The sequence below is a fragment of the Myxocyprinus asiaticus genome, chromosome 15, assembly GCF_019703515.2.
Source record: "Myxocyprinus asiaticus isolate MX2 ecotype Aquarium Trade chromosome 15, UBuf_Myxa_2, whole genome shotgun sequence".
In the NCBI taxonomy this organism is placed as follows: domain Eukaryota; kingdom Metazoa; phylum Chordata; class Actinopteri; order Cypriniformes; family Catostomidae; genus Myxocyprinus; species Myxocyprinus asiaticus.
The window spans coordinates 44,172,971-44,461,328 of record NC_059358.1 but is presented as its reverse complement, the minus strand read 5'-3'; the positions used below and the strand labels follow the sequence as shown (position 1 = coordinate 44,461,328).

The 288,358-nt window shown below is 38.9% G+C and overlaps 1 protein-coding gene across 1 annotated transcript; it reads right to left on the bottom strand.

Moving 5' to 3' along the window:
* Positions 1–60,772: 60,772 nt before the first annotated feature.
* LOC127452519 (glutamate receptor ionotropic, kainate 3-like) lies at positions 60,773–282,585 on the bottom strand. Its single transcript, XM_051718017.1, has 16 exons — positions 282,486–282,585; positions 177,724–177,897; positions 176,688–176,945; positions 175,047–175,228; positions 170,529–170,582; positions 164,015–164,185; positions 156,346–156,489; positions 152,242–152,349; positions 146,743–146,856; positions 130,878–131,081; positions 108,431–108,654; positions 104,579–104,697; positions 91,974–92,191; positions 69,716–69,941; positions 69,254–69,504; positions 60,773–61,575 (listed from the first exon to the last, which is right to left on the bottom strand). The coding sequence occupies exons 1-16, from the start codon at positions 282,583–282,585 to the stop codon at positions 61,147–61,149; spliced, it is 2,976 nt and encodes a 991-aa protein (XP_051573977.1). The 3' UTR covers positions 60,773–61,146.
* Positions 282,586–288,358: the final 5,773 nt, after the last annotated feature.

Here is a 288,358-nt window from a genome sequence, read left to right as displayed (position 1 = left end):
GTAATGGCCTCTGATCCATTGTCCCCAAGTGGAATGGCAATTTATGTTAACAGCCTCCCCATTTGCAAGAATTTTATTTAATTTCTATTGCCAGCAGCATATCATCCTGCAGTTCTTGCCTGTTTACACACTGAAGCTAAGCAGCGTTGAGCCTGGCAAGTACCTGGATGGGAGACCTTCTAGGGAAAACTATGGTTGCTGCTGGAAGAGGTGTTAGTGAGGCCAGCAGGGGGTCATCATCCTGTGTTCTGTGTGGATCCTAAAGCCCCAGTATAGTGATGGGGATACTATACTGTAAAAAGGCACCGTCTTTTGGACGAGATATTAAACCGAGGTCTGTGATCATTAAAACTCCCAGGGCACTTCTCAAAAAGAGTAGGAGTGAAACCCTGTTGTCCTGGCCAAATTTGCCAGTTGGTCTCTATACATAATTGTTTCTCAATAATCTCCATCCATGAATTGGCTAAATCACTCTACTATCTCCCCTCCACCAATAGCTGGTGTGTTGTGAGCGTTCTGACACACTATGGCTGCCATCACATCACCTAGGTTGATGCTGCACACTAGTGGTGGTTGAGAAGTGTGGGGATGGGGGCGTGGTTGTGTATCTGTCTGCGGGAGAGGGAGAGCGGTAAGGCTCGTCATCTGGGCTGTCATCTATCACCTGTGTCTTGATATAGTGATGGCGGAGGGAAACCTAAAAAGGCAGACAGATGTGGCAGTATGCAGAGAGAGAAATGAGAGTGAGAGATTGTTGGAAACGCTGGAAATGCTGATTCCGTGTGCCAGAGGCACCTGAAACACATGAGGAAGAAAAAGTCAAAACAGAGCACAATGATGTCACTGTCCTTATCAAACAAAAACCCAACCTGCACACAGCGGTAACTTGTGCACGGCGGTAACCAACAACCGGACCCGTGCGCTCACACAAAGAATGTACACGAAACACGAGACAGACAGGGGATGATAATTCCACAGTCCCACCAGACAGAAAACCAACCTGACAAGGTGACAACTTTACAATACAATGTATCATTAGACAATTAGTGGATTACACAAAAATTCATGCATGTGTAACTCTCAATACTTGACAACCATAAAGAAGGAGACTCCACATATGAAAGGGGAAAAGGTCTTGAGCCTGCATGAGTTTGATGGGTTGCCTTGCCTCACTCAGATGTGAAGATATTTCCTCCCCTTCTCTTCTTCACAAATGTAACCATCTGGTGAACCAAGTCAGATTGCTTTATTGTGATTAAATATGTAAATGTAATTCATACATATATGATATTTTTATTCTTATGATTATTGATCACATGAATGAGCCCAACAGAAATTCTTCTGGAGTTCCAGATGGCCAGTCCAATGCTGGATATCTTAATAGCATCTCATTAAATCACAGGTTGCCTCTGAGAACAGAAGCATGCAAAGCTTTGCTGGGCAATAATACAGCTAGTATTGTTTACAACAAAGAGCACTGCATGACCAAATCACTCATAACAAGCACAAGCCATCTGCCATGTTTAACTCACTCAATACACCCCCCCCACCCCATTCTCCCTAAAAGCTGCTGAGACAATAGATATTTCTTCCTTTTCCTAATGATCTGAGTGTACATTAGTAAGTCGCTCCTATTCTTCATAAGAAATCTGGAGGAGAGAGATACAGTTGAAGTCATAAGTTTACATACCTTAGCCAAATACATTTAAACTCAGTTTTTCACAATTCCTGACATTTAATCGAAGAAAACATTCCCTGTCTTAGGTCAGTTAGGATCTCTATTTTAAGAATGTGAGATGTCAGAATAATAGTAGAGAGAATGATTTATTTCAGCTTTTATTTCTTTCACACATTCCCAGTGGGTCAGAAGTTTACATACACTTTGTTAGTAATTGGTAGCATTGCCTTTAAATTGTTTAACTTGGGTCAGATGTTTTGGGTAACCTTCCAGAAGCTTCTCACAATAAGTTGCTTTAATTTTGGCCCATTCCTCCAGACAGAACTGGTGTAACGGAGTCAGGTTTGTAGGCCTCCTTGCTCGCACATGCCTTTTCAGTTCTGCCCACAAATTTTCCATCGGATTGAGGTCAGGGCTTTGTGATGGCCACTCCAATACCTTGACTTTGTTGTTCTTAAGCCATTTTGCCATAACTTTTGAGGTATTCTTGGGGTCATTGTCCACTTGGAAGACCCATTTGCGACTGAGCTTTAACTTCTTGGCTGATGTCTTGAGATGCTGCTTCAATATATCCACATAATTTTCCTTCCTCACAATGCCATATATTTTGTGAAGTGCACCAGTCCCTCCTGCAGCAAAGCACCCACACAACATGATGATGCCACCCCCATGCGTTCACGGTTTGGATGGTGTTCTTAGGCTTGCAAGCCTCACCCTTTTTCCTCCAAACATAACGATGGTCATTATGGCCAAACAGTTCAATTTTTGTTTCATCAGACTAGAAGACATTTCTCCAAAAAGTAAGATCTTTGTCCCCATGTGCACTTGCAAACTGTAGTCTAGATTTTTTATGGTGGTTTTGGAGCAGTGGCTTCTTCCTTGCTGAGCAGCCTTTCAGGTTATGTCGAAATAGGACTCGTTTTACTGTGGAAATAGATACTTGTCTACCTGTTTCCTCCAGCATCTTCACAAGGTCCTTTGCTGTTGTTCTGTGATTGATTTGCACTTTTCGCACCAAACTACGTTCATCTCTATGAGACAGAATGCATCTCCTTCCTGAGCAATATGATGGCTGCGTGGTCCCATGGTGTTTATACTTGCATACTACTGTTTGTACAGATGAATGTGGTACATTCAGGCATTTGGAAATTCCTCCCAAAGATGAATCAGACTTGTGGAGGTCCACAAATTTTTTCTGAGGTCTTGGCTGATTTCTTTCGATTTTCCTATGATGTCAAGCAAAGAGGCACTGAGTTTGATGTATTCACAATACATCCACAGGTACACCTCCAATTTAGTACACCTCCTATCAGAATCTAATTGGCTAATTGTCTTAAGGCTTGACATCATTTTCTGGAATTTTCCAAGCTGCTTAAAGGCACAGTTAACTTAGTGTATATAAACTTCTGACCCACTGGAATTGTGATATGGTCAATTTAAATGTGCAGTATGTAAGAAACCCTTGTTATTAATGACACCTGTGGCCATTAAGTGAACTGCAGCCAGCTACCTATTGCTCGTGCTTGTGCTCATGCCCACACTGCATAGGGACATGAGCGAGCGAGCATCGACCAAAACAATGATGTAACGTACAAAGAGGCTGAATGTGATTCACCGGCATCATGCTGACAGATGAGGTAGCATGATTAACATTACACAGTTATGATTGTTTTACTACAAACTTTGAGACTAAACAAAAACGACTTATCAGCTAACATAGCATACTGATCAGCCAAGAAGTTGATAAATAATTGTATGTTCAAAACAACTGAAAACAAATGTTTTTATTATGCTCTATTATGCATAGTCTTGTGTAGATTAAAATAATAATAATTATTAATATATATTATATTGATAATTAATAATTATAATACATTTTTATAGTTTTAAGTAATAATTTGAAGAACATCAAATTTTTTGTTTTTTTTTTACAAGAAAATACAATGAAATCACAGGGGTTAAATTGATATATTTATGTATAAGAGAATCACATTATTTTATACCTTCATCAACACTATCCTGTGGTTCTTCTAAAGTTATATGGATATTTGATCAGCAGAAGTTCTGATTTTAACATTGTTATTGTTATTATTATTTACATTAAGCTGCAGGTGTTCTGAACAGCTCTTGCATGCAGAAAGGTAGACAATGATAAAAGTGGTGTTGTGTTCACAAATATCAGTGTTTGAATGGAAAATCAGATCACCTCTGGCCAATGTACTCAGCCTAAACTGAAAATACTTTGTTGACTGTGTGATCTGTGATGAAAACAAAAACACCATTCCTTAAATTCACAGCATTTGATGGTACAGAATAGAATTACACTGAGAGGTTATACAAATGTAGTCTGTCATGCTTTATCGCTTTTATTGCAGTTGTGATATACAGTGGCGAGCTGTGACTTTTTCAACCGGGTATGCTGTAACATCCCAAGTATCCCAAACCCCCCACCCCCCGCATTGGCTTAAGACAAACTCCAAGACACAGACCAAAACCAGAGACAAAAAATATGATACATCATGGCAGGAGTTGATTTAAAAGTTTGCCCCTTTTCCTACCTTTTTTGTAGATTAAATTCATTCTCTGATCCTTCTTCGTAGAAGCTGTCAGATGTCTTCAGTTGGTGCAGCATCCTCTTTTCAACGGATATCAGAGGCAGGCCACTCAAGCGCCGTTGTCCAGTTGCATTACGTTGAAAAGTCTTTATCCTTTGTAATGCCAAAGATATTTGTACTGACGCAGTAGTAGATGGCACTGTTAGAAACAACTCGCAGAGTTTGTACAGCTGGGCCTTGCCATTACAAAAGCCAGTTGAACGCATGAACAACATCAACTCAGAAACGTTTCTCTTTGCAAGCTCAGGAGATGCATATAATATTTTCAGCTCACTGTGCAAAAGGATGTCATCAAAAAAATGTGCATATGTGTCTTTCAAAGAGTTAAATGTGGAGTCTGGAAAGGTCTTATCATACTCCACAAATTTAGAAAAATCCAACAGGCTAAGAAACTCCATCTTTTCCAGGGTGGAAAGCCTCTTCTCCAAATGCAAATCAATATGTCCAAAATTTTTAAAGAAAGATCTTGATAATGTTCCTTTTTGTCAGCACCTCTGTTCCTGTTTGAGGAATCAAGAAGTTCCTCAACCAGCGCAAACACACGGTCAAACTCTCCTTGTTGTCTTTGCAAGTGCTTGGCTGTTTTCTTCATTTCATTCACACAAAATCCAATGTCAGAGCCCTTTGATTGGAGGATGTTGAAAAGCACGTCTGTGTGAGAGAAAACATCGGAAAAATCTCCAATAGAATAATACATTTGGGATCTTGAAAATAATGCAAAAATCCGCCTGCTGACAGACTGGATCTTTCGTCCCAGTCCAATGGGTTGTTCACTATCTCGTCAAAGAGCTCAATCAAGTATATGATTGGGGTGGGGTGGAATAATAGGGTTCAAAACAGTGTTACTATGAATGCAAAATTTAATACAGTAAAAAAGACACTCTATTAGCATAACATAAATATATAAAAATAAATAAAATTTTCCAACATTCTTTTGAATGTACTAAAATAAAATATTTGATGCCATGAGTGTACCTTCATTTACTATTATTATTATTTTGAATGGCCATGGAAAATGAAGCAATGTGATCAATTTACCTGGTCGCAAAAAGTAGTCCGTTAATTTACCTGATGAACTTTTACCTTTTGCTGACCCTTTATGCTTCGCAGAGCTAATGTGTGCTTCTAAATCACTTGCACCTTTATTAGCACCTGACACATAAGTGCCAGCTTTACATGTCATACATTCCGCTTCCCACGGATCTCAACCTGGACAAAAGCATGGGAATTTTTTGTGCAAATCTTCTGTAAATTTGCACTTTCATTTGGGCATTGTTTCCAGCTGTTTCCATTGTTTCAGCTGTCATTTGCTGCTACTGTCAAGCAGCTGTTTGATGCCGAACACAACAGCGCTTCACGTGTTCATGGAGAGATTGACAGGCAGGAATTTGGCTAATAGTTGCTGCAAGCCTCTTATAATAAACCAATTGATATGCGAGAAGGCGGGACTTACAAAGAGGGGTTAAAGCAATGCAAATATGTGCACACACACAATGAAGTATTAGACACACATCATAATGCAACTAAAGCTGAATCCTGGACATTTTCGCAAATTTAGAAATCCCAGCCGGATGCTTTTTTAACCACCCCACCCATGGGTTTGACTTTACTTTGCTTAAATGAGTTCACATTTACTATATAGTGTGCTTTTCAAAATTGTTCATAATGTTGACAAATTTACATATTTATAATTTGTCAACATTATTAACTGTTTCTTGACTAGACTATATAGTAAATGTGAACTAATTTAAGCAAATCAGTTCATGGGGGGGGGGGGCATGCACATCAACAGGTTAAGGTCCGAAAAAGAGGACATGTCCAGGAAAAAGAGGATGTATGGTCACCCTAGATGTGTAGTTCCATCGTGTAGGGACAGCTTTGGGAAATTGCCTCCTCACTATGCTATCCAAGATCTGAGTGCGCTTTGCCGAGGTGGTGAAGAAGAAGGCTAGGCCATTCTGATTGAAAGAAAACCTTGCAGTCTTTAAAAAACCTGCATGCTTATGAAAGCACTAAATTGAGAACATAAGCACAGAAATGCACAAAACTTGCACAGGGGTATTGTTCCCAAACTTTCGCCTGCAAGCCATTCAGTTCACCGGACATGACAGATGTTTGGTGGACAAGCTTGGAGCCGCATTCCATCCCTGCTATGGTGGCAAAAAACATGTTCTGCTAATGCAGTGGCTGATCGGTCAGCACTCACATCAAAAACCCCACTGTGAAAGGTTCAGTTCTTTGGGCAATAAAGGAGTCAGGAGACAATGGAGCAGTGCAGGCAAGTCTTTTATTTTCTGCCTTCAGTGTCTTGTATTTAACATCACTCAGTTTACGTAGATTCTTCACAACACTCAATAAGATAACATAAAGTTTGATTCACTCAGTACACGTCGACACCGAGCTCTTGGGTCGCTCTCTCTCTCCCCAAACTGATGCGTTGGTGTGGCTTTTCAAGTCTCCCTCCGCCATCACTATAACAAGAGACAGGTGTTGGGGGCCTGGGTAGCTCAGTGGTAAAATACGCTGGCTACCACATCTGGAGTTCGTTAGTTCGCTAGTTCGAATCCCAGGGTGTGCTGAGTGACTCCAGCCAGGTCTCCTAAGCAACCAAATTGGCCCGGTTGCTAGGGAGGGTAGAGTCACATGGGGTAACCTCCTCGTGGTCACTATAATGTGGTTTGTTCTCGGTGGGGCGCATGGTGAATTGGCGTGAAGCCTCCACACGCGCTATGTCTCCGTGGCAACGCGCTCAACAAGCCATGTGATAAGACGCACGGGTTGACTGTCTCAGACACGGAGGCAACTGGGATTCGTCCTCCGCCACCCAGACTGAGACGAATCAGTATGCGACCACGAGGACTTAGAGCGCATTGGGAATTGGGCATTCCAAATTGGGAGAAAAAGGGGGAAAAATCCCCCCCCCCCCAAAAAAAAAAAGAGACAGGTGTTAGAGATAAGTGACAAGCCTTACCACTCTCCCACAGACAGAGACATGACCACGCCCAACATCCAGCCTGTCAAACCCCCAACCCCCCTCATTTTTGGAGAGAAAGTCATCCACAGCCATCTGCGCCCAGGGTCTGTGGACCACCTCGAATTTAAATGCCTGAAATGCCAGGTACCAACGGGTGATCCACGCATTGGAATCTTTCATGCGGTGGAGCCATTGGAGTGGGGCGTGATCTGAACAGAGGGTGAAGGCCTGCCCCAGCAGGTAATAGCGGAAAGTGAAGATGGCCCAATTAATCGCCAGACACTCCTTCTCAACAGTGCTGTACTTAGTCTCCCTCAGCGAGAGCTTATGACTGATGTACAGCACCAGTCGCTCCTCCCCCTCCACCTCCTGTGAGAGCACTGCCCCAGTCCCCTGCCAAATGCATCCATCTGCAAAATAAAGGGGAGAGAGAAATTAGGAGCATGTAAAAGTGGCCTCCCACAAAGCACAGATTTTATTTTTAGGAAAGCCTGCTGGCACGACTCCATCCACTGGACCAGATCGGGGGCCCCCTTTCTAGTGAGACCAGTCAGCGGGCTGGTGACGTCAGAGTAACTACGCATAAACCTTCGGTAGTAGTCAGCCATCCCCAGAAAACTCCTTTTTGGTCTTGGGCCTGGGACAGGCCGTGATCGCTGCAGTTTTGTTAACCTGGGGATGCACCTGCCCATGGCCCAAGTGGAACCCCAGATTCCGAACTTCCACCCGCCCAACAGCACACTTCTTTGGGTTGGCTGTGAGCCCCGCCCGTCGCAGCAACCTCAGGACAGCTCTCAGATGTTGCATGTGCTGCCGCCAGTCATTACTATAGATGATAATATCATCTAAATATGCAGCGGCATATGCTGTAAGCGTTCTGACAATTTTGTCCATGAGATGCTGAAACGTGGCCCCAAACAAACCGGATGGAAGGGTCACAAATTGGTGTAATCCGAATGGTGTGGAAAATGCTGTTTTTTTCTCAGGAGATTGGAATTAAAGGGATCTGCCAATAACCCTTTGTTAAGTCCAGTGTTGAATAAAATTGAGCCGCGCCCAACAGATCTAGCAACTCGTCAATGTGGTGCTCTATGAGGTTTGTGCGACTGGGCAGAGGCGAGAACACCTTCCATTGCAACTTGGCCACGTCTGTGAGCTGCGACAGTGAGAAGTGGTCTCCGGTGGGACTGGGATGAATGAATTCAGTTTCAAAGTCACCTCCGGCCTGAGCTCTGCCTTCTCGGGGACTACCATCGCTAAGGCCACAGGGACCACCTCCCTCCATGATTTTAGGAGGTTGAGATTGTAAACTTGACATGCTCCGCCCCATCTGTTCGCTTAACCTCATAATTGAGATCTCCGACTTGCCGTGTGACCTCAAAGAGGCCTTGCCACTTTTTTAGAGCTTGAGGTGGGCAGTAATACAAGCACATTATCTCCCAGTGCAAATTCCCACAGTCGAGTGCCCCGTCATACAGCTGGCTTTGACGTTCCTGAGCTTGGAGCAAATTCTCCTGTGTTAATCAACCCAAAGAGTGGAGTTTTGCTCTATGATCAAGAACGTACTGAATTTCATTTTTACTGTTTGAAGATTTCTCCTCCCAAGCTTCCCATATGACATCGAGCACGCTGCGCTGCCGACGCCTGTACAACAGCTCAAATGGGGAAAACCCTGTGAAGGTTTGTGGGACCTCTTGCACTGCAAATAACAGGGGTTTGAGTAACTTGTCCCAGTTCCTAGCATCCTTGTGTTCGGACTTACAAATCATATTATTTAAGGTTTTATTAAAACGTTCCACCAACCCATTTGTTTGCGGTTGATAAACACTGGTGCGAATTGATCTAATACCTAACAATTCATATAGTTCACATAGTGTTCATGATATAAAGGTAGTGCCTTGATCAGTGAGGATTTCCTTTGGAATTCCCACTTGAGAGACTATTTTGAAGAGTGCCTCCACAACACTACATGCTGAGACGTTGCGCAGGGGCACTGCTTCCGGATATCGCGTTGCATAGCGGAGCAGACGTAGATGGCCCTGGTACCGCCTCTCCAGCCATTGTATCGCACGTCACACACCAAGACAAGGATTACAGGACCCATCCACCCATATTTCCCTCAATAAATTCTTAAAATCAGGCCCTTGTTCCCAAAATTAGTGGATGGGTGAGGCAGGAATTAACCGTGGCCTCTACTCTATGCATTTTCCCCCTGAATAGTATCTCAATGGTAACCACCAGATACATGTGAATATCCCCATGCACACACCACACCCTCACCCATTTATCTGTGCCCAATGCTCCGTCTTGCACCAAGCGTTGGTGAACAGAGGTTTCAGATTAGACTGAATCCACCAAAGCTTGGTATACATCCCCTTTTAGTCTGTCTTGTATACAATATGCCCCTGCCCAGATGGGGGGCAGACAAGTTTCCTGGCAGTGAGGCACCGATCCTGGCAGTGTCCTGCTTCCCTGCAGCCCGGGTGGGGGGGGGGGGTGGGTGGGTTTCCTCCCCACTTCCAGGGAGCCAGAACAGGACGGAAAGGGGAGGAAGCAGGAGAGGAGAGAGAGAAAAGAAAGAGAAGAAAAAGAGTCTGCTTGGCTGCCTCCTGGAAAAGGCATCATGTAGTCCTCTGCCAGCTGGATGGCCTCTTCCAGTGATGCCAGGCAGTGGCACTTGACCCACTCGGCCATACCACGAGGAAGCTGGAAGATGAACTGCTCCAGTACCACCAGGTCGACAATGTACACGGCACCATGGGTCCCCTCAGCCAGCAACAATTTTCAGCAGGCATCCTGGAGCCAGCCCCCTCTCTGTTGATCAGGCTCCAGAATGTCTACCGGTCCTCCGCTTGGGCCTGGAGCAGGATTGGATCGCTGTTCCTGCTCCAGGCACTACTCCATGAGGGGTGGATGCTGGCGAGGGACTTGATAACTTCGCCCAGTGGTGAAGACTCCATAACGGTGTTGTCCTCCAAATTCCCGCGTTTTCGGCACCACTGTGAAAGGTTTAGTTCTTTGGGCAATGGAGCAGTCAGGAGACAACGAAGCAGTGTAGGCAAGTCTTTTATTTTCTGCCTACAGCATCTTGTATTTAACGTCACTCAATTCACGTAGATTCTTCACAACACTCAATAAGATAACATCAATTTTTAATTCATTCAGTACATGTCGACACCGTGCTCTTGGGTCGTTCTCTCTCTGTCCCCAAACTGATGCATTGGTGCGGCTTTTCAAGTCTCCCTCTGCCATCACTATAACAAGAGACAGATGTTAGAGATAATTACAATCCAGATGACAAGCCTTGCTGCTCTCCCACAGACAGACACATGACCATGCCCCCATCCCCACACCCACAATTCTTTCTTCTGCCACCCCCTCCTTGGTAATGTACCTCCAAACCAGTGACAGCTGGGCGAAGTTTGAAGCGTCTCTCTTCTCATCCACAAGTATTGCCACAAAGGCAATCTTTGATTTCAGGTTTTATTTCATTTATCAACACATTTCCCACTGCTTCGATCAGGTCACTTTGAATGTTACTTGACAAGCCAGGGAAAACTGTTCAGGTCTCAAAGTGATGTGCTAGTTTGCCATCATAGTTTTGAAGCAAGTTAACAAGCTCCACATAATTCCCACGGTTGTCTGAGTCTTCCCCTTCTGAGTGACCCCGAAATGCTTGCTCTTGTGTTCCAAGGTAGATGACAACACCTATTAGCCTTTTCAGCACATCCCTGTTCTTTTTAACACGTTGATTGTGTTGCTTTGTCGCTATCTGGGCACCTTCTTTCACTTGATGATATATGCGTGCACTGCCAAATGTTTTAAGTTTAACTAAACTGTGAATATGTGCAGGTGCACACTCATGCTTTATCATGGAAAAATGCTAATTATTTCGATTACTGTACCCGACTGTCATCCATGGGGTCTTCTTGTCACATCCAAAGAGCAGACATGGCCAGCAGAAAAGCTTTTGTAATGCTGGGCAGCCAGATAACCATTCGTGTTTATTATACAGTATGTGCTAGTAGTAAAGTGGTGAACAAAATTCTTGCCAGGCTGAGTAATTCCAAGTGTTGGTGTAGGTCTCTCTTGTGATAAAATTCCTTGGTTCTTGATAAATGATCTCCGGGAATATGGATTTAAACGTAGCGACTCAGGTTCAGGTTCATCCATTTTAAAAGTTCCAACCGGCAACTTCAATATAACTGCTTAAAGCGTCGTTACGTTATGATATGTAACGTACTTAACGTAAAGGTTATGGTACCTACAGACATTAGTGCAGCATTTTTTCCAGCAATTCAGCTGCAGCTTTTCTAGAGCATTAAATCACCCATAAGCTAACCAACCAATGAGAACGTGGAACAATGACGACGAATTATTGCAATATACTGTAGGCGCCAAAGCTGTTGTGGACCCGCTCACCTGAATCCATCCGTAACTGGAACAAATTGCAGAAAACTAGCATCATTTGGCAATGGAATAATTGAGGACAGCAACACACATATTTCCAACATTTTTATTATGTAAATAAGCTTTATGTTACAATTCAAATGACAAGGAAATTTATATGAATGTTAATATTAATAAGCAAATCCCTGTACTCATTCTCTCGAATGGCTCGGGTTGGTGATATAACAGTTTTTCCCCTTTTTTTAAAGATTTTTGTAAAAAATAAACAAAAAACACCTAGCTAGCAAGAGTTGGCCTTTATAAAACACTTGAAATGCTTTGAAATGTCAAAACCTTCCTGCCACAGAACATATTTCACTTATGGATAGATTAAAAAAAAAAAAACAGCTAAAGCAATATTTTATATTTGGGGTGTGATAATCTCTTCTGTCCTGGGCAGGGTACCCCATTATCTGTAATTGAACAGAAAAGAGCAGCATGAACATTGTTCAGAATTTCTTCATTTGTGTTGGGATTTGGAACGACATGAGAGTGAGTAAATGCTGACAGAAGTTTCAAGTTTAAATGAATTATTCTTTATCTCAGTGTATTCAGTACAGACTGGAAACTCACATCTTCATGTTGTGACGCTCTGGAGTAACTGTGCAGTCACTATTAGGGTCACAATTTAAACATTTGACTTAAACATTGTCTATCCAAACATGCCATGAATTACATTTGGTGTTATTCATTCAAAATCAGAACCTTAGAAAGAATTTAGGACAATAAAGAGAGAAAATAAATGTGTTAAGAACAGACCCATTGGGAGGAGCTGCAGCGAAGCAAGTCCAAGTCTGCAACCAACTATCAGCAACCAACATCAGGCAGCTCCCTACAGATATCAGCATATTATCAGCCCTTCCGCACACTCTCTTAATCACAACACATGCCGAAATCCATTACTTTCTGTCAGTCTCCCCGCAACACACACACACATTCACAGCAAGGAAGCCTGATCTCTATCATCCATTTGAATTTTGCGCTCTCTCTCTCTCTCTCTTCTTTTTTTATACCGTAATAACCTTTTTGGAGATGCAGCTAAGACCATTGTATCTGGTGTAAACCATTCACTGCTTATATCCATTTCAGGAGTCTGGGTGAAAGAATAAAAAAAAAATAAAAATAAAAAAAAAAATCACTGCACGTCACATCACTTGCTTATCTGTCAAAACCTTTAAATATGTGTTGGGCTGCTGTCGGTAACCGCTCTGACATGGAGTAAATGTCAGCTCTCAAACTGAAATACTGCACAAGCAACATTTCCACAGCTGGGTTAAATTGTTCTTGTTTAATATATGTAGAGGACTCTACAAGTCCAAATAAAGGTGTGGCACTGGAACATCATGTGCAGCACCTTTAGCGGATGAGCGCAGCCTCTACAGGGTTTCTATAATCTAAAAATGTCTGTGGTTCATTATATGAAACAAGAAAAAATTGATTTCTAAAGTCAGTTCTGTAAGATTTTGACATTCAGACAAAGAATGTCTTTAACCCTAAATTGCATTGTGTTGCCTCTGGGTAACAAACCCATTTTCCTCATTTTGCAAACACATGATTGATGCAAGATGACAATAAAATAGCTAAAGGTCAAAATATGTGCTGGTGGTCATTTTAGTATCTTTGTGTGGTGGCTGCATATTTTTGGTCCGGAGAACTGCCCTTAGAAAAGCAACTGGGTGACACTTTACAATGAGGTTCCATTTGTTAACAATAGTTAATGCAGTAGGTATCATAAACAATTAACAATATATTTTTACAGCGTTTATTAATCCAAGTAAATGTTAGTTAATAAAAATACAATCACTCAATGTTACTTCATAGTGCATTAACTAATGTGTGACGAAGCAGACGAGGAATGAGGATCTAAACGCAGCTTTTAATGAAACAAAAGATAAACAAGGTAACTCAGAATAAAAGGAAACACAGGGAACCAGGCACAGAACAACACGTGTGAAGACTGACAAACTAACCAGGGGAAACAAGGGCTTAAATACTGTAGCAAATTAGCTCAAAAGGGAAATATGAAAAATGAATCATAACTCGTTATAATTAATTATAACTGTTTGGATCAGTTAATAGAATTAACTTGATGTAGCTGAACTAATATTACAATCAATTAATCTGTTCGTCCAGCGAACACTCAGTATTGATCGTCTATCAACTCTCAGAAAGGATATTTTTCGTGGCCACAGAAAAATAACTCTTAGCATGTAGCTGTGATCAAATCGTTAAATTGATGTTGATTTTCAAGCAGACCAGAATCAACTCACAAGAATATACACAAAAGCTTTAACTAAATCATGAACACATAACTAATCTAAACAAACACATACACACAAATACACGCATGGGAAATGGAAAAGTGAAAGTGAATGAAACCGGAACAGAACAGGGGAATGAAGCTATGAAAAGAGTAATTTAACCATCTGAAAGAACCGTCAGTTTCTTATTTCAAAGCACCTTTGTTAACAAAGGGGTTCACAGCTTATACTAAACCTCTGTTTAGTTAGTTAATTGTATGATACATGCAATGCCTTGGCTGTTGAGAGAGCGCCCGGATGCAGTCTCAGGAGAAAGTCTTGATGGTTCCTTGAGTGGATGGTGTTGAAGTTGCAATCAATTTCTTCTGCATTGAATGAAGAAATGATGATGAACTTGCGGTGTTTGACTCTGTTATGGTCGAGGAAGTTCCACATGATTTGATGTGTTTGAGGCCTGCCAGCCCGTGACATTGCGGTCGGACCGGGTGTTTCCGGTCCCACATGAATAGCAACCAGGAGAAGAAGGGAGAGAGAGAGAGAGAGAGAGAGAGAGGGAGATCACTCCGACGGTGCCCTGTAACTCCTGAGGGAGGCCACTCCTCTCGATTTTGGTTTGACCAATGAGAAAGGTACAATTTTCCAGTGGGAAAAGTTCCTTTGTTTGGAAGCTGACTAATTTGCATGATTGGAGTAAGCTAGCAGTTTGTGCCCCTTTATGGCGGAGCCGTGGGAGGCTCAAGACAAAGAGTCCTGGATGACTGGGAAATGACCTCTGTGGTCGCGAACATGGGAAGAGACTCAGGAATTACCGCGGTGGTCGTGAACACTGGCAGAGACTTATGAACAACCTCTGTGGTTGTGGGCATGGGCGGAGACTCGGGAATGACCTCTGTGGTCGTGGGCATGGGCGGAGACTCGGGAATGACCTCTGTGGTCGTGGGCATGGGCGGAGACTCGGGAATGACCTCTGTGGTCGTGGGCATGGGCGGAGACTCGGGAATGACCTCTGTGGTCGTGGGCATGGGCGGAGACTCGGGAATGACCTCCGTGGTCGTGGGCATGGGCGGAGACTCGGGAATGACCTCTGTGGTCGTGGGCATGGGCGGAGACTCGGGAATGACCTCCGTGGTCGTGGACATGGGCAGAGACTCGGGAACGACATCTGTAGTCGTGTACATGAGTAGAGACTTGGGAACAGAAGCCTTTCTTCTCCTCCGGATGGCCGAAGTTGGCAACGCTGGCTCTGAGATGAACGAGGCTGGCAACGCTGGCTCTGGAACGGACGAGGCTGGCAGCTCGTTGGCCTTGGCAGGCGTGGGCACTGACAATTTGTGAGGTAGGGTCTTCATGTCCATACGCCCTGACATCAGTGGCAGATCATTCAACTTGGAGATAGGGGCCATGGAAGGCATCGAGACAGGGGCCGCGGAAGGCTTGGCTGTGACATGGCGTGGAGCAGACTCAGGCGTGGCTGTGACAAGGCGTGGAGCAGACTCAGACTTGGCTGTGACAAGGCGTGGAGCAGACTCAGACTTGGCTGTGACAAGGCGTGGAGCAGACTCAGACTTGGCTGTGACAAGGCGTGGAGCAGACTCAGACTTGGCTGTGACAAGGCGTGGAGCAGACTCAGACTTGGCTGTGACAAGGCGTGGAGCAGACTCAGACTTGGCTGTGACAAGGCGTGGAGCAGACTCAGACTTGGCTGTGACAAGGCGTGGAGCAGACTCAGACTTGGCTGTGACAAGGCGTGGAGCAGACTCAGACTTGGCTGTGACAAGGCGTGGAGCAGACTCAGACTTGGCTGTGACAAGGCGTGGAGCAGACTCAGACTTGGCTGTGACAAGGCGTGGAGCAGACTCAGACTTGGCTGTGACATGGCGTGGAGCAGACTCCGGCGTGGCTGTGACATGAAGCAGGCGTGGCTGTGACATGGAGCAGGAGTGGCTGTGACATGGCATAGAGCAGACTCGGGCGTGGGTACTGGCTCGTTGGCCATGGCAGGTGTGGGCGCTGGCTTGGAGCAAGGAGCCGTGGAAGGCTTGGAGCAAGGAGCCGTGGAAGGCTTGGAGCAAGGAGCCGTGGAAGGTTTGGACAAGTGAGCCGAAGATGCAGGTTTTGGCCCAGGGTTCCCGCCATAATCCACTGTGTAAAGGGAACCGCAAAGTTCCAGAGCCTTCTCCACATATTCGTAGAGTGTCCAGTGAGGATCAGCCAGAGGCATTAGTTCCTTCAGTGCACTATTCAGACTGGAAGAAAACCACCAGAGAGCGGTCTAGATAGTGCACCAAATTCGCTAGCTCTAAAAACTCATGGACATGATCCTCAACTGGACCGTCCCCTTGTTAAGGAGCAGAATTCTGACAGCCGCTAGATCCATTTTTGGTCAGTCTTTCTGTGACGAGGCAGATGAGGAATGAGGATCTAAATGCAGCTTTTAATGAAACAAAAGATAAACAAGGTAACTCTGAATAAAAGGAAACAAAACACAGGGAACCAGGCATAGAACATGACAACACATGTGAAGACTTACAAACTAGCCAGGGGAAACAAGGGCTTAAATACACAAGGGAAAACAAGGAACACCTGGGGAAAAAATCAGGGAACGAGGAACACCTGAGGAAACAATCAGGGAGAACCAATCATGAAATAAAACTACAAAGGACTACAAAACTAACACAGGAAACAGGAACAGGGAGCTAAAGAATTTCAACATAAAAGTCTATTCAAAAATTGAATACGTGACAATGTTAACTACTACAGCTTTTGATTTTAAAATGTATTATTATATGTTTTAATAAACATTAACTAAGATTAAATGCTTAATAAGTATTGTTCATTGTTAGTTCATGTTAACTAATGTTAACAAATTAACCTTATTATGACGTTTTATTAGCAATTGTCATTGATTTTTCACCCATTAAACAATCTCATTCAGATTTGTTAGTGAGTAAATTTAATTTTAAAACATTTAGAGTCATATTTATTATTTACATGTTATGAGGAATTGCATGGAAGCAGCATTGTGTGACAGTGGAATGGATATAGCTCACCAGTGTAGGTATGTCACACATGCAGCCACTGGAATAATGCAGTTTTCATATGTTGTTTTTAATTTATTTTATATATTTTTTTTATTTGATTTTTCTTTTATTCATTATTAACCTATGTTTTTTATTATTATTATTATTTAAAAAAATTGCTGAACATTTAAGTTAAATTTTGGTAAAAATGTTACATATGAGACAATTATTTTAGATGGTGTCATAGCAGATTGTGTAAAGTCTATTACAGTAATACTGATTAAACTAAAACTGTTTAGTCACCCATTTATATATATACATACATATATATATATATATATATATGTAAATAAATGAAATCCTTTGATTCATTTTTTCCATTGTCACACATAATTGCCTCCAAGCAACATACCTAAAATTATTATATTAAATTAGTATTATAGTATTATAGTATAGTAATAGTATTTTTCTCTTTTTTTCATTTTATGCAAGAGTGAATCTTTTTTTAACAATAACTTCATAATGTCTGTAATAGTAGGTAATGTGTTAATAAACTGCATTGTGACATCTTAAGCTCTAAGTATTTACTCAATTATTGAATTTACAAATATACATTCAGTACATCATTTTATATTTAATAATGAATGAATGAATGAATTCCTATCTTTGCTGCTGTAACAGCTTCCGTTCTTATGGGAAGGCTTTCCACTGGATACAACTTCCATTCAGACACAAGAGCATCAGTAAGGTCGGACACTAATGTTGGATGATGGGCCTTGTCGGGTGTTCAGTGGAGTTCAGGACTGGGCTTTGTGCAGGTCAGTCAAGTTCTTCCACACCAGACTCAAGAAATCATTTCTATATATGGACCTCAATTTGAACACATGGGCACTGTCATGCGGGAAGAGAAGAAGGGCCTCCCCAACATATTGCAACAAAGTTGGTAGAACTCTCTCTAGTCTAGAATGTGTGCCATATCAATATTTGCCTACACTGGAATAACTGGAGTAGCCAAATCTGTTCAGTCGAAGAGGGTGTCAGCTGAGTTTTGGACATATAATGTCATACAGAGAAATTGTCTAGGGCTTTATCTCAGTAACACTAAGATTTTGAGTCAAAAGACTAGTTACATAAATGCAGTGTTTTTTTATGTTGGTTTTAAACATCTAATTCAAAATCCTATTAAACAAATACATTTATTTATTTTTTATTTGTGAATTATTCCCTCCAAAGTAAATTTTACTCATATTTTTGTTATCGCTTTTGGGTGAACAAGTAAATGTGTGTGTGTGTGTGTGTGTGTGTGTGTGTGTGTGTGTGTGTGTGTGTGCTTGAGTCCTCTCTCTCTACTCCCAAACCTGACAATATAAGGCAGATTTTACCAAAAGGTTTAAATATGTTATTAGGACAAAAGTATTTTTGATGAAACACAGGTCGGGGAAAGTTGTCACATTTGTATCAGGGCATGTTTCAAATGTCATACCATTTGTCAGTTACGATAGTTGTGGGTCAAAACAATGTTATGATTTTATTTGTGTTACTTTTCTTTTTTTGTTGTTTCATGAATTGTTTTTGTGCCTCACTGTTTTACTTTTTTGCTGAAAAGCCTATAATAGGCTTTTTAATGTACACATTAATTTTATTTTGGTAGTTGTGATGGAGGAATGTGTTTAATGGTGGGTTCTGTTGTGACAACTTTCCCATAGAGTGTGGCAACATGCCACAAAATGGCTGAATATATTCAGTGCATTGTATCATTTGTCCTGGGAAATAATAGTGACATTTTTCAACAGCTTTTTTGTAGACAAGACTTCAAGTTAAGCTATGCAGTAATAGACTTTCAAAAATAAACATACACTATGGAAGCCCTGAACCGCCAGGCAAGAAAAGGTGTCTTAGTGCCTTACTGAGCCTATGTTCTACAAAAAATAAAAATAATAGTAAATAAATAAAATAAATTAGGAGATTAAAAAATAGACAGAAAAATAAATATTCAAGGAAAAAAAATTTCATTGAAAAATAAATATTTTTTTAGAGAAAAAAAAACAGAGAAAAAAACAATTGTAGGACATAGACTCAGAAAAGCAATAAGTCATCTAAAAAAAAAATCACCTAGTGTAATTTTTACTCTCCTTGTGGTTCAGGACTTCTGTAGTACAACGAGAAATATTCACTGGGGTAAAAAGAGTGATAATTAGCCCCAGTGTCCCCAATAAATATTTAGATTTTTTGTTTTCAATAAAAAATTTGCATATTTGCTAATACAGCAAGAGAAATTTGGAAACATATATAGCGACAGGCCAAAAAAGGCATCTTCTTAAAATGAAAAAGTAGTAGAAGAAGAAAGAACATCCCTTACAAAAATTGAGAGTTCACTGCAAATTTGCCACAGATTATTTTCACATGCAAATGAGCTTTGCGGAAAACTTGCGGCAAATTGTCCATTGTTGCCAAAGGCTTGCCGAAGGTTCACCTCTACCGGTGAAGAGCTGCAAACTTCTGGCAAACATTTGTGGCGAATCACAAGCTCATTTGTATGTGAAAATAACGAGCTGCAAATTTGCGGCAAGTTTGCAGCTAGTTTAGTTTTTTGTAAGAGATTAACAAAGTTTGTGTTGATGTAGAAAAAATGCCTGTAATAACACATAGGCCTATTAAAAGTTTGCATCGGCTATTTATTAAAGTCATTATTTACACATAAACGGGACACAAAAAGCACCTGATTTGTAGAATGGTGGCTATAAGGTCACTGTAAGGCAAAGAGATTTTCTTTTTGATGCTGGAGAATTATGTTCTTGCTGCAGTTACTCATATTTTGTTACCCTGTTTCTCTGCGGATGAGCCAAAGGTGAGAAAGAGAGAGAAGTGTAGACAAAAATAAAGCAAACAATCTGAGTGTGTTTTGACGGTTGTCACCAAAGCTGTTGTCTATGCATGCTCTGAGGATGACAATTTTTGTTTATAGAGATATCAATAGCACTTGAGTTTTCAAATCCAGTATGTTTGGAGAAGGGGTTGAGGGTTCTCTGCTGTAAAAATCAATCTCAAGATATTGCCTTATTGAGCAGATGCTGTAAATAGCAGCATTATGATGTTGAGTACTGCTGAAGTTATCAGGAGGACAAGAGGAGGTCAAGCAGCACCCAATCTCTATCTCACTCACTTTTTACATGGCCACTGTTCACACATCTCTCTATTCTTTCCTTCAGTCTGTGCTGTTTCTCACCTTTGCTTGTGAAAAATAGGTCAAAACATACTTATGAAGACTTGGAGTGGACAACATGAGTGGTAGTTTCGTGGAGCCAGACATTTGACTATCCACAAAGTCTGGTTCACATTGCAGCATGTTCTGTTTGATTGACATGTAAAGTGACCATGCCCTGTTGTATTTATTTATTTTATTTATAATTCAGGGGTGGGTGAATCTGAAATAAGACAGTCATATTAAACCAAAGGATAATATGCATGTGTTCAAGAACATTTTGTTTAGTGGCCAACCAGGCTTTGCAACTACAACCCTAATTCCGAAAAAGTTGGGGCAGTATGAAAAATGCTAATAAAAACAAAAAGGAGTGATTTGTAAGTTATATTCACCCTTTGCTATACTGAAAGCACTACAACTAAACATTATATGATGTCATTGTGAATTTCATTGTTTTTTGAAAATGTACAGTAATTTCAAATCAGATGATTGCAACATGCTCCAAAAAAAGTTGAGACGGGGCAATTTAAGACTAATGACATTTAGATGAGTTGAAATAAGACGATGTGAAACAGGAGATGTTAAACAGGTGAGGCAATCGTGTCATAGTATATAAGGAGCCTCCAAAAACAGCTTAGTCCTTCAAGAGCAATGATCATTTGAGACTTGTCAGTTTGCCAATAGATGATTCAGCAAATAATCCAGCACTTTGAGAACAATGTTCCCCAAAGACAAATCGGAAGGATTTGGGGCATTTCACCCTCTACAGAGCACAATATAGTTAAAAGATTCAAGGAATATGGTCAAATCTCTGAGTGTAAAGGACAAGACGAAAACCACTTCTGAATGCACGTGATCTCTGATCCCTCAGACATCACTGTCTAAAAAAACATCATTCATCTGTAATGAATATTGTGAACATGGGCTTGGGATTACTTTAGAAAACCTTTGTTAGTTAACACCATTCGCCGCTGCATCCACAGATGCAAGTTAAGACTTTACTATGCAAAGCAGAAGCCCTACATTAACACTGTCCAGAAGCGCTGCCAACTTCTCTGGCCTCGGTCTCATCTTAGATGGAAAGTAGAACAGTTGAACCATGTTTTTTGGTCTGATGAGTCCACATTTCAAATACTTTTTGAAAAACAAAGCCGTCATGTTCTCCAGGCCAAAGAGGAAAGGCCTATCCAAGCTGTTATCAGCATCAGATCCAAAAGCCAGTGTTTGTATGAGCCAGGGGTGTGTCAGTGCCCATGGCATGGGTAACACGCACATCTGTGAGGGCACCATTAACGCAGACAGATATGTAAAAATTTTGGAGCAGCATACACTGCCATCCAGCACCGTCTTTTCCAGGGACGTCCCAGCATTTTCAGCAGGACAACTTTAAACCACATACTGCCCGGATTTCACGTGCATGACTGTGTAAGCAGAGAGTGCAGGTGCTAGATTGGCCTGCATGCCTGCAGTCCTGACCTGTCTCCAGTTGAGAATGTGTGGCACATTCTAAAGCACACAATACGGCAACGAAGACCCCGTATAATTGTGCAGCTAAAGACCTACATAATGGATGAATGGGGGAAAATTCCACTTTCTAAACTTAACAAATTTGTGTCTTCAGTGGCCAAATGCTTAATAAGTGTTATTAGAAGAAATGCTGATGTTTCACAGTGGTAAACACTTGACTGTCCCAACTTTTTTTGGAGCGTGTTGCAATCATCTGATTTGAAATTACTGTACATTAAAAACAAACAAACAATGAAATTCACAAGGTAAAACATCATGTAATGTGTAGTTGTAGAGATTTCAATGTAGCAAAGGGTGATTATAATTTACAAATCACTCATTTTTGTTTTTATTAGCATTTTTCATACTGTCCCAACTTCTTTAGAAATGGGGTTGTAATTCCAAATTGATTTTCAAATTTCATCATTAAGACTGACTTTCTGCACTTTTTGAAAGAATTAGAAATTGAATCCATTTGTCCATACATAGTAATGTCCAGTACATCTAAATCAGTTGCCATGGCAATGAGTTAATCATCACACAACATAATTGTCAGAGTCATTACTGTATTTTACATATTCGTGCATATGCTGGGTCTAAAATCTCTTGTTCACTCATTCACTGTTTACTACATAGTGAAAGCCACATGTGAATGAAAATAAGTGAATTTGGACACAGCTGTAAACACTGCTGCACATGTTGTATGGCGTTACGAGTACATTGCATCCCAAATGATAAAAAAAGTGACTTGTAATCTGATGAGACTGTGTGTTTTTGGCATTTCAGACTACTACTAAAAAATCTGAACCAAAGAAACAATACAGTTTTGATGCCTTTCAGCTCATTGCAACATCTTCGAAACTTGAGAACATTTTTTTTTTTTTTTAAGCCAATCACAGAGGAGCTTGCTGTTTTAGTAAAGTTCTTGGTGTTTTTGTGTGCTGCTTTAGATGGTTTGTGGACTGTCTGATGTTGAGACTATGGAGTGGTTGACATCGATGTAATTTCATAATTTAATTTTGGCCTATAACAATAACAGGAGATCATAGTTCTAGTAATTCCAAACTAATTAAACAAAATGTTAAAGATGCCATTTGTATGATTTAAATGTCTACCAGTACACTGTAGAACATTTTGTTGAGTCAACTTAAAATAGAATTTACTGTGCTTCCTTACACCTTTTTAGTTAACTTTACAATTCATATTGATTTAACTTGCCCTTAAAGACTCAACAAAACCATGTTTTGTTGAGACAACTAAATAATCTATTGACAAAACTGTTTATTTTAAGTTATGTGGACTTGTTCTAACTTGAATATTGTGCAATCCAAGGGTTTCCCAGGATGCATTGTGGCACCCACAGTTTTGATGTTTTATGTTGTAATTAATGAACTCTTAATGCTAAATCTAAAAAGTACACTTTGATGTTGGTTTCTAAGGGTTAGGTAACCCTTATGGCATGTGTTTACAGTTGTTTTGTGTGCTCACCATGTTATAGTGGCACAAGAATTTGAGTATCTGCATCTGCAAAAGCAGAATGTGAAATAGTCTTATTTTGAGGAACAGATATCTAAAAACTTTACACACAAGCTTCAGTAATGGTGACAATTATTAAGTAAAAAGATAAGTTCTTAACATCACCACATAACCAACAGCTAAAAGTGATATCAAAAACAAAACAATAATAATGAAATTGTTTGTAAAGACAACTTCTAGTTTTGGAGCAGCATTTTTTATATTGTTGGTCTGGCATGTTTTCATGTATGTGCATTTAAAGGAATTCACATTTATTAGTATTGAAGGTCTCGCAATAAATTAGACAAGTTACCTGGCAAAGAATGTAGTTGATTCAACATATGTTTTTGAGGTAGAATGTTAACAACTTAAAATCAAGTTGATACAATGACAACTTACCATTTAAAGATTTTGAAAGTGGTTAGTTGTGTCAACTCAAAAAAGCATGTTGATACAGCTAAACATCTAAATTAATTTTTACAGTGTTAACCAAATATATTTTTTTCTACACTACAAAAAGAGGTAACCTGCACTTGTTACCTTAAAGGGATAGTTCACCCAAAAATGAACATTCTCTCATCGTTTACTCACCCTCATGTCATCCCAGATGTGTTTGACTGATTTTCTTTTGCAGAACACAAATGAAGATTTTTAGAAGAATATCTCAGCTCTGTAGGTCCGTAAAATGCAAGTGAATAGGTGCCAAAATGTTGACGTTCCAAAAAGCTCATAAAGGTATCATAAAAGTAATCCACACAACTCCAGTGTTTTAAACCATATCTTCAGAAGCAATATGATAGGTGTGGGTGAGAAACAGATACATATTTAAGTCTGTTTCTCACTTACACCTATCATATCACTTCTGAAGTCATTGATTTAACCACTGGAGTCGTATATATATCTTACTTTTTTAGCTTCAAAATGTTCGCACCTATTCACTTGCATTGTATGGACCAAAAGAGCTGAAATATTCTTCTAAAAATCTTCACTTGTGTTCTGCAGAACAAAGAAAGTCATACACATCTGGGATGGCATGAGGTTGAGTAAATGATGAGAGAATTGTAATTTTTGGGTCAACTATTCCTTTAAGGGGATTAGTTCTACTTTATCTAACCCTTAAAATCACATTTGCTGCTTTTTGTTGATGTAAAGTAATGTAGTCAAGTTATTTTAGTCATGTTGGATGATAATGTTGACTTGAATAAAACCAGTTAAATTAGATGTAACTACATGATCATTTTTAGGTTACCTGAGTGTACAACAGTGTAAAATGTGTGTGTAAATATGAAATTCTTAGGTGACATTTTTCTAAGGCAGCATTAGGTCCTGAAACCTTATTGAAACACTTTTATGAATTTCCTCCATCTGTTGTAGGGCTTTGAATAATGAGTCCAAGAAACATCTGTCCAAATCACCATTGCCACAGCTGGTTCTCAAGCAGAGGGTCACTCTCACAACAGGTACAGGACACAATGTCCCAAGGCCGGTGTGCAGGGAAGCTGTTTGGCACAGGAACAAACCAAAAGCCTAGTTAGGCAATAAGTAGATCTTAGAATTAGATTAGGGCTTATGCCTACTATTTTTTACAAGTCAATCAGGGGTGTATTTCCTAAAAGCCAACTATGGTCGCAAGTTCCATCATTACAAATATAGTTCAATGATTTGGTGTTTCCCAAAACCGTAGTTCCAAAGAACATTCGCAAACAGCATCGGCAAGTTCTATGGTTACAACAACTACAGCTCTTTACCTGTGGATAGAAGCATAGTTCCTTGTTAGTTTGCTGTGTGGACATCATTTGACTTTGATGAGGATTCTATACTGTATCTGTACTATAATCTTTCATTCTGTCAAGACTTTGTCCACGTTACACGCATTTAAGAAAATTACTTATTCTGGGGTTTTGCAGAAAGCGGCGTTCTGAAACGTCACTTAAACACAAGTGCAGCTGTTTGTAAAGGCTGTTAAGAGAAAGCACTTTATCACACACGGTTTCTGTTGGAGAACACAACTTGTATGTGTTTGTCAACGCATAAGTGTCGTTGTTATATGTTTTTGAAGAGAGCACATGTGCATATGTGCTCAAGTGCATCAGGGGAACACTGAGGTCTGATGTAGAGGGAAACCCCACTACTGCAGTGCAATGCATCTGTAGCATTACAAAGTGCATGCCGCTTTTGTGTCTTCAGGAGCTTTCTTGCATTAAACGGCTTTCTGGTGTATGTGTAAATGAACAATTATAACTTAATCAGGGTTTCTGCAGGTATCATCAAATCTAATTTAATGCCTTTTAATGCCATTTTTAAAAATTTTTATGCCATACACGACCCATGACTAACCACAGATACATATATATATATATATATATATATATATATATACACACACACACACACACACACACACACACACACATGATACATTTTTAAAATACCCATGTCCCAAATTCTGAATTGTAACCATTCAATTTGACAATGATGATAATCTTGGATATTTGAGAAAATCTACATAATTTAAATAAACTGTATCACTCTGAATTGAATTAGAAATGGCCCAGGAGATAGACTGAAATGTCAAAATGTATTTGTACATATTTCAGATTTGATTTAACAAAGTACCAATCAACTTGATGTTGAATGCTAGGCATACTGAAAAATCAGGCCATGACTGGAAAAAAGCCATTAAGTTTCTGTTTGTGTAAACTGTACCGCCATCGAATACATGTGATCTCCGTCATACACGTGACCCCAAATTCTATCAGTCTGGACAGAAGGTAAAACTCTGAAACTCTGAACTTTTAAAGGCTGGAACTTAATGTATGCAAAATTCAAATGCTATAGAAATTACACAGTTTTAACTTTGTGTAAATAAGAGAATTAATCCATGTGCCTTAATTCGCTCACTTTTAGTTCCAACTCTAACTCAACATTTTTCAATTCATTGCATTTGTCCTTGTATCTCCTTAGAGTATTAGATTTTGTAATCATTTGAGCCATGAGTGTGTTAGATTTGTTTTCGGCCTGCTCAGCTAGTTGATCAGCATCCTTCTGAAGGCTGGCACACACCTCCATCAACACCTCCCTTTTCTTTTTCAGTTCTTCCAGCTCATCTTTCAAAGCTTTTCTCTTAAGTCCACACATGGCACCCTCTCTCTTCCTCTTCTCTTCATCAAGGTAGATCCTGTATCTGGTCCTGGCTGAGGCTACAGAAGCCAGTAGTTCCTTTGTGAGGGTCACTTTGAGAACCCCCCCCCCCCCCCCCAAACGTCTCTGGGCTTCAACAGTTTCTTCTTTTATGTTGCAATTCTCTACTTCCCTGTTCATACTAATGGAAAGGAGATGCTTCAGGTCTAAATGGTGCACACATTCCTACGAATAGAAATAAATAAATGATTTAACATCAAAAAGAAAAACTGAAAAGATGTTACTGACATGTTTGGTTATTGCGAATTTGCTCTTATAATTTCAAAAATAGCTTTTTAAAGCACCATCTAAAAGCAGTAAGATTCACTGAGGAATCACAAAGACATCTTGTATCTTGATTATGTATTCTAGATTTGCACAAAAAAAAAAAAAAAAAAAAAACACGGAATACTATATGCACTAACCAATTCAAAGAGCACTGTAATTCTGATATATATAAAACCTGTATCTTCATCCTTAATTCATCCAAATACAATTCCATTAACAAAAGGTACAACTATACTTACTTTGAAATGGTGCAGCAGATCCTCAGTCTTTGAATGTCCCATGAACTGTGATCCAAGATAACAGGACTGGACATAACCAGCCTCCCAAAATCAAACATGGACATCTAGTTGTTTATTTTTTGTCGACTGGTTGAAACTCTCATCAAACATCAACACAAATAGTCCTGCATTGTTAATCACAGAAATCATGGGACAAGTCCAAATTTTAAAATGTAACTGGTTTTGTCCTTTCCACAGATGAAAGGTTTGGCTATTTGTGAATCAGGAAACATTGCCTGGAACAACTCAGAAACACCTTCATTGGATACGTATGAGTGGTGCTGCACGGCAGTGTTCAAACACCAGAGCACCTCGAACCAAATGCTGCTCGAAGGTCGCTCGATTTTCCTTCGGAATCGGCTCCGCTGGAAGCGGTGGTCACTACAGCAGCAGTTGTGGTGGTAGTAGTAGTTGTTAAAGAGGTTACTTTGTCGGTCACGACAAACAGTAAACGGATAATGCTCAGAAATGTCAGCCAGGCCAAAACAAGACTTCGCAATGACAGAGACTGAGAGTGAGTCTTAAATAGCTGAGTAAATGAGAAACAGGTGAGCAGATAATCAGTGACAGGTACGGGGATTATGGGAAATAAGAGAGTTCAGAGAGTTAAAGTCAATACTCAGGTGATGGCGACCTCTGGTGGTGAGTGGAAGTAACTACAGAGGCGGGATTCGTGACAGAGCCCCCACCCCCCCCATGAGCGGCTCCTGACGCGAGGAGGCAGACGATGCCGGGGTCTTCCTTGGGGTTGAGGGGCCGGTCTAAGCGGGTGAGTCCTATGAAACTCTGCAATGAATGTGGGGTCAAGAATATCCTCGGAATTAACCCAGGACCATTCCTCCGCACCGTACCCCTCCCAGTCGACAAGGTATTGTAATGTCCTGCCCCAGCGCCTGGAATCCAAGAGATCTCGTACCTGATAAGCCTCCTCACCATCCACGATGATGGGTGGAGGGCCCTTGTCCCCAACCTCCTCCTCCTCTCTTGGACGAACAGCAGGCTTGAGCAATGAGACATGGAAAGTGGGAGTATTTTGAAAGGACCAACGTACCTTGGAATGAGCTTTTTGCAGGGTAGATGAAGTCTTAGATCACGGGTAGAATGCCAGACCCATTGGCCAGGGCTGTATTCAGGGGCGACGATGACGATTGGCTTGCTCCTCTTGCCTCCTTACGGCCCGTTGAAGATGGACATGAGCTTGATCCCAGGTGGCCTTGCTTCTGAGGAGCCAGTCGCTGACAGCAGGAAGGTCCGTGGGCTCCCCTGACCAGGGAAATAAGGGAGGCTGAAAACCAAGAACACACTGGAAGGGAATCAGTCCAGTTGATGGCTTGCGGAGGGAATTCTGGGCATATTCAGCCCAGAGTAGATAGCGGCTACAGTCTGATTGATTCTGGTTGCAGTAGGTTCTGAGGAAGCCGGTCAACTCTTGATTCATGTGTTTTGTCTGGTCATTGGATTGTGGATGGTAGCCAGAGGTAAGGCTGACATTAATGTTGAGTTGACGGATGAGTTGATGGATGTTGAGGCCCTCGGTCAGAAACTATGTCCTCAGGTAGACCATAAAGTCTGAATACATAATTGCATAGACGTTCCGCAGTTTCAAAGGCAGTAGGTAACTTGGATAATGGGATTAAGCGGCAAGCCTTAGAGAAGCGAACTACTACCGTGAAAATGGTGGTGTGGCCTTGAGAGAGAGGAAGATATGTGATGAAATCTATGGCGATATGGGACCAAGGGCGTTGAGGTATGGGTAGAGGCTGCAGTAACCCAGCTGGGAGTTGTTGAAAAAACTTGTTGATGTTAAAGTTAGAACAGTTCTGGATCTTACGAATGGTATCTGCCTGCAAGGAGGACCACCAGAACCGGTTGCGTACCAACTGAAGAGTGGCAGTGATACCCGGATGACCAGAGCTGAGCAAGGAGTGGACCCTCTGGATAACCTGCTTACGAAGTGGGAGTGGGATATGGGTTCTGTCAGGTGGACAGTTGGGAGGTGGTGGATCGTTGGAATGAGTGTTAGTAACCTCTGTCGTAATGTCCCATTGTACCGGAGCGATGATCAGTGTGGGTGGTAAGATGGGTTCTTCGGTAGGAGTTTGAAGCGAGTATTCAAACTGGCGAGAGAGGGCATCGGCCTTGACGTTCTTGGAGCCTGGACGATTCGTGACTGTGAAGTTGAAGTGTGTAAAGAACAGCGCCCATCTTGCCTGTCTTGGGTTGAGTCTCTTGGCTGTATGTAAGTACTCGAGGTTCCGATGATCCGTTAGGATGAGGAAAGTGTGCTTGGCTCCTTCCAACCAATGACGCCATTCATAGAGCGCTGATTTCATGGCCCGTAACTCTTGATTCCCGACATCATAGTTCTGTTCAGCGGAGCAGAGTTGAGTAGGGTGAGTAAAAGGCACATGGGAAGAGTTTAGGAGGTATACCATACCATTGAGAGAGGATGGCTCCGATACCAGTGTTAGATCCATCTACTTCGACAATGAATGGGCAATTAGGGTCTGGATGGTGAAGAATGGGAGCAGTGGTGAAACGATCTTTGAGATCCTTGAAGGATTGGAGAGCAGCTGGAGACCATAAGAGCCATGAGCTTTTCTTCATAAGCATAGACGTCAAAGGCATGGCCACAGTACTGAAACCTCTTATGAAGCGCCTGTAGAAATTGGCAAAACCCAGGAAACGTTGCAATTCTTTTATCGTAGTAGATTGTGGCCATTTTAAAACTGCTCTCACCTTGTTATAATCCATCACCATGCCCTCTGGGTTGATGATTCACACGGGTTAAATGCAGTGGTAGGATCTAAATTTTTTATGTGATTTAAGGCCTCAATTTTCGCAAAATCCATTTAATGACTTTTAATGCTTTTCAATGCCCCGCAGAAACCCTGTTAATATTTGTGGAAGCTATAACTCCATCCCCTGAATAATGTCATTAATGACAGCTCAACCAATGTTGGTCGAATGATGGATGTGCGACATAGTTACTACGGTTTCAGGAAACAGTTGTGACTAGCTAGTTAATTTCTTCAACGATACATCGCACTATGGTGGTTATGCAGTAAGTTAAGTCGTTGTATGGGAAACACACCCCAGAAAAGTACATGGCAAAGACGTGCCAGATAACTGAATAAATGTACTTCATGTGGAAACACATAAATTAACTGGTTCAGGGTTGCTGCAGAGTTTTTAAAATAAAAAGGGGTTGATTCATAGCATGGAACTTTTAACTTTAAAGGCACTTTAACTTTAAAATACACTATGCTTGTGCTTCACTGCTTCCAGCTGCTCATTCAAACAAATAAGGGATATAAAATGTGCACTCCTAAAATAATCTACAACGTATTACAATATAAACAATTAAAAGTAAACATTGTCATATTTCATCAACACTATACCATCATCATTAACAGTTGATCATTAATCGCTTGTCATAAATTTCCAATATGGCCTAATGATTGAACTGCTCTGCAACAGCAGCAAACACTCACAAGCCCCCGCGTGCTTGGAGAAAATACAACAGTGCCACGTTTTCACTATGAAGGACGCAGCACATACATTTATTTAATTAAATCGTATTCTTTTGAAGTTCGATAATCACATTAGGTCATATCACGATTACTGTCTTTCCTCCCCCAAATTTAAGACCTCTTTAAATAAAAATTAAGACTTTTGTTGTATCATTTATGATATTTAAGGCTTTTTATAACCTTAAATTTTGAAAAACTGAATTTAAGACATTTTAAGACTTTTTAAGGATCCGCGGGAACCCTGTTGGTTCTATCAAATAAAAATAATTCAATAAAACTAAATAAACCTCACTACATTAGGTTACACCAACATAAGTCATTAATATGGTTAGACTTAAAGTAAAAAATTCCATAATACCACTTTTTGCAGTGCATTGTCGAAACAGTCATGTCCCATTTGCTACTTGTATTTGTCAGCCTTCAGACAATACCCCAGTAGCTTCAGAGTGGTTCAAAGTGCACTGAAAAAAATAAAATAAATTTAACATACAAAAGATATATACAATCATGCCACGGTCGAAATCACAGAGATCACATTGTTGCCCATTCTGATGGTTGATGTGAACATTAACTGAAGCTCCTGACCTGTGTCTGCATGATTTTATGCATTTAACTGCTGCCACACGTTTGGCTGATTAGATAATCGCATGAATAAGTGGGTGTACAGTGTACTGTGTATATATACAGTATATGTTCAGAATGTACCAAGTTAGAAGATCTCCTATTGTCAGAGATGGGCACAAATACATCAAAAAGTATCTTGTTACAAATTACAAATACTTTCTCATCAAATGTATCAAAATAAAATACAAAATACTGGTGTGAGAAAATGTATTAAATTAAAATACAAGTAATTTGTAATTTGAAAATACAAAAATACTGTAGCACTATTTTAGGCATTTAGCTGATGCCTTTTTCAGGAGAGATTTACAATAAGTGAAACAGTAGAGTAAGCTAATTTCCTAGATCAGTAACTTTACAAGCAATCATTTGAATAAGTGCAAGAGACAATGAACAGTGTCATTACAGCAGAGTTAGATACAACACATTTAGTATAAGAGAAAGAGAAGTGCTTTCCCCTCCTTAAACAACTTATATAACAACATATTCTTCTTCATTTACCCCCTTACAATCCTTCCATTACAGTTGAGTTGTTTTTTAGCACAACTAACTTCTCCAACAGTTCAGCCTTCCGTGAGGGCAGTAAACCATGCCTGCAAAGGAAAAGAGATGCTCAACTGGTGCCGATGATGGTAAAGTGGTGTTGAATCTCACAAAGAGTAGCTTGATCAGTGGATATGAATCCAGTGAAGACAGGTCCTTCCTGTACCAACTCTGCTTTGCTGTGGCTTGGTAACATCTCTATACCCACCTGGCTGTCATTTCCTGTTGTTGGGATTGGAGACAGTAGACACAGAAAGTGAAACAAGGTTGTTTTATTTATTTATATTCAATACAGGAATTTTCCATTTATCACAAAAAAGTAAAAACACATGACACATTGATGAATTTTCATTTATGATGATTAACTGCTCAAATTGCAGTTTACGCTACAGACATTCTGAAGTGGAAGTAATTTAGCCTCACCCTGGTCAGAGAAGACAAAGAAGTCATCCTCATTCTCTTCAGTGGTGTTTGATGAAGCAGTGTCACTTTCTGACAGAAGACCAAGCTCTTCAGCTGAGTGCAGAATGAGTTGATGTATCATCTTCTTCTCTGCAGTTAGTTTGGGAGGCAACCACCTCATCTTGAAAAATGGGTGGGTTGCTGTAGCAAGGATGGCATCATTGACATCAGTCTTCAGCTGTAAGAAGCTATTGAACCTTTTCTCAAAGCCAGCTATGGTGGCTTGCAAAATATGTGAGCAGTACCGCAGGTTTGAGGCTTGCAGGTCATGTAGTTTAGCCTGAGCAGCAAAGAGGGTAGGTAGCAGGTCACCATAGTAGCATGAGGTCTGACCTTGAAGCGATCAATAGCAATAGTAATGGGCTTGAAGACTGCAATATTCCTCCATGAAATTAAGTTCTACTTCTTTGAATGGTGGGAGTTGCAAGGCAGGCATGATCTCAGGAAGCTTCTCCTGAAGAGATGTCAGCTGACTCAAACAGTCATAAAGAGAATTCCACCTACAAATACAGGGTGTCTTGAGTTGCTGGTCGGTCAATTCATTGAGTATTTCAGCAGATTCAGCACTTTGCCATTGATGAATGATTCAGCCTAGAGAGAATTGGATAGTCTTTAATTGCTTTTTTGGCATCAGTGGTTGAAACCAAACTCAGTGTGTGTTTGGCACACCTGATGTGGGGTGGTAGAATGATGGCACACTCTGACACTTCTTCTCCCTCTGGATCTATTGTTATGTATGAAAGATCCTTTTCCTGTCTCATCTTGTTCCTCTGAAACAACTGTGATATTGAACTCTTCAAATGCCTTTGCGTGGATGCATTTTCAGTTACAGTAGCCACAACAGTGTCAGTTGTTAGTCCATATTCTATATGGATTTCCTCTAGAAATCTGCAATGCGATTATAGGTATATGGACTGGGGAAACGCCTGCAAGCAAGAGCAGCTGATTCACATTCTAATGTGTCTGTTTTTATCCAATGCACAGTAACTCCCATGTAACTACTTTTTTTGTTGACCAGATATCAGCAGTGGTGCATACACGTTGTATGTTCTTAAGTCTCTACTTTAAGTTTGTTGTTTTAGTACTAAAATCCTCGTCAATTAGGGAACAAAAAGAGTGTTCTCCTTGACATTACATTAGGACCCTGGCAAAGGCCCTGTACTAATTCTATGAATTATTTTTGTTCAACGGTGGCCAATGGGTACATGCCTTTAGTAACAAAGGATGTTACAAGAGAGTAAACTTTATTTTGTGTCACTGCCGCTGGTACTGTCAAGTTTTGCAGAGATAAGGACCCAAACGCAGAGTAAAAAAACAAAATACTTTTTTTTGGGGGGTGGACATAAACTACTCCATAGGGGGAAAAGTATTCCAGGAACTGGGGCAGAGGATGACAGGGAATCAGGACCAACTGGACTGAACCAGGTTGAGGAACAGGATCAACAAGAACACTGGAACACACATACAGGACCGACTAGATAACAAGACAAACTGGCACTGGACAGCAAACATGAGGAGGCTAAAATAGGGAAAGAAATCAAGTGGGTTAATAAAGGGCAGGTGTACTAATGAAACAATAATGAGCAAACAAGGAGGCGGGGTGTGAAATTAGACTGAGAAGCACACGGCGATACAGAAACAATAACAATGCCACGTATTCTCACAAGAAAGCAAAACATCCGATTGGCATGAGTGCACATCGCCAAGACAATGAGGCAATATACACTCATGCCAATCGACAAACAAGACAAGAGAAGACACTTGTGTGAGTGTTCGGCCACACACACACCCGACACCTTTCCAAAGTGACCAAACCGCAGCACAAACATGAAGACAGCTCGCAACCCAGGTGCACGGTGCAAACAGAGCACAACACGTGTACATGAGAGACAGACACAAAGACAGACATGGATTACTGACGCGAGTGCATGCAGCCAAGATGACACAAGCGCGATGCACCCACGTCAATAACAGACTGACAAGGAGTATGAATGTCTGGGTCCCGACACAAACTGAAACCAAACTAGACAGAAAGTCAGGACACAGACACCACACTCCAGACATGAAACACAGCAGACTGAAGAGTGTGCAGCAGGGAATATAACCAAAACCACGCACTCACACAAAGACAGACATGGGTGGATAATGCCATGATCCTGGCAGACCAAAACCCAGACTGACAGAGTGACAGGACATTGACAGTACCCCTCACAAACCCAAAAGGGGAACATGAAACAAAACACAAGACAGACAAAACGAGCACTAACATAGAACAGAAGATACAACAGAAAGAGAGGGAAGGGAGGAAAACCAAAGAGGGAACTTCAGGAAAGGGGTGGGGTCCGGTTGCCTGGTGGGATGCCTCAGGGTGGAGGCAGGGTCTGGAGGACTGGGAGGCAGCCACAGGGCAGGGACAGGGTCTGGAGGCTTGGGAGGTGGCTACAAGGCAGGGACAGGGTTTGGAGGCCTGGGAGGCAGCCACAGGACAGGGTCAGGAGACCTGGGAGGCAGCCACAGAACAGGGACAGGGTCAGGAGGCCTGGGAGGCAGCCACAGGGCAGAGGTAGGGTCTGGCAGCCTCGGACAGGGGTCAGAGGACTGTATGGCGGCCACTGGACAGCGGGCAGGGAACTGGATGGTGGCCACAGGACAGGGTTCAGGAGGAAGTGGCTCAGGGGGCGGAGCCATGGAAGTCTTATGGGGCAAAGACGAGGAAGGCTCAGAGGGCGATGCTGTGGAAGGCTCAGGGGGCAAAGCCGTGATAGTCTCAGACACTGGCAGAGGCAGGGGGCAGCCTCTGTGACACAGAGCACCAGCAGTGACAGGGTACCAGTCTCCTTGGTCGTGAGCACTGGCAGTGACAGGGGAGCAGTCTCAGTGGCTGTGAGCTCAGACTGTGATGGGGAAATTACCTCCATGGTTGTGGGCACTGGCAGTGATGGAGGAACAGCCCTTGTGGCAGTGAGTACAGGCAGTGATGAGGGAATGACCTCTGTGGTCATGGGCACTGGCTGTGATGGGGGAAAAGCCTTCATGGCCGTGAGCTCATGCAGCAAAAGGGGAACGGCCTTCGTGGCCGGGGGCACTGGCAGTGACTGGGGAATGGCCTCCGTGGCTGGGGGTGCTGGCAGCGACTGGGGAATGGCCTCCCTGACAGAGAGTGCTGGCAGTGACTGGGGAACGGCCTCTGTGGCTGGGAGCACTGGAAGCAACTAGGAAACAGGAGCCCTTCTCCTCCTCCTCCTCCTCTTTCGGAAGGCTGGGAGCACTGCTGTGGGAGTGGCCATCGTGACCGGGGATGCTGGCACTGGGACGGCCGAGGCTTCAGGTGCTGGCTCTGCGACGGATGAGGCTTCAAGTACTGGCTCTGGGACTGACGAGTCTTCAGAAGCTGGCTCTGGGATGGACGAGGCTTCAGACACTGGCTCTGGAACGGACGAGGCTTCAGACGCTGCTCTGGGATGGATGAGGCTTCAGATGCTGGCTCTGAGATGGTCGAGGCTTCAAGAACTGGCTTGTTGGCCGTGGCAGGTGTGGGCACTGGCTCGTTGGCCATGGCAGGTTTGGGCGCTGGCTCGTTGGCCGTGGCAGGTGTGGGCGCTAGTTCATTGGCCGTGGCAGGCAAGGCCGCGTGTTCTCACAAGAAGGCAAAACATCCGATTGGCATGAGCGCACATCACCAAGACAATGAGGCGATATTCACTCATGCCAATCGACAAACAAGATGAGAGAAGACACTTGTGTGAGAGTTCGGTCACACACACACCCGACACCTTACCAAAGTGACCGAACCTCAGCACAAAATGAAGACAGCTCACAATCCGGGCATGTGGTGCAAAGTGAGTGCAACGCGCATCCACGACGCGAGAGACAGACACAAAGACAGACATAGATTATTGACGCGAGTGCATGCAGCCAAGATGACACAAGCTCGATGCACCCACATCAATAACATACAGACAAGGAGTATGATTGTCTGGGTCCCGACACAGATTGAAACCAAACTAGACAGAAAATCAGGACCCAGACACCACACTCCAGACATGAAATGCAGTAGACTGAAGAGCACGCGGCAGGGAATATAACCGAAACACAAAGACAGACATGGGCAGATAATGCCATGGTCCTGTCAGACCAAAACCCAGACTGACAGAGTGACAGGACCGTGACAGGTACATGCTCAAAAAGATGAGTCTGTCTGTATGAGGTCCTGGGTTTCTTACATTCTCCACTGGCAAACTCCTTTTTGTGTTCCTCAAATTCCTTTTGATCAAAAAATTATTAATAAGATTAATAGTTGTAGTGTAATACCCACAGCATTCAAAAAGCACTAACAACTCACATAAGCACACACTAAAGAATTATTGATATGTAAGCATTAGCCAGGATGGAGTCAATTCACTTTCAATTTTATTAATTATTCTTCATAAGTCATATTGTAAAACTTTTCATTTGAAAAGATTGACCTTCCACAGTTTAGGTTCTATTTCACTGACAACAATGAAGATTAACTGCTATAAAAACACATAAATTTTGTCCATAGGAAAAAAAGTAGCTAAGTTATATTACATTAGCTTGCAAGCTAACATCACTCGCAAGCTAGCAAGTCAATTCACAAGTTCTAGAGCAGCACAGCTATTTGAATGTCCTATAATGACATTCAGTGAGCAATATCTGATAGTATATTTTACTACATACTTTACCTTAAGGCAATTTGCACCGAGCACCAAAGCAGCTTCTTTCCTTGGGTTACTGGTCATGAGGAAAACAAACAGTTCACAACGAGCACGCTGGACCCAACAGAGTGTGTCACGTGATTTACTTGCATCTAGCCAAAAACTGTGATAGGCTTTATTTAGTAGTCCTATTAAGCCTGGTGATGAAATTTCTCGTCTTATTTGAGAATAAAATTACATATTTGATTAAGTATTTTAAGTATTTTAAATACACAAAATACAATCTCTCAAAGTATTTTGTTACAAATTACATCTGATTATTTTCCTCCAGCAAAATACAAATTACAAAATACTTAAAAGTAATTAAAAATGTATTTTAAATACATTTAATTGAAATACTACACATCTCTGCCTACTGTATATAATTAACAGCATTAGCTGAGAGAGAATTTCTGTCATATGCAAACGAAATGGAGGTTATAATTGAAATATACCCAAAAGAATCAGAATCGAATCAGATCGAAATAAAATCAAATTGGGAAATCTGTATCGATACCCATCCCTTATGCAATGCACCACCCCGATTGAAATCAATGGACTCTGGAGGTTAGCCCCTGCTGAAAAAAACACCATCTGGAGGCAACACACATCTTTTTTGCATTGACAGCCATTCAAAATGATCCGTATAATCATCATCTTCGTATTTATTTATCATATTTTTGCAGGTCTCTTAAAAGGATGAAATTTACTTTTGTTTTTTTTCCTGCCTGCAGCCTGAAGTCACAGCTCAGGATAGTCGCTAGTAAATGGTTTGGGACTGTGTGTGTTCTTGTGGTGCCATCAGCCAATCAGCATTGTTATGATGTCAGTCGCGTATGTCTGGGGGGTGCTGTGCCAGCTGAGCACTGCCATTGAGATGGGAATGGGCTATTACAGACCTGCTTGGTAGGCACCTTTGTTAACCTAATCTAACTAAGAGAACTGGCAACAAATAAATGTTGGATTCACAAATGCAGCCTTTTTTTGGAAATGCTCCATCATGGCATTCACTCACATGAGTATCTCTTTCTGAGCAGCTCTTTGGGGTTATTGATAACAACATTAGAATTCTGCCAGCAGCACGCTGTGCAATGACAAAACTCTTCCATGTGCAACGGCACTAACCGTCACCCTGGCCAGCCAATCAGCAGTCTTTCGGTACAAAATGCGCTAGAATTTCAGCTGCAGACGATTCTAGTGGGAAAGAGATGGAGGAGTTACAGAGGGTCCGCTGTCCCACCACCATCCCCAAATAGAGGCTTCCAAGTGTGTGCGCACACAACGTTTAATTACAGTACCTATCCCAGTCTCCCATCTGACATTTCACATTGCAGCCTTGAATTCATGCTAAGAATCCTCTGCCAAATAAATTGTCTTGGTAGAAGACCTTCTGATTCAGAGCAGTTCAAACTGATGAATAATTGCACTTGTTTTCCTTCGTATAAAAAAAGTGTACATTTACAGTATAAACCAATTACTATGTTAGCTTTTTTCTCTCATGAACATGAACTAACTGATGTGCTAAACAGATTCTGTTGTAAGTAGACTACATACTGTATGTACACACTAGCTGGGTTTCCATCCAAAATGTTTAGCATTTTTTATGCATATTTCTGAATATTTGACTAAAGAAAATGTGAATCATTGTGCGTTTCCATCCACTATGTTATGCGCATTATCTTGAGGGAGCCCGCCTTGTCATGATGGAGCCTGTTGCTTCGGAGAGAGTTATTTGTGGTGTTGGACATCGTTTCATTAAATGTTGCCAGAAGACACAGAAGAATGAGTGTAATATCTCATATAATGAGGGCTGAAATGGCTGCTATGCCCATACGCCAGCACCTCTGTAGACCTACAAGTACCCGCGCTGAAAATGACTAGATGTGAGTTTAAACTTCCGAATGTCAAGGGCTATGTAGGAATTATGAGACTTTATTCGCATATCAAGTGTTTCCATTCAGGATTTCTTATGTGCATTTTCAAAATGTGCATCAAAATAGTTGGATGGAAACCCACCTATTGAAATACAGTATGCCATACTACAAAAGTAAAATGGGTTGCAAATGTTGATTTTGTTGAAATGTTGACATTGAAACAAAACATAAATATATTTGTGATATGTTCATGTATAATATAGTGATATTACAAATTCATATGTTGTGTTATGTATAATAAAGTGATATTGCAAATTCATATGTTGTGTTATGTCTAAGTATTGTCTGATACCAACGTCCTTTTCAAGCCAAGTCATCTATGATCAAAGAACATTTCAAATCAGCAGTAAAATCTGACAACAATAGTATCATAAATTGTGCTTTAACTTTCATTATGCTAAAATAAATAAATTTAAAAAAAATGCTATTTTCAGGCTGTTCCAGCTAATACTAATAGCTTTCAAGGTGACTGACTGGCGATGTCTGAAAGGTTCTTTTACCTGTAAGGCAGGACTTCCTTTTCTACATTCGCCATATTAGGCTTTCCAATTTCTCCTATTAATTTTATTTTCAGTGCTCCGTCTTGTGCTAAATAGTCCCTGCCGATACTGATCAAAACAAAAAACACTTGACCTCTGCTGTTGCTGTGGTTACCTCCTCAGGTAAACATGACTATTAGCACCTATTTAGCATAAGGTATAATACCACATTTTACCTAACTTGTAATCTAACTTTGTTTGTGCCATTATTTGTTCATAGTTATGTTCGGCATTCAAGTCCTCCTGGAAAGTTTTAACTTATGATGGCTCCATTTTGTGATTGCATATTTCTTTCTCTCTTTTTCACTTACTGACGAAGACAGGAAGCTTTTTTTAAGCACCAATGCAACAAAATGAAGAGCAAAGCTTAACATTAGGTGTGTAATTGATGCTTTATAAATCTTTCTTCATTCTTGCGTGGCCACAGATATAATGATGGGAAATGTAGTTTTGCTGCACAAGACTGTAACCTCATATACCTGGCTAAATTCCCCCATTGGCCCTTCTCAATCATGGCCTCCTAATAATCCCCAGCCACTAATTGGCTCTATAACTCTACTCTCTCCTCTCCACCAAAAGCTGGTGTGTGGTGAGCATACTGGCGCACAATGGCTGCCGTCACATCATCCAGGTGGATGCTGCACACTGATGGTGGTTGAGGAGAGTCCCCTGTTCACTGTGTAAAGCGCTTTGAGTGTAGTGTCAGAAAAGTGCTATATAAATGTAATGTTCATTCATTCATTCATTAATTCATTCAAATGAGTCTTAACCAGATCACACACCAAACAAGAAGTGTCACAATGTGTCCTCCAGCCTAAAGTCAATTGTTAATGTGCCTTGATGATGATTTGGGTGAAATTGAATTAAATTATATATATATACACCTATCAGCCACAACATTAAAACCACCTGCCTAATAATTGTACAGAGCGGTTATCTGAGTTACTGTAGACTTTGTCAGTTCAAACCAGTCTGGCCATTCTCTGTTGATCTCTCTCATCAACAAGGTGTTTCCATCTGCAGAACTACTGTTCACTGGATGTTTTTTGTTTTTGGCACCATTTCGGAGTAAATTCTAGAGACTGTTGTGTGTGAAAATCCCAGGACATCAGCAGTTATAGAAATACTCAAACAAGCCCATCTGGCACCATCAATCATGCCACGGTCCAAATCACTGAGATCACATTTTTTACCCATTCTGATGGTTGATGTGAACATTAACTGAACCTCCTGACCTGTATGATTTTATGCACTGCACTGCTGCCACACTATTGGCTGATTAGATAATCGCATTGATGAATGTTGGTGACCTTAGAAAAAAAGTGTGTACCTCCACAAGTCTGGTTCATCCTTGGGAGGAATTTCCAAACGCCTGAAGGTACCACGTTCATCTGTACAAACAATAGTACGCAAGTATAAACACCATGCCAGCCATCATACCGCTCAGGAAAGAGACGCATTCTGTCTCATAGAGATTAATGTAGTTTGGTGCGAAAAGTGCAAATCAATCCCAGAACAACAGCAAAGGACCTTGTGAAGATGCTGGAGGAAACAGGTAGACAAGTATCTATATCCACAGTAAAATGAGTCCTATATTGACATAACCTGAAAGGCTACTCAGCAAGGAAGAAGCCACTGCTCCAAAATCGCCATAAAAAAGCCAGACTACAGTTTGCAAGTGCACACGGGCACAAAGATCTTACTTTTTGAAATGTCCTCTGGTCTGATGAAACAAAATTTTTGTTTGGTCATAATGACCATTGTTATGTTTGGAGAAAAAAGGGTGAGGCTTGCAAGCCGAAGAACACCATCCCAATCATGAAGCATGGGGGTGGCAGCATCAGGTTGTGGGGTGCTTTGCTGCAGGAGGGACTGGTGCACTTCACAAAATAGATGGCATCATGAGGAAGGAAATTTATGTGGATATATTGAAGCAACATCTCAAAACATCAGCCAGGAAGTTAAAGCATGGTTACAAATCAGTCTTCCAAATGGACAATACCCCAACCATACCTGCAAAGTTGTGCTTAAGGACAACAAATTCAAGGTATTGGAGTGGCCATCACAAAGCCCTGACCTCAATCCAATAGAGAATCTGCGGGCAGAACTGAAAAAGCATGTGCGAACAAGGAGGCCTATAAACCTGACTCTGTTACACCAGTTCTGTCTGGAGGAAAATTCTGGACCAAAATTCCAGCAACTTATTGTGAGAAGCATGTGGAAGGCTACTCAAAACGTTTGACAGAAGTTAAACAATTTAAAGTCAATGCTACCAAATACTAATGAAGTGCATTTAAACTTCTGACCCACTGGGAATGTGATGAAATAAATAAAAGCTGAAATAAATCATTCTCTCTACTATTATTATGACATTTCACATTCTTAAAATAAAGTAGTGATCCTAACTGACCTAAGACAGGGAATGTTTTCCACGATTAAATGTCAGGAATTGTGAAAAACTGTGTTTAAATGTATTTGGCTAAGGTGTATGTAAACAGCTGAGATCAACTGTTTACAAATATATATAATACACACACACTATCGGTCAAAAGTTTTGAAACACTTACTCATTCTTTATTATATTTTTTTCTTCTTCACATATTATGTTGTGACTAAACAAAATCCAAAATAAATCAAAACTGTGTTATATTTTAGCATCTTCAAAGTGGTCACCCTTTGCCTAGAATTTGCAGACACCCTGGGATGCTTTTTAAACAGTATTGAAGGAGTTCCCATCTATGTTGGGCACTTACTGGCTGCTGTTCTTTATTATTTGGTCCAAGTCATCAATTTCAAAAACTTTTTATTTTATTTATTTTTTATTAAATTTTAGTTTTATAATTAAATAAATTAATATGGTGGCACAATTATATTTTTGTCTACAAAACTAATTTCAAACATTTAAGCATACTCCTTCAGATCAAAAGATTTTTAAGATCATGAGAAACATTTCAGTCAAGTGTTTCAAAACTTTTGACCGGTAGTGTGTATGTATGTGTGTGTGTGTGTGTGTATATATATATATATATATATATATATATATATATATATATATATATATATATATATATATATATTCACTTTGATTAATTGGATATATAGTAACATGGGTGTACTAATGCCTTTTAGGACAAAGCAATATTTAATAAAGGAAGGACTGAAGATATGATGCCAGATTTCATTTTCTCATTGTAATAGAAAGCTTATAGTTGTGCATATATAATGTGCTCAAATAAATGTGGTGTCTATCGTGTTTATGGTGTCATCTGTTTTTTGATGGATCCCCATGTTAGGATGCCATATGAAGAATATAAATGATACAGATACAGGTAGCTATGTCTTAGAGAAGGCAAGGTATATGGGTTGATCATTACATTTAATTGACAACAGTAAAACAGCTTGTGGTGATAATGACAGCAGTGCACTTTTCATTGGACATTTATAGGCCCTGGCATAAAACACTGAAATTTTAATACCCTTGACACATTCATAATATACAGTAAGTTGACATCTATATTATGTTATTCAAATCTCAACCAGTAAGATAATTAAACAGCAGTTTCAACAGTTATAACTTCATATTGTTACTTCAGTATGTGTAAGGACACTGAAAAAGCTGGATAAACAATTAAATTTTACAAGCAGTCATTTAGCTGGTGCTGTTATCCAACATGACTTAAAGTGCTGTTATTACTCTCCCTGGATAAACTGAGGCTGCATTCTTCAAGGTCACAATGATAAAAACTGCAGGGATCAACCAAGGAACCCTCTGGGTTGCTAGCACTGAGCTTTATCCACTACACCACACTACTATTCACTTTGTCCTTTTTTGGTGACAAAAGTCAATATAAATATCATGCCTTGTGAGACTGCTGATAATTAAACATCATGTTATCTTTAAGGTCATTCCAAACCTTAGTGAGCTGCCTACCAAGACAGCGTTTTAAAGGCCCTGTAAATTTGCAAGACTAGCGTAGTCCCCCAGAAGTTACAGCAATATGTCCATACCATTCATTATTAAAAAGCATAGCTAAAAATAGTTCCACTAATTAAAATTGACTATGTCATCTGATATTTTTGTGTGCTGTAGATTTATATGCTCATGATATTATTGCACTGTTAGCTTAGCAATATGCTAAAGTCAAACTCTACTGGAATATAGAGTTGAGTCTCTTGTGGGGCATGTATCAATCACTTCTAAGGTTCTGTTTTGGTTGGCATTCTGCCTTAAAATGCAGCTTTCTTTGTAGACAATAGACAGTAAGGCAGCTCACTAGGTTTTGAAATAAAGCTTTAGAACCTGACATTAATTTGTAATCTCTAAAATCTGCCTCTAGCTAGCAGAGGATAACACAAAAGCTTTTGATTTCATTAAAGGGATAGTTCACCCAAAAATGAAAAATCGCTCATCATTTACTCACCCTCATGCCATCCCAGATGTGTATGACTTTCATTCATCTGTTGAACTCAAATGAAGATTTTTAAAAGAATATGTCAGCTCTTTTGGTCCATATAATGCAAGTGAATGGGTGCCAAAATTTTGAAGCCCCAGAAATCACATAAAATCAGCTAAAAAGTAATCCATAAGACTTAAGTGGTTAAATTAATGGCTTCAGAAGTGTTTTGATAGGTGTGGGTGAGAAACAGATCAATATTTAAGGACTTTTTATTTTTATTATATTATTATTATTATTTTTACTATAATTTCTCCTCCCTGCTCATTCTTCTTCTTGTGTTTTGGTTGATTCACATTCTTCAGGCATATCACCCCCTACTGGGCAGGGAGAAGAATTTCTAGCAAAAAAGGACTTAAATTTTGATCTGTATTCGTTCAAGCAAGTTACATTTAAAATGAATATAGGAATCTATGAATATAGATCTCTTTTTACATAGTTTGTAATAAAACCCTATTGAAACTCAACTATCCTATGTTAGTCCTGTATAAAGGTGAATTTTCACCTTTTTGTGGTATTTAAATGAGATGCTATTACAGTCTGACACATGCATTGAACCTCTCTTGCTGCCAAACAGCAGTTTGAAGACAGAATTAATTGATCTGATCTCCTGGTATTCCCCCTGAAATACTGTAGCAGCAATCGTTGCCAGCACCATCCATCTGTCACTACCTCATTTATTTTTTATGAAGGCTTCATACAACAAAACGTTTGCCTTGATGTATTCCCCTCTTCAGAATGTTTTGCACTGACAATGTCACAGTCTTTCTGGTTTGTAAGTGTGTCATGTGTGATATTTAAGGAGCTTGTAATGGCTCGGGTATACTTTCACATGCCAGATCATCTCGCACACAGTTGAGTGCTCAGCTTTTCAAAGTATTCTCTTTTGACTGCAAGCAAATACAAACGTGTTTGACGTATATGTGATACTCTTAATACAGGCAATAGCAGGCGCGTGCGCAGACGATGTGAACAGATGTGGACCCTTACAAAATCGAGTGTCTGATAATCTTGCGGCAAATTTGCTACTCATTTGCTACGCAATTTGTGTCATGTTTTTGGGCAGAGTTCTGTTGACAGCTGGGGGCTACAGTGAGTTTGACCTCTGGGTTTCATCCCCAGACAAATGGGCAAGCAGAGCAGGTGAATCAGGAGCTGGAAAAGGCCCTGCACTGTGTGGCCTCCCGTAATCCGTCTTCTTGGAGCGATCATTTAGTCTGGGTCGAGTACGCCCACAACTCCTTGCAGTCATCGTCTACAGGGTTATCACCCTTCCAGTGATCCTGGCTGATTGATGTCAGGTGGAGAGGCAGAGGGTTCCAATACCTGGTTGACTGGGAGGGTTATTGACCTGATGAGAGATGCTGGGTCCCAGCTCGGGACATCCTGGACCATGCCCTCATAGATCAGTTTCACCTCCAGCAAGGTAATTTTGCCACGGCTGTCACGGCTCCGGGGAGTTCGCTGATTTGTTTGGTTTGTTTTGTCTTTTTCTCTCCCCCATGTCTCACAGGCACGGCCGGCATGCATGATCGCCATTTCCACGGGAACATTGATTGTTCCTGGGGAAACTCTGATCATGTCACTGATTAGTGTGCCGAGCAACACCTGTTCTCCTCTAATTCATGCCCTTCTTAAGCCCGTCATGTTCTCAGTATCTTTGCTAGATTGTTGTTTTGATGTTAAGTACTAACCTCGCTCTCTCTGTCTATTGGGTCCTGTCTCGTGAATCTGTTGGTTGCCCGCGTGTTGGGTGTGTGGTTGCCTTCCAGTATTGCTGCATGTCAGCTGGTCTTCCATGGAGGATACCTCGTCTCTGCCCGTGTGTCGGAATTAGTATCGCCCTCTTCAGCTGGGCACTGTTCTGCACCTTACTAGCTTCAATGGAGGATTCTATGAATCCACAATGCACACACTCATCCTACAAACACACTCTTCATGGATTGTTCCCGAGCACGGCCTCAGCATGCTGACTTCCCTGTCACCTCTTCTCGGTGCTGCAGCCTGTGCCGGGATCCTCGACATCCACAGTGTCTCTTTTTTGTTATTAATGAATTCCATAAACGTTTCCTCTGCTCTTGGGTCTGTGTTCTCCCTATCGCATCATTACAGAATTAATTAATGAATGACTGTTCTCTGGAAGCACATGCTTAGCAATGAAAATTTTAAAGATTGATTTTATCATTCCAAAATCCATAGCTCATATTCAGACAGAGGGTGGAATGAGTCACATCAGAAATTACAGTTATAAAATCTAACCTTATGAGTTATTATTATTATTTGCATGGATTGATTAAGTTTTATAATCCCATTTTACTACCATATTAAATGCAATACCTTATTACATTACATATGACTGCTCCAATCTTTATTAAGACCACTCAGAGGAAAAAGAAAACTGAGGCTTGTTTCACACAGCTCACACAAACTGTGGAGTAGTGTAACTGCAACAGAGAACTCACGTTGTGCTTTTACGCTAATAATGTTTCTGTTAGGGGTTGAGGGAAAATGTCCACCGAAGCAGACTAGATCTGACAACAACCCCCCTTCAACTTAAAAGTCCCCCAGATCTAAGTTCCCCTCAAACAACAAGTTAGAGATATGATACACATTTCATGATACACATTTTATGAACAAAAGATAATATAATTATAAGATTTAAATATTACATAATAATAATAATAATAATAATATAAAAACTAATACAAAATGGGAAAAAAAATATATAAGATAATCAATTCATCAAAATAACTTGCATAAGACTAATTAACTGAAGAAGAAAATAATTTTAATCATACCATAATTTCTTCAAAAAACAAAGTGAGGGAAGAAGAGAATGGAAAATTTAGAAGAAAAAAAGAGGGAGAAAGAAACACCTAAAACTACAAAATCTAAATAAAGATAAAGAAAAGAGAGTCTAAATATTTTGGGATTAGGATAGGAGATATGACACAAGAGGGCAAGATTTTGGGAGGTTAAGTTTAGGGTGGGAAATAGGTTTGGGGGAAATGATTATAATATCCATAAGAGGACAAAGTTTAGGGAAGACAGGGTTAGGGTTGGGGATAGGTTTGGATAATATGAATATGATATCCATAAGAGTACAGGGTTTTGGGAATTTAGGATTAGGGTTGAGATAAGTTTGGGTAATATGTATATGATATTCATAAAAGAACAGGGTTTGGGTAAGTTAGGGTTAGGATGGGGATAACTTAGTGTAATACAAAATAAAAAAATCCTCATCTACAGGATCTGATTGAGGCCTGTTGGTTGAATTGTCCACAGTTTCTTTATCCAATAACATTCCCTTCTTTTACTATTTTCTCTTGTCCAATGTATGTTTGATTCAATGCCTGATATTTTAAAACATTGAATAGAGTGATTCTTAAAATGTGTTTAAAGTGCTATATTAAATTTATCTCCCCCCATACAATCAAAATCAGTTTTTTAGGATTAGAGTTAGGGTTGGGGTTAGGGTTAGATTTATGGTTGGGGTAGGGTTAGGGGTAAGGGTAACAATGAACAACAGATGCAATTGAATGCAGGCACTTTAAATATAAGTACAACGTATGTACATTATAAGTACACTGTATCAAATGCATGTATGTAGTTAAACACACCTAATCAAATGGGTGACTTTCATTTTTATTTAGAGTACAGTATGTAATTAACAGAATATTTCACCGGAAAATGACAATTATGTCATCATTTACTCACCCTCATGTCATTCAAAACCCATATGGCTTTCTTTTGTCCATGGAACACAAAAGGAAATTTAGGCAGAGTGTTAGAGACTGACACACACAGTCAACCATTAACTTTCATTGCATTTCTTTTTCCTTACAATGAACAGGAATGATGTAAAAGGTTGACATTGTGCCTAACATCTCCTCATGTACCACAGAGGAGAGAAACAGGGTTGTAACAACATGAGCGTGATTAAATGACGACATAATTTCCATTTTGGGCTGAATTATCCCTTTAACTGGAGAATTTGCTTATTTGGTTAATGCAAACATGTAGCATTAAAAAAGACTGCAGCTACATAATGTATACTGGTATGCAAACAGTTAGGGATTGTTCCAGGTGCAGAGGAGGCTTGCAGTGACGTTCGCATCTGCAGCCCTGCTGGGAACAATATCTCTGGTTCAGTCACCTTCTGCGCCAAGGTGAACACCTCTATCAGAGCAAACCTGCTGCTTCGCTTCAGTGCAGCTGCACCTTTCACCCGTGATTCCACAGAGATGCAGCGCACAGTGGCTTAACTCATAACGGGGCAGTGATGCATGGCTGCTCGGCTGAAGCAGAGATCTGCAGGAACATGCTCCAGGCTCAGGGTCACATCAGTGTTAAGGTCATACGGAGATGCTGCTTATGTTTCCCGGGTATGATAGGGTTCCAATAAAACTTGATATTCCAGATGTTAGTAGAGTATGTCTATCTGCCTATCTGTCTCTCTTTGATCTACTCTTGGCCTTTTGTTGCCCTCAGGTATTAATTGATGTTGAGAGATCATAAATCTCATTATGAGGGGGTTTCTCCTCTTCACTCATTATTCACTCACAGACCCTGCGCTGCATGTCCCACAGCTCCTTCAAATGTTTGGACTGACACATCAAGGTTAAATTCAATTCAGCACAGTCTATCTGCCCCATTTTTCTACACTTATATTAAATGAAGTCTTCATTCATGCTCATGTGAGACAGAACTGCCTCGATGCCTAGACGTTTTTTGATACGTTTGGAATAGTGAACAGTACATGCTTTAAAGTATAATAGTTCACCCAACAGTGAAAATTCTGCCATCATTTACTCACCCGCATGTTGTTCCAAACCTGTTTGACTTTCTTCCAAGAAACACAAAAGGAGATATTTTGCAGAATGCTCTGGCTGCTCTATCCTATGCAATGAAAGTGACTGGGAAGTGTTCCAAAAAGGTCCAAAAAGCTCAAGAAGCACCATAAATGTAGTCCATATGGGCTGTGTGGTATATTTCAAGTGTTCTAAAGCCATATGATAGTTTATATTTTCAGGTTGAAATATAAGTCATTACTAATGTCTACAAACTGTTACAAGACACAAAAACAATAGATGCAGTTACTGTTTATGAAAAAATATGCAGCTTGCAGGTTCTATTGGCACCCCAGAATAAAACTGTTTTTAACCTTTTCGCACGCGAGTTTCTCCTGTACTGATGGATCTCCCAGCGTGAGTTCTTTAATGCACGCTTTAAATAAAACAAATCTTACCTTACACTTCACAGCAGATGCATTGGAGGACAGATTAAATCACAGCAGGTGCATGAATGTCAGATTATATATTATCAAACATATAATGTTGTTTTATAGATGTTTATAATGATTGATTATGATAGATAAGATGCGATCGCGAACGCGCTTGCCGGCTATGCGTTCTGCCATATTTTCATTGCAATGCAAGATGGGATTCTGAGTTCGTCTCGTCATAGACACATACAAGGAGGATCATAGAAGGTTCTAAAAAACTAGCCTTTCCACTCTCCCAGCCCCAGAAGTGGTTAGTACGAGTGACGGACGGAATGGGAGAAGGCTCGGGTGGAATGACTAGTTTGTATATTCTTTGTTTGATGTCAGAAAACATGGCCGCATCTCTGCATCAAAACTGTCAGCTCCAACAGTAATGGCTTTATACTTTTATTTAGTGATTGTTTGAATGTTTGTAACATATAAAAATATTGATAGTGATGTTGAAAGACTATTTGAGCAGCTGGTTCATTATGACAACCGCTTCTGTCCCTCTTTTAAACAGTAGCACTAATGCAGATCGCACCGGTTTGCTCATACATGTCTGAGCCGTACGTGCAAAAAGGTTAATGTCGCTTCGCTCACATTGAGCTGAAAATGCCCCCAAAGTGCTGTTTGTGGCATTGAAAAACTTAGTTTTTAAAAGGTTATTGGAAATTTGGGCTCCTTTAAATTTCCGTCAGCATTGGTGGATCAGGACAAACTCAGGATTTGACATAATTTATGACCTTTCAAGGACCACTGTCATTGTTATCACATCTGCTCTAATAATCCCCACTTACCCTGCAGCTGCTTTTGGTGGATTTCAACTCTTCACACAGGAATTGTACAAACTCGACTGTTTTTCATTTCTAAAGTGCAATCGCTGTGACAGATACGAGGTCAAGTGTGATCTTTCGATCATCTTATTTCGCCATGTAAGATCTAACGGGACAAATAGGACCCCATCTCCATCATCGCAGTGCATACTAGCTGTTTGTGAAAGGAGATGCAAATAAAAATAATGTGATACTTATGAAATTATGTCTTTGCATTTATTTTGAAGGCAGTAACTTGTTCAGTTGGGGCTATTATTAAGCTTAACCCTTATGCGACCTTCGGGACATTTTTGTCTTTTTCATTTTAGTTTTTTCATTCATTTTGGTTGTGTTAATGCCAACAGCATTCAATTAGCCAAAGGAGTGTATTTTTGGGGAAATTTTGATATTTCAACCTCAGTTCCTAAAATACATCTATAATACAATGTGTATACAAAATAGTTACACTCAGGACTTTCAGGACAAAAATGTCCCCATTGAAACCCATTAAAACTGCAATATTTGATCCCAGTGCCATTAAAGCTTAAAACAATGAATTCTATGATATTATGCTTTCATTCCAGAGCCCTGGCTTCAAAATATATATATATATATATTTAATATTTTCTACCAAATGGTGCCATTTTCCTCATGTTTAGCCTATGGAGAAAATAAATACTTTTTTCCTATTTTCTGTTTGCTGTATTATAGAGCACTGCAGGCCAGTTGAATAAATGATGCAGCTAAAATTGTGTGGGTGTATTGGTATGGATGTCAGAGTGTGTTTTGTATGTGTATATTGAGAAATGTGTGTGTGTAAAAAACAACAGTAGCATTATGTAAACAAACTGGCATTTAAAGGGTTAAAATCCTGAAAATGAATGAATATTTGGTAGTTATGATCAGGACTGATGTTGGTTAAAAAAAATCTAAGTCAGTGAAAGTGGAAAATAATATTAATATATAACATTTCTATGGCAGTTTTTTGACGCTGACATTTTTGTCCTCAAAGGACCTCTGAGTTACTTTTTTTTTATTGACGCACAAGGGATAAATGCATTATATGATGATATTTAAGTAATGTTTTATTATTTACTGCATGTGAAGCAATAATTTAAACAGTAAAGACACATATTTGTCTGATGATAGTTTTCATTTTTGAATGCCACATTTGTAAGATTTCAGAAGTGTGTTAAACGTGTGAGGATGTGTATGTCAACCTGTTACATGTATGACATAATCATACAGGCCTATTATACCAAGTTTAAACTGGTTTTACCAATAGTTCAGAAAGAACCTACATATATTTCTACACTATAAAATGATAAATGATGACAGAATTCCATTTTTGGATAACTATTCCTTTACATGTTTTTGTGCATAAGTATAAGACCTGATTTCTGCGTCATAGCGAAATTTTGGAACATTGCACTTGGCCTTGTGTCTTTCCTAGAACACCATGTAAAACGTGGACTTTGGCAATATACACTGCAGCTCCGTTGTTTCTTTGAAGTGAGGGTGAAATATTCTCCTCGCATGAGTCTCTTTATCTGAGAGCTGCTGAGCTCAGGTGGACGCTCACTTCAAAGACAGCTTCTGCTACAGGCAAATTAAAATACCCTGCACACGGCAAGGTTCTCCAAAACACTGCTCTGTGTTCATGCCAAGCGATAAAACATGGCTAATTGAGTGAAAAAAAAAAAGATATAGAGAGAGAAAATAAATGCATATGAATAAACACCAAAGGCAAGCAAAATAAAAACAAAACACAAGATTTGTAAAAGTTTATTTTCTTTTATTTTCTTTTTGTTTCATACAATTTTGTAAAACAGCAATGTTCACATTGTTTATTCATTCATTCTTTTTTTTTTCTTTTTTTATAAAATAGATGTTTATGCTCCGTAAATAGGATTGATTGATCCAACACCCAAAGCAAAGGTTCAATGTAATGTATATCATAAAGATAGAAATGAATATTTCATGGTTTTTCATCAGTTACAAATAAACCATGTGCGATAAATATGGTCTTCACTCTGTGTTTCTGCAAAAGATACGAAGTCATTATTACAATTAATGTGTCACAGTGTAAATATAAGATTTAATCAGATTCAATAATAATTTGTAATCTATAATCAATTTTCCAACATCCCCACAGTGCTACACACAAAGTGGCAACTCATCTAATATTGCAATTATTTCTTAATATTTGATTTCATTCTTGCTTTATGTATAAACTCTGTTTTTGTTTTTTTTCATATTTGTCACTAAATTGTAACTGGAGACCCTGTCATAGAAAGTTTAAGTGAAAGGAAGTGCACTATGACATACAGTGGGGTCCAAAACTCGTATCGACCAATCCAAGAGATTTTCATTTAAATCATTTAAATAAACAGAAAGCTTTAGGACTTTGACAGATTTAAAGTTATGACGTAAAATGCATAAGGAATATTTATGATTCTGCACTGTTTCTAGCACTTTTGTGATGCTGATCATGTTAACTCCTTTTGTACAAAAGGTCAGATTTTCTTCCTTCTATTAAAGCACAAAAGATGCTCTTTAAAATAGTCTCAAATGTTACTTTTTCGTTTCTGCTTTTCACTCGAAGTATTATGATGATAATATAATTTGTGCAAATAAAAATAATAAAAAAGTTGTATTTAATTAGAAAAATGCAGAAGTCTCAGACTTTTGGATCCCACTGTATATTATATTAAAGATCTGTTTTCTAAAAGGGGACTGAACAAGTGGATTTGACAATATAGAAATCTCTACAGAATCTATCAAGCCTTTTAAATAGTGTGGGAGGGTAAAAAAGGAGAAATAAATATGCTAAATATCCATGAACGGTCATGGAAAATGGAATAGAAACGACACCAAATCAGTCATCATATTCTGCTCTGAATATTCTGATCTATGTCTTATTTATATACATCTGATATGAATACATTATGTCGCAGAATAACATACATGACTCCATTCGGAATTAATATCAACCCCTCAATCAATGGAAGTGAATGTGCTGAAATTCTGGGCCTTGGGCGTTAAATTATTGTCCTTTAAACCCATTTAGTTGTATCTTGAGAGTAGATCGTACAGTATATTACAATATGCATGTATCACACTCGATACAGCATTGCACAAATTATCAAGAAGAGAAGAGCTGAGGAAAATAAAATACAGGTAAAAATTATCGGTATTTAGCAAAATACAGTAATTTTCTGTTCATCTAATATATACCCTACTTTGCAAGAGAGTGTTAAAATTACACAGAATTTGAATAACACATATACAATGAGCTTTCACCAAAGAAACATCGAGTCACATGAAGTTATTCTGGTCATTACATAATTCACCATAAAAACGTTTAACACAAAAATGCTTTTTTTTTTCTTTTGTTTTTGCTCTTGTTTCCGTTGCTGTCCGTTAGATTGACCTCACAGAGGCCTGTCACTGGTTGAGCTGCCACGAGCAGGCAGCGGGTGAAGACTCGTAGCACCTACTCCTCGTTGTGAGAACATTTCGTTCGTAGAGTTTCCCACATGTGCACGACACATGGAAAAGTGTCAGATGAAATCGCTTGAGTGCTCAGTTTGTTTGAAATATCTATTAGAACGGTTGCTAAATGTTCGTCTGAACACAAGCCATGTTCAGATATGAGAGGGTCCAGTACATCTGTATTGCAGTTTTGTTGTCTAACACACATATATTGCAATTTTGTTGTGTCTCTGCATTTGTTTACTCATTAATACCCATTATTTTGATGGACACTCAAATATGCAAATGTGAAAGCCATATATCCGCCCATTGGTGGAAGATGCCCTGGTTTGTGGCTTTTAGCACTAACCCTAACCCAACCCATAACCCTTATTAATCAACCTGTAAGGCACAAAGCAGGGAACCTTGTGTATATTGGGCGTACAGGATCTCTTATTACTGATGTACATCTTAACGTCACATTTAGTTGTTAAAAGCCTTCAGAACAGTCCTGCAAAATGAATTTGACAATACCAAGAACGCTTTGAAATTAAATATACACACTTTAAATGATGGGAGTTCACTTCAGTGTATTAATATAGTGGTTCTCAACCCTGTTCCTGGAGGCCCCTCAACACTGCACGTTTTGTATATCTCCCTTTACTGACACACCCAATTCAGGTCTTTGAGTTTCCACTAATGAGCGGATGAGTTGAATCAGGTGTGTTTGATAAGGGAGATATCCAAAATGTGTAGTGTTGGGGGGCCTCCAGGAACAGGGTTGGGAACCACTAATCTATAGTATGTTATCACTGGAACTGCTCACAGCTTCTGATGGTCACATGGCCAAGCTTTATTCATGATATTATGCGTGACATCATAAACAAATGTAAAAACTAAAAAAGCATTAAAAGAATCACTTTCTGTCGGGCTGATTCATCATTTTCTACAAGAACTGCGCATTCACAAAAACATATTAAAGAAATAGTTTACCCACAAAGGAACATTTATCCTGATTTATTAACCCTCATGTCATTCAGACTCAGTATTTGTTTTTTTTCTTTCTCCATTGAAACACAAAATGAGATGTTAGGTAGAATGTACGAGCTGTTCTTTTCCATACAGCAAAAGTGAATGGTGAATTAAATCACCAAGCTCCAAAACAATAAAATAAATAAATAAATAAATAAAATGTAAATATAAAAGACCATACTTATATATGTGTGATGTCTGATATATAAGTGACATGCCTAGAGTGAACGCTGGCGCAAGTTGATTCTACTGTGTTTTATTGTGTTTTGTTTTACTCAGCTGTTTTGGCTGTTTATTGGCCTAAATGTGCAATATTAATGAGAGTCTTGCCTACCTGATGATACCTTGGTAACGTTGTTCCTGGAGTTGTCTGACTGTCTGCTCTGTCCGCTCGCTGAGCTTTGAGTGGGTAAATGAGGATCACTAATCTGCCAACTTGGATTGCATTCATCTGGATTATCCTTTCTGCTGTCTTTCGCCCTGTGGTTTTAATTCAACAATATCCATGGTGGAATTGTTTCAACTGCGTTTTCACCTCTGCGAGCCTCCTCTTGCTCTGCACTTGCATCAGGTTATCGCTTATCAACCACGACGCAAATACATACATCGGGAGTCTAGACGAAGTTACAAAAATGATTCTTCAAGTGCAATATCAACCCGCTGGTCTTCCAATCATCATCCCTCAAAGAAACATTCACGGGCTGTGGACCACAGCATGCTAGCAAAGCTAGCCAGATTAGCTGGCACAAACACTGGTAAGAATGATCTTACTTATGGATTATGGAACATTCGATCGCTGTCCAATAAAGGCCCTGTTGTGTATGATTTGCTCTTGGACTGTAAGTTTGATTTTCTCTGTCTGACTGAGACGTGGCAACAGACTGAGATGTGGCAACAAAGTAATGACTTCTCTCAACTTAATCATTCTACACCCCCAGGCTAGGTGTACACCTGCAAACCCCGTGCCTCTGGCCGCAATGGGGGTTTAGCAATGTTATATAATGAGAAGTGGAAAGTTTTATATATATCTGTGCCAGAATATACTTCTTTTGGGTCTATTGCTCTGTAAATTAATGAGTCAATTCCTATGATACTTGCTACTGTATACCGTCCTCCTAAGGCCAATTCTGTTTTTCTACATGAACTTTCTGCCTTTTTAACTTATCTGTGTTCATTGTGTCCTAATGTGATTTTGCTTGGGGATTTTAATATTCATATTGACAATGCAGGTAGTGTATCTGTGAGGGATTTTTTATCATGCCTGGACAGCTTTGGTTTAAAACAATTTATAAATTCTCCTACCCATTTAAAAGGTCATATGCTGGATATTGTGCGTTGTTCAGGTGTAACACCTTATAATTGCACTATTTCCGATGTGTCTTTATCAAATCATATGCTGGTGTCTTTCAATGCTCAGTTACCTGTATTTAAGCTCAATCAATGTCATTCTATTACATTTCGGAACATAAAGAACATTGATGTTTCGGTTTTTGCTGAAGGACTTGCCACCCTTTTTAGCAATGACCATTTTTCAACTCCATATGATTTGGTTCTTCATTACAATGTTGGACTACAAACAATTCTAGATGTTTATGCTACGTTGAAAACCAGGTCTGTTTCATTTGTCAACTCTGCACCATGGTTTACTCAAGAACTATGGCAGTTAAAAGTTAAGGGCCATCGTCTGGAGCACATATATGTCAGGACTGGACTGGTGGTACATAAAGAACTGTATTCTGAGCATATGCAAAACTATAAAGTAGCTCTTACCACAGCTAAAACAGATTAGTATGCCAGTTTAATAAAAGGGAACACAAGAAACCTTTTTTCTATGGAAAATAATATTTTAAAGCCACCTGATTATTTTCCTTCTCATTTGTATTCTATTGATCTTTGTGAAGCTTTTATGTCTTTTTTTAATAGAAAAATTGAAAATAACCATCAACAAATTTCTGTATCAAATTTAGGTTGTTGTGCTTCCAATTTTTGCTCTGACCAACCTCTATTTTTTTTTTTTTTCCCGCTTTCAAACTTCCAAGCATGGAGGAAATAGTCTGTATTATTCAAAAATCCAAATCTTCAACTTGTCAGTTGGATCCTATTCCAACGTACTTGGTTAAAGCCTGCTTACCTTCTCTCTCTTCTTTAATTACTGATATTATACACTCTTCGCTTGTTTCTGGCACTGTTCCGTCTTCACTCAAAACTGCTGTGGTAACTCCTATACTTAAGAAATCGGGGGCTGATTCAAGTAACTTTGATAATTTTCGCCCCATTTCAAATCTACCATTTCTTTCTAAAATACTGGAAAGGACTGTTGCATCCCAGGTCCGGGATCATCTTTCTGATAATAGTCTGTACGAGCAATCTGGTTTCCATTCATATCATAGTGTTGAGACTGCATTAGTTAAGATTTCTAATGACTTATTGTCAGCTGCTGATTCAGGTCTTCTATGTATACTTATTTTGCTCGATTTGAGTGCAGCATTTGATACTATCATGCACAGCATTCTGTTGGACAGATTAGAATCTATTGGAATCATGGGCACTGCCCTGACTTGATTTTGATCTTATTTTACGGGTCGTACTCAATTTGTACAGCTGAAGCCTTCATACGTTACTACTGGGGTTCTGCAGGGTTCAGTCCTAGGTTCTCTCTTATTTATTATTTATCTTTTACCCCTTGGTAATATTTTTAGGAAATTTGGTATTCAATTCCACTGCTATGCTGATGACACCCAACTTTACCTGTCCTCTAAACCTACCTCTACTTTTCCTCTATCTATCCTCTCAGATTGTGTAGCTGAGATGAAAGAGTGGTTTACATAAAATGTTCTTAAGTTAAATAGCTGTAAAACTGAAATTCTTCTTGTTGGCTCAAAAACCAACTTGGCCAAGTCTAAATGTTGCTCAGTGAATATTGATAATTTTCCAGTGTCTGTTGCTAAACAGGTTAAAAGTTTGGGTGTCATCTTTGATAGTACTTTATCATTCAAACTACATATAAACAGTGTCATTCGCTCTGCATATTTTCATATACATAATATTAATAGACTTTGTCCAGCTCTTTCAGTAAAGAGCATTGCGATTCTTGTTCCTGCTTTAGTTGCTTCCCGTACTGATTATTGTAATGCTCTTTTTTATGGTTTGCCATCAAGGCTTCTCTACAAACTCCAGTTAGTACAGAATTCAGCTGCACTAATTATTTGCAGAACTCCTATAACTAAACACTTTACTCCCATATTATAACACATGCATTGGCTCCCGGTTAAATATCGCACTGACTTTAAAATCCTTCTCCTTCCTTACAAGGCACTCAATAATCTTGCCCCTTCATACTTATCTGACCTTCTTCAAATCCACACTCTTACTCGCATTTTAAGATCGTCTTCTGCACTCACTCTTGTTCTCCCCCGTGTTCGCACAACTTCTATGGGGTCTCGAGCCTTTAGACATGCAACTCCTTATTTATGGAACTCGTTGTCACAGGATGTGTGAAACAGTGAAAGTCTTCTTGTTTTTAAATCTCGCCTTGAGACCCATCTTTTTAGGCAGGCTTTTATGTGATTGTTTTTATGCTTGTATTAAGTCTGTTCAGGCTGTAATAATGATTATTTGTTGTTTAATGTTGATTGTTTTATTGTAAGGTGTCCTTAAGTGTCATGTAAGGTGCCTATAAATAAAATGTATAATAATAATAATATAAAAGTAACTATACATAAAAATAATAATAATAATAATAAATAAAATAAAAAAAACTTTACATTAATGTTCCCTTTGTTGAGGGTTCGTTAAGGGGTTAATTAATGACTAATAAGTCATTAAAAATGAATTATAAATCACTGATATGCAGTTATGACAATATGAATAAAAAGGGCAACCTTCTTACAATACTTGCCAAATAGTTCGCATTTTAACTTAAATGTTATAAATGCTTAATTAATACACTTATTCATATTTATATTAATCAAAAACATAAAATGCCCTTATTTATGATTTATAAGCAAAAACTATGATCGTGAGATTAAAAAGAGAGATTATATAATATATTATATGTATAACAAAGCCTAATGACCATTAAACTACACTTAACTTTTTTATTTTTTATTTTTATTTTTATTTATTTTTTTACATAGGTTTCTAATGTTGGCAACTTTTTAATAAATGCTTCATATGTGTACACTTTACATTAAGGTACATTTTCATAGGTTACTAATGTTGAATAAGTGTTATTAAGCATTTATAGCATTTGAGGTAAAGTGGCTTACTATCTGGCAAGTATTGTATGAAAGTTCATGTTGTTAAAACTGCATATTAATGATTTATAATGCATTTGTAAATGACATATTAGTCAATATTATACCCCTTTATAAACCTTTAATAAAGGAAACATTAATGTAAAATGTTCTTGACCCAAAAAGTGCCATAAAAATACCGTACAAATAGCCCATGCAACCTGTGTGTTATATTCAAAGTCTTTTGAAGCCATAAAATATCTTTGTGTACGTAATAATTATTTACTGATAATCTTACCCCTGCCGGAGCTCTAAAATCTCATTTGTGCTTGTGTCCATTCAAAAATGGTGCCTTTGGCTGTATCGTACTATTGACAAATAAGATTTAAGAACTGCAGTTAATGGGAAGATTTTTGGTGAGTAATGCCTTAAATTTCAATCAGTTTCTCACACAAAGCTGTCATATGGGTTTAGAGGACTTGGAATATAGCACAAGAGTCACAAGAATTACTTTTATGGTACTTTTTTAGTGTCTGTTCTGGCCTTTTTGTAGTTTTGCAGTATAAATCACCAACCACTTTTTTAGTATGAAAAAAAACAAACAGTTTAGAATAACATGAGGGTGAGTAAATGATGACTTTGGGGTGAACTATTATTTTACGAAAAAGATATTGTGTTTGTTGGTGGTAATACAGGAAGAGCTCATTTCATTGACTTGACAACTCTCTAACGGAACTCTTAAAGGTATAGCTCACGCAAAAATGAAAAAAATTAAAATTACTCACCCTCATGCCATCCCAGGTGTGTATGACTTTATTTCTTCTGCAGAACACAAATGAAGATTTTTAGAAGAATATCTCAGTTCTGTAGGTCCATACAATGCAAGTGAATGGGTGCCAAAATTTGGAAGCTCCAAAATCCACATAAGGGCAACATAAAAGTACCCCAGACGACTCTGGTGGTTAAATCCATATTTTCTGACGTGATAATATAGGTGTGGGTGAGAAACAGATCAATATTAACATGCTTTTTCCTTCACTTTCCCTTTCTCCTTCTTCTGTTTTTGGTGATTCACATTCTCCATGCATATCACCCCCTACTGGGCAGAGAGGAGAATTTATGATTAATAAATGGCTTAAATATTGATCTGTTTCTCACCAACACCTATCAAATCTTGTCTGAACACATGGATTTAACCACCGGAGTCATATGGATTACTTTTATGTTACCCTTATGTGGATTTTGAAGCTTCAAAATTTTGGCACCCATTAACTTGCATCGTACGGACCTACAGAGCTGAAATATTCTTTTAAAATTCTTGTGTTCTGCAGAAGAAAGAAAGTCATACACATCTGGGATGCCAGGAGGGTGAGTAAATAAAATGTTTTTTGGGTGAACTATCCCTTTAACAACAACGCAAAAGATTTAAAAAATATATAATTCACATTTCATGTTGAGATGAAGGCCACACCACTTATAAATTCTATACTTTAAACAAGTTTACAGATGGGGCTTTACTGATTCAGACTGCAAAACCATTGCAATCATAGCGGAATAAATACATGGCAAGAAACTTTCTAGCTCACGTATGTCTTAAAACTACTTATTTCCTTTGTGTTAGCTTGTCACCATATGGCAAACTTGTTGTTCAGAATCCTCTGAATACATATATCCTCTGTATACAAGTGAATATTCTTGATATGAGCCCTGTGATTCTCAGGAATAACTCATTTAACAGACACAGCAGAGTCAATGTGTCATTCGCTCTCTTGTTTGCAGGGAAAGCTGCTTTTCAAGTGTCTAAATCCATTTGGACAACACATCTTTGGCAACTGTTGTGTTTATCCATCACTACCATTACATTTCGCTGTGTTAAAAACATCTGCTGGCAAAGTATGAAGCGCAAATAAATCAAAATGTCTCTAAGTCTTGCCCGTAAGCACTATGAAATTACTTTGCAGGGTGTACAGAATTGTTATTCGTTTGAGGAAAAAAAAAAAAAAAAATCTGTTTGAACCACAATTTATTTAGGTGGCTTGAACAAAATCAACCTAGTTCATTTAATTTTATTTATTTATAGAATATTTGTGCATTTCCATGAACATAGGAAGGCGCTATGTTCTCTGCAGGAATTTAAGCGTTTTCTAATATTCTAGCAGGTCACATTGGCTGCTGTAGAACAGCACACTAAACTAAACTTCTACGGTTCGACACACATCTGTAATGTACATCGCCTCCAATGAAACACTGCAAACGCTCACAGCGTTTGACAAAATCAAAACATGAATCGTCAGAACTCTTGAAAATGAATTTGATGTGCTATAAATGACACTCTAAGAAAAATACTCCCCTTTGTGTCTGTCTGTAGTTTCATTTATTGCCGTGCTTCAAAAAAGCCTCTATTCCACATTTTCAATTTGTTCCAATGAGAAACCTAGATTTTCATTGTACTGGGGGCTCTTTCAAGTTCCACGTTTCAGATTGTGAGCTTTGCGTCAGAGTGCCGTTTGTAAACATCAGACTCAGGCGCCGATTTGTTTCGGAGACGTGGCTGCCGCTCTCACAGGAAGGATACTGATCGGCCACCCTCTCGCAATGGCATGGTGGGATACATTGGTTTGAGGATGTGGTCACTACCTGGTTTGTTGCTACTGCCACCGTTCTGACTGGCCATTTGGTGTCGGATGTCTCTACGGTTGATGGTGAATGCCGTGATCATTTCGGAGCCGTAGTCCCTGCTCTCTGGCACGGCGCCAGGAACGTGCCTCAGGTGGCCATCGCCCAGGCAAGTCATGGAAATACGGGCGTCATTGCGGTGCTGCAACTCATGTTGTCCTTTCCGGGCAGGCGACGGTCGTTGAAGGAGTGCATGTTGATCACTGCGTCCGTCTTCGCCATGGCCGACGGCTGGGGGTGGGGCTTGTGTTTCACTCGTCTCTTGCACGTGAACGACAGTCTGATCTCTTCCATCACCGCACTGCAGAAAGACCTCTTGATGGAAAAAAAGACACATGGTGGGGTGGGGAAGGACAAAGACAAAAGAGGAAGTAAGTACATTCACGTCTGGTAGATGAGGAAGCTGTTTTGTTAGAGTGCCAGCGCTTCTCCCTAAAAAAAAAAAAACGCTTCCTTTGCAGTGTTGGGGAAGCTATTTTAAATTATAAACTATAGTTTAAAGTAGTTAAACTACAGTCAAGCAGTGTTGGGCAGATTACTTCTGAAATGTAATTCGGTACTGATCACAAATTACAAAACTAAAATTGTAAACAGTAATGTAATCTTTAAGGTTACACATATAGGTCACATAATCTGATTACTTTTAGATTACTTTTGGATTACTCATTGTGTTGTTTTTTTTTTTTTTTTTTTTTTTTGATGAATCTAAAACAAGAAATTTACTTGAGGGTCATGAAAAATGAAACACTATGTTTCTCAAGATGGAAGACAAAGATAAAATGCATGTATTTTTTCATTTTATATGGACATGTAGCCTGAATATCCTTGTCGCACATATTTCAGTCTCTGGATTAGATCACTCTTTTAGGAGCATAATCAATAAATTACACACTAGATATTGCCGTTGACTAATTTGTAATGTAATAAATAATCTAATCTTGCAATCCATGAAAATTAACTGTAATCTAATCACATATATTTTAAAATGAAATGTAATCTTATAACAGATAAATGATTTTTAGTATAAAATTACATAATCCAAATTACATTTAATCCATTACTATCCAACACTGTTTTTATAATGCCTTTTCTCTTTATTGGCTATGTTTTCTTTTTTAAAATTACTTTCTGTTTGGCCGGGCTTAACATTAACTGAAGTAATGATCCATGTATGCAGTCATGAAATCAGATACCCTCTACTCAAAATCTAAACACAGAAGAGACGCATTATTTACTTATTTTTCTCTCTATTACTCAGAACCTGCTATTTTATGATTTCCACACACTTTTACTCTTTTGAAATCTTTTGAAAAACAATACATTTTAATGCTTTTATTATAGACTCACCTACATAAATTATATACACTTATTCCAACACATACAGCTTGCATGGTAGCTCACCTGATAGAATGGTGGACTATGAGTTTGAGTACCACAGATCAAGACCAGCCATGAACTCAAGCTGACACGTGACATTACAGAGTCATATAAGTGCCACAAAATTATGTGGTTGCTTCAAAAAATTTGCTTTTTCATTTCGCTTCTGCATTTTAAAACATTTGTTTAGGCGTTGATTTGGTAAGGATGTCTTATTTAAATGTCTCATTTATATTTTATTATATTTTATATTTTAGTTCAGGTACAAGTTTTAGGATTTGGAAGGTATGTTTTTAAAAAATATATATATATATCTCAAATTCACTTTAAACCCGCATCAATATGACACTATTTTACTTGCTTTTGGAGCCCCGGCTGGACACTTCACTGGAAACCTGCAGCCAAACTTGATATACAGCACGTCAGTTTTGAATTCCAAAAATGTTTTCATGTTCACATCAATTACATGAGACCAGGCTGATACAGGCCTATATATTTTTATGTATATATTTACCATGTTATATACATACTAATAACAAATCTCTTATATAAAAGTGTATATCAAGACATAATTGCATACAATGATTTATATCATATTCATATATTTATTAAAATTTATGACATCATTACATTGGTCTGTTGTGCCAGACATTGCATTGCTGATCATGATTTCGAGTATCGATACATGTGCCCTTCAGAAAACACAGAAAAGCGCAATTATCTCAGACATCTCAATCCAGATATACTCATCAAATCCGCTCATGCGTTTACAGAACAGAATTAGCTAGAGAGGAATTATCATGGAAAAGAATACGTCATATAATCTTAGATGTATTAAGCGGCGCACGAAGAACGGGCCCCAGGTCAATCTGTGCAGGTATAGTGCTCCAACATGAGTTTTTATCATAGTCATTCTTTACAGTGGAAACATGGCTGATTTCTACATAAATCTGGCTTTTATAGATTGCTCCATATTCACAAAAGCCAGCACTATTACGGTCTCTGCTCTACAAGATTGGGAATTTAGCAGTGCAAACTGCATACAGCAAAGATTTTGTGGTCGTGTTTAAACAACACAGTGCATGCAAATAAATTACACTATCAGTTGGTGCAGTTCATTCTTTGTGAACCCCCAACCCCCTTAACTGGCTTACATTTATCTTTTCATTTTCTTATTTCTAATTTTCAAATATCAATGTGTCGACTGTCTTTTTGTTCCTGAACTTAATGTTTGAATATTTTAAAATGTTGAATGTTTTAAAAAAAAATTCTCTTCTCATTCACATGCAAAATGATGTCATAGCTTAATCTAAATCGCTGATACAAATGCAAACTGTGAAGTTTCTTTCCATTGCAACTGCAATTTCAGTCACAATATTATTATTATTATTATTATTTATTTTTTTTCAGTTCAGTACAGAATAAAGTTCATTTTGAGGTGAGATGTGTGATAAAAATCTTCTCATTCTTGAGCAAGGATTTACACTCACACATGATGAAAGTGGTTTAAATGTCAGCCTCCTGCAGTGGCATCTCCGCTGTGAAATTTGTCTACATAAGAAGGAAGTGATTTTGTGGTTTGCTTGCTGTGCTTGTTGATGTTTGATCAGTTCTTCATCTCTCACTCAACCAGCAGATCAATCTGTGATATTATCAGGTGTGAATGTGTTTCAGCTTTACTCTGCCTGCTGAATGTCTTCATTGCACATGTCTACAATATGTGATTCTGCATGTGTAATGCTACTGGAAGTGTCTGTTTGGTTTATTCATACTTAGAATTTTCTCTTAAATTTCTGAAAAAAAAAAAAAAAAAAAAGAAAGAAAAGAAAATCAGCATTTGAAAGACAATTACTGACAATATTCAAAGACAACCAGTTTTTTTGAGTCATGCTTGCCCATGCAAAATTCAATGCTGCCTGGTTGTAAGGGTGTACTAGGTCGTTGGTAGATGGTTGCTAGGGCACTGCAATGTGGTTGCTAAGGTGTTCTGGTTGGGGACACAGGCAGCAAGAGCGCTAAATGGTTAATGAAAAAACAACTAATTTGCTTCTTTTCTAATTTGTAGATTTGTTCTTGCAATGCCACAACAAATTACAGGGATGCAAACTCATGAGGGGCGAAAAAGGTAAGACTGGTAAGACACTGGTCCACGAACATTTTTTCTGAGGATATTTTCTTTAAAGAATAAGCTAAAAGCACCAATTCCAGCTATTTTATTGATTCAAGTTTACAATTGTGTAGAATTAGCTGCAAAATAAAGAGTATTTTGCTGAGGCTTGCTTCTGTTTCACACATTTGTTCAATTTTATTAACTGATTAGTTCAGTGACCCCTTCTGGAAATGTCACTAGGTGGCGACAGATGAGCGTCTTATGTGCTATGAGTGAGTCAGTGAATCATTTTGAGTCGTTCATGACTGAAATCTACCAAGAGAATTTATAGTGTTTAAGCATTAAAAGAACAAAGCAGATCTATAGTTTTCCTTCAGTCTGAGCATTATTTTTCATCCAAAAAGACAACAATAATAGTCTAATAATAGTGAGTTTCAGTAATGTCCTTACCTTCTCCTTTATTAAAACTTGCATGGCTACAAATCTACTGACTTCAGTATAACATGAGTTGAGTCGCGGCGTCAACGCTCCGTTCAATGCCAGTGTCAAGCGCCGCATTGCGCTCCACATGACAAAAGTTGCAGAAAGCATCACAGAGGGGCGATTTTACGAGCTTGCCATGTAAAAAAGCGGGAGGTGTGCACAATAAACATTGAAAACATGTAGTTGGAAGAGAGAAAAAAAGCTTACAGTTCTTTGATAGCAGAAAGTAATAAAATGACTCGTTTATGTTTAGGTCTAAGCGTTTTCTTGGTGAATTTAAATTAGTTCAATAACTGGGGTCTCTGATATTCGTAAACGATAAGGTAATATTTAATTAAAAGAAATTATGAGACATTCAATGTCTCCACAAATTTGGACAGTTTTTAAATATTTCTTGTTGCTTAGTACTCTCAAAGACATTACTGGAGAAGCAAAAACGTGTGTGTGAAAAACACTTTGGTGTAAAGTGACGTCAATTCATAAACTTCAATGTATTCTGCAGCGCTGACACGAGTCATGTGAAAGACCCTTAACACGTATAAATATCAGTCACTTTTGCACATTAATTATTGCTCTTCACAATCACAAAAGTGACCGATTATGGTTTCAAAACGGCGAATTTCTCCAAAAGGTGAGGAGTTTGGATCCCTGAAATCTTTATTTTTTTCATGCATTTATTTGTTTTGTGGAATTTTATAATTTTCCACGGCACACCTGACAATCTTTCACGATGGTTGCTAGGGCATTGCAAGGTGGTTGCTAGGGTGTTCTGGGTGGTTGCTAGGGTGTTTTGGGTAGTTGCCATGTGGTTGCTAGTGTGTTATTGGTGGTTATTAGAGTATTGCTAGGTGGTTGTTAGGGTGCTCTGGGTGGTTGCTAATCGGGTGCTTGGGTTTTCTGAGAGGTTGCTAGGCAGTTGTTAGTATGTTATGGGTGGTTGGTGAATGGTTGCTAGGATATTGCTAGGTGGTCACTAGTCCAATTGCTTGACAACTGCTAGGGTGTTCAGGGTGGTTGCTAAGCAGTTGCCAGAGTTTTCTTGGTGGTTGGTAGGTGGTTTCTAGGGTATTGCAGTGTAGTGGCTAGCTCTTTCTGGGTGGTTGCTAAGCAGTTACAGTGGTATTCTAGGTAGTTGGTAGATGGTTGCTAGGGCACTGCAAGGTGGTTGCTGAGTGGTTGCCAGAGTTTTCTGGGTGGTTGCTAAGTGGTTGATAGGGTGTTCTGTGTGGTTACTATGTGGTTGCTAGGGTGTTTTGGGGGGTTGCTATGTGATTGCTAGGGTGTTATTTGTGGTTATTTGTGCATTGCAAGTTGGTTATACGGGTGTTCTGGGTGGTTGGTGGATGGTTGCTAGGGTATTGCTATGTGGTCACTAGTGTGTTTTGTCCAATTGCTTGACAACTGCTAGGGTGTTCTGTGTGGATGCTAAAGGAATGGCAAGGTGGTTGCTAGGGTGTTCTGGGTGGTTGCTAAGCAGTTGCCAGAGTTTTCTTGGTGGTTGGTAGGTGGTTTCTAGGGTATTGCAGTGTAGTGGCTAGCTCTTTCTGGGTGGTTGCTAAACAGTTACAAGGGTATTCTAGGTAGTTGGTAGATGGTTGCTAGGGCACTGCAAGGTGGTTGCTAAGTTGTTCTGGTTGGTTGCTGAGTGGTTACAAGGGTTTTCTGGGAGGAAGGTTGGTGTTTGCTAGAGCATTCTGGGTGGTTGCTAAGTGGTTGATAGGGTGTTCTGTGTGGTTACTATGTGGTTGCTAGGGTGTTTTGGGGGGTTGCTCTGTGATTGCTAGGGTGTTATTTTTTTGAATTAGAGCATTGCAAGTTGGTTATTAGGGTGTTCTGTGTGGTCACTAGTGTGTTTTGTCCGTTTGCTTGACAACTGCTAGGGTGTTCTGTGCGGATGCTAAAGGAATTGCAAGGTGGTTGCTAGGGTGTTCTGGGTGGTTGCTAAGCTGTTGTCAGTGTTTTCTTGGTGGTTGGTAGGTGGTTTCTAGGGTATTGCAAGGTAGCGGCTAACTCTTTCTGGGTGGTTGCTCAGCAGTTGCAAGGGTGTTCTAGGTAGTTATTAGGTGGTTGCTAGGTGCTAAGGTGTTCTGGTTAGTTGCTGAGCAGTTACAAGTGTTTTCTGGGTGGGTGGTTGGTGGTTTCTAGGGCACTGCAAGGTGGTTGCTATGTGGTTGCTAGGGTGTTTTGTGTGGTTGCTATGTGATTGCTAGGGTGTTATTTGTGGTTATTAGAACATCACAAGTTGGTTATTAGGGTGTTCTGGTTGGTTGCTAATCGGGTGCTAGAGTTTTCTGAGTGGTTACTAGGAAGTTGTTAGGGTGTTCTGGGTGGTTGGTGGATGGTTGCTAGGGCATCGCTAGGTGGTCACTAGGGTGTTCTGGGTGGTTGGTGGATTGTTGCTAGGGTATTGGTAGGTGGTCACTAGGGTGTTCTGGGCGATTGCTTAACAATTGCTAGGATGTTCAGTGTGGATGCTAAAAGAATAGCAAGGTGGTTGCTAGCGTGGTCTGGGTAGTTGCTAAGCAGTTGCCAGGATTTACTGGCTGGTTGGAGGTGGTTTCTAAGGTATTGCAAGGTGGTTGCTAGCTCATTCTGAGTGGTTGCTAAGCAGTTGATATGGTGTTCTGGGTGGTTGCTATTGTGTTCTGGGTGGTTGGTAAATAGCTGCTAGGGCATTGCTTGGTGGTCAATAAGGTGTTTCGGGTTGTTGCTATGCAGTTGCTAGGGTGTTATGGGTGGTTATTAGGGCATTGCTAGGTGGTTGTTAGGGTGTTCTGGTGGTTGCTAAATGGTTTCTAGGATTTTTTGGGTGGATGCTAGGTAGTTGCTAGGTTGTTGTAGGTGGTTGGTTAATGGTTGCTAGGGCATTGCTAGGTAATTTTTAGGATGTTCAGGGCATTGCTAGGCAGTTATGAGAGTGTTCTAGGTGGTCGTTGCAAGGAAATTGCTAGGTGGTCACTAGGGTGATTGCTTGGCAGTTGCTAGGGTGTTTTGGGTGGTTACTAAGCAGTTGCCAGGGTTTTCTGGGTGGTTGTTAGATGGTTGCTAGGAAATTGCAAGTTGGTTGCTAGGGCTTTCTTGGAGGTTGCTAAGCAGTTGATAGGGTGTTCTTGGTGGTTGCTAGGGTGTTCTTGGTTGGTTGTTAGGGCATTGTAAGGTGGTTGCTAGGGTGTTTTGGGAGGTTGCTATTTTGTTGCTAGGGTGTTATTGGTGGTTGTTAGAGCATTGCAAGGTGGTTGTTAGGGTGTTCTGGGTGGTTGTTAGGTCATTGCATGATGATTGCTTGGGTGATTTTGATGGTTTCTAGGGTGTTATTGATGGTTGTTAGAGCATTGCAAGTTGGTGGTTAGTGTGTTCTGGGTGGTTGATAAGGCATTACTAGGTGGTCACTCTGGTGTTCTGGGAGATTCCTAGGTAGTTGCTAGGGTGTTCTCGGTAGTTGCAAATGGAATGGCAAGGAGGTTGCTTGGATGTTCTGGGTAGTTGCTAAGCAGATACCAGTGTATTCAGTCTTTTCTGGGTGGTTGGTATGTGGTTGCTATGGCATAGCAATGTGGTTGCTAGGGCATTCTGAGTGGTTGCTAAGTGCTTCATAGGGTGTTCTTGGTGGGTGGTAGGTTTTTGCTTGGGTATTATGGATGGTTATTATGGCATTATAAGATGGCTGCTAGGGTGTTCTGGGTGGTTGCTATGCAGTTCCTTGCTAGGTGGTTGCTTTCTGGCACAAGTAAAAAGAGCTCACTTCCAAGTCTCTGTGATCTTTTGGCTCGGTCCCTCCATTAATGTTAGTCTATTAACCTGTTTAATTTCTCTAAAGATAAAATGTGTAACTGTAAGACTAACTTAGAAATGTAATAGCACACCTCTCCTCAACAAGCCACATAATTTGAGCTATCAGTAATGCATGTAACAAAAAGAGTGTGGGACATTTAGGGATTTGTGCAAAGTAATAGTGATGTGTTTCCTTACAGACACCACTAATATGTGTTCTTTTTTCATTTCTCCCTCCTATTAGTCTCACCTGTTCACGTTCTGCATTCTTCCGGAGTTTGTAGATGAATTCTCCTATAGCCACAAACACTGAGAGCACCAGACCAGATGCCAGCACGATGAAGATGCCACCCAGGTTCTGGATGCCCATTGGACCCGTCTCATACCGCTCGTCCTCCAGGCAGCTGCTGTCGCTCCACCACTTTTCTTTGAGTATGTGAAGACGACCATCCTCCAAGATGCCGAGTATAGCGATTGTGATTTTATCCCTGTACGGGGAACCTGCAAAACAAATACATTAAAAGATGAACATCTTTATTGGAAATTCATCTACTGTGGTTAAACAGTGTTTGAGTTTGTTTTTCATTTAAAGGGCTATATATTTCATAAAAAAAATAAATCTATTTATAACACTTCATTTTCCTGTATTCCTTGCAGTTGTTTTCATCCATTTATCTATATATCATTCAGCTGGTTTTATTGCTGGTTTTACCTTTGGGGGTGCCGATGCCGTAACCTTTGCTGTCGATAATGCCTCCGACCTGTGTGAGATTGCAGTTCCTGCGAGTCACATACTCAATAGTAGTTGACTCCATGAGCAGAGCGTAGTCAGACTTCAACACTCTCTGAATGCCATCTTCAATGGACTTGACAAATGATGTGCTCTGTCTGCTGCTCATGAAAGCCCACATCTTCTCAAACGTAGACACGCGTGATTTCTGAAAAAGTAAAGCATCCTACAATAATAACATAAATATGTATACAATGTAGAATTTAAAGAAATTTAAATTTTGTGGGTTTTTGTCTGTCTATTAGCTTGGAGGCTAAATGAACAATAAAAAAAGCATGTGTACTCTTAAAAGTTGACAAAATGTTCTTTTAGGAGATATACACATTTAAAATGTAGTCTTTATCTTTCAGGAAAATTGGACCAAAAATAGTGATGACTTGTCTTGCACTCACAGACTTAGCTGGATTTTTGTCCAATAAAATGCAGAGGAGAAAAAGCTGTGCTTGTCAAACAATTTTTTGTTTGTTTTATAAAGTCAAAATGACATTAAAAGGGTGATGTGGTGTAGTAGTAAAAAAATCAAGACTGGTAACTGAAATGTTGCAATTTTGACATTTAATTCTGAAAAAGATCTTAAAATGCCCAAAATAAACATACTGTATACTACATAAACTGATAAATAATAATATAATAATAATAATAATAATAATAATAATAATAAAAATTACATTTAATTTTGTTAAATCAAATGCATGTTGTGTATGTGCAAATTACAAAATAGTTCTGGATCCTGGAACTGCAAAAGATGATGCAATCAGGGCCCTGTATTATATTATTTAGATAATGTTTTTCCAATATTTCCCTGGAACATTCTCCCATATATGTATGTACTGAATAAGATGCATTTATAAAGCATTTTTTTAAAGCATCATGATCTGCATTCAATACAAGTTAAGCTTTGTCAGCAGCATTTGCGGCATAATGTTGATTGCCACAAATAATATTTTAACACACCCCTCATTTATAAAAGAAAAAAAAAAGATTACAATTACAGTTATGCGCCTACAATGGAAGTGGGCGGGGCCAGCCAAAATACTACACAAAATACACACTGTTTCAAAAGTACAGCCACAAAATGTAAACATTAAACTTGTTAACTTGACTTTAGTGTGATAAAATCACATACAAACCTTATCCGTGTAAAATCATATGACATATCCAATATTAAATGTGAAGTCATGACAATGAAACCCTGAAATCCTGGTACCGGATATAATGATTTTATCACACTAAAATCATGTTAACCAATATAATGTTTACGTCTTGTGGCTTTACTTTAGAGACTGTTTGTATTTTAACATTTATGAACTGGCCTCATTCACTTCCACTGTAAGTGCCTTACTGTAACAGCAATTTTTGCTCATAAAATGCTCATGTCGGTTGCGGTAATCAACATTATGTCACAGATGCCGTTGATTGAGCTTAACTTGTATTGAACCTGGGATATTCCTTTAAGAACAGTAGAAAATACACTAGGTCCAGTCCACACACATTTGCGCAACATCCTCAAACTTTGTCATAAAGGACATTTATTTCCTCCTGAGTCTTGGCTCCATTACGGTGAGACTCCCAGCTTCACACTACGGCATGCTGGTGTTGCCACTGTTCTCTTAACCTTGAACACCTGTTATTCTGCCACCCCCTTCAAACGTTATTTTCCCTGGTGTCTCTAAATATAATTGAAAGTGGCTGGGAATTGGCTTCAACACTGGACTGCACAAGAATGAATAAGCAACTCAAGTGATACAGCTGACACTTCCTAGATGAAACAGTCACTCTATGCATGGGATTATTGCAGTTCTAATCTGTTTTTTTACCACAGCAGTGTTTTTTCTACTGTACAGAATGCGGTAGTAGACATGTTCAAAATGGAATAGCATACTTGGACCATCTGAGCCTGTTTAGGATTTCTTCACCAACTCTGACTCTGACACCAAGACACCTTCACTTGCAGGTCAGAAAACAAAGTCTAATAAGAAAATCAGTAGAATTGCAATAGAGTTTCAGAACCTTTGGTGCTTGAACACCTTAATGCATAACAGATCTTTGCAGAGGTACATTTCTGAACTAAAACAAATAGATATTGCACTAACTGAAGAGCCACAGGTGTCACTTATTCTTATTAATAGTGTATTTTTGGACTCTCGAAAATCACATTTCTGACTACTAAATAAAATTTAAATAAAGTTTCAACATTATATGTACTTCAACAATTTATGGATTAAGCAACTCTGAGAGCCCCATATCTTTAGGATTTAACCATATAGGGCCTTACATATGAATATACCAGGAGGAAAGTTTGTAAAGAAACAGAATCTAAAAGGATATGAAGATATCTTTAATACTTGAGTTAAAGGCAGTTGGAAAAAAGTTTTTTTTTTTTTTTTTCCTCATGTTTTTGGACTGACTCCCTTAGCATTTAACGCAACAATTTTAGTAATAGACCTACTTACAGTTGTGGCCAAAATACTGGCACTCTTGGTAAATATGGGCAAAGAAGGCTGTGAAAAAAATATGTCTTCATTGTATATCCTTTTGATCTTTCATTCAAAATATTCACAAAAATCTATCCTCCAATGGATATTAAACAATTGCAAACACAACACAAGTTTTATCAAAAAACAAATATCTTTGTCAAATATATGTGTGGCACAATTATTGGCACCCTTTTATCCAGTACTTTGTGCAACCTGCCTTTGCCAAGATAACAGCTCTCAGTCTTCATTTACAATGCCTAATGAGGTTGGAGAACTCATGGCAAGAGATCAGAGACCATTCCTCCATACATAATCTCTCCAGATCCATCAAATTCTGAGGAGCACGCTGGTGGACTCTCCTCTTCAGTTGACCCCACACATTTTCTATGGGGTTCAGGTCAGGGGACTGGGATGGCCATGGCAGTACCTTGATTTTGTGGTCAGTGAACCATTTCAGTGTTCATTGTTTTGGATCATTGTCCTGCTATAAGATCCAACCATGGTCCATTTTAAGCTTTCTGGTAGAGGCAGTCAGGTTTTGATTTTTTATCTGTTGGCATTTGATAGAGTCCATGATGCCATGTATCCGAACAAGATGTCCAGGACCTCTGGCATAAAAACAGCCCCACAACATTAAAGATCCACCACCATATTTAACTCTGGGCATGAGGTACTTTTCCATATGGCTACCTCTCTGTGTGCGCCAAACCCATCTCTGGTGTTTGCTGACAAAAAGCTCTATTTTTATTCTATCAGACCATAGAACCTTGTCCCATTTGAAGTTTTAGCAGTGTCTGTCAAACTGAAGATGCTTGAGTTTGTTCTTGGATGAGAACAGAGGCTTTTTTCTTGAAACCCTCCCAAACAACTTTTGGTGATGTAGGTGATGTCCAATTGTAGTTTTGGAGACTTTCTGACCCCAAGACCCAACTAATTTCTGCAATTCTCCAGCTGTGATCCTTGGAGAATTTTTGGCCACTCGAACCATCCTCCTCAACGTATGTGGAGCCAATACAGACACACGTCATCTTCCAGGCCGATTTTAACACTAAGAACCGCCTTAAGTGCCTCCCAAGCCATGCCCACAGTGGATACTGAGGACCAGTTGGTCTCCATATAAACACTGATTTCAGTCTTTAACATTAGTTGGAATTCAGCATTTTGCAAAAGGGACACATTAAGGCGCCAACTATATGATTTCTTTTTTCTTTTTCTTACGTTTAAGAAAAGAAATAACCTTCCTTCTTTTTATTGGATGTCCCAACCCATTCACATTCCATGTGGAGAGAGAGAGTACACTCATATTAACAACTGACATATTGATATAATAAAAAAAATAAACTGTGTGTCAAAAGCAAAATTATACAGACCACATTCCCCATTAGTAAAACAAACAAACCCTGAACTTCCCCCTGAACAAAACAAACAGAAAAAAGAAAAACGTGCACATTAATCCCGTGCACGAGAGCGCCAACCAGCGACAATCCTTCTAAACTCAAAAGGTCCATAAATGCCCACGAGCCCCCACGACAAATTTGCCATCGGATTGCACAATTTTGCCTCACAAATTTGTGAAGCAAAATTACATAACAGAAAATACTTTGTAAAATAAACCCCAGCTAAAAGGAAGAATGAACACAAAGAACATGTAGATTAATTCACAGAACTGTTTTAAAGGTGTGATCCTCCACAAAAAAAAATCAGCTGATATACCATTCAGTTTCACGGATAGACAAACGAATGTTCAGTGAGCCAGCCATTATGAGTTCAGCGGATGACGTAATCATTCCAGTGTCCCGTAAACGGAACAAGCTCCAGCCGCTAGGTGGAGCCAACACAAAAAGAAACAAAACCGACATCCCGGTTCCCCGGATGGTCAAGTCAATTCATTCAGAGGCCGCATAAAAGTATATACCATGACTTACTCAATCCGTCAACTTTATAAAAGACATCCTTTGTGTGAGCATGTAGATATTTTGCGGTCATCCGTAGTGTCCACTCTCAAACTGGCCAGGAACTTCCATGCAAAAGTAATCTTCTGTCAATGCAAAAGCTTCTTTAAGGAAAGTGTTATTCACAAAACAAACTCCAGCCACTATGCAGAGCCAGCGCAAAAAGAAACCAAAATGACGCCCAGCTTCCTCAAAAGCCAGAGTAAGTACAGTGAGTACACCCACTCACATGAGAAACATCCAATGATTCTATAAAAGACATTGCCTGATTGGGACATGTAAAGACTTTGCGACCGTCCTTCATTTCTATTCTCAGTTTGGCCGGGAACATCATTGCAAAAGTGATCTTACTCTGATGCAAGAGTTTCTTGTATTCCCTAAACCGATCAAGTTTCTCTCTTGTCGAACTCGCAAAGTCCGGGAACAAGAAAATATTATGATTCCTCCAAGAAAGCTTTTCTTTGCTCCTTGCCTGGCGCAACACGAGATCTTTATCGGATGACCTCAGAAATTTGGCCAGGATCGATCGGGGCCTTTCTCCCTCAGCAGATCTCCGAGCAGGGACTCTGTGAGCTTGCTCGATTTCCAGCTTGTGGCCTGTTATGTCGAGCAGACTTGGGAAGAGCTCTTCTAGGAATTTCACCATATCTCTGCCCTCCTCATGCTCAGGAATTCCAACAAATCTGATGTTATTCCTGCTGCTTCTATTCTCAAGATCTTCAAGCTTTTCAAGAATACGTTCCAGATCAACTTTGGTCACAGGCGGATTAGCGGATAATTCCATCTCCGAAGACTCCAAATAATCGATTCTCTTGTATCTAACTCAGAGAATTTTATTTCCATCGCCATAATCGATCAACGTATTACAGCGAGATCCTCCAAGTCAGCAAGAACCTTCGTCAGCAACACCGATATGTTGGACTGACGCTGGATCTCTTCTCCCTTTGCGCCATCGAAATCGAGTCCCCGGTCTGTAGGCCTGTCGGGGCTTTCATCCTGAACACGTAAGTGTCTTTTAATGTCTCCAGAGCCCGATGATTTTGACTTCTTTGCCATGTTTTACCTCAAAGAGCAAATGTGTAACTGGGTGTATTGAATTTCACCAGATTATAACATGAGAATAATTAAAAATTTAGCAAAGTGTGCAGAACTCGTCGTTCACACGTCTGCTTCTTGCATGGCGTCACATGACCCATTGCTCACTGATTCTTGAGATAATGGACAAAACATGTTTAAAATCTTTAAATCTTTTTAATACTAAATTATTTTGAGATGGATATATTTGTATACAAAGGTCTCAGCTAACGAACGATGTAAGGGAATAGGTTTTTATAAAAATGTGTTTTTGTTTTCTTTTGAAAATTGACATTTATTCACTTCATAACTTGCATCGTACTGTCATTTGTGTCAACTCTGTCAGACACATCAAAAAGCGTGCTATTTTAATTTGATTCAGAATTTATAATAATGAGAATGACAGAGTTGAAAAGTTGAAGCTGTGACCGCAGAGACTTGTATATTGTTTGTTTAAAATATGAAAAATATCAAACGTACCAGACCACGTGTCCTACTGTTGCATCCACCATGAGCAGGGAGTGGGAAAGGAGTACTCAAAGTTAAAGCTGATCAGGACATTTTCTGATTTATTCAAGATTTTTTTTAAAAATCTGACGGAGTTGACGCAAAGTGAGGACACAAATTTGATAGGCAGTTTTTTATGGAAAGTATCATTTAAAGTTTTCTTAATGTATTGTTTGATATCTTACAGATCCCTACCTTTCATTTGATATTTATATTTATGAATTTGTTGCATTTTTAAACACTTTGTTTAGCAGTTTAACATTGTGACCTCTTGCTGAGGACAGGTTAAGTTACATGTTCTTCCAAGTATAGAGCATGCATTTCAAAAAATTGAAATTATTGAAAATATAAGTAAAAAATGCACATTTACACATTTCCTTTAGATTGAACTTTTCCAGTATTTTTTTGTTATGAATTTCTTGATTTTTAAAATAAAGATGACTTATGTATGTAAGACATGTTTTGTCCCTTATCTCAAGAATCAGTGCACTATAATGTGGTTCTCGCTCTCAGTGGGGCATGAGGTGAGTTGTGTGTGAATGCGTGAGAATAACATGAAGCCTCCAGATGCACTCAACAATGCTAAAGATGCAAAGATGTGCGGACTGACGGTCTCAGACGCAGAGGCAACTGAGATTCGTCCTCCACCACCCGGATTGAGACGAGCCACTACGCCACCACGAAGACTCGGAGCACAATGGGAATTGGGCATTTCAAATTGGGGAGAAAAGGGGAGAAAAAATAAATATACATGTTTATATTACATTGTGGGAACCAAATATCCCCACAAGGATGGTAAAACTTGAGATCACCTACCTTGTGGGCCCCAGCCAGCATTCCCCACGAGGGAAATGGCTTATTAAACATACTAAACAATGTTTTTTTGAAAATGTAAAAAATGCAAAAAGGTTTCTGTGAGGGTTAGGTTTAGGGGTATGGTTAGGGGATAGAAATTATCGTTAGATCTGTATAAAATCCATAAAATGCATGGAAGTCTATGGAAAGTCCCCACAATGATATAAAAACCAGTTGGTGTATTTTTATACAGTATTTCTTTTACCAGAAAATAATCAAAAACAAAATTTAACACTGAATGATGAGTATGCTATTCCAAATATGAATCTCCTTAAAAACGTCAAAAATTGTAGTTCTGATTCAGGAGTGGAACAGAATGTGTGTGTGTGTGTGTTCCACAGTTTTAAAATAATGAAGCTTGAACATCACGATTAACTCTCAGTTTAAATGGCATTTCATGCTTTTTTAAAGGAGGTCACGTCAGAAAGCATAGCTAATCACAGATAATTGTTGGCTCAATTCCGTGAAACATATAAAGTGACCAAAGATAATGAACAAGTGTGCGTGTTCTTTGATTATTCTTGATAAAATGTTAAATTAACATTTCATGTTTCAGGTCTCCTTGCTAACATCTTCAATACTCAGAATCAGAATCAGAATCAGCTTTATTGCCAAGTATGCTTACACATACAAGGAATTTGTACAGCTTCCAGTGTACAACAATACAAAAACAATACAAAAACAGCAGCAAGACATAGATAATAATAAAACATAAAAAATATTATACACATACATACATACACACACACATACATACATACACACATACACATACGTAGTGCAATCTAAAATAAATCTGTTATCTGTTATGTACAGTGCAAATGTTTTTTTTTTTGTTTTTTTTTTTAGAGGAATAAAATGGCAGAAGAGGTTGGATGTGTTGGATAAATATAAAAAAAGACTAAACTGTGTATTGCACATAGTTATTTCTCAATGGGGCAATTTAACTGTTGATGAGATGGATAGCCTGAGGGAAAAAACTGTTCCTGTGCCTGACGGTTCTGGTGCTCAGAGCTCTGAAGCGTCAGCCAGAAGGCAACATTTCAAAAAGGTAGTGGGCAGGGTGAGTGGGGTCCAGAGTGATTTTTCCAGCCATTTTCCTCACTCTGGAAGTGTCTGCTGCCACAGTGCTGTTTAGAATGGTGAGGGGAGTCAGTGTTGGGGTGTTCCTCCTAAAGTCCACAATCATCTCCACCGTTTTGAGCATGTTCAGCTCAAGGTTGTTTTGACTGCACCAGACAGCCAGCTGTTCAACCTCCCTTCTGTATGCAGACTCATCGTCATCTCGGATGAGGCCGATGACAGTGGTGTCATCAGCAAACTTCAGGAGCTTGACAGAGGGGTCCTTGGTGATGCAGTCATTGGTGTAGAGGGAGAAGAGTAGTGGGAAGAGCACACATCTCTGGGGGGCACCTATGCTGATTGTACAGGTGCTGGAAGTGAGTTTCCCCTGTCTCACAAGCTGCTGCCTGTCCTTCAGAAAGCTGGTAATCCACTGACAGATTGACATGGGAACAGAAACTTGGTGTAATTTATTCTGGAGTATAGCTGGGATGATGGTGTTGAAAGCTGAACTGAAGTCCACAAAAAGGATCCTTGCATATGTTCCTGGTCTGTCCAGATGTTGCAGGATGTGATGCAATCCCATGTTGACTGCATCATCCACAGACCTGTTTGCTCGATAAGCAAATTGAAGGGGATCTAGAAAGGGTCCAGTGATGTTCTTCAGGTGGGCCAACACCAGTGTCTCAAATGATTTCATGACCACAGACGTCAGGGCGACAGGTCTGTAGTCATTAAGTCCTGTGATTTTTGGTTTCTTTGGGACAGGAATAATGATTGAGCGTTTGAAGCAGCATGGGACTTCACACTGCTCCAGTGATCTATTGAAGATCTGTGTGAAGATGGGGGCCAGCTGGTTAGCACAGGATCGAAGACATGCTGGCGAGACGCCATCTGGGCCTGAAGCTTTCCTCGTTTGTTTCTGGAAGACGCGGCTCACATCATATTCACAGATCTTAAGTGCAGGTTGAGTAGCAGGAGGGGGGAGGAGGGGGGTTGCAGGGGGTGTTGGTGTTTGTGTGAAGTGAAGGTCAGAGTTGGTGTGGGGTGTGAGATTGGGCCTTTCAAATCTGCAGTAGAACACATTCAGGTTGTCAGCCAGTTGTTGGTCCACCACAGGGTTGGGGGTAGGAGTCCTGTAATTTGTGAGTTGTTTCATGCCACTCCACACTGATGCAGGGTCATTAGCTGAAAACTTGTTTTTCAACTTCTGAGAGTATCTTCTTTTAGCCACTCTGATTTCCTTGTTCAGTGTGTTCCTGGCCTGATTGTACAAGACTTTATCCCCACCCCTGTAAGCATCCTCTTTGGCCTGACGAAGCTGCCTGAGCTCTGCTGTAAACCACGGTTTGTCGTTGTTGAACTTTAAATAAGTCCAAGTAGGAATGCACATATCCTCACAGAAACTGATATATAATGGAACAGTATCTGTGAGCTCATCCAGGTCTGTGGCTGCATTCTCAAAAACACTCCAATCCATGCAATCGAAGCAGGCTTGTAGTTCCCGCTCTGCTTCACTGGTCCATCTCTTTACAGTCCTTACTACTGGCTTGGTTGATTTTAATTTCTGCCTGTAGGTTGGAAGATGATGAACCAGACAGTGATCAGAGAGTCCCAAAGCTGCTCTAGGGACAGAGCGATATGCATCCTTTATTGTTGTGTAGCAATGATCCAGTATGTTCCTGTCTCTGGTGGGGCATGTTATGTGCTGTTTGTATTTGGGCAGTTCACATGTGAGATTTGCTTTGTTAAAATCCCCAAGAATAATAATAACTGAGTCCGGGTATTGTTGTTCCATGTCTGTGATTTGATCAGCAAGCTGTTTCAGTGCCGCATTCAAACACGTGTTTGGCGCGATATACACACTCACCAGAATAAACGAAGAAAACTCCTGTGGCAAGTAGAAAGGCTTATAGTTAATAAAGAGCGCTTCCAAATTAGGACAGCACATCCTTTAACGTTGTTACATCTGTACACCAACTTTCACTGATGTAAAAGCATGTTCCACCGCCTCTCGTTTTCCCCGTTAACTCCGCGATGCGATCCGCTCTGAACAGCTGGAAGCCCGGCAGATGAAACGCACTGTCCAGAATGCCTTCACTCAGCCAGGTCTCTGTGAAGCACAAGGCAGCAGAGGTTGAAAAGTCCTTGTTTGTGTGGGTGAGGAGATGTAGTTCGTCCGTTTTGTTAGGAAGAGAGCGGAGATTCACAAGATGAATGCTCGGCAGCGTTGTCCGAAAGCCCTGCCGACAGAGTTTGGCCAGCGCACCGGCTCGTCTTCCTCGCCTGCGTCTCCTGAACAACAAAGCCGCACCTCCAACTAAAATGTCTAGCAAAACGTCTGAATATTCAAAAACCGGGAAAAGACTGTCTGGTATAAGCTGTCAAATGTTCAGCAGTTCGTCTCTGGTAAAACTGACTGGAAAAAGATTACTAAACATAGGACAAACAAACAAAAACAACAAAACAATAGGAGCACTCCACACTGAGGCCATCCGCGGTGCCATCATGTAGGTCATGCTGCTGAAGTTTCAGAAAATCTCTTTCATCTAAAAAGCAGGAACTGAATTTGTTCATGCAGTGACAGCCTGATGTTTTAATTGCAGACACCTGTTTCTGTAATCTTCATTTCTGATACTGCAATCATATACCTCAGAAGACAAAGAGGATAGACAATCAAAGAAACAAGGCCCACTACAGTGTTCTTTGCAGGTAAATAAAACAACAGTCATCTTATTCATACATTACATTTTTTGAAGAATAAATAATTTAAATTTTGACAGGATTTATATACATTTAAGATAGCAATTTTAGATTCAAACATAAAACAAAAATGCTGAGATACATTTTGAAATAATGTTATAAAGAAGCATATATTAAAAAATATATATATTACAGTATCAGCAGAAACCACGGAAGTAGCCTAGTATATGAATTAAAGTATAAATATGTAATCACTGGTTTAAGGACACCTCGATTTTGTGTCACTGTCAGTTGAACATTTCTTGTGGAAATTCAGTTACTTTTTTTCTGCTCAGCTCTACAGCTTTTGAGTGCAAGTACTCAAAGCAATAAAAAGTGAAACCCTGCAGGAAAAAGTTGAAACTTCGGAATAAAAAATAAATCATTATGAAGGAACACTTCAAACATGGCAGAACAGTGGGAGAGCTGGAGAATGTGTTTTTACAGTGGGAATTAACATCTAGCTGGAAAAAGCTTAAACAATTCTTTTGTGGAATTTTATTGATTTTGTTTTCTTCTCTGTGCAGCTCAAGAATAGAAAAGGTGAATCTTTTTTTTGAAAAGTTGCCAAAAGCTGTCGATCAAAAATCTTGTGTTAGCCTTCTGCAGCTGTTTTCAACATGGGTGTGAAAAATCCCTACTTCAGGCTTCAAGAATGAAATAACAAGTAAAATATAACACAAACAGAAATATAATCTTAATCTCTCATGATGTGTCACAATTATCGGCTTCACAAAAGTCATTAATAGTGTTGTTATGATAGTAGTCGGTACTGATACCAGTGAAATTTCATGGTTCTCGATGCCAATTTTGATACCACAACAAAAATATGCCAATATAGTAATGTGCTATTGAACACACTCCTTTAGCCTATTTAAAGTTAACTTATATATATATATATTAGACACACAGTTGAAGTCAGAAGTTTACATATACTTAGGTTGAAGTCATTAAAACTCATTTATTAACCACTCCACAGATTTCATATTAGCAAACTATAGTTTTGGCAAGTCATTTAGGACATCTACTTTGTGCCTGACACGAGTAATTTTTCCAACAATTGTTTACAGACAGATTGTTTCACTTTTAATTGACAATATCACAATTCCAGTGGGTCAGAAGATTACATACTGTACACTAACTTAATTTTGCCTTTAAGCAGCTTAGAAAATTCCAGAAAATTATGTCAAGCCTTTAGACAATTAGCCAATTAGCTTCTGATAGGTTAATTGGCTAACTGGAACCAATTGGAGGTGTACCTGTGTACGTACTTTAAGGCCTACCTTCAAACTCAGTGCCTCTTTGCTTGACATCATAGGAAAATCAAAAGAAATCAGCCAAGAAATTGTGGACCTCCACATGTCTGGTTCATCCTTGGGAGCAATTTCCAAATGCCTGAAGGTACCATGTTCATCTGTACAAACAATAGTTTGCATGTATAAACACCATGGAACCACGCAGCCATTATACTGCTCAGGAAGGAGACGTATTCTGTCTCATAGAGATGAACATATTTTGGTGCGAAAAGTGCAAATCAATCCCAGAACAACAGCACACGGATCTTGTGAAGATGCTGGAGGAAACAGGTAGACAAGTATCTATATCCACAGTAAAACGAGCCCTATATCGACATAATCTGAAAGGCTGCTCAGCAAGGAAGAAGCCACTGCTCCAAAACCATCATAAAAAACAGACTACAGTTTGCAAGTGCACATGGGGACAAAGATCTTAATTTTTGGAGAAATGTCCTCTGGTCTGGTGAAACAAATATTGTACTATTTGGCCATAATGACCATCATTATGTTCGGAGGAAAAAGGGTGAGGCTTGCAAGCCGAAGAACACCATCCCAACCGTGAAGCATGGGGGTAGCAGAATCATGTTTTGGGGGTGCTTTGCTGCAGGAGGGACTGGTGCACTACACAAAATAGATGGCATCATGAGGAAGGAAAATTATGTGGATATAATGAAGCAACATCTGATGACATCAGCCAGGAAGTTAAAGCTCGGTCACAAATGGGACTTCCAAATGGACAATGACCCCAAGCGTACCTCCAAAGTTGTGGCAAAATGGCTTAAGGACAACAAAGTCAAGGTATTGGAGTGGCCATCACAAAGCCCTGACCTCAATCCGATTTTTGTCTAAAAATTTGTAGGCAGAACTGAAAAAGCGTGTGCGAGCAAGGACTCAGTTACACCAGTTCTGTCTGGAGGAATGGGCCAAAATTCCAGCAACTTATTGTGAGAAACTTGTGGAAGGCTACCCAAAACACTTGACCCAAGTTAAACAATTTTAAGGCAATGCTACCAAATACTAACAAAGTGTATGTAAACTTCTGACCCTCTGGGAATGTGATGAAAGAAATAAAAGCTGAAATAAATAATTCTCTCTACTATTATTCTGACATTTCACATTCTTAAAATAGTGATCCTAACTGACCTAAGACAGGGAATGTTTTCTACGATTAAATGTCAGGAATTGTGAAAAACTGAGTTTAAATGTATTTGGCTAAGATAAATGTAAACTTCCGACTTCAACTGTGTATGTGTGTGCGTGTGTGTGTGTGTGTGTGTGTGTGTGTGTATATGTATGTATATATATATATATATATATATATATATATATATATATATATGCATGTTTCCTTCAAGTGTTTCTCAAGTATGCATTACTTATATGTGTTTTTAAGCAGGGCCCTACTGAAATCTGTTTTATTTTTTTTCCCAAATCCTTTTTTTTTTTTTCCAGAATTCCATGTTTTAAAGTTTAATTTAATTTCATCATCAAAATTGTGTCTAATCAAATAAATTCTTTTTTTAACATACATTTGCATTTTTTAACAAACCTTCAAACTGCAATTTTTTTTGTGATATATTTCTTAATTTGTATTAGTAGTAGTAGTAGTAGTAGTAGTACACTTTCATCAATATTTATTATTATTATTATTATTATTAATATTACATTATTATTATCATCATTACTATAGTGAATATTATATTTTACTATACTGTTGTATAGTATCTAGCTTCACAAGTCTGGATACACGTTCGCTACATGTCCCAGTGTGATCATTTAAGCGCAAATGATGGTTTAATAATATGAATATATAGTCTACAGTCTATAGATACCGAACTCAAGATGGCGCCGAGTATGGCTGCTGTGTTGTGAGCTCCGACACAACATTGCAGTTTTTTGTTTGTTTTGTACAGTTCTTAGGTTTTATGTCTTGGATGTTGTCTGCCTTATTATATATGATAGACAAACACTTTTGGACATTGGTTCTGCAATTGCACACCGAAAACCTGACTTCAAATTCCTCAACGCCGACCTGCTGTTTACAAACACGCCAGCGAAGCCCTTTGTCTGGGCTGCCCGGCTATGGAAATGCAGAAGGAAAAGGGGAAATAGAGCTGGCATTCTCATCAGAGTAAGACGTCACACATATCGACCCCCGCTACCCAGTATTCTACTGGCAAATGTTCAATCTCTGGACAAAAAGCTATGCGAGCTGAGAGCACAGATCTCTTTCCAATGAGAGAAGAGGGACTGCTGCATTATCTGCCCTACAGAAACTTGGATGTCTGCGGAGATTCCAGACTCAGCCATCGAACCCGCGGAGTTCTCCGTGCACCGAGCGGACAGAGCGAAAGACCTCTCGGGTGAAAATAGAGGAGGTGGTGTATGTTTTATGATCAACAAATCCTGGTGTGATCAGAGGAACGTACATTCTATCAAGTCTTTCTGCTCTCCTGATCTGGAATTTCTCATGCTTCTGTGTCAACCATTCTGGCTACCGAGGGAATTCGCATCGGTCATTATCACTGCTGTGTACATCACATTATCACTGCTTACAGGCAGAAACTGAAACAGGAACCACCCACCCTCAGAATGATCCAGTGCTGGTCGGACCAATCAGATTCTACGCTACAAGACTGTTTTGATCACGCAGACTGGGAGATGTTCCGGTCCGCCTCTGATGACGACATCGAGGTTTACACTGATGGCGTAACGTGTTTCATCAGAAAGTGCGTAGAGGACGTTGTTCTGAACAAAACCATACGGATCTACCCCAACCAGAAACCATGGGTTAATAGTGATGTTCACATGGCACTTAATGCGTGGACCTCCGCTTTTAAATCTGGGAACGCGGAGGAGCATAAACAAGCCAGTTATGCCCTCCGCAAAGCTATCAGAGCAGCCAAATGCCAGTACAGGGACAAGATATTAATTCCCTGCCACATGCTTCTAGAGTTGCTGGTGTTGAACTGTCCTTCAATCATCATGGACTACAAAGGGAATAAAATTCCACCGTGAACACCGCTGTCCCTCTCCTGGATGAGCTAAATACTTTTTATGCTCATTTCGAGGGAAATAACACCGCCCTCCTGGAGAGAGCTCTCACGGCCGAAGTTACAGAGGTTAGTTCACTCTCCGTCTCTGTAGCGGATGTAACCTGATCCTTCCACCAGGTGAATATCCGTAAAGCCACGGGTCCAGATGGCATTCCAGGCTGCGTCATCAGAGTGTGTGTGAACCAACTGGCTGGTGTTTTTACGGACATTTTCAACCTTTGCCTCTCCTTGTCTGTGGTCCCCACATGCTTCAAAACGTCCACCATTGTGCCTGTACCAAAGCAATCCAAAATCACTTGCTTAAATGACTGGCATCCTGTTACTCTGACCCCCATCATCAGCAAATGCTTTGAGAGGCTAATCAGAGATTACATCTGCTCTGTGCTGCCTGCCTCACTGGACCCATTGCAGTTTGCTTAAAACAACAACAGCTCCACTGATGATGCCATTGCATCGACACTACACACTGCTCTCTCCCACCTGGAAAAAAGGAACACTTATGTGAGAATGCTGTTTGTAGACTATAGCTCAGCATTCAACTCTATAGTGCCCTCCATGCTTTATGTGAAACTCAGGGCTCTGGGCTTAAACAGCTCGCTGTGCAGCTGGATCCTGGACTTCCTGTCAAGCAGACGCCAGGTGGTTAGAATGGGCAGCAACATCTCTTCATCACTGACCCTCAACACTGGAGCCCCGCAGGGCTGTGTTCTCAGCCCACTCTTGTATTCCTTGTACACACATGACTGTGTGGCAACACACAGCTCCAGTGCCATCATTAAGTTTGCTGATGATACGATGGTGGTAGGTCTGATCACTGACAATGATGAAACATGAGCATGAGCCTACAGAGAGGAGGTGCACACTCTGACACGCTGGTGTCAGGAGCACAACCTCTCTTTCAGCGTCAGCAAGACCAAGGAGCTTGTGGTGGACTTCAGGAGAAAAGACAGAGAGCACAGCCCCATCACCATCAATGGAGCACTGGTGGAGAGAGTCAGCAGCTTCAAGTTCCATGGTGTCCACAGGGCGAGTTCCTTGGTGAGGAACTCACATAGTCCGTCCACACTGAGGCCATTGTGAAGAAGGCTCATCAGCGCCTCTTCTTCCTGAGATGGCTGAGGAAGTTTGGAATGAACCACCACATCCTCACACGGTTCTACACCAGCACTGTAGAGAGCATTCTAACTGGCTGCATCACTGCCTGGTACGGCAATAGCACCATCCACAACCACAAAGCCCTGCAAAGGGTGGTGCGAACTGCCAGACACATCATCGGAGGTGAGCTTCCCTCCCTCCAGGACATATACCAGGCGGTGTGTGAAAAATCTCAGAGGATCATCAGAGACTCCAGCCACCCGAGCCATGGGCTGCTCTCACTGCTACCATCAGGCAGGCGCTATTGCAGCATAAGGACCCGCACCAGCCGACTCCATGACAGCTTCTTCCCCCAAGCAATCAGACTTTTGAACTCTTGATCTCTCACGATCAATATACATCAGCACAGCACTTTATTAATCATATTATCTCACACTGGACTGTCATCAATTATATTTTCTCTTAACAACACACTGGCAACTGACTATCAACCGACATCCTGAATGTCAATACAGTACAATACAACCTACTGTATATTTTATATATATTTTATATACTATTTTTATTGTATGTGTATTCTATATTTTATGTATTGTATACTGTACATTGTATATTATTATTGTGTTGTGTAATTATGTGTATATTAGATATGTAAATTGTGTTGTGTAAATCTGATATTTATTGTAAATTGGTATATGTCTCATCACTGTCATGACTGCTATGTTGCTTGGAACTGCACCCAAGACTTTCACCCACTGTTGCACTTGTGTATATGGTTGTGTGACAATAAAAGTGATTTGATTTGATTTGATTTTGGTTTGATTTCTACAGGTTCTGTGTGCTTTGCAGTGGGTTAATGCTCTGCTTTGTCATCTCATACAACACAAATGATTCTCAATATCTGTGGAGTTTCCAGTGTATGAACAGTCTGCTTCACAGATTCATTTAAAGCATGCGGCTCATGCAGACTAAGGGTGTTTTCACACTTGGTCCATTTCAGGTGTCTGAGTGAGGTTCGCATAATTTTTGGCCCGTATGTGAACACTCCAAATGATCTCAGACCCTTTAAAAGCGAACCGAGCCGAGACCATCTGGGGAGCTGGTCTGAGTACGGTTTGCTTGCAGCCTTTGGTTCGGTTCGCTAATTATGTACATTGTGAACAAAAAGCGCACCGGGCTCACTTGATTTTCCCATTCGTGAAATACCAAACATGTTTGGCCCTGACAGGTTCCCTTGCTCAGGAAATGACAACATGAGCACGAGAGAGACGCGACAAGCAGCTTGATTTGTTTCTATGGATATGACAGAGGGAGAAGCAAATTTAAAATATTGTAAACTACACACGAAACGAACTCAAAGGTCTTTCTTTAGTGTTCTGTGAAAATTAAGATTTGAGGGTTTAACTGGACGATTTGAAAGCGGCATGAAAGTTAAGAAATTACGACAGGAATATGTATTGTGTTCTATGAATGAAAGTAAACTGAGGCTGTCATTAGATTAAACATAAATTGGGATTAATTTTACTGTTTGTCGTTAATAAGATTAATCTACCATGATAGAATGTTGAATTTTGCCTTTAAATCCAGTATTTTTATATAAAAATACAATGCATTAAGTTCTGTTACATTACTTTTTTGTAATAATATACAATTAGATAATACTGATACCAAAGATCAATAAATGAAATTTTATAGAATATTGACAGCTGTTCTTATTCCGCTTATTCATTTTGAGAGCATTAAACTTGTTTATATTATCTTCTAAGTTAATACGTAGAGTTATTTGTACTCTTAACATTAAATATACCCCTAATTCAATAATTATAATAAATACCATATTTTTTAAAGTGGGCTCGGATTCACAAATGACACAGAGTGTGAATGTAAAAAGGACTGAGACCCCGTAACTGGTAAAGTGGACCAAAAAGAGATCTATGCCCACTTACAAGGTCTCAGACTGTGTGAACGCAAAGACAACTGGGTCCTTTTTCACTTTTGGTCCACATAAAGGGGTCTGAGTTTGATTCTTTTAAAGATGACTCAAGTGTGAAACACCCTAAGATTGCAGCATTTCACGGTTTAATAATCACACTAGGACATATCACAATTTTAATTTGATTAATTGTGTTAATTTGATAAATTGGTGTGCAGTACTAGTAATGCAGAAACACTGGTTCCCTATCTGTCACTCACTCGACGTTGTGTCAATGTAGTGACACTAGGGGTCACTCTTGGGAGCCCCAAACACCTCTGCTTTTTAAAAAAAAAGGCCAATGAGAATTGGAATTTGCATGCCACTCCCCCGGACATACGGGCATAAAAGGAGCTGGTATGCAACCACTCATTCAGATTTTCTCTTCGGAGCCAAGCGGTTCTATTCATTGAAGCTGAATTCATCTGCGAAGTTCATTCACCTCATCTGCTGGATTCTTCAGCGCATTTCAGCGGCTTCTCCCCCTCTGCACCCGTGGAGTGCAGAGAACGCCCCTGGGCGCTTCGGCAGAAACAACTAAAAGACAATATTCTAAAAAGAGAATATTTTCTTTCTAAAAGAGCGGCACACACGGAACGTCTTTTTAAAGATGCTTTTCCATTTGTGTGTTATTCCTGGTTGTGGTCGTTATCTCTCCGCTTCTGATGGCCACGATCGCTGTCTTACATGTCTGGGCACTGCCCACACGGAGACATCATTCGTGGATGGGTCTTGTCCTCATTGTGAGAACATGACCATGGCAACGTTGCGGTTGTGGCTTGCATTTGTAAGAAAGCAAGCCACCCCAGTGGCTCCCTGCCTTGGTCCTTCTACCGACGGGAATGAGGCCATGCCGGTTAGCACTGGGGGCGATTTGGGGACCTCAATGGGACCACCTCCGCCGGGTATCCCCCCACGGACCTCCCATTCCCCAGCACGCTCACTTGCCCTGGTCGGGCACTCGGACGAGATCGCCGGCTCGTCTCAGGGCGAGTTCGACCTTTCGTTTGGAGCCCGGGAAGAAGACGAGTTATTGAGCGCAGCATTGGAGAGCAGGCTTGTCCTGTCGGACGCAGAGGCTTTGACTGGGCTTCCTCCTTCAGGAATGGTAGCCCAGTCCCAGGCCAACGTGGAAATGACAGACATGCTTTCCAGGGTGGCCGCGAGCATCAGGCTAGAGTGGAACCCTCTACTCTCCCCTGAACCTTCGTGGCTCGACGATTGGTTCCTGGGCTCGGGGCGCCGCCCACGGCCACACCCCGCCCCCGTTCCTTTCTTCCCGGAAGTGCATGAGGAGCTGACAAGATCGTGGGAGGCACTTTTACTGCCCAGTCCCGGTCTTTCAGCTCCCCCACTCTCATTACCTTTGATGGCGGAGCGGCCAGGGGGTATTTGGTGATCCTCCAGATGGATAAGGCACTCGCGGTGCACTTGTGTCCGCAGAGTGCCGTCACCTCGGTATAGATGCGCTGGCACACAGTTGGCCCCCTGGACTACGCAAATACGCATTTCCCCCAGTGAGCCTACTTGGACAGACCCTGTGCAAGGTCAGGGAGGATGAGAAGCAGATCATCCTAGTAGCACCCTACTGGCCCACCCAGACGTGGTTCTCGGATCTCACGCTCCTCGTGACAGCCCCCCCCGGCGAATGCTCCTGAGGAAGGACCTTCTTTCTCAGGGACGGGGCACCATCTGGCACCCACGACCAGACCTCTGGAATCTCCACGTCTGGCCCCTGGACGGGACACGGAAGACCAAAGTGGCCTACCACCCGCGGTGGTAGACACGATCACTCAGGCTAGGGCTCCCTCTATGAGGCGCCTGTATGCCTTGAAGTAGCGTCTGTTCGCTAAGTGGTGTTCTTCCCGACATGAAAACCCCCAGAGATGCGCAGTCAGATCAGTGCTTTCCTTCCTGCAGGACAGGCTGGAGGGGCGGCTGTCCCCCTCCACCCTGAAGGTGTATGTAGCCGCTATTTCGGCTCATCATGATGCAGTAGATGGTAAGTATTTGGGGAAGCACGACTTGATCATCAGGTTCCTGAGAGGTGCTAGGAGGTTGAATCCCTCCAGACCGTGCCTCGTCCCCTTGTGGGACCTCTCTGTAGTCATTCGGGGTCTACAGGGAGCTCCCTTGGAGTCAGCTGAGCTTAAGGCACTCTGAAAACTGCCCTCCTGACTGCGCTCACTTCCATCAAAAGGGTAGGGGACCTGCAGGCATTCTCTGTCAGCAAATCGTGCCTGGAGTTCAGACCGGGTTACTCTCACGTGATCCTGAGACCCCAACCGGGCTATGTGCCCAAGGTTCCCACAACCCCTTTTAGGGATCAGGTGGTGAACCTGCAAGCGCTGCCCCAGGAGAAGGCAGACCCAGCCTTGGCATTGCTGTGTCCGGTGCGAGCTTTACGCATCTATTTGGATCGCCTTAGAAGCTCCGAGCAGCTCTTTGTTTGCTTTGGTGGACAGCGGAAAGGAAGCGCTGTCTCCAAACAGAGGATCGACCACTGCGTCATTGACGTGCCACCCCCTGTGGTGTTACGAGCCCACTCCACCAGGAGTGTGGTGGCCTCCTGGGCCCTGGCCAGTGGCACCTCTTTAGCAGACATCTGCAGAGCAGTGGGCTGGGCAACACCCAACACCTTTGCGAGGTTCTACAATCTCCGGGTTGAGTCAGTCTCGTCCCGTGTATTGGCAGGCACGAGCAGGTAAGTTCTGGGACAACTGGCCGGGTATACCGCTTGTGCATAGCGCCTTTCCCCTCCCTTGAGGTGAAGACGTGCGCTCTTGACTCCCAGTCATGTTCACAGACTGTGATCCCTGGATGACTTTCCTCCTTAGCCCTCTGGCAGTTGAGTTTGCAGAGAAACTCGCTGACCGGCCCAGTTTGTGCGCTAATGAGCCCCTGTACTGAGGTAGATGCTCCACATGTGCTGGTTCCCCGAAGGCGACCCCATGTGTTATCTTCCGCAAAATCGTTTCCCTGGAGGCAAATGGCATCTTCCTTGGGCAGAGGCCCCTCTGCCCCCGGTCGCCATGCTCTGTAGAAACTCCTCCCACTTCGGGTAGGACCTACCATGGGACCTCTCCACATGACATACTTCCGACAAGACTCGGTAAGACCATGTGAAGTAATCCACTCAAAATACCCCCCTTTTTGGGCGGGGTGTGGTCTCCGCTGAGTCTTCCCCTTGGGAGGGACACCCCCCGATGCAGACACTTATGGCTCCCAGTCAGTTAACAAATTCCACTCTTTTTGGGGAGAAAAGAGAGGGAAAGAGGCCTCGGCTGGGCTAGCCTGTCCCTATAGTTGGGCAGTCGACTTGTTCCTGATGGACCGTTCGACGCTCATAAGAGCGTTGGGGGAGGTTACGTGATGGCCTGGTGCGCTGGCTACGAGGCACACAGCAGTCTGCCCGTCACACACCGCCAGTTCACGTAACACAGTTCAGCTAGTTGTGGCGTTTTGTATAGGAACCCCTAGTGTCACTACATTGACACAATGTCGAGTGAGTGACAGATAGGGAACGTCCTGGTTACTTTCGTAACCTCCGTTCCCTGATGGAGGGAACAAGACGTTGTGTCCCTCTTGCCACAACACTGAACTACCCACTGAAATGGCCGGGACCTGGTCTCAGCTCCTCAGCACAAAACCTGAATGAGTGGTTGCATACCAGCTCCTTTTATACCTGTATGTCCGGGGGAGTGGCATGCAAATTCCACTCGCCAATTCTCATTGGCCTTTTTTAAAAAAAAGCAGAGATGTTTGGGGCACCCAAGAGTGACCCCTAGTGTCACTACATCGACACAACGTCTCGTTCCCTCCATCAGGGAATGGAGGTTACGAAAGTAAACAGGATGTTTTGTGACATCTTTTTTAAAAACATTTTTTATTTTAGTACCGACTTGGTACCAAAATACCGGTACTTTTGACAACACAAGTCATTACTATATTAACTAATAGTTCTCACTACAATAAACATGGGATTTGTGCCTACAATGCTTTAGAAATATGTAATGGGACACTAAAGTATAACATACTGTATTTGTGGAAAGTGCCATGATCATTTCATAGTGATGAGGAATAAACATTATACCTTGAAGAAAGACATGGTGGCTCCATCTTTTACTACACCATAATCAATCTTGGTCTGTTTGGCCAGATCATCGGCAGAGTCCACGGGCGAGTCCATCCTCTCTACAGTGAGGAAAGCGGCCAGATTTGCAGTGTAGGAGGAGATGATGATGAGGGTGAAGAACCACCATATGCCTCCAATGATTCGGGTGGAGAGAGCTTTGGGCATCAGCTCTGAACCTGAGAAGAAAATGAAACATATAATCCAATTGACTATTCAAAATCTGTAAAAAGAGTGTGAAGTAAATGAATGTAAATGGAGGAAGTATGAGTTTAAGGTTTTAATGGCTGTATCAGTAGGTTTGAGGTTTTTATTGTCATTGTTCAATTCTATTTTGAAGTAAAATTTAATAAATCCCTATTTGTTTTAATGCATGCTGGAAGGACATCAGAAATAAAAATGAAGTAAATGCAGTGTATTACTTTCTCTGAATTCTCTCATCATTTACTTATGCCATCCCAGATGTATATGACTTTCTTTTCTGCTCTTCAGGACTCGTATCACTGTCTTTTGTTTCGCATATGCAACACTCTATCTGTTGAGCTACCACAATGTTTGATCACTATTAAACAAGCTTGTTAATGTAGATGGTTATGTAATGCAAACATTAAAACAAGTCATGCACTATAGTAAAAGTGTTTATGTGTCTATGTGACGAGGAGGAGGGCATGGCCGGGCCGAGAGGATGCACGCCCAATCAATTGAGTCGTCCAATCTGCGGGAGAGAGAGAGATGCACACAGCAGTGTTTGTGTGTGTGCACTTTTGTTTATATTAAGTCTTTGTCAGTGTTTTATTAAAAGTCTGTTGATTGTTATCCGGTTCCTGCTTCCTCTTTTCCTGAACAAGTAGAGATCTGTTACACTGGTACCGAAACCCAGGACTGGAGGAAGATGTGATATGAGAGCACTCGCCGCTGATGGAGGATCACGATGCAAGGAGAGGATTGGTTCGATGGTACTGGAGTGGTCCGCCTGAAGACGGAGGAGCCGCTGCCTTTTGCCAGGAAGTGGAGGACCCGCTGGCTTCTGCCGGGAGGCGTAGGAATTGCTGCCATCTGCCAGGGGACAGAGGAGCCGCTGCCAGCCATCAGGAGGCAGATTCTAGTGCCATTGCCCGGCGTTGCACAGGATCACTGGACAGCTGGCTGAGGCGGCATTGTTGGAAACCAGAGTTTTTTTTTTTTCTTTTCTTTTCTCTCTCTCGCTCATCCTATCTCTCACTCTCTTTCTCTCTCCCCTCCCCTCGTCCTACCCAGGTACCCAGGAGGCGGGGAAGACCAGCCAGCGATGGAATGGCTGAAGGTGCAAATCCTTCCCTCCAGGAAGGGGGGGTGAATGTAAGTCTGACAGGAGATTTCCCTGACCTGAATCGGGCAGTGGGGGTATGTGATGAGGAGGAGGGCGTGGCCGGGCCGAGAGGATGCATGCACTGAGTTGCCCAATCAGCGGGAGAGAGATAAGAGGAGGAGCCGGGGACACCAGAGAGAGAGAGAGAGATGCATGCAGCAGTGTTTGTGTGTGTGCACTTTTGTTTATGTTAAGTCTTCGTCAGTGTTTTATTAAAAGTCTGTTGATTGTTATCCGGTTCCTGCTTCCTTCTTTCCTGAACAAGTAGAGATCTGTTACAGTCATAAGATGGCATTGTGTGAGGAACAAAGCGAAAAATGTTTATGAACTGATAATCTGCCGCTTTACTCGTGATTTGAGTGAAGGGGGATACAAGCCATTGTTGTTTTAGCGCGTCTAGTGTTCATTCCACCAGGAAATTGCTGCGTAACGTACAACAGGTCACATAAAAATAATTTTGCAAAAATGTAGTTATTGTAACATGATTCTTTGACCAGGTTGCAAATGCCACTGGGGGAGAAATATGACAGTAGTCAGAGACAGAACAAAGGTGACTTGACAAACCAATCAAATTTAACAACATCCTGTCTCACACCATCTCATCTTATCACAAAGTTACTTTTTTAATCCTTAAGTACAATTTAATGTGAATACTTTTTTTTTTACTTTCACTCAAGTATGTTTTTGGTTAGATACTTGGACTTTTAATTGAGTATAATTTTCACTCAGTATCCATACTTTCATCCACACCCCTGTCTGCAGAACACAAATTATGATTTTTAGAATATTTATTTCAGCTCTGTAGGTCCATAAAATGCATGTGAATGGTTACCAGAACTCCAAAAAGCAAATACAGGCAGCATAAAAGTAATCCATTAGACTCCAGTGGTTAAATCCATATCTTCAAAAGCGACATGATAGGTGTGAGTGAGAAACAGATAAATATTTTAAGTACCTTTTTCATTATACATCTCCACCTTTGACACACCCTGACCAGTAGGTGGCAATATGCATGAAGAATGTGAAAACCTACAAAACAAAAGAAGGTGAAAGTGTAGATTTATAGTAAAAGAGGACTTAAATATTGATCTGTTTCTCATATCGCTTCTTAAGACATGGATTTAACCACTGGAGTCACAGATTACTTTTATGCTGATTTATGTGCTTTTTGGACCTTCAAAGTTCTGGTCACCATTCACTTGCATTGTATGGACCTACAGAGCTGAAATATTCTTCTAAAAATCTTTGTGTTTTGCAGAAAAAGAAAGTCATACACATCTGGGATGACATAAGAGTGAGTAAACAATGAGAGAATTTTCATTTTTGGGTAAACTATTCCTTTAACTACAGCTGTCAACAAGTTAAAATAATCAATTAATCTCATATTTTTTTGTGTTAAAGGGTTAGTTCACTCAAAAAAGGAAATCCTCTCATGATTTACTAACTTTTAAGCCATCCCAGATGTGTATGACTTTCCTTCTTCAGCAGAACCAAAGTGAAGATTTTTATAAGCAGATTTCAGCTCAGTTTGTCCATACAATGCATGTAAATGGGTGCCATCAGGCTGCTGGCTGTTTAACCATCCAAAAGGCATATTTAGGCAGCAAAAAAAGTAATCCACACAACTCCAGTCGATCAATTAATGTCTTCTGAAGCAAAGCGATAGGTTTGTATAAAAAATAAGTTGATAATTAAAACTTTATTAATTAAAAGAAAATTGCTTCCTGCCAGCAGTCCACGCATCAGTGGCGTAAGCGCAATGGCTTGTTCACACGAGAAGTCGGAAGCGCACACTTTGTTTACAATAGATGAATGAAGGTCACGCAAGAGTTAGTTCATTTCAAACAGTAATCCAGCGCTGGCCGGAAGCAACGATTTAAAGTTAAAAACGTTTTAATTATCGATTTGTTTCTTACACCAACCTATCGATGTGCTTCAGAAGACATTAATTGATTGACGGGAGTCATGTGGATTACTTTTATGCTGCCTAAATACGCCTTTTGCCCATCAAACAGCCAGCAGCCTGATGGCACCCATTTACATGCATTATATGGACAAACAGAGCTAAAATCTGCTTATAGAAGGAAAGTCATACACATCTGGGATGGCTTAAAGGTAAGTAAATCATGAGAGGATTTTCATTTCTGGGTGAACAAACACTTTAATGTGATTAATCTTAAATGTTTAAATTGCTGAAATGTGCTTCTAAATATCAGAATCAGAATGAGCTTTATTGCCAAGTGTTCTCACGTACACAAGGTATTTTCTTTGGTGATAGGAGAAACAAGTGCACACAGAACATTACAGTGAGACACAATATAAAACAAGGTAAGAGTATAAATAGACACACATAATAGGACATATAACAGAATTGTGTATGTACATGTGCAAGTGGTAATGCATGTGCAAGGTAGGGGTATATACAGTTATTGAATTAAATATGTCAATTTACATATGTACATGAGATATGTATTTACAATATTGCACTATGGGGGAGTCCTGAGGCAGTTTAATTGTTCATGAGGAAAATGGCCTGAGGATAAAAACTGTTCTTGTGCCTGGATGTCCTGGCGCTCAGTGCTCTGTAGCGCCGTCCAGAGGGCAACAGTTCAAAGAGGGAGTGGGCAGGGTGTGTGGGGTCCAGAGTGATTCTATCTGCATGTTTCCTCAATCTGAAGATGCACAGGTCTTGGAGGGTGGGCAGGGGGGCATCAATAATCCTCTCAGCAGTCCTGACTGTCCATTGCAGTTTCCTTCTGTCTGATTTGGTGGCTGAACCAAACCAGACAGTTATAGATATACACAGGACAGACTCAATGATGGCCAAATAGAACTGTGTCAGCAGCTCCTGTGGCAGGTTGAACTTCCTCAGCTGGTGAAGGAAGTACAACCTCTGCTGAGCCTTCTTCACAATGGAGTCTATGTGGGTGTCCCACTTCAGGTCCTGAGAGATGGTAGAGCCCAAGAACCCGAATGACTCCACTGCTGCCACAGTGCTGTTCAGGATGGTGGAGGGGAGGGAGTGCGTGGGGATTTCTCCTTAAGTCCACTATCATCTCCACTGTTTTGAGCGTGTTCAGCTGAAGGTTGTTGTGACCGCACAAGACAGCCAGCTGATCAACCTCCCATCTGTATGCAGACTCGTCACATTCGCGGATGAGGCCATGTAAAAATGTATCAATTATGAGATGTGAAATAAATCTTAATAGGAACCACAGGCTTTTATTGTTTTCATATATACCTAATTATAATGACTACTGAATATCCCTGAAAGAATACATTTAAGTTTTGGGGGTTGAACTTAATTATTTCTTTTATTTATGAACCCATTTTCTGATTAAGGACATCCCCCAGCATCACTAAATGCAGGTTGTATCAGAATTATCTCACTTCTGGGTGCCATTTTTGTCCCAAAACAGCTAAGGACGTACACACACACAGTTGACTTTTTCACTTCTTCTGTTTATATCTGCATCCATCTGCAGTTAACTTTTTTTCACAACATACAGCATCAAATGCACTCTTGTGATCGAGAGTCTTTGGTCTTGCTGTTTGGATGTTCGTTTACACGTTTCAATAAGCAAGCTATAAAGGAAATGCTGATGTCATGACAAACAGCCAGCTGACAGCTTCACCAGCATAATGCTAAAGCCAAACATCTGCTTATCAGCGTGGAAAAAGCAGAAGAGGCAGAGTTGCTAAAGTGTGGCCGGCTGTGGGTTATTCTCTATGGGCTTGCTTCAGATTGATATTAATTATGATGACCTGCTTTTCCCTTTCCTGCTATTTCTTTCATAAGCACTGAAACATCAGTGCAGCCCAAGTTAAAGCATGTCCCAATGAGAATAATTACCTGCACTTAACATTCCCATCTACATCTGGTAAAGAAGAAAGCCAAAGCGCAGCTCAACACCACAGGCTGGTATTCAATACTCAGACTGCTACTTAGCCTTTTCACTTTCAGTGTGTGTGAACACAATGTTTTAAACAACAGTATGACAAATAGATGAAGATATATTCAAGATTAGGGACATCGGGCAAGCACAGAATTACAAGTTTGTGCAAAGGTAAGTACTCTTGGAATTTCTATTCTATTTCTAGGATAGAAATGCATTTGAATACTGTCCATATTTGTGGGCAAGCATCACTCTTACTATTGCTCTTACTTATAGTTAAGGATTGGAACAAATCTCTATTAAACTTCTGCTTGTAACTCGTCCCATGTTGTATATGCTACAGACATGTAAATGATTGTGATCATTCACACGACAAAATTGTGTGACTTGTTGAGAAGAGATGTGCTTTTAGATTTCTAAGTGATCAGACATATGACTTCAACTTGACTGATGACAAAACAAGCATAATAATAATAATAATAATAATAACAACAACAACAACAACAATAAATGATATCCCAGTAGATACCAGACCAAAATGACCCTTAACATCATAGTAAACTGTAAATTCAAATAACAAGACCACATACAGTGTTTTTTTTTTTTTTTTTTTTTGTACCTTTAAGGGTGAGGAAACTAAGTGAGAGTTTGTTTCTATTAATAACATTGTAAATATTATAATTTATAATATTTTATTTAACATTTGAATTTGTAAATGGAGGTCAAACAATACAATGAATTAATGGCTGCATTAAAGTTATAGCTCAATAATTAAACTTTAGCATAGTAGGCTATAATTGAAAAAAAAAAAATTATAATGAATAATTATACAGTTACAGATAGATATTTTGAGTCTCTAAAACTTACAAAACAAAAAAGAAAAAATACAAATTTGTAGGCCAGTAGATTTTTATTTCCAAAATGAAGTTTTGAAATGTGAATTATGGACAACACATATATTGTTATAAAATATGACTTAATTGAGATGACAAGAATAAAAAGATAAAAACTTTTATCTTTATGTATCCTGCAATGGTCTATTACGATGCGGCACAAGTAGAGCAGTTTCATGGAGATAAAATACAAAACATTGCATATATCCAGTATTTAAAATGAACACCAAACTTTGAAGCTGCCAGAGAGAAACAAACATTTATTATATGGATGAATTCATTACAAATTATACATTAAAGCTTATATAGACACAGATCTACGTAGAATATATGTAGCTGTGGGCGTGCGCATTAAAAAAACATCCAGTGTGTCACGGAAATCGACTAATCCACTACATCATCGCGCTGCAGTCCGCAGCGAGGACAGTCTTGATAGACTTATCATCTCTTCAATGGCACGAACGGTATAAGCTGTACAAAGCTCTTAAATCACATCTGATTTTCCACAGCTCATGTTGTCTGGAGTTCTTTGTATACTGAATGTTCTTGGACAGACATTTTATCAATGTTTTATCCACGGAACGATCCAAAAAACACTTCAAACTGCAGTACAGCCCATTGAAGAGACTGTAAGTCTATCCTTCACAGCCTCGTTGTCATTCACATTCAAAATCAAAGATGGCGCTAGCCTGAATAAAGTCTATACCTGTTTACTTCCTATTCTTCTTCTTCTGCAATTAAAGTCTATGGCAGCCTGCATAGCAACTGCATAGCAACCCACTGGCAACTACTCACAACACAGCATTGCGGTGGCAAATTTGGCGAGGCACGAATCACTTATATTTTCTTATATAAAAATAAAATAATCCTTTGTCTTACCTGAATAACTTTAGGACAGACTTAAAAATGTTGATTTTATGCTTTTATTATAACAGCTAAACTGCTGTGTACTAGTGTGAAGGAGCTTTGAAGGAGATGTTTGAAAAATGACAATAAAGAAACGAATTTAGACAACAACTGTTTCTCTGACACGCCAAAAAAAAAAAAAAAAAAAAAAAAAATCTTTAGCAATAGTTTACTGTCTGGTTGTATTTCTTGTCATTTTTTTTTTTTTTTTTTACCTGTTGTACTTGTTATCTTACTCCAACTGCAATGAAACTGAACTTCCCAATCAATAAAGTCTTATCTTCCCATATAAATTCTTTTTTTTTTAAATATATATACTCCCTAGGAGTATTAAAAAATAATAATAATACAAATGACTTATAGAAGACAATTGACCACATACAATATAGTGCAATAGAATTAATATGGACAGTATAGCTTAGATAATTTGGTTATGAGAAACGGTTGAGTTAATACTGAAGCCTTTTACTTTTTATTTGTGAACTTTGGTTTCTTGGCAAATCTAAGCACAGTTTGAGCACAGTTTCAGGAGAAAAAAAAAATAAAAATCTTAAAAGCAGGAGACTTAGAATATAATTGAATAGCTATCTAAAGGAAACAATTAATATATTAAAGAATCTGATTTGTGATTTTTCTCTCTTATGGGGATGTTTTAAAATGACAATGAAGACACTGAATATTCGTTTGTATAACGAATTAAAGTATCAAAGAATTAACTGTCTGGTATATAAAAACAGAATTTATTTTCTTTTCATATGAATTGTATAATTTAACTTTAGCCACTTTTCCACCATCGGGCCGAACGGTTCTGAGTATGGTACGGAATGGTTACAGTAGCATTTCCATTTGAGCATGGTTTGGTACGGCATGATTATAAACCGTTCTCACCCGGAATTCTTGGCACAGTTAGCTAACCATACTCAACCGTTTTCAAGCATGCTGGCTGAATGACTTTAGTATGTGGCGACTCGTTTAGTGTATCTTCATGATTTTATTATGATGTTCTAACTAGTATTGTAGCCTACATTTATTTTCTACACGCCTTTTTCATCAGGTAAGTAGATTACTAGCTCATTTAAACTCAAAATGCATCAATATATTCTCATATACTATTTTCATATAATACTTACAGAACATTTTGTCAATAAATAACCTTTTAAGCTAGTCTGGGAACTTTTACCTCTCTGGATGTTCGTGTACAGAGGTAAACACAAGCCCTCAGCAAATGATGGTAAACCTCGTGCCTTTTCCCCTTGACTTTCCATTTTGCAACATGGTCCATGTCTATGCTGTTTGTTATCAGAGTAAAACCAGGGACAAAGCAGTCCTAAAAACTCGCTCCAATGTTTACCTCTTTCCGTCACCAACAGACGGATCTGTTACGGACATTCTCCTGATTTCACAGCACAACAGTGGAAAAAGAAACTGTAACTCCACCAACTGGCCTGGATTGGTACGGAGCGGTATGATTTTGCGATGAGAACTGTTCGGCCCAATGGTGGAAAAACGACTATTCTGTAGATTTCCTCTTGGATCAATAAAATCTTATTTTTTTTATTAATCTGACACTAGCTGATGTTCTCAAAGTATTTAAACTCAGCTAAACTGTGACAATTATTCATTATCAATCATTCATGAAATTTAAAGAAAGAAAGAAAGAAAGAAAGAAAGAAAGAAAGAAATCATTACACACAAGGTTACATTGCACAGCTTTACGAATCATGCAGAACTTCATTGACTTGGTTTGAATCTGGTGCTGTAGGACTGCACAGCTGCCTGTTTCTAAAGACCGTTTCAAATTGACAGGTAGCACATTCAGATCAGTGGAGATTTGGTAAGTAATGAAATGTGAAGCAGATTTGAGCTCCTCATGGGCAAAGATTCACAAGAGTCTTTTCTATTTGTCTCCTTACATGAGGTAAAACATTTCATTACTCCTGGGCCTGCTTTATTATGCCATTTGGTTTGGGGGGTATCTCTTGGTAATGTGTGCCGTGAGGGGTGTGAAAACAGCATCAGCTGCCACATGTCTTTAATAGCTTCTTCCTTCATCTAATTCTGTGAGATGCCGCCTCAGTTCTGAGACAAAGAACATATTTAAAGTGGTAATAAGGGCAACAATTTTTGAAAGAGAGTGCCATTTACTTTAGTGTAGTGTTAAGATAAAAGCTAACACTCTGATTAGGTTTGGGAATCGTGAACTGGTTCTTTTTCAGAACCCGTTCCAAAAAGATTTTTGTGTTCTATAAAAGAATACCAAGACAATAAATAGACAACACATCTTTCAATTGATTTGCGAATGAATGAGCCTTATGATATTTTTTTTTTTTTTTTTAATGAATCAATCAGAAAGACTCAGAAATCAATCTTGAACTCATGAGTTATCAGTTTTTAAGTTACAATGCCTTTGGGAAATGAGGCCTAGAGTGGTTCTTGACTCACTGTATAACCACAAGTCATTATTTTCATCGTGTCCATCTCAAAATAAACAGAGATCTGTTACTGTGTTAATGTACTTAAGTCTTGTCAATGTAATTACTAATTGTTTATATAAAAATGTGCAACTAAAGATACACATTCACAACCGTTTTGTTGTAATTTAAGGATCTTTAGATATGTTTTGCAGCACTTTAAAGTATTATATGTTTTTACCACTGGCCTTTTGAATGCTTGATACTGATTGGTTGACAGACGTTCTAAGGTGTGCAATTATTTTCAAGCAATGTCTATAATTTCCTAAATTTATTTCAATTACTGTTAAAAAGCACCCTTGCGCTGTCACCCAATCTCACACACACTGACACACATACATATACATATGTGCACACACACACATCGAGTTGTGACCAACAAACAGAGCATTAATGTCAACACAGCCCATGACTTGATCAATACAACAGTTTCTATATTATCCGAAAATAAATGTTAATATCTGTGGAAAGCACCCTCATGCTCTCCCTCCCCCTGTCTTTTGCTCTCACACACACAGAGAACAGAACCTTCATGTCAGCGCACCCCTGCGACTCAGTGGGGATGTAAACAGTTATTTAGCAACGAAAAACCTATAAACAAGAAGGACAACAATGAGAAGTACACTAAAAGTTATATCTTGGCAATTTGAAGCAATGTTAATGCTGGCAAGAGTGTAACAAACAGAGGAAATCCCACACGTGATCTCCCTCAGTTTCTCTCTTTCTCTCCTCACACATACACACACACACACACACATTACCTTGTTACTTCAGTAAGTGCTCCAGTAAAGCAGTGCAAGCCTTGCAATCCTCCGTTGCTAGTTCTTAAGTGACGAACTAGCAACGAAGGCTCAGACTGTATCAAATCAAGATGCTGAATCTGTGGCGGAAGAAAGTAGTTCCACTCACAATAGCGTTTTAGGGAGGAAAACCAGAAAATACCTTGAAATAAATCCTGAACAATGTCTAAAGGTGTGGTACCCATGCTATAAGTGGAGTAATTGAAGACGGACACTGCATGTCTTTTAGTGATGTATAAATATTTCAAGACAAACCTAGCAAGAGCTTCATGATTTAGCAATGACATATGCATCTGTAAAAGCCACAAGTCAGAGTGAGGTAAAAAAAAAATAAATAAATAAATCACATTCAATTACTGAATTACCCATTAAGTACTACACTGCCCATAATCCTTAAGTGAGGCCCATAACCAATAAGAGAAGTCGATGTTACCATGAAAAATGCAATTATGCCAAAAAGAGCTAATAGTCAGTCTTCCTACCTTTGCAAACAACTCGTATATGCACATATTTGAATTATTTACCATTTGCATGTATTAATCATAACCCCTTTAGGATTTATTTATTTATTTATTTTTTCAGTTTAGATTAGTGATGAAAATGGACAGGAGTTTTAGGTAAATGTCACATTTTGTAAAAACTCTGTGAGTTGAAATACACAATCCAGAAATAATAATAGCATCAAAATGTAGAAGGGTTGGGACTCCTGAGAACATGTAATAGTTGTGTATTTAATATTTAATACTTTGTGATTTTCACATGTGGAAAAACCGGTGCTACAGATGTGACATCTCTCTTATAGGTGACAGCTGTAAAAGTGCCACTCACATAATGAGGGAAAACAATCCAAAACGCTTTGACACCTTTGAGACATCGGTATGATATCAATTAAGGCTGCACAATTGATGAATTAAGACTGAAATCGTGATATGGCCTTGCACATTTACCAAACCTCAAAAGCCTACGTTTTAAAATTAAGTCTGTATGCACTGCTTCAGTCAATTCTGCATGAGTGAACAACAGCAATATTAGATAAAATATGTTTATAATAATACAATTCAAACAGCAAAGTTTGTCAAAATTATCTCTGAAACACATCAAAGATCTACTGTAAGCAATAGTCAGATATCTATCGGAATCATCATGGTAAAAGAATGAGCGGTGGAGGTTCATGATTATCTTATTGATATTCATTTTATTTTATATGAAGCATCAGTAACCGTCAAGTACATAATGAATTATTATGGATATTTAAAATAAAGAAGGGACACCATTTACCATATACCATTATAAATGTCATTGTTTTAAGTTACGAGGCAATCACATGGGAAGTTGTCATGTTGCTACTGAATGTTCCAGTACCCTGACATTGACCCCATTCTGCTGAGTTACTGACAAGTGGCAAATTTAAAATATAGACTTAAATAAACATTTTCAAAGTGGTTTTGCTTCTTTGCTCAAAACTTTATTTTTCAATGGTATGGTTGAAATTTTTGGATTGGCCAGTACTTGTACAGTACATACCATAGTACCATATGTACAACGAACATACGTAGTGTTATACTGTATTGTAATTTATGATTTGACTACACCATTCGCAATGCTTCCAGAAGAGTAGGCATCTAAAAAGTGGCCTGCCATTGCTTCGAAAGTACCAAAATAATCGTTAATGGAATTGTTCAGTGGAATTGCAATCTGAATGAGAATCCTTAATTTCATTACAAATTCCCATCCCTAACTCTAATGTCTCTCTGAAACAGATGCCAACTGCAGTGAATGAATGAAATGAGTCAAAGAAATCAAAACAAAACAGTATATTGGGCCAAGCAGGTATGGAGAAAAAAAAGAAAAAAGAGAGAACAACGTATAGAGATGGGACATCTAGCCAAGCGGAGATGTGATGAACTACAGAGCCGCCCCACTGTGAATGTGTTGAGATAGAAACAATCTTCTGTTGACTTTCATCCAAACCTCAAACTCACAAATGAGAAGGTCTCTGAAAGCAGCCGAGTGTCAGGAAACTAGAGCAGCTGTTATAGCTCCAACCTGCCAGTGTGTATGACACATGTTTGACAGCCCTCATCCCCACCTCACTGACAAGCACGATAAATACTTCCTCCCCCTGTCAGACAAGTCTGAACTCCACACACTGCTGACAGGTAAAGGGTGGAAGATGTCACGTCACGCTGTTGTCAGGTTTTCTGGTTTGTTTGTCGTTCTGTTAGCAAAGTACAAGTTCAGGTGCACTGTACCTTGCTGCATGAGGGAGCCCACGCCAAACCAGAAGCTGTTCAGAAGGGTGAAGTTGTTTTCGACCACATCGGAGCCTGGGTTGCAAGGATGGGCGTCGTACCACTCATACGGACTGAACCTGTAGCAAGAACCAGAGAGAGGGACAACTTTACCTTTGCTACTAATTAACAGGTCTGTAATTGCTGAAACACTAGCGGCACTAAACAAAATTCCAAAAAACACGATTGTTTCCCAAATTTCCCAGTGGTCAGACTAACAGTTAGTAACACCCTAAACTCATACTATTGGTTGAGCCAGAAGCTGACGTGTTGGACCGTTCAAACAAACAGAAAACAAACCCCTAACCCTAAGTGTTGAACTTTTTGGAGCACAACTCATCGCATTTCAACGCTTTTGTGTCATTTCTTGAGGAAAAGTGTGCTATTACATTTCTAAGTCACCAACTTCATGGCGGCAAGATTTGGACAAGCACTACTAACATATTCTTCAGAAATTTGTTTAAGCTTTATTGGCTTTATATGCTGTGAGATTTAATATTTCACACTGTTAATAGTACAAAATGCTATTTGCTCTTCAAAAGAGTTGGAAGAAGCTGCATTTAAACACTTCAGGATATTTCTCTCAAGTGGCAAGGGCGAACAATCTCAGCTCATTTCAACAGCTTGTTGAACTATTAACTATTAACTCTAGATACTTCAAGTAACTGCAGTCTGTAAGTTCCTTTATACCAGCTGTCCCTTAATAACATCTACAGTACAAAGAACATCTTAAAGCAGATGCCTCCTAAGATGAGCGACACAGGTATCATCAGGGGACTTGTTAGCAGAGCACAAGCACCGCAGCAGGAAATTGGCAGAAGATGACACCTTGCATGACTATGCATGAGTACATTTGTTTGGCCTGGGAAAATTTTTTTTTTAATTTTTTAATTTTTTTTTATTTTACACCTGTTAACTCTTTCACTCTCTTTATATTAAACACAAAACAAGTCCACATAAGCATTTTAAATAGAAGTATTTAAAGGTTGAGGGTTTTATTTAAATGCCACTGGCATCACCATATGGAATAGCAAAAATAAGCATTGCTATAGGCAGCCATTACAGCACCAATCAAACCAACGGCAACAATGACAATAATATTTCATTGCCTAAAATGATCACCAAAGATGGTATAATCAATGTGGTTCAAAAGTCATAAGTAGAACTGCTTATAAATGTTGACCAATAGGTGGCACTGTCACCAAATGTATATAGTAATATCAGGGCATTGTCACAATGCTACACAAAGTTTTATGTCAACACATAATACACGAGAATGGTTTGACCTATCAAAAAGCTTTAAATAACTTTTTTGCTAGCATGTTTGTTAAGATTATCTGACCCAAATGTGGGGAAGATCCTATGAAAGCTGTAGGTGGAGTTTAAAAAACTAGGTTTTCTTTTCAATTTAAAATGGTGGATGGGAAGGATGGCCAACCATGGTAAAATTGGCCATTTTATTCGCCGTAACCCAAGGAATGTGAAGAGACCAGTGACAATAAGACTTATGACAATAAGACAAACTAATTAAAATGTATAAGCATATTTAAACTTTTCGTTATATTTTTTTACCACTGGGCTCCAAATTTTTAGGTACCTTTAGGACATGGTGTCAATGACACATACCAAGTTTTGTAATTATAGAGCAATGCTTTTTGTAAAATATAACATTTGACAACAAATTTCAGAATGGCCAATGCCCAATATGGCCAACATTGGAACACTGGGTATCATTTAACTCTGTATGCCCCAAGAAATCTCATGATTTTATGCAAAAAGAAGTTATAGACAAAACTAACCATTTTCATATTTCTTGACCGGAAAGTGGCATTGTGCCGAAACTGCTTAGGTACCCTCAAGACATGATGGCTACAACATTGACCAAGTTTCATTTCAATATGCCAAAGTGTTGCCAAGAAATAGCTTTACAACCTTTGTGGCATGTTTGCTGTCAAATTTGTTATAGCATTATATGAGAACGGTGTGGTCTATCATAAAGCTTTTGATACATTTTTGTCACGAGTGTCCCTAGATGATACACACTAAATTCCATGATAATCCGATGTACAGCCTAGGAGGACTTCAAAAAAAGTTTTTTTTTTTTTAGAAAATGTTGAACTGTTGGTGGCGCTAGAGTGTTTGATTTAGAGACTCTGAATTCACTACAAGGATATTTTAACTCTCCTATATCAATAGGCCAAATTTTACAACTTTTTACCATATGGTTCAATGGGCTGCCATAGACTCCCAGCCAGAAACATTTGGCATAACATACTGCCATACTACTCTTACTATATCTACTGTATATAAAGCAGAAATACAAGGAGTATCAAGGTACTATGCTATTCCTTACATAGTAGTTGTTTTCAGAAAGTTTTCTCAAACACTACCCCAATCTGCCATTGGTTGGACAGACATATAGTCCCGCCCCAAACTCATGTCATTGATTGAGCCAGTGTTGCTGTATCAGGTTGGTCGGGATGCTCAAACAAACAGAGCCACAGTGTTTATGATCGTCTGCGAAGTCAACCCAGGAATGGCTTACATATTTCTGCATAATAAGCTGGCACAGGAGACGGTATTTTAACATCGACAAAATTAGACACTTCACCTGTCAAGCTTCTAAATTTCAAGTCAGAGAAATTCAGAAAATAGCCTTGATAATGAATAAAGTTCCCACATGCTATGTGAGCCACTGACTTATCTCATTGTTTAAATCCAGCTAACATATTGGAAATAATTGAGTGGCAACATGAAACTGCTAGTATGACTAATTTGTCCTCTTCCACAGTATCATGTATACTGGGTATTTACTCATCTTATTCAAGTACAGAAAGTCAGACAAAGTTAATTTTCTGTATATTGTCTGTGATTGTAATTAAGAATAAGTCTATTTATCTTCTTCTTTGGTTGTAAGCATAGATTTTATTGAACTACTTGAAGCGCTAACTCGCACACAATTGACACCTGACTAATGTGATGTTTGTTGGGAAGATAAGACCAGAAAGATGGTGGAAAGAAAATCTATTATTACACACTGACTGAAGCATAAGATCTGAAGTTTTTATTTGTATTCCATTAACCATTTTTTATCTTCTCAATATAATTGTATATTTTAAGAGCAGTGTTGCTTTGCACCCTTAAACCTCACAAAGATTGTGCCAGCTAATCAACCTAGTTTAGAGATTTTATGCTCGACATTGAAACATTATTTACAGTGGCCCAAAATATATTTAGACACTTAAACCACACTTGCATTGCATTGCACTATATAAGACAACAAACCAAGTGGCATTAATTCAGTTGTCATTGGTATGCAGTTGCTAAGGTATTCAGAGTGGTTTTAGTGTTTTGCTATGGTTTTGCTTGGGTGCTCTGGATGGTTTTTAGGTGGTTGCTTACTCGACCAAGTCAAAAGAGCCCTCCTCTAAGTCTCTATGATATTCTGGTCTCTAGATCTGGCTCTGGTCCCAACTTCTATGTAGTCATTGAGACTTTTGTCGTCCACTTTAATGTCCAACAAGTCAAAATCACATGTCCAGTTGCTTACAAAAGTAATATTACACATCTCCTCAAGAAGCTGTTAGATTTGAGGTATCAATCATGTCGGTAGCACAAAGTGTTCAGTACAAGTTACAAATACATAGGGTTAGGGGTTTGTTCAAATCTCTAAACACAAGTATAAGCTATAGAAATATTGATGCTTGCTGTAGCAAACACCTCTAATAACTGATTACTTTTTTACTTTTGGTGTGTTTCTGTGTGAATTCAAGGAAATCATTTCAAGGTATGTTTAAATGGGGTTTTGCTCACCTGGCGATGACAAAGAGCACACAGCTGACACCCAGGTAGGCCAGCAGGATGTAGACCCAGATGTCAGGGGTCATGGGGTTGAGGAAGGAGAAGAAGCCGCTATTGGTGCCGTTAGGTCTGTGGTACAGGATGCTGATACCAGTGTTCAGGAAGGGTTTGGAGAAGTCGATAGCTTTCTCCCGCACAAATGTGATCGTGAGAGGAGCCACGGCCAGATCGGCTCTCTGGAAGACAGGAAACAAAACATCAGATTGAAGAATTTTTTGGAGACAAATAACATGGAACAGACACAGTCTAAAGTCTATAAATATTCTACTGTAATACACACTGTTTTCAAACAGATTCCAGAAAACTCTGCCCATTTCCATTGGTTGTAAAAACATATAGTCCCGCCCCCAATTCAACACCATTGGTCGAGCACTGAACAAATTACACAACAATGTCATTTTCATGTTGACTGTAAATGGCACCATGCACAATATCTGAAGGGCAAATTAGTACAAACTGAACAGCACAATTATCTGAAAAAAAAGCACAATAGCTATTAAAGTTTTAAAGAAAGGAGGTATCTACTCTATTAGACGGTGTACAAATTGAGCAATTACATGCTGTACTTTCTATAACAAAAAAAAAAAGTAATAATTTTAACATTTTTATTGATGACCATAGGCGAAGGTTTAAGCAGGGATGGTAGAGAAGGATCCCTAACAACTTTCTGAAAATCGGAAATGTCTCTACCAACATTTGGCCAATTTTCCTCACAACTCAGACTTGAAACAACATTTGAAACCAATTCATATACAATGTAAATATAAAAAAATGTCAATGGAAAACACATCGTTATGTCCATACCGCAGGAATGTTCTTGAGGATGTTCTCTAGTTCTGCGGCTTTCACGTGATTGCTTTAAATTCAGTGACCATCCGCCACAAAACGTTGTGTCTTAGTGGGTAACGGTTTTCCGAGCAGCTTCGTGTAGGCAATTATCCTTCACTCCCCACCACCGGCTGCTAAATCTCACATCTGCTGGTCAGTGCCATGGTGTATCACACTGGTGTGCCAGGGTGTACAACTGCCACCCACAAATGTCCCAACCCAAATAAAATGACATGTTTTCAATACTAGGGGTATAAACTTTAAAATAAAATGTTTCTGTTTACATTTACAGGGCAGTCACAGATGAACCAAACCCCTCTATACTCCCTAAATGCAAAGAATATTCAGTAAAAATTTTGAATCTTCCCACCGTTAAATGTTTTCTTTTACTCGACACAATGCTTACACATTGATTTTTTAAAATCCAGAATGATTTATTTGAGCCACTGAGTCTAAAACCTGGTGTATTTTTGTCGATGGTCCCAGATAGTGCAATTTGTCCCTCCATTTACATTTGTGTCTTCACCATATTTTGGAAAATAATTATGAATTGCTCCAAAATAATAAAACCAAATCATGACCGAATTTCAGATTCCAGGACTAAACAGGACTACTCCATTGATAAAAGTGCTGTTAATTTGTTAAAGTCATTTTAACCAAACACAGGCCAAGAAAAAACAAATAGAGCTAAAAAGAAATGAATGGAATGGTTGTATAACTTCACTTTATTGCACTTTAGTTCTTGTGCACCCTGTTTTCCCTTGGCACACCCAGAGCCCTCTGGCTACAGCATTTTTGCTTATATTTGTTTGTGTATGAGTCTCCTCACTTGCTAAAACATTGATTATATATGATTTTGCAATTAATTTGATTACTTTTAAATAAATTGACAGCCCTCATATATTTACACTGTATATTTCTATTATTGTCACCACTGTGAGAAATATTGATATGACAGCATACAAAGCAGTCTATCACTCTCAGTAACATGGGCAAATTCACACCCCAGAGACTCAAAGTCAGAATTGCCAAGGTGACTCAATTGTTGAAACAAGTGGCCTAGTTTCTTTTCTGTCTGCTATTCCATTCCCTCTCTCTCTATGAATCGCAAGAGCAGGAAGGCGTTCACTCGCTGATGTCTGGCTGCATATTTAGAAGGTCACCATTTACATCGCCTTACCCTGCTTCCCTCTCTCCTGGGTTGGACAGGAGGTTAATGAAACCAGATGCTTGGTGCACGCTTCACTGCACCCTTCCCCCTAACATGATTAAACTCGCAAAGGGGTTCAGACTCTGCTCTTACAAAATACTGCAATCCAGCCATCATTGAATGGAGCTTTTCCATCATAACCTGATGTCCTTTCTTCATTCTACCACAAGACCGCTGTTACATTTCATTCTGTGACCCGTCCTGATGATTGGACTGCAAATTGCATTGGCATTCTTTGTGTTGTTCGTTCTGTCCTGCAGTCTGGGCTATGGCCTTTTTCTTTTCTTATTTAGTCGTTATTTAATAAAATGCAGTGCTTTTTATTTATTTATTTATTTATTTATTTATTTTGATTAACAATTTTTTTTTGATTCACGCATTAAACACAGAAAAAACAAAACATACACTATCGTTCAAAAGTTTAGGGTCACTTACTCATTCTTTATTTTTATGTTATTTATTTTTTTATTATTTTTTTTTTACATTTTAGAATAATAGTAAAGTCATCACAACTATGGAATAATGTTATATTTTAGCATCTTCAAAGTGGCTACACTTTGCCTAGATTTTGCAGAAATGTACTCTTGGCATTTTCTCAACCAACTTCTTGAGGTATCACCCTGGGATGCTTTTTAAACAGTATTGAAGGAGTTCCCATCTATATGTTGGGCACTTAGTGGCTGCTTTTCGTAATTATTCGGTCCAAGTCATCCATTTCAAAAACTTTTTTTTTTTTTTTTAATAAAATTTTAGTTTTGTAATTAAATAAATTAATATGTTGGCACAATTATATTTTTGTCTACAAAACTAATTTCAAATATTTAAGCATACGCCTTCAGATCAAAAGGTTTTTAAGATCATGAGAAACATTTCAGGCAAGTGACCCCAAACTTTTGAACGGTAGTGTATATACATAATCACACATACTGACAACTACACCTCTTTCTCACTGCCCCTCCCCAACAGCCCTCCAGAAATGCCAGATATATGCCCCATTTCCCCAAAAACAAGTCCAATTTCCCCAGTCTTCTAAATGACCCTTCTATAAAGGCCGCCACCCTCCCCATCTCCAAGCACCACTTCTGAAATGAGGGCGCTCCAGCTGACCTCCATCCCCTTAAAAATATCTGTCTGGCGATCATGACACTGGTTGGGACCCAACACTTTATGTGTCTATACTCTACATCGATGACCGCCCCATCGCCCCAAAATACAGACTCTGGGGTAAAATGAATCCTGAGTGCCTAATACGTCACACACAAAACTCTGAACCTTCAACCAAAATTCTTGGATCTTAACACACCACCAAAAGACATGGGTTATGTCTCCATCTTCTGATTGGCATGGCCAGCAGGTGGGTGTGTCTTTAAGACTAAGCCTATGCAATCTAGTGGGGGTCCAATAGAATCGATGTAAAATCTTGAATTGCATAAGGCGCACCCTTGCGTCTCTAGATGCAGATTTGACATTTCTTAGAATCTTAGCCCACTCTCCCTCCTCCAATACCAAGTTTAAATCTTTCTCCCATAGTCTCTGGATAGAAGTTAAAGCTCCGTCCCCCAGACTCTGAATTAGCAGGGAGTAATACACTGAATCCTCATGACCTTTTCCAAAAGCAGTAATCACCCCTCCCAGAGTGTCTGCCGCTTTAGGGGGATGTATACAACTCCCAAAAATAGAACACAGCAGGTGGCACAGTTGTAAATACCTAAAGAACTGAGATCTGGGAATCCCAATATGTTGAACCAAATTTTCAAAGGATCTCAACACCCAGCTCTCATATAGGTCACGGAGTGCAGTAACCCCCCTCACAATCAACTCTGACCAGCAGAAAGGAGACTAATTAATACTCAATTTTGGGTTCAGCCATATGCTCGAGGCAACATTTAAATAAATGTCCGAATTAAACACTCTGAACACTTTTGTCCATACCGAGTGCAAATGCGAGATAACGGGGTGTAAATTAACTTCTCCTGTTTGTTTGATAGAAAGGCTTTGCAATGGTGAAATGGGGCAAGAACTTCCTATTCAATACAAAAACAGGGAGGGGCTCTTTCAGGTGGAAGTTACCAATAAGCCAAATGTCTGAGACCGAACGCATAATAATAAAATAAATTCTTGGGTAGGCCTAGCCCACCTTTGTCAATCGGCCTATGCAGCTTACTGAAATGTAATCTGGGATGCTTACCATTCCAAATGAAGGATTTAGCTACGCTATCAAATTGCTTGAAATAAGAGAGGGGGACGTCTATAGGGAGAGACTATAGCAGGTAGTTGAATTTTGGAATACAATTCATTTTAATAACATTAACCTTCCCAATCATCTATAAATGTAATGAAGCCCACCGGCCCACATCGCTCGAAAACCTTTTTAAGGGTCAAAATTAACAAATTTGCTGGGAATAACATACCCAAATACTTAATGCCATGTGTGGTGAGCAGGGCGGAGCCGAGTGGCATCTGGGCAGAGTGAGGCCGGGAAGATAAGTGGCGAATGCCTTTCACCTACGTGCCACACTGGTCTCGCGTTCCAGCCAGGGGTGGCGGGAGTACTTAAGGGGAAGAGATAGCGGCAGATGGGACAGAGAGATGCGTGAAGCTATTTGTGTGTAGTGTGTTGAGCTGAAAAGCCAACAGAGATTATGTGTAGTGAAGCTGAAAAGCAAACGTTTTTGGCCTTATTGTGTGCAACTGAAAAGCGCAACAATAAATGTCTACGTGTTCTGTCAAGCCAGCCCCAGAATCCTCCTTTTCACAAATTGTTACACCCTGTTTGGGCCACTGAAATGTGCCTGGCTGAAAAGCCGTTATCGGGCAGTATGCTGTCAGAGCCAAAGCTTCAGATTTAGACCAATTAACTCTGTATCCCGAGAAAAGGAATTAATAATTCTGTGGAGGCAAGGCATAGATCTAGTAGGGTTGGAGACAAATAATAAAATATCATCTGTGTAAAGCAAAAGCTTATGCACCACACCTCCTGCCATCACCCCTGGAAAATCATCCTCCTTTCTTATCGCGGCTGCTAATGGTACCAGGGCAAGACAGAACAATAATAATGGGGAAAGAGGGCAACCCTGCTGGATGCCCCTATCCAGAGTAAAGTAATCTGAAATTAATACATTTGATTGTACCGCCGCTACAGGGTGTATATTAAGTAACTTAATCCATCCAATAAAGGTATTCCCAAACCCATACATTTCCAAAATCTTAAAAAGATAATCCCATTCTACCATATCAAACACCTTTTCGGTGTCAAGTGAGATGGCAGCAACCAGAGTCTGATCATTTGCCATTGAACACATGATATTGATGAAATGCCTAATGTTATCAGTAGACCTACAGCCCCAAATAAACCCCACCTGATCTATATGTATAAGAGATGTCATAACTTAATCTGTTAGCCAAAATTTTTGACAATATTTTAACGTCTATCTGGATCAGGGAAATTGGACGGTAACTCTTACACTTGCTTGGATCTTTGTCCTTTTTAAGAATCAGACTGATCGGGGCCTGGGTAGCTCAGTGGTAAAAGACTCTGGCTACCACCCCTGGAGTTTGCTATCTTGCTAGTTCGAATCCCAGGGCGTGTTGAGTGACTCCAGCCAGGTCTCCTAAGCAAATAAATTGGCCCCGTTGCTAGGGAGGGTAGAGTCACATGGGGTAACCTCCATGTGGTCGTTATAATGTGGTTCGTTCTCGGTGGGGCGTGTGGTGAGTTGAGCGTGGATGCCGTGGTGGATGGTGTGAAGCCTCCACACATGCTATGTCTCCGTGGCAACGCGCTCAACAAGCTACATGATAAGATGCATGGGTTGGCGGTCTCAGACACAGAGGCAGCTGGGATTCATCCTCTGCCACCTGGATTGAGGCGAATCACTACACCACCATGAGGACTTAAAAGTGCATTGGGAATTCCAAATCGGTTGAGAAAGGGGAAAAATCCCCCCCCCCCAAAAAAAAAAAAAAAGAATCAGATTGATCTGGGCATGCGTCATGGTTGGCGGAAGCTTCCCATTCTTTAATGATTCCATATAAACTTCTAGCAAAAGTGGAGCCAATTCTGTAGGATAAGATCTAAAAAACTCAGTGGCAAAGCCATCTGGCCCCCGAGCCTTGCCTGTAGGCAAGTCCTTAATTACCTCACCAAGCTCCTCCAAGGTTATCTCAGAATCAAGAGAATCTTTTTGCTCATTCATCTGTTAAGGGACTTTTAATAGTTCCACGAAGTTTCTAATATCTTCATCAGTAGATGATGACATGATACTATAGAGATTAATGCTTTCTTTAAAAGCATTATTAATATCAATGGCCGAGGTAAAAATTTCACCACCAGCAGATTTCACTGAGGAAATGGTAGAAAAAGACTCTCTCTGCTTTATATATATATATCCAAAAGATTATCTGTTTTATCCCCCGACTCAAAGTATGATTGTCTTGCCCTGAATTGCCAAAACTCCACCTTCCACGACAAAATAGTATTATATCTGTATTTCAATCGGGTCAATTCTCTGAGGCCATCAGATGACATTCGGCGCTTCAGCTCTGCCTCAGCACTTTTAATATTCCCTTCCAACTCCACAAGTTCTCGTACTTTGGATGTTTTGATGAATGAGGCATACGGTATGATCCAACCCCTAAGAACTGCCTTGAGTGGCTCCCAAGCCACAACCACAGAGGATACTGAGGACCAGTTGGTCTCCATATAAACATTGATTTCAACATTTAACACTTTTTGTAATTCAGGATTTTGCAAAAGGGAAACATTAAAGCACCAACTATATGATTTATTTTTCTCCATATGTGGCAACACCTCTAAACTCACCAGGGCATGATCTGAGACTAAGATGTTTCCAAATGAGCAGTCAACAACAGATGAAATGAGGGACTTAGATATATATATATATATATATATATATATATATATATATATATATATAAATCTATTCTAGAATAAATCTTATGGACTGATGAAAAAAAATTATAGTCCCTACCGGATGGGTTCAAAAAGTCTCCAAATATCTGTAAGGCCAAGATTTTTACACATCCTGTGAAGCATCAGTGTTGCTCTAGGGGGTATACACACTTTTGCTTCTCTATGATTAAGGACCATTGAGTCCATCAATAGATTAAAGTCTCCTCCCATTATTATATCATGAGGGGTGCCAGCGGCTTTCAAAATCCCTTCAAGATCTATAAAAAAGCATTGATCATCAGCGTTAGGTGTGTAAATATTAGCCAAAATTAGACTTTGCCCTGAATTTCTGCTAAAACAATAATGACTCTTCCTAATTTATCTTTAATCTGTTTGAGACATTTGAAATGTAGCTGCTTACTTTTCAGTATAATGACTCCCCTGCTCTTACTTGAGCCAGAACTAAAGAAAACATGTCCACCCCATATCTTCCCAAATTTTTCAGCTTCATGCAGGGAAAGATGTGTTTCTTGAAGAAACACTGTATCATATTTCTGACGTTTATGAAGAGAAATAACTTTCCTTCTTTTTATGGGGTGCCGCAACCCATTCACATTCCACGTGGAGAGAGACAATCCACTCATACTAACATTTGACATTATGACATATTAGAAAAAATAGATTGTGTGACAAAAAGAAAATTATAAAGACCACATTCCAACATTAGAGCAACAATCAAACCCCGAACATCCCCCAGAAAAAAAAAAAAAAAAAAAAAAAAAGAAAACCGTGCGCATCCCTCTACACTCAAACAGTCTATGTACGCCTACGAGAGCCCCCACGACAACTTTACTGTCGGATTGCTCAAGTCCAATGTTTCTATAAAACTTTTGTAAAACAGAATTACACAACAGAAGATAATCTATAAAACAAAGAATAGGCAGGATAAACACAAAAAAAAATTGTAGATTCATCCACATCTCAGTTTCCTCGGACAGTCAAACAAATGTGAGCCGGCCCATTCAAATGCTACATGAGTGCAACAAATGACCCAATCACTCCAATGTCCTGCAAGAAATACTCCACAAAACAAACTCCAAACAACAGGAGGCATAAGCACAAAGAACATGCAGATTCATCCACAACACTCTCCCGAAGGAGTGCTGCTACACAAAACAAATTCCAGCCGCTAGGCAGAACCAGCACAAAAAGAAACAAAAAAGGCACTCAGCTACCTCGGATGATCAAGTGGATGTTCAGTGAGTCAGGCACGCTTGGCTGCAACATGACAATCACAAATAACTTACTCAATCATTTACTTTATGAAGGACATTGCTTGCTGGGGACATGTAAATACTTTACGGCCATCCTTAGTATCTATTCTCAATTTGGCCTGGAACATCAGTGCAAAAGCAACCTTCCATTGATGTAAGAATTTCTTGCATTCTTTGAATCGATCAAGTTTCTCTCTTGTCGAATTCGCAAAGTCTGGGAACAAGAAAATGCTGTAGTTCTTCCAAGAAAGCCTTCCTTTACTCCTAGCCTCGTGTAACACAAGATCTTTATTGGATGATCTCAGAAATTTGGCCAGAATTTATCAGGGCCTGTCTCCCTAAGCGGATCGCCGAGCCGGGACCCTATGAGCTCGCTTAATTTCCAGCTTATGGCCTGTTATGTCAAGCAGATTCGGAAAGAGCCCGTCCAGGAATTTCACCATATTCTGACCCTCTGCTCCCTCAGGAATTCGAACAATTCAGATGTTATTCTGCCGGTTACGATTTTCCATATACACGCTCCAAATCCACCTTTGTCGCTAGCGGATTAACAGCTAATTCCCTCTCCGATGACTCCAGATAATTGATCCATTTCTTAACATCCACCACTCTTGTAACCATCTCGTCTCCATGGCCGTGATCGATCGACATATTGCAGCAAGATCCTCCAAGTCAGCAACGACCTTCGTCAGCATTGTTGTTGCGTTCAACAATTGTCGCCGAATTTCATTCACCTCTCTGACCAAATCGACTCCCTGGCTCAAGGCCTCCGGAGGGGCATCAGCTTGAGCACGTAAGTGTCTTTTAATGTCTCCAGAGCCCGAGGATTTTGAATTCTTTGACATATTGTCTTCCTAGAACAGTTATGGATCAGGGTGTATCGAATCTCAACGGTTTATGACAAAAAGTATCAAAACTAACAAAGTGCGCAGAGCTTGCCGTTCACACGTCCGAACCTTGCATGGCATCAAACACCTCTTTTGCGGCCACCAAAACACACAAACAGCTGTTCTGACTTACTCCACTGGCTAGTACGGTCAACATAAACTCGCAGCGCCCAAACTGGGCAAAGCATATGTAACCATTCATGCTCCTCCGACTCAAATGGAGGAGGAGAGAAAGCCTGAAAATTAATAGTCTGCGAGCAAAATGATGTAGAAATAACCTTGGGCAAATAGCCCAAACGAGGTCTTAACACAAATTTGAATACCCTGGTGCAAAATCCATACACAAAGGATTGACCAACAGGGCATGCAAATCACAGACTCTCTTAAACGATACTTGAGATGGCCAGTACGGCACCACTAACAGAAGCTGAACCTGGTCCTCCCGAACCCTCTGCAGAATGCATGAAGACGTGCTCTCGTTCACTGATATGCCAGCGCATCGCTGCCCGGTGGTGCCGGGGGCAAGAGAGAAAATCAGAGGGGATAGTGTGACATCTCGCTCGATGCGAACATGTCCACTTCCGCTCTGTTGAACCTCCTCCAGATTTGTTCCATAATCTGAAGATGTAATGTCCATTCTCCAGGTGTCAGACCCTGTCTGGTTAGGAGATCCGCCCCCATCTTCAGCTGGCCCCGAACATGTATGGCTCATAGAGATAGTACATTGTCCCATGCCCACAGAAGAATGTGAAGTGCTATGTTTGAGGAAGTTACACATGGCTTGATGTGTTGAGGCCTGCCGGCCCGTGACCTCGCGGTCGGACCGGGTGTTTCCGGTCCCACATGAAAAGCAACCTGGAGAAGAAGGAAGAGAGAGGGAGGTCACTCCGACAGTGCCCTTTAACTCCTGAGGGAGGTCACTCCTCTTGAGTTTGGCTTGACCAATGATAAAGGTGCTATTTTCCAGTGGGAAAAGTTCCTTTGTTTGGAAGCTGACTCATTTGCATGATTGGAGTAAGCTGGCAGTTTGTGCCCCTTTATGCTCTGATTAATATAACAAGCATACAATGCATGCTATAAGGAGGTGATATACACCAATATGCAGGGCGTCACACAAGGATTAATTTGATAGGAAGCATGATACCAATAATTTTACATTATCTAGTGGTTCTGTCATAAAGCATGCATAAAATGGTATACAGTACAAAAGACACAATACGAGACAGTAATAATCATACACACATTGTCCTGGGGATATGCATGTACCATTTATAGAACAGTTTATCTATAAATTAATGAAGAAAAGTCTGTTTTATGGGCTTTATGTGTCTTTCCTATGGGGGAATGGAGTGAGTTACTCTCCCCACATTCCTTTGCTTTTGCATGTGGCTACCTTCCCCCACCTGGAATGTCTCTGGGGTCCACTAGTTGCTGGACCAGTGTCAGCAAAGGGGGAGTAAAAGCTGATAATGATCAGTGGGAGAGCAGACATCTCGGAGTCTGCTTGGGACTACTTGGACCTTTGCTTGTTATGGTCTTGAGACATCTGTTGGATTATTCATTAAATAATGAATAATTGTGTGTCTGATTGGTCCAGATGCTTCATACATCCCCCCTTTCGAACGTTGTTGTCCATCCTATAGACAACAGCGAGTGACATCAAAGGTGCAGAAAGATCAGACACACATCCGGCACACAAGGCTGGAAGGCTGTGGTGGGCTCCCTGGTTGTTTGTGCCTCCTGGAGTGGTGGTTGTGCCATGGCGGATGGTGTAGACAGTAGCAAGGTTCAGGTCCCTAGGCTTATGCAGCAGGTGTCGAGGCAGCAGGTGCCTTGACAGTGTCACCTGTCATCCTGAAGTCAGTTCGTTTGGGACAGGTGTTTGTTTGTGGTTGCATAAAGTGGTTATGTGAGTTGTGTAGTGTGAATAGAGTTTCTAGTACTGGTGGCAAGAGGGCAGCAGGTGGTCGTTCACCCTCGGTTCTGTGCCCAGTAACAAGGCATCTGAAGTCTGCAGTGTCACTCTGCTCTAGCAGCTGTGCCGACTTGAGCTTGCCTCAGTTGTGCTGGGCAAGGAGTCGGAAGTTTGTTCTTCCTAGTGCTCCTCAGGTGAGTTCTGTTCAAGGAGCTCTTTTGCTAGTGTCAGCAGCTCCTGTAACTGAGAAGTATGCGTGTCCTGCTGTCTTTGTGCAGCCTCTGTTTGGCACCTGTGTGAAGAGTGTGGTGGAGGATGTTGTTGTAGACTGCTGTGGGGCGTCCTGTGGTGTTTGCAGGGTGAGGTTGTTCTTTTCCATGGCTCCTTCCAGTGGTTGGTCTGGTACCTGGGTCTGTTGCCATGGTGACGGTTCTGCCCTCTGCTGGCTAGGAGCTTTTTGTTGAAGGGTCTTGCATTGTGCCAGCTTTGGATTCTGGGTTTTGCCGTTCAGAATCACTGGGGTCTTACAAACCCTTTTTGAGGAGGCCTTGTGTTTGTTAAAGGCCTTCTGTGTCAGGTCAAGCAGTTGTTGAACAGTCATTGTGTGGGGGCAGGCCCTAATGCGTAAATGGTGACTTACAATAGGATGGAGGTTACGGAGGAAAAAGCTCTTGAAGCTGGTGTCCTCCTCCATCCCAGGTTTGTTGCGAGCTCCGAAGTATGCTCATCTGAGTCTGTGGTAGTAAACATAGGGAGTTTCAAGCCATCATAAAGGAATTCTCAGACCCAGAGTCTGAAAACGGACTGAGCACTGCCCTAGACACCAAACAGGGCGTTTGGTGTCTAGGGCAGTGCTCAGTCCGTTTTCAGACTCTGGGTCTGAGAATTCCTTTATGATGGCTTGTTTCAGCTGCTGGTAATCTGATTGGATGTTTCCTGGCAGCCAGAAAGCGTCGCAACTCTGGGCTGGAAGTGATCCAGAGCAGATAGAGTCTATCTGGGTGGTTCACACTGGTCAAAGAATGCAGGTGAAAGTCAGTGTCTCAAAGGTAAGCGTGGACGTCGTGTTCTCCTGCGAGATCTAGTGCGAATGAAGGGATGTTTCTGGCCATTCGGTTGAGGTCTTTGAGTGTCACTAAACATGTTGTTTCAGGGTTTGTCTGAATTAATCCTTTTTCCTTTTGTGGTTGCAGAGGCTTTCAGGAAACTGGCTGGTGAAGTGTTAAGCAGAGGGCTCTGGCTCCTCCCCCCTTTGTGCCTGTGTGCAGGGCTGGGGGAGTTTGCTCTGCTAATGTGAAGTTCAGCAGGGTGACTTTTCATTGTGGGGTCCATTTGCAGTTGGTAGGACTGTTTCAGTTCTTTTTGGACCATGTTAAGCTCCTCTTTGATGCTGCAGAATTGTTGAGTCAGGGTTTGGACTTCAGCTCTGGCTGCACACAGATGACCTTTAAGGGCCTTAGCTTTAGCGTCTCTCTCTTTAAGTTCCATACTGGCTGTTATTAACAGTGTCCTTATGTGAAACAGTTCTCTTTCCAAATCCTGTCTGGTGTCTCCAGCTGCTATCGGTGTCCAGCAGCTGTCAGAGCCTCCTGAAGACTGGTGATCTCCTTCTATTGCTCCATTCTGTCAGGGTCCTTGCATCTGTCCTGTGCTTTCTCTTGCTGAGTGGGGGTTGGATCACTGTGGAACTCTGTGAATTGCAGCTTTAGTTCATTTACCTCCTGTCTGAGGCCAGTGAGAGCATGGGCCAAGGAGAAGATGATTCTGGTCAGCACTTTGCGGCTCAGGCTGGGTGTCGGGCGTCCGCTTGTGTTGCCATCTCGCTGTTTCTTTCTCTGCCGTTGCAGGTCGTTCGCTGCTTTGGGCTGAAAGATGTCCATCACACTGCTCTGTCGGCTCTCCAGGGGGTCCTGGTGGGTGGCAGGGCTGGATGTCTGAGGCATGCTGGCACACTTGTGGGAACACGAGAGAGAAATGGCAAAGGCAAATGCAAGTTCATACAGAGGTGGTAAGCTATCTGTGTGGGGGGAACGGCTATGTGGGCCGTGTAAGGTGTGAATAGCTGATGTGGGGCAGCAAGTAAGGCAGGGTGCTAAGATTTTATGTTGGTGAACACAAATAAAAGGTTTGAGTATTTTTTTTGACAGGCTGTAAGCGGGGGTCAGCTAATGTCTGGGGCTACATATGTCATCAAACTATTACTCAAAATACTGATGGTTCTCACAGGTTTGGTCACTATGAGGGTAACAAATAAAACAAAGCTGAAATAAAACAATAAGATGAAATCAGAAAGAGAAAGGAAGAAAGGATGGTTTTCCCTATTTAGTTCAAGCTAGGAGATATGGCTAAGCAGGTGTCACTGGTTCGAGTGATGCTGCAGTAGACTCATAAATCCTAGGGGGACTGTTAGCTAAGCTGGCAGGGACACATCAAACACCTCAAGGTCAATAAACAGAAACAATAGGAAGTGTTTCTAGTTCTCTACGGGGCCTAGAGTGCATTGAATGGTAACCGTACTCCATGTACTAGGCCTGGCGCTAAGGAGTGAGGAGGGGTAGAGAAGAGACAGGAATTAGGCTACTAATAAGCTTTATAGCTCATTATGGAAACATCGGTTGCTAGAACTACTGTAATCCTATGCCGAGAGGGAAGATGGTGATGTTAAAATAACTAAAATAAGGTAAAAGTAAAAGTAGAATGTCCTTATAGCTCTAGAAAAATAAAAGGAAAGATGAATAAACAAATTGATTTAATTAAATTTCTAATTTAATTAAATTCAACTTAGCTGAATAGGGATATTCAGGCTAACACAAAAGTAAATAAATGAAACAAAATAAAATAGAGGAATAAAATAAAAATAAAAATAACACAAATAAACCCAAAGTATATGGGGAAGGACCGATCTAATTGAGACAGAGAAGCATATGAGAGCTCAAACAGAGGGTGAAACCAAGAGTGAGGAGGGCAGAGAGAGGAGTGGTTTAACACATTATACTCACACCGCATCTAAGTGTTAGTCAGATGCTAACAGCTAACGGTTGATGTAAAGGGCTCTAACTTGTATGCATGTAGGGCTGCTAAAGAGCTAGCTTTTGGCTACATGCGGTTTGTTTGTTTACACGAAGGTCTGTGACGTGCTGCGCTGTTATCAGATTGAACCAGAAAAGCCTGCTCACACCTTCCGGGGTCATGCATTGCTAAGAGACCACTGCACGCCCACAGCACCACAAATGGAGCAGCATTTGAGTCGCTGTAAACTTGCATGGGAAAATCAAGCACAGTCAGTCATGACGTCACATGCAACTCTTTCACAAATCAAAAGAGCACATTCAGTTCACAGACAATGGCGAATTACTAGTTAGCTAGGCTAGAATTACACCATTAGTTCGACACAATTGTTTCACATGAGCGGATCAATATGAATACAATGATATGTAACACATTCTGAGAAATGAGGAGCGTCCCTCAAATCACCATTAACAATACTGTAGTGAGATTTCTTCGTCACTCAGTTTAATTCATGCCGCTAATCTGAGATTTATTAACAACTGAAATTAGGATTTCTTCGCTAATATCAGGTTAATTTCTTATCGTACGATTTAAACATGCATTATAGCATTGAAAAATGTTCTACCGTACATAGGAAGGCGCATTCAAGCTATAGTTTTATCTGATTTTATCAGAAACGGGTATGCATGTATAAGATGTTAATAAAACTTATGGGACAAACACACAAGACTGATTTCTGGGTCACTTGCAAACAGTGTTTAAAATGATGTCCACATTCTCTACCATAATATGTAGCAAATTAGCACAAAAGGGAAATATGAATAATTAATCATAATCATATATCTGGGCTCACCCATTTTATAAAAACAAATACATTTGCATAAGTAAGAGGTAGTTACACAAAAGCCAAGTTTAAGATAAATTGTTAATATTAGCTCATGGACAATGTCAGTATCATCCCTGATAATCCTTTCAGGACTTTGTCTTTGCTTGTCAGGTCGTAACAACAATGATTCAGCTTGGAAAAGTGCTCAGGACTGTGAAATTTATTAAAGGGTCCTACATTGGCCAAGTCAAAGTTAGTACAGTGAGACAATGAGCCAGCGCTGGTATGTAACCTTCCAGCTGATCCACCGGAGCAAAGATTAATTACTGTAACAGGGAGAAATGACATGCTAACACTGGCATGACTGGATGATTAATGGGGTCATCAATTATTACTAAATCAAGTATAATAATGCCTGTTGCATCATTTAGTGCCTTCCCCCACCCTGACCTTTAGCTCTGGAGTGGGAATTGTGGCCACTTTCAGAAAAAAAGGAGGAAACGTAAGTGTGTGTCCTACAGTTCATAACACAGCAGTACTTATGACATTAATTTATTCTTCAGCTCAGTATTTGATTAAAGCTGAAGTGTAGCCTAATTTGTGCCACTAGCTTCACTAAAATAATTTGTAGGCTAGTGGCACACGTTGAAAATAAAAATGAAAAGACACAAAGGTCATGCTTAAACGAAAAATCAACTCAAAGATAATGCAAAAATGAAAATGGATGCAAACTAATGCTAAAATGTTTGGTGACGATTCATTTAATAACTCATTTAATGATTATTTATTTTATTTATTTTTTACAATTTCATTATGTATTTAAATATTTAAATATTTATTTCATGATTTAATTTTGGGTAATTTGGCCCTCAATATAAAATGTCCCCCACACTGTGTTAAGATAACTTGAATGTACTGATTATGTAGTTTATTGAATAAATTAAATCACTCCGGAAAATGAAGTGTTCTTTTATCATGGCCCATAAAATTTAATTTAGTTCAAATTTCTGAAGGTGGCATTGCAAACACTGATTACTAATATCATGCAACTTTTCTGAAAGTACCCTACATTGAAACTATAGATTTTTTTTTTTTCTTGCACCAGTACTATATGAATTTATTTTAATTTCATTACATTTTAATTCCAAATTTTAATTAATTCTGCATCATGTTGCTACCTCAATTCAAATTCAGGAGCTGAATTATAATTTAAAAGCCATTCTCAATACTTCAGTTCTGAATGGCATATGACCCTATTATTTAGCTATGATTTCCTTTTCAAGAGGGGATGACGATCCCTAAAATATGAGTTGGGTTTTCAGTTTCTTCCACGTTCCTGCTTATCCTTTGGTTTGGGGTTTGGTGACCTACAAAGATGGATGCGGAGGCCTGACTTATTTTGATATACCTACAAGAGCAACATGCGTTAAATAGATGTGCTAGGGCAAAGGCATTTAGTAATTCAGTTATGAAACGATGATTTATGTGAACATGTAGGGTGACAGTTAAAATGTATCTCCCTATGATTTAATGGCACTTATCGGGTGAAAACAACCCTATCCTAAAGTGTTTGCTTGTCGTCTTCTTTAAATCTATCCGGCGGCCTCATTGGAGTCACGCGAAATACATGTCACAGCAGCAATAACACACTAAAGAACAATACCGACGTAATGAAAATTCTGTAAGAGCTAATAAAAAACATTTATGAAAATAAATTGAGCTGATAAATAACTTTGACAAGGGCAATTAATAACAGCCTCTCTCTTGCCTAGGTGCTCACAACAAGGACTCGTGAACAACGAAGTTCTTGTCTGTAAATGTAGACAGAATGCATGTTTCCTGCAGCCTATTTTGGCACAAGGATGGCAAGGAAACCTGAAAAGCCATTCGAAGTTCATGGAAATAACTTCGAAAATCTCATTTCATTTAAAAATGTCCGTCTGCACTCAAGTCTTAAACTGTTTTCATGAGGGGCTCAAACACAGAGTCCATAATTCCTCCTTCAGAGATATGGTTTTAAGTTTACTCGCATGAAAACAGTCTATCTAGCCCAGCCTCATGTGGCAGCCTGTGACGTCAGGTGCCGCAGCTTGTTTCTTAGTTTGCTTTTCATTCCTGATTAGCTTATCTATGTATACAGCAGCAAAAAGGGCACTCAGCCGCAAAATGAGTGCTCCTAAAAATACACACTGCACCTTTGATCCCATGTAAGCCATCTGATCAGTCTCAAGTATACTACACACCCAAATCTATCACATTGAGCCCGAGGCTCAAGACTTTGACAAGAAACTAAAACACTTTAGAGAGTATTTATAGAAAAGCAATCATTAAAAATGGCATGAGATCATGACCAGGTAAAGCTGTGAGCTGTTTAGTCTTGATAGCTATCATAAGTGTGCTTGTTTATCATATTTGACATTTTCACAAGCAACTGCCAAGCCAATTTGTCCTGTCACCTCTTGGTGTGTAACCTGCCATTAATAAATGAAGATCTAAAGTCATTATTCCTGTTCAACAAACACATGACCTTAAATAAAAATTGGCTCTGGTTTGTCATGTACAATATGCAAACATTCTAAAAAAGAAGATACATTTAAATGAGAAGCAAAATTATGTTAGATAATAAGACTAGTAAAGAACATAGTATCTTAAATTAAGCTTATTTTTCATAACCCATTGGGAAATTCTCTTGTTTTAAGCATAAATGTAACACAATTTAGTGAGGTACATTCTTAAAACAAGGAAAAACAATTTGCCAGTGGTTAAGAAAAATTAACCCCACTAGGGAACAAAAAATATAGAAATAAATAAACAGAGATCAGAGATCAGAGATTTCATTTATATTTTATAATTAGTTTTTTTTATTTATTTTTTTATAATTTTGGTCATAGTTTAGCTTTTAAAAATTAAAAAATCCATGTATTCCATCAATAAATATGATGTCTTGATATTGCATATACACTGCCATTCAAAATTTTGGGGTCACTTACTCATTCTTTATTTTTATTTTTGTTATTTTTTTTTATCTTATTTTAACATTTTAGAATAACAGTGAAGTCATCAAAACTATGGAATAACAGAAATGGAATTATGGGAATTATGTTGTGACTAAAATAAATAAAAAATATGTTATATTTTCTGCATCTTCAAAGTAGCCACTCTATGCTTAGAATTTGCATTTTCTCAACCATCTTCTTGAGGTATCACACTGGGATGCTTTTAAAACAGTATTAAAGGAGTTCTCATCTATGCTGGGCACTTATTAGCTGCTTTTCTTTATTATTCGGTCCAAGTCATCAATTTCAAAAAACTTTTAATTTTTTAATTTTTATTTTATTTTTATTGTTTTATAAAATTTTAGTTTTGTAATGAAATAAATTAATATGTTGGCACAATTATATTTTTGTCTATAAAACTAATTTCAAACATTTAAGCATATGCCTTCAGATCAAACGATTTTTAAGATCATGAGAAACATTTCAGTCAAATGACCCCAAACTTTTGAACGGCAATGTATATGTACTGCAAATATACACTGTTTGGAATACTGTACAGATTTTGCTCTTATGGAAAGAAATTGATACTTTTATTCACCAAAGTGGCATTCAACTGATCACAATGTATAGTCAGGACATTAATAATGTGAAAAATTACAAAAAAAAAAAATAAATGTTCAGAACTTCTTAAACTACTTCAAAGAGATCTCATCAAAAAATCCTCCACGTGCAGCAATGACAGCTTTGCAGATCCTTGGCATTCTAGCTGTCCAGCTTACAGCCTAGCTGATCCCACAAAAGCTCAATGAGTTAAGATCCATAACACTCTTTTCCGATTATCTGTTGTCCAATGTCTGTGTTTCTTTGCCCACTCTAACCTTTTCTTTTTGTTTTTCTGTTGTAAAAGTGGCTTTTTCTTTGCAATTCTTCCCATAAGGCCTGCACCCCTGAGTCTTCTCTTTACTGTTGTACATGAAACTGGTGTTGAGCGGGTAGAATTCAATGAAGCTGTCAGCTGAGGACATGTGAGACATCTGTTTCTCAAACTAGAGACTCTGATGTATTGATGAAACGATTGACTGACGAGTTTCTAGAGAAAGCTGTTTCTTTTTTCTTTTTTTGCCATTTTTGACCTAATATTGACCTTAAGACATGCCAGTATATTGCATACTGTGGCAACCCAAAAACAAACACAAAGACAATGTTAAGCTTCATTTAACAAACCAAATAGCTTTCAACTGTGTTTGATATAATGGCAAGTGATTTTCTAGTACCAAATTAGCAATTTAGCATGATTACTCAAGGATAAGGTGTTGAAGTGATGGCTGCTGGAAATGGGGCCTGTCTAAATTTGATCAAAAATTACTTTTTTCAAATAGTGATGGTGCTGTTTTTTTTTACATCAGTAATGTCCTGACTATACTTTGTGATCAGTTGAATGCCACTTTGGTGAATTAAAGTACCAATTTCCTTCCGAAACAGCAAAATCTGTACATTATTCCAAACTTTTGGCTGCCAGTATAAATATATGTGTGTGTGTATATATATATATATATATATATATATATATATATATATATATATATATATATATATATATGTATATATATATATATATATATATATATATATATACATATATATATATATATATATATATACATATATATACACACACAACAGTTAGTTCTGGTCCTCGAATCTGATTGGAAGAGAAACGTTCTATAAGTATTGATGGTGTCACACCATCAGCACTCCAACGCTTCACTGTTTGAATCACTCCGCTTGTGTTTGTGCCATTATAAACTAAAGTGTAAGAGCAGTGCAGATGTGTTAAGAGCTATCTGTCTCTTTACATTTCATTTTGTGACATTACATATTTTAGCCAGCAGGTGGAGGCAAAAGACTATTTTCGTGTGTAATATGAGCCAGTTTGTGATGTGAAGTGAGTCAGCATCAGTCAGTGTTTTCATTCATCAGCACTACATGATTGCTTGTATTACTACTACACTACTAAAGCTAGGAAATAGCTTTAAACGGCTTTAAAATAACAACTTCAGCATTAAGGCTCATCACAGCTGAGAGACACAACAGACTGATTAATTACACAAACTCAAGGCGCTTAGCTCTTACCGGAGTTTCCACATTGGAGAGGAAATACTGTTCAAAATGGTGGAGGACATTTCGACTTCTATAGTGAAAGACACTTGCACACTGGCTAAAGTGAAATAGGTAGGAATACCCCCGCTTGGACGGCTATTTTTCCACTGAGATAATAGGATGAATTTGACCAAAATGACATTATCTTCAGAAAGCTGACTAACACACTACAGCATCTCTGCTCTCTCTCTCTCTCTCTCTCTCTCTCTCTCTCTCTCTCTCTCTCTCTCACACACACACACACACACACACACACACACACACACACACACACACACATCCTTGTTTCTCCAATAACTGTGATACTAGTTCTAAAGTGACATTTTTGAATTACTAACGAAGGCTTGGACGCATCATTTGGTTTGAACTAACAATGGCAGGTTATGATTCGTCGCATAAAAAAGTTGTTCCAGGCACAAATGCATTTTTTATGACCGTACTTAGTTTTTCCTAATTTTTTAACATTTACTTGTTCATTGAACTGTTGTATATAAGCAATATCACACTCGCAATCATGTTGTATGGACCTAAATCAGCACTGCTGTGATTACCTATGGCCATGTCGCACTCTTGCTCATGTGATATTGCTTATATATATACAGTAAACCTTATCTTGTTATAGGTTTACAGGTCACATGCATAATTTGTACTATTTACAAGTACTTTTTTACAAATAGCATCAGTTCTATTAAAGTGTTTTGGTTGAGTGCATATGAACGAAAGTTTAGTCAAATGGTTTCTTTACTGCATCTGTGCTGTGTAAAATTAGACCAAACTTCTATGCTCAAAACACAGTGAAAGAATCTCGATGATTCTTCGCCACTATATTACTCAATCACTGGTGAGTGAAATCTGAACATTTACCAGCCAGTGGCTAATCACAGACATTAATAGTCACATAGTGCAAATTTTGGGTGCACATGCGAGTGATTTACTTTTATTGTAGAGGGTGGCACATAGAATAAAAGATCGAACATTGGATTTAAGAATCAATATCAAGATCGTTGAAATCAAGATTGTGATTCATCAGAAAATAAATATTTTTACCCAGACCTACAGACTATACTGAATGATGTATGCAGTGTAAAACCCCAAACCAATACACACACACCATCACCATCTCTTTTTTCCCCTCAAGGTGACTGCAATCGGGCCGGATCTGGCCAAAGCAAAAGGAAGATTAAGTGCCGCTGCAGTAAGTCACCTCTCCCACCCTTCCAGCACCTCATCATTGACTCCCACCATATGACTTCCTCCACTAAATGCCACTTAAGCTATTACATCTCCAGTGCCCAGGGCTGCTGGTGACCTCAGAGGGTGAGGAAAGTGAAAGGGCGATGGGATGAGAAGCCAGCGCAGCAGCGCCCGTCCCTGTGACAGAGTTTACACCTCCAATCTGACAGCACTTAGACTTGAGAGAATGGGCTAGGGGTACATTGAGGGGAAGCAGTTTTCAGAATTGTCTAGTTCTGCTGACTCGGTAGAGGCAATTAAACGTGTATTCGCTGTGACAGCATTTGCCGCTGTGTCTTCATGGCATGTCAGTGCAATCCAGGTGTGTTCTGTCACCTTTGCAGCTAGCGATTTTTGGAGAGTTGAAGGTGTATTAAAGTAACTGTATTGCGTTCAGTTAATTACGTTATTGTGTCATCTACGTTTTTTTTTTTTTCTTTCTTTCTCTTAAATGCTGTAAAGGAGGCTAGCTGAAATTTTATGCCTGTATTCTGTCGATTTGAAATTCTATTTATTGATTGGTTGGTCTATAACTCATATATTTTTGTAAAGAGCCAATTCATATGATTTGTTACAATTTTGTAATTTAATCTGAATGAATAGTTCTGACATGAGTCTATGTTTAAAACAATGACAGTGTGAACATGAGAGTGGGGACCAAATGTCCATTGTGAATAGAAAAACATGATGAAGTGTTCCTTTCAACATATGGAAATAAAATCTAAAAGCAAGTAATAAGTCACTCTCTTCTCTCAGATGAGTGTGGTCTTCAAAATTGTAACAATCACAGCATCATACTAATGCATTGCTCTCGCAACTGTTTTACATGTTGCGCTCATATGTTCATGATAAAAATATTGAAAGAGTTTCACAGTGGATTGGTTGATAACTGGCTGAAAGTTTGTGCAATGGAGTGAACACAGCGAAGGAATGAAAAACCTGGACTGGAGTTGAAGTGTAGCATTTACAGAACACTCAGAATGCTCTCACATACTCCGGACATCACAAAACCAGCAAAAGTGGTTAATTACATTGATAGGCATTTGTAGAAATGCATGTACTGGTAAACTGAAATCAGTAGAAACAGCATTAGTAGTTCTTGTCATTTTTATTTAACCCCTATGATGCTGCACAACTGTAAATACTCACATGTTCCATGAGCTCTCTTATCATGCCATTCCACTGGCCTTTGTCATCCTGAAAACCATATTTCCCATCTGGCACCAGATGGATCTCGTACGAAAATCCAAGAATGCTGGCCAACTCTTTAAGCAGGTCAATACAGAAGCCTTCAAAGCGGTCATTGCCGATGAGTGCCTTGTCAGACTTCTTGAGCATGACATATGGCTCCTCCTGTACAAATACAAAATGTCAAATGAGAAGCAGCTTCAAATGAGCTAAGTTTTTTTCTTTCACTCTACACAGTGTACGTACACCTAATTGGGTAAAAGCAATCCCTACTCACAACTGATTGAGTGGGTAAACTGAAGGAAGTTTCATAGACAGCACAGACTTGCTGATTATAGCATTACAGTCTGATACATAAAGCTCTTTGACGTTAATGGTGAAGCTAAATGTATTTTTCACATTCATTCATCATAAGGAATTGCAATTTTTTAAGAGGTTTGGCATAGCAACATTGGCTTAACCAAAGGTGTGAGTTTGGGGCAGAGCTATCTGTTTGTTCAAACAATGCAAGAGTGGGTGAGTTATTGAATGCAGTTTTAAGTTTAGTGTGAAGGATTTTTATGAACTTTTAAAAATGCTGTCATGCATTTCAAGTAATTTATCTGTATTTGATTTCATAATTTGCTTTGTTACTTTAAGAAACTTTAATGATATGCATTATTTAAGCAGCCCAATAGAGTTGTCCTAGAGATGTCCCTTACAAGTCCAACCAGTCCCCTACTGTTCCATTATACCAACCCACCTTGCTTTCTGAAAACCAACACATTCAGCCAACACTGTCAGACAAACACACATGTTGTCACTGGGAAAGTCTCTGAAAAACCTTGCCACTGTGTCCTACAGGTCATTATGTTATCCTGCCTCCTGCATTCCCTCTCTAATAAGAACGCAGTCCTGAGCACATAAAAGAGCCCCAAGATGTTTCTGGAATTGGCTTGTGCAGTGGATGCATTGGCAGTAGGTAGTAAGATGTTTGCCAGGAATCCGGAGAAAGAGAGAGAGAGAGAGAGAGAGAGAACACAACCACAGCCCTGGATACATTAGTCCGGAGGTCCTCTCAAATACATAGGCACATTCCTGCTGTGCTAAGCCCCAGTGATAAGCCATTACTACCCAAAGACTCTATCAGTAAAGACATGATTGGAGATGCGATGCATATAGAACAACTTCTATGAACCATGCATCCGTATATATACATCCCAAAAATCTTTCTCTGATGTAAGTCTTGATGGGAAGGGAGTTTCTGCCCTCATTCATTTGGGGATTGCTATCCCATTGGCCTACCTAGTGGTCATCTCCAGCACTTATTAAGCATACCTCTAAAACAATGGCCATTATTGGTGTCCACAGGGATACAGTATTTACTAGATATTGGCTATAACAGTGGCTGGTATGGTGGCCCAGTGGTTAGCACTGTTGCCTAACAGCAAGAATGTCCTGGGATCGAGTACCTTCCGACCCTGGGCTTTTCTCTGAGGAGTTTGCATGTTCTCCCCTGTGTTGGTGTGGGTTTCCTCTGGGTGTTCCTGTTTTCCCCACAGTAAAAACAAAACCAAAAAAAAAACCTCTAAATTGGCCATAGAGGTGTGAATTTATTTGTCTGTTTATGTTTGCCCCATGATGGACTGACCAGAACCTAGGCTTCAGAACCCCCAGCGAGCCTACATAAGATAAACAGGTATAGAAAATATATGGATGGCTGTAACACTTCACAATACAGTGGACTTGGGAGGTTGCTTGTGAATGTAGGAATTGTATTGGAGCTGCCAATTTTGTTGTTGGTTCAGTACTCTAATGTTGCAACTCTGCACTGCTTGTAAACAATAGTGTAAATGGGTCAGATGGAAAACAGAAACCATGAGAAAAATACTTTCTAACACACCAGTAGCCCTGGCATCATAGGAGGCTAACAATGTCTTCCCTTTTCACTGACTTGAGAAAAAACAAAAAACAAAAACAAAAAAACAGAGGGAGTCTGACTGTTTGCACCACTGATGGGTTCAAGTACTGAAGTTGGAGGGTAATCTTTATGAAGCTGTTGAGTAATTTGTGATAATCCCTGAACTGTAAAAATAAACTGATATCCCAAGCAAGGGTTAGCCCTAACCCTTAAAGTTCTCTGAGAAACATACTCTTAGTTCCTACAAGAACTCTAAAGAAATTTAAACGTTTTATTCAGAAGCCCCATCATAGGGAAAAGGCTTTGAGGCACTTGAAATATACTTTGTGGTTTCTTGAGTACATACATAGGATATGTGAAGCTCCTTTAAAGGGTTTCTGAAGGATCTGCAGAGGGTTCCGCTAGTGTGGCAGCTGAGGTTTCCCAAATGGTGCATTAAGAATCATTTTATTTTTACAGTGTATTATGTGGCTTTGTGGAAAGGGAAGGAAATCATGCCCTCTGCTCTAAGATGAGTTCATGGAGTTACCAAACTCATCATGTTGGCAGGACACCTTGGAGAAAGGGAGTCATGAAGACCACTTCCACTTGTCTGCGATGGATGCAGAGGTCTGTAACTTCTGATAAAGATGTGAAGTGTTTTATCACACTGCTTAAACAATCACCCAGCCCTACCATACCTCTACATATGATTGAAGTGCTCCTCAAGTCCACTGTAATAGACCTAATAGACATTATCCTTTTAATTGCTTTCAATACCATTCAATATTTAACATGTATGTGCTGCAATTAAAAACAGCTACACTGAGTTATTATGGAACCCTGTATGTATCCAGCTCATGATGGACCTGAGCAGGTTGCTGTATTTTAGTTTTTCATCTGCAGATGGGTCAGTGGAAAGGATTAATAAGACACTGAAACTCATGCTAAACTGAGCGGTGGATTAAAGTGGGTGCAATTGGTATCTCACAATGAATTACGTACTAAAACATCTAAGAGTTACCAAAGGCAACTAAAGGCTTTACTTCTATTGAATTACACTTTGGATACCAGCCCTGAAAGCATTTCCTTTGGAAGCATGGGAGCAACAGCCCTTGTCCTTTGTTTTTACTTATCAAAAATGAGACATGAATGACTGGGTCTGCCCAGCAACCACAAGTTTCGTTCTTTGAGAATGGGTTCTGCTTAATATTGCAGGGTTATCAAGGAGAAACTGAATTGATCATTTAATCATTGAAGAATCATGAGTTCCTCTTCCATTCTTTCTGTCACAGTTCAGATACCAGAAAACATTCTCAGATTTTATAAGCATTTCCAAAGACTTAATGATGTTTTGTTATTCAAGAGCAACCCAAAAGTTGGTGAGATCCTTGAGTGATTCAGGAAGGTGCAAATCACATTTCCACAATTAACGAAACCAAAGGTTATTGGACGAATGTCATTAAAAATAATTTTAGACATTCTTTCAAAGGTGATTTTATATATTTGATGTTGTCTTGGACATAATCTAGCATAGTGTAGCATTGGCCAAATGGTTTTATAGACACAGATAAATATGTTTTGATTATGTCAAAATCAGTACACCAGCATCAGCAGTTATGTACAGTAGTTATTTCAGGACTGCGCTATTTATTGCATGCAGTGCTTCTGATCAATCACCTTATCAAGGTGACCCTCACCATCCACGTGTATCATCAAACAAACTGTGACACACTTCCAGCCCTGACTGCATTTTCCACTTTAGCCAGAAAATGACACGCTCCAAGCCAGAGAGAAGATGCAAAGCACTCTGCTGCCAGAGAATAGAACTCACACATCAACTATTAACATTCATCCTTGAACTGAATTTAGAAATCAGTTTCAATGCAGTTTTCTGCCCTGTCCAGAATCTTTAATAATAGCAAATGCTTTAACATGCTTCTATATGCATTATTTTCTCTTTAGAAAGTTGCTGTGGATTCACTGCTGACATAATGTAGATATGAATTTAAAAGACATACCTGTATTAAGTAGGGGTGTGACAATTCACTCTGACAACAATTCAATTCAATTTCGATTCTCTACCTAACGATTATGATGCATCGTGATGCATAGTGAAATCTGAAATCTGAAACCAGTAATTACAGATGAAATGTCATGTGCAGGCAGATACGATCCAGGTTTTAATTGAGCAGGGTCATAGAATGAAAAACTGTCTATAAGTAGCATGCAAAGGCGGTAACACAGGATGTGGTAACAGTGAGTTCACTATTCATTTTTGGGAAGGGAAAGAGATGCCAGGCAGCTAAATGGAGACGTCTTCTCTTGTCAAGACCGTTCAAGAGAATTCAATCGCATTTTCATGCAGGACTGTTTGCGGCACACACTGTGAAAGATAAAATTGTTTTATCTTTTCGCAGCTGCAGCATGTCATTGAACAATCACAGGTGACTGTAATCAACTGGTTAGTTCCCTTCAGAACAGTCTGAAATTGATCCGATTCTGTAGCATTCACTATAAAAAGAATTAATTAAGGAGTGAGTGTTTTCATTCACAGCCAGTGTCTGCCCACCAGTCACATTTAATTAAGCCAAGTTCTGTTCTTGGTTAAACTGTTTTATGGAGAAATGACACATTTTATGGAGAGACAAAAGCAATATCAACATAATATATATCACAATCGAGGAAGAACAATGAAGTTATATTCACTGGATGCAAAACAGTTTTGAAAAATGACACAAAAGGCAGAACTTGGCAGTATCCATCCATCCACCCATCTTATCTTATGTAGGTAATTTTTTTTTTCCTTTTTTCTCCCAATTTGGAATGCCCAATTCCCAATGTGCTTTTTAAGTCCTCGTGGTCGCGTAGTGATTAGCCTCAGTCCGGGTGGCAGAGGACGAATCCCAGGTGCCTCCGCGTCTGAGATCGTCAACCCGCACATCTTATCACATGGCTTGTTGAGCGTGTTGCCACGGAGACATAGCGTGTGTGGAGGCTTCACGCCACCCACCGCGGCAACCACGCTCAACTCACCACGCGCCCCACCGAGAATGAACCACATTATAGCGATCATGAGGACGTTACCCCATGTGACTCTACCCTCCCTAGCAACTGGACCAATTTGGTTGCTTAGGAGACCTGGCTGGAGTCACTCACCATGCCCTGGGACTCGAACTAGCGAACTCCAGGGGTGGTAGCCAGCGTCTTTACCACTGAGCTACCCCTGCATAAACTTTCTTTATTTTCTTGTGTGCTCTGCTCCCTGTCTGTTGTGAGAAGTAATATGAGATGGACACATTGGGTATTAATATATAATGATAATGTAGTAAGACTTTAAAATAACTGCATGGTATAAAGTATTTGTAAAGCATTAGTTAATAGTAAATTGATCATTTATAAACTATTGTTCCTACATTAATAAGCTACATACAGATAGTTTGTTATTTGTTTATATTCATTGTAGTAAATGATTTATTATTGTTTAAGTTATTTATAGACAGTTTGATGATGTTTTTTAATATGAACAAGGAATTAATTCATAGTAAATAAAGAAATTATATATGTAATTAATTGAATTTACATTTAAATGTAATTAATGTATTTGTTACTGTTCTAGTAACACTTACTATTAAAGCAATTATTACTTAATATATAGGTCGTAATAAAGCATCGACTAATTGATAACTAAACATTTTGCATGGCCTAATCTAAAGTGAAAACGGTATATGCCTAATTATACATTTATTAATGATCCATTAAACCATTACCATAAACTTGACCCTGAAATAACCATATCCACAGCATCTCAATCACAAAGGCTCAAAACAGACACTAAAGCTTAAAAAACAAAAAAACAAACAAACGGACACAACACAAAAGTACAGGAATAATAGTGAGAGAGGAAAATCCACAGTTACTGTTTAATTCAGTTTCACCAGTGGTCCTACTATAAATATTTCATATAATGTAATCCGATTGCAGAGGTAAAGTCCAAAAATCCCGCTACAGTCTGTGCGCACGCTCTGGAAACAGCCAGCACATTACCACGGTCACAGAAATAGGAAAGAGCATGTAACGTTATGTTATTGACTTTAAATGGTATTTTGCCAATTCAGTGCCTATTAAACTTCATTAGTGACACACGTTGTCACGCTGTACAAGTTACTTTTCTCAGCGCTGGGCCTGATGGAACAATAACAGTAGTTTGTGGTTACCGAATAGGGAATTTTAAGTAATAATTTTCCATAGATTGCAGGGGCGGATTTGTATCTCAGGTACCAATCATTGTAGTAAAATTATACAAGCACAGTATTTAAATGTACAAATGTCTGCAGTATAAAAAATTTCCTTAGATTTGAATGCTGATCAACGAAGAATTCAGCTCTCAGGATTCAGGCCGGGAGGCGCCCCTTTCAGGAAGACTCTCATAGAAAATTATTTTTAGCCAAATCACCACTTTGATGACAAGTTTCAATGAGCAAAATCAGATATTCAATACATCAACAATGTTTATTACTTCAAAGAAAATGCAAATGTTTAAGTTTGCAAGGCATTAAAAAAATAGGACCTGATCAATTTGATTTTTTCAGAATTCCTTGTCTAAAAGATTTTTTTTTATTTTTTTTTTTTATCAAAAATATGACTAATCAAATTAATTTATAAAGAGTTCATCAAAAGAAATTATTTGATCAAATAAAGTGCTTCAATAACATCTTCACAGCTGAATTTCTAACAGTTATTATTGGTCAAATAACGTGAGCACAACAGAGAATCACAGTATATTAAAAACTTACAATACATTCAGTACAACAGCACACTTACTTGTGAAATTTGCTAAAATATAATTATTCCTGATATAATAGTGATAATAATAATATTTATTATTATTATTATTATTATTATTATTAACATGAATATTAAATGTTTACTATGCAGTAGTAATATATTTTGTGTCATTATTTCTTCCATTTCACGTGTCCATTTAACCCAAACTTTTATTTTGATGGATCACTGTGTCAGTTTCTGTGTCTGTTTGATGGAAGTTTCACACTTCTGGATAAGCAGTTCGCTACGTGGTCGTTTGATTGTTACACCGTAAGAGGCAGTAATTTCATGAAATAAATAGTCTGGAATGTGCTGCATGCTTCGCATTAAATGAGCGTTTCACTTTCTGTAATCTAATACACAGATTACAGGAGTCATAATGTGATGTTTTTAGCAGGTCAGCGACTTCACGCATCACTTTGAAGCATGCAGCACAAGAGAACTGGATATATCTTAAATAAAATCGCAGGCTGCTGTGGTTTAATAATCAGACTAGGACACATGTACAACACATTTACAAGATCAAAGGAAGATTTAGTGACAATGCAGTACTGGCCCGAAAGGGCAAAACTCTCACACTAGCCCCGGGACAGCTGGCCATACTTACTGTTGAACCATGTTAATAAATGTTTAATTAGGCATATATAGTTCTCACTTTAGATTAGGTCATGCAAAATGCTTAGCTAGCCATTAGTAATCTCGGCGGTTAAGGCTCTGGGTTACTGACCAGAAGGTCGGGGGATCAAGCCCCAGCACCGCCAAGATGCCACTGTTGGGCCCTTGAGCAACGCCCTTGACCCTATCTGCTCCAGGGGCACGATATCATGGCTGACCGTGCACTCTGACCCCAGCTTAGCTGGGATATGTGAAAACAAATAAATTTCACTGTATATATGCAAAAAAATGTATGTATAATGTGTGACCAAAAAATAAAGGCTTCTTTATTAAGCATTCACTGATTTAATAGTAAGTGTTCCCAAAACAATAACATACACATTAATTAAGCAGAAATGTGTATCCAATTCATTACATATTAACTATGAATTTATGCTTTCTTAATGTTCTCATAAACGCTCATAAACACTTCTTTACCACTGTGTATCCAAGTGGTTTACCACTGGTTTGCATCAACTTTCATTTGGAATCTGTAAGAAGATTTATACATTGAACAGGTATTATGTGGGTGTAAAATAAACAATATATTGTCTTGTATAAATACAGTTATTCTGCTATTGTCAAATTAATGTTCTTGCATCTTTTTGTTAGAAAGGCTGTGATTTGTTCTTGGTTGCACGGGATTAACACATTAGGGTTAAGGGGAGGGGTTTCAAAGCAAAAGATTGGTTTGATTGAAAAGGGCTGGATTGATTTTAATGAAGAGATTGCTTTAATTTTACTCATGCGTAACTCAGCTCATGGTGGCTCAGTTTTTTGTTGTTGTTAATGAAAAAATTGGCAATTTCGTCCTTGATTTCATGCATTGCAATATTTTCTGACTCGTTACACTTTTTAACTAGATTTTAAGTAGGTTTTCATTTAAAAGTGTGATCTGCATTCCCAGGAAAAGGTTAGGGGTTGGGGCAGGTTGTCACAATTGTGTCAGGGCAACTGTATCTGTTACAATTGTAAAAGTTGTAACATGTTTTACATGTTGCAATTTTATCCAATTCCTTAATATTTTTGTATAATCTTTTCCATTTTGGCTGTCTCATTAATTGTTTTGTGTTTTATAATTGTTGTACTGTTTAAATTTAGCTAAACAGCTATTAACTAGCCTCTAAAACATACAGATATGTTGTGGAATATTACTTTTTCTCTTTAGATAGTATTTTATATTTCAAAAGAGTTGCTTTCCCCTCAAATCAGTAAACAGCAAGTTTCCATCATGACAATATACAAAATGCGACAGTATGTGTTCAATGAACTGCATCTTTTTTTTTTTTTTTATCAGTGAAAATGCTCAATAGATTTTTTTAAAAATATTTTTTAATGTGTGCCTTCAGAAACTCACTTTTTTAATAAATCTGCTAAGAAATGTAGAGAACAACATGTGACAATTAGCCCTGATCATCGCTATGTCACGTATTATCTATGTCACTTATTTGTGCCTAGACTTTTATGTTGAAATTCTTGTTGTTTAGTTCCCCGTTCCTGTTTCCTGTGTTATGTAATGTAGTGCTTTATAGTTTCATTTTATGATTGGTTTACCCTGATTGTTTCCCCAGGTGTTCCACGTTCCCTTGTTTTCCCTTGTGTATTTAAGCCCTTGTTTCCCCTGGTTTCTTTGTCAGTCTTTGCATGTGTTCCGTGATGTTCTGTGCCTTGTTCCCTGTGTTTGTTTGGTTATATTCTGAGTTACTTTGTTTACTTTATTGTTCGATTAAAAGCTGCACTTAGATCTTTAATCCTCGCCTGCCTCGTTACAGAAAGTCTGACCCAAAATGGATCTAGCAGCTGAATTTTTTTAACTGTCTCGGGCCGACCTTCCTCTTGTGGATTACTGTGCTCGCTTTTGGGGTATTGCGAGCCTATCGAACTATGGTGATTCACGCTTAAAATCTATTTTTTGGATCGGTTTGAATTACCACCACAATGTAGACTTACCAGAGATGGGAGAACTCCAATGCTGGGAATGTATCAACATCACTCTGGAGAGTTAATGTAAGGATGAATTCAGTGCTCCTACCCTGCCAGTTAGTTCTCTGAGCCTACACTGCCAGTTCTCTCAGCCATGAAGGCTGTTTCTCCGCAGCTGCCTGCTCCAACAGTCACGGAGCTTACCTCGTTGTTTTCAGCACTGTCTTCCAAGTTGGATGATTCCCCCACTGATGTCGGTGCATTCGGCCATGAAGGCCATTCCTCACGGGTTATCAACGCCCACGCCTGCCATGGCCAACAAGCCTGTTCTTGAAGCCCCGTCTGTCCCAGAGCCAGCGTTGCTAGCCTCGTCCATCCCAGAGTCAGCGTTCACGCTCGCTTCAGTCCTAGTGGAATTTTTTTGGGGGGGGAGCACCATGGCTCTGCCTTCCTTCCTTGAGCCTCCCATGGCTCTGCCTTCCGAGTCTCTTTCAGCTGTGCTCATGGCCGTCCGGAAGCAGAAGAGAAGGGCTCCTACTCCCTAGGCACTGCCTGTGCTCACGACCACTGATGCCATTTCCCAGTCACTGCCAGTGCTCCTGACTATGGTGACTCCGCCCTCAGAGTCTTCCACGACTCCGACTGCTCTCCCAGAGACTCCGCCAGCAGTTCCGACCACTCTCCCAGAGACTCCGCCAGCAGTTCCGACTGCTCTCCCAGAGACTCCTAGCAGTTCCGACCACTCTCCCAGAGACTCCTCTTACACCGTCTCTGCCCGCTCCTCCAGAAGCTCTCTTTGCATGTGTTCCATGATGTTCTGTGCCTTGTTCCCTGTGTTTGTTTGGTTATATTCTGAGTTACTTTGTTTACCTTATTGTTTGATTAAAAGCTGCATTTAGATCTTTAATCCTCACCTGCCTCTTTACAGTGAACCTCTAGGATATTAGAATACCATAAATCATGATTCTTACTGTATAAGTGCTGGGTTAGAATTCATTATAGAGTTACTCACTTCACATTCAACATACAAGTTTAAAGGGAAATTTTAGCCAAAAATAAAAATTCCATCATTTTTTCCCCCTCTTGTCTTCAAACTCATATGTCCAAGACAAAAAAATTACCAGGACATTATTCAGACGTTCTCTTTTTGTATTCCACAAAAGCAAGAAAGACATACGTGTTTACAATGACATGAGGGTAAGTAAATATTTGGGTGAACTATCCCTTTAGTTGTTTTCAGCACTGTCTTCCAAGGTGGATGATTCCCCACTGATGTCGGTGCATTCGGCCATGAAGGCCATTCCTCACAGGTTATCAACGGCCACGCCTGCCATGGCCAACAAGCCTGTTCTTGAAGTCCCGTCTGTCCCAGAGCCAGCGTTGTTAGCCTCGTCCATCCCAGAGTCAGCGTTCACGCTCGCTTCAGTCCTAGTGGAATTTTTTTTTTGGGGGGGGGGGGAGCACCATGGCTCTGCCTTCCTTCCTTGAGCCTCCCATGGCTCTGCCTTCCGAGTCTCTTTCAGCTGTGCTCATGGCCGTCCGGAAGCAGAAGAGAAGGGCTCCTACTCCCTAGGCACTGCCTGTGCTCACGACCACTGATGCCATTTCCCAGTCACTGCCAGTGCTCCTGACTATGGTGACTCCGCCCTCAGAGTCTTCCACGACTCCGTCCACTCTCCCAGAGACTCCTCCAGCAGTTCCGACCACTCTCCCAGAGACTCCGCCAGCAGTTCCGACCGCTCTCCCAGAGAATCCGCCAGCAGTTCCGACCGCTCTCCCAGAGACTCCTAGCAGTTCCAACCGCTATCCCAGAGACTCCTCTTACAGCGTCTCTGCCCGCTCCTCCAGCAGCTCTCTTTGCATGTGTTCCATGATGTTCTGTGCCTTGTTCCCTGTGTTTGTTTGGTTATATTCTGAGTTACTTTGTTTACCTTATTGTTTGATTAAAAGCTGCATTTAGATCTTTATCCTCACCTGCCTCTTTACACCCTATAAATGAAATCAAGGAAAATATTAAGCTAAATTAATACAAATGTATGTAAATTGGCAAGTGCTTGTAAGCAATAATGATTTGTTTGGATGCACATTTAGTGAATGGTCCCTAACTCACCTGTTTTTTCATGTTTGTGAAAGAGCGCATGAGCAAAACAAGTTAGGAAGTCTTTTTTATTAATTACAACCCTGAAATCATACTTGAAAAACTGACCCTAACCCGGCCCCAAACCTTGGATCCCGTCAGACCCGTGTCAGTTTGCAGATCTCTAAATGGAACTGAGAGCAATATTTTGCACAAGTTGTTCAATTATCTTGATCAAAAGGTGTGTTGCAAAAATTCCTTTTCTAACAGTTGATACCATCTGTTATAAGCCCCTAGTCTGTAAAATTCCCAAAGGTTTGCATGTAAAAGTACCTTCTCTCTTGTTTGCATGAAAATCCATGATGGGAAGGAAACAGTTGCCAACAGTAGCAAGAGCAGTGAAGGATGACATAGTAGAAAATTAATTAATAATGGCAGGAAAGTACTAATTAGTGTCTTAATCATTTTAAAGAGTGCCAGATAGCAGCCCAAAAGTTTCAGGGTTCTTGTTTGTGAGCTGATGCAATAATATGAAACCTTACTTAATTTTACCAGGTAGCCCCACAATAAATTTGGTGAGAAGGCAAAGGCTTTGTTTCTGTTTTTATTTTTATTTATTTTTTTGTACTTGTTTGGTAGAGGAATTGTCTTATTTCTAAAGGAATAATTTGGGTGTCAGTGAACCTCTAGGATATTAGAATACCATAAATCATGATTCTTACTGTATAAGTGCTGGGTTAGAATTCATTATAGAGTTGCTCACTTCACATTCAACATACAAGTTTAAAGGGAAATTTTAGCCAAAAATAAAAAATCCATCATTTTTTCCCCCTCTTGTCTTCAAACCCATATGTCCAAGACAAAAATAAATTACCAGGACATTATTCAGGCGTTCTCTTTTTGTATTCCACAAAAGCAAGAAAGACATACGTGTTTACAACGACATGAGGGTAAGTAAATATTTGGGTGAACTATCCCTTTAATACTAAATGAGAAAAAAAACAACAACACTTTCTTAAGTGTTCACCTCCTTAAGCTGACAAAGTGCAAGTCCACTGTTTGGTGCTGGGAAAGCTGTGATTATATCCTATCAAGACCTTTACTCATAATTATATCCTTTGAGGCCCAATCCACATTTAATGGCAGTGTTTATCCCTGTTGAGAACTCATATGCGGGTCCAAAATAAGCCCACAGAGGCTGTTGTCGACACAACAAAATCCAAAAACACTTCTGCGACATGCATAAATGCAGCCCTGGGGGCATCTGTGAGAATATAGTGTTGAATGGGACACACATTTATTTTAAGACATACAATTTATGCTATTACTTGGCAAATAACATTGGGTAAAGTAAGATTCACACAGCATGCATCACCCTAACAATATCTAAGGCTATGTGTCCATAGTAAATCTCTAAAAATGGAAGAGATTCTAATAGAAGGCAACTGTCTGGTTCTGTAAGTAAAAATCCCTTTCATTTTCTGAACAGGCAAACAAATTTTTAATGATAACTTATAAACCTTTAAAGACAGATCTACTGTGAGCTCTGAGGTTGTTAATCAATGGTATATGCTTCTTCTGAAGCCATCAGTCAGCATTATCACAACTTATTATTTAAGAAAATCTTGCTTATTAGCAGAATTTCTGGTGCAGAACTACACTACCCATGATCCTGAAGAGAAAGATCCACCGATCAGAGAATTGCGGCACAAAAACAGCACCAAATGAGCTCTGCAGTGACCGCCCATTCCCTTAACACAATATGAATGACGCTTTCCCTTCATTCTCAAACTATTCAGTGATGAGTTGCCTTTAGCCTCCTTGTTAGCTTGCCTGCCTCCCATGCTGGAGACACCGGTTTTAATCCCATTTGGAGAGGGTCGAGCATGACTGGTTTTATATATAAATACACACACAGTATACACACATATATTTGTTAAAAACTTAAAATGTTTTGTTTCTATACTTATAATCAACAACTTTAAATAAATAAATGTATATTTGAAATCCTTTTTAATTCGATTGCATCTTTTACAATGCTTCATGGGATTGTAGTTAATTCCCTCATTAAAGACATTAATTACATAGTCTTGTACTTTTGTCTTTTTGTCTGATTTCTAAAATGCTTTTGCTTCAAATTCATGTTGTGATTTACCTCGGAAATGGTTGGTTTGTTTCATGGCTTAGAACTCTTTTATAAAGGATTTTATGAAATCCCTATGGAGAAAAAATGAAAAAATACTAAAACAGTGGGCAGGCACTTTTGCGCTCCATTGGAATGGGTCAATGGCAATATCCAATAAGTTAGTTGATTTAATTATTTAACGTGTTAACCTGCACCCCCCTTTTGAACACAAACCCAAGAAATAGCATACCCAAACTAAAATGTTTGCAGTTCATGAATCCTATGCAAAGGTAAGTTGTACAAGTCCAAGCAATTTTTTTTATTATTATTATTTATGATTTTCAAACACTGCTGAGTGCTGGTACTAAGGCTAGGCGATAGATCAAATATTCATCATATGATGTTACTGGTGAATAAAATAAAAGTAACATTGAGAATATAGTGATGATTTGATATTGTGCTTTTATTTAGCCATTAAGCTTTCCAAAGACAATTTAATTTGAGTAATTTCATGATTCCTTCTTAAGAACATTAAAACAGAGACGTCCAAGATCTGTTTGGCTGATGGTTCCTTTGATTGGACAAAAATCACCCTTTTAAGCTGTTTCAGAGCAAATATTCATTATAAATATCAAGTTATATTTGAAATATTTTCAAAAGGCTGAAAAATATCTAGATATTTGGTCCTATCTTTAATGTTGTGTTACTCTTCTGCTTTTAACTGAAGTCAATACAAACCAAGGGAGATGGTTGAGGCTCAAACTTCAAACAGGGAAAGACATCTTGTGTTGTTGATTCAGCCAGGTCAATTTATTTCAAGGACTAAAACACTGAAAAGGACTGCACTACTTGGCATTTCTGTGAGAGGAAATAAGAATCTAGAGCATGTTTCATTACTTGAAAGCAGCTTGTATGCTGACCTGAAAGAAGGAACACTAGAAAGGAGAAAAGAGAGTGAAATTTGGACTAAGACAAAATTAGTGAATTTTAAAGAGAGAAAGCAAGAGACAGAAGGGTGAATTCACTTAAAAGTGCCACCCACTTTAATGTGCGGTATTTGTGCCAAAAGAACGCTGTGCCATATTTAAATAAATTGACATTTTTTTGAGTGCAAACACCCCTCCTTTTTTTACTTAAATTGGGCTTATTACAGATTGCGCCATAATAACAAAACATTTATAGTTCACTTAAAGAGTAGGATAGTTCACCCAAAAATGAAAATTCTCTCATTATTTACTCACCCTCTTGGCATCCCAGATGTGTATTACTTTTTTTCTTCTGCAGAACACAAATTAAGATTTTTAGAAGAATATTTCAGCCCTGTAGGTCCATAAAATTCATGTGAATGGGTACCAAATTTTTGAAGCTCCAAAATCCATATAAAGCATAAAATTATATTACATATCCAGTGGTTAAATCTATGTGTTCAGACACGATATGAGAAGTGTGGGTGAGAAACATATCAATTCTCCTCCCTGCCCAGTAGGGGGCGATATGCATTAAGACTATGAATCACCAAAAACAGAAGAAGGAGAAAGTGAAAGTGAAGGAAATAGGACAGAAATATTGATCGGTTTCACCCACACCTACACCTATAATATCATGTCAGAAGATACAGATTTAACCACCAGAGTCGTCTGGAGTACTTTTATGTTACCCTTATGTGGATTTTGGAGCTTCAGAATTTTGGCACCCATTCACTTGGATTGTATAGACCTACAAAGCTGAAATATTCCTCTAAAATTCTTCATTTGTGTTCTGCAGAAGAAAGAAAGTCATACACATCTGGGATGGCATGAGGGTGAGTAAAAGATGAGAGAATTTTCATTTTGGGGTGAACAAACCCTTTTACGGAATCTTGCACTTTTACCTCTCACAGAAAGCAGACAGGAAGCTGAATTTTATGTCAAAGAGAGTTTGTGTACATTTTCTATTGATCATGGCTGCAGCAAAATGGATTTACAATAGAAAAGAGTGTTATAACTTTGCATATATACAGACTTGCAGTGTGGTTTAGCACATTTACAGCATTTTAAAGAACAGATTCAAGTGCCTGGATCACAGTGGTGGAGCTTGACATTCACAGTAAAGTATACTAGATTGCAGACATCTGCTGCATCCTCCACAACCTAGCAGTCAGAAGGCACAAGATCTGGAATTGCGGTGTGCAAATTATATTCAGCATTACATTTTTGGGAGTGTTTGCGCAGTTACCTGATTTTTAGAATTCACGGTGAATCAAATGCAGACAGTGCATGCAAATAAATGGGGCTATCAGTGGACGCAATTCAATCTTAGTGAAGTCCCCTAGAAAGAGTATTGTCCTTTGCAATGACCTTACCAGGATAGTGGTGATGACCAGCGAGCGGTTTGTAAGCGAGTCTGTGATGTTCATGCCGTTCTGCCGGGGGACCTCTGTGATGTTAAGCCCTCCAGATGCACTCCACTTCCCCACCTAGAAAAGATTAAATTAATGTAGTCAGAACTTGTTTCCCTTACCTGTTTGACCCATCCCTTTCGCAATGGCCCATCTGACTGCATTAGCAGCCCTGTGCTCAGCTCATCCAGAAGTATTAGTTGATTGGTTCCTCTGTCTTTATGCCAATAGTTTGGTGGTTGTGATCATGATTAGCTAGGCCCTTGCAAACACTCTGAATACATTAACATCAGATGAATGGCAATTTCACTGAAGGAGATTGCTCCTCAATTAAATTTCGGAAAAGAAAATGTTGAACAAATGAAAAAGCTGAACTTTCCATGTCATGAATTCCAAACCAATAACACTGTTTTCGTAACATTATTAAAGACTGGGGAAAGACTGCACTATTTTCTATCATTGTCCAATACATCAAAATGCATTTGGAGGGGATGGATCAACTTTGTTGAACTAAATTACTTTTAGGACGATTGACGAAATAAATGACTGCAATTTCAACTGGTTGTCAATCTTGTTTTGTGTCTTGTAATGCATCGTCATTCGAAAGTTATTGCTTTTATACCATCCGTCTTTTTGCATCAGTCACAAGTGGGACAATTTGGTTGCTAACCAAACAAAGCATACAATAACATTTGTGAAAAGAGTTTAGGCTCAGTATTACCCTGCAAGCCAATTTGTTTAATTCTTCAGTGGGACCAATTGAGTTGATTGTCAATCACTGAATCTGTTTCAGCCTCCAGGGATGTTGGCAACAAAAAACACTTACAATTAATTAAGGTACACACACAAACATTTACTAAGCTATCTAAATGGGGTCATACTATATCATAGAATGTTATTGTTTTTATATAAAGCTAATTATAATGATAACAGACAGGCAGATATTAATGGGGGCTCGGGGCAAAAATGCCACCGAAATTGACAAAACTACCCTCAAAATTCAAAATGTGGGGGCAAAAATGCTCCATAATGAATTCTGTTTGTGTCATATGATATGCTTAATTCTAAGCCTAGTTTAAAAAATATATCATAAAAAAGTTCACTTCTGACACTTCTACAGTTTAACCCTAACCCAAACTTAACCCTAACCTACAAAGAAAAAAAGATTTTTTTTTTTTTTTTTTTTTTTTTTGCATTTTTAGAATTAATTTAAGATCCATGAAATCAAATTGTGACTGGTAGTTTTTGTGTGTTAGCTTAGGCCACATTTACATTGACAATTATAACTTTTAGCAGGTATACACATTTAAAATATACAATCTTTCTCTTCTAGGAAAAAGACCAAAAATACTGATAACTCATCTTGCACTGCAGGTTTTTCTACAATCAACCAATCAAATGCTCTCTAGAATGAGAATGTCCCTCCCACTTGCAACTAACTAGCAAGTAGCAAACCATGATTCAACCAACATCATTATTATACCAACATTTATGCAAAGTGATCTTTACATGGCTCATTGTGTGCATCGTGGCAGTTTTCTTGTGAAATGAACACTTGAGGCGCTACAACAACAATGACTTGTATTCTCTTTTACATCTCAAACAAAACAAAATATTATCAGTTCATAAACAATCACTTTTCACTCTGTTCCTCACACAATGCTATCTTATGACATCTTAACACATTTACCATAGCAAGTTGTAAGTCGATACATATTAATGTTTGCATTACATAACCAACTACATTTACAAGCTTGTTCAGGTGTGATCACATTGCACGGTAGCTCAACTTATAGAGCGTTGCACTTGCAATGCAAAAGGACCGGGGAACGAGTCCTACAGAGCGTGCGAGTTGACGTGAGCTGAAAGTGACATAGAAGCACCACAAATCTCACATTTTTTATGACACTCTCGGTTAGGATCGGATTTAAGGTTTAGGATCGGCAGGTCAGTTGTGTTGATTTAAAACACAATAGAGCTTTAACCTTAAAAAATCTTCTTGGGAGAACATCTCACCTCAAAACTACTGCAATATTTATCAGGAACCACATAATATTATTTTGCAAAAATGTAGCCACAGACAAGTAATTTTCATGAGATCAGGCTGGAAATATGGCAAAACACGAAACAAAACTGCAGCCTTCAATTGATTTCATGTGGTCTTAAAGAGTATTTGCTTTATTTATTAATCAATTTTCCAATTGAGATATACCCGGCATGTCCCCAAAGGGAGGTTTTGTCAGATTTAAACAATCTAAAGCTAAGTACTTACACACACACAGAGCAAAGGCTATAACATGAGATGGAATAGTTGCACTGTGAATAATCCAGCTAATATCAGCACACAGCAAATATGAGTGAATTAGGCTAGTTTTGCACAAACAATCCCCTCCAGCAAGAAAATGTTTTTAATCCTGCATATTGCATGGTCACTCCTCAACAAATCATTACCACAAATAACCTCATGGCTGTCGGCATCTATCTCTGTCTGGGGCGTGCGGCGCTGCTCTCTCCTACCCACCACAACTGCTCTCATATTCATGAAGCCACAAAAACTGTGGCACTCAGAGTTACACAAGTGCAAGAAACACCCAACGACACTGCTCACCTGATGCAAAGTCTACCACTTGCTTTTGATTTGACACACACGTTAGTTACAGATTGTGTGGAGGTGTGCAAATTCAGGAAGATGCATGTTTTACATTATACAGGGCAATGTTCCATTCTTGCAAATTGACTACAATTAACTCTACAATAAGTGAAAGTGAATATACAGCTATTCACAGTGCTAGCAGAAGACTTTTTGGCCTCCTCCCGATGCAGATGTAAAGCGAATTCTTTATTCATGAAACTCCTTATTCCAATGTAAAATGCAGGTTAATTTCAATCTTCATGAACGTTCAATAGCTGATGTCTATTTGGAGAAATATGGGTTTGTATTTGAATAAATCAATGTGTCTCTATGCTACTGAATTTGTGGGGAAATCTTTGTATAATGATTAAGTACAGATGTCTGTGAAGATGTTTGGTGCCGTTTTGTCTGCTTATGGCTCCTCTAATAATAATTGGACAAAAAATAGTTGCCTAAATTGAATTTTGTGTCTACAGTGTGACATTTCATCTAATAAAAAAATAAAAAATAAATAAATAAAAAATACCAATGCTACTCTTACAGCATTGTACAACTTCTTAATCACTATTTTTGTCTTTTTTTTCCAGTAAAAAGATTGAAACCATTGGTAAATAGCTGTTTTAAGAAATTATTTTACAATGTACAAACCTTGCAAAAGATTGCAGCTATATTTACACACCTCATTACTGCAAAAAAAGCATGCTATGTGTTACTTCAGCTGGTCATTAACGAGCACTTGTAATTAACAGTACTTTGCACCCTAATCCAATTTGCTTTATGATCCGTTAACTTATGCTTATGTTTAAACACCTCATTTGCTTCCTTGTTAGGAGGTAAATTAAACTTAAGACATAGATTGCACTTTATTTGCACAGCAATGGTGACCAAATGAGACAAGGTACAAGAGAGTTTAGCAAGCTAAACTGTTGGCTCAGGAAGGATATTCGATGGCATAAACAAATCTTTAAAAATAAGCTTTTTTTCTTCTTCTTTTTTTTTTTTTTTTTTTTTTTTGTCCTTTGGCGCATGGAAATACTGTTTCTGGCATTATCAGAGATGCAGAACAACTGATATTGAAGGGCTTTTTAATACCCAATATTCTGTAGTTTATGTCACAATCATGAACCATGACTGCTATTGCTATTACTTTCTATTGGTAATCAGAGGCATGTGGTATTATAAGGAGGAACATTCCCATTCTGGAGAGCATTTGATTGTACAAAAAAAAATAAAAAAAAAAAATAAAATAAAAAAACAGAATTCAAGCAGAGCCATCAGTAGTTTCACATGGCATAAAGACTCAAGTTAGGGGTGTCTAGGCAAAACCCTAGAGCACCACCACCAGTTCAAATTATCTTTTGAACCGTTTGATCTAGAGATAAAATTATTTTTGTTTCTGATTACTCTCCTCGTGTTGTTTGTAATGTACCACTTGCATTAAAACCCCACCTATTACAGTGGCCACTTTATTGTATTGTGGAATTTATAATTTTATTGCTACTCCTAAATGTATAGATGACCAAGCTGTGTAAACATGACTGATTTTTTACTTTGATTTTGATGACTGAATTTTTGATTTTCACCTTGGTTAATAAATTACGCCAAAGCGATTAGTGTTGACACAAAACAGGAAGTAAGACTGTGTTTTGGCAATGCTTTGGTTTTTCAAAATGAAACTTGGTATGCTTCATTAGGACCATGATCTGAGGGTGCCTGCCAAGTTTGGTGACAGTGCCACCTACGGGTCAAGAAATTTCATAAATAGCTACTTATAATATTTGACAAAAGTCATTGTCTTAGTCTTTATGTTCGTTGGTTTATGCTGATTCCAGCGATACCCCACTTTTCGTTTTCTGCAATATTACTTTTGTGATATTTTGAGTGAAATAGGAAACAATTTTTTTGCTACTCCTATAAATTTTGTCCAATCTTCACCAAAATCTGCTCAGATAATCTTTGGCGCAAGCTGCATTGTAGTGACTGAACAGATGTTTGATTTTCACTGCCGAGATATGCCTTGTTAAATCCATTAAATCTATTCTATTTTAGCAGGCTAATTAGTTAGCATGCTACCCACATGCTATGATAGCTTAGGATGATAATCGGTCAGCATGCTAACTATAGGTTATTATATCTTTTAAGGCTAATTGGTTACCATGCTAACTGTAGGCTACAATAGTAAAGCATGCTAACCAATGTGTTTGTGTTACTCTAAATCTGGCATGACTCTTTGTCATCATGGACCCATGTCAACTGAGTGGCGCAGTGTGTAAATCTCTGGACAACAACTTCAAAGATTGGGTGTTTGAAACCACAAAGGATGGTTTCAAAAATGGAACTTCTTTTGACCTATGAGTAGTCACGTTGTGCCTTATGATAAGTAGGTTGCAATATAGTGCATAATTCCTGCATAAATTCAGAACGTATTAGCTGTAATGGCAAAACATTTTGTTCTCTCAACTTGGTATGTCTCTTTGGCATCATCTCTACTTGTTGGTTATTGGCACGTTGGTTAATCTTCTGGACTAAGATGGCAAACGTTGAGTGTTCAAGGTCTCCAGGCTAGTCTTACAGTTGTGTTACAATGACTTCAAAGCTAATTGACATGGGCTAAAAGCCACAATTGATTTAATTGTATTTTAACAGGCAGACATTATGAAGGGGGATAAACAGCCTTAAATCCCACCTACCTACTGTGCAAAAAAAAAAAAAAAAAAAAAAAAAATACATGGAGACATAGCAAAAGCATTATTATGTTATATGTGCTTTGTTTTGTCAATTGTGTTGTGTCTGCTTTAAAGCAGCTATTATGTGTATGTATGATGGTTTACCTTTTGAAGGCCATCCTCCTTAAGACTCACAATGTCAAGATCAAAGTCGGTGCGCAGACCTGTAGTTCTGTTGAAACACAGCCGTCCTGTCAGGCCATCCCAATGAGACTTCAAAAAGAGACAGAGAGATTTCAACAAACATGACACACCTGGATACCAGGGCTGTGCCCCAATCAGAATTGAATTGCGATTAGCAATTAAATTCCTTAATTTGAATTTGCATTGAGATAGCAAACAGAATGCAGTACAACTGTAATTTGAAAGTAAACTTAAGTATAATTAAAACGGAATTAAATTCAAAGAAATTAAACTACTGTAAGTGTTGTATTTAATTATATTTTTCATCTTTTGGTATGAATAAACATATTAAATCATACTCTCAAAACATGGAGTATTTCCAGAAACATTAGATTTCAATAATCAATGCTTGGAATTCACTTATGAAAATATACTAAGATATACTGTATACTGTATACATATACTGGGCTGGGAAGTTTAACGTGTTAAATTATGTGATTAATATTTTCAGAGTGTCTATTTACACTATGTACAAACAGCTTATCTTGTTGGCAAAGGCTATTTGCACTAACTCCGCCCACCATTGCTGAGACCAAGCTCTAGACAGCCACAACAAATTTCTTAGGTGTCAATTGCTAGTCAAATGAAAGTGGGCATATTTGAATTTTTAGCGATGGTCAGAGACGTTGAACTGGTTATCGAGTTAGACGTTTAGTGGGTTAAGACAACAGAGAACGAAGTGATTATTTGCACTCCAATAGTCTGGTGGAAACACACCAGTTTACGACAAATTTTACCCCCACGTGTCGCTGTAGTAACTCGGAGTGATACTACGGTGTGAAAATACTTTGTCACGCTGGCGATCCATGTTTGAATCCCACCTTTTGTCATACTTTTTTCCCACATCTTCGCTCTTTATATTTCCAATAATACTACTTGTAATAATAAATAAAAGTGATTCCTCACAGTGATTTGGTCACAGTGAAGGTCGAGGAGTTAAAAGAAAGAAGGGTTTGATCTGGATCAAATTAGCCATGGTTTTACTGTAGTAATATTGTAGTAACCATGTTATTTGGTGGAAACTATAGTTTTGATGCAATGAACCATAATGTTACTACCGTAATATGTTATTTATATAGTAACCATGTTTAATTTTGTGGTTACTATGATTTTACTACAAAATACCATGGTGATCCTGTGGTTACTTTAGTAAAACTATGGTTAATTTTTGTAAGTTTAGGGTTAAGTTTAGGGGTAGGGGTTTGTGCAGGGTGTCTGTGGGATTCTATATAAATACAATAAAAATGTTGCAGTGATGCCACTATACTGTTTGTTAGTATTTAAACGGGTGTAATAGTATCTGCCACTATTTGCACTAGAGTGCAAAGATGCTTTTTTTGCTTTTTACTCTTACAGTAAATACAGTAGCATCTGTTGTTTAACACTTTAAAAAGAAATAACGCAATTAATGCAGTATCCAGGTTTTTTATTTGTGTACTTCCTGAAACATCTCACAATAGGCGAAAGGTGTCCAGAGTTGTTCCTGGCAGGCTACTCAGCCTTACTGGCGCTGATTAGGGTGGGGGCAGGGTTAGGTCATCTGCTGCCTGACAGGAACATACCCAAGCACTTTTGTACAATGGGCGAAACTTGATAAATGTTTTTCCCCACTTTCTGTGCCTAAAATTGTCATATATAAATTTTCAGGAGATAAACGCTCAACTCAACTGCACATCCTAACACAAAAACTAATTGTGTGGAGCAGTGCACGCTTACTCATTATGCACAAGTCACGACGCATGTCCTGTGCATAATAAACACTGGAGCAGATTTACTGTATGGAGAATGAAGACTTCATCTGCAAGCGGTAAACCAGGTGTGCGAGAGACTGCTTAAAATACTTTCAGCAAGCTGCAGACAGGAATACTTGTAGAGACTAAACAACAGCAAGAGAAAATAATAGTTTTGAGATTTTACAATTCGGCAAATTAAACTTCAGCATTCAATATGTTTCACATCTGTACATATAGTACAGTATATGGCAGTGTTCACTTCTTTTGCCAATAAAGTTTGATATGAATTGAATCTGCCCATTTGATCCTATTATTAAACCACTGGAAGTCTACTGGAAAACGGCAGAAGATTTTGTCTAAATTGTAATAACAACATGTCCACTGATTTTATGGCATGTATACATATACTTGAGTCAAAGATTCATACCTGTATAAATGTGTCTAACTCTATCCGCAAAAAAAAAAGAAGAAAAATTAACATTTTAACGTACATTTTCAAAGAATTAAAATAAATTATGACTAACCAATTTCTTGCAAGTTCCTTGAGATAAAGTAGAAAGTAAATTTATTTATGATGATCTTGTAATGTTTGCTGTAATGTACCGGGTACCATAAATTATTCATGATTTATTCAATCGAATAAATCAAATTTGTGTTTGTGTGAGTGTGTGTGTGTGTGTGTGTGTGTTGAATTACTTTAAAAATGCAATTCAGTAAATTCGAATTCATTATCCTGTGGGTCGTGCCAATTCAAATTTTCACTCATGAAGTGATAAAAAAAAATCTTAAATGTAGAATTTTGCACGACCCTTGCACACACACTTTCACATTCTACACACATATATACACCAATACACATCCTCATGAGCACACACAGCCTTGATTTTCTTTTTAATTACATTTTACGTCCCAGCGCCCAAGACATCCCCCATCCCCAGAACTCCGTCCTAATTAACGACCATCTCACTTGCAACAATCTCCAGAGACAGAGAAAACATTACACTGCTACTCCTCTCCATTCCTCTCTCATCCCCAAACTGCAGAACTCTTCCTTAAGACAACACACACTGATATTGAGCGCTCTCCATAAACTCTTCCAAATGAAACACTACAGTTCGTGTTCAGGAGTGAGGACATTTCACAGGAATGTGTGTTCTCCATGATAACAAAGAGAGACAACGCTCTCCAAGGCAACTCAGCGGCCCTCATTTTTCTCTTCTCTTGTGCGCTCCGCTCCACAGAGCTGTGTTCAACAACTCTAATCTGCCTATTATGAGTCCCAATCAAAGTCTCTCTTGTGAGCTGAAATAAGAGCTGATTACGCCATGCACACTCGCGCTCTAAGCGCACAGTGATGAGAAAGTGGGACACTGCTCGTCCAAGGCCAGAATGAAAAGAGGGTATGATCAACTTTAGCTGCTACATTCAGAATTTGGAGCTCAAATGGATAGTGACTGAGAATTGTTCATCAGGTATGGTTTAATATTAAAAACAAAGATCACCAAAGACTAATGGCTCTTATGACAAACACAATGGCCCCAAAAGAGTATCTGGGCACTAAAGCCACACTAAAAATATATGAATGTCATTGCATTGGCCAACAAAATATTAAAGCAAGTGGCATCTGCAAACAAATGATGTAGAGTTTTTGTCAGAACTAACTTTACACAGTCCTTGCAGAGAAATCACAAACATACTTTAACAAATTCGACAACATTAAGTAAAAATTGAACCTATTTACTTTCTTAATGCATGTTCCTGGACCACTTTTCACAATCAAATCAATACCTGATGGATAAAATCAAATTCTGCCCTACTTTTGTTAGTCAGTTTATGGAAATATGTCACATTATGGAAGGTAAATTGGTTGTGAATGCTGTTTAATTTTTAAGTTTAACTGTGGACTTTGAAATTATATTATATATATATAATATCACATATCACTACAAACCTCTTGTAGTGATATGTTTCGCTTGAAATGTACGGTTATGCCATTTTTCTTTAAAATAAATGCTATCTGGATTAGTATTTTGTTATCTCATGTAATTACATTTATACATTTTTCAGTGTGGTTTAAGTGTCCACCATTTTTTGGGGCCAGTGTACAGTATATACTTAGATGCAGTTTGAATAAATAATAAAAAGGGAAGCACTCCAAATGTACAAGCTTCAATGATTAGTTTACAGCAGAGCAGCTCATACTGTGTTATTTAAACAATATCTTATATATCTTATCTTGTCTCTGGAGAGCAGAAGTGTTTGTGACAGCGGTGCCTCAGGCGATTGTCATTACCTCCTTAATGAAACTCATGAAGCGGCCTCCGAACCTCCAGGGTTTGTGGCGGTGACACTGCAGTGAGTTGACAGTCATCTGCGGAGCATGCTGGTACGAGACCGACACGATGTGGACTGCGTCGTACGTCAGAGCAGCATCTGTCTGGAATAAATAGGGGGGCGATATGTCAGCTGAAAGGAACTGACGTGCATGAGGAGAGCAGGACCTCACCAAATGACAACCTTGCCAGATAGCAAACTGGGCCACTGCTCAGGACCATTAGTAAACTTGAATTAAAACATACAGGAGTACAGGGTCTGGTGCCATGATGAAGACAAAACAGCTGGACTTTGTGTGTGTTTGTGTGTGTGTGTGTGTGTGTGTGTGTGTGTGTTTGTGTGTGTGTGTGTGTGTGTTTGTGTGTGTGTGTGTGTGTGTGTACACTTGGAAAAACAAAAACTACACAACTACTGTGAGTAGATCAACAGGTACACATACTATGAAGCCTATACATAATGAATAACAAAGGTATTAATGATGCCTTATAATCCATAATGTAATCCATAGCCTGTAATTTGGTGTTGTACCTGTGTTTTGATTCATTAAATTTGTTACAACCATGAATATGTAAGTATTTTAAGGTACTTCTAAGGTAAAAGGTGTTGCAATTATTTACAAGAATGTACAACTAATTATAGTGTATTATAAGGCCTAATAAATGCATTTGTAATGTATGAAGAATATTGTTATAGTGCATTATTAAACCATTGGGAGAAACATTCAAACAACTGTTTTGTTTGGGTCCAAAAAAAAAAAAAAAAAAAAAAAAAAAGCATGGTAGAGTACAGAAAATATACAGCACACCACTCTTTTGATTATAAACATGAACATTGCCATATTCTTGTTTTTAAAACTAAACACAAGCCTTTGAAATTAACGTTTCATCTGGAAAAAGCATCATCTATACATTAAAGGTAGTACAATTGCTATATTTTACAATAGATATACAGTAAACACTTAATTTTGATTAAAACATTTGATTATTTAGAATACTTCCAAATTGTTTGACACAAATACAGAATCATGTTTGTATTCAAAAAAAAAATAAATAATAATTATTTAAGAATATGAAAAATGAGCAAAAAATCCTGTAAACTTCAAATGAAAAAGGTCCACACACATAGGGTCCATATCCAGATGTCATAGAGACTTGAGGATTGTCTCTTTTGAATTGAGCCAGTAAGTAACCATCTGTAACTACCTAGCAACACCCTAACAATGGCATAGCAATCACCAAAAGCACCCCGACATTTAATAAAAATAACTATCATAAAAATGTCAGACTGGGAAAAGTCTTGCGAGCATTGCACATGACATTTATATACTGTTTTTGTTGTGTTTATTTGGAGTCCGACAGAAACCTTCACCTATTCCTACCCCTTAGCCTAACCCTTCACCTTAACCCTAACCCTAACTTTACTCAGGGTCTTTAATACTACTATGACAATTGGAGTTATGCTTTTTTCCCACAATCTCTGTGTGACCAAGTCAGACCTCAGGACAAGTTCCTGAAGAAAAATGCAGAATTTGTGAAGTGCTCTAGGGATGCCCTGCACCAGAATACATTACAAAACAAATGGGAGCACGTATGAGAATTCACCTATATTGCCACCTCACCATTTGCACTTTTGCGAGCAAGACCTATAAAAATAATAAGATGATCCCTACCATCAAGGTAAATAGCTCTGCCCTCACAAAACTGCAACATTCACTAAAGGAGAAAATCCACCAAGGCTTAAGGCTAACCAGAAGAGTATTTAAGTCAATAGCCAGGTGATGCACCAATGAGTACTAGACAGAGCTCAGCAAAAACATCCAGTTTACAGGCGCAACAGGAAACCTCAGATTGATAGATGACAGAGTTCAAAGGGCCACTGTCAAGAGCAAAACAGCACTTCTCAAGCACATGACCAAGATAACTAATTGAGCTATACTACTGACTACTACTGAAATAACAATTGTAGCTACTGCTATATGATGAACTTATGTGCATTTGATTGGTACACCCCTGACCTTGAACCCTAACAGAGATAAAGTGATGCATAGATAGGTGGACATCCACTCAGAACAGCACACTTGAGGCACAACCATGGCAAACCAAAAATCTCCTATACTGTAAGATTTCTCAGTGGACAGAATCTCTCATTACTAGCTCTGAAAAATCCTGGGAACAGCAGACAACCTTCTACCTAACAAACCTCACCAAAGTATTTCACTTTGGTCAGATTTGTACCTTGGTCGGGTACATTAAGTGTACATCCCATTACAAGTTAGCTGATCATAAAATTTGAACATCCACTATGGCTTTAATCAAGGATGAATCCTGGCTCCAACCCTCTTCAGACAGTTCCTCTCCATGCTCTTGAAGCATACCTTCTACACAGACTGAATAGACAATCATTATTTTATGTACATACTGAGAAGGTCTATGAGGAATCAAGCACAAACTAGAATACACCATGTACTCCAAAAAAGACTGTTTCCACCTACGCTACTGCCACTGTGAACTCATTGTCATTTTTATGAAACCAATTTGAGATGACTTTTGCTTTGTGACATGGTGCATAATCATGTTGAAAGTAGCCATTAGAAGATGGGTAAATTTTGGCCATGAAGGGATGCAGATAGTCAGCAACAATACTCAAATAGGCTGTGGCATTCATGCAGTTATTGATTGGTATTAACAGGCCAAAGTGTGCCAAGAAAACATTTAACACACCATTACATCACCGCCACCAGCCTGGACTGTTGACATAAGGCAGGTTGTGCCCATGGATTCATGCTGTTGGCGACAAATCCTGACTCTACCATCTGTGTGCCTCAGCAGAAATCGAGATTCATCAGACCAGGCTACGTTTTTCTAGTCTTCAACTGTCCAGATTTGGTGAGCCTGTTCCCACTGTAGCCTCAGCTTACAATTGTGTGGCTATCTGAGTTACCATATCCTTTCTGTCACCTCGAACCAGTCTGGCCATTCTCTGTTGACTTCTCTAATCAACCAGGTGTTTCCATCTGCAGAACTGCCGCTCACTGGATGTTTTTTGTTTTGTTTTATTTTTTATTTTTAGTAAACTCTAGAGACTGTTGTGCGTGAAAATCCCAGAAGATCAGCAGTTACTGAAATACTCAAACCAGCCCGTCTGGCACCAACAATAATGTCACATTCGAAATCACTGAGATCACATTTTTTCCCCATTATGATGGTTGATGTGAATATTAACTAAAGCTCCTGACCTGTATCCGCATGATTTTATGCATTGCACTGCTGCCACATAATCGGCTGATTAGATAATCGCATGAATAAGTAGTTATACAGGTGTTCCTATTAAAGTGCTCAGTGAGTGTATATTCAAAGATGCTCTCTATGGCGACCTTGCTGTTGGCTTCTTGTAACCCTTCCAAAAAGCTGTAGTGATATGAGAGCTATGGATACTGGAACAGTGCTGGTAAATTGTGAAAACTGTAAGTATTCTCCATCAAAACCTTGACAAACTGCTGAAACACTCAGAAGAGAGACACTGAAGGAAGGAAGGAAAACTCCACATCACTCTCATTATCTGTTCCACATGCAGTCATACCTCCTAAGATGCACATTACATGGTTGCCTAGGAAGCCTTGTAGTAATATGTTTTATATAAATACATTTCTTATACTTTATATGAATACATTATAATAAATATTGATATACCCAGTACTGTGAACAGAAATGTAAGCCAGCACACCTTGATAATAAAGGAACACAGGGCCATTTAGAGGAAGTAATTAAATGGTGGAACTAAAAGCACACTTTTCCTTTACAAAGAACTGTATAGCACTGCGTGGGAGTATTTGAACTACTGTAAATACATGAATAGCTAAACACAGAAATTGTACAACTGAAACAAAGCCTTTATGGTATTATGATATTCAGCTGTAAGGAAATCCAATGGCAGTGTGTCATCCATACTACTTGTGATCAAATAATTTGAACAGCTGCAACATAAATAATGAAATTATCTTGCAAAAAAAAAAAAAAAAAAAGCAGATACAGTATTTGAGTATTATCATATAAACGTATACCATGATAATTACTATTATTATTACATAAACATAAACCATCTAAAATAGACTTCTATTATCTCTACTGTTATGTTGGGGTCATTTTTATCCATTTAAAAAACAGTGAAAACTAATCGTAGGTGCATCTCTCTTCTTGTGCTTTTAGATCTTAGTGCTGCCTTTGACACTATAGATCATAACATTATTTTGGATAGGCTTGAGAATTATGTTTAATTATAATTAATTATGGCATTTGTGGACAGGCATTAGCTTGGTTTAGTTCAGATTTATCAGACCGCTATCACTTTGTCTGCGTAAACGAGGAATTGTCAGATCAAACTAAAGTTAAGTACGGAGTACCACAGGGATAAGTTTTAGGACCTCTGCTTTTCTCCCTATATATGCTTCTCCTGGGAGACTAATGGAATTAGTTTTCACTGTTACACAACAATACCCAACTTTATATTTCCTCGAAACCCGACAAAATTTCCCAATTGTTCAAGTTAGCAGAGTGTATCAATGATATCAAAGATTGGATGGTTAGAAATTTCCTTCTTCTCAATCCTAACAAAACAGAGGTATTAAACATTGGACCAAAAACTTCTATAAAATAAGATGGTAGAGTACAATTTGATTCTTGATGGTTGGACTTTTACATCATATTCTACAATGAAGAACTTGGGTGTTATATTTGATAGCAATCTGTCTTTTGAAAATCATATTTCCAATGTTTGAAGAATAGCATTCTTCCACCTCAGAAGTATTACTAAGTTACGACACATGCTCTCTGTTCCTGATGCCAAAGAGCTAATTGATGTGTTCATGACCTCAAGACTAGATTATTGTATGTCCTGCAGATTCCATAAATAAGCTTCAGTTGGTTCAAAATACAGCAGCTAGAGACTAGAATCAAGAAATATGATTGTATCAGCCCCATTTTATCGTTGCTACATTGGCTGCATATTAAGTTTCTTTTTAATTTTAAAATTCTGTTTATTACTTCAAAGCTTTGCATGCTCTAGCTCCACAGTACTGTTAATAATACCTAAAATATATCAAAATCCATAAAATGAGGTAGATCCTTTTCCTATTTGGCTCCTAAACTATAGAATAATCTTCCTAGCATTGTTTGGGATTCAGACTCATTCTGTCAGTTTAAGTCTAGACACAAGACTCATCTCTTTAGTCAGGCATACACCTAATTATCCCTCAACTCATAGTTATGCTGCATAGTCAAGTCTGCTGCAATGGAAACAATTCTCATATTCTATAACTTTGCTTTAAAGTGAATGGGGTCTATGTTAATATTATTATATTTGTTTCCCTGTCTCATCCTGGGGATACATATCCTGAGTTTATCAGAGCCTGCCAGATCCAGCCCCTGTCCTGCCAGATATCCTTTTCCCACCTCTGTGTGTCGCTGAGAGATGAGAACTAACTGCAGCCTGTTCCAGCCAAACATCTCAGTTTAATCTAATGCGATGGACATCACAGAGGATAAGCTGCTGTCAAGCCAAACCGTAAGACATGGGATACTTCACTGGTCACTGCCTTAACCTAGGACTTCACCATAAAGGAACTTCCAAGCCTCAAGCTGGACTGCAAGGCACACATCACTGACCTTTGCCTGCATCATCTTGGTCAAAGGATGGACTACACTCTCTTAAAAATAAAATACATACAATACATGAATGCCAACTAAAGCTTTCATCAGCCAAATAACAAAGGACAATGTATCTATCTGGACTTCGGCAGTCAACTCGGGATGGACTTCAAAGAAACTAAATCATTAATCTTACAGTTCATGCAAAATCCTTTACGTTAAACTTTGGTCCTCAACATCTACTCAGTTTACTGAATTAAACCATTACTTGTATTACACATAGACATGGGCATAGCACAGAATCCTGGGCCCTATGCAAAGACAGTGTTGGGGCCCCTTTCCCATCATCCCTGCTATTTATCACACTTTTTTTCCCAAATAACAGTGTACACCTATACAAATAGCACTCGCTGTTAGAGTAATCGCTGGCGAATTACTGATGTAATGTTTAAACCAACAGTATTAAAAAATATGTACTGTATATCATGTAAAGGTACAGTATATAAATGACATAAATGACATGTCTGATATGTATGCTACCATCAGGTTCATGTGCATTGTATACTAAATAGTATAAGTGGTAGTAGTAATGGCACTTGTGCTAATAATTTAGTGTTTAATGATTGTGATTGAGATTGTTATTATTGCTATTATTACACTATGTAAATTAACCTGAGAATGCATGTAATACATGCTGTGTACTTGGCATTCATAAAGATGGCCAATTTATATTTTTACAATCCAGGCCAAATTTCCTTTCTGTTGAAAATTTAAAATGTGTTGGATGCTTAAACAGTCTGTTGTTGCCTAACTACACTCTGGGCTTACCTTGACTCACATCCTCAGCAACATTAATAGAAGCAGTAGGAACTTGTGATGGGCCTGCTGCTTCACTCTCTGTGACTGTTTCTGGAACCAAGTGTTTAATGTGTTTTATCATTTTTCATTTGTATATTTTTTTTCCAATTTTATCCTGCCATCTTAATGTTATGACCAAGTTTGCTCATTTTAATATTTTGATGCAAGATCCACGCAATCAGTCTGTATCTACAAACATCATTTATCTATTGTTTTCCATATTTGCTAACATTTTATCTCTGAAGATTTGTCTCAAGCTCCCACACTTTACGTGTTACTTCGGTGTTTACAGTGAGATAAGAACGTTTATCAGCAGCTTGGAAACAAGTTGTTTCTCAGATGTAGCGAAATGCAGACTACTATTTACATAACATACTGGCATATTAGGTCACCTCGAACAATTTTGTTCTCACCTGCTCTCTTTGGAAAGATATTCATGAGGTGTTGTTTCCCCTCACTTTGTTTCTTTTTCTTCTCCTCCCTCTCTTTTCTTTTTTGATATCCCGATTTTTGTTTGGACATTGTGTGTGTTGAGACTCGAAAAATCACTACTCTCAGATGACTGCTTCTCTCCGCTCTCCCTCACAGCCAATTGCCGTTTGGCATCGCTCCTAGACAACCAATCAAATGCAAACTGTGCATATACTGTGCTCGTGGGAGGCATGTACACAGATGTATGCCTGAGCTTGTAAAACGGGTGAGGAACAAACAGATAAATAGCACAGACACTGTATACATGCAATTTCACAATTGTGAAATAATAATAGTAGTAATAATTTTAAAGTAATAACTTTGTGGGCCCCTCACATGCCAGTGCCCTATGTACTCATACAACATAGATGGAGTAATTAATATTGGCATTATGTTCATGGTGTATAGCCAGAGGGGAACTGGCTCCCCTGGTGAGCCTGGTTTCTCCCAAGGTTATTTTTTGTCCTAAACTAACATGTTATGGAGTATTGTTTTCCTTGCCAGAGTCACCTTTAGCTTGCTCACTGGGGGACTAAAGACAAAAAATGTATTGAGGTATAATCTACAAAGCTTTTTGTCATTGTTTTTTTTTTTTTTTTTTTTTTAATTCCTTTTCATTAGCTGGGGGTCATATTCTGAGAGAAAATGGAAGAATACCGTCATAATCCCCTCCAGGAGGCCAGAGTCCGGTTTTGGGGGAATCTGTCTCTCAAGGGACCACTTCTCCACAATGGAAGCAACTTGAGGATTGTCCACATTCAGTATGCGGAATCCGGTCATATTGACTCCACAGAAGCGATACGGCTCCAGGTTTATGGCCATGAGATCCTAGAGTAAGAGTGAGAGACAGAGAATCTAATTTAACCAGCCCGAATCGAGCTTCTTTGTTACTGGGTGAGAGGCTTCTTTTCTCTTTGTCCCATAATAAAAGCAAGAGATAGAGAAGGGGGGGTTGGGGGTTAAAAGAAGACAGACAGAGCAAAAATAAAAGAGATTAAGGATAACACCATGATTTCCAGGCCGCCTGGGTACAACCAGATGAAATGTAGAAGGATGTACACCTCTGTGCCAGCGTTTATGATATCATAGACAGTGAGCCAGAGCTGAGTGAAACAGTTATTTCCTCTGTAATCTAGTGTTCATTGCTGCTATTCGGTGAATTGAACCGTAAACACTTCGCTTTGATTGCTGCCCTGACACTGAAATGTATCACTGTCTGTGGATTCAATGATTTTCAGCAGTGTGGATTCTAAAATGGATCTGAATTTCACATTCTCAAAGCAATGATGTGCGACCAAATCCTCCTAAAATTAAATTGCTGGTGTGTAAAATGGCATTGAGATTAAGTGTGAATGAATCAAGATCTTTTTCGGTTGAGGTCAAAGCAGAGCGAGTTGGCATGGCTATCTCATGCGTGCTTCTGTGAAATCAAGAATGAATGGCAAAATGAGCAAGCCAGTGTTCATTGAAAGAACTTTCTGTAATCGGCAGCGGCTAATTAATGTTCTAGAAGAATACCAACACACACCCACACTACATGCGCTATCGTATGTGCAGTTATCCTGAGTAGAGTCACTCTGCTTCTCACACCAGCCTACACATTGCCAAACATGAAAACATGTTGGGTAGGTGGGGACAGTGAAGAAATGTTGTAGAACATAATGGACTATTTCATTAACACCCTGTGGGGCTGGAACTGTGGGAAGAGGGGCATGCAAAACATATGCAGAAGAAAGCTTACCCTGAGAACAACACTTTTTTTTAACTATAATGTAAATTATTTCTGCTTAAATGTACATTTCAAGCTATTTTCCATCTTAATGTTTTGCTGTGTCATTGTAACAGTGGCATCATATTATGAATGATGAGCGATGATGAAATGCTCAGGGACGTATTCTAGTTAAATTAGGATTATTATATTAAATCTCATTACACAAGTAGCTAAATTATGTATATCACTCTCTTGGATGAAGTTATGTCAATATATGCACAAGATGAACTGAGTTATGACATGTGAATCACAATAACCAACAACAACATCATCAAAACAGTTTTCTTATAGAAATGAAAACATTGTCTTTGTGGCATTAATTAATTTCACAACAGCATAATTATAAAATCATTAATGTTCCTTAAATTAAGGGTTAATGAAGGGGTTAATTAATAACTAATAAGTGATAAAAAAATAAAATGAAAAAAGCTTTATAAATAATTGATATGCGATTATAGAAACATTAATTAAAAGGGTGACTTTCGTGCAATACTTTCCGAAAAGTTACGTTATAAATGCTCAATAAACACACTTATTCATATTTATTTTAATCAAAAATATAAAATGTCCTAATTCATTATTTATGTCACAATACTGAACAAATAGACTATTATGAGATTAAAAGGAGGGATTATGTCATTTTGTGTTTCTATTCATGACTGTAATGTCTTGATTCACTTGTGTTGTCACTTTCCTTGTCACACTGATGTGAAAAGTTACCTAAAGTCCTCTGCAAAAAAACACTTTTCAGCTATTTATGCTCATTCACAGCATATATCATAAAATAAAGCCTGATGACCATTAAACCAGACTGAAATTTATGTTCACAGGTTTCTTATGTTGGCAACTCCTTAATAAATGCTTCATATGTGTCCACTTTACATTAAGATACATTCATAGGTTACTAACGTTGAATAAGTGTTATTAAGCATTTATAACGTGAGGCAAACTGCCTTAATATTTACTAGTATTGTATAATTGGTATTTGCAATGGTATTTGCATACCACTCTCCCGGACATACGGGTATAAAAGGAGCTGATATGCAACCACTCATTCAGGTTTTGTGCTGAGGAGCCGAGACAAGGTCCCGGCCATTTCAGCAGGTAGTTCAGCGTTGTGGCAGGAGGGACATAACGTGAAGTTCCCTATCTGTCACTCACTCGACGTTGTGTAGATGTTGTGACAATAGGGGTCCCTATACGAAATGTCACAACTGGCTGAACTATGTTACATGAACTTGTAGCCAGAGCACCAGGCCGACACGTAACCTCCCCCAACACTGTTATGAGTGTCGAACAGCCCTTTGGGGACAAGTCGACTGCCCAAAAGTTAGAGACAGGCTAGCCCAGTCATGGCCTCTTATCCTCTTTTTTTTCCCCTCTCCCCCCCAAAAAAGTAATTAATCGACTGGGGCCACCAGGTCTACGTCAGGGGGGTGTCCCTCCCAAGGGGAAGACACCGCAGAGACCACACCCCACCCGGGGGGGGAGGTATTTTGAGTGGAAATACGTCACATGGTCTTGCCGAGCTTTGTCGGAAATATGTCATGTGGAGAAGTCCCATGGTAGGTCCTACCCTACGGGGGAGAAGTTTCTACAAGCATGGTGAGTGGGGCAGAAGGGCCTCTGCCCAAGGAAGACGCAGTTTACCAATAGTGAAACGAATTAGCGGAAGATATACGTCACATGGGGTTACCTATGGGGAACCAACACATGCGGAGCACCTACCCAGGTACAGGGCTTAGTTAGCAGATGTACTGAGCCAGCAGCGAGTTTCTCCGCAAAATCGTCTGCCATAGGGCTCGGAGGAAATCATCCAGGGAACACAGTTTGTGAACACTAATGGGAGTCAACAGCACATGTCTTCAGCTCAGGGGAGGTGAAAGGCGCTATGTGCAATGATACACCCGGCCAGCTGTACCGGATTTACCTGCTTGTGCCTGCCACTACATGGGACGAAACCAGTTCCATCCGGAGATTGTAGAACCTCGCAAAGGTGTTGGGTGTTGCCCAGCCCGCTGCTCTGAAAATGTCTGTTAGAGAGGCACCACTGGTCAAGGCCCAGGAGGCCACTACACTCCTGGTAGGATGGGCTCGAAGCCCTGCCGGGGGTGGCACGTCCTGGGCGTGATATGCCATTGTTATGGCGTCAATGAGCCAGTGGGCGATCCTCTGCTTGGAGACAGTGCTTCCTTTCTGCTGTCCACCAAAACAGACAAAGAGCTGCTCAGAGACTCTAAAGCTCTGCGTGCAATCCAAATAGATGCGTAAAGCGCGCACCGGACACAGCAATGTCAGGGCTGAGTCTGCCTCCTCCTGGGGCAGCGCTTGCTGGTTCACCACCTGGTCCCTAAAAAGGGTCGTGGGAAACTTGGGCGCATAGCCCGGTCAGGGTCTCAGGATCACATGAGAGTAGCCCGGACTGAACTCCAGGCACGTTTCGCTGACAGAGAATGCTTGCAGGTTCTTGGCGGCCGGCTGTGAGACGGGTGGCATCTGCTTCCTGCGGTGGGCTCCTCGCCGGGGCCGGGGCAGGATGTGCCGGATAGCCTCCGTCTGCTGCTTCACTGCCAAGAACCGCTGGGCAAAGTCCTCGACGGTGTCGCCGAACAGGCCAACCTGGGAATTGGGGGCACCAAGGAGCCTCTCCCATCTCGACCAGGTTGAGCCAAAGGTGGCGCTCCTGGACCACCAAGGTGGACATCACCTGCCCGAGAGACCGCGCCGTGACCTTCGGCCCGGAGAGGGTCGGTCGCCGAGTGCAGCTCCTGCATTGATCCCAGGGCGGAACTACCCTTGTGCAGTTCCTTTAGCGCCTTGGCTTGGTGGACTTGCAGGAGAGCCATGGCGTGCAGGGCGGAGGCAGCTTGTCCAGCGGCACTGTAGGCTTTGGCTGTCAGGGATGACGTATACCTACAGGCCTTGGACGGGAGCTTTGGGCGCCCGCGCCAGGTGGCAGTGCTCTGCGGGCATAGGTGCACCGCAAACGCCTTATCCACCTGGGGAAATCGCCGAATAACCCCTGGGCGCCCTGCCATCGAGGGTAGTGAGGGCGGGGGAGCTGAAAGATCGGGACCGGGCAGTAAAAGGTGCCTCCCACGACCTTGTCAGCTCCTCGTGCACTTCCGGGAAGAAAGGAACTGAGGCGGGGCGTGGCTGTGAGTGGCGCCGCGAGCCCAGGAACCAGTTATTGAGCCGTGAGGATTCAGGGGAGAGCGGAGAGTTCCACTCTAGCTCGACGCTCGTGGCTGCCCAGGAAAGCATGTCCGTCATTTCCGCGTCAGCCTGTGACTGGGCGACTGTACCGGAGGTGGGGAGCCCAGCTGATGCTTCCGCATCCGACTGGACGAACCCGCTCTCCGATGATGCGCTCGAGAGCTCATCACCTTCGCGGGCTCCGAACAACAGGTCGAACTCGCCGTGAGACGAGCCGGCGGACTCATCCGGAAGCCCGATCGGGGCAGACGAGCGTGCTGGGGAATGGGAGGTCCGTGAAGGGATACCCGGCGGAGGTGGTCCCATTGGGGTCCCCAAATCGCCCCCAGTGCGAGCTGTGCTGGCCTCATACCCGTAGGTAGAAGGACCGAAGCAGGGATCTGCTGGGGTGGCTTGCTTTCTTACGAAGGCAAGCTGTGACCGCAACGTTGCCATGGTTATGTTCTCGCAATGAGTACATGATCCATCCACGAACGCTGTCTCCGCATGGGTCGCGCCCAGACACGAAAGACAGCGATCATGACCATCAAAAGGCGAGAGATAACGACCACAACCAGGAATAACACAAAAACGGAAAGGCATCTTTAAAAAAACGTGTCTTTAAAAGACGTTCCGTGTGTGCCTTTCTTTTAGAGAAATATACTCTTTTATTTCTGCCGAAGCACCCAGGGGCGTTCTCTGCAGTGCACCAGTGCAGAGGAGGGAGAAGCCGCTGAAATGCGCTGTCAGATCCAGCAGAGGTGAATAAACAGTCGTGGAATTCAGCTCAGTAAACATCAACCGTTCAGCTCCGAAGAGAATATCTGAATGAGTGGTTGCATACCAGCTCCTTTTATACTCGTATGTCTGGGGAAGTGGTATGCAAATACCACTCGCCAATTTTCATTGGCCTTTTATCAAAGACCAGAGGTGTTTCGGGCTCCCAAGAGTGACCCCTTGTGTCACTACATCGACACAATGTCGAGTGAGTGACAGATAGGGAACCCCTTTTTGGAACCTTTATTTTTAGGAGTGCTCCCCCACAAAATTCTTGTTTCTATGTTTGGTGTTACTTGGCTAAAAGTACTCCAGTTATTCAGCAGAATGATACAGTTACAGGTCAAATGTTTTTCAGCCAATCTGTTTGCATGACTAGACCTATCTATTTGATAAAGAACAGTGATGTGTGAGATGGTGGGTGAATTGTGGGGAATCAAGAGATTGTCTTCTGTTGCCTTGCAACTAAATGAAATGTATCTCTTGAGGGTCAAAGGCATGGTCTATTTATCATCACGACTGATAAATGTGTGAAGAAAATCATAGATCATTCATTTATTATAATCATAACAATCTAATAAAGTGCCTCTTGGTGCAAATACACACAGCTGATTGGTTTTTACTGTGTGCTGGGTAGTAATCAAGCCTTTAGCAAGGATCAGTAAGCCTCAGTCATAACTCAGGTGCTTGACATTTAACGAGCATTAAAACGCCTTTTCAAAATGTGTTCAAGAGGGCTTTGTTCCCTCCACACCTTTATTTTATTTATTTATTTATTTTTTATCTGATCTTTAGGACTGACTGTTCTCATTGTTTTTACAAAAATCTGATTTGAAATGGATCCGATCTGTTTTACGATTCACTTTTTTCCCAAAAATATTATTTTAATTGGATTTAAAACTAACATACTAATGTGGTTTGAAGTTGATTTGTTAAAATCAGATTCCTTGTGGGTTTTTTGCTGTTCAGACTAAAAACAACAAAATGGATATACCAAAGTCAGATATGCCGAATATAAATAAAGTTATTTTTTATTTTATTTTATTTTTTTTATTTTTTTTGCTGCCTGTCTGAACAAAGTCGAGAAGTGGCATTGGTATTTTCAGAAGACAAACAGAAAATCTTTGAAAATAGTTTGCAAGGATTCTACAACTTTTAAATGAAACTTTCATTACAATTTTAACGCAAAGCTCAATTGCTAATCACTCCGTTACCTTTGTAGGGATTTCTCAAAGACATTTAGTTGATTTGAGCTTGAGAGAAGGGCTAATGTTTAGACTGGGTGGTGGAAACTCCATTAAGACTGTTTTTGAAATTGATATTGCAGACTGGATCCAAAGCTCATCTGCAATTAAAAGCCATTCATTAAGTAGAGGCAGCACAAGAACAAATGACATTCAGTTTGCTGTTAGTACTGCAGTACATTACCAGAGTGGTGAAGATGTAGTGATAGTACTCTGTCATCATTCCCATCATCTGGGCCTGGAGGAAGAGGAGGGGAATGGGGGAAAAAGGCAATGAAGAAGGTCAATATGTCAAGTCAGAGTCATTTGCAATCATTGTGGCTGAAAACACAAACAATATACAACAAATAAGATTGCATCAGAACAGAGGAACTATGAAGAGCCACTCATCTATCTGTCTGTGTTTCTGATATTATACATCATAACAGAGTGTCCTGCAGCTTGCCTTCTAGCAGTGATAAGGGCCCTTCAAGGAATAGTTCGGAAATGAAAATTCTGCCATCATGTACTCACCCCATATGTCATTCCAAACTCGTATGACTTTCTTTTATTCTTTTCTTTTTTTATAGAACACAAAATTATATTTACCAATAGGATATTTAGCAGAATGTTTAAGGTGATCTTGTTTCTGTACAACAAAAGTGACTGGAGACACAATCTGTTGAGCTCCAAAAAGGATAATAGAGCACCTAAAAAGGCACCATAAAGGTAGTCTACATGACTTCTGTATTATGTTTAAGTCTTTTGAATTAATACACTGGATTTGTGTGAAGTCACATACTATTTAGAAGAGACAGGTCACTTCTATTAAAATGAATGGGAGAAATTGGAACCTTCAACAGTCAATGGATGTAGAAAGAAAGTCCCGCCTTACAGGAAAATGAGCCAATCACCTTTTAGATATAGACATCACCTGTCAATCAACTTGAGAATACACATGAGCATTAGCTATACAAGCCAGGAAAATTGTTTTTTAGTGTAATCTGAGGTAAAGATGCACCACTGGTGTCAGATTTTACTGCTGATTTGAAATATGTTCTTTGATTGTAATCTTGACCAACCGTTTTTGAGATTTCCATCTTCCCCTATTCATGTAGATAGGAGCTGCTCTTCCATGTCGCTTGTTTACATAGAAAAATAGCTGCCCGAGAATGTTCCAAAGATGGCCACCAGTGGACTGACTTGCTAGAAAGACTTTGGTGAAGTGCAGAGTGAAATTTAAAAGATGCAAAATCGAAGAACAGGTGCAACATCATTTCTGGTAACCTTTGTAATGGCTCTTAAGCACCTACTGCCATTGGTCCACGTCATTGATGGGTGTAACCAGTTGCTACACCTATTTGGACGCCCACTTTTTTATCCGGTTGATTTCTTCACTCAGTTGAGATCAGTCAACATGAACACACTAGAGTGTAAAATTGCACATTGGGAATTGGGCATTCCAAATTGGAGAGAAAAGGGAAGAAAAAAAAAAAAAGAATGAGACATGAAGTTATTGACAACACATTTTAATGTCCTCAGTGGTGCTGGCGATGTCAGAATGTTCGTAAACAGTATACTCCTGCTGACTATTTTTACCTTCTTTATTGAATGAAGAAGAAATTTCCGCATATTGAAACAAGTGCATCACAATCGGTTACAAGTGACAACCAATGTTGACTGGCAGAATTGACAACGCAACATGTTTTAAAGGAATATTCCAGGTTCAATAAAAAGTTAATCTCAATCGACAGCATTTGTGGCATAATGTTGATTATCAAAAACAAAATATAAATAAATAAATAATTTTGACTTTCCCCCCTTTATTAAAAAAGAAAAAAAATAGAAAAGATCAAAGGTTACAGTGAGGCACTTACAATGTGAATGGGCCCCATTTTGGAGGGTTTAGAGGCAGAAATATGAAGCTTATAATTTTATAAAAACGCCTATATTAATTATTGTTAAAACTCAAGGAATATTTGAGCTGTAAAGTTTTTTTATTATTATTATTTTTTAAATAGTTTTACAGTGGTTTTAGGGTTTACAGCATTATGTTGTCATTGCAAAAAAGTTGTAAAATTTTATTTACATAACTTTACACAGAAAAGGTTAATAAGCAATTTTATCACACTAAAATCATACATTATTTTAACGTTTACAGACTGGCCCATTTGCTTCCATTGTAAGTGCCTCACTGTAAACCAGATGCTTGCTTTTTCAAAAGAAATGTACACAAATGCAAATGAGATTTGAGAGCTTTGGTGGAAGGACAGCGTTTCATTTAATATATCGACATAAAGCTGAAGTATGTAATTTCTGTGCTACTAGTGCCACCAAACTGAATTGCAAAAATAGCTTTGTTTTCAAAACAAATTTCTGAATACGCCCCCTGTCTGCCATTGGTCATACAAAGAGATAGTCCCACCCCAACTCACTGCATTGGTTGGGAGACAATGTTATTGTGTTTGTACAGACGGGTCACTCAAAACAAAGAGAGGAATTTTCAGAGTGCTACCGAGAGGCACAATGTTTACAGTTTTCGAGAAAATTTACCTATGAATGGCTTGCTTACAGTTGTCTCTTATAGTTGTCTCTTCCGAAGGCTCAGAATATACCACATAGGACTGTTTTGATACTTTCATTGTCAGTCCCCATTCACTTTCATTGCACAGAAAAGAGCAGTGTGAACATTCTACCTAACATTCTGCCTTTTGTAATCCACAGAAAAAAAAGAAAGTAATACGGTTAAAAAAAAACAAAAAAACCTTCCTTTAATCAAAGATATTGATTGATTTATATATCCCTCATTCTTCATTCATATGTGCTTATTCCCAAGGTGCTCATATGTCTGCTTTAATTATACCATCTGTTGTGAGGAAAACCCAAGGTTATGCTTAACTCTTTTATTCTTCCAGACCGTAATCACTCAAGTTTGTTGAGGAGTCTGAAACTATTTAATTTCTCACACTGGACGGCAAAAACAGGCCCTTCAGTTTGTCTCTGTACTCTATATATCCTCCAGTCCCTCACACACGCACACTTCCGACAACCATAGACTGCCTTTTAAAGACTTGTGGGATTTGGCCCACAGCCGTCTTTCTCAGACTCTGTGTCCCACTGCATTTCCCATTTCTCTCTGGCCTGAGGGGGAGTACATGCTTCAACGAAGTTCAGGAGGGCTGACAGAGAAAAACGAGCCGCAGACAAGTTGTAGATAGGTGACCGCAGGACTAAGCTTATTAAGAGGACTGGGGTCACAGAGACCCACACAACTTTTTCGTAAGTTCAAATGTGAAGCAATACACCCTACAGTTAAACATGTAAGATATTTGCAGGGGATTCAGTGTTCTGAAATGAAGAGCAAAATACTGTCTGAAGATAGTTTGAAAAACAAAACAAAACAATGTAAAGCACTGGTTTGTTGGACAATGGTTTTTCTTAGGAATAAATAGCAACAACATGTCCAGTCCATTTAACCCGAGGTAAACATTATCGATAACAGTTTAGTTGATATTAAGACAAGCTTTTGTTTTGTTACAAGGAAAAGTAGACATTAACTGTACTATCTACATTTTCACATCTACAGCACTTGTGAAAAATACTGTCTACCCTGTTTAACTGTGTGTTCCATGTTGTGTTGGTCCCAAAAATATTACTTATAGCATACTTACAGCCAAAAAAAAAAAAAAAAAAAAAAAGCCTGAATTTAATAGAAAAAAACAAAATATAAACAGATATAAATAGTGCTGGAGCTTTTTTCAGAACTAACTTAACTCTTTATAAATCTCATAAATAAGATTTTTAGTGGATGTATGAAGTCAGTTCCCCTCAAGTTCATACAGGCGTCCTGTGCAGAGTAACCAAAGGTGGAGTTAAGCACCTTAACTACCACAGCTTGATCTCATGAAAATTACATTCCCATGGCAAAATTTTTGCAAAACAAAATGACATGCTTCATTACACATTTAGCTGCAGTTTCCCAGTGAAATATCCAGCGGGGGCGCCAAAAGCGAGTGAAATGGCTTCATAATCAGATGAGGTTTTCAAGATGAAGGATAGATGGAGCTTTCACTGAGTAAAGCGTACCTCCCTAACCTGAAATTTTAACCTAAATCTAACCAATAGTTTCCTAAAAAAGCAAGTGAGAGGTTAACAAAACAGAAATCTTCACTCTCAACCAGCACTTAAACCTAAATAATAGTGTCCTAAAAGCAAATGAGAGGTAAACAAAACAGACATCCTTACGCCTGTCTAAATGTGAGAAATGTGAGCGATGTGAGCGATGTCATTACGCAACACCCTTGAGGGTGTCTACTGTACACTGGGCATGTCAAAGTGAATGTTCTATACTTTGAGAAAATAATGCAGCTACTTTTAGTTAACTACTCCCCAACACTAATTAAAACCTAATACTGTAAATTTCATAAGTTTTGCTTTAAAATGTGCTTGTGCTATCTGTTCTATAATATAAATGCTACATAGTTAGACATTTTATTCTCTAGTGCAATAACATTTTGTAACTGCGGCTGAAGTGTCAAAAAAATTTTTGGGCAGGAGTCTTAAGCAAAAAGCATATGGCAAATTCAGTTCCCAAATCTAACACAGCTTCACTGGGTCAACTAAGAATCTACTTCCTCTTCAAACTTCGAAGCAACAGGTTCTAAGGAACTTCATCAGATAGCATGATATGAGCATGTATCACTTTCAAAGAGTGTGAACTCACTTGTTTGAGGATCTGTGCAGCCATTATGTGGCTGCAGTCGAAGATAATGCGAAACTCTCGGCTCCGTTTCATCTCCTTGAGCAGAGGCCTGGTGTCTGTGGTGTCTAGAGGGAGCTGTCGGATCTTCAGTCTGATGTTATACCTGGACGGAGCCATAATTAACTCCTGAAGCCTGATTAATCCTGCACAAGAAGAGGTCAGGGTAATTTAACTGCATATAACAACATCAGTATGCTAGCTAAAGGTGTTTTTTGGAACATGGTAACTGATTTGTTGTTGGTCCAGGGTGGATTTCCAACTCTAACTAGCTTGGCCAAGATGGTTTATCAGGTCACAACCAGGTCTACCGGTTGGTCTACCAACTGGTAGTCCAACCATATAGATCAGCTTGGACCAGCTAATGACCATAACGGCCAGCTTCCAACTAGAAACCATGTAAAACCAGCTACCATCTTGTAAAACCAGCTACCATCTTGTCAAAATCATTGTCAAATCTCCATCATTGGATCATCATTTGATGAATCGCTGCCATGATCAAGAGTTAATGTAGACAAACATCAATGCTAGGCACATAGTGGTGAGTTTAGTGAATCTTCAATAAGCGTAATTTCCATTAAAAAGAACAACAAATACAGCCACAAGCGGCAATTATCGTGGTTTGGACAGGTGGAGTGAATGACCAAAATTGCCAAATTGGAAAGTCAGACCTGTCAGGGGCAAATTAATTCCATTACTAAGTACTCTAGTTACTTAGAAGGTATTCCATATGCCATTCTATCTTTTTCAAACTGCTCCTAGAATGTTGGTACGATTCGCATGAAATTTGGCATGTATCATCTAGAGACCCCCATGACAAAAAAAATTAAAATAAAAATCATACAAATTTTGATTGGTAAAATCGTTTAGAAGTTATAAGCCAATAAATGTGTTTTGCTGTGGCCCAATTCACTTATCAATCTATATCTACTGAACGATTTGACTAATCAAATTTGCCTTTAAAACTTTTTGTCATGGAGGTCTCTAGATGAGAAATGCCAAATTTCATGTGAATCCAACAGTCTAGGAGCAGTTTCAAAAAGTTATTATTATTATTATAATTTAAATTTTTTGGATAACAAAAAATGGCAAATGGAATACCTACAATGTAACAAGAGTATTAGTAAATAAATTAATTTGCCCCTACGAAATGTATGATTTGTTTCTGCCCAGATACTTTTAGAGAAATAATAAAATAATAATAATAATAGTATAATAATATAAAGAAGAAAATGATGGTGAAGAAAATCAGTACATATACAACAGGGTTCCAGCACCTTCGGCATACAGTCAATTTAACAGATAGATTGTTTGTTGTTGTTGTTTTGTATTGTTTCATAATAAATCCGATTTTGTCGCATTTGTATTACATATCTCAGATTAAGTGTTTTCCATTCCCTTCCCTGTCACTGCTCGATTTATTTGATTAAAACTGTTTCCAGACCTAAATCGTTGCCTGAGGACTCATTCTGACAACGAGGGGGACTTGAGCTTCTTATCACTGAAATACAGAGTCTAAAATACACTCTTAAAGGCAACTGGGACTTTATTCATCATGTAGCATTTTACAATGACACACTTAACAATAAAAGCATTATCTCTCACCTGTGCTGTCATCATAAACCACGGTGGCTGTTTTCCACTTGAGAAACTGCACCAGGTCTAAGATAGCGTAGCTGAGAGAGGAGTAATCAGGGTACAGGTTGGCATAAAATGTGTCCCTGTTGTCCATAGGATGGTGTTTCCATCGTACTTGTATGTGTGGTACTTCCAGGGCATTGCAGATGGACTGTACTGCATTGGATGAGGAGCTATGAGACGGTCCAAATATGGCAACGACACCTAAAGACAGCTGGTCACACGCTGGCGAGAGCAGACGCCAGGTCATGTGGGAAGAAATGTCAAAATGGAAATGTCACTGCACATGGAATTTTGCTTTGTGCAGCTATACAAAGCTGTGGTATGTTATGCTAGGTAGAATTTTGTATTATTATTATTATAGCCTATGTACACAAGTGGTTCTGGATCAAATCATGTAAAACATTTTAGCAGAGTTTAGCAGATTGAGTCTGTTGATAACGGATCGTAACCAAACCTCAGCATGAAATGGTCAACATGAAAATGATCAAAGTCAACATGAAATGGTGTTCACAACCCATTTTACTTCATGTAATATGGTGTATTTCTAAATTAGACAGCACATTAAAATAAAATTTAGTTAGACGTGATTATATCCATGGAGAATTGATAGAAGGGAGGACTTAACTTCTATGCTACCAAGCCCTCTTATTTTTTTATTACATTTTGATCTTTTGATGAAAGATTATGAATGCAACAGTTTTCATTTTCACACATTTTTACACAGTTATTCTGTTGTGAATTCCTCAGGACGAGTATTTTTTTTTTTTTTTTATATTATTCTTTCACCGATGATTCATTCAGAATAAGACCGGTTATACGTCTTAAGTAGGTAAATAGGGTTTTTATTTCATGTTGACTTTATTGTGGATTTGGCCTTAGAAACATTAGGTATAATGTAAGCAATATCATCAACAAATGTTACAAACGATCAAAAATCTACTGCGTGTCAAGAACTGACCAGTTACCACAAATGTTCATATTCTCACTTCAAAGCACTTACCTTTTCTAGAGGCTTCAAAGCTATCGTAGATATTAATCCTCTGAATGTCGTACGTTAACGTCGTGTTGGGCAATAATGTCCTGTTTCTGTTGATATTATTAACTGCAAATTTAAAGGCCAGCTCCTCTGAGCTCACCAGTGCCACAGGTCCATCGGTTTGTTCAAAAATCCCTCCTGAAAAACAACAAGAGAAATGAATTCAGTTTCAAATTAACTAACGCTGAATTTGGAGGAGCACATTCAAACCTCTGGAGGTGTTTTGCATTTAGATCTGCTTGTGTACTTAAATAACCTCTATTCGATCTGCTCAGTAGAAAGAAAGCGTCTCTGACAGTCACAACTCAGGCTTTTAAAGTTCAAGGCCATAATGGAGATGAGTGGAGTGAAAGAGACAGAGAGAGAGAGAAGTAAATGGCTTCATCAAAGGTACTTTGTCTCCTTAAGGCCTGCAGGTCACCTTTTATTCCCTCCTAAAATAAAAAAAAATAAAAAATATTCATACACAGGCCTACTGTATAGCTTTCTGCACAGAAGTGTGAAAGTTTGAAAGTTTGGCACTTTCCACAGATATTAACATAGCATGAAAAGTAGACGATTTTAAACACATCAAATATCCGTATCCCTAAAATGGTGGTTTTGACCTGTCTTACTGTACCTTCTTGACTTTATCTAGCAGTTAAAAGTGTACAAGCAACATCAACAGGACCCTTTTGACAGCATGATCAGGAAACAAGTAAATGACTTCATTCCATTTTCTAAAATTTTGTTGAGTGTATTTCTCAATTTATTATCAACCATTCAACCCCGTTACCAAAGTCGTTTATTTGATGCTTATCGGTAGAAAATAACAAAATCACACTAATCAATGTTGGAATGGACTGTTCTATTTTCAATACAATTAAGCTAAATAGACAGCATTTGTGGTATAATGTTGATTACCACAAAAAACTTTGGCAGGTGCTATTTGCACCCCAGTGCAAATAATGGTATATGCTATTTACACCCCAGTGCAAATAGTGGCAGGTATATTTTGCACCCCAACCCTGGTGCAAATAATGGTAGATACTAATTGCACCCTGGTGCACATAGTGTCAAATACTATTTGCACCCATATTTAAATACTAACATACAGGATATGGGTATCACTGCAGTGTGTTTATTGTGTTTATTTAGAGTCCCACAGACACACTACATTAACCCCTACCCCTAAACCTGACCTTAAGTTTACCTTGGTTTTACTACAGTAACATGGTTTTACCATGGTATATTTTGTAAATTTACAGTAACCACAAAATAAACCATGGTTACTATATTACCACTATATTACTGTACTAACACCATGGTTAATTGCATTACAACTATGGTTTCTGCCAAAAAACATGGTTACTACCAGGGCCGGATTAACATAAAGGCTAGGCGGGGCTGAAGCCCCAGGGCCCAATCGTGAAGGGGGCCCTGTGGTTGATGCAGAGGGCAGGAGTGCTTCATTACTGTTGGTTGTATTCTTGATTGACAAGTCATAAGTGTGTCTGTATTTAACGTTAAAAATAAAAAGAGATCATTGGAATAGTTGCCTGGTGGTTTTCATTGATTATCCAATGAATATCACTTTTCAGTTTGTGTAATTACATTGGGGATCGCCTCTTTCTTTTACCTGTTGGTATGTCGGTAATGTGGCTAGAACATGTAGAAATAGCGGAGTTCAAAAATGTTCCAAAAAGTGAGAGAGCAGTCCGAAAGCCTGTGCGTACCATGAGCGCGCTGACTGACTTGAGAAACATTTACTCTCAGAATATTTCAGCAATAATGACATGTGTCCCGTCTTTCTGTTGGCTGTTTAAAAGAACCAGCGATGCCCAATTCGTGAACGAATTATTAATTTGAGTCAGTTCTTTTCAGTGAATTGGCCAAACAAGCTTGCAAAACGCCTGAATCGATTCGTGATTCAGTCCAGTTTGTTCAGACGCTCTCTCACAGAATCTTTTGGAGTGGTTTCTCACTCATTATAACAGTATCGGGATATTTACGAACACAGGGAACAAACAGCACTGAATAAAGGGGATATTTACCTACAATCAACTGAAACAAAAGGCTGAATTTTGACAGGTATCATTTAGAAAGGTCAGCAAGGTCAGAATGTGTTTTGCGTCACGCTCACGCTGTTTTTTTTAATCTTTTACCATGTAAACATTCTCTAGATGTATGTCTTTTGACAACAGTGTCACGTTTCACTGTGTTTGAGCATCTCTCACTGGAGCGATGCATTTTTAGGATCCGTGTGAAGTTAAAAAGAACTTCAACTGTTAAAAATGCATCTCAAGACACCCGCGTTCTGCTCTGTTCGTTGTGCTGCGTCTTGCTTTTTTAGCGCGAGAACTCTTCCGACCAGTAACTGTATTTAAGAAATGTTTTAGCCAATAATGCCATTAATGCTACACATGCTCGATAAAATAAAATAAAAATGCTTCTCTCAAAGTATTTTTGCAAAAACAAACATTGTTAGAACCATGGATTTTAATGATATCATCAAGGATTTCTCCTCTTCTGAAGCCAGGAAAAAGACCATCTAACGGTAAGATCCCCTCTGCACTTCTTGAACCAGATTATGTGCAAGAGTTGTTTTAGAACCCTGTTTGCAGTGATTTGATTTCTGCCATCATTGTAATTATGTTGTACTTAATGTGTCTGGAATAGTTAGTATGCTTACTAAATGCTGCTCGATAAGCACTGCTTGTGTGAAATGCATTTTTGTAAAAAAAACAAAAAACAACAGCAACAACAACAACTCTGTAGCAAACATTGTGAGATAGACTACCAAGATAGGCCATGAGGGGGGCCCTTTGGGTTTCTATAGCCCCAGGGCCCTGTGTGTTTTTAATCCAGGCCTGGTTACTACATTACTATACAGTGATGCAATCTACACACAAGCGATGCCGAGCCGCAGGCGCGATCGACAGACCCTGCCTCTGGATCAAACCCTACTCTGCACTCCTCGACATTCACCGTGATCAAATCACTGCAATGTAATCAACATTGATATACATTTTTATCTGTTACTTTAAGTAGTATTAAAGGAAATATTAAGAGTAGAAACAGGAAATCGAATGGGAAAAAGAGTGGGACAAAATGTGGATTCAAACTGCGGTCACTAGGACAACACTACGCATTCACACACCTGCCATGACGGAGTAACACCCTAAAAACTATGATTTGAACAACTTTACAGCTCAGAAAATATTATTTTAGAAGAATTAATGTTATTGCTTTTACAACATTATTAGCTTTACATTTTTGCCTTTAAATAAATACATAATGTATACAGTATACAGTATATGTTTTTTAAGGGTTTTTGGACCTATTGTGTTCCCTGTTTGTGGGAAGCGCCTTTTCACAATCTGTTGAGATTTAGCAAAATGCATTTCATGGCCAAGAAATTCCCTAAATAGAAGAGTTGGAGAAGCAAACTGTTTATTGACTTCTATGTGCAATGGAACCCTATCGAAACAATCAAATGATAACATCTGGAGCATGCTGAGCAATTTTCAGCCCTTGAGGATTAATACTGTTGGACTGCTTCACCTTCTTACAGTATATCTCAGCAATATGACAGGTCATGGAGCCAAAGATGAGTGAGCTGAGAGAAATATAGGAAGACCAATGTTTGTTAGTTGTACAGAATTCAGTTTCACTTATTATCATATTCTGCTATTTGGGATTTAAAATGTTATTGAATTTGATACACTGTAAATCAGATAAACACACATAGTCCAAACACAGAAACACCCGTAGGCTTCTTTAACATTCTGGTGTCAAATTTCCATTGCCTTTAAAAACCGTAGCAGCTCGATCCATGAATGCATGAATATTTAAGAGTTCTTCAGTTAGACCCTCAACAGAGGTCAAGAGCACCCTGAGCATCTCAGTTGTTCTCCCAGAAGGGAAAAAGCTCAAGTATGAGACTGCAGGGGAGATCACAGGCCTACAATCCAGAGAGCAACATCGCAGCCACCGAGCCATGCACACTATTTATGACTCCAGCACCGCTTGACTTCTGAAGAGCCCTGATGCTTAAACTCCCTGGAAAGAGCCCCGACGCATTAAAATAAATGAATCCTGCCGTTTTGTGGGGAAATCTCATTAGAGTACATTAAGTAATTGCTGGAGTATATACTAATTTGACTATTAAGAGGATAAAATGTGCATTGCTCGGAAGCACTAAAACAGATTTAATAAAAAGGGGAGATCTGCCGCTGGGAGGAAGAAAAATGCCCCACGTCGCTCTGCGTTGAATTTCTATTGCCGTTATTTCCAGATATACAAGCCATAAAACAAAATGCTTGTGACACCTTCATCAAACCACAGAGAAGAAGCTTTGTTTTAAATCAGAAGAGTCTCTACAAATAAATCGGCACTCTAGGGCTAGATGATATAGCTGAAAAAAATCATACAGTATTTTGATATTATTGAACCTTTTATTCGATATTCAATATATATCTCTGATCTGAAATGGCCAAAGAGGGTGATTTGTTTTTATTTTGTATTTTTTGTCATCTAAGGAGACCCTTAGATGACAGTTTGTATTCACTCACAGTAAATTTACCATAGTTTTACTAAAGTAACCATATTTTAACCTTGATATTCATAGTAAAACCATAGCAATAATACAGGAAAATGAAAACAATGGTAATTAAAAAATAATTTTGTGGTTATTATGGTTTTACTACAAATACCATTGTAGGTATTTAAGCTTAAAAATGAATTAAAACTGAGTAAAACAATTAATAAATTCAAGAGAATGTTTAAAATTGAGGTGTTTAAAAAGTATAAAAGAATGTGTTGATAGGAACATTGTATTATGTGTGGACAGTAAATGTTTTTATAAATGCATATGTATCATGTATAAAGAAATTAAGCAGTTAAAGCAAACGGTAAATTTTGATTCAAATAATTTATTTGTTAGGATGAAGTTCAATTTATAAAGGTTATATAGCCATCTTGCACTTATTATTATTTTTTTTTTCTTTATATTTTCTTTCTTGTTGTGAATAGGACTGTAAATAAATATTTAAAGAGAGAATATAATCTAGAGAAGTAAAAAGGGTAGGCATAATAAGCTTTGGCTTCAGCTATTTCCTTTTCAGAAATTCAAGAATAAATAAATAAATAAAAAAAAAGATTATGTTGGATGGATTGAACTGTCAAAAAAAAAAAAAAAACGTACTTTTCAGAGTTACAACAATATTATTATAGTAAAACCATGGTTTCCGCTAAAAAACTAAAACAAAACATTGTTAGCCTACAACAGTCATGGATAATACAATATTACTATAGAAAAACGATTACCGCCAAAAACTATGGTTAAGTCTACAATATTACTATCGTAAAACCATAGTTAAACTATGGTATTTGTATAGTAAAAACATAATAACCACACCATTATGGTTTTATTCCAATAGTTTATAGTTTTTGTTTTCCTGTAGTATCACTATGGTTTCACTACGAATTTCTTCATCATTTATTACCATGGTAAATTTATTGCGCAAAACTATTTCAGAAAAACAAATTCCCACCCTGTCCTTTAAGAGACTCCTTAACCATTTCAACCAAACAGCCATTGTAGCCAGTCAAATTCAAACTGTTTAAAGGTGCACTATGTGAGATTTTAGCTGGTTCTTACTTGTCCCATCAGTCCCAGAAGTACTTGTGATTTTGGATGCTATACTGACACCTGTTGTCCTGGATACTGGAAAATTGTTTACTAACTGCTGCCGCATCACACCAAACTTGTATGTTTATCTTCTCTTTTGTTACTTTTAGTTTGTTTTTCTCCGTCTCGTACCACACATATCCCTATTGTGGACATTCTTGGATTTAATCCAAGAAAATTTCTTGCACTGTTGCGGACTGTGACCGGACACCCACGACTCACAAGCTCTTTGGCAGCTGGCCGTGTGCTCGCGCTTGCCCGTGATCCGCACTGTGAGACTGACTGTTTTTTTTTTTTCATGACTCCCTCTTGTTTGGACATTTTATCTTTCCACTTGCACTCATTCTGTTCGGACTGTCTGGTGGATCACACTCCTGCTGATACCCGCTCCATGTAAAATTAAACAGCTTTTATTGGGTTACTGATATGACTGGAGTCTTCATCTAATGTGAGTGTACATCATTTTCAACATATTTCTAAAAAATGCTATTCATGTTTTTATGTGTAAAACTTTTTAATAAACAAAAATACAATAAAAATCTCATTAAAATAATCAAGACATGCTTTCTTTGCTAAATAAAAAAAGTTTTAAAATTATATATATATATATATATATATATATATATATATATATATATATATATATATATATATATATATTAATTTATATATGCACCACCATAACAATTGGTGTTAGGTGTAATCTAATTACAAAATAATTACAATAATTTAATGACTTTTTTCAAAGTAGTCAAAGTAGTGTAACACATTACATTTTAAATTCTTGTTATCAAATTACCGTAACTGAATATCAATTAAATTACTTTTAAGTGCATTACTTGGGTTATAAATAATTCTAAAATAATATTATTTATGTATTTATACATTCAAACCTTAAATTATGTTCATATGTACGTCTGAAGTGTGTGTGGGTCTGCTAACGATTCATTGTAAGGGAGAAATGAGTGATTCTAAGTGTTTGATTTGCATTCGACAAACAAATTAAGACATTCTTTTAAATTTGCTGAGCAGAAAGTAACTTAAATCTCAAATAATTAGTACTGTGATTACTTTTTGATGAAGTAATTTGTAAAATAATCTGATTGCTATTTAGGAAAGTGATGTTTGTAATGGATTACTTTTTTTTTGAGTAACTTACTCAACACTGAACAATACCCAGTAATATCCATCAATGTTTACCAACATGAAATTTTACAGAGACATTTTAATTATAAAAAAAATGCCATGCGGAGAATTCCGTTAACATTTTTGAGTGATCACGCAAACAAATGAATCAGTATGAAACGAAATGTAAATTAATTGAACATACCAACTCTAACACTGTTTTTACTGAAGTTCAGCGAAACTATGTATAAATCAGACACTATAATTTAGCATCTGTCTTAGCACTCTCATATTTGCGAGTCAAGGTCTAATGATACGCTCTTTTGGAAACATAATGGCCAAATAAAAAACACATTCGAATCATTGAGATTGTTGTTTTTATATGGTGAATACCTCAACTAGTCTGCATCAAAACCCCGTTTCGTAGTTTGGTGATAACTGATGCTCTTCTAGTGTGCGCACATGCAAGACACATTGCGACTAGTCACAGACTCAACAATACTTTTCAGACTTGTTTGAAATCTATACAATCTATTATCAGGTGTGCGCACTCCTCCGCTAAGCAAGAGAGCAATAGCCATCAGCTAACGTCTAACAGCTTTAACAAGCTAGGTGCTGCCCAAATCTTCCCGAACACTTTCACATCCACATTTATTTAACAGGTCTTTTTTTTCACTATTGTGTGCAAATCAGTGCAAAAACAGCCGCAAGCCTTCATCAATGTTCGGTGTTAATGACTTTAACGGCACAGGATATTTATGTTGCGATACAGAGCTGTGCAGCTCTTCGCTAAACAGGGTCTTTAAAGGGCCAAATGTAAATTTAGCTGTAACGTTTGATCTGTGATTTCTTGCACATCTTTAACATCAGTCAGTTTAAGTTGTGATTAACTTGTTTCCTGTTTTGAAACAGCCTTACAAAAGCAGCCTAATTAATCTCTTGGGTTTCAGCCTGATACAGAAAACATGTGCTCATTACAGCTGCTACCTTTACAAAGCGTGCAGATCGCTTTACAATCATCTAGTTTTTAAAGAGCTACGAAGTAGGGGCATAAATAACAACAAAATTAATAACTGCCTATTACATGATTTCAATGCACCTCTTCATGGCACTACACTTACATTTTTGCAAAATGATTTTTACGTGGCTTGTTGTATGCATCGCAGCAGTTTCCTGGTGAATTGAACAGTAGAGGTGCAAAAAAAAAAAATTTAAAAAAATAACAATGACTTTGATTCCCTTTCACACAAATCACGAGTAAAATGGCCTCGGTTCATAAACACTTTCTTTTTGCCTTATTGCTTACACGATGCTATCTTATGACATCTAAGTCTAGCTGGGAGTCCAGCTAACCCCTTACAAAAAATCTAAACTAGCCGTAAATTTGCAGCTTTTTATTCGTCACAAATGTTTGCCAGAAGATTGCAGCTCTTCACCGGTAATGGTAAACCTCCAGCAAACCTTTGGCAACAATGGACAATTTGCCACAAGTTTGCCGCAAAGCTCATTTGCATGTGAAAATTATCAGTGGCAAATTTGCGGCAAGTTTTCAGAAATGTTGTCGATTTTCGTAAGGGACCACTTTACGCTGGTTTAAGCTGATTTCTTTTGCAGGGAAAAGTCCTGGCAGATGCTTTGATACATCGCATAGAGAGTGAGAAACACATTTTTTTATGACTTTTCATAAAGTTATGACTGCAGTGTATTTCTGAGAAAAATCCATTAACATACAAGGCGAGTTTGCAGCTGCGGGTCAACTGATGTGACCCTGCGGTCTGTCGGTTCTATTGGTGCCTCATACTCAAATATACTGTACCACCATCAACGCTTGTATTCACACCCCAGTGACCATGCACAGCTTTGCCAAAACCCCAACAATGAGACAGTATCATTATGTTTTGGATGAATGTGCTTTTCTAGAGGGAGCTCTTTTGTAGCACACCACTCCCCTGGTCGCCTTCCCAGCATGCCTGTGAATAGATTCTGTACTGCTCCCTGAAGCTGGAGGCATTTTGCTACACAATGGTGGAGGAGAAAGCAACAGACAATGGCCCACGCTAAACAATTACGGCAAACAACCAGCATTGTGCACAGCATTGACCAATTAAAGGACATTGCACTGGACTGTTATCCCATTCCATCTGTATATTCTCCAGAGAAGTCACAGCCTGTGACAGTTTATTCCTTAAACTGAAACCACCATTACTGATGATGTTGACTTTCAGTATGAAGATGACATAATGCAAACTGACGAACACATTTCTGGCCTAATTACTTAAAAACAATAAAAATGTTGTGAAAGAAAAGAATCAGAGTTTGTTGATAAGCCTTTTCAGTAAAATGCATGGAAGATAGTGTCTCATGCTTGTGTTATTTATTTAGTCAATTTCATTTTGGTTTTTGACGATGTTCAGCATACTTATTTCGATGACATTTAACTTTGATAAGGGTTTATAAAGGGGTTCATTAATAACTAATAATTCATTTACAAATGCATTATATATCACTGATATGCAGTTATGCATAATAATATGCATAAAAGGAGTGCCTTTAATGCAATACCTGCCAAACAGTGAGACATTTTACCTCACATCAGGGCCGTAGCAAGGATTTCTGGGCCCCTTGACTGTATATTGCTCTGGGCCCCTTTTATATAAAAAAATACAGTTTAAAGTTTTTTATGGGCCCCCCTGGACTCGTGTGCCCGTAGACTCATTACCACCTTTTGCCCCATTAGCTACGGCTCTGCCTCACATGTTATATATTATATACAGTACAACAGTTAGTTCCGGTCCTCGAATCTGATTGGACGAGAGATGTTCCATGAGTACTGATGGTCTCACACCATCAGCGCTCAGACACTTCACTGTGTATCACTCAGCTTGTGTTCGTGCCGTTCTAAACTAAAGTGTAACAGCAGTGCAGATGTGTTTAAGAGCTATCTGTCTCTTTACATTTAATTTTGTGACATTACATATTTTAGCCAGCAGGTGGAGGCAAAAGAAATTTTTTGTGTGTAATATAAGCAAATTAGGTGACGTGAAGCGAGTCAGCGTCACTCGTTGTTATATTCAACAGCACTCCGTGATCTCTCGTATTACTATTACACTACTAAAGCTAGGAAATAGCTTTAAACAGCTTTAAACTAACAACTTCAGCATTCAGGCTCATCACAGCTGAGAGACACAACAGACTGATTAATTACACAAACTCAAGGAGCTTTCCTCTTACCGGAGTTTTCACATTGGAGAGGAAATACTGTTCAAAATGGCGGAAGAGACTGCGGTTTCTATAGTGAATGTCTCTTGCGCACCGGCTACCGTGAAATAGGGAGGAATACCCCGCTTGGACGGCTATTTTTCCACTGAGATAATAGGATGTATTTCACCAAAATGACATTATCTTTAGAAAGCTGACTGACAGACAACAGCATCATCAACAGGTGATGACACACGCTTCATCTCTCTCAATCTCTCTCACTCACACGCACACACACACACACATACATCCAATAACTTTTTAGAAACATCCCAAGCTGTAATACTAGTAGTTCTAAAGTGATGTTTTTGAGAGGCTTGGACACATCATTTGGTTTGAACCAGCAATGGCAGATTCTGATCCGTCGCATAAGAAAGTAGTTCCATGCACAAATGCATTTTTTATGACCGTACTCAGTTTTTCCTAATTTTATTTTTTTAATTTACTTGTTCATTGAACTGTTGTATATAAGCAATATCACACTCGCAATTGTGCTATATAGCCCTAAATCAGCACTGCTGTGATTACCTATGGCTGAATCACAGCAGTTCTGATGTATGTATGGAGTAAATTAATAAATTATACTGCATTTATACAGTATATGCATTTTAAATCATTGATATACAGCTATAACAACTTAAAAAAAAAATGGGTGGCTTTCATGCAATGCATCCTAAATAGTGAGCATTTTAACGTACATGTTATACATACTTAACTAGTCATAATGTTTCTAAAATGAAAGTTACACTTTACATTCTTGTTCCCTTTGGTAAGGGTTTATAAAGGGGTTCACTTATGACTAAATAGTCATTTATAAACGTATTATAAATTATTAAAATGCAGTTATAATGACATTAACAAAAAGGGTGACTTTCATGTAGCACTTTCTAAATTGTGAGCATTTCAACTAGGGGTGTGCAGTGGAGCCATTATCTGTCTCTGTATCTGTTCATATAATAACAATAATAATAATAATAATAATAATAATAATAATAATAATGTTACATTTATATAGCACCTTACCAGAGTTTAAGAACACTGAACATTTTCAAATTTAGCACAGTTTAAAGAAGAAGAAGAAAAAAGATGGAACATGTTTCAGTTTCTTTGTTTTACATAAGGAGGAATATTCCTAATAGATGAATAATCTTTGGAGCATTTAAATCTTTATGGAGCATTTTTAACTTTTTTTTATTTTTTTTTATAAAGTCATAACCAGTTAATAACCTTAATTGCTGATGTGAAAATAAATGTTGTCAACTTTAAAAGACAGATAGACAAGCTCCAATGTGAAATCATCACTTCAGGTCAGGAATTTAACATCACGCTCAGGTTAAGGCTATAAATAAATACATGAGAATCACGTGTGAATCGTGTGGTACATTAACATAAAAATGTCAAGAAGTGGAAAGTGTATATGATGTTTTATCTAAGTTAATGTTACACTTGACAAGCTCCACACAATTAACAAAGACAGCAAACGGAGATGAAACCGTGCCCATCCGATCTGAAATCACAACGTGTGCATTTTCATTCATCAGGTTTACACTCTCAAAAATTCGTTGTAATTTTGGTTGTTTATTTAAAATGTTGCTTTATCCTTGAGCTTCTTGGATTATCAGTCAAATGAATATTTTGTATATTATTCGGATGAATCCGTTATTCGTTTGAAGTCATTATTCGTGCCTTTCCGAATAAGGTATTCGGCTTCAGGCACATCCCTAATTTCAACATACATGTTATACATGCATAAATCCACCCATTTATACTTATTTTATCCAAAAAATAAATAAATATATGGTAATATTGTGTCTAAAATGTAATTTAGTCAATATTACCTTCTTGTTTATAAAATTGTTGAATAAATGTTACACTGGCAACCATGCTGTTGTACTGAATATCAGCATGAGTAATTACTTGCAGTCAAATCACAGCCATGCTCATATTCATGTGATATGGCTTGTATACTACTATATCACCTACATAATTTTTCAAAGACTAATGTTTGGGTAATTTATGCTCTAATTATAATAATTTGTAAATATATATTGTAAAAATAATGGGACAAACTAACATTGTTTACTGTTCAATTTTGTTCTTCATTATTTGATCTCTGTTCAGAAAATATTAATATTATCTTTGCTTTTTCTATATTACATTCTTATAAATGCATGCTATTATTTACACACATCTATAATAAAACTTCTTTTTTATAAGGCCATTTCTGATGAAAAACACCCGCCATTCACTCTAACACGACAAAAGACGTCATCACTTTTTACAGCTGCTTATCTCTGTTGCGTCTTGTGGAGTTTTAAAATTACCATATAAATGACAGCAGCCAATCAAGCACAAGTTTAAGTCTGTGGTGATAAAGAGGGATAAATTAAGATCCGGCCTCTCATCCGTCATCAAAGCCTCAACGCTCTCGTTTATTCAGTACGATTAGCAATATTCCTATACCTTCCAGTGTTGTGATATCTTCTCTGTCAAATAACTGTCAGGTACCAACACATTTGTAAAATCTAATTTTATGCTCAAGTGACTCGCCCTCTCAGTTCTGCAATTTATCACAGCGTTTGTTCTCCATTGCTCCTCGCACACTGGCTGTGTGTTTCCATGCAGCTCTCCGTGTAGCTCACCTTCCAAAACACGGCAAAACAAGGATAAACATTTGTGATTTTTTTTTTTTTTTTGTGTGTGTGTGTGTGTGTGTTTCGTGAATAATATACTGTTTCAATTAAGCTTAAAAGCCATTAAATACCTGGCTTCTATTTACTTTAAATAACATTTCATATAAAATAAAGGTTTTCATATCAAATTAGTGTCAATTGGTCAACAGCAGGTTCCCATTGTGACAACTTACCCCATGTAGAATAACCACATGTTTTAATTGTAATCTAGATAAAACATTCATTGGGGTAAAAAGTGTGAACCAGGGGTGTCGCTAGACTGCAAATTTCAGTTGTGTCTCAGTACAATTTTACAGATAAATCTTTGTCCGATGAGGGAAATTACCATATACTGACCTGAGAAACATTTTCCCTGACAGTCTAAGAAATTCTGATTTGTGTCCCATGTAATTATGTCGGCAGTTTAGAATTAGAAATAGTGATGCCTGATTTGTGAATGAATCACTCTTTTGAGTCTGTTCTTTTCCATGAATTGGATAAACGGGTTAGCAAAACGGTCTGAATCGGTTTGCGGTTCAGCTTGAATCATTCGTACAGCTCACTTGCGCACTTGTGAGTTGTTTGGAGCAGCTTCTTACTCAGTAAAACAGGATACCTGTGCCCCAGTACTGCTATCCCCTGTCTCCCCTTTATAAAGACTCTGTACTTTACTACTACACCACGGCCTCTTTCTTATCGTGACTGTAATGCTGTTGTCGAATGCAGGAGGTTCAGTGTGGTGCCAGACGTCCTGGTCAGATAGTGCCAGCTAACCTCTGCCAAACCCCGCAGAACAATGCAGGGCTCGAGCCAAAAAAATAATGAACCCCAAACACAAGCACACACACATAAATCCTGGAGCAGAATCTGGGCTTTAGCATCCATACGCATCCAGAGACAAAGGAGAGGTAACGCTCGGCAGGAGGTGAGCCAGACTTTTTCATTAGCAGATGCAATAAGCACTGGCCATTGAGGAAACACAGCTAATATCATCAATCGCCATATTCCTGCACACAAAACTCACAGCACGTAAACATATGGGGGAAAAAAATCACTCTGATGTGTATAATAATATATGGGTAGTTCTTCAACTTTAGGCACTTGCAGTATATACTGTAGATATACATACTGTATATATATATATATATATTTGTTTGATATATATATTTTGCATTTGCCACAGATTTTTTTCCTAAGTGGCACTCCAGGCCATTCTATATTGAGTATATATTCAGTCCACTGCATGTAATGCCTAACACCCTGTACCTGTGGATATATTTTCAAGATAGCATGACCTTTTCCAACCAATTGCTCAAATGCAATACTATAATAGTATTGCCATAAATCAACCAAAACAGCATTGTTTCCTCAGCAAATGAATACTTCACTCGTAAAATGTCACAGTTTACTCACCCTCATGTCGTTTCAAACACACATGACTCTCTTTCTTCGGTGGAATTCAAAATAACACATTTTGAAGAATGTTTATGATGGTCTTTTCCATACAATGAAAACACAGAGTGATCATGGGCTGTTAAGCTCCAAAAAGACAAAACACAGCATAACAATATATAAATGTAGTCCATACAACTTGTTTGCTATATTTAAAGCCGTATTTGTGTTTAATGCGTGAGGAAAAGATCAAAATTTGTGGCGTTATACAGTGAAAACCTTGCCCTCGGCAATCACACAATGCATCACACCAATTTTTTACTTTAATAATATTGATTCTCACGTGTTTTGTAAGGAATGTGATGCACCACATTTGAATATACAATTTGAGAGCTACAGTGGAGATTTCTTTAGTCAATTATGACTTAAATTTAAACTTTTGGAGCTTGAAAGCCCCTCATACCTATTTGCTTTTGTTGTATGGTAACAATATTAAAAAAAATAATTAAAAAAAATAAAAAAAATGTGTGAATATTCTTAAAAATTTCTCCTTCCTGCATTCCACAGAAGAAAGTCAAATGAGTTTGAAACGTCATGAGGCTGAGTAAATAATGACAGAATTTTTATTTCTGGGAAAACCATTTCTTTATCATTGACAGAGACGTAAATCTGAGGTTTAAAGTCAGAGGACACATTGTTCTGCATCTCTGCTATCACTTTTTCAAGCCGTTTTTAAGTCTCTGAACAGTTCAAACATTTGTCATTCTATCCAGCTGGGTATTGACAAAACCACTTGGGACACAAGCCACCGTTTAGTTTCACAGGATAGAAAAGGCTTAAAGGTTTATAACCGAAAACAAGCCCACATATGTGTTAAAGAGACATAGGAAAGACAAAGAGAATAAAATAAAAAAGAGTAGGGGGAAGAGAAACTGAAACTGAGATTTATTGTAATAGGCTCGTCCATCACTTAAGGGCATCATTTTCATTAAGGCGAAATGACGAGGTCTTTAATTCCGAAGTCCTGAACCAACAGCAGAAGGCCTAGACATTACCTGAGGGTCAGACAATCCCACCATGAAAATGGATCTCCAAATCAGAGATCACAAGGTTAGATAAGCACTAAGCACTACCAATACTCTCGCTAGTGTAATTGCCATTGATTTTACACTAAGGGAAGCAATTAATATTTAGACAGAATTTGGCCAGCAAATAACATTTCCAATTTTTTAAGGAGATGGTGAGATTGTTTACCCATTCCACTTGATTAATGAGCTGTTTTAACCCAACGGGTTCCCATGTGTGTTAATATAGTACAGACTTTGTAGCAATGCACCCTAGTAGTGTTGGGGATATAGATAAAAATAAATAAATAAAAATAAAAACAATAATAACAATAATCTCTATATTTTTCAATCTCTGATGATATTGAAAATATACATTGACATTTTTTTATTGATTTTTTTTTTTTTATCAATAAAAATAACCATCATATTAAACAAACAGTCTCAATCCCAAAAAATATTTGAGCAATTTCTTTTAGTTACACATTTTAATTTCATAACAAAATTCCATCCAATTGAATTGTGTAATATTTAACAAAATTAAATGAATAAAACTTTAAAAAATATTACTTAATTCAATTGGATGGAATTTTGGAAATCTTAAAATATCCTTTTTGAGACAGTAATACAGTTAATAATTATAGTATGATTTGCACTCTGGTATTCACAAATTAAACAAAAGGAAACATGATATTTAATCATCATTATCCCTCAGTATAACAATACATAGTAAAAAACAGCAATGTTAACCTACATATATTTCAACTAAAATATTTTAATAGCTCAATCAAATAAAATTTAAATCACTATTTGTTTTTCTCCACTTTTTCTACCCAGTTTGGAATGGCCAGTTCCCAATGTGCTCTAGGTCCTCGTGGTGGTGTAGTGGCTCACCTCAATCCAGGTGGTGGAGGACGAATCTCAGTTGCCTCCGCGTATGAGACCATCAATCCGCACATCTTATCACGTGACTTGTTGAGCACGTTACCACGGAGACGTGGCGCGTGTGGAGGCCTACGCTAGGATCTCCGTGGGATCCACGCACAACTCACCACGCACCCCACCGAGAGCGAGAACCACATTATGGCGACCACGAGGAGGTTACCCCATGTGACTCTACCCTCCCTAGCAACTGGGCCAATTTGGTTGCTTAGGAGACCTGACTGGAGTCACTCAGCATGCTCTGGATTCAAACTCACGACTCCAGGGGTGGTTGTCAGCGGCTACCAGGCCCCCATTTTAAATCGCTATTAAAACATCTTGCTCCTAACATTCTCAAGTCATGAGATAAGGATGGATTGAAAAACTAATCTAAAGACATGGTCTTTAGGAAACTTAATAGACAAATATAACATGCACTGAAATCATCAACCTGGTCTCATAGAATGAGCGTTCCTCTATATAAATTTTTGCAAACTGACTTTTACGTGCCACTTTCTTTGTTTTGCTGCAGTTTCCTGGTGAAATTACCACTAGAGGTGCTACACTGTCACACAAATCATGAGTAAAACGGCTGATTATGACTTTATAAACATTTAGTTTTCACTCTATTACTCACCCTCCGCTACATTATGATATCAAAACACTTTTACTTTAATGCATGATTTGAAAAACGATACATTTGTACACCTGTATTACAGAACCACCTACATTTATACACTTATTCAAACATGTTTAGCTTGTGCGGTAGCTCACCTGATAGAGTGTTGGAGTTTGGACTTGTTGACTGTGGTTTGATTCCAGCTAAAGATGCACAAAAGTGAAAGTGCCATAGAGGCGACACGAAATGACGTGGTTGCTTCAGAAAATGTGCTATTCATTTCACATTTGCTTTTAGGACACTATCAGTTAGGTTTAGGTGTTGGTTAAGGATGTCTGTTTTGTTGACCTCTCATTTATCTTTTCAGACACTATTGGTTAGGTTTAGGGTACAGTTTTAGGTTAGGGAGGTACATTTTACACATTAAAACCACTATCTAAAATTCATCTTAAAAACCCTCATCTGATTACAACCTTTTGTACCCCCCGCTGGACTTTTTACTTGTAAACTGCAGCCAAACGTGTAGTGAAGCACATCATTTTGTTTTTCAAAACGTTGCAATGCTCACGTAAATTTCATGAGATCAGGCTTGAAATTGTTGCAATATTCACCAAGTGGCTTAATTTTATATTGCCAGCAAAATTATCACAAAAGTTTTGCTAATACTTTATGTACTGTATATCGCCCAGCTCTATTCCTAACCAAGACATTGTGAATAATGCCATAACATCCTAACAACCACTATCATTTATAAAATCAGCCTGATCTCATGAACATTACGTGACCGTGGCAACATGTTTGCAAAAAGAAATTATGTGCTTCATTACACATTTGTCTGCAGTTTCCCAGTTAAATGTCCAGCAGGGGGTGCCAAAATCCAGTGAAATGATGTTGTATTGAGACGAGGTTTTTAAGGTATATATTAGATAGAGGTCTTAATGAGTAAAACGTACCCCAATAACCTAAAACTTTAACCCGAACCTAACTAACAATGATCTAAAATCAAATGCAAGGTCAACAAAACAGACATCCTTACCCTTAACCAACAATCAACCCTAAACCTAACCGAAAGTGTTCTAAATTAACATGAAAAGCATATTTTCTGAAGCAAAACGCACAGTTGTTGTAGCACCTCTAGTGTTCATTTCACCAGAAAATGCAGAGAAATGTAGAAAGCTCAGTTTGCAAAAATGTTGTTATAGTAACAGCCATTCAATGAAACTAGGTGAATAAAAGGTTTCAATGGCAAATAATTTTCACTTTTACTGTTGTGTGAAATGTGAACGTAAAAATGTCCATAAATCTGTGCTACAGAAATGTCAACAGGTTCAGTGTGATAAATTAATGTTAAAGCTACACCATGTAACTTTTGGCCCTCTAGCGGTTGAAACATAAAACTGCAAGTTACTTGTGGAGGAACATTTTACGTCAGTTGTGATTCGGAACTGCTCTAGTGGCGGATGAATCTCATGGTTTGATTACCTGCAGAACAGAGTCATGAGCAGCTATTTTCATGTTGATATTATGTTATTCACTTAAAAGTGTATAAACGATATATTATTTACTTTGAAGAACATAAACAACACTCTTAATGACATATTTAAATATGATTATTAAAATGTTTTATTCACTACACAATACACATTAATGTTTGTATTGCACCACACATATCATTTTAAGAGGTGAAACTTGGCTGATATGAGTTCACTTGAAGACACTTAGGGTGTGTTCACACTTGTAGTTCGGTTCTATTGGTCCTCTTGGTCCTCTTGGTCCGGACCAAAAAAGAAAATGATACATTTAGTCCTGGTTCGCTTAGCATTCACCCTGGCATTTTTAATACCGAACCTAATGATACAAAACCAAAGGCATCAGGAAAAAGTTACAACCTGATTGGACAGCTTTTATGACGTATATTTTTTGACAGAACTTGCCGATCATCCAAAATAATGCTGGCTGCTGGGCGAAATGCGCGCGTTATATATATATATATGTATATATGGTGGTATTTTTACAAGCTGAGAACAAACGAAGAGCTAATAAAATGTGTAAAGGAGTCAAAACAGCATCAGGAATTCCTCCGTTGCACACACAAATGAAGATATGCTGCGAGGACGGCTGACGGTGGTTCCGACGCCTGTACCGAACTGTAATGGGCAACATAGCTCCTATGATGAGAAGAACCAGGTATGCTTGAAGTCAGTATTGCTTCCTGTTTTTGGTCCGTTTAGACATCTTTGGTCCATTTTGTGTTCATATATCAATCGAACCACACTAGAGTTCATTTGTAAGTGGACCAAGACCCACTATTCAGGCAGTCTCGGTCTGCTTGTTTGGTGGGCACCAAGATTCGGATGGCAGCGTTCACACTTGTTCAAATGAACCGCACTAACAGAGCAATCGCACCAGAGTTCGTTTTAATCGAACCAAACCTGCCAGGTGTGAACACAGCCTTATTTTTATATTACAATCTACAGCCTCAGCGGAGAATGCAAGTGAACTGTAATACTACAATAGTAGGTCTTTGCACTGCAAACAATAAAAGACTGTAAAATAAAAACGCAAATCGAGGATTTAATAATGATGAAATAGTTTATTAAACATGAAAATAATTAGCATAAATATGCAATATAAAAATTTAAATAATACATTTGTAATAGTTTATTTGGAATTAAAGGTACAACAGAGAGATGGTAACATGCTAAACAAATTAATAAACATTACTGTGCTTTGAAATCGGTACAATATAAACAACTTTAGATGAGCATACAGGTGCATCTCAATAAATTAGAATGTCGTGGAAAAGTTCATTTATTTCAGTAATTCAACTAAAATTGTGAAACTCGTGTATTAAATAAATTCAGTGCACACAGACTGAAGTAGTTTAAGTCTTTGGTTCTTTTAATTGTGATGATTTTGGCTCACATTTAACAAAAACCCACCAATTCACTATCTCAAAAAATTAGAATACATCATAAGACGAATAAAAAAAAAACATTTTTAGTGAATTGTTGGCCTTCTGGAAAGTATGTTCATTTACTGTATATGTACTCAATACTTGGTAGGGGCTCCTTTTGCTTTAATTACTGCCTCAATTCGGCATGGCATGGAGGTGATCAGTTTGTAGCACTGCTGAGGTGGTATGGAAGCCCAGGTTTCTTTGACAGTGGCCTTCAGCTCATCTGCATTTTTTGGTCTCTTGTTTCTCATTTTCCTCTTGACAATACCCCATAGATTCTCTGTGGGGTTCAAGTCTGGTGAGTTTGCTGGCCAGTCAAGCACACAAACACCATGGTCATTTAACCAACTTTTGGTGCTTTTGGCAGTGTGGGCAGGTGCCAAATCCTGCTGGGAAATGAAATCAGCATCTTTAAAAAGCTGGTCAGCAGAAGGAAGCATGAAGTGCTTCAAAATTTCTTGGTAAACGGGTGCAGTGACTTTGGTTTTCAAAAAACACAATGGACCAACACCAGCAGATGACATTGCACCCCAAATCATCACAGACTGTGGAAACTTAACACTGGACTTCAAGCAACTTGGGCTATGAGCTTCTCCACCCTTCCTCCAGACTCTAGGACCTTGGTTTCCAAATGAAATACAAAACTTGCTCTCATCTGAAAAGAGGACTTTGGACCACTGGGCAACAGTCCAGTTCTTCTTCTCCTTAGCCAAGGTAAGACGCCTCTGACGTTGTCTGTGGTTCAGGAGTGGCTTAACAAGAGGAATATGACAACTGTAGCCAAATTCCTTGACACGTCTGTGTGTGGTGGCTCTTGATGCCTTGACCCCAGCCTCAGTCCATTCCTTGTGAAGTTCACCCAAATTCTTGAATCGATTTTGCTTGACAATCCTCATAAGGCTGCGGTTCTTTCGGTTGGTTGTGCATCTTTTTCTTCCACACTTTTTCCTTCCACTCAACTTTCTGTTAACATGCTTGGATACAGCACTCTGTGAACAGCCAGCTTCTTTGGCAATGAATGTTTGTAGCTTTCCCTCCTTGTGAAGGGTGTCAATAATTGTCTTCTGGACAACTGTCAGATCAGCAGTCTTTCCCATGATTGTGTAGCCTAGTGAACCAAACTGAGAGACCATTTTGAAGGCTCAGGAAACCTTTGCAGGTGTTTTGAGTTGATTAGCTGATTGGCATGTCACCATATTCTAATTTGTTGAGATAGTGAATTGGTGGGTTTTTGTTAAATGTGAGCCAAAATCATCACAATTAAAAGAACCAAAGACTTAAACTACTTCAGTCTGTGTGCACTGAATTTATTTAATACACGAGTTTCACGATTTGAGTTGAATTACTGAAATAAATGAACTTTCCACGACATTCTAATTTATTGAGATGCACCTGTATATTCATGGGGAACCACATTGTACCCATTGTGGCTTTTAGATCTGTTTAAATGGGCTATTTGCTAAATGGGTAAAAGGGCAAGTGTCCGTACACGGATTTATTGCTCCAAAAATACATTATTGGCTACTTTACAAGGACAGTGTAAAGTGACAACTTTTCTGTGACTGAGGTAAAAAAGAAAGAAAAAAATAGCCTAAGAAACAGCAGCACAAACATTTAGTCACACAATTTAGAATTCTCGAAACTGCAGCAATGTTGTAAAATACTCAGAATTCATGAATATTAGTAAGATTGTAACAGTAACTTCACTGAAAAAAAAAAAAAAACTAAACTTATAAACACATTGCGATCGGTACACATGAGTAATGTTCGATTCATTCAAGCATGACAAACAATATGAGCTTCAGCAACCCTACCAGAAAACATATCCAAGCAGTATAGCAGGTAAACAACTTCACCAAACCACGACTGGACTGATTGAACAGCTGTCGCACTCGCTTCCCACTTCTCGACACACAGCCTGACCTTGATTCTCAGCTTAAGGATATGATGTAAACATGCATGGACGAATTACATATGCCTGCGTTTTCGCGGCAAATCCAACTCAATGGCTCAAATTCCCTCAAAATAAAAATCTTTAGTGTAGGCTTTCCATAGTGAATAGGAGTAAGACAAGGACATGGTTTTGAACATGGATTTTTATGTACTCACTCAATAATGAACTTTTGTTCATTATAACCAAAAAAATATTACATAGTGCAGCTTTAAATGCACAGCATGTTACTGTAGAAACTATGCCGCTGTCACTTCAAGCTTTGAGTTTAAAAAATAGATTCAGTATTGAAAATCAATGGACACAGTCAATGCAGATATGTGAAAGAACCATTGCGGCAGCACAAAGGACTTTATCATTGGACGAACACAAATTGCCTGTCAGCTGCAGCTACTGTGCCTTGTATCTTTAGAAAAGATGATATGTGTGCCGTCACACAGCAGGTTGAGGCTGTTATTGGGCAATGAAAGGCTGTGTACTAGTGTACTGCACATTGCACAGTATATACTGTATGCTGCCTGTTCTTTTTATTATTATTATTATTATTATTATTATTATTGTTATTAAATAATGAAACAGTATGCAGTATGTAAACTTAACTGTTTCAAAGTAGTAAATTGCTAAATTTGTTGTCACATGACCTCACTATGATGCTAGTTTGGCAAGTGGCATCCAGTTATAATCTAAAAAATATATTTGGTTATTACAGTTTTTCTTGCATTTTTAATCTAATTTAAAAAATGTCTTTTTTTGTCAAGATATCATGCTAAATTCATGTTTTTGATATTATTTCAAGTTCCTTCGATTACCATATAAATACCATGATCCCTTCCATGGTATATCACAAAATGCCTTGGTATTACCATATGATACCATTATTGTATAATGGTAGCGGTAAAGTACTTTTTTTTTTTTTTTTTGGTAAGGGATGTGTAGAAAATAAAGAAAGTTCGGTTAAAAATCATGGTTTATATTACGTCTGGTTCATAGTATGCCATCCCAAGCATCCCTGACTTAATGCATATATCCACTACAGCATGGGGACTGAGCCAACATTAACCCAGGTGAGAGAACGGGTTACTTTGCTTTCAAGGTGCAAGAGGACGGAACTAAATATAAAAATTGGCCTATTTATTACTAAAGAGACCATTGCCATGCAAACGTAATGTTGACAAATGGACAGAGGGTGCAGTGCACATCATTTGGGACACCCCTGGTTAATTTCTAGGACAGGAGGTACTGAAATGGAAATTGAGCATGCCTTACTTTGATCGCTTGCACACCCTCTGGAACACTCGCAATAATGACTTGATGACTTTGGGTCCACCTTCTGTCCAACTTACTCTAAACACACTAAAAGCAGAAGCACTGACATTTGCACAAACTTATAACGCATTCAGATTTTAGACTCACTTTGAAACAGTGTTGGGGAAACAACTTTAAAACTGTAGCTTGTCAAGTAGATACCAACAGGTCAATTCCACATGGTGCTAAACTGCTTCTTGTTGGAAAAAGTAGCTTGTTAATGGAAAAGCGACATTATTTTGAAAACAGATAAGCTACTGTCACATTACTTGAATATGTAATGAAGTTAGTAGAGCGTCAGAAAATATTAGTTAGTTATCACCCAACACTGCTTTGATATTGGGTGAATGTAACTTTAATGTAACCATTTTAGTGTAGATACCAACAGGTCAACTCCTCATATGACACTTTGAGATTCAGCAGTATAATCAATACAGTTAGTGACTAGGATAGTAACACATATGGGCTTAATGTGTGCAGTCTACATTAAGAGGACTACTGGGAAATAACTGAAAGATGTTGAGAACCATCTTTTAATACAGTATGGACATGCCATCTCTCAGCATAATCAACACTCCACTTTCCCTTTTTTTCTTTCATGAAATGATTTTCATAAATTGATGCAATAGGCATTGTTGTAGTACTCGAGATCGGTCTTGGTCTCGAGACCACTTTTTGAAGGTCTCGGTCTTGTCTCGGAATTGACCGCATTTTTACTCTGCCTTTTCTTGGTCTCAGACTCTGGATTTTATTTCAAGACCAGTCAAGACCACAACTGCAAGGATATCACTAAATTGCCTGTGCATTGTCTGATTTATTTATTAACATCATTACTGTGATTGGATGTAAAACTTCCTGCTTCAAATGCAAGCAATAACTTGACTCATTTCTAATTTGAAACTTTTGTTACTGTTAACGGCTGTCACCCCTCCCCGCCCCCCTTCACACGGTCTCCAAGAAAGTGAATGCAGGAGACAGGAGAAGAATCTGTGTGTCTGAGAGATGTCAGCCAAATCTTCTGTAATACAATTTGGCTACCTAAACCAGTATTTCCCAACCACTGTGCCCACTAGTGTGCCGTGAAAGATTGTCAGGTGTGACATGGAAAATTATCAAATTCCTCAAAATAAATAAATACAGTTTTTTTCTGGTATTTTTGTGAAGGCATAGAGATGGTTGAAGAGTTTTAAAGTTGCCAATTCAGTGTATTTTATGCAAGTTGTTTAAATATTGTGTCATAACATTATTGTTCTAACAAACTCTAGTCCGCTGTCAAACGCAACTCCTCACATGCCCACAAAATTATGCTTCATCATCACTCATGTAGTAAAAACATTCAGTCAGTGAACCGAATGAATGAATAGAATACAACAGGTGTATTGTTTAACTCAAAGATTAAAAGCTGTTTATCTGTGCACAGCACAGAGTTACAGATGTTATGAACAGATGTGGCTTACTTGTCGTGTTTCTCTCATGAAACATAAAAAGAATACAGTATGATCAAATGTTACATATGATTACTAAAAGCAAATTCTCCTGTTTTAAACAAGTCCAAAAACACCATGATATGATGTGTTGAATCTGAGGTACTGTAATCTTCACGGAGTGTGTTTGACAGCTTAACGGTGCAAAAATACAGTAAATAAATAAAAAATTGATTTGCTGTGCTGTTTCAAGAATTAATTAGCAAGAACAAATCTACAAATTGGAAAAGACACAACTTTGTTGGTTTTTCATTATCCAATTAGTGCTCTTGGCATCTGTGACCTCATTATACAATACCTATGTTACTTGAGTTTTTTGTATAGCCGAATTTCAAACATTACGAGTTCACATACTAAGACAGACAGAAATCATGGACAAGTTCTCGAAAAGAAAAATTATCAACGATGGTTATTTGGGATAGTGGTGTGCCATAGGATATTTTAGTCGTAAAAAAGTGTGCCATGGCAGAAAAAAGGTTGGGAAACACTGACCTAAACTACAAAGAGTTAATCTGCCAAAAAGTGTCCAAAAGAAAACACACAACAATATGTAAATTCTGCAATGCAATGTTTACCGAGACGGCTGAGACCATGTCAAACTTTTATTGGCACTTAGAAAGGAAGCATAAAGAAAAGTAAGCTAAGTGTAAGTGATGCTAGCAAAGCTAGCTAGCTAACGTTAGCAATCTGCCTCTTGCTGCGTTCCATTCAACTCGGTAAGTCAGATTTTCCAACTTCCTACTGAGAAAACTGCAATGGAATGCCACTTGAAGTCGTAATTCCAATTTGGAAAGTCGTGCAGAAATTTTAAACTCAGATTTTGCCGAGATGCAGGTGCATGACGTCACACAATCTTGTCTGCACCCAGAAAGATGTACAAAATAAGTGATAAACATTCACTTTTATTAAATAATATCGATAAATTAGTCAAAGTTCCTACATTACATGATATTAAAGCTTGTTTAACTAATGTTAGCAGAGTAGCAGGTGTTCAAAACCTGGTAAATTATACTCACTTTTGATAATCGTTCACCTGTAACACAAATGCTAGCGTTACAGATTGTTTATGAATTGGGTTGTTAGGAGACATATTTGGTGACAGTCAAACATCTGCTAAGCTAGCGGGAGCTTTACAGTTTTATTTCCTTTAACTTCATCTTCCGAGCATCTGGCATTGGAATGCCTTTAGTTGGAGATTGGAGATATCAAGTGGAATATCCCACATCTGATTTGAATGGAACGCAGCATCTGTACCTAAACTCATTTTCACCCCTCACCCAAAGAGATTTAGCGAGTATAAGCTATACATATTAGCTACCTATGTATTTACTCTTTTTTTAGGATGCTAGTTTCAGTTGCTTGCCAGCTATTTGCCACCTAGCTAGGTGCACAAACTACCTAATTTAGTGAACATATATTGAGGGATGTAGCTAATGCAGTGTTAACTTTGTGAGAGATTGAGGGGACAGGGCATGTAGTGACAAATTGTTGTTCCCAAGTTACGATTTTGCTTGTGATAAAGAATGACGAGACAGGCCACATAAAGCTATGTAGCTAATGTATATAAAGTTATGTTACATCAATGTTACCTAATGTCAGCTCTGACAAAAACACTACACACCGCGGTAACGCTCACTCACTTGGGTGAGAGAGCTAGAGATGTGAGAGCAGAGAGTGGAGACCGATTTTTTCCTCATAACAGCGGAAACAACTTAAAACACTTAAAAATATATTTTTGGGCATACAGATAAGTGTAAGACATCATTAGAGACTATAAAGGGTCTACTTATTTGTGAACACTCACAATAACAACAAAACCTTGTGCTTTTGTAAAATAAAGAAAATAAACAGGGTGCGCTTTCAGCCGTCTCTGTCTCCGCGAGCATCTTTCTGAAATACGTCACAAAAATGAACTGAAACTCCACGAATACTTATCACACAAACATGAAACATTTGTCTAAAGAAAGCTTAAAATGTCTACTTTTAAATAAAACAATTCAAATTTAAAACAAATATTCTCCTGCAATGTAATCTGTATGAAACCAAGCGATGTACAGTTTCTCCTGGCTCAGCTAATTATCGCTAATGTGAACACACACACCAGCAGAGCGCGCTATTCATACGGTAATGTGCTGAGGCGATCAATGTAAATGGTAAACGCCCCCAACAATGCCTCAAAAAGCATCAAGTTCATTCATTTTCTGCACGTTTGGAAGATGGCACGCTACACAGGTGAGGTAGCTCTTCAGATGGTCCTGGATAGTGACGAAGAGTGCACAGTTTCCTCAGAAGAAGAGAGGGAATCCGACGAGGAACGTTTGCATTTTGAAGAGCGACTTGATCCAGCCGATGATACAATTTTGGATGAGTTAGTCATTTAGTTTTACTTACATATTATTTGACATGCTATTTTATATAAACATGTACATATTTTACTAGTTGGACTATTTCCAGACTTGCCAGCCAGTATTCAGTGTATTGAAATTTGAAATATGTCCTAATAGGCAAGTTTTAGTTACATTTAAATGTTGTTTCGGCTAAAGTAGGTATTTAAATTGTATGCTGTATGATATAAATATGATATGTAGTATAATATAAAAATAATATGAATGTTTAGATTATATTTTAACTAGTGTTTATGCTGCCTCATTCTCATCAACGAAGCTTGTGCTTGCAAATATCTGTTTGAGTGTAAATGTGTAAAATGTGCTGTAAATATGCCCATATTAGAAAATCAGCATATTAGAATGATTTCTGAAGGATCATGTGACACTGAAAACTGCAGTAATGATGCTGAAAATTCAGTTTGATCACAGGAATAAATTGCATTTGACAATATATTCAAATAAAAAAGTTATTTTAAATTGTAAAAATATTTCACAATATCACTGTTTTTGCTGTATTTTGGATCAAATAAATGCAGCCTTGGTGAGCAGAAGAGACTTATTTTAAAAACATTAAAAAATCTTACAGATCTAAAACTTTTAAACGGTAGTGTATGTTTAAAGTTTTTAAGTAAAGTCTTATAGTCAGATTACTTCTTTTAACTTAAACTTGATTTTGTGAATAAGCTATAAACAATACATTCAATCATTAAGTCTCCTCACATTCATCCTCTCTCAGGGGAGGGGTCTTTGTCTCCTCAGGTGTGAATCACATCAATATTCATGATCATCCACGCCTCCTTGCATATGGCTTTTCTAACACTAAAAGTGTCTTACAAATGTTAAATGACTTTATTGTTTTGTATGAATGATTGATCAGGATTGTTGTCACATCATTTTTGTAGCAAAAACTCTAGGCTACAAGATCCAGTTCTCAAAAGTCTTGTGAACAAATGTTTAGTATGTGTTATCTGGCCTTATTTCAGTGACTTAACATTTTGTTTTTTCAAAAACCACGCATAAATGTTATTTTCTCAGAAATACATACATATGTACATACATACACACATATTATTGTAGCCCAGTTTGTGCTGAATACAGTGTTATCAGACTTTAGCCATTAATATGTTTTTAAGCAACTGAAAAAAGCACAAACGTCAAGGCATGTCAAAACTTCTCCAGGGCCCAAAACACCCTCAGATCCCAGAGGGTTAATGATGGTTTCTAGGGGAAGAGTCATTCAGAAAACCTGATGTGATGCTTGCACAAAAATTGTATTGTTTTAGGTGAATGGTAAAACTTGGAATAGGAATCTTCATTTATTTTCTGTGGGTGTTTTTATGGGAATCTGGATCTTTCAGATCAATTTGAGGATCATTGGTTTGTGGGTTCCACATTTTATCGTAAGTGTCATGTAATGTGGGTCTCGCCCTGCCTTGGTCTTGGTCTCGACTTGGTCTCAACCCCTCAAAGTCTTGGTCATGTCTCGGTCTCGATACATTCTGGTCTTGATCTTGACTTGGTCTTGGTTTAGGTGGTCTTAACTACAACACTAGCAATAGGCATTGAAAGGAAGATATGTGGATGTTACAATTCACAATCCCTTGTGTGGCTTCTTGAACGTCATAAATGTTTTTTTGTTTTGTTTTTTTTACATCTTCTACAGAAAATGTGCAACACTTCTAAATTATGCAACTATCCAATGAAATTCACCTTCCAAAGTTCCATAGACAAGTAGTATGTTTTGAGGTAACTTAGAACAATAACTTAAAAAAAAATAAATAAATAAATAAAAAAATAAAGGTCTAAAACAAAAATAAGAAAATGAAAGTAAAAGTGAAAGTGGAGATTTACAGTAAAAAAATGACTTAAAATGCATCTGTTTCTTACCCACACCTATCATATAGCTTCTGAAGTCATGGATTTAACCGCTGGGGTCATTAGGGTTAGGTTAGGGTTAGATCTTTGTTTATGCTCTGCAGAAGAAAGAAAATGAGTAAATGATGTTTGGGTGAACTAACCCTTTAAGTTGCCATTCAGTTAGACACTTATGACATAATTAGTATTTCTGGATGAGATGAGCTATCTTGGCAACACTCTGGTCAATATTTAATTAACAAAGTCTTTTGGTTTGTCTCATGCTGCCATATCATCTCAAATACTCTAAATGACACACATACAGTACATCACAAATGTCCTTCCATGATTTCTCTCAGACATCAGTACTGCAAATTCGCCAACATCTTTTAAAGCTGTTCACGAGCTTTAAAAAAAAAAAAAAAATGACCACAATGTTTTTTTCCCCTTGCCTTTCCACTCATGCATGCACAATGAATTTTAAAATGACTTGACAAGATTTAATATTTACTATCACTGGGATTCATGCATGAGCCTTCAGAGACATGTTTCATTACCTGTTCAGGTCAATTTAAACAAGTGGATTAGTTATCTGCGCTCAACACTCTTCAAGAGGAGACATCTGCTGAGCACCAGAGAGAAATGAACGTGCAAAGTCACAAAAAGAAATACTGAAATAATGGGGGATGCCCACCCCCCAGTATCATATGAGGGTAATGCTAATAGACCCTTGCCCTTGGTGTAAAATATAGTCCAACATTAAATGTTGAAATTATTTTGGTATGCCTCGCTGAACGTATTTTGGACGACAACCAAAAACACCATTAGCCCACTTAGAGGAGACAAATCCATTAACTTGGGATTTTATTAAAAATCTGCCCTTTTTTTTTTTACACACTAAGAGAAAAAATTACTACTGGTTATAATAACAATAATAATATCTACAATAATAATAATTATCATCACAAGCTGCCCAAGACAAATCCACTTACAATAATATATTACAAAACAATATAAACAATTTGGAAATTAAAGTGATTAAAAACTAAATAGAATGCAACTTTGGACAGGATGTGGAGGCTTTGGGGGGTCTGACCACCCTTATAGAGTAATAAAGGGCAACAATGCCCACCCACTTTTTCAGCCGTCCTGGTTCCGGAAGTATTTTTCTCAAAAACAAACAAACAAACAAAATCCATAGGGATTTTATAAAATCCTCTGTAAATGAGTTCCAAGCCATGAACCAAACCAACCAGCTCTGAGGTGAATCACAACATTGCACTCCATTTACTCCCATTCAAATGCATCAGAATGCAGGAGGCCAGAAATGGAAGGTGCTACATACCAAAGTTCAAGCTTGGTGAACTCTGCACTTCGAATCTGCATGACAAGAATACGCATGACCAATAGAAGATCGAAACATCACACACTGATCTCTTGGCTCAATTCAAAGGATACATTTAAAAGATGCGTGTTTTTATTGTTGCTGGAAAGTGAGTAGATGGTATATTTTAACATATTTAATAAAATATTATTTGTTATTTATGAAGTGTTATTTACTAAATCCAGAAGCTCTCTCACGTGAAATCATATCCTGGTCTGTTGTGTTGTCAGAAATAAATTTGCATGCTTAAAGCCTAGTGTGACCATCTCTTTACAAACTTTGATTTAAAGTGAAAACATATTTGAAAATCAGACAGAAAGACAAAGAGACAAGCTTGTGTACTGAACTACATTCCTTTGAACTACAGCGAATGACGTAATCAAACTAAACATTATGGAAGAATCTAAACTATTGATGTAAATTGTTGATTATAAGTAAAGAAACAATGAATTTTAAGTTTATTGCCAAACATTCAGATATTTAAAAATATAAAAACCGTTTGATTTGATTGCATCATTCACTCTCTCATTGCCCATGGTTGTGTAGTTTTTCATGTATTCATTCTGCTATTAAACATGATTAAAAATGAAATAATCAAGATAAAATAACATGGACTGATGGCGTCAAAAGAAGCATACTATATATACCATCAATTAACAACCTCAGAGCTCACGGTACGTCTGTCTTTAAATCTTCATAAGCTATTGTTAAACACAATTTTGATTCTTCATACTGCATAAGGAACATCTCAAAAGCATTTTCAAATTACATTTCAGTACCCACAAATTTTTTTATTTAAATGTTGTCAGAATACAATGCATATTTTCCACCGTCGCCAAATGCTAGCAAACAGAAGTTCATCTGATCAGGTAACCATAACATTTTTGTACTTTCCGTTAGGATCAGTAACAACAACACTCTAATACTGTAATTATTCATCAACCTATTATAGATTTGTGTATCACAAAACTTTTGTGTCCATGGCTAACTGTGATAGGAGCACCAAATGACAAGTTAGAGGTTCCTTTAAAAACACTGACCCCCTGAAAGTCATTCTACAACTCACACTCTGCCTTTGTGATACTTATCAAGTAATCAAATGAAAGGTCCACCAGATAACATCAGAACCCGATGTTCATGTAAGACACATGATCTGGGCCCAGTTGCAAGAATCCCTGTACATTAATCAATTTTAAGGCTATTGCCGTTAAGTGTTTTTCTTGCCAACATGATCACACGGGAAGTCAGCATGTTGTCTCCAAGAGTTCCAGTACCCTAGGATCAGCTACATTATGCAGACTAAGCAACAAGAGGCATTTCCTATCAGACAGTTTTGCATCAACTCCAACACGTTTACCTTCACCTGTGGCACAATGGCAGGGGGTTGTATCAGCAGTTTGGGAGACCTGGGTTTAGATCCTGCATTGAAAATCAGGAAGTACACTTGCATAATCAGTGATGAGTGCGATTCGGAGGTTAAATTTTCCCCTCTAACACTGCATTTTAACTACACTGATGGTTAGGTTTAGGGTTGGGGATTGTGTGTGTGTGTGTGGGGGGGGGGGGGGGGGGCAGTTTATAAAATATGCATTCTTTACACTGTGTTACTGCCTGTATAGCTTTAAAAAACAACTCACTCCACTACTCGCTTTTGGCGCCCCTCCGTGGACATTAAACCCTGAAATGTTGCTCAGACGTGCCCATATGCCCAACAACACTTACTGCTTTGGCCACTGGGGGCAGTGTTTTGAATTTCAGTAAACACAGACCAGTTTTAGCTAAAGAAAATCAACCTACTGTTTCTGATTTCACTGTGAGATCAGTCTGTATTTGCAACCTGCTGCTGATTTATATAGATCTATATTTCATAATCAAAGGTTATTCTGGGAAATTATACACTCAGCATCAGACCCTGTGTCATATAAACCCATATGTCTGTGAGCAGTTTTTTACACATTCCTTGAAGCAGCATTCAAGCTCATTGCACAGCACAAATTGCTCACTCTGTTCTCTCTAATCTCTGACATACAGTGGGCTACTGAACTGACAGCTCGGACTTCTGATGCTTGACATGTTGCAATGCTTTGTTGGAAGAGTGCACGATCTCTGCTCAGCCCACATAGAAAGTTTGGAAAAAACAAAACTAATATCTGTGCATTGCAGTTCTACAAAATACTATAGCAATGAGAATTTGTTTTTAGTCCAATGTAGACATCAGTTATATATATATATATATATATATATTATACACTGGCAGCCAAAAGTTTGGAATAATGTACAGATTTTACTGTTATTCACAAAAGTAGCATTCAACTGATCACAAAGTATAGTCAGGACATTACTGATGTAAAAAAACAGCACATCACTATTTGAAAAAAGTCATTTTTGATCAAATCTAGACAGGCCCCATTTCCAGCAGACATCACTCTAACACCTTATCCTTGAGTAATCATGCTAAATTGCTAATTTGGTACTAGAAAATCACAGCGTACTAAATTAAGTATTGGTGGTTAAAGGCAAGGCCTACAGACTCCATAAAAATAATTTTTCTGTTATAGATAATTTTCTATTTATCTTCTGTCAAAACTCACTTACCAACTTGTGTTTATGTTTATTTGTCTATGTGTTAGTTTAGTTGTATGTTTTAGTTTAGTTAATAAAGTCTTGTAAGTATTCAAAGAGAAGTTGACTTTGTATTTGATTAAATCATATCGGTCCCTTAAAATCTGTCAATCCAAAGCTACATTCTCATAAACAGTACTTCAATCTATTTGTGATATCATTTTCAATGGTCAAGTAACACTTTATTTTGATGGTTCCCCCTACAGATATTCAACTGACTATAAGTGACTTATCAACTGACTTGCTATAGCTAGTAAACAGTGTTTCAACAAATATTCAGTAGACTTTCAGTAGCCTGTATACAGATCTTTATCTAATGACCTACTTACATTATTGTTGAGAACATCAGTTCATTAAAATTGTTGGACAAAACAATGCATTCTGTACATTTATATTTCTTTAACTTGCAGTCTATGTGCTGGTTGCAATGTGGTGCTGCTATTCCTGTGTGTTATTATCAGTATTGGTATTTACCATCTGTTGATAGTCTGTTTAAAAAAAAAAAAGGAGACATGTAGCAGTCAGTTAACCGTATTCCTTAGATGTTCACTTTATTTTGATGGTCCCTAGGTAACTATAGATAAACAGTTGATTCTACCTTAAAGTGACTCTGTACTGATAGGAAATACATATGCGACAAACAGTCAGTAGAGCATTTCCAGAAAACCTTTGGGTAACTAAAGGTGAAATAAGAAAATGTGCAGGTAAGCAAAGAAATGTAAGTAGGTCATTAATAAAGATCTATATACACACATCTGAAAGTCTACTGAATGTTTGCTGAAACACTGTTTACTAGCTATAGCAAGTCAATTGATAAGTCACTTATAGTCAGTTGAATATCTGTAGGGGGACCATCAATATAAAGTGTTACCTAAGCGGGTTGTATTACATATTGAATGGTGGAGAATTTTAATCAGATTTCTAATCTGCTCAGGTGTCATTTATCTCGCATATATTTCCTTACATTATTTTGGTGGTCGAACGCGGCCAAGATTCTTAAATGAATTAAGATTTAATTATTTATAATTTCTTATAAATTTGTCTTATTATTAATACCTGCAAGAAGAAATTATCTGGGATAAGCCCTGCAACTATTCAGTGAGCACAACACAAAGATTCCCAATACAATAGAAGTTCAGGTGCAAAACTAGTCTAGGTAGTGATTCAAACCCAGGACCTTTAACACTATAATCTAATGCACTAGCACACAGAGCCACACAGTTCACATGGCTCATTAGTGGCAAAGAGACTGGCTGAGTTTAGAGTCAGAAACAAGTGTGGGTTTTCTTTTGAACTATAGGTGGTGCAGTCTTTCAACTGCTCAGGTAACCTCAGGACATGATGTCTATGATGCATACCAATTTTCTTTTAAATCCGACAATGCATTCAAAAGATATATAACTTTTTTATAAAATTTAATATGGAGAAAAGGGAATATGGTCGAAATGGTAAAAATTTGAATTGTTGAAATCCTCATGACCCATGGAATCCACAGACACCAAGGACAAAAGGTTCAAGAGTTACCAGCAAAAATAGCCATTTTTCACTGTTCTTGACCCATAGGTAGTGCTTCGAACCTTTGGAACTTGGCCCCAAAATACATTCAGGGAAGGAAACTGCTCATGTCAAAATGCTAAAAACAACAGTGTCTAAAACAGTCACAGGCTGCAATCTCCACAGCTTAGAAGAACTAAATTAGAAGGAAAGGACATACTTAAAGCTTTTCACAAGCAGACTGGTCATGTTTAACATTGTCACGATTTACAAAACATTCTCTCATAGATTAGCCCATTGGAGTAAAATTTATGCAACATCAATGTAAATCTCAGGACCTAAACATTGGATAACATACTAAAAGAAAAGAAACAGAATAAAAACAATGCACTTCCATTTGTAAATCATTTTCAAGAGCAACCCCGCGACTATAATTTCCCGCTAACATTTATCTGGAGCTTTAACATTTGAGGTAATTCACAGTGCTGTGCTGCAAACAGCAAACATTATTTGTTTTAAACAAGGGCCAATAAAATAGCTTGGGTCTGGAAAGAGTAAGCAGAAAACAGGAATTGCTGGAAAACAAGAGGCCTGGTGTGGCATTTGAGAAATTGGTCGAGGGAATGGATGGTGAACACAATGCTGAATTGAATAAAAACAGCCACATCAGACTCAGAACTCTACAGGCACACGGCTGACAAGTTCATTACCATTGGAAGTCGCCCTGCTGTTGGATTTTTGATGGAACACCATTACTGATGTTTTATCCTCTGCAATTGCTCCATGTGCAACCTTGCATGGGCCACAAATGCCGGTGACAAATGTGGAAAGCTGCGGTCACATTTTTCAAAACTGTGCCACAGTGGAGAACAATAACACAAATATCACAATCCAGTAATGTAATAAACAGGTTGGCTGAATGTCAGAACTTCTGCATTTCAATTAACCATAGTGTGAATGACTGATACAAATGAAAAATGTGTATAATATTAACAGATGTGTTTGTTTATTTAAAGCTTTGAAATAAGGAGGCACAGCCATTAATCAATTATCAGGAGGTTTGCATCTAAATGTACTTATTTTGGGGGCCATTGCCTATTTCTTGGACAAAGCGACAATATATATGTATCAGGACATGTCACAGGCTGGACTCAAACCTAGAACACCTGCACAAGCACCATGAGATCGTTTTTTAAATCACTTGAAAACATCTTGTGTCAACAGTGTCAACATATCTCAAGTCTTCTCAAACTCTATTATTATTATTAATAGTAATAAGAATAATAGTGATGATAATAATATTAATAATAATATAATAGTATATAATATAGAAATATAAATAATACAAATATTTTGATTACAATAATAAATAATTATTTTCACATTATTATTATTAAAATACATTATTATTATTATTATTATTATTATTTATTTATTTTTTATTTTTTTCTCCCCTTTTCTCCCCAATTTGGAATGCCCAATTCCCAATGTGCTCTAAGTCCTCGTGGTGGCATAGTGATTCACCTCAATCCGGGTGGCAGAGGACAAATCTCAGTTGCCTCCGTGTCTGAGACCATCAATCTGCGCATCTTATCAAAGTGTGTGGAGGCTTCACGCTATTCTCCATGGCATTCATGCACAATTCACCACGCGCCCCACCGAGAGCGAGAACCACATTATAGCGACCACGAGGAGGTTATCCCATGTGACTCTACCCTCCCTAGCAATCGGGCCAGTTTGGTTGCTTAGGAGACCTGGCTTGAGTCACTGAGCACGCCCTGGATTCGAACTCCTGACTCCAGGGGTGGTAATCAGTATCTTTACTCACTGAGCTACCCAGGCCCCCCCAAATATTATTATTATTACTATTATTGCTGCTATTATTATTATCATTATTATTATTATTATTATTATTGTTGTTTATATAATTATTATTATTGTTTTAATATTACTGATATTTAAAGATCAGCTATTTAATTAAAGCAACACAAATTTTAATGTGGAGGTACAATGATACAGTAGGAAAGTTTTTATTTATTTTTCCCTCTTTAATGGATTAATATAATTGATAGTGTCAGGACATAATTTGGGTACAAAAAGGGGGAATGAGATCAGGGCATTTCACTGGCCAGACTCACACCTGTATCACCTGTATAAGCACCAAAGATTATCATTTAGTAAGCAATTAGGTAAAAGGCCGAGCTATATTGTGAATATAGACAGGGCTAAAGGGTGTTGGATTACGTTCCCTTTGTGAAGAGTTTATTAAGGGGTTCAATAAAGACAATTAAGTCATTAAAAAGTGTATTGTAAATCATTTATATGCAGTTATAACAACATGAATGAAAAGGGCGAATTTCATGCAATACTTGCCAAATAGTGGTCAATTTAACTTACATGTTATAAATGCTTAATAAATACACTTATTCCTACTTTACTAGGGATAGGATTCTAATGTTGGCAACTCCTTAATAAATGCTTCATATGTGTCCACTTTACATTAAGGTAAATTGTCATAGGTTACTAATTTTTAATAAGTTTTATTACACATTTATAACATGTAAGGTGAAATGGCTCACTATTTGGCAACTATTGCATGATAGTCACCCTTTTTAATGTATTTTCATATAAACACATTTCAGTTTGTAAATGAGTTATTGGCAGTTAATGAACACCTTTTTTAAACCCTTAACAAAGGAAACATTAATGTAAAGTGTCCCCAGGCACTGTTAGACACAACGCACAGCAGACTGAAAGGCTGTATTGACCGATCAGCATCCAAGAATGCAACTATCCATTTTATAAATGGCACTGTAAAAAGAGGGAACATGCAATGGAGATATTTCTGCTTGATCTAACCCTTAAACTTCATTTTGTTGGTTTAACCTAATGTATTTAAGATTATTCAGTGATGGTAACTAATATTTCTGACTTGAAAGAAATCAGTTAATTTAGATGTTACCACATGAAGCACATTTTATAGGTTTGAGGCCACCTTCACTGTCCACATATGTCTCCTGTCCTCCTCAGCACTGCTTGTATCAGCTCATATCTTCAAATCTTAGAGACCTAAATGTTTCTCCCTGCTGGTTTCACCAAGTTAAATGACAGGTGTATAGCAGGGAAGCAGCTCTAAAATCCACATGGCCGATCTCAAGGATGCTCCTCTGATCAAGAGAAATGTGAAGATCTGGGGCCAGTTGCATAAACATAGCCACTAACTTAAGACTTTGTCTAACAATTAGTCTGACTAGATAAAGACACCATAGAAAGCCTGTTGAATAAAACAAGCTCACATTTTTCTTTAGTAAGACAGTCTAATTGCCATTGCATTGTGGGAAAAGTAAGACACTGAACAGCTTAAATAAAATGGCCAACAGTGTGTGCTAAACACAGTTTTCCTTTGCTGAAAAATATTTGCCAATTAGAAGAATGCAATGCTACAAAATCGATTGTAATGAACAAATGTAGTGATTTTAAGTTTTGTTACAATCGTAGAAGTCAAATCTTCTTCAAAGTCTCAACTCAAGCCCCTTTTATCCCTCAACTGAAGCTCCCACAAGCTCAGCTGACAGTTACTTTCCATGGCAACATGGAATGTAAATGAAAGTTAGCCTATGGGTCTGCAGTCTTACATTTCTGTCTTAAAATAGACTGGAAAAAAAAAAAAAAAACTTGAAAAAGTTAAGACCAAAATTTTAGACAACTAACTTGTAAGACTAGTCTAAAACAGTTTTATGCAACCGGCCCCTGGTCTAGGAGGTGATGAGCAGTAGGTTTGTCATGCTCCATGAAGCGGCCTTGATCTACCACCATGGGTGGAATGGCCATAGGGAGAACCGGGACTTTTGAGCCAGCCATGAAATGGGGTCGAACGGGGTCAAACGGGCAGCAATAAGCTGAAATGGGCCGCCGCGTTATGCCCAATGGGCCGCGACTGGCTGAAGAGGGCCGCAAAATGGTGCCGCAACATGCTGAAGGGAGCCGCGATATGGCCACAAAACCAAACACCACCCCCCCCCCACTGCTCAACAACTTTTGGGCTGATTTCTCTTCCAAGTCTGACCCTGTCTACCACTGATACAAAGCATGAATGGCGGCAGTATAAATTGAGGTATTCAAGAAGAAGAAAAAACACCTTGACAAAGGCTGCTATTACGTTCAACAATAAGGGCTCTTTGTTGGCTTGTAATACATATAGAGGTTGAAATATACAGTGGGATGAAATCAATCTCACAAAAGCATCAGAAATCTATGTTTGAATTAGCAAAGATTAGGGTGCGCCTCGCAATTGAAATTATGAGCCATTTGAATGCCTACAATTTTCCAGCTGAATGGAAGGCGAAGTGGCACAATGCTTGCTTTTCTTCATGCTCTTTGTTCTCATGTGCTGTCTGCTCTAGATTCGCTGCCTTACCTGCCATGCAAACACACGTGTCACAGCTGATATTCTGCATTACTCTTTTCAAATGGGTATTGGAGGATACTCATATTGCTGCTTGAGTCTGGAATGATACCCATATTCCTGAGAATCCAGTCATTTGACATGCACTATGTGTGTTTGTGGTAGTTTCCAATCTGTAATGCTCAGAAAACCATAGTTTGTGTCACTGCACTCATGGAATGGTTCATTCCAACAAGATATGGGGGAGATATCTGATATTTGTGAAATAAGAAACATTGTAAATATTGTGATGAATTAAGCACACTTTTAAAATGACCTTGAGCCATGGTGCTATATATTTAAACATATTATTATTATTGTCTTTGGACATTACATCTCCAATGAGCATGTAATTAAACTATTTTTTTGATCCTTCCTTTTTTCACGACTCAATAGTTTAAGAACTTTAAGAAAAAGATGTGTTAATAGTGATTCTAATTTAAATGTCAGTGGTGATAATGGAAGTTCAATTAAGTTCCATGTATAAGTTCAAAATGTATGTTTGAATGAATCAATTCAAAGTGTCCATGTGCCATTTCTCATGTATTAAAATGTTTTTATTCAGCTAATGTTTTATTATATTGGTGAATATAAATGAAAATTCTTCATTATGTTTATTTACAGATAAACAGTGTGGAAGACAAACCTTCATGATTTTGAATGTATTACTTGCGTTAAACATTTTGGTATAAAAATAAAAAATAAAATACATTAACATTCCCTTTGTTAAGGGTTTATAAAGGGGTTTATTAATAACTAATAAGTCATTTACAAATGTATTATAAATAATTTATATGCAGTAATAGCAACACACGGAAAAGGAAACTTCCATGCTATACTCGCCAAATAGTGAGGATTTTAACTTGTTATATGATATATATTTTAAAAATGCATATGTCATCTGTTATAAATGCTTAATACACTTTTTCATACTTATGAAAATCATAAAATGCCCTAATTAATGATTTATATCAAAATTAAGCAAAAATAGTCTGTTATAGGGAGATACAAATGAGGGACTATTTTATTTTACAACAGTCTGCTTTGTGTTTATATTCTTAAATGTAATGTCTCGACTCAACTTCCTTGACACATTGTCAAAAGAATAGCTTACCTAGTCCTAGTTACCTAAATTCTCTTCAAAAACACTTTTGTAGCTCTTCATGCTCATTCACAGCATATATCATATAATAAAGCCTGATCACCATTAAACCAGATTACATTTTATGTACAGGTTTTTAATATTGGCAACTCCTTAATAAATGCTTTATATGTGTCTACTTTACATTAGGGTACATTTTCATAGGTTACTAATATTGAATAAGTGTTATTAACTATTTAAAATATGTGTGGTAAAATTACTCACTATTTGGCAGGTATTGCATTAAAGTAATGCTTTTTTTTTTTTTTTTTTTTTTTTTTTTGCAATGTTTGCATGTTGTTATAACCGCATATTAATAATTTATAATGCATTTGAAAATGACTTACTAGTCAATAATTGTTACCAACATGTTTGATGTACTTGACTACAATGGCTGGATGTCTCCTCTGATCAAAAAATCAACTGATCAAAATCACTTCAAAGCAAAGAAAAATGTCATCAACCGTATTACATATTTTTTTACTTTTCTAGTTTGTTTTCACAAACAGGGAATAGCTCATCTCAACCTGTTTTTGAGGTGCCTCATCAAATCTATTTCTTGGAGTAGTGTTCATGAACAGCACAACTTGTGCTCTTGTGGTGGATTCCGGCACAAATATTTGACATGCTTGACATGATGTTATGTATTGTTTTCACAGTTGTGTTCACAACCAGCAGTCTACCAAAAACATATCTGCATGAGACTCGGCCTGTTCAACAATTCATCTCTGAATCTTTTCCTAGCACATGAATCAAATTTACTGTAACCGAAAATATTAAGAATTAGATGTAATGTAATTTGATATGCATCTATTGTTTACATTTGCAGACAAAAATGAGTGGTTTTCGCATACATAAATTGTATATATATATAGAGAGAGAGAGAGAGAGAGAGAGAGAGAGAGAGAGAGAGAGAGAGAGATGTCTCATATTATTAGTATTATTATATTTGGACAAACAAGAAAAAAAAAAAAAAAAAAATATATATATATATATATATATATATATATATATATATATATATATATATATATATATATATATATACACAGTATATATAATTTTTTTATTTTTTTTTTTTTATTTTTTTTCTGTTTATTTTGCAGCTCTTAGCATCAGTGATTGTTGCATTTTGTATTCTGTGGTCAAAAGTTCAATAAGCAATGAGAGTCGGGTCATGGAAACACCTGACCTTTGCTCTGCTACTTACTGGGATTAGTTTTATTTAGTCTCTGGATCAGCAGAGACTGAGCTGGAAGCATACTAATTTACTCTGGGCCTTTTCTGTCATGATTTATCACTGTTACATTAAGGGCAAATATATGCATTTGTTTGCCTGGGAGCTGGCAGTTCTCTGCTCTGAGGATCTATACTTGATCTACATCTAGATTTTGAAGTTCAGTCCCATGCAGCAGAGAGTAAAATCTCAAACTTTGGATGTGTTTGGAATGGAATTCTACCATTCTGCTTACTGCATACTGCGCCAGTATACTTTTCATACTGCCTACTGATTTGTTTTTTGTTTTTTTGTTTTTTTATTAAGAATTAGTATGTGAGATAGAAAATTTCAAACAGTAGTATGCTACATTGTTGCCACATGACCTTATTACGCTTATTATATGACTTTTTAATTCAGCAATTTTCCATTTTTAATCCAACCTTGTGTAAATCGTCATGACTTATGGCTGCTCAATTTAGAAAGTAAAGGCAAAGCTGCTCAAACTTTCTTTATATACTTTTAGACAAAACTTGCAAATGCAATCAAAACTCTCAGTTAACTTTTGTTTTGACAATTACAGCATAGTGCTGACATCTATAGTCACACAACTATAGTCCATGACTGTGAAAATAACAGTGCATTAAGTGGTTGACCTAGGATGTCTCAAAGTTATCAAGACATTTAAAATATATCCGAAAGATATTAAATTACCCTAGGACCAAGAATTTTACAAAGTTCAGGCAAACCACTTGGTAACACTTTACATTAATGTTTATAAATTAAACATAAATTATTAATTGGTTCATTTATGACTAATTAGTAATTAGAAATTCATACAAAGTCTTTAATATGTTATTAAACAGCATGCATAAAAAGGGTCCAATACCCGTATCATGCAATACCAGCCAGTTTGACATCATTATGCCTCGTGTTACAAATGCTCAAAAACACTTATTCAACATTAATAACCTTTGAAAATGTACCTAGATATAAAGTGGACACATATGAAGCATTTATTAAGGAGTTGCTGTTACAAATTTCTAAAGCATTTATAATTTATAATTTACATTTATATTCATATGTAAGTTAAAATGCTCACTATTCAGTAAGTATTGTTTTCCTTTGTACTACATGTTAACAATGCATTTCAAATATTTATAATGCATTGGTAAATAGCTTATTAGTCATTAATAAACCCCTTTATAAAACCAAAATATCTAAACTGTTTTGCATTGTGTACTTGTCAAAATGAGATCAAAAACAAAACTATAATAATAAAAATATATTTTAATCATATGTGTCTCAAATATTTTGTAAAGATGAATGATCTGCAAATCTCAAAAAACAGCCAAAATTATCCCATTATACATTTGTATATATATATATTTATATATATATCTTGATTTATGAAGGTAATGTTGTTGTACATCTTTAAAGGGAATCGGTGTATTTTGAATCAATAAATACATAATAAATAAGCCATTCTTATCAAATGGATAGTTCTGGTTCTGGATGCTGGTTGGTTGATTCAGTGTTTTATTAGTGCTAAAATACACAATACAGTAACAGATGTGATGGAAAACACCTGTTCACTAAGCTATTTCACTGTGGAGCACACATATATTAATGTTGTTATTATTTATGTCAAGAACTATATCTACTGGTAGAAGGATAGCAATTAATACATTTGCATAATAAATAAAAGAAAATTTGTGTCATAAATGTTTTCATCATGTAGAAACACATTTTTAAGCAATCAGTAAGGCACCTGAATGTACTATACACAATACTACTGTATATTGTGAGTATACCCCGCTGCACATTGTGTATGACAGCGCTCTTTAGCTTTGACTGTATTCACAATATAGCAGGGTGCCTCGTAACTTACTGCTTAACTATACAATATATAAGCTGTTTTACAAACTCAGAAATATGCCTGAAATGCAAGTACTTGCATTTAATGGTAAATTGTGCAGACAACATCTAACCTCAGTGTCTTATGGAAACACATGTAAAAAATAAATAAATAAATAAATAAAAACTTTTTAATCCAACAAGCAAAATTATTGCTGCCATAGCATGTCTGCTTGCACAGATAATGACTTGCATGTGCGTTCACCGCTCGATTTGCTTCTCAGGCTTTTCTGCTGAGAAAAACTAAACAAACTGAAGCCCACCATCTGTCTGAGCGTCAGGCTGTTCAAGCTCTGAAAACAGCATCCGCTTGCCGCCATGGGTGACATGTGTTTGGCTTGTAAGGGACGTTTTAAGGATGGACATCTTCAATTATTGGTTTCTCCTGAGAGACGTCAGCTGACAGCACTTGATGAAATATCATCTACACCTGGACGGTTATTGTTTGTGTGTCATATGATGATTCTCAACACTCCAGTGCTCTAGTGCACTGTGTTACAAAGAGGACAGCTGAAGGAAAAAAAAAAAAAAAAAGACATGGCAAGAGGCAGATGCTTGAAAGCATCTCCTAAGTACTTCTGGGTGCAAAAGAGGCTTTTTGAATGTTCTACACTTGTCCCAGACCCAGACTTTCAAACTTCAAATACGAAAATTAGGTCTGTCGAGTTAATGCGTTAATTAATGATATAAAATATAATTCAATTAATCATGCTCCCTGATCCGTACGAAAATTCCGTAATGAAATACGTATTTTCCTACCATGAGAGCAATTCAAGTTTGAAGTACATAGCTTTGTGGTTTTTCGAGCTGGGTAATCAGGGGGCAGTCATTGCACCTCAACAAACCTCACAAACAGTGTATCCACAGAATAAGAGCAGTTCACCCAGAACCCATTTTTGAAAGCTGCAAAAAGCTTTTTTGAAAGCTCTAACCCTAACCCCTACCTCTACCCCTAAACCTACCCATACCTCAACCTCAGTAGCAGCAAATGTGAATCGTGTGAGAAAATTGCACAACAACATGTAGTTACACAATAAATACATTGTATTGTATGTATTTTAATAGTAGTACATAGTTAAAGACAGCTAATATAAAGTGGGACCAATGCATGTACAGTGGTGTGAAAAAGTGTTTGCCCCCTTCCTGATTTCTTATTTTTTTGCATGTTTGTCACACTTAAATGTTTCAGATCATCAAACAAGTTTAAATATTGGTCAAAGATAACACAAGTAAACACAAAATGCAGTTTTTAAATTAAGGTTTTTATTATTAAGGGAAAACAAAATCAAAACCTACATGGCCCTGTGTGAAAAAGTGTTTGCCCCACCTGTTAAAACATAACTTATCTGTGGTTTATCACACCTGAGTTCAGTTTCTCTAGCCACACCCAGGCCTGATTACTGCCACACCTGTTCTCAATCAAGAAATCACTTAAATAGGACCTGCCTGACAAAGTGAAGTAGACCAAAAGATCTTCAAAAGCTAGACATCATGCCGAGATCCAAAGAAATTCAGGAACAAATGAGAAAGAAAGTAATTGAGATCTATCAGTCTGGAAAAGGTTATAAAGCCATTTCTAAAGCTTTGGGACTCCAGAGAACCACAGTGAAAGCCATTATCCACAAATGGCGAAAACATGGAACAGTGGTGAACCTTCCCAGGAGTGGCCGGCTGACCAAAATTACCCCAAGAGCGCAGCGACGACTCATCCAAGAGGTCACAAAAGACCCCACAACAACATCCAAAGAACTGCAGGCCTCACTTGCCTCAGTTAAGGTCAGTGTTCATGACTCCACCATAAGAAAGAGACTGGGCAAAAATGGCCTGCATGGCAGAGTTCCAAGACGAAAACCACTGCTGAGCAAAAAGAACATTAAGGCTCGTCTCATTTTTGCCAGAAAACATCTTGATGATCCCCAAGACTTTTGGGAAAATTCTCTGTGGACTGACGAGACAAAAGTTGAACTTTTTGGAAGGTGTGTGTCCCATTACATCTGGCGTAAAAGTAACACCGCATTTCAGAAAAAGAACATCATACCAACAGTAAAATATGGTGGTGGTAGTGTGATGGTCTGGGGCTGTTTTGCTGCTTCAGGACCTGGAATACTTGCTGTGATAAATGGAACCATGAATTCTGCTGTCTACCAAAAAATCCTGAAGGAGAATGTCCGGCCATCTGTTTGTGACCTCAAGCTGAAGCGAATTTGGGTTCTGCAGCAGGACAATGATCCAAAACACACCAACAAGTCCACCTCTGAATGGCTGAAGAAAAACAAAATGAAGACTTTGGAGTGGCCTAGTCAAAGTCCTGACCTGAATCCTATTGAGATGCTGTGGCATGACCTTAAAAAGGCAGTTCATGCTCGAAAACCCTCCAATGTGGCTGAATTACAACAATTCTGCAAAGATGAGCGGGCCAAAATTCCTCCACAGCACTGTAAAAGACTCATTGCAAGTTATCGCAAACGCTTGATTGCAGTTGTTGCTGCTCAGGGTGGCCCAACCAGTTATTAGGTTTAGGGGGCAATCACTTTTTCACACAGGGCCATGTAGGTTTGGATTTTGTTTTCCCTTAATAATAACAACCTTCATTTAAAAACTGCATTTTGTGTTTACTTGTGTTATCTTTGACTAATATTTAAACTTGTTTGATGATCTGAAACATTTAAGTGTGACAAACATGCAAAAAAAATAAGAAATCAGGAAGGGGGCAAACACTTTTTCACACCACTGTATATAAACTGTTGGACATTATTGATAGATAAGTTGTTTTCAAAAAGTCCACAGGTCCAAAAGTGCCCTGAAACGCTCGATCATAAATTGTGATTCAAACTTCCTGACCTCAGGTAAAGGATGCAAGCAAATTACTCAGTGTGCAAACAGACCAAGCATCTGACTCACATCAGCTGAAATGCCATATGATTCTCAAAGGAGAACATGCCTATCACAGCAGCTTGTTCCTTTTTCCTTCTGAATGAACTTCAATCCAATAAATCATCATCTTACAAACGCAGACAAGGATTATGTTGGAATCAGATTCATGCTGCACTATGTAAGCGCATTAAAATTAGCATTTTGCAACATGAACATGCTTCCTTTTCTGATTCCTGCAGAATTTCTGTCACGCACACAATCACACACCCTCCTGCGCTGTCACATGAGTGCATTAAAAAGTCGAGCACTAACTCTGTTACTGCTGTCACACTCAAACCTCCATTTTGTGCAACACACTGAAAAACAGCAACCATCAAATGCTGTAAGTAGAGCATTCTCTCATTCACGTAGTTCTATTTTAAAAAAGTAATGAACAACAAGGGACTACCATTATTAGAGTTTAAAGGTATGGAGGTATTCAAATGAACAGTGTCGGCCTAGCACAGGTACATTGGTAACACTTTACATAAATGTACCTTTTGTTAAGGGTTTATAAAGGGGTTCGTAAATGTCTAATAATTCTTTTATAAATGCATTAGAAATATATTAACATGCATAAAAAGATGACTTTCATGCAATACCTGCTAAATAGTGAGCCATTTTATCTCACAAGTTATAAATGCTTAATAACACAAATTCAACCTTAATGTAAAGTAGACACATATTAAGCATGTATTAAGGAACGCCAACATTAGAAGCCTATGCACATAAAATTACAGTATGGTTTAATGGTATTGAGGCTTTATTTAATCATGAATTAGGACCTTTTATATTTTTGATTAATATAAGTATGAATAAGTGTATTTATTAAGCATTTATAAAATGTGAGGTAAAAAGGCTCACTATTTAGCAGGTATTGAATGTATTGCAGGTATTTCAATGCATGTTGTCATAACTGCATATCATTGATTTATAATGCATTTGTAAATGAATTATTAGTCATTAACGAACATCCTTACAAAGCCTTGACAAAGGGAACATTAATGTAAAGTGTTACCAGTACATGTTTTGTACCTTTACCACTGAAAAATAAAATATTATGGTATGGACAGCTTTAAACATGTAAATGACTTGAACTGTGATATGAACTGCCGCACACTTGTTTTTCAAATAGTTTGAGGTTCATAGAATGTTTAATTCATGGATTTCATAGATTTAATTGTATTTATAATAAACTGGATTGATTAAATATGTCTACTGGCATCACATCTATTTAATGCAGTTAACATATTTACAAAAAAAGCAAATTTTGTAATGTAAAATGTAAGTTCTACTTAAAAAATACCTATATATTTGAATGAAATCAGCCTGGATAACTTTCTCCACCATCATGACTTTTCTTTCCTGCTGATGTTACCAAGGCCACAATAATATCAACCAACAATATCATCCAATATCATTGACGGTTCATTTAAATGCTGATGAAAATAGATCCAGCCCTACATTATTTCCAACACTATTTTCAGTTTCATTCAAAAAAATACATGCATTTTTAATGATGTTTCCTGTTAACATTGTCCTGCACATGTTATTATCAGTAGTGAGGAGGTCAGTGTGAACGTATCACTCTTCTCTTTGACCTGGTTAAGGTGAGCTCTGTGTCTTTGCGCTCGGGTGAGTTAATATGTTTTCTCCATCAGCAGTTCAAAAGCAGCCCACGATGTTTTGCATTATGATCCTGACACAGTCTGAGGTGGAGCGGCACTGCTGTCAGACAACTCAAACCGTCTCAGAGGTTGACTTAAAACATTCAAACACACACATACAAATGTACAAAAACTTGCACAGCAGTGTACAAACCACCAGTCAAACCACAGTCAATTCTTAACACTTGTTTCTTTGTGTTGGTAGTGGAGTAATTTTTACAATTTATTGTTGTCAGTGCTATATCATGGTGAGAACATGGTATTTTAGCAGCTCTCATATCTTCACATGGAGACCTTTTTTGTCACAGTTATTGCTTTCTGTTACCCTTTAGTTACATATACAATTTTTGGTAACACTTAAAGATGTATTGTATACTGTATGTAATGGTAGCCAGCTGGTAGGTAGCTGTGCAGTATGTAAACATCACTCCCCTGGCCTCAAGATGCGCACTAGCTACTGACACTAGGGGATGTAGCCTTTAGCCTCCTCGTTAGCACGCCCGCCTACCATCATAATTAGTTTTATTGCCAAGTATGCTTACACATACAAGGAATTTGTCTTGGTGTCAAAAGCTTCCAGTGCCCAAACAATACAGCAACAAGACAGAGATAATAATAATATCCCAGGCTGGAGACCCCAGTTCAAATCCCGCTTGGAGCGGGTCGAGCAGGACCGGTAACAGTGGTGCCATGACCCGGATGGGAGTGAGGTTTAGTGGGGTGAGTGTAACGGTAGCCAGCTGGTAGTTAGCTGTGCAATGTGTAAACCTCACTCCCCTGGCCTCAAGAGGCGCACTAGCAACTGACACTAGGGGCTGTAGCTTTTAGCCTCCTCATTAGTGCACCTACCTCCCATGCCGGAGACCCCGGTACAAGTCCCGCTTGGAGCGGGTCGAGCAGGACCGGTTACATATATATAATGCATTATAAAGGTACTCTTAATGAATTATATCTCAATTAGTTGTATGTTCTCATTAATAATTGTACCCACAGTTGTAATACATTATAATTAGGGCTGTCAATTTAGCACTTTAATCTATTGTGAATAATTATATGAAGAATAACATGTTGAAACAATTACCGCAATAAATCATTCCCCCAACCTGTACGTACATTCCCTAACAAGGAATTGTTTTCCATTCTGAGCCATTCAAAATTGTTGTACCACCTTGATGTTTTTGCTAAATCTGTAGCAGTAGGGGGCAGTCAGCACAACTAAACCTGTACAGGCAACATGCTTTCCATGGACGACACACTCTTTCGCTCAAAATTCAGCTGGACGGTGCTAGATGCAGGGATTACGAGATGCAGGGATTTCCTGTCTGACGTAGACTAACAATTAAAAATATTGCAGATGGAAGTAGGCCAAAAGAAGGGTTATGTTCAATTATATAGAAATAAAACAAAAACATTTTGACTTCTACAGCCACTTTTTCTGTCTAAGGCAATGTCCACCATAATCTGGATACATTTAAAAATGGTGTTTTCATTTTCGAAACACTTCAAGCTTTTTCCAAAAGTTGCTCATCCACACTGAAACGTATGAAAATGCTTAAATCACCTTACTGCGCATGCAAAAAAATCGCCGTTCCATGTACGGTCTGAAACGCAATTGTCCTCATGTTCTGCCTCCAAACAGCAATTCCGAGTAAACTTCCCATCGCCTTTGAAGGAGTGCAATGTTAAGGTTGTACGAAGTAACATTTATCCTTAACAATGCTATCGAAGTGAATAACATGCGCAACAACTGTGCTACAACATGACCCGCCATCTTGATTGTTTTGGTTGAATGGATCACATGACTGCGTCACGTGACAACAAATATGTCATTGCTTTCTAGATATCTCCATTTTACCAGTCCACACTACAACGCAAAGACTGTGTTGCAAAATGTATCCACTTGGAAGAGCATTTTCTAAAAGCTCTGTCAAAAACACCGTCTTAGTGTGGACGGAAGGCCAAAATGTTGAGAAAAAGATGCATTTTCAAATGAAAGAATATTAGTGTGGATGTAGCTTAAATGCTTTACTTGTCTGTTGCCACAATATATGTGTATGCTATAATGTATTTGAATTACCTCAATTATAAAAAGTGCTACAGTATATACAATTATTTTAATTATTATATACTGAATTAGTTTTATTTGGGGCATTTCTCAGTAAATATTGATTATATTCAATTAATTTGTATTTATTAATTGACACATCATGCAATTTATTTGATTAAAAATGTTAATCGATTGACTGCATACCTATACATGTTTACACCTTAAAGGAATATAATTAATTAAAACACACAATCAACACCATATTGTACGTTTTATACCATGTGTTATTATAGCAAAAAGCCTCCAGAGAATGTGTTACAAAGATTTTGTAAGGGATGACTCGAAGTGGATAAAAGCCCCTTAAACGTCAATTCACTGTTATGATGTTATAAAATGGCAGTAGCAATGTGACAGCAATGTGACATTTTGTTTTTCTCTTTTTAGATATTACATTTCTTTATTTTAATTTCTTCTTATTTTGATTTTGCTTGCCTGTGAGCTGGCTGTAATATCACTAGCATTTCAATGAACATTGCATACACACACACTTCCACATGCTCACTGAAGATGAAAGGCCAGGAAAGATCCATATATGAAGCTACCAAGCAAACAGCTTCACTATATCATACCAATCAATACTCATGTGAGTCCTTTCATCCAGTATGAACAAACCACCTCTGAACCCCTGCAGAAGCACGCGAGAACAGGAGACGCGTGCTGCGCCTCCCACGAGCTGCGGAAACACCCCTTATTTAGCAGAAAGAAAGAGACAAAGCGAGAGCGAGTGGGATGGCTGGGTCTGCTCCATCTGTCAATGCAATCTTCCAGGGTCTAATTAATCCCCGGAATCCAGGATGTGGGTTGGTGGCATGCACCCCGTCCCAGGACACCAGCATTTTGCCTCCCATTTAAATGTGAAAATTAATTACTGCCCGTCCCCTACTGCCGAGGGGAGTACGACCATGACAGAAACACTGCTCAACCTCGTCACAGGTGGCTACGTGAGTGGTTGTGCGGGTATTTGGATCATATGGTCAGTGTATGTCCAACCTAATAAACTTCCAAACCCACAACTGCCTGAGCAGAAAACGTTTTAATGAGAACTGTCAATCAATAAAATATTTTTATCAACTTAATTACATAATATACAACAGTTACTTCCAGTCCTATGATCTGATTGATTGAGAGATGTTCCATGAGTACTGATGTCTCAGAACATCAGCACTCAGACACTTCACTGTTTGTATTCATGCCATTCTAAACAAAACTGTGTTCATGCCGTTCTAAACAAAACTGTGTTCATGCCGTTCTAAACTAAAGAGTAAGAGCAGTGCAGATGTGTAAAAAGCTAGATGTGACTCTTTACAGTTATTTTTTGTGACAATGCAGATTTTAGCCAGCAGGTGTCCTGTTTTTGGATTGAAACTGATTGGAGAAGTGAATGGGAGGGAGAGTTTTTTTTAAAAATTTCTGCTTGTTTCATATCAGATGGAAGAGGTTATAGCTGGCAGGCTTATGGTTATATGGGCTAAGTTTGAAAGATATAAGTTAGTTTTTATTAATGTTTATGGCCCTAAAAATGGTGTGGAAAGACTCTTCTTTTTTAACAGTATTAATTCAATTCTGCAGAACTGTAACTCTGATGATTATACAGTATGTTCTTGGGTGGGGATTTTAAATGTACAGAAAATTAAGTTTTAGATAGAAATCACATGGAACCTCATGCTTCTTCAAGTCGAGTGCTTCAAGAATTAATAGAGACTTACAGTTTGTGTGATATTTGGAGAGATGTAAAGCAATATACTTGGGCACATACAAGAGATAATTTTATTTCACTGGCTAGACTTGATAGATTTTCATGTCATGTTTTTATTGCAAATGTTAAGGCAAAAAGTGGGTATTGGTATTTTAACACCTATTTGTTGAGTGATATGAAGTTTAGAGAAGCGTTTTTCTTTTTTTGAGTCAATTTAATTTGAGGAAACAATGTTTTAGTAACCTATGACAATGGTGGGACTATGGAAAAACTGAAATAAAATTACTTTGTTAACAGTATACTTTCAGTGTCTCTCGAGCTATGAGAAATTTAGAATCTGAAATAGTGAAGCTACAAGGGCTAGTAGATGTTACCAGAGAACAAGGACAAGTTGACCTTATGAAATCCAAAAGATCTCTTCTGGTGAATCTGCTTGGTATTAAGGCACGAGGAGCTCTGTTCAGGTCGTGGTTTCAGAACTTAACACAAATGGAGATCTTTTCTTTAGCCTGGAGAAAAAGGAATGGCCAGTGCCAATATATTCACTCTCTGCGTTCAGAAAGTGGGCAGGAATTAACAGAGCCAACTGATATAAGACGGAGGGCTGTACAGTTCTATGTTGAACTGTTTAAGAGAATATAGACAGGATGAGGAGCTGTCTGCTAGTTTTTATGAAGGTCTGCCAAATGTCTTGGAGAACACAATGGCAGGGTTGGAGAGGCCTCTTTCTAAGCAGGAGCTTCTGACTGCTTTTCAGGATATGGAGGGTGGGAAGGCTCCAGGCATTGATGGGCTCCATGTGGAGTTTTATAAAGAGTTCTGGTCAGTACTGTGCGGGACCTGTTGGTTGCCCTTAATGAGAGCCTGACAGAGGGCTCATTGATTTTGAGTTGCAGGAGAGATGTTATAACATTAATACCAAATAAGGGTGACCTACAGGAAATTAAAAATTGGCAACCTGTAAGTTTATTGTGCTCTGACCTGAAAATCCTTTCTAAGACATTGGCAACAGGCTGAGAGAAGTGATGGGGCAGGTCATTTACCTAGACCAGACCTATTGTGTGCCAGGCAGGTCTATTGCAGATAATGTTTGTCTTAAAAGGGAAGTTTTGGATGTGTCTGGCCTTCTGGGAGTTAATCTAGGTCTGATCTCGATTGACCAGAAAAAAGCATTTGACAGAGTTGAACATCAGCACCTCTGCAAGACTCTGGATGCTTTTGGATTTGGTTCAAAGTTCATTAACATGATTAAAGTGATGTATCAGAACATCAAAAGTATGCTGAAGATCAATGGTGGTTTAAGGGCTTCTTTTAAGGTCAGTAGGTGTATAAGACAAATTGTGCACTATCAGGAATGCTGTACTCTATAGCTATTGAACCAATGTTGAATAAATTAAGGAGTAAAATTGAAGGTTTATCGCTGCATTACACATGAGTTACAGCATCAGGTGTCAGCATATGCTGACGATATTATGATAATGGTTAATGGGCAGCAAGATACTGATAATTTGGTGTCCATTGTAAAAGACTTTGGTGTCATTTCAGCTGCTAGAATTAACTGGGAGAAGAGTATTGCTCAGGCAGTTAGGAAATGTGTTTGCCAAAGCTACCTTGTGGAATGACATGGAAAAAAAGGAGGACTGAAATACCTGGGAGTGTATCTTGGGGATATTGCTGTACAACAAAAGAACTAAGAAGGGAATGTTGAAAAAATAGAGGGCAGATTAAGAAAATGAAGATGGATTTAACTGCAATTGTCGTTTCAAGGAAGAGTATTAATTATAAATAACTTGGTAGCATCAACATTGTGGCATAGACTGTCATGTGTAGATCAACCTGTTGGACTTTTGCCAAGACTGCAGGCAATTCTAGTAGACTTTTTCTGGGATAGACTGCAAAGGATTCCACAAAGTGTGCTCTTTCTACCTAATGAGGAGGGAGGACAGGGCATGGTGCACTTGAAAAGCAGGCTAGCAACCTTCCGCCTAGAGTTTATTAAAAAAAACCTTTGAAAGGGTCTGCAGATCTGGTGTGGAGAATGTTGGCCAAAGTTATCCTGCAGAGAGTGGATGGACTAGGAATGGATGCTGCACTTTTCCTCATGGATAATAAAGTTTTGACTGAATGGAATACCACTTTTTTATAGTGGATTTTTTAAAATTTGGGGACATTTTATAATAATAGACTGGAGAAAACAGACTCTTTGTTCTGGCTACTTGAAGAACCTTTGGTTAAAGGAGCCAGATTGGATGTAACAGATGCAGGCATGTTGGCCTCACACAGACATTGTATTCTTCCAGGAATATCAAGTTGAGACACATAGTTGATGTGGCCGGACCTGAGCTGAGTGACATAAATGCAGAGGCCACTTTGCTGGGTCTGAGGTCAGCTCACCACACTATGAAAACAGTGGAACTTTAAAAAGAAAATTGACAAATGAGGACTTGATTTTGCTAAAAGGTTATGGAGATGGAACTTTAGTCCCAGATGTAAGAGATCAATTTCCAAAACTTGGGATTACACTGGACTTAAAGGATACATCAGGCCCTTTATTGGACCTGAATGAGCTACAAGAATTGGACTTGGATATTTTAGATGGAAAAATAATGTATAAATGTTTTGTGAAAGTGTTAAATAAAGCAATGTTGGGGGGCCTGGGTAGCTCAGTGGTAAAATACGCTGGCTACCACCCCTGGAGTTCGCTAGTTCGCTAGTTCAAATCCCAGGGCGTGCTGAGTGACTCCAGCCAGGTCTCCTAAGCAACCAAATTGGCCCGGTTGCTAGGGAGGGTAGAGTCACATGGGGTAACCTCCTCGTGGTCACTATAATGTGGTTTGTTCTCGATGGGGCACATGGTGAATTGAGCGCGGATGCCGTGGTGGATGGCGTGAAGCCTCCACATGCGCTATGTCTCCGTGGCAACGCGCTCAACAAGCCATGTGATAAGATGCACGGGTTGACTGTCTCAGATGCGGAGGCAACTGGGATTCATCTTCCGCCACCCGGACTGAGGCGAATCACTATGCAACCACGAGGACTTAGAGTGCATTGGGAATTGGGCATTCCAAATTGGGAGAAAAAGGGGAAAAATCCCCCCCAAAAAATAAAAAAATAAATAAATAAAAAATAAAGCAATGTTAAATAAGAGAACTGATCCTGTCTGGAGAGATAAACTTGGGCTAGGTGAGGCAATGAGACCAGTTTGGCGGCTGCTGTTTAAACCACCATTGACAAAAAGTGTTGGTGGTTTACAGTGGAGAATATTACATGGGGCTGTGGCAGTTAATGCTTTTGTATCATGAAAAATGTATATTCTGTGGATGTAGAGAGTCTGTTTATCACTGTTTTTAAAAATATACAAGACTTAGGTTACTATTTGATCTACTAAGTTGGGTATTTATAAAATTTGGGGAAGTATTTACACCCAATGTTTTTATTTTGGGAGCAGGGTATAGCCAAAAACAGTTGATCAACTTTATGGTTGGTCAGGCTAAACTTGCGATTTATAATACTAGGAAAAATAGGATTGAGAATGTGCACAGACAGGAAATTTGGCCTATGTTTAAAGCTTTTTTCAAGTCTAGGATTGTAATTTGCCTGCGCAAATATGCGTTTCCCCCAGTGAGCCTACTTGCACAGACTCTGTGCAAGGACAGGGAGGATGAGGAGCAGGTCATCCTGGTAGCACCCTATTGGCCCACCCAGACGTGGTTCTTGGACCTCACGCTCCTCGCGACAGCCCCCCCGGCGAATTCCCCTGAGGAAGGACCTTCTTTCTCAGGGATAGGGCACCATCTGGCACCCATGACCAGACCTCTGGAATCTCCATATCTGGCCCCTGGATGGGACGCGGAAGACTTCACCTACTCTGAGCTGAAGACGTGTGCCATTAATTCCCAGTAGTGTTCACAAACTATGTTCCCTGGTTGACTTCCTCCGAGCCTTATGGCAGTCGAGTTTTCGGAGAGACTCGCTGCCGGGCCAGTACACGTGCTAACTAAGAGCCCTGTTCTGGGATAGGTGCTCTGCATGTGGCGGTTCCCTGTAAGGTAACCCCCTGCGATGTATATCTTCTGCTAATTCGTTTCCCTTTTGGCAAACTGCATCTTCCTTGGGCAGAGCTCCCTCTGCCACAGTCTCCATGTTTGTAATAAGTTCTCCCCCATTCGGTAGGATCTACCATGAGACTTCTCCACATGGTCGGCAAGACCATGTGACGTATTTTCCACTTAAATATCCCCCTCTCTCTTTGGGCGAGGTGTGGTCTCCGCGGTGTCCACCCCTTTGGAAGGGACACCCCCCGACTAGACCTGGTCGGCCCAGTCAGATATTCCCCCATTTTTAGGGAGTGGAAAAAAAGATGGGGAAAATAGGCCACGACTGGGCTAGCCTGTCTTTATCTTTTGGGTAGTCGACTTGTCCCCAAAGGGCCGTTCTACACTCATAACTATGTTGGGGGAGGTTACGTGTTGGCCTGGTGCGCTGGCTACGAGGCACACAGTTGTCTGCCCGTCACACACCGCCAGTTCACTTAACACAGTTCAGCCAGTTGTGGCGTTTTGTATAGGGACCCCTAGTGTCACTACATCGACACAACGTCGAGTGAGTGACAGATAGGGAACGTCATGGTTACTTGTGTAACCTCCGTTCCCTGATGGAGGGAACAAGACGTTGTGTCCCTCCTGCCACAACACTGAACTACCCGCTGAAATGGCTGGACCTTGTCTCAGCTCCTCAGCAAAAAACCTGAATGAGTGGTTGCACGCCAGCTCCTTTTATACCCGTATGTCTAGGGGAGTGGCATGCAAATACCACTTGCCAATTTTCATTGGCCTTTTATCAAAGACCAGAGGTGTCTCGGGCTCCCAAGAGTGACCCCTAGTGTCACTACATCGACACAACGTCTCGTTCCCTCCATCAGGAAACGGAGGTTACGCAAGTAACATGACGTTTTACTACAGTAATATGGTTTCATGCGGGAACGAGTGTGATTGACAGATCCCACCTCCAGATTAAACCCTTCTCTGCACTCCCCGTCAATCAACGTGACCAAATCACTGTGATGAAATCAACATTTTATTCATTTTTATCTATTATTTTAAGTAGTATTAAAGGAAATATTAAGAGTGGAAACAGGAAATCGGATGCAAAAAAGAGTGGGACAAAACGAACCGCGGTCGTTAGGACAACAGTACACAATCACACACCGTCTTTACTCCCCACACCAATTCAGCGACATCTTTTGTTTAATTTCTCGTATATTTCTGTGGTTTCACCAGGCTATTAGGGTGCAAATAGCTTCCCTGTGTAGCAGATGCACCCACACCGGGGTGCAAAACAGACACTCTGTTTATTTATTCATTTAGCAAGAAGTCTTGTAATAAGCTGGATAAGCAGTCAGACACTCATTAATAACAAAATTAACACCAACAGAACTCCGATGCAAACTGGAGGTGGATTTCAGCTGTTCAGAGATTTATTTATTCTCTTATAATTACATCATTTCAACGTAATCTTTTATGTCCATTTATTTATATATTTGGTAAGTAGCCATGTAATTACGGAGAGTAATGTACAGTCAGCCAGTTGGTAATGTGAAATAAACCCCTTCAGTATGACTGACACACCACAGACATCAAAGCACGATTCAAATATAAGCTAAATGCCTGAAATTTATTTATAGAAAAAAATATACTGTATATATATATATATATATATATATATATATATATATATATATATATATATATATATATACAGTGTATATATAATATTTAGAAATATATTACAACTGTATAGTAAAATGTACTGAAATATTCACTGTAGTAATAATAATAATAATAATAATGATAATTAAGCAATATCACAATCAAGACTGCTGTTGAACAAAACATTTGCAAAAAAACAAAAAAAAAAAACGTGATGACATGTTGAAAAGTTCTATTTTCACTTGTTAAAGGTTTTAAGAATTAATTGATTAGACACCATTTTGATTATGAAACTAAATTAAACTTAGTAAAGAGTTCCTAAGATCTCTTGGTCATACCTATCATTTTTACGCAGATGATACACAAATGTATATACATTCCATGCATGGTCAAAACAAAGTTGAAACATTCCTCTTTTTATCCAGATTATAAATCTGGATGTCCAATAATTTTCTCTGTTTAAACAGTGACAAGTCCGAGGTGATGATGCTTGACGCCCATCATCAGCTTCGTAATGCTAGTCCAGCACCATTGGTTATTGACGACTGTGTACTGGAGTTTCAGGGAAAACTGAAGAATCTTGGTGTGATCTTTGATTTTTCTTTGACATTTGAACCTCATGTGCAAAATACAGTCAGGGCATCATTCTTTTATCTCAGAAACATTGCAAAGTTGTGTCCAATGCTGACCTTTTCTGTAGCTGAAAAGTTGATCGATACATTTGTATTGTCACGCATTGACTACTGTAATGCACTCCTTGCTGGGGTTTAAAACTCTACCTTAAATAAACTGCAGTATGTCCAAAACTCGGCAGCCAGGATTTTAACTCGGACTAAAACAGGTGAACATATTACCCCAGTCTTGGAGTCCTTGCACTTGCTCCCTGTTAAGTATCGGGTCAACTTTAAAGTTCTCATGCTTACATATTAAGCACTTCATGGTCTGGCTCCCAATTATCTTTCAGACCTTAATTATACTCTGAAGCGTAACCTTCGTTTGTCTCAGCATGGCCTTTTAGTAGTCCCTCAAACACGCATGCGCTCAATGGGTGATAGGGCATTCTCAAATTACGTTCCTAGGCTGTGGAATTTACTTCCAATTGACATTCATGAGTCAAAGTCTCTTGGTATTTTCAAATCTTTCCTAAAAACTAATTTTTTCAAGTAGGCTTTCAGTTGATGTTTTATGTTTATGTAGTGTTTGATTCACTTTTATTGTATATGTGTGTATTTTATTCTATGGTTATGTGTATTTTGTTGTTTTTGGGTTGTTCTTACTTATGTAAAGGGCTTTGAGAAGCCACTTTTAAAGGCGCTATACAAAATAAGAGTTTATTATTATTATTATTATAAACTTTAAAGTTTAGAGTTCTGGAAAATATTAATAATTATTCAACTATAATTATTAAAATAATTATTAAATTACTAAAAATAACTAAACTGGTGTGTTCAATAGCACATTATCATATTAGCATATTTTTGCTGTGGTATCGAAATTGGAATCGAGAACTGTAACATTTCACTGGAATCGGTACCGACTACTGAAATTTTAGTATCGTGACAACACTATGAGTAAGCATTCAGCGCATAGTAGCATAGTTTAATATTCTGAACATAGCCATTGTATTGGCACAGCCCAATTTTTAATCCATTTATTTGCGATCAATTCTGTGATTTTTATATTACTGTGATGTTCAGTTTGATTGCTACGCAATGAGCAATATGTTGTTTAATCATAAAATCTAATTAAGCAGCCGTTCAGGTCTGTCCCCAAGCTGAAGTTTGCCTTTAGCTGTGAAAGTCGGGTTGATGAAGCTAATAACATAAAAAAAATACATTTTTCTCTTTAGAAACGAGCTTTGTGACTTCCAGCGATGCTGCAGTACAATGTCATATATTATTCACTAAATGAATTTATTGGTCTGGTTTGTTTAATGAATGCATGGTATTTTATTTATTTATTTGTTTGTTTGTTTGTTGAATACTTAATGTTTCAAACAAAATCCAAAATTTTAGTTTTAACATCTTGGCCAAACAAGGACTGGGTGTGCATTAAAAAAAAAACAAATCAAAAAACCCCCAAAGGCTGTTTTCCTACCATCCACTTTTCAATTCCCTCAGTTCTTTCCAATTCTTCTTTCTCAATTAAACACACAACCCCACGATTGTTTTAGTCTTAGCGATAGAGCCCACAATCAAACAGCAATGCTTCTCAAACCCTGATGCTTCACGTTAGAACATCTGCCCCTTTCTTGCACTTTAATAACAGCTTAGTCAAAGTGGATACAAATGTGAAATTGCCTCCAAAAGGAGGTGTGCTTTCTGTCACCTCGACTTATTTTCAGCTCGTGCTCTCAGCGGCCTCCTTCTGCTTCAGACAGCGCTCGTGTTCTTGCAACACGCAGTGTGGCCTGTCACCAAACGCCCAATCAACTGTGCAGCGAATCAGAGAAGGCATTTTTCCCCAGTGGTGCAATTAACCCCAAGCTGTGGGTAACTTGCTCCCTTTGGCAGGTCTGTCCAGAAACACAGCGACGTGTTCCTAAAGAGGAAAGCCCTAATATCACGCTACGCCCTCTATCTCGCCTTCAGCGATTCCCTGCCTCACATCTGTGTGTCATGTCACATCGAGAGAGACGCTTGTGATGGCCGAGCAGGAGTCTTGCAAAAATAAAAGGGCATATTTTTCAGAGATAGAATGTGTCTGATGTTTAACTGCTTTGTAAAATTGAGCATCCTTGGGAGTAAATGAGCAGGGTGATCTCATTTACATAACCAGGTGTTCGTACATTCACGTATATTGTTGTACGTTTGGATAGATGCTGAAACATACATTGCAACTATACATTTTTGTGTCCGTCCAAACCAAAAAAAATAAATAAAAGTGTACATACATTGATAACTATACATAATATTTTAAAACAAAATTGTTTTGCTGCTTATCTTTTAAAGAAATAATGATAAAAGATTATTCAAAACGACTTTTTTCTTTTTTTTCTTTTCTTTTTTTTTTACAATTCAAGCTTTTAACGAGAGTTTATTTTTTACTGTCTCCTGACTGATGCTGGAATCAACTGTGAGGTAGAGTAGAAGAGATGAGTTGACTGCTGTGGAGTTGAGCAGGTGTTGTATAAGGTCGTCTGTCAGCAGGGTCACTCTTCACTGGGGTTCAATCGAACAGTTTGAGACTCTGGTGCTCCATATGTGATAATATCATTCAAGCTTAACGTTGACACACCACAGTGACCATCCCACATCAGACATGATTCCAAACAGTAAAGCCCACCTACAGCTTTGCTACAGCTTAAAGACCATATGAAATCAATACGTGACCTTATTTACTTTCTTACTGGTTGAATATCACAAAGAAATATCCAGGTCAAATTTCACCCCAAAATCAATGGGGACCAAAAAAATAAAAAAAGAATCCACACTTATCACATCACTTCTGAAACTATGGATTTAACCACTTAAGTTTTATGGATTGCTTTTATGCTGCCTTTATGTCCTTTTTGGAACATGAGTACTGGTCACCATTTACTTGCTGTGTGAGGACCAACAGAGCTAAGAATCTTCATTTGTGTTCTGCAGAAGAAAGAAAGTCATTCACATCTGGGATGGCATGAGAGTGAGTAAATCATGAGAACATTTTCATTTTTGGGTGAGCTATCCCTTTAAACATGGGGTGTCTCCTTGTGTTTTATTGAAACTGGAATAGTAGAAACTAAACCTTTTTATTATTATTATTGCGCTAACACAACGTGACCCTGTCCATCCATCTGTCCCAGTTTAAATGTGTAATATTTTTTTTTTCTTTTGGAAAACAATAAGTACAGCTGAGATTATATATAGAAGACCATTTTATAGTAAAAAGTAATGAGCTATGCCTTATTTATAGGTTTATCATTTACTACGCATCGCATCCACGGTGACCATTATTAAAAGTTCTTGAAATTACAGTCTGTTATTAAGCCTCGCATCTTACTTTTATTGTACAACACATTAAAAAATAAAAATGATTAGTTTTAATCAATATATAAAATTATTTTGTACATTTTTGGTACTATACCATAGGGATTCTTAGGAAATCTTACTGAGCCGGAGTTGTGCGTCTGACACAATTATTCAGGTAGACAGTCCCGTGCTTTCCCGCCTTTGAGGGGAACCCCATAAAAGCTCTGACACAAGTTGAACACTGCTTAATACCATCCAATATCATTTACAATCCACTGACAATATAGAAATAATGTATTTATTGGAAATTCAGTTTTCTGCAAAAATATAGCACATTGCTAAAGTTAAATGCATTGTGATTGTGAATAGGATTTCGTGTCTCTCCTTAAATACATACACCAGTGCTCACTCTCTGAACTAACTATCAGCTAAATTTATTAAGGCTTAATTGTTCGACAGAAAATCACAAGCTAATGTTCAGCGTGAGGTTGATTAAGGTAACAGGTGGTGGTGACCTTGGACTACTGTGAGGACTTTTCTATAGTGAAATGAAATTAGCATTCTCCATGAGCACACACGCTGAGCTGGACAGATAGAGGTGAGATCCCACCTTTAAATAGACCCATTAGCTTTTTTTTCCCCCGATCATTACCCTCTTAAGTGCCTTAATTGATGCTCATCGCGCAGACAGATGACTTTCTGATTAGCAAATGCCATCTTCTGCTTGCCAGGGGAACAATGATCTATTTGTTCTGTAGGAGTCTCAAAGGTGCCATTGTGTGGAAGTGGTCAGGTCAGGTCATGCTCATATCACAAGGAGCGGATCTAGAAATGTTTTTATGGGGTGGCAAGGGGGTGGCATGCAGACTATGAGGGGTGGCAACACCAAAGCAAGCGCCCATGCATAGTTCTTATGGATGAAGTTACCAAGCTTCATTGCAGCAAGTACTAGTTTATTAATTGGAGTCACTATCATATTATAAATGTCCATGAATTTGTGATAAAACTGCATTTCCACAGGAACCACATAGTGCCCATTTTGCTGCTGATTTGTAACATAAAAAAATAAAAAATACAAAATTTGCATAATAAAAAATATGTAACAAATTGTATATCTCCAGAACACCGAGACATTGTCTGTTAAACACAACAAATTATAAATCTTCCTAAGCTTCACATATAGAACTGGCAATCTGGACTAAACGTCACCATTTTATGCAGGCCAAATTTTGATTTGTGTACCCATGGATGGAAAATGCATGTTATTCTTCCAATAAAGTCCTGTAGGCCTATCACCTTTGTTACAGCTGGAATACACCATTTGAAAGCAAAGATTAACACAAAGTTAGGTCTAAATAAAAATAAACTTTACAGAAAATTGTACTGTGGTGGGTAGTGCTGCAAAATTCATGAATATTATTTATGCTATGCACAGTAAAAGATTCTTTTAAATTACCTGTTTCAATCAACAGTCATTCTTAATGATGATTCAAGCACCCAAATATTTCACCTAATATGGTTATTTCATCTCTGCATCTGCCACTATCAGTTTCGGGATTTTGTTAGTCAGTAGATAAATACAAAGATCAGCACTTTGATTACGAACATGACTGACTGATCTGGTAGCAACTTTTTGCCTTTAGTTTTTAGAGGTTTTTGATTCTAATTCGCCATAATATAACTTTTTACTTTAATAAAACAAGATTGCATCTGTACGTCAGTGGATGGGTGTTACACTTTAAAAATGCAACAACAGATGTGGGAAGATGAGAGTAGGGGAAACACAGACACATTTATTGAAAGTTCTGTATATGAAAAACAGCGAACTCCGAAATTCAGACAGTGACAACCATAAACTCTCCGCTCCAGCAGCAGGAACCCGAAAAAATTTCATTATGCACCTGAACGCCCATGAACGAAATGACACAGTTCACAAACACCCATCTCCCATCACACAACCCAGCCATGAAACATTCAGTTTATATAGGGAGGAAACACACTGCGCACTGGTGCGCCCCATCAACAATCAGTTCACCTGGTTACCGCACGCCTAAGAGTGATTAAGAGAGAGGGAGAAAACAGAAAAAGACAACACACGCAAACACAAACACACAAAAAATACGGTCGAGAAGGCCATCGCAATTGGGTACAAGGAAAAGAGCGCGAGCTGCGGAAAAACTGCCGACACTAAACAACACTGATAACAGCCGCAACAAACATTAATCATAATATTCAAAATAACACATTCCAGCGCCGAATCGCCAGTCGGAACACACACAGATGAAATAGAAACTCCAACTCAAGAACTGGAGATGTTTCATCTGGATTATACACATACCTGATTAAATTTATTTCAAAAAGTGATAAGGACTCACCTGTCTCAACCCATAACTGTCAGCATTGTATCTAATAATCATTCAGTGAAAACTTGGAAACAACACATATTTGTTCATGTGGTCATTGTTGATGAGGAACTAAGCTCATCAACCTGTGAGAGCCCAAACACTGTACACGCGCTGCAATAGTAGGTAGGCGATTGGTCGATGTTGTGATTGGCAGCTGCTGTAAACAATCACAGGATTGGTTGCGGCTGTAATCAATCATGGTATGGGTCTGTAGTCATTTATGCGTTCGGTGAGAGTTTAGGTAGTTTGACATGAATAAACCCCTACACAATGTCGACATCAACTATAATATACTTACTGTACATTTATATTTAATACATTTGGATACTTATGTTGGGGTGGCAGATGGGGTGGAAATGCTTTTTCTTAGACCCCGGTAGATCTGCCCCTGCATATCACACCTTGTCCAGCTGAAGAGAAGCCTTATTTCTCTGACAATAAGACTTAATCAATTAGGCCAGTTAATGATACATTCTTTGTCAAATCATCTAACCACTACTTCAAGCTTACTTCACAAAGAGCTCTTTATACAGATCTCGATCATCCATGTATTGTAATCTAGAAAGAAACCTATTTTAAGCGTCTTATTTTTTAGCAGATTCACATATGTTCTAAATCTTAGGGCATTTTCAGACCTGTAGCTTGTTTAAATTGTTCCAAAACAGAGGCTAAATTGTTACAATGTTGCATTTTTTTCTTGGTTCGGTTCATTTTCACAAGGCAACATTTCAAAATGGACCAAAACTGTGTTAATAAATGTCACGTGAGCAAACTGTCCTCTTACTGGTCAAAGTTTGTGTGTTGTTCAGGTATTTAGCTCTTACATCCAAATACTGGTTAAAACGATATACCTGCATAAATTTGTTAACTGTTACAAATTTTCGACTACTGTTTATGTAACGGTTATGCAAAAAGCTTCCACGTGGCACAAAATGTGCATTCCAGTCAGAGGTTGCACTGCAAATAAAATTCGTCACTGGATATGAGTTGTAAAATTTTTGTCATGGTTATTTTTATCTGTCAGCTGCTTTTGCATTATTTCTGTATTGAAAAGTGCCTGTTCTCATGGACACAGAGCTCTCTCTCTCTGCCGTGCACACACACAAACACACATCAGAAAGAGTGAAGCTACATACAGTAAAGATGTTTTACATCTGTCATAAAGTTGCTAACGTTGTCCTACCTGTGTTTGTTTTGCCACCATCCAAAAGAAAGAAGCGATTGTTTTATATACCTCAGGAATTACAAAGTAACCGCTATTTTAAACGTACAAATTTTGTCTAATATAGTCGCCAGAAGGCTCTATCCACATTTTGATTATGAATTACAGTGACGTGCTGACCTACAGATTTGTTCCCTATCTGTCACTCACTCGACGTTGGTGTCGATGTAGTGACACTAGGGGTCACGCTTGGGAGCCCGAGACACCTCTGGTCTTTGATAAAAGGCCAATGAAAATTGGCGAGTGGTATTTGCATGCCACTCCCCCGAACATACGGGTATAAAAGGAGCTGGTATGCAACCACTCATTCAGATTTTCTCTTCGGAGCCGAACGGTCATGCTCACTAAGCTGAATACTACTGTTCATTCACCTCTGCTGGATCTGACGGCGCATTTCAGCGGCTTCTCCCTCCTCTGCACTGGTGCACTGCAGAGAATGCCCCTGGGCGCTTCGGCAGAAAAACTAGAGAGTATATTTTCTGAAAGAGCATTTTTCCCCTCTAAAAGAGTATATATTTCTCTAAAAGAGCGCACACACAGAACGTCTTTTTAAAGACGCGTCTTTTTAAAGATGATTTTCCGATTGTGTGTTATTCCTGGTTGTGCTCGTTATCTCTTGCCTTCTAACGGTCACGATCACTGTCTTTCGTGTCTGGGCACTGCTCACGCGGAGACAGCGTTCGTGGATGGTCATGTTCTCATTGCGAGAATATGTCCATGGCAACGTTGCAGTCGCGGCTCGCCTTCATAAGAAAGCGAGCCACCCCAGAGGCTCCCGCCTCGGTCCTTTTACCCACGGGTTTGAGACCAGCGTGGCTAGCACTGGGGGCGATTTGGGGACCCCAATGGGACCGCCTCCCATTCCCCAGCACGCTCGTCTGCCCCGATCGGGCTTCCGGGTGAGTCCAACGGCTCGTCTCACGGCGAGTTCGACCTCTTATTCGGAGCCCGTGAAAGTGATCAGCTCCTGAGCACAGCATCGGAGAGCGGGCTCGTCCAGTTGGAAGCCTCAGCTGGGCTCCTCCCTTCGGGGTCGATCGCCCAGTCACAGGCTGACACGGAGATGAGGACATGCTTTCCCGGGCAGCCGCGAGCGTCGGTTAGAGTGGATTTCACCGCTCTTCCCTGAACCCTCGCAGCTCGGTGATTGGTTCCTGGGCTCGCGGCGCCGCTCAATTCACGCCCTGCCCCGTTCCTTTCTTCCCGGAATTGCATGAAGAGCTGACAAGGTCGCGGGAGGCACTTTTTACTGCCCGGTCCCGATCTTTTCAGCTTCTCTGCTCTCACTACCCTCGATGGTGGGGTGGCCAAGGGTTATTCGGCAATCCCCCGGTAGATAAAGGCGCTCGCGGTGCACCTATGCCCTCAGAGCGCCGCCACCTGGCACAGGTGCCCAAAGCCCCCGTCCAAGGCCTGTAGGTTTACGTCGTCTCTGACGGCCAAGGCCTACGGTGCCGCTGGACAAGCCGCCTCCGCCCTGCACGCCATGGCTCTCCTGCAAGTCCGCCAAGGCGCTAAAGGAACTGCACGAGGGTAGTTCTGCCCCGGGATTGATGCAGGAACTGCACTTGGCGACTGACCTCGCTCTCCGAGAGACAGAGGTCACGGCGCGGTCTCTCGGGCGGACGATGAGACCCGATTCCACCATTGGCTCAACCTGGTCGAGATGGGTGAGGCCGACAAGACACGATTCCTTGCTGCCCCCATTTCCCAGGCGGGCCTATTCGGTGACACCGTCGAGGACTTTGCCCAGCAGTTCTCGATGGTAGAGCAGTAGATGGATGCTAGCCGGCATATCCTGCCCCGGCGCGGCTCAAGATACCGCACCTCATCTACTCATCACCAAGGGCGTCCCCCTGCGGTGACTCCGCCGCAGCCCGCCCCTTCGGCCTGGCCCCGGCGTGGAGCCCACCACAGGAAGCAGACGCCACCCATCTCGTGGCTGCCCAGAACCTGTGAAAGGCTTCAAAGTGCCCTTGAGACGGGCGACCCAGGGACAACGAAACCCGCTGCTCTGGAGCTGGTAAGCAGATCTTCATCTTTTTGTTACCTTGTGCATTTAATTGCGCTGAATGCCCAAGTGGCTGCAGTACTCAAGAGCTCAGCAAGAGTGGTTTCCTTGTTCCCTGGGTAACGTATCCGGTGTGTACGGCTGGCATCACGACCACCGTCCACCACTCCATTTGGCAGGTTGGCGCTCCAGCAGCGGTCTCCCGCCCTGAGCGCCCAGCTGTGGCACAAATCCACCCCCGATGTGACAGTCTCCACAGGTCATGAGGACAGGCCTCTTCCTCCCCCGTCCCAGGCTGTTCCGGGGGTGGTCACAAGGAGCCAGGTAAGTGCTTCGATGTCCTCGGACTCAGCACGGCCACGACGTGGTGTGGCACCTCGAGCTCCGCCCCGCCGCGAGGCCCCATCTGCCGGTACATCCGATGACATTGTCCCTTTGGTCCCCCTTGCGCGGAACTTGGACGCATGGCTTGTGCCTTCCAGTCTGTCACGAGGGCTGGTCCGGACCGTCCGACTCGGCTGCGTGATTCACTTCGCCGGGCATCCGCCCAGGTTCAGCGGTGTCCACTTCACCTTGGTGAAAGACGAAAATGCTGCTACCTTGCATGGAGATCGCTACCCTCCTATGGAAGGACGCGATAGAACCTGTCCCTCCTGTAAAGGGTTTTACAGCCCCTACTTCATTGTACCGAAAAAAGGCGGTGGGTTGCGGCCAATCTTGGACCTGCGAGTACTGAACCGGGCTTTACACAGACTCCCGTTCAAGATGCTGACGCAAAGACGCATTCTAGCGAGCATCCGGCATCAAGATTGGTTTGTGGCGGTAGACCCGAAGGATGTGTACTTTCACATCTCGATCCTTCCTCAACACAGACCCTTCCTGCGGTTCGCATTCGAGGGTCAGGCATATCAGTACAAGTCCTCTCTTTCGGCCTGTCCCTGTCTCCTCACGTCTTGGTGGGCATTCGCATTCTCAACTATCTCGACGACTGGCTAATCTTAGCTCACTCTCGAGACGTGTTATGCGCACACAGGGACCTGGTGTTCTCACACCTCAGCCGACTAGGGCTTCGGGTCAACTGGGAAAAGAGCAAGCTCCTCTCGGTTCAGAGCATCTCTTTTCTCGGTTTGGAGTTGGACTCAGTCTCCTTGACAGCGCACCTTACGAACGAGCGCGCCCAGTCGGTGCTGGCCTGTTTGAAGGCATTCAAACAGAAAACAGCGGTTCCACTGAAACTTTTTCAGAGGCTCCTGGGGCATATGGCATCCTCGGCGGTGGCCACCCCACTCGGGTTGATGCATATGAGGCCGCTTCAGCACTGGCTCCAGACTCGAGTCCCGAGACGGGTATGGCGCCACGGGACACACCGCACGGCCATTACGTCGGTCTGTCACCGTCTTTTCAGCCCTTGGACTGACCTCTCGTTTCTACGAGCAGGTGTTCCCCTAGAACTGGTCTCCAGGCGTGTTGTGGTCACAACAGACGCCTCCAAAATGGGCTGGGGCGCTGTTGGCAACGAGCACACAGCCACCAGCCTCTGGACGGGTCCGCGGCTGCGTTGGCACATCAACTGCCTCGAGTTACTGGCAATTCTGCTTGCCCTGCAGAGGTTCCGGCCGTTGATCCAGGGCAAGCACATGCTAGTTCGGACAGACAGCACGGCAGCAGTAGCATATGTCAACCGCCAAGGCGGTCTGCACTCCCGCTGTATGTCACAACTCGCCCGCCATCTCCTCCAACTGAGTCAGCAGCACCTCAAGTCGCTGCAAGCCACTCACATCCCGGGCAACCTTAACACTTCGGTGGACGCGCCGTCACAACAGGTTACCCTCGAGGGAGAGTGGAGACTCCACCTTCAGGTGGTCCAGCTGATTTGGAGTCGATTCGACAGGCACAGATGCACCTGTTCGCCTCCCAAGAATCCTCCCCACTGCCCGCTCTGGTACGCCTTGACCGAGGCCTTCCTTGGCATAGACACGCTGGCACACAGCTGGTCCCCTGGCATTCGCAAATATGTGTTTTCCCCCAGTGAGCCTGCTTGCACAGACCCTGTGCAAGGTCAGGGAGGACGAGGAGAAGGTCGTCCTTGTAAGCACCCTACTGGCCCACCCAGACGTGGTGCTCGGACCTCACGCTCCTCGCGACAGCTCCCCCCGGGCAAATTCCCCTGAGGAAGGACCTTCTTTCTCAGGGAAGGGGCACCATCCGGCACCTGCGCCCAGACCTCTGGAATCTCCATGTCTGGCCCCTGGACGGGACGCGGAAGACCTAAGCTGTCTCCCACCTGCGATGGTAGACACGTTCACTCAGGCTAGGGCTCCCTCTATGTCTGTTCGCTAAGTGGTGTTCTTCCCATCAGGAAGACCCCCAGAGATGTGCAGTCAGATCAGTGCTTTCCTTCCTGCAAGAGAGGTTGGAAGGGAGGCTGTCCCCTTCCACCTTGAAGGTGTACGTTGCTGCCATAGCAGCACACCATGACGCAGTCGACGGTAAGTCCTTAGGGAAGCATGATATGATCATCAGGTTCCTAAGAGGCGCCAGGAGGCTGAATCCCTCCAGGCTGCGCCTCGTTCCCTCATCGGACCTCTGTAGTTTTTCAGGGTCTACAGAGAGCCCCCTTTGAGCTTTGCAGTCAGCCGAGCTTAAGGCACTCTCCTTGAAGACTGCCCTCCTGACTGCGCTCACTTCCATCAAGAGGGTAGGTGACCTGCAAGCGTTCTCTGTCAGCGAAACGTGCCTGGAGTTCGGTCCGGGCTATTCTCACGTTATCCTGAGACCCTGACCGGGCATTGTGCCCAAGGTTCCCACCACTCCTTTAAGGGACCAGGTGGTGAACCTGCAAGCGCTGCCCCAGGAGGAGGCAGACCCAGCCCTGTCGTTGCTGTGTCCGGTGCGCGCTTTACGCATCTATTTGGATCGCACGCAGAACTTTAGAGTCTCTGAGCAGCTCTTTGTCTGCTTTGGTGCACAGCGGAAAGGAAGCGCTGTCTCCAAGCAGAGGATTGCCCACTGGCTCATTGACGCCATAACTATGGCATAGCCCCCGGTAGGGCTACGAGCCCATTCTACCCATGGTGTAGCGGCTTCTTGGGCCCTGGCCAGAGGTGCCTCTCTAACAGACATTTGCAGAGCAGCGGGCTGGGCAACACTCAACACCTTTGCAAGGTTCTACAACCTCTGGGTGGAACCGGTTTCGTCCCAGGTAGTGGCACTCAACACAAGCTGATAAGCCCAGGATAGCCGGCCGGGTGTATCGCTTGCACATAGCGCCTTCTACCTCCTTTTGAGCTGAAGACGTGTGCTGTTAATTCCCAGTAGTGTTCACAAAAGTTGTTCCCTGGTTGACTTCCTCCGAGCCCTGTGGCAGTCGAGTTTTCAGAGAGACTCGCTGCCGGCCCAGTACACGCGCTAACTAAGAGCCCGGTTCTGGGGTAGGTGCTCCGCATGTGGCGGTTCCCTGTAAGGCTAACCCCATGCGATCTATATCTTCCACAAATTCATTTCCCTGCTGGCAAACTGCATCTTCCTTGGGCAGAGCCCCTCTGCCCCAGTCTCCATGTTGTAGTAACTCCACCCCCATTGGGCAGGATCTACCTTGAAGGCTCTCCACATGGTTTGAAAGACCATGTGATGTATTCTTCCACTTAAATATCCCCCCCTCTCTTGGGGCGAGGTGTGGTCTCCGCTGTGTCCTCCCCTTGGGAGGGACACCCCCCGACTGGACCTGGAGGCCCAGTCGGATAATCCCCCTTCTTTTTTAGGGAGTGGAAAAAGAGAAGGGGAAAGAGGCCACGACTGGGTTAAGCCTGTCTCTATCTCTGGGTTGTCGACTTGTCCCCAAAAAGGGCCGTTCGACACTCATAACTGTGTTGGGGGAGGTTACGTGTCGACCTGGTGTGCACACAGCACACAGCAAGTCTGCCCACCACACACCGCCAGTTCACGTAACACAGTTCAGCCTTGTGGCGTTTTGTATAGGGACCCCTAGTGTCACTACATCGACACCAACGTCGAGTGAGTGACAGATAGGGAACATCATGGTTACTGGTGTAACCTCCGTTCCTTGATGGAGGGAACGAGACGTTGGTCCCTCCTGCCACAATGCTGAACTACCCGCTGAAATGGCCGGACCTTATATCGGCTCCTCAGTGTAAAACCTGAATGAGTGGTTGCATACCAGCTCCTTTTATACCCGTATGTTCGGGGGAGTGGCATGCAAATACCACTCGCCAATTTTCATTGGCCTTTTATCAAAGACCAGAGGTGTCTCGGGCTCCCAAGAGTGACCCCTAGTGTCACTACATTGACACCAATGTCTCTTTCCCTCCATCAGGGAACGGAGGTTACACCAGTAACCATGATGTTCTCCGCAGATCCATTAGGTTCTGGTATGTTCATGGTTTTTATAGTGATATTATTTGGTGCGTTGGTCCATTGGGCTGGTTTGCATTCTTACCACAAACGAACCACTCCAGAGTTCATTTGCAATTCCTGAACGATGTGGTCTCAGAACGATTGTTTTGGTGCAGATCTGAGTGCGATTGCCGTGTTCATATATGCCTAAATGAACCGAACCAAGGGAGAAAATGCGCCAGGTTCTGAATCAAACTCTCCAAACGAGCCAGGTGTGAAAACGCCCTTAAAGACCTCGTGAAATCAAAACTGGAGTTCATTGGTGCACTACAGATACACTGAAAAATAAAGAGATGCTCTGAATTAACATGATTTAATTGGTAACACTTTGTAATAAGGTTCCATTTGTTTACATTAGTTAATGCATTATGTATCATGAACTACCAATTAACAATATTTTTTTACAGCATTTATTAATCTTTCTTAATGTTAGTTAATAAAACACAGTTGTTCGTTGTTAGTTCATATAAGTTCAAAGTTCATTAAATAATGTTTACATATACAACTTTTGATTTAAAAAAAATGTATTAGTATATGCTGAAATTAACATTAATCAAGATTAATTAATGCTGTAAAGGTATTGGCCATTGTTAGTTCATATAACTAATGTTGTTAACTAATGTTAACAATGTAACCTCATTGTAAATGTGTAACCCATTTCATCATGTACACTGGTTCCACATGAATTGACATCAACATATTTTCCTCTTGGATTAGCTCACTGGTTCTTTGTCAGAAAGCTAGACGGACATATTTGACTGTTGCACATCGTCTCAATGTTTCTTCAGCATCTCGCACAGGAACGGCACATTTTATGACACCGTGTCAAGTTAAAAATAACTTTATGATTCAAAAAATGCATGTCAAGATACACCTGTTTCATTCGTTGTGCTGCATCTAGCTTGTTTTTAGCACAGGTGTCACAAAGATTCAATGTTCTGAACAAGTTCAGGCTTCAAAGAGGTGTCTGTTACATTGTTTCAGATTATTTCAGATTGTTTTTGCACAAAGCAAAGTTTCGGACCTTGATAAACGGTAAGCCAATGTTTTGTTTTTTTTTTTCGTTCTGCTCAAGTGTGCAGAAGGGCTGCCACGCCTTTTTTAAACTGTGTATGTTTACTGTTGCAATACTGTTATGAATGTGCAATTTTGTGTCGGATTTGGGTTCTGACGGTATTGTTTGGGCTGGATAGGGTCGGGTACGTATCAGGTTTGGGTTTCATTTTAAGGCCCGTGCTGATGTAACCGGTCCTGCTTAACAAGCTCAGAGTGGGATTCGGACCGGCGTCAACTGGCACAGGAGGCGGGTACGCTAACGAGGAGGCTAAAAGGCTACAGCCTCTATGGTCAGTCGCTAGTGCCCCTCTTGAGGCCAGGGGAGTGAGGTTTACACATACCGCACAGCTATCACATACCAGCTGGCTACAGTTACACTGACCTCTAGTTACTGTAGCATCAAATGATGACTGTTTTCAAACAGGTTTCCCAAACAGACAGCCCCATCCCAAATTCACACCATTGGTTGACCTAGTGTTGCTATGTCAGGCTGGTCGGGATGCTCAAGAAAACAGAGCAATATGTTTAAAGTGCCACAGAGTCACAGTGTTTACACTTTTCAGGTAAATCAACCCATGAAAGGCTAACTTACAGTTGTTGCTGCATATTAAGCTGGGATAGGAGAAAGTATTTCAATATCGAAATAAATATACACACTTCACGTCACAAATACGGCTGCTGAATTTGGTCCTAACATCCAACAGGGATGCCTTGGGAATGTCTTGCAGATGATTAAACGTTTTAAAAACTACATCATTCAGATGAAAAGGAAACATTGTAGAGACGTCTTGGCAATGAATTTGAGCTATTTTGGATCTCTTGATTTGCCATGTTTTTTTTCTTGTCTCGCCATCCATTTCTACACCTGTTTTATCTGATGTGCTTTTTTCCCATCATCCCATGTTGATAGAAGTATGATAAATGTACCAATTTGATTAGTCCTCTTTTGGAAGATCATTACTTCACCTCTAAGTGCTGGTTCGTTTATGGTTTTCTTTTAATGCGCAAATTGCAAACAAGAAGAAAAAAAACATTATTTGTCTAAAAATGGCATGTAAAAATTGCATTTTTTTTAGGTAATCACGTTTTGCAAGCAAATCTAAACATTCCTGCTAATCTTACACAAATACTCTGCATTAAACAAATGTATAGAGTTTAACTGCAGTTTTCACTGATGTCTCCTTAAAGCCAAACAGCCATCCATGATCAGCAACATACACTTGTCCACATGTTTGCGCTCTGGCATTCAAAATTACATTAATTACCATCTGGAGAGACAATCTCTACAACTAAAAGAGCAAAACAACATCTGACTGCCAGGTACACTGAAAGGCATATAACACGCTAATGTGTCCCATTACACCCCATTTGGCAGAATGGATATTCTCTTTGTTGAATCCCAACACCTCTCCCAGATTTCATACGGACTCGGCATAATGATGCTGGGCTTTATTCTCTTTCTTTATGAAAGATTCTCTGGTAACCCTGCTGAGTGTCATTAGGACAGCATTTACGCCAGGACATTTTACCCACAGACATTTACAGTCTTGTTACCGGGACACTTTGAAGACCTGTAAAAAGAGGCCTCGAGCACTCGCATGACACACCAAAAGACCATCCGGCTCTCCAGTTACCGTCTGGAAACCCTGGTAATATTTTTAAATAAGGTTTAGCCTTTGTAATATCCCTTAAAGAAGACAGGGTTCGACAAAATGGATGAAATATCCAGCACCCAAGGGTTGGGTTGGAAAAAACTATCATTTGGCCGGCTTTTGCAGAGCATGAAACATGAATTAGCATGCTGTGGCGCTGGCTGTGCAGAGAGAATCACAGGCCTCCTTCTCTCTCTGGCCGTTACATTTCCATTCTGTCCAAAAATTGAATCTGCAACTTATTTGAATTTCACCACTGTATAACCTCTTATTTATTCATTGCTTTTCTACCCCTACATACCATTAAATCTAATAATTTGTTTTCAATACCGCTTCAGCACGGGCGGCCAACTGCACATCCTGGGGCTTGTGCTATGTTTGTGCAGAATGAAAAGAAAATGAATTAGAACATGATCAATAATGTTTTTAATATTATATTTGGTCGTTTCTTTGATAGCTGATGTAGTGGTCAACCATGTGAACCTTCTCAAGTGTGTCTGAGTTGTAGGTTTGACCATTTATTTAGTTCACGCTGATAATTCATTATTGTAGCTATAATAATATAACCCATAACAACAGCATTCTTCAACATTTTGTTAGAAAATGACACCTGATTCTTTAGAAAGCAAACTGTGCATCAAAAAAATTTCCCCAAATGACAATATTGGGACATTTGGAAAACTGATTCATAAATAAAATAATTTATATTTTTATTTCTAAATAAATATACTAAATACTATACTATACTATATGCTATATATACATTGATCAGCCACAACATTAAAACCACCTGCCTAATATTGTGTAGGTACCCCTCGTACCGCCAAAACAGTGCCAACCCACACATATACTGTATATGTTTGAAATCAGTGCATATAACATATTGCCCGTCTGGCACCAACAATCATCCATACGATTATCTAATCAGCCAGTTGTGTGGCAGCAGTGCAGTGCATAAAATCATACAGATACAGGTCAGGAGCATCTGTTAATGTTCACATTAACCATCAGAATGGAGAAAAATGTGATCTCAGTGATTTGGACCGTGGCATGATTGTTGGTGCCAGACGGGCTGGTTTGAGTATTTCTGTAACTGCTGATCTCTGTAAGTGCTGATTTTCATGCACAACAGTCTCTAGAATTTACTCCGAATGGTGCCGAAAACAAAAAACATCCAGTGAGCAGCAGTTCTGTGGACATAAATGCCTTGTTGATGAGAGAGGTCAACAGAGAATGGCCAGACTGGTTATAACTGGCAAAGTCTACAGTAACTCAGATAACCACTCTGTACAATTGTGTTGAGAAGAATATTATCTCAGAATGCTATTCTGAGATGTGGGTTGGCGCTGTTTTGGCGGCACAAGGGAGACCTACACAATATTAGGCAGGTGGGTTTAATGTTGTGGCTGATCGGTGAAAATATATATATATATATAATATGTTATATGCACTGATTTCAAACCTATACAGTATATATTAAATAATAATGATGACAGTGCTATTATTACATATATGACAGGCTTTAAATGTTAGTTTGAAAATGATAATTCTTCATCTTTTTCTCAAATCAAAGAAAATGAAAACAAAGAAGTAGTGGTACCAAATTTAGATGCATTCTCTAAATAAACAGATTCTGTATAGCACAGTGAAAATGACAGTTACTGTTCTGAAATAAGAAATATTTTTGTTTGGCAAATCACTCACACTGCATCCAGAAATCAGTATTTTCAGAGTAAAAAAATAAATACATTATATATAATAACAAACAGGCAATGAATAAAGCTTAACAGTTATAGATATAAAAAAAAAAAAAGAAAAAAGAAAGTTCCATTTAGACGTGTTTTGCAGACCTAGGCACTAAGGAATATGATTTCCTACAAATATTTGACCTACGAGCACTTGAATTATGTCAGATAACTGATGTGTCATGTTACGTCAGATAGCAGATATCACACTGACATTTCAAGGACATTAAATCAGACATACGTAGCTGTGAAATCCTTGTTTCAAATGACAAAGAAAACACATTTGCGAAATCACTCTTAAATTCACATTTTAAAAGCATGGGGAACTCAAAATGCAAAACACAAACAGTCTACATTTACTGCAGTGGAGTGCACAAAATATTCTCTTTTTTTAATCAAGACAGATCCATTAATGGGTAAACATGTCACATAAGACTTATTCGTCAATTATGACTGCATAAAACAACGCTGCTTCAGGATTCAATGCCTGCTGCCTGCCCATGGACATTACTCATGCTAAATGCTCATTGGCTAATTTAAAATGAAATGACCCAAACCAAGAGCAGCTTTACTGTGCTAGTAATTATACAATATATAAAATATCATTATGAAAGAATTGAGGCTAGTAGTACAAAGACCATATAACAAAACAAACAAATGCTGCTCGTGGTTCATTACAGAAACATGTGCAAACTAAAGGACCGTTTATGCATAAAACAACAATGCAATTTAAATGGCAAAACCTACAAAGAGGTGCATGTGCAGTTGCCAAAGCATGTTCAGAACATTTAAATCAAAGCTTTAAATCAGGTGTAACACCTGTGATCTTCTATTGAAGCACAAAACAAGATTCTGGCTTGAAATACTGCCATGAAAACAACTGCCCAATCACACATCACAGCAAATCAATTGACTGGTAATTATTACTGCTCCATACTTATTTGATACAGGAACACACTGTGACATTAACTCCGTGGAGAGCACTCTGTGAAATGTATATTATTTTATATACTTGGATTTACAACTATGTATTTAGGAGTTTTATTATAAATATTCAGGACATACATTATATTCAGATCTATAAATCCATATCTAAAATGTATAATTATATTCCATATCTATATAACTACAGCTATATATTCAGATATACAAATACAACTAAATTTTTAGATTTGTAGAATTATTTTCTGTTTGTCCCCCCATAATATACAATCCCCATAATCTTCAATTGTAACATCAACTGAAATGAATAGTGTACTTAAACTGGTTCCCTGAGGCACACCCCTGGGAGGAAGGTCATCTGAAATATGCACAAGCATAGAAGGTATAGTATATAATCTGCTTTCGTGGCAAAATGGGCTATGGAAGGTTTTCAGGTAGTATCTGATTGTGTTTTGGGCATTATTTGGGTAGTTCTATGGTGTACATTGACATTTTCTTATCAAGGCAGCAAGTATAACAATATTAAGCAATAATACATGAGAGGCTGTGCATTATAGTGATTCCCACATTTTGGGGAGTGCCTAAATCCCCCATAACTCTGGTTAAATCACTGTAATGCACAACCTTGACTGGTTTAATGTTATTATTAACCCTTAAATGCATGGGTGTTTTGCCAAATATTATTACATACCTTGGGTCTTTGAGACCTGGCTCCTCTATCTATCAAAAATGGATGAAAAATGCCCAGATAATGCAAATTTTCAAATCATTTTTTGAAAAATGATTTTAATCAAACCCAAGAGACAAATACAAAAATAATAGAACAGGATATATTTAGTTATAATCTGTTATGTTGCAATGTTTTATTTTTCATATCAAAGTGATAGAACTGGATTCATAACTTCCACGCTGAAATTGTATTAAATGCTACTGGCTGTCAAACACATTTTAAGCTGTATGTCATATGTGTTGTACTTGCTATAGTTTACCTTCATGTTGCTTCTCCGTCAAATGTAAAATGTAAATCAAGTCAATCACTGAAAAAACATTGCGACCTTGAGGAACAAATAGCATGCATAATGTGTATATATACACTCACTGAGCACTTTATTATCAACACTTGTACGGCTAATTTTTAATGTGATTATCTAATCAGCCAATCATGGAGTTAATGTTCACATCAACCATCAGAATGGAGAAAAATGTGATCTGAGTGATTTCAATCATGGCATGATTGTTGGTGCCAGATGGGCTGGTCTGAGTATTTCTGTAACGGCCGATCTCCTGGGATTTTCACACACAACAGTCTCTAGACATTACTCAGAACAGTGCCAAAAACAAAAAAACATCCAGTGAGCGGCAGTTCTGTTGACAGAAATGGCTTGTTGATGAGAGAGGTCAACAGAGAATGGCCAGACAGGTTCAAGCTAACAGAAAGTCTACAGTAACTCAGATAACCATGCTATACAATTGTAGTGAGCAGAATAGCATCTCAGAATGCACAACATGTCGAACCTTGAGACAGATGGGCTACAGCAGCAGAAGACCACGTCAGGTTCCACTTCTGTCAGACAAGAAGAGAAAGCTGAGGCTGCAATGGGCACAGGCTCACCAAAACTGGACAAAAATGTAGCCTGGTCTGATGAATCTTGATTTCTGCTGAAGCACACAGATGGTAGGTTCAGAATTTGGCTTCAGCATCATGAATCCATGACCCAACCTGCCTTGTGTCAACAGTCCAGGCTTGCGGCGATGGTGTAATGGTGTGGGGAATGTTTTCTTGCAACACTTTGGGCCCATTAATACCAATCAATCATGGCTTGAACATAATAGCCTATTTGAGTATTTTTGTTGACCATGTGCATCCCTTCATGGCCACAATTTACCCATCTTCTAATGGTTTACTTCCAGCGTGATAATGCACTATGTCACAAAGCAAAAGTCATCTCAGACTGGTTTCATGAACATGAGTTTACTGTTCCTCAGTGGCCTTCACAGTCACCGGATCTGAATCCAATAAAACACCTTTGGGATGTGGTAGAATGGGAGATTTGCAGCATGAATGTGCAGCTGACAAATCTGCAGAAATTGTGTGATGCAATCTTGTCAACATGGACCAAAATCTCAAAAGGAATGTTTCCAACATCTTGTGGAATCCATGCCATGAATAATTGAGGCTGTTTTGAGAGCAAAGGGAGACCCTACCCAGTATTAGTATAGAGCAGGGGTCGGCAACCTTTTTGACATGGAGTGCCATTTTTTATTTTCCTGGTTAATGGCTGTGCTGACAACCAACCCACTGCAAATGTATGCGATTTTCGCCTTGTGAAAATGTTTCTATTTTGCATTTTTCTAATTTAATAGTTTATTTTTCATTACAAATGATATTAAACAGTTTGAATGAAAAATGTTTGCAAAACCCGATGATTATGATATAATCATGATCCTGCATATTAATTTTCAAAGCATCTAAAGTGCTTTAGCGAAAGAAAACCTGTCCTTTTGTGTTATGAGTTAAAAAAGTTAATGTCACAAATTTGCTTATTTGATGACTGATCACGAAATTGTGTGGAATCTTAAATATTTCTTATATTATGTCACTGTAATAATTTAATCACTAGCACGCAAGCAACAGCGAGAGAGGAGCAGGCTATTTTATTTATATGACGTTTTTCGCACCTGCATTCCAATCTACATCTTGATGTAGCCTAATACATTTTTTCGAGTTATGTGCTTGAGGAATACTAAAGAGGTGGGCGCATAACTCGAAAAAATGGATGAGGTAAAGGATGTGGAACTAGGTCCTGAGATATTGCTGTTGTCACCATTTAACCCTTAAATGCATATGATCCAAGCCACCACAATATTGTAAAGGGTTACATTTATTATTAATAATAATTGGTATAAAAACATTTCTGCCAAATTAGAGAGTTCATAAGCTGTTTACAGTTTACAACATGGTCCATACAGAGGTCCATGCAGGTCATCATCCAACACTTTTTCATTAGCCGTTTCTCTCATACACCTGTGTACAAAGGCCTTACCTGCTGTGCCTTTTCCTGGTTTGACTTTATTGACATATAGATTGGGCTGACTTGAGAATGAACAAATCTTGAAAGATCAAATCTTTAACATTTTATTTCACATTCAGCAGCTTTGGACACAAATCACCTCCAGCTACCCAACACCTGATGTTCTTCTGCAGGGCCTTTTCCAGCTATAAGTGGTAAAAGCGGCCGATTAGGTCCCCCAAGCCACTAGGGGGCCCTGTAAAGCAAGGTTGTTTTTTTATTATTATTAGTTAATTTTTTAATATACTAAAAGCTGTGAGTAAGACTCCTGCAGCTGTTACGCCTCAATTAGATAGTTATAGAGAGCCCTCTTGAGGCCGGAGAGGGAAGGAAGAATGTAACTGCAAGGAGAGAGTTGTACCTTGATGTGACAGGCATGCACACCTACAAGTTGAGAGTGGAAAAACAAGAAAATGGAGAAGGTGGAGGAACGCAGCGAGACCACTGGTAAGAAATTAATGTATGCCCTCCAAGTAGGATTTCTCCTAGGGCCCCCATATGCTCAGAAATGGCCCTGTCCTTTTGATTAATATACTATTCACGAGTTGTCCTATATCCATTTTAAAGGTCCTCACTCGGTTTTCACTGAACAAAGATGCATGTTACTGAAAGCTACTCTTCTGCAGCTGAATTCCACTTCTTATGTAAACACAGTTGAGGGAGCGATCAGGATTTATTTTCCTCCTTCTCTTCTCGCTACCAGTGACACAGGTCCATCATCAACACAGACACATAGTCCTCCACGCTAGAACGTTTAATTATACAAATTCAGTATTGTCACATTGTAATCTTCACTGAGGGGACAATAGGAAGGAAATTTTCACAGGGCAAGACAGGAAAAAAAGACTTGCATGCAAATGTGCGAACAATGTACAGCTACATAATTGTAGAGGAAGAACGGGAGACAGGCTGCAGCAAAAGAGAGCTCATCTCATATGCTCAATTGGAAGGCAAGTACGTGTTCAGAGATGCAACTGACAAAAACATTAGGGTGAAGATATAGCTTGACACAATTCTAGTTTCTACCCGAGGGGCTGTAGAGGAAACAGAGAGTTTGAGACGATAAAAAAGTGTGACTCCATTTTCAACTGAACACGAACTTGCCTGTGGCTACAGTCTCCACTTCATTTAGGTTAGATAATAGCTGGCAGCCGGTTAAATGCAATTGCACACATCAAGAGAAACAGAGTAACTTAAAAAAAAAAAAAAAAAAAAAACACTTTTACACAATCAGATATTAAAACCAAAAGGAAAGATTAGCTTATGTTATTGTCAAAGCTAACGTGATAATGGAAATCTAGTAAAAAAGAGGCAACATGTATGGTGACAATACACAACAAACCGTAAACAACAAAACAAAGTCTAATGTTAAATAACGCTGAACCCAACCTTGACACTAGAACTATAACTTTGTTTTTTTATAGCATGAACTCGTTTCTCTATTTGTCTGGTTAATGTCTTAAATGTTCTGATGCATAGTCTGATATTCAAGGCAAAAGCAGTGATGACAATGAAATGAAACTTCAGTTAATAAACTCTCTCATGAGAATAACAAGAAAAGAACATCTAGCCCTTCATATAGAATAACAAAAGAGGAAATGGCTTTTTCTTCTTTTCATTTCCACATTCTCTCACTTTCAATCATGTCTCTAAATGAAATTATTGTGAATGCTATTAGAGATATTCTATTAAAGTGCCTTGCTAAAAAAAATCATTACTGCACCTCCATTTTCTGCGGATGGTCAATGTGATAGTAGAGAATGGCTGGTTTCCATGTCATTCATTGCTCAAAACCTGACACATGCAGATAGCAACTAGCACTTATCTATTCTAGCCATTTATTCGTGCAATGCTCTGCTCTGACATGGGTGTCTATCTAGCTGATGTCAGGGCAGAACGTTGACTCTTGACTCTGTGCTGATAGAATCTAAGACATAGGTACAGTTTACATATTTACAAATTAAATGTGGTGTTAGCTGAAAGTGACTCAAATGATTCAAATTATTTTTAATTATTTAGATCTTTAGACAAGAGGCTCCTTGAAGTATACTACTCACAAAATATGCAAAATAAGGAATGCTATACTGCCAAACAACTGACCATAATAGAAGTTGATAGTCTGAACACTGTAGGCTACATGAACACTGTGTGAACCATGACGTGCCATTTTTATCCTTTTATTCCACTACCAACTCATCTCTTCATCTTTCCAAATATTGTCCACTGGGAGAAACATCTATCAACCTTTGATAATCTACAGTAGCACTGATGCAGCATTTGGGAACTGGGACAAATTCACACAAGAGAATTGATATACTTCAGGACTGGCAGGGCAGAGAAAGACTCCCAATCATGAGGGCTTTGTCAGGTGTACCGATGCTACACAGCCAACATGTCAGCCAGCACTGTGAGGGCCAAGAAGCCAATCAGTCCACAGAGGAGAGCATTCCTTCTGAGGGGTAGAGCACTCTGACTTGCCATCAAGACCTGATGAAGGCAATCACCGTTTATTCCCTCTAGCTGACACAAAATCAACCACTCAGATTACCAGAAAATCACAGAAAAGTACTTTTGGCATGACAGTGTGAGGAACTGATGTCACAGGCCAGAGATACCTGGACTGGTTGGTTGGTTGGTTGTTTGGTTGGTTAGTTGGGGTTACGATTAATAACATTCTTGTTAAAGGAAAATAGCCCTATGCATATACCTCTAAAACTAACCAGGAATGATAGGTTGATAAAAATGGTGAACAAGCCCTTAACCTTAGCACTGTGACAAGTAGGGTTGCAATGATATGAGATTTTCACGGTACGATAAACGTCTCAGAAAATATCATGGTTTCACGGTATCACGGTATACGGTATTACACAATTATTATTATCAGTTACAATGACCCTTAAAGGAGTGAAAACAGATTTTTTTTTTTTTTTTGGTGGAACAAATTCTTTATTATAATTGAAACTTGAAACCATTTTTATTATTATTATTATTATTGAAGTATGTGTAAAAAAAAGTCTCCCTTTTGAAAATAAATAAATAGAATAAATAAGAAAGCTAACAGAATTTTAATAATAAACCAAATTATAAACATGATAAAAAAAATAGCATGTAACTATAACATGTTATATAACTAAAGCATGTTAGTTTACATGTTAGCATAGCATGTTAAATTAACTACTAAATGAAAAATAACATCAGCTTTGTGAGCTTTTAAAGTAATGTCCTATGATCATTAACAATTAACATATACTGTAGGTGTGTGACAGCACAGCCAGACTGCTCCTGTCTGTACCTTTAACTCAGTGGTTCTCAACTGGTTTTGCTTCAGGATCCAGATTTTACATTGGAAATCAAGTGGTGACCCACCATAGTAAAAAAGCAACCTGTATTTAATGTATCCTGGGTCGCATTTCCTTTTATGTTGCATAGTTTTGTTCATGGTTTTCAAGAACAAGGACATGCATCAAGTGGCATTATTTTTGTTGTTGACGTCAACAACAAAAGCGACAGGAAGTTTTCTCTCCCCCTTTTAAAAATTGAAGAGCATATTTATTTATAATAATGAGTAATAATAATGAGCCCGTCATTATCCCGTTTGTTTCCTAATTTCAAACATAATTCAAACAGAACATACATATTACACAGGAGGAAAGGCTCCTCATTACTATGGTTAGGTCAGTGTAGCTAGTCTTAAATAACAGTAATAATAATAACAAATTATAGTATTTATGAAAAAATAAATACTAGCTGAAACACATCTTGAAAAATGCCACTGTTGATATAAAATGAGGTCTAATAGATTCTACCTTTAGATTGTTTCATATGAAACTATAACTTTTGTGAAAATATAACAGTTACTTTTATTCATGTAAAATCGTGAAACAATTTTGTAAAGGTGATGATTTTTAATGAAAAACAAATTAGCGCATAGCACAGTGTTGCTCTTTTCCCCCTCAGTGCTGTTTGGCATGTCAGGGCTGCCAACTGTTTGAGAGGTTCGACTTGACTTCCTCCCTAACGCTTTAAACTAGAAAAGTCTCACGAGAATTGAAATTGGTCACATCAGTTTTGAGGTCTGCGCTCCGCAATATTGAGGGAAGCCCGGTTGTTGCACGCGTGCGCCAGAGAACAGAGTATATCATGATCGTGAGCTGGTTCCGTTACACTCGTGCGAAAGTGCAGATGCTGATTGCGAGATTATCATTAAATCTGCCTCGGCAGTCTTAAATAGGCTATCACTTGGGCTGCCGCCGAAATATCTTCAATGGGAGAACCATGGCATTGTTCTATCCTGCTGTCTGCGATCCAGTCCGAATAGACCTGCGATCCACCAGTTGAGAAATACTGATTTAATTCACACACACACTCACTTATGTCAGACCGCTTCGCTTCTCTCTGACATTTTCTCAATTGCATGTGTGTGTGTGTGTGTGTGTGTGTGTGTGTGTGTGTGTGTGTGTGGCGTAAGTTGACGAGTCTGACAGACAGTCGAGGAGGAAAGGAGATGCGCACGTGCAGGTGAGATTTTCCATCCGGTTGTATTTTTATTTATTTTTTCTCAATACCATAGATAAGCAAATGTACATGGTATGATAACCGTCAATTTTCATACCGTGGTATACCATGAAACCGGTATATCGCTGCAACCCTAGTGACAAGCCCTGTATAGAATGCAGCAGACTCAAATGGCATTAGGGTCATTATATAAAGATGTGTAATTGCCAATAATTACTCAAATAGAAACAGTATAATCCAGCCAGATGAGGCAGGGGATGGATGAGTGCTGAACAGACCTTTGTGTCCCAGTGGGGATTACAACCATTTCACATGCTGGATAGGATTAAATTTGCAATTTGACAGGATGAGGTCTACTTCCCAGTTGAGTCCTCTACAACACAGTGTATTTCAAAGAATAGGGGGATGTTTTCAGGGGGTGTTTGCTCAGGACTTTGAAATTCTCAGCCCTATGACACAGATCTTTAAGGAAAAGAGATAAGAAGGTAGAGGAGGAGGATGTGAAGATCGAAGGATGAAGGAATGAAGAAAGAAAGCATCTACTGTATATCATCCCAAGGCCTCTGAAAGAAAAGCTGACGTGTCAAGAGTATGAAAGGGCCCAGTCTTCCCAGTTCCTTTCGATCACACTGGTCAGGAAGCCCCATAATTGGAGTTAATATCGTCTCAAGTCTTCCTTTTCAAGTCTGTCAGCAGCTCAAACAGATCTGGCTCACTAATAGGCCCCATCCTGCAGACTATCGCTGTGTGGTTTCTGTCATCTTTTTGGAGTTGCAGCCTCACTGGATTCTGCCCGAGCGCTAATGCCTATTTCTATGCACGAGGCGTTCCAGATGTCATTACCGGCTGGGAAAACGGCACAAAGACCCACTGATTGTCCCCTGGCCTAGACGTGCCTCTTTCTTTTCAATCACTGCTTCGTTTCATGTTGTTCAATCACAGGGTTTCATTCATCCTTTTTAAGACCCACAACCCAGAGTGAACTAATGTCAAATGCAACCAATGATTTATCACTGAAACTTTATCGTGTTCATGGGCGCATAATGACTTTTACCACTATGGACAAGTGCAAAAATACAGACACGTAAAACACAAACACTGCTGTGGGTTTTCTAAAACCTATATGGCACGTGACCTTTCGATCACCAATTCAGCACTCTAAATGAACGCCTAATCTTGGTGAGTTGTAAAGTCCTATTTAGAACTATATGGAGCTGTGTTTGCATTATAAACAGTCTTATGTTTTTTTCAGTAGAAATTCTTTCTTCAGACTCAGACGACTATCCATGACATTCAAAACTGATCAATTTAGACATTTCAAAACATAGCGGTTTCTCAGCTTTATGGTGATTCAATCTTTATGCAGTACCTTTCAAAGTCCAGACAATGCATTATTGTCAAGTGCAAATGCAAAACCCTTGTTTTCTTGTGTTTATTGGTAATCTTTTAGCTCCACAGATCAGAGTTCACCTGGCTGCTCTCATCCCCTGCCTGAATGACTTTACACTACCCCTGACATTTCCTGCATTAGCTGTTGGCTTACGGTTCAGTAATGGCTATGTGTTCATGGCTTACAAGCTAGTGCACATTATATCGACATGGCAAGATTCAAATAATCTATCTCTCAGAGGAACAGATAATTTCTATCTATAGTGTTGCATCAGCAGTTTTAAAATGTAATAAACAGGATCCAATTCTGGATTGTTGCAATTTCAAGGACCTTACATAAAATCATAAACAAGGATTATGAATAACTAGCATAGCCATAACAATGTGTGTCAAATTAACAGCAACTGTCTCATTGTAAAATCTTTTTCTGCTGAAGCTGAAATTGTTGAATAATGACTGTGCTTGTTGTTTTAAGGCTAGATAATACCCACTGATTAGCAACTCTGTTTATTAATGCAAATGTCTTGATCTCAAGTTTGCATTTGATGTTGATCAATGAATGGTGTGGGAATAATTTTAGCTAATTAATCCATTTTAATTTCATCCTGCATTAAACGTTATTGCTCAACACAGTCTGTTTCCATGCTGAGAATTATTTTCTATCAGATCTCTACAGAGCTGGTGATCTTTTAATCTGAAATTGATTGTTTATCTCCTAGAGGCAAAAACAACACAAAAACTGCCTAAGATGCACAATGGATAATGACAGACCAGGAAGTAGAACTCCAAGCCAAGTTATTCCTATTGGATATTGTTCTCAACTAAACAACACACTCTACATACAAACAGTTGAAGGAATGTTCAGGGTTCAATATTAATTAAAAAATATATTTTTGTGTAAAGTTATAACCATTAATACAACTTAGTTGTTATGATGGTGCAACATAGTTAAACCCTTTAATCTGGTAAATGGCATAACACCGGTAAATCTCTGAATTTATCACACTAAAATCATGTTAACATGTATAATGTTTACATCTTGTGGCTATACTTTTGGAAAAAGTGTGTATTTTAATATTTATGGACTGGCCCCATTCAATTCCATCTTTGTGCTTTACTGTAATTTTTGCATTTTTTTTTTTTTTTTTTTTAAAGAACAAGAATCTAAATTATTTTTGTGGTAATAAACATTACGCCACAAGTGTTACTGAGCTTACATTTTATTGAACCTAGAATATTTCTTTAAGCATGAGTAGCACTAGTTGGTCTTCTCTTGAGTGATATTTCCCTCTTTTGCAGCCATTTTCAGAGTATTCACTTTGAAGAGGTCTGTTTCTCTGAGCATCCATTTGAGATGCTTGAGGACTCGTGAATATATTGCCCTTTGTGGTTAACCGCTGCTCTATCTGAGGTCACCCCTCCCTGCTCCTACACCAGCTCCACTGCTACGCATGCATGGAGGCTTAGACAGAGATAAAGTCTAAAGCCTTGCTACTCTCTACTGCATAGCTTTAAAAAATGGCCACTCTATCAGTGGTTACACTAGCAAACCTACTGTTATTTGATGACGCTTCATTTTTGAAAGTATTTGTCCTCCTTCCTGCATAGATCTTAATTTTTAATGCAATTACAAAGAAGGAAACAGGTCTGGTGCAAAGTCCTTTGATTGCCTAAATGTAGAAACACATAATAGTTATATTGTCCTTGAAGTGTCAATGGGACAAAGAAGACTTGGGAGAAAAGTGCCGTTTCTCCAGAGAAATTCAAAGGCAACTCTGATTCAGCTGATTAAGCTCTGGGTGACCTCCACAGACCTTCTTGAGTGCCAATGAACAGATATGAACAATGTGCATGTAGATCACATGCTAGCGGTTGTAACAGGAGTCAAATAGGAAAACTTACACACTGTGGTCAGGTCCAGGTACTTCAGAGTGGCCACCAGTTATTTGTTAGCATTCCTCCAATACAGCTCATTAGTGGCCAATTTCAAATCTAATCAAATCACTTTTATTGTCACACAACCATATACACAAGTGCAACAGTGGGTGAAAGTCTTGGGTGCAGTTCCGAGCAACATAGCAGTCATGAGAGTGATGAGACATATACCAATTTACAATAAACATCAGATTTACACAACACAATTTACATATCTAATATACACATAATTACACAACACAATAATAATATACAATGTACAGTATACAATACACATAATTACACAACACAATAATAATATAAAATGTACAGTATACAATACACACAATATAGAATACACATACACATAATATAGAATACACATACAATAAAAATAGTATATAAAATATATATAAAATATACAGTAAGTTGTATTGAACTGCATTGACATTCAGGCTGTCGGTTGATAGTCAGTTGCCAGTGTTTTTTTAAGAGAATATAATTTATGACAGTCCAGTGTGAGATAATAAGATTAATAAAGTGCAGTGCTGATGTATACTGATCGTGAGAGATCAAGAGTTCAAAAGTCTGATTACTTGGGTGAAGAAGCTGTCATGGAGTCGGCTGGTGCGGGTCCTAATGCTGCGATACCGCCTGCCGATGGTAACAGTGAGAGCAGCCCATGGCTCGGGTGGCTGGAGTCTCTGATGATCCTCCGAGCTTTTTTCACACACCGCCTGGTATAGATGTCCTGGAGGGAGGGAAGCTCACCTCCAATGATGTGTCTGGCAGTTCGCACCACCCTTTGCAGGGCTTTGCGGTTGTGGGCGGTGCTATTGCCATACCAGGCAGTGATGCAGCCAGTCAGGATGCTCTCTACAGTGCTGATGTAGAACCATGTGAGGATGTGGTGGTTCATTCCAAATTTCCTCAGCTGTCTCAGGAAGAAGAGGCGCTGATGAGCCTTCTTCACAATGGCCTCAGTGTGGACGGACCATGTGAGTTCCTCTGTGATGTGGACACCGAGGAACTTGAAGCTGCTGACTCTCTCCACCGGTGCTGCATTGATGGTGATGAGGCTGTGTTCTCTGTCTTTTCTCCTGAAGTCCACCACAAACTCCTTGGCCTTGCTGACGTTGAGGGAGAGGTTGTGCTCCTGACACCAGCATGTCAGAGTGTGCACCTCCTCTCTGTAGGCTGTTTCATCATTGTCAGTGATCAGACCTACCACCGTCGTATCATCAGCAAATTTAATGATGGCATCGGAGCTGTGTGTTGCCACACAGTCATGTGTGTACAGGGAATACAAGAGTGGGCTGAGAACACAGCCCTGTGGGGCTCCAGTGTTGAGGGTCAGTGATGAGGAGATGTTGCTGCCCATTCTAACCACCTGGCGTCTGCTTGACAGGAAGTCAGAGATCCAGCTGCACAGCGAGCTGTTTAAGCCCAGAGCCTGGAGTTTCTCATCAAGCTTGGAGGGCACTATGGTTTTGAATGCTGAGCTGTAGTCTACAAACAGCATTCTCACATAAGTGTTCCTTTTTTCCAGGTGGGAGAGAGCAGTGTGTATTGTAGATGCAATGGCATCATCAGTGGAGCGGTTGTTGTGGTAAGCAAACTGCAATGGGTCCAGTGATGGAGGCAGCACAGAGCAGATGTAATCTCTGATAAGTCTCTCAAAGCATTTGCTGATGATGGGGGTCAGAGCAACAGGGTGGCAGTCATTTAAGCAAGTGATTTTGGATTGCTTTGGTACAGGCACAATGGTGGACGTTTTGAAGCATGTGGGGACTACAGACAAGGAGAGGGAAAGGTTGAAAATATTCGTAAAAACACCAGCCAGCTGGTTTGCGCATGCTCTGATGACTTGGCCCAGAATGCCGTCTAGACCCGCGGCTTTACGGATATTCACCCGTCGGAAGGATCGGGTTACATTCGCTACAGAGACGGTGAGTGAACTAATCTCTGTAGCTTCGGCCGCGAGAGCTCTCTCCGCGAGGGCAGTGTTATTTCCCTCAAAATGAGCATTTATTTAGCTCATCCGGGAGAGAGGCAGCGGTGTTCAAGGCGGAGTTTTTATTCCCTTTGTAGTTCATGATGATATTAATGCCCTGCCACATATTTCTAGAGTCGGTGGTGTTGAACTGCCCTTCAATCTTGCTACTGTACTGGCGTTTAGCTGCTCTGATAGTTTTGCGGAGGGCATAACTGGCTTGTTTATGCTCCTCTGCGTTCCCGGAATTAAAAGTGGAGGTCCGTGCATTAAGTGCCGCACGAACATCGCTATTAATCCATGGTTTCTGGTTGGGGTAGATCCATATTGTTTTGGTCGGAACAACATCCTCTACGCACTTTCTGATGAAACACATTACGCCATCAGCGTAAACCTCGATGTCGTCATCAGAGGCAGACCGGAACATCTCCCAGTCCACGTGATCAACACAAATGAGCTATGAGAGGTTCATTAGCTATTGTGTTAACTAACCAAAGGGAGCAGTTCATAGCTTCCGAGGAGACTAAGACTAAGAGACCTAGAGACTAAGAAGGTTAGAGCAGGTCACAGTTGGAAATTTATTGCTTAGAGAGAGGTTGCTCCTTTATAGCTTAAGAAGCTTTTTTGTATGATGAACAGAGTGAAATTTAAGTTGTTACTCACTCTCATATCTTATCAAATCATTAATAAAGTGCTGAATAAATGTTGATATGATAGATCAGATAATTTGGTCTTGGAAAAATTTGATTAGAAATGTATGTTCATTTTGAAATCTCAAAATTTTGATTGACTTCTTGGCAAATCAGTCTTAAGTATCTTGGCAAATCTAAGCACAGTTTAAGACAATAGTCATGTTTCCGTCCAATATATGCATTTAATTTATGTGCAAAATTGGAATATTGCAAAAATAATTTGGGGATAGAGCATTCTTTCCATCCTGTTTTTTCAAGAGAACAAAAATATTCTCTTCTGGGGAAGTTGGCACACAGTAGTTGTACAACAAGTTGTAGCCACTGTAGAACATTTGTTCAATGTAAAAAGATTACTTGCGGTTTAGAGCACAAACAAAATACACTCGAACCACATGTCTGTTTGCGATCGGCAGTAGATGCCTTAGACATTTCAGAGCAAGTCAAGTCTAGCGCTCTTCAAAAATACATAGTTTCAAAGCAGCTTTACAGAAAATTATGCTGTAATGTATGCAATGTTTTAAAGTCCTCATTTTGCAGTTTAAATAAAAAACGAGATTGAAAATCATTCCTCAAATTATTTCTCTTTAGGCCCCCAGTGAGCAAGCCAAAGGTGACTCTGGCAAGAAACCCAAAGCTTCGTAAGATATTACTTAAGGAAAAAAATAAATAAATAAACCTTTGGAGAAACCAGGCTCAGCTGGGGGAGCCAGTTCCCCTCTGGCTATACAGCATTAATATACAGTATTAACAGTATTAGGTATCGATGTGTAATACAAGTCATGTATTCACTGAGTAAACAAAGTAGATGTTGGTGGGCAATGTATAAAACTAAATGATACTGATTGAACTGTAGGACACAGCACCATTTCAGATGCTATGCTATAATATTAGTCCTCTTGTTAGTCTGTTATGAGTGAATTCTTCAGTCAAAAGACTTGTTGAGGCAAAGTCACATGACTAATGCACATCCAGAAATTTTGTTGGTAAATGTGTTTCCATCATAGTTTATGCGCATTGTCTTCTTATAGGATAAAAAAAATCATCCACCTCAAGTGAGTGTATACGTTTTTTATGCACAGTTTGGAAATGTAATTTGCATTTTGGTGTTCCCATACAATATTTGTAAGGCATTATTCCAAAATTCTAGGGATGGGACGATACTGTATATCAAATCTCAATATATAGGGAACCAAAAAAAGTATGAACTATATTGAGGTAAAACTCGTTATTTTGAAATTTGAAAGATTGTTTTCCATCCATGTGATCATAAATGAAATGACCCGTCGAACATAATCTCTCTATCACTTGATTTTACCCCTACTGCACTTTTTTATACACTGTTTACAGGGTTTGCACAAAGCAAGTGCTTAAATGTGTGCTTGAATTTAGCTCCTAAAAATTTAAATACTGGAATACCTGGGAAATCGCCTTGTTTTGTTGGAAAGTGCTTAAGATTAAAACGGACCATTTCTTCAGTGTAATGTGTCCAAAGATGAAATCCCACACTCCAATTTCATTGAATGATGTGTCTTTTAATATCCTTTCTGTTCTTTACAGTCAGATAAAAAAGTAAAAAGAAATATAAATTTTAATCACAAATAGCACGGATGCGCTAAAAAAAAGGATACATCTCACTCGTTAATAAATGAACCGCAACACCTGTGCAAGTCTGTGAGACGTTAAATTCTTAAAGTGACAGTACCATTATAGCACTTGTTATACAAATTAATGTAAACTTAATGTTATTACAAGTAAATTGTACACATTATTTCATACAGTGACAGCTCATATCATTATTATATATAAAATTTCAAGAAATACTATAAATTGATATAAAGTTGAATTCTTAGATTTTTAAAAAGTAAAAATGTGATTATAGGCCTAATAATCAAGACAATCAAATTATATATATACATATATATATGTGTGTGTGTGTGTGTGTGTGTGTGTGTGTGTGTGTGTGTATATATATATATATATATATACTTTCACTTTTTTCCAGGAAGTTCTGTTCAGTTCTATTGTTTGTTCAGCACCTGATCAGCCTGAAAGTAGCCCACTATTTTGAAGGCTCATTTGTATGTGATCTTTTCTTATAGTGAAAGGAATGAGAAACTCTTTATTATTTAAACTCTGAAGATTTATATTGTGTATTAAATAACTTTATTTTGAAGAATAATTCTAATGTGCATTTTGCGTAAACATTTTTCAAAAAATAAACACAATTTCCTGCCATACTTTGTCATTTGAGAGAATGAGCTTTATTGCCAAGTATGCTTACACATACAAGGAATTTGTCTTGGTGACAGGAGCTTCCAGTGTACAACGATACAAAAACAGCAGCAAGACATAGATAATAAAAAAAAAAATAAAAAAAAATAACTAATTGTACACATACGTACAGACACACACATACATACATACACACATACATTTAAGTGTTATCATATTGAATCGAGATAATATTGAATCGCGAACCTCATATTGTATATTGAACTGAATCGTGAGATAACCATATCGTCCCATCCCTAAAAATGTCACATGAAAATACATGGATGGAAACCCAGCTTTTGATGAGATCTCCTCTGAAACTCTGGAGGAGACACATGCAAGCTTAAACAATCAGAACCTAGTTCTGCGCACTAAAGAGTCACAGTATTTATGATTTTCATGGAAATAAACCTACGAATGGCTTGCTTATAGTTGACTCTGCATATTTTACTAGGATATCAGAAAGTTTTTTATCACTGAAAAAAAATCACACACAATACCTTCAAGCAAAAATCTCAATTTGATCTCTATATTATACCATTTGCTGTCTAGGAAAAATAACTGAGATATTAAAGAGATCTTATTTGTGTGGATGTTTTTCCCCCCTAGTATGAATCAGTAGGATACTTAACTGTTAATGCCTGATAAAGATAAAGAGAAACAGAACTACCATTGTGTTACTGCTTAAACAAGTGTTCCACACTCTAATGTATGCTTCAACACACAATGGCCATTTTTGCTCAGGGCAACGCACAAAAGAGACGAGTGCAGCAACGTGGCAGGTTTTTAAATTGGGATCAAAAGGTTTGAGCTAATTAACAAACTAAATAAGAGTCTCCCAAGCTTGACCCAGCTCCAGCCTTCCCCTTTCACTACATCTCAAAGGCAGAGTCACAGCAGATATTTAGACGGCGACTGGTCGAAACTTAGTTGTTCTGGTCATTCGCATGTCTGAAAAAACAGTGTAACGGCATCAACACTTATTGTCACCACTGACTATTTCGCATGTCACTGTGATGGATGACTATAAAGAGAGAGATGGCAGGGTTTTCCCGTTTGGATGGTTTAATTCTGTTTGACTTTCCAAGCAGAGGCCAGTTGACAGTAGTGAGTAGAAATCGGATGGGTGAGACAGGGGCTCATAATAAAGACAAATGGGCCAACATGAAATTTGATTCTGTCTGTTGCTGTAGCACCTCCCACAACAAAAAAAGAATAACGGAAAGCAAGAGTGAGATTGAAAGTGCGAGACGGAGAAAACAACTACATTGACAAGCGATGTGTTTTTCCACAAGCTGTCATTTTCAGAAGGTCACATACTTCCAGGGACAGCAGCACACTAGGGATGAGCTGTGTGAACAAAAGCTCAAAACATGGTATTCTAACTGAATATCATGCTGTGCTTAATCACAATATAGCTTTTTATGATGAGAATTCATCCAATAATCATGAAACAACTGAAATGTACTTCATATATTTTGATTATTAGGGGTCAAAGCACCTAAACGTGCTAGAACCTTTTTGTATTTGTACAGATTTTCGTATTATTATTCTTTTTCTGCCCTAAAAGTGTCTGGACAGAAAAAAAACAGGGGTAGGGACTTTAGAAACTTTTTATTTTCCACCCTCATTCTGACCCTCTGTCAGAAACATTCGGTTTAGGTGCTGCTTCTCCTTTAAGACTTAACAGTAAACGCCCACTTTTCTGATTGCTTTCTGCTCTTGACTGACCTGCTCTCTCCTTTTGTCATCTCACTGCTCACAGCTACTGGGCGGGGCTACAAAAGTGATAAGGTAAAGTAGGTACTGATGTGTTGTTGTGGAGGCAGTCACATGCAAATGTCTACCACAGTGTGATATCACAATGTGGAGGAAGTAGAGAACGAATCGTTTTAGCAGCTTGGTTTCAACAAACTCCTTTTGCAGTGAGGAGGAAATTTTGAGTTCTGAGACTTACAGTATTTTTTTATAGTTCAATGACCTCTTATATGTTAAAAGATCAAGGAAATTTTGATGTCATGACCCCTTTAATCAAAAGATAAGATTATCAGGGGCATTAGCACCCACACAGACCACAGGGTGAGCACTCCCTGCTGGCCTCACTAACACCTCTTCTAGCAGCAACCATAGTTTTCCCTAGAAGGTCTCCTATCCAGGTACCACCCAGGCTCAACCCTGCTTACCTTCAGTGGGTAACCAGGTGAATGCTGCAGGGTGATCTTCTGTTAAAAAACAGATAGCTCCAACTTTATATCTTGATTGGATTGCTCAGCAACCATAAACAACATACATTCTGCTTCACATTGCACTGAGACCCTTGTATACTTTTGAAGAACAAACGAGTCTGAAGTCATTTAGAACAAACCAGTGCAAACTTATAGGAAAACTTTGTACCGCTGCTAAACATCTTCTTACTACTATTGGTCCAAGTCATTGGTAGATGTGACCTCGAGCTACACCTACTTTTAGGTCAACAGCTGATTCCCATTCAGTCAGTTAAGATCAGTCAACATCAACACTGGTGAGCAGAGTTATTAGCGAGCTGGTGCAAAGGTACGGTACCTACATCTGTACATTCGTTTGTGTAAAGACATTTACCAGGAACATATCCTGCTATTTTTTTTTTAAGTAGTCTAAAAAAGTAATCAAATTTACTCAAAAACTCTTAAGTACCTATTCACTCTGTTGTGTGATATGTTGCTTCACTCATGTGCCATCTGCACCTGAAACACATCTGCCCAAATTAAGATATGCCTATCATCCTTAATTTGTATTCTGCCCATTAACACCCTTTTATATATCCATCTTTGCAGTAGTATCAGTGTCATCATAAATTACAATAATAGAGTGTATTGGTGCATATTATGGCTGCATATAGCATTAGCGTGATTAATTTAAAAGGTAAACATGACAAATTACACATTATCTATTGCATATATATAACTTTAATCATCATCGAGTAGTTAATACAGCTTCTTTTACTTTTTATCTCGTGTGATTAAAATAAGGCATGAAGTAATTGAAAACACATTTTAATGTAATATTAGTTAAGTTTTTACTTTTAGTCTTGTGCATCCTCATATTTAAATGTTCCTCTAAATGCCTCCCCATGCGGTGTGGCCAGTGTCTGAATGTTCAAAACCTTATGTCGTTGTCAAACTTCGTTTTGGCTCTGAGCGAAAAATGAAGAAGCACTTTGCCGTGAGTATGCCTGGGCCTTCAATAACAAGTTTTTCCTCATCTTGACTTGTTTGGGAGATGTCCCGCTCTTTATTTTCACCTCACTTTATATTTCTTTGTTAGTCTTAAATGTAAATAACATAAAACAGTCCTGCCCACTAAAAGCAGTGCATACTGTATACTGTATATCTATCCCAGTATTAACAGTACAGCAATGAGTTGACACATTTTTACAGATGTATGGTATGTATCGTCATACCACCCATCCACATGGGACACCATTTCAGATGATGAGCTCGTAGAGTATATAAGTATTATTTGATTCTAGCTCAGCATTTCCTCTCCAAAGGAGAAGTGTGGTCGCATCAGTGTAAGATTTCTCAGCTTATGATTTATTATAAAGAACATATGCTCCTGTAAAATCTAGCACTATGGAGCACACCATCACGATATGAAAACACCATCTGCTCTGACAAGTGTAGAGAGCTTGTGGAGAAAGGGAAGACCCCATGTGTCAGTGCATTAGACCCCATGTGTCAGTGAATTAGTTCACTGTCGTGGGATCTTTGTTATGTTATCTTTATTTACTACTGGACATATTGTCATGATCTTTATAAGAAGGAATTTAAGCACAGGTAAGGTAATCTTACATCTTGTCTGGTGCTTTTTTCCCATGTTTTATAAAGTGTCTACATGAAAGACAACATATATTTAAATTTGACCTTATTAACTTTCTTAACCTTCCTATTGTTTGGATAATTTCTGACCCGTTTAATGGTGAAAAACTGAAAAACTACAAGCAGTAATAAGACTATAATTGAAGCAAAATTTTTGCAGAGAAATAAGAAAACCGATTTTACTTCGGGCTTGTTCACATCGCCCCAAAATCTCCTTAATTGTGTGGCTGTTCACATAACGCATTCTTGTGCCCAAAACAGCAAGACGGAGCACAACGGAATAGTGAATGCAAGAGTCTCGAGTCACGTTCTTGCATTCCAATTGCATTATTTTTTAAGTGTTGGTCTATTGCGTCCATCTTTGTTTGTTGCGTCACGTCTTGCTGCTTTTTCTCGCACTTTGTGTGTTCCATTTTTAAGACGGTGTGTCAAGTTGAAAGCAGTTCAACTATTAAAAATAGCATATTGAGACCTGCGCTTTGAATATTCCATGTTCCGTTTTGCTGTTTTGGGCAAAAGAACACATTAGGTGACCAGCCACACAGTTAAAGGTGATTTAGGGAAGTATTGGGTGTGATGATTCATTCAGGACTTTACCATCAACACTAATCATGTATTATTTTCTTTCAGTGTTCACTTGATCCTGGTGGCCCTGCACTGACTAACGATGACTACTCCTTCAATCTGTCACAAATTGTTATGCTTTAGTTCCTCTATTCTTGCCATGGTCCAATAAATAAACAAATAAAAAGATTAATGTGTTTTTATTATTATTATTAATAAATTATATATACTTAATAATAAAAAAAATATAAAAAGTAATAATGCATGACATAATTACAACTAGTTATTGTACAATTTATATTTTTACAGTAATATACAGTCATCAGCTACCAATTACAGTAATCAGTAAATTACTGTACACAGAGATTGCAGTAGTTTACTGTAATCAGATTTCCACATTAACAAGCTGGCAACAGTGTTGCTAGTATGTTACTGTAAAAAAAGCACAGTGAGGTCTAACAGTGCAGGATATTCTTCAAAAATCCGCTGTTTATGTTCCACATATGAAATAAAGTCATATGGATTGGGAACAACATGAGGGTGTATTTCTTTCATGGAACACACAAAAAGAGACGTTTTGCAAAATGTTCTTGCTGCTCTTTTCCATAACAATAAAGTAGATGCTGACCTGGAGCTGTCAAGCTACAAAAAGGCACCATAAAAGTAGTCCATATGACTTGTGGAAAAATAAATTCATATTTTCCCCATTTTTTCTATTAGGATTTGGATGTAGATGCAGACTTCAGATTGGTGTTGTCCCTGAAGACATGACTGCCCAAACTCCACATGCCCTCAGTGGTCATTCAAGGGCTGTCTAGCTTTTATTTATAGAAAATTAAATTGTTGAGAATTCCAAACTTGTGTTAAGTGCCTTCTGTATTCGATTTACTAAAAAATATGTTCACTTTACTTGAGGAAAGGCAGGAAACTGATTGCAAGTTTTTCTAGTCACCACTGCTTTAAATGTAATATTACTATTTACTACTATGTCTTAAGTAAGATTCGTACACATTCTTGTGTATATTAACTGAAATGGACATATTCAGCTAACTTGATATCTATTACTTTACTTACCCAGGAATAGTATGTTAACTTTACTTTTAGCTGATTAGTAACCTGACATAAATTTTACCTTTAGGTTTGCTTTGCAAAAATAAGGCAATTGGTTTCCAAACTTTTTTAAGTAAACTGAACATATTAGAATTTACAGTGTAAAACTGTACTAAACCTAACCAATAGTGTCCGAAAAGATAATGAGAGTTTAACAAAACAGACATACTTATCCTTACCCAACACCTAACTCTAACCGATAGTGTTTTAAAATGCCAATTCAAAAGGAAAAGCAACTTTTCTGCAGCAATCACATCATTTAGTTGACCATTTTGCATCTCTGGATGGACGCAGTCAATGAGTCCAGTGTCCAACACTATCAGGTGAGCTACCAAGCAAGCTAATGATATTGGAATAAATGTGTACATGTAGGTGGTTCTGTAATACAAGTGTTAATTTTTTTTTTTTGTTTTTCAAATAATGCCTTAACGTACAAGTGTTCTGATACCATAACATAGTGGGGGGGTGAGTAATAGAGCAAAAAAAAAATAAAAAAAATAAAATATATATATATTCATATTCGGCAATTTTACTAGTGATTTGTGTGACAATTAATGAAACGCACAGTTGTTGTAGCTCCTCTAGTGTTCACTTCACCTGAAAAATGCAGCGAAACATAGAAAGTGGCGTGTAAAAGTCAGTTTGCACAAACATACGTATATAGAAAAACGTACATTCCATGAGACCAAGTTGGATTTTTTTAAAGGTAGTCAGTAGGATTTTTGTTTTGCTTATTTTCCGTCTGCTGATCAGACATTTAATGTATATAATAATTTTTTGGGGATATAAACCATGTATCATGATTCTCTGTTGTTTACTTTGTGTTTTGCCCCTGTCATCTGTTTCCCATGGACTACACTTCCCATAATTCCCTGCCCTCATCACTACCAGCTGTCCTCGATTGTTTTCACCTGTCTTTCATTAACTCATTATCCATTGTGTATATAATGCCCTATTGTATGCTCAGTCTTTGTCAGTTTTTATGTGTTTTGACCTCCCGTGTATGACCAGTGCCCTTCGTAGATGTTTCCTTCTGTTCATGTTCTTGTTTCCCATCATGGATGTTTTATTTTGTTCCTGTGATTACCCGTTATTTAGTACTTGTTTATTTCTCATTAAACTCCTTAGCCGCACCTAGATCCAGCTCTCATGATTTCATTCCATATCGTTACACCATGATCTTGCATTTGTTTCAAACCGACACAATGTATTCCAATTATCAGCTTTTTTTTTCACCCAAAATGAAGGCTTTAGTGTATACCTTAAAAGACCACACTGAGATAAAGGTGGCACTTTTTCCAGATAAAATGCTTTCCAGATAAAAGACACTTGATTTCCTCCGAGGATTCATACCCACTCTGTACTTTTTTTTTTTCAATTACTCTAATTAAAGTATAGATTTTCTAGTTAAGCTTCAAAGTCGTATTGTGGAGATTTTCTGCTGCATTAACATGTTATCAAATTATTTTTCATTATGTGTGTCACTATTCCCCATTTGGTTACCCTTTCATTAAAGTCTTTTGTGTACATATTGAGTTTATGTGGAAAGCTGTGTGTGTGTGCATCTAGCCAGTCTTTAAGTTAATCTCAGCTTCAAAATATCACAGTGACACTGATTTGAGAGAAGAGAGTATACGGAGCATTTGATTCAGGGTTTAACGCGAACAAAACTGACATCTGTTCGCTCACATTAAGGCCACTGAAGCTAATCGGCAGCCATAAGTGTGCTGACTCCATAAATGGAAGAGCGTGAATAACGGCTTCAGATAAATCAGACAGCTGCGTGTGTGTGTGGGTGTACAAACGGCATGGAATTAATTTCATATTTATGTATGTGTCTGTGAAACTCTCCGTGCAACCCCGCAACAGCAGCACAACAGACATCGGCAGACATCAAAGTATGCATGGGTCTCGAACCCTTCTGTGGCCTGTCCCGCAGTTTGCGCAAATGCATAGCGAACTCTCCCCAGCCTTGCGTCTTTGCCAGAAGAATTGTGTGCAAGCTCGCCCACGTCAGCTAACAGATTAAATTGCACGAAAGTGAAAAATGATTTTTCACTTAGTAACTGATGGCCATCTTCACTCTGTACAACTTGCAATGCCACAATTCTTGTTGTCAGCTTCTACAGAAATGTATCTCTGCTTCCTCTGGTCTATTGTGATGCAGAAATTCAGTCATTGCACTTGAAATGCATGTTTAAGGGACATCACAACATACTGTATATTGTGTGTATAATGTGAAGAGCATTTTAATTGAAAAGCTGTTAAAGATCCAATCTGACAAAGATCCTTTTACGTGAAGTGAACTGTGCACAGTGAAAACATGCTGTTGTTACCTTAAGGGGACAGTTCACCCAAAAATTTAAATTCTGTCATCATTTACTCACTGCTATTCCAGATCCTCTTGAGTTTCTTTATTTGGTTGAACACTAAAGGAGACGTTATTCAAAATGTCAACAGCCTCAGTCCCTATTCACTTTCATTGTATGGAAAAAAAGAGCAGTGTCAAGATTCTTCAAATTTCTCCTTTTGTGTTCCATAGACGAAAGAAAGTCATACAGATTTGGACTGACATATGGGTGAGTAAACACTGACAAGGTCAACTTATCCTTGTCAAAATATTACTTTTTTTTGGTGTAACCTAATACACGGTAGTCAAGTTGATTATTTAATCATTTTTGCTTGAATAAAATCAGTTAATTTAGAATTGACCACATTTAAGGTTACCTGACAAAACATTTTATGTCTGTAAAAACACTTTACATAAATGTCTTCTTTGTTAAGGGTTTATAAAGGTGTTTATTGATGACTAATAAGTAATTTACAAATACATTATTAATCATTAATATACGGTTATAACAACATGGATCAAAAAAGTTGACTTTCATGCTATACCAGCCAAATAGTGAACCATTTTACCACACATGTTATAAATGCTTAAGAACACTTATTCAACATTAGTAACCAATGAAATATACCTTAATGTAAAGTGAAGCATTTATGAAGGATGTACATAAATTTCAGTATGGTTTAATGGTCATCAGACTTTATTATATGACATATGCTGTGAATGAGCATGAAGAGCTGAAAAGTGTTTTTGTAGAGGACTTTAGGTAACTAGACTAGATAAGTTGGGACAGTACTTGGAGTAGCAGCATTCTTTTCACATCAAAGTGACAAGGAAAGTGTGTCAAGACATTACAGTAATGAATATACACACAAAATGAAATAATCCCTCTTTTTAATTATACTATAATAGTCGATTTTTGCTGCATTGTGACATAAATCATGAATTAGCACATTTTAAGTTTTTGATTAAAATAAAAATGTATAAGTGTATTTATTAAGTATACAGTAAACTGTTAGACAAAGTACTTTTTGGCAAATATTTAATAATGAACAAATGCATTAAAAATGATTTATAAAGCATTTGTAAATAGCGTATTAGTCATTTATTACCCCTTTATAAACCCTTAACAAAGGGTAAATGAATGTAAATGTTACCAACATTTTTACAATTCACTGCTAAATATGTGAAAAAGCTTCTGGTCAAAATGTATAATGGATAATGTTTGAAACAGTAAAAAAAAAAGCAAATAAAAAAAAATAAAATAAGCAACATTAAAATCATGTGTGATATTAACTGGCAGTAATAAAGCACTGCAACTCTTAGGTAGATCAAGCAATTGATTTTTCAGTAAATCTTCATCTGGCGCTGATTCCCTTATTTAGAGGCATTACATTTATGTTATTAATCGTATGCTTGAACGGGAGACGAGAAAGCCTATATGCACAAGCTTATCTTAAGCAAACAGACACTGAGTTTATGACTCAATTTTTTTACTTAAAAAAAAAATAAAAAATAAAAAAAATACAAATAAAGAATTCATGTCACTCTTCCTGAAGGTCACAGTACACTGCAAGGTAAACTGCACTTTGTTAAAATTAGGATGACGAGAAAAAAAAAATCTTGGGTCTTAGTCAAATTGTATTATTTTTCAAGACATGTCCACTGTTCTGCAGTGACATCTGGATATGCTCCAGCGTTTTTCATGCCAAAACTGGACTGGGATCTGATTGGCTGCAGCTGCCCTGAACAATAGTGAAATTTATGAGTGACAGCACTGAATCCAAAGCAGACCAAAAGTCAAGACAGGTTTTGAAAACTCATTGAGTTTGACCTCAAAGGCTGTTTTTGGATCTGCAGAACTCTGACTGGATGACTGTCATGTGACCTGCAGTTTGGTGAGGTCATTCCAGTCCTTAAAGTGAATATATCAAAATATTTATTAGATTCTATACTCTCCTGTTTTCAATTCTTCTCTAGCACTGGGTATGCATTATATATTGCCTTGACACTCCAGGCTTCTCAATACTATATCAACAGGACTGCGTTTTTGCCATTCTAAACAAACCTACCAGTCCTCTCATTGGTATTCGTACGTAAGGTGTAGACATCTGAATTTTTACACATTTGGACAGACACAGAATCATACAATGATAATGTATTGACAGCCTTGAAAATATACAACTTTAAATCTTTACGAATCCTTTGAAGATGTTTCGTAACTGGAATTGCTGGAAGCTTTACAAGGATCCCACCCCAGGTAAGTATTAAGTACAATACTCAGACAGGATCCCAAAGAGGGACTCATTAATCAGTAAATGATGGAGAAACTTTGGCAGAGATTGATCTTTTTACTGGCATTGTGTTACCACTGCATTAAATAAATGTGATGGAGTTCGACATATTTAGTTAATCTAATTTATTAGAAAGAAAAGAAAACATGAATTCCATTAATTTAATATTCTAAAAACGTCAAATGGTTCGAAAGCATTTGTCTATCATCTATAAATCCATTCATAGGTTAAAAGTTTTCATTTTAGATGCTGTCCATACATTGATGGTATGTTTCAATGTCCATCCAAAGGTTAAACTAAAATGTATGTATGCTAAAACCACATTTTACATGCAAATACATGCTGACCAGTCATCTGCCAGTCACTAATTCTGTCCCAAACGTCCCCAATCCAAAGACTTTCCTATGACTCACAAACACACACTGTAACGCTGTAATGAGCTACCACATCGTCCTTTTGAAAGAAGTTCCCGTTTTAATTGCATAGCAGGAGGGCAAGACAGCTAATAACACACAGGCAGAGCAGAAACGCTCTTCCCCTTGACATTTACAGTCTTCCAGAGTGAGTTTGATCGACCATCTGGCCTCTGAGAAGTGCGTTGTAAAAACAGTTAAATCAATGGAGGCATGTCCACTGTGGATGCCCACCATTACACAAGCCGTGTTGATGGTGTAACACTTAAACTAGCACACAGCGAGCAGACACAGAACCCGCTTAATTCCTCCACTCCTACCGCCTCCGCCCATTGCTCTCTTTGGACAGAAGCTTCTCTAATTAATTTCCGTATGATGTTTACGATGTGGTGAATGGAGCGCTAAAATAACCGTATGTGGCCCGTTGGGGAACAGTGAGCCCTCTGGTGGTCCCAAAGTGGACTCGAATGCCTTGTTGAATGAATGTTTTGTTCATTTTGCTGCACTAAAAAAAGCACATATGCACTCCTACAAAGTCATGCATACTGAATATCACATTTTCAAGGTACTTCAAAAGTACTCAAAAAGACAATCATTTTGACTACAAGGTGTGTAAGTGTGATTGAGAGAGCAATACTGCAGCAACACTACATTTAAAAGCGTGTTTGGCTCAGTTGTGTCAATTCAAAGAACCAGACCTGTCATGTTCGGTTTCTTTCAAACATGCCGTGGAAATATTAAAGCAGCTGTTGAGAAAACATTTCCGTTTACACTGCCGCGACAACAACAACAACAACAACAACAACAAAAAACAGAGATCTGAGCTGTCACAAACCACAAATCTCTCACACAATGTCATTGAAGTCAAAGCCACAGTCATCCATCACAGTCGCTGTGGGGGGAGAACCAGAACATATGGAAGAGAGACTGAATGCTCCAAAAAAAGATTTTCCAACAGAAATGTTTAGTACCTTATTAAAAAGCATAAAATATATGTTTGCAACAGAGTTCAATAAAATATCAAAGAGTAAAATCCTTCAGAAAAATGCAACTAAATGCACATTTCATCTATGCTGGGAGATATGAAACTACATTTGAGGCCAAACTATAATGCAATACCAGTTCATTTGTAAATTGAACAGCTAAACAAAACAATCCAGTATGATGTACAATTGGAGTGCTGTTTTAAGTGTGTGAAACAAGTCGTTTTTTGTTTTTTCAGTGAGGAAATGGGATGTTGTGCTTGGACATGTTAATGTCTTCTAATGACATTTCGAGCCATTTTTCTGCAGAGCATCGAATCACTTGTCAAAAGTGATCTGCCTTCAGACAAAACTGTATTGATCTTTATTGGGCTCCTGTCTCAATGCAGCACGACATATTTCATCTCAGACTGAGAAAAATCTCTCTTTGTCAGGTTGCATAAGTGCACTTTTTCTTCTAATGCATTACCAGGAAGCCTCAGTCTTTTACAGTGTTACTATATGGTGCGTAAAGGTGAGGTTTCCAGACAAACTTCAGCGCTATGTTCACTAGATCACCTGTTAACTTATCTGTCAATCTGAATTTACTGCAAATAACGCAGTGCCACTTATTTATTCAACACTTGGCACATTTCTAGTAATAAATGTGATATGAATGTGTCTCTCAGAGCCTTCAAATGATTTGTGAGATCTTGAAATGAACGCAGTACCATTTGTTCCTAAGACGCGCGGCATGCTGATGGACGCGCAACTGAATTTCGAACGCTTAAACGGATCTTTAAAAGACATTTGAACATTTATTTCACAAGTTGTTAAGGGCAATAATTGAACGAACACAAGTCCGACCCAAGTGAACAGCACAAGCATTTTAAAGACTCATACAAAACAATCACATCGCCAGTCGAACACGCACTCGCACTCTGTCCATTACGCACTCTCTTACCTATCCGAATGACATGAGGCATCCCGAACGAGCTGTGAATCCAGAAGAGAGACACCAAAATCGCGCTACAGTATTCCACATATTCCCTTCTGTTCTTCATGATTGGAATACAGCGGGATCAATCCAAAGAGCTCTCCAAAAACTGCTCATCAAATGTTAAATGGCTGGGAGTCATACGATAATTGGACTGACTGCGACAGATTTGCTCTCATTGTAGTGGATCTGAACAAGCGCTCGCTGTATTAATGATTTCATTTATTAATTTCGCCGAGTAAGTGAGTGCGCGCGCGCTCGGCTCTCCACGCGTCTCGGATGAGGCTCCGGATCGGTGCGCGTCTCCACCTGCGAGTGTTGAGCTGCTGAAATCAGCCTGCAGGAGTCCCTGTATCCCCTCTCTATCCCCTCCTACCGCTGATGCCGCAACAACCGGGCTGGAGTCCCGCGTCAGCGTGGATGGGGACCAACACTTTTCATTGCATTGCTCGTGTTGCCTTTATTCGCGTTTTGCATGCTATAGCATATATGGTCATTGCAATAGCAATAAGAACAATAATGCATTAAGATGTGTATGGTCTCTCCTGTCTGCATGTTCATACCCCCATCATATGTGTGTTAATGTATTGGAAAAAATCTTAAACTCACACGAAAAAAAAAAAAAAAAAAAAAAAACATTAGTAGCTTTCTTTAAACAAAATAACACAAAGTGCACAAATGGGTGAATCATTTCAGTTATTTCAATACTTTGGTTTGAGTGGATGTTGCTTTTTGCCACATTCTTGGGTTTTATGCACTCATTTCTACAATTTATTTAGACATATTCTAGGGGTTTGTCCCTTTCTTTTTCCTTTTCTAAAAGAAATGCTTCAATCAAACCATGTTTTCTTGGAAACATTGTTATAATTGTTTATCATTCTAAAGTATTGTTTTTGTAATATCCTGTCAGCCTTTTGTAATATTCTGAAGAAAATCCAGTTCCTAAATGGTATCATCTTCCAGGCAGTGAAATTGTGTTTGGTGAGGAAAACAACACGTCAGTGAGTATAAGAAATAGAATTGATGAATTCTGTGGTGTTTTATGGTTTTAGTTGGATTGTTTCACTCATCCTGTTATTTATGTATTTATTTATGTATTTATTATTATTATTATTATTGTTATTATTGCTATATCATATTTCTAAATGCCTTATATATATATATATATACAGTTGAAGTCAGAAGTTTACATACACCTTAGCCAAATACATTTAAACTCAGTTTTTCACAATTCCTGACATTTAATCGTAGAAAACATTCCCTGTCTTAGGTCAGTTAGGATCACTACTTTATTTTAAGAATGTGAAATATCAGAATAATAGTAGAGAGAATTATTTATTTCAGCTTTTATTTCTTTCACACATTCCCAGTGGGTCAGAAGTTTACATACACTTTGTTAGTATTTGGTAGCATTGCCTTACAATTGTTTAACTTGGGTCAAACGTTTTGGGTAACCTTCCAGAAGCTTCTCACAATAAGTTGCTGGAATTTTGGCCCATTCCTCCAGACAGAACTGGTGTAACTGAGTCAGGTTTGTAGGCCTCCTTGCTCGCACATGCTTTTTCAGTTCTGCCCACAAATTTTCTATCGGATTGAGGTCAAGGCTTTGTGATGGCCACTCCAATACCTTGACTTTGTTGTCCTTAAGCCATTTTGCCACAACTTTGGAAGTATGCTTGGGGTCATTGTCCATTTGGAAGACCCATTTGCGACCAAGCTTCAACTTCCTGGCTGATGTCTTGAGATGCTGCTTCAATATATCCACATAATTTTCCTTCCTCATGATGCCATCTATTTTGTGAAGTGCACCAGTCCCTCCTGCAGCAAAGCACCCCCACAACTAGGGATGTGAGCTACGACTATTTTGACTGTCATTTAAACGGAAGTTTTGTAACCGACTAGTCGACTAGTCTAAAGAGAAACCAACCTTCAGAAAACAGTAAAAAAAAAAAAAAAAAGTTTTTATGTGACCCATTTAAAATACTTATTCTATTCCAAATCCGACGCTAAATTCCACTGAAAAGGGGCATTTATCTGCGACGTGCTTGCCTTGAATTATGATCATTGTACATTAAATATAGAACATGACACGCATTCACTGAATCAACATTAGCGAATATTTAATAGACATATTTATTGAAAACAATTGAATGAATAGTGCAGGATTAATGGAACAACTCTAAAAGCCTGTTCTAAACTGAAATCACCAAGTAAAAGTTACATTGTTCAAAATAATTAACAGGTAGACTATGAGAGAGAAAAAAATGCGCTGAAAAGTTGCGGGTATTTCACGATGTGCAGTCGTGCATTAACCATTGATCTAATATGACAGCTGTTCGGTAAAGAACATTAATCAATAAGTTACAATTTAAAAAAAAAAAAAGGAGCTATAGGATAGAAAAAATAGGCCTGTGATGTAGCCTACAATAAACCTAATGTATTCTAAACATGACATGCACACAGAATAACAGATAGTCGGCACCTCGTTGAAAATAGCCTTCTTAATCAGCAGATTAAAAAAATGGCATACCTAGTCTAAAACAGTTATTTTCTAGTCTACTAACTCAAAAGCATAAATTGTTTGATGAGTAAAATTAACACGTCGACATGGTCCGGTGAAAGACGGGACATGACTCACCTGAGGCGGCTATCCTACGCTTGACAAAGCCTGCTCAGTGGAAAAATAACATCCAAGCATGCACAGATGTAAAGAAGACTCAAATGTGAAAACATCTTTAGGGACTTTCAAACATTTGGATAGCCGATTCCCGCACCACGAAGTGATTTCATTACTTCTTTGCTGAGTTTGCTTGTCTAGCGAGAGGACATTTTCATGCACGTGCCGCGAGTGAGAGAGGGAAGAAGCACTCGCAGCCTGAGGTGAAATTAACCTCTGTATCTGCTCCAGACATCCTCTTTTTTAAATAATATTTGTATTATTAATTCTATTTGAAATATGTAACATTAATATCACAGTAATTTAAGTGCAGCCTCTGTAAAAATATAAAGCCAAACGTAAATGTGTAAAAATTATTATCAGTTTAATGGGGGGAAATATTAACCGACTAGTAATTCCAGTGTCAGACTAGCACCGTTTATTCAACTAGTCGACTAGTCTCGCACATCCCTACCCAAAACATGATGCTGCCACCCCCATGCTTCACAGTTGGGATGGTGTTCTTCGGCTTGTAAGCCTCACCCTTTTTACTCCAAACATAACGATGGTCATTATGGCCAAACAGTTAAATTTTTGTTTAATCAGAGGACATTTCTCCAAAAAGTAAGATCTTTGTCCCTATTTGCACTTGCAAACTGTAGTCTGGCTTTTTTATGGCAGTTTTGGAGCAGTTGCTTCTTCCTTGCTGAGCAGCCTTTCAGGTTATGTCGATATAGGACTCGTTTTACTGTGGATATAGATACTTGTCTACATATTTCCTCCAAAATCTTCACATGGTCTTTTGCTGTTTTTCTGGGATTGATCTGCACTTTTCACACCAAACTATATTCATCTTTAGGAGACAAAATGCATCTCCTTTCTGAGCAGTATGATGGCTGTGTGGTCCCATGGTGTTTATACTTGCGTACTATTGTTTGTACAGATGAACGTGGTACCTTCAGGCATTTGGAAATTACTCCTAAGGATGAACCAGACTTGTGGAGATCCACATTTTTTTTTCTGAGGTCTTGGCTGATTCCTTTTGATTTTCCCATGATGTCAAGCAAAGGCACTGAGTTTGAAGGTAGGCCTTAAAATACATCAACAGGTACACCTTCAATTCAGTACACCTCCTATCTGAAGCTAATTGGCTTATTGTCTAAAGGCTTGACATAATTTTCTGGAATTTTCCAAGCTGCTTAAAGGCACAGGTAACTTAGTGTATGTAAACTTCTGACCCACTGGAATTGTGATATAGTCAATTAAAAGTGAAACAATCTGTCTGTAAACAATTGCTGAAAAAATTACTCGTGCCATGCACAAAGCGGATGTCCTAAACGACTTGCCAAAACTATAGTTTTATAATATTAAATCTGTGGAGAGGTTAAAAAATTTGTTTAAATGACTTACCTTAAAGTCATTAAATGACAACCTAAGTGTATGTAAATTTCTGACTTCAACTGTATATATATATTACTGCACAAGAGGGATATCCCTTCAGCTCTACAAATAATAATATATTGAGTCCATTTTGTTCATTAGTATTACATTGTAATTACACTGTAACATGCAGTCTATAGGATTCTCTTGATAGTGTCAGCAAGGCAAATAATAAGACAGAGTTTACTGTGTGGATCCATACTTGAGTATCTTCTCAAGTGAAGGACTGCATGTGAAACTTATTTTTATGGGTCGAGTGGCTTCTTTCTTATGCTTAACTGCAAAAGAGTTTCACCTCTTCTAACACTGTGTGCCATATTAAGTACTTTGAAGGAGTTTCATAAGGCCCGATTAAATAACAGCCCTCATTATTGCCACTGGTGTTCATACCTTGAATGAGATGTTTGGCGCTGAGAATATCCCCCCGTGTGCCACCTGAGGCTTGAGAGTTATTACGCAAATGATCCATCTGTAACATAGCCTGAAATACTTATTTAATATCTATTAGTATCATTCATATGCCACAATGATATTTAATATTGTGACTTGGACTGACCAGTTTACCTCAATTACATTTGAACTGCCTTATAAAAAAAATAATTATAATAGAGCATAATTAAACATCCTAAATATAAAACAGCATAAGGGTGACATCAGATGATCTAATGCAATGTAATTAAAAATGAATAAGAACAGAAAAAATCTAAAAGTCCACAGACACCACAGGCACTTCTAGCTATTCCACCTTGCCTATACTATATAGAAAATATACATTTGAATATAAATTAGTGTTTTAAAATACATTAATACACCTGGATCAATTAACTGGCAAACTATTGTTACAAAATAAATATTTTTCAGAAATGTGATTAACTTCTAATGTCATTAATTACTAATCTACTAAACACTTTTCAAATTGTAGGGGTGCTTTTCATACAGTGAATGGACAAAATGTTTAATTTTTAAAGGGTTCAAAGTTTTGTTCATTTAGTAATGTTAAGATAAACAGAACAGGTTTGGGTTTGCAGAACCAGTGTTCATAAATCTTCCTTTTTTCTGTAAACTTATTTTTCTGTAATGTTTTGAACATTGTTGTTGTGAATTCTGTCGATTTAAATATGCCAATGTAATGTTATCTAGCTGGCTGACATTGACGAGGCTTTGTCGAAATTGCAAGAAGGACCTTACTTATTACCCATTGATCTGGTCAACAAACTTCATAACAAGGTGATAGACAGGCATCAACAAAACTAATTAGCTTGTTCTCACAGACAAACATTAATTCTAGGTGACTGACCAGTGAAATGAAGAAATACAGCAAACCATCAAAATGATGGAGAATGATAGCACGCTTAAAGAGAAGGAGCTTTTTGACAGAGAGCAGCACTTATGGTCTTTATTTGCACCCCTTGATCTGTGTCAGTGGGTACATTAGACCACATAACTGCTCATTGCACTTATCTGTCTTTCCATTTCTCATGTTTTATGTGACGGCTTCAGACACACGCTTCAGACGTCGGTGAATCATGAAGGTTTGAGTGGTGCTTATCTTCTCCCAACACCATAACATCACTGACTCACTATGTAACAGATTAAAGTGAATATATTCCCTTCTTTGACACATGCAGTTCATTATTGACATGATGTATCTCTAATAGTACTTGTACAGTTTTTATAGTGCAGATTGTATTCATGTGGCTATCTGTGGGGAGAAACAAGACACATTAAAACACAGAAAAAAAAA

Coding starts and splice junctions, on each gene's coding strand:
- LOC127452519 (XM_051718017.1), bottom strand. CDS start 282,585: ATGAAGAACAGAAGGGAATATGTGGAATACTGTAGCGCGATTTTGGTG. Junction 177,898..282,485: donor GCCTCATGTCATTCGGATAG/GTAAGAGAGTGC, acceptor GTTGTTTTTCAG/GAGGGATTTTTGAACAAACC. Junction 146,857..152,241: donor AGGAGGATGGCCTTCAAAAG/GTAAACCATCAT, acceptor AATCTTTTCTAG/GTGGGGAAGTGGAGTGCATC.